This window comes from Eublepharis macularius, chromosome 14, assembly GCF_028583425.1.
Source record: "Eublepharis macularius isolate TG4126 chromosome 14, MPM_Emac_v1.0, whole genome shotgun sequence".
NCBI classification, from domain to species: domain Eukaryota; kingdom Metazoa; phylum Chordata; class Lepidosauria; order Squamata; family Eublepharidae; genus Eublepharis; species Eublepharis macularius.
Genome location: NC_072803.1, coordinates 62241508 through 62527869, shown reverse-complemented (window position 1 = coordinate 62527869; position 286362 = coordinate 62241508). Strand labels below are relative to the sequence as shown.

At 47.0% G+C, this 286362-nt stretch overlaps 5 protein-coding genes across 7 annotated transcripts; 4 read left to right on the top strand and 1 right to left on the bottom strand.

Annotated features, from left to right (window-relative positions):
- Nucleotides 1-55521: 55521 nt before the first annotated feature.
- On the top strand, nucleotides 55522-218197 carry RAPGEF1 (Rap guanine nucleotide exchange factor 1). Its single transcript, XM_054997396.1, has 26 exons — nucleotides 55522-55685; nucleotides 132227-132366; nucleotides 139730-139908; nucleotides 141386-141542; nucleotides 146185-146273; nucleotides 146411-146563; nucleotides 153480-153603; nucleotides 155534-155717; nucleotides 156190-156660; nucleotides 163064-163266; nucleotides 163833-163991; nucleotides 177115-177402; nucleotides 178807-178899; nucleotides 185511-185599; nucleotides 187887-187998; nucleotides 196009-196084; nucleotides 198134-198222; nucleotides 201896-201984; nucleotides 202656-202841; nucleotides 204668-204752; nucleotides 206191-206285; nucleotides 208607-208685; nucleotides 209111-209212; nucleotides 210887-210984; nucleotides 211169-211297; nucleotides 213563-218197. Exons 1-26 carry the CDS (start codon nucleotides 55661-55663, stop codon nucleotides 213711-213713), a joined length of 3645 nt encoding a protein of 1214 aa, XP_054853371.1. The 5' UTR covers nucleotides 55522-55660; the 3' UTR covers nucleotides 213714-218197.
- Nucleotides 218198-229144: 10947 nt separating this feature from the next.
- PRRT1B (proline rich transmembrane protein 1B) lies at nucleotides 229145-236243 on the bottom strand. 2 transcript variants are annotated; one of them, XM_054998116.1, is made up of 4 exons: nucleotides 236119-236243; nucleotides 234157-234643; nucleotides 232811-232954; nucleotides 229145-230930 (listed from the first exon to the last, which is right to left on the bottom strand). In XM_054998116.1, the coding sequence occupies exons 2-4, from the start codon at nucleotides 234529-234531 to the stop codon at nucleotides 230784-230786; spliced, it is 666 nt and encodes a 221-aa protein (XP_054854091.1). In that variant the 5' UTR covers nucleotides 234532-234643; nucleotides 236119-236243; the 3' UTR covers nucleotides 229145-230783. The 2 variants fall into 2 exon arrangements, with proteins under 2 accessions (XP_054854091.1, XP_054854090.1); XM_054998115.1 differs by having other exon boundaries at nucleotides 234157-234606.
- Nucleotides 236244-241957: 5714 nt separating this feature from the next.
- LOC129342382 (uncharacterized) lies at nucleotides 241958-244651 on the top strand. The gene is made up of 4 exons (XM_054998105.1): nucleotides 241958-242874; nucleotides 243432-243515; nucleotides 243762-243827; nucleotides 243906-244651. Exons 1-4 carry the CDS (start codon nucleotides 242370-242372, stop codon nucleotides 244406-244408), a joined length of 1158 nt encoding a protein of 385 aa, XP_054854080.1. The 5' UTR covers nucleotides 241958-242369; the 3' UTR covers nucleotides 244409-244651.
- Nucleotides 244652-251453: 6802 nt separating this feature from the next.
- On the top strand, nucleotides 251454-255172 carry LOC129342521 (uncharacterized). The gene is made up of 6 exons (XM_054998338.1): nucleotides 251454-251771; nucleotides 252171-252347; nucleotides 252615-252779; nucleotides 253435-253611; nucleotides 253722-253835; nucleotides 255012-255172. The coding sequence occupies exons 1-6, from the start codon at nucleotides 251522-251524 to the stop codon at nucleotides 255161-255163; spliced, it is 1035 nt and encodes a 344-aa protein (XP_054854313.1). The 5' UTR covers nucleotides 251454-251521; the 3' UTR covers nucleotides 255164-255172.
- A 10014-nt stretch (nucleotides 255173-265186) lies between these two features.
- UCK1 (uridine-cytidine kinase 1) lies at nucleotides 265187-286072 on the top strand. 2 transcript variants are annotated; one of them, XM_054997892.1, is made up of 7 exons: nucleotides 265187-265461; nucleotides 269766-269925; nucleotides 272788-272884; nucleotides 273631-273773; nucleotides 274630-274724; nucleotides 276670-276718; nucleotides 285487-286072. In XM_054997892.1, the coding sequence occupies exons 1-7, from the start codon at nucleotides 265231-265233 to the stop codon at nucleotides 285672-285674; spliced, it is 963 nt and encodes a 320-aa protein (XP_054853867.1). In that variant the 5' UTR covers nucleotides 265187-265230; the 3' UTR covers nucleotides 285675-286072. The 2 variants fall into 2 exon arrangements, with proteins under 2 accessions (XP_054853867.1, XP_054853868.1); XM_054997893.1 differs by lacking the exon at nucleotides 265187-265461 and adding an exon at nucleotides 266027-266100.
- Nucleotides 286073-286362: the final 290 nt, after the last annotated feature.

The following is a 286362-nucleotide window of genomic DNA, read 5'->3' as shown; positions in this document are numbered from 1 at the left end:
AGTGCCAGGGCCAGATCGAAGGGGGGGCAGGGGGTAGTCTGCCCCCGGCGCCACACAAGAGGGGGCGCCGGGCACACCTGCCAGCCGCTGGGAGCATGCCGGCAGCTGAGCGGCTGGCCATGCCATTTGCCTGCCCAGCAGGACAGAGAGCGCGCGGCAAGCTGGCCGCCCCCTCAGCCAGGCAGGCGAATGGCACAGAGAGCTGGGAGGCTGCCCGCGCCACTCGCCTGCCTGGCTGAGGGGGCAGCCAGCTTGCCACACGCTCCCTGTCCGGCTGGGCAGGCGAATGGGGCAGGCAGCCTCCCAGCCCTCCGTGCCACTCGCCTGCCCAGCAGGGGGCCCCAGCTTGCCACGCACTCCCTGTCCTGCTGGGCAAGCAAGTGGCACGGAGGGCTGGGAGGCCGCCTGCACCATTTGCCTGCCCAGCAGGACAGGGAGCGCGCAGCAAGCCGGCTGTCCCCTCAGCCAGGCAGGCGAATGGTGTGGGAGGCCTCCCAGCCACCGGCGCTGCCGCCGCTCTGCTGGCAGCACACCTGCCCTGCGTGATGATGTCACAAAGTGACATCATCAAGCAGCACCAGGAGTGTGTGCGCGCGCACTGCGCAAAACCAGACTTGGGTTGTCCCGGGCGCCAGGAACCCTAGATCCAGCCCTGCTTAGTGCAGAATTCATAGGATGGCCAGACACAAAGGAGGACAGCAGCACTTTTGTAGCTGTTATTTTTTTCTGGTCAGTTGCCCCCCCTGCTTACAGCAGGTGCTCTTTCTCTCCCCCTTTCAAGACAGACTGTGACAGTCCCCCCATTACTCTCCTCTTGAGCTCTCTGGGATCCTTTTCCTCTTTGCAGCTGGACACCTCAAACTTACAGAAAAGGGGGGGGGGCTGAAACCTTTAGTATATTTACCAACATGATGCTCCAAAGAGCAACTCTGCATAGAATTGCCTCTATCTTCACTGTTAAAGCAGTGTAAACTCATTTTCTGATGTCAAGATATCGTGTGTTTTCTTACCACATAAACCAGTGGCGGGGTTAGCAGCTGCCATGATGCCAGGAGGACACTAGAGTGGCCAACTGACCAGAAAAAAAAACCTTAGCCTGCTTAAGCGTCTTGATGTCCAGAAATGAATGGCTGAATTTTTTTTTCACACACAGAGATGAGCACCATCTCTTGTTCATGTCTGAACACCAAACTGCAGTTGAGAGCACAGACGCTTGGGAACCACTGCTGGCGATCCTGAGGTCTTGGCAAGCTTTCTTCCTCAGCATGTAATTGTTTGGATCTGCAGAAGCCAACAGGCAAGGCCACCCATAGCAGGCTGTCATCAGACGATAAATAGAGGCTTCCTCCCCTGGTCACACGTCTCCCCTCACCTTTGCCCCCTTTTGTTTGTTAGACCTGTCAGGCCCAATGGTCTGCTTTAATTACACGTCCAAAGGCACCACTAATTCGATAGAAGAGGCCTGGCTTCCCATCATTAGCTGATTTAATTGTAATGAAGGCCAAGTGTTAATCAGGCTGCGCGGAAGGGAATTCCCAGCTTCTCAGCCTTGGCAAAAAGTCTGAGGTGGATATTCCTGGTGGAAATTGATTAAGGGCCTTAGTGCAAGGCAAGCTGAGGAACAGCCTGTCCCAGGCAGTGTATTTGGGGTGCCATGGAAGGAGACCCAGTGGGGAAAAGGCAGGTCTGACCCATGTGGTACCATCTACCGGGAAGTTCTCCAGCACTGACCCCGCTTACACGAAGAGGGCGTTGAGCAAGAGTCTGTGTATCCTCCCATCCTGCTGCTGTTGAAGGCATGGACTTTCTGACAGGAACAAAAATGGCATCTTTGTTTTATGGGGAGGGGAATATTAGTCAGGCTGCCATATTTGCTGCTAGGGCTACCTCCACTAAAGAAAAGACAGAAGGACAACTGACAAGGTCGGTAGAAGGGGAATGAAGGCGAATCATTTGTGCTGAAGCTAGTGAGTTTCCATCGTACTCAAACCAGGCCAGTTTCCAGTTAGGATACACCACTGAGGAGAAAACACAGAAACTACAACTGATGGCTATCAACAACCATTTCACCATACAATTGCCCTTGATGTGAGGTAAAATTGTATTTGAACAGAAAAAATATTTTTCCTCATACCTATACTTGATATGTGGCCAGATCCTCCTCATTACTGTTTGCCAAGATGACATTCTCATCCTGGGATTCACTTTTGGTTGTCTGGGTGAATATGGTCAACTGTTTTCCACATGGCAACTCTCTGTTATGGGATGTGTAAGGTAGTAAGTGAACCTATACTGATGATTGAATTACCCAGAGGTGAACCTTCTCAACCAGAAGCAGCTTTGATGTCCCCTTTTTGCCTTGCCCACACATTGAGTGCAGGAATGGAAAAATGCAGAGTTAAATGTCATCTGCTGTATTGTCCTATATTGCCCTCTTCTGCTTCTCCAGATTTCTGACCAGGTGCCAATATGTGGTAAACTTTCTTCAACAGAATGATAGAGGCAACTGAAGTACGACCATGCTGTGGTAAAGGGCTGTCTTGACTTATCCTCTGCATCATTTTTCCATGTGGGAAAGAGGATTTCACCACATCTCAGAGCCAAGCTACACGTGACGAATGACACTTGCCTGGCAAGTGAACAGACTCACGTGGATTCCTCCCTGTTCACTTGCCATTCACTTGCGCTCCACTTGATCAAGTGAATGGCAAGTGAAGAGGGAGGAATACGCGTGAGTCTGTTCACTTGCCAGGCAAGTGTCATTCCTCACTTGTAGCTTGGCTCTCAGGAGCAGCTATGTGGTCAGTGGTACCCACCCAGATTATCAGTGGACAGGGTGACTGCTGTGATTATTTGCCCCCTGCGTGAATCTTTGGAGTGGGTAAAGCGTTTGTAATAGATAACTTCCAGGTGAATAGAGCGCTCCCTCTTCCTCTCTCTCTCTCTCTCTCTCTCTGTTTGTATTACTTCATTTCTGCTTGGTGAGCATTTCCGGGAACCTGGAGGGGGCTGCTTGTTGTGAGCACAGAGACTCATCAGAAAGTTTATGGGCAGGAATTAATCATGAGCCCTCAGGACAAATCTGTTGAGCTGTAGCCTGGAGGTGTGGGGCTGGGGAGGGAGGGAGGAAGAGGACAGCGGAGAAATCTTCATCTCAGCAACAAGCAGCACAGAGGAGTCTTGTGAATACCAATGGGATGAACTCCAGCTGCTCTTTCGGCTGAGGCAGCTGGAATCCAGGGATCCAGAGGGTGGGGGGACAGACGACACAACGGCTCTCAGGGGAGGGAAGGATCATTCTCAAGTGGCAGGACAGCCGGGCCGCGTGTCAGCCAGAGGGAAGGCCGTGGATGGCCTCTCTGACTTTCCTGAGGATATGATGGTGCATCTTTCCTTAGGAGGAGAGGGAGGCGGCACATCTGGCAGCAGTGGCCAGGGGAGGGATTGCTGATGCTGGAGACAGAGGAAGAGGGCTGAAAGCAGCGCCGCAAAAAACCATCAGGAGCCTGGTGGCATCTTTAAGAGTAATAAAATTTCATTCCAGTATAAGCCTGTGTGGACTGGTCCAGAGCCTGAAGGGATGCAATGATGGACTCTGTTTCACAGGGTTTAAGCAGGAATGAAATTTTCTTTGACTTTAATAGTTAACATTTTTTAAAAATCTCTATTTTTTTCTGCTACAAATTAACAGGGCCACCCCTCTGGAACCCTTCCTGAACTCAGTGAGAAAATGAAAATTTTGTATCACGTGTTTTTTTAGAATGCCCATGTTTCCCCAGTCCACTAAGGTCACCAGGAAGGATGCATGAAATATTTGGCCTCTGTGAAGTTCCGCCAGAAGACCATAGCTACATACTTCCACCAATGCCAGTAACTCTCCTCAAGATTGCACTGTGCCTGCTCCCCCTCCAAGCTGACAAAGGGGTTAGAGTCAGGGCTTTTTTTCAAGGGGAACGCAGGGGAACGGAGTTCCGGAACCTCTTTAAAATGGTCACATGGCTGGTGGCCCCGCCCCCTGATCTCCAGACAGAGGGGAGTTGAGATGGCCCTCTGCGCCATGGCACAGAGGGCAATCTCAACTCCCCTCTGTCTGGAGATCAGGGGCGGGGCCACCAGCCATGTGACCATTTTCACTGCGGGCAACCCACTGAGTTCCACCACCTCTTTTTCCACAAAAAAAGCCCTGGTTAGGGTACTTGCCGTCTTCTGGATCGCAGGGAAGGACCCATGGTTGCTTAGCCGTTGCTCTTGTTTTCTTGGTTATTTCCTTGTCTTGCAGAAGTGAGTTGTAAGGCATTGTTCAGAACGCTGTCATATCTGCCAGAGGAGAAATCCCAGCTCTCTAGTGACTTCATTAGCCTGAGTGCCTCTAGTCAGTTAAAGTCGCAGCGCTTCATTACCTTGTGACTGACGGACTTCCTTTGCACCCTCTTGCATGCTGAAGTCTCATTAGCTGAGAATATGGGGCACATTAACGGTTCCATTAACTCTGGCTGTTCACATTTGTTTTATCTTTTGCTTTGCCAGAGGTCTTTCCTTTAACCTGACTGTGCTGTGGGGAGGGGAGTTTGGAAGGAAATTAATTTTTCCTTAATTGCACAAGCTCAGTCCTTTATTGTACCACTGAGATCCTTTCCTCTAAAGCTGGAGTTTTTTGGTTTGGGATCCACACCAGAATGTCAGAAGGCAAAGCAGTCAAAATTTGCCAGAGATTCCAGAGAGAATGAGAGCCCAGTTCCCAATTCCGTCCTCTTGCCTTGGCCTAAGGCACAGCACAGTTCAGTTGGAGGCTCTGCAAAGGGCAGAAACCCCAGTCTGGATGGGAGGAACGCCACAGCTACCAGAAGTGCTGGCCTTCTGGGCAGCAGCGTCGCTCAGCTCCCAGCTCCTGGGCCAGGTGCCATGGAAAGCAGCAGCATGGGCGAAGGCCGCATCTGCGTCCCCTTCTATAACAGGCAACGCTCTCCAGCAGACCCCTGGCATTGCTGGCTTGCCCAAATGTAAGCAGAGGTGAGTCGGAACTAAGATGGGACTGCTGGCACCAGAAGCAGGAACAGTTGGTGTCCAATGGGGGCCCCTTAAGCATGGTCAGAGGCTCCGATGTGGCCTTTAGCGGGGTTCAAGCACTGGAGTAGGACTAGGCTTACCAATTCTGGGTTGGAAAATAGTACAGAGTCCAGCAGCACCTTTCAGACTAACCAACTTATTTGTAGCATAAGCTTTCAAAAACCACAGCTCTCTTTGTCAGATGCGTCTCTGTTGCTGGTCCCTGCCATGGGCATCGAGCTGTGGTTCTCAAAAGCTTATGCTACAAATAGGTTGGTTAGTCTGAAAGGTGCTACTGGACTCTTTACTATTTTGCAACTTCAGACTAACATGGGAAATTCCTGGAGATTTGGGGGTGGAAATTGAGGAGGCAGGGCCAATGAGGGGAAGGGCTTCAGTGGTGTAGAATGCCATTTTCTCCAGGGGGATTGATCTCTGTTGTCTGCAGATCAGTTGAAATTCTGGGAACTCTCCAGGCCCCTCCTGGAAGTTGGCAACTCTAAATAGGATGTGGGAGACCACACTCCACAATGAAGCTTACAGGGGAATGCAGAGCCTGTCATCTCTCAGCTTAACATACTCCACCGGATTGTTGTGAGGATAAAATGGCCAGACAAACATATATACCTTCCTAGCCTCCTTGTAGGAATAGAGGGATAAAACTGTAATAAACAAATAAGATGGCCAGAGTCCCTTCGCTCCTTATTCCACAGGTTCCCTTTCCTTCTGCAGTATTTTGCTCCTAGCATTTTTTCCCTCCCACAGAATACCACTTCACCTTGATCTTTAGTAGAGGTCATGCAAGAGGATCAGGGGAAGACTGGAGTGCTAATACCGCACATTATCACCTTTGGTGATTCACGGCACACTCTGTCCAGCCAGGCTAGGCCAGGTTCGATCTTGGGCTGGAAACCCAATTGCGGCTATGGAGTCTGAAAGATCTGCAAGTAATCGCAGCCGTCACGTGGCCGTGTATTATGCATTCGGGGCCCTGCCTTGCCCTTATCACAAAAGATCAGGGTGAGTTAGGACTATATTTAAAACAACCGGAATCTTAAAAATCTTGGCACGTTAAGACATTAAGATTTAAAACCCCATTAATTTTAACAAAATGAAAATGGCAGCTGAAGAGAAACACCAGCAGGCAGCAGTTTTACACAGCCGTTCCCTCCTCACCATCTATCACACTGAGAAGCAAAATCTTCCTCTTTCTTGGACAGAGATAAAGCAGTTTATCTGCCCACCCCACTTTTTTCTGCTCAGTCTGTTCTTCAACGTATCATTCTGATCTTTGTGTAAAAACATGATGATCTGGAGATATGAAGCTGTAAAGCTGCCTTGAGCTGCTGTAGCACAGTGGTTAAGTGGTTTGGCTGTGAATCAGCACCCTACTGGGCCAAATCCACATTACTTCTTTTTTTCCGCGTTTTCCCCGCATTCTCCCCGCAATCCCGAGTGCCGGTCACATTACCTCATTAAACAGACGCATTTCATTCGCATTTCTCCCGAATATGTGGTCACAGTTTTTCAACGGGAGTTTCACGGTGGCCGTGAACAGTCCAATGCGCAATTTACGCGGTTTTTTTAAAAACCACCCCCCTTCCTGTCTCTCCGGCCGTTCCGAGAGTTCCTATTGGCTGATTCAACTTGCAAGTGCTCCGTAGTCTGCAAAAGACTGTTTTTGACTTCATAGCATTGGATTTATTGATTATGCTGTTTCTGAATCAAATCTGGTAGTTTGAAAAATCATTTTGGGGTGAATCCATCCTCAGAACGGACTCGCAAAACTTCCTTTTTAACTGTTTTTTATTTTTTTATTTTATATTACTGTAATATCGAAATTACAGTGAATCAATCATTCAAAATAAAGAAAACAGTCGCTGCCGAGGGCCGCCCCAGCGGCGGGGCTGGAGGCGCTGGGAAGCCGGCGGGCTCATCGCTCGCCTCCTCTCCCGCCGGGGTCAAGAAGGTGCCCGGCAGACCGAGTCGAAGCCTGGGCGCAGCTGGAGGCTCCCGGCTCAGAGCGGAGAAGGGACTGGCCGAGGCATCCCCGGCTGAGCCGAACGGCGGGGCTTGCGGGGGCTGCCGGGACAGCAAAGGTGGCTTGGCCCGTGGGCTGGCACATCCGCGGAGGGAGGCTGAAGACGAACAGGGATTTTAAAAACTGCTGCCGAGAGAAGCGGGCGGCGGCGGGCCGGGGATGCCGGCCGAGGAGACAGCCTCCAAGCCTCTCTCTGCAGTGAGCCAGTGCTGCGCTGCCGGGGGGCAAGGATGCGCTGCGCTGCGAGGCGCCCTCTCCACTGTGGGCGCTCCGGCTCAGGCGCTCGCCACGCAGAGGCCCAGCTCGCGGGGCGCCTGCCCCTGCGAGGTCGCCCATCAGCGCGGCGGTCCGTGGGAGGGGAGGGGGCGCAGCCTTCCCCCCTTGGGGTAAACGGCCCTCTGGCCACCAAGCTGGCTTGACCCCGCAGGCGCTGCCGCTCCAGTCTTGGAGAGGGGGGAAGGGGGAGCGGACGGCTGGGTGGCGTCTCGGCACGCTCCACTCACACAGACATGCAACCCGCACCTTTCAAACCAGCCTTTCAAACTGCACCTTTCAAACCACCTTTCAAACCAGCCTCTTCATCCAAAGTGACTGACCGGCCTGAACCCGCCCAAAGCTTGGCTTTGTGAAACTTCAGTAAAATTCGAGCACTGAACTGTCCTGCATAGGAAATGCCCACGAAAGCTTCCCGCATGCTTCAAAATTTCCAAAAAAGAAATGGAAGAGCCATCAGTGCTGTCAGTGGGGGAAAGAGAGGCATCATTATCTTCAATGATGTTTCTTTATAACACAAGATCGAAATAACGGAAAAGTGAGCTCAAAAAATTTTTAAAAAATGGGCGGGGAAAAAAGGTCCCGCCCAAAAAAGCCGTTTTCGAGCGGCCGTGTGACCGGAGGTACGCGCGAGAAAGGCGGATTGGAAGCAGGGATGTGAACGAAGAGGAAAAAATCACGGATTGGAGGCAAACGGAAGATATCCGATAAACATGCGGGTAATGGGTGAATGTGGATTCGACCCTGGTTTGAATCCTACTCCTGCCATGAGCTCAGCAGGTGGCCTTGGGTCAGCCACTCCTCTCAGCCTCAGCTCCCCAGCTGTATTGTGGGGATAATAATAACACTAACTTGTTCATCACTCTGGGTGAGGCACTAATCTGTCTAGTAGAGTGATATGTAAGTGCTGTAGTTGTTGTTGTTATTGAGCTGAGTCAGCCCCCTGGTCCATCTAGCCTGGGATTGTCTACTGTGACCGGGGACTTCTCTTCGAGAGGTCTACCTGGCAGCCTTTTCCAACTATAGATGCTGGGGGTTGGACCTGGCCCTTGCACCGTGCAAAGCTCTCAGGAATGTCTAGATCAGCCATGTTTCTCCCGTAACTCACAGGTAGATGCCTCTGGGAGGCTCACCAGCAAGACGTGGAGGTGAGAACCACCCCGAAAGATATGCTGGCGTAACTCAAGCATACGTTGGCACATCTGGAGATGTACTAACAAACACCAAACCGGGGATACAATACACAGCAATTACTGTATAATAGTGTATAAACTATTTATATAGTGCAAAGTGCAAAGTGCAAAATAACATATAGCCAATTAATAGATACAATAAATGAATATGATAATGAATCCAAGGTCTGTCCGTCCATTTTCTATACGTACAGTAAACTACACTGAATCAATCAATAGCCAAAGAGCGGAGTACTGAAGGTGTGTGTGCAGGTAGGTGATCAACAGTCCAAGATGAAAATAAAGATGCCAAGGGGCATATAGCCGACGGGCTTGTGCTTGCAAATTCCCAGTTCCTGTTTCGTGAGGTCACTTCTTCCTGGGCAAATTTACTAGGCATCACTCAACACCAATGCTCCTACTCCCATAGTACTCTACTGAGCAATGTGGATAACAGACCCAGATGTGCCAGCTCCACACCAGCACCGGGTACTGGAGTTCCACCAGCAAGCATGACACTGGGGTGGTATCAGGGGAGGAATGGGGCTTACTTGGTACCCTGAGCATCTCCAGCATGGGTTCTGCCCTCAGTGCCAGCCTTACATCCACCAGTGACAACCTTGACAGAGTTGGGGAAACGGCTGTGGAAGTCCTGGGGAGCCAAAATATACCCCCCACACACACACACACCCCAACAGTTTCCCACCAAGCTCCCCATCCATCATACTGCTTATTTTCTCCTAAGCATTTGCAGATATTGGATAGACTGGCTGTTGTCTGGGTATTTCAGCTGAGAGGTTTGAGCAACACATTTTTATTGCTTTTAATTGCCATTGAATACTTGCTGTTTTTTAAACTGAAATTATTCTCCTGTGCTTTTTTTTTTAAAAAAAATCAGTAAATAGCAATTTGGAGATCCCTGATTCAGATCATACCGCCCCCCCCCCCCCCGATATTATTTGCCTTGTTTTGGGAACCACATCGGCACTGTGCATATCTCCCCCGAAAGGAGCAAATAAGAGCTTCAAGGGGCTGTTTGAAGTTGGGAAGGGGATGAGCTGGCCTTTGCATTCTTGCCAGCATCCCCCCTCGGTGGGACTTGAACCTGTGTCTCCTGTTTGGCTTTATAATAACAACAACTACAACAACAACATCCAATTTATATACTGTCCTTCAGGACAACACCCACTCAGAGTGGTTTGCAAAGTGTGTTATTATTATCCCCACAACAACAATTACCCTGTGAGGTGGGTGGGGCTGCGAGAGCTCCGGAGAGCTGTGACTGACCCAAGGTCACCCAGCTGGCTTCAAGTGGAAGAGCGGGGAATCCAGCTTGGTTATCCCAATTAGAGTCCTGCCACTCTTACCACTACAGCAACCGGATTTCCCCCTGTGCAGTGGTAGGAAGGTGTCGGGAAGACTTTCTGACCACGTGCAGCTGTGCTTTCCCTTCTTGCCTGCATCCTCCATGCCCCTCCCAGTTTGAATCATCATGCAAGCGAGGGGTTCTCCTGGGGTTGCCTCTGCCAAGAAAGGTACAGAGACAGGTGTGTAGTGCGGCCTAACTGGCCCTGATCCCTCCTTCTCTGTGTCTGTCTAACAAAAAGGAAGATGTTGCAGGAGGTGATTTGAAACGGCATCTGTGAAGTTTCCTGGTGTGTGTTCATTCCCAAGGTCATCATGACCACATGGTTGGTATCTGAAGAAGTGAGCTCTGGCTCACAAAAGCTCACAACCTACCACAAATGTTGTTAGTCTTATAGGTGCTACTGGACTCTTGCTCTTTTTTGCTGCTACAGACAAACACAACTACCCATATTGATCTATCTATAGTCATGACTACAGTCGCTGGAGTGCTGTGTTTTCTCCCGTACTGTCATCTGCGTGTCCAGGAACAGGTGTCTCTCCATCCCTGACTAGTAGCTACATTAGGGGTGCCAAATCTGATTGGGAAATTCCTGGAGATCTGGGGGTGGAGCCTGGGGAAGGGTGGGGTTTGGGGAGGGGAGGGACCTCAGCAGGTTCTAATGCCATAGATTCTACCACAGCAGCAATTCTATCCAGGGTACCTGATCTCTGTCACCCGGAGATCAGTTGTAATTCAGGGAGTTAGTCCAATCTAAGTCATTGCCAATGTATATTTTAGCAGCCATGCGGTCTGGAAACTTGCTTGTTTTAAACATACACTGAAGGTGAAATCAGTCATGACGTAGGAAGATCTCCTGAAGTCTTAAATCATAAATAACAGCTACAAGAAACTCTGATTTGGACCAGGGCTGTGATTCTGGGGGTGAGGAAGTCAACACATTTCCCCTACTGCTTCCCACACAGCCACTTTTCTTCAATGGAAGGAATAGTGCAGACACCCCTCTAGATCCATTCACGAATCTTCTAATGTTTGCTCTTATTTGACTGTAAGATTCTCAAGGTAAAAGAATTTTGTACCAAGTACTACATTCTGAGCATTTTCTGCTCTTCCAGATGCACAGCTCTTTTTATAGCCTAGATAATGTTTTTTTAATTACTCACTGGGGCTGGGCCCAAATGTTCTAAGCCCAATCCACTGCAGAGCTAGGTACGCTCCAGCTCATTCAATTCAGTGGGTCTAGGGGCTTCTGGCTGTAGACTCAGGCCCTTGAGGTGGGAGAGAGACACACACCGCTTCTGTTGCCACCCCTAGCCTCACCCCTGCAAGACAGAAATGCACGGTGGTCACTTTAAAATCAAGATGACATGCAAATCTCTCTCTCTCTCTCTCTCTCTCTCTCTCTCTCTCTCTCTCTCTCTCTCTCTCGTTTAAAGGGAACTTGAGAAAGTTTCCATCAATAATAGATAATGGTGCATCACTCTTGTCAAGTTCCACCCTGAGGCAGTTTTGATATTTTCTACAGAATTTGTTAGCTATCTTTACTGCAAAGAAGGGTTAGGTTGGATGGTGAAAGAAGGGCAAAGGGCTGGCGGGTGGGAGCGAGCACAGTAAGGAACAGAGGCTTCATTAAATTCTAGGCATTTGCATTCCTGGTGTTAAATAATGTATTGATTGCTCCCTCGGTTTTAATGCTTCCTTTCCTTTGCAATCCGTGTCCTGTGGTCCCTTGCTCTATGACAGATGGCTTTGTCAGGGAGATCAGACAGGGCCCACAATTCCCTCAGTGCTACAATTCTTCAATGTGACCCCGGCGGCTACTTCCATGGTGTTGATCCTAACAAGGAGCGGTCAAACCCTTCTCGGCATTGCTTTGCTCCAAAAGGCTGCCAACAGTTGTCTGAATGGGTGCAGTTAGCTGGCTGGTCAGGAAGGGACTTCTTCCTCACCACCACAAAGATATCACACACACACACACACAGCTGCGCACGCACCCTGATAGCAAGCCATATGGTGGGCTAATGATGCTTTCAAGGGTTACAGGATGGGTCTTACTGAAATCAGGACCCTCGTGGCCTCAGACAGAGTCTAGCCTGGTGAGGTTGGGCTGTATCTATGCTACCAAGCCTCAGAGTGCCTCTTCAGCTACAGAGCTGGGCCTTGTATTTGGCAGGCAGCGGTCTGACGCCTCTTGATCAGCCAGGATGAATAGGAGAAGCCGGGGCACCTGCTTTTGCACGACATCAGCGGAGCAGGACTTCCTGTACCAGCTCGGGAGGACCCCGTTTCTCTAGCCGAGTCGCGGGCTTCAGATGTAGGGCTGCCAGGTTCCCTGGTGGGGTCAGGAGATTCCCCGCTCCCACCCTCCGCCTCCTGCCACCGCTCACCTGGCCTAGGGTTGCCACTGCCAGGGACCTGTAGTCCCTCGACAGGGGATTCCCAGGTCCCTGTAGTCTCCCAGCGGGGATTGGGAGCCAGTGCTTATCCTGGCTTCCTTTTTCCGGCTTGCGTGATGATGTTACTTCTGCGAGAGATGTCACCACACGGGGTCAAAGGGCACTCCCAGGTCAAAGGGGGCCTCTTGTTGCCACCGCTGGCGGCTCTCGCTGCGACTGTGGCCACTCGCTCTCGCCACTGCTGATGCCACCCGCTCTCAACGTGACCACGGCCCACTCTCATTTGGCGTACAGGGGCTGCGGTGGTGAGAGGTGGCGGCAGCAGTGATGGTACAAGAGCGGCCTGCTCTTGCTGCCGCCACCACCACTGCCTGCTCTCGCAGCGTGGGAGCATGCCCCCTGCCCAGGGGCATGTTGTGCCACACGGGGAGGGGGCGCCGCAGGGAGCACGCTCCCCCGCCAGCCAGGTAAGCCAGCACGCGGGGGGGGGGGCATCTGGGGATCCCCCGATCCAGGCAGGGGCATGCTAACCCTAACCTGGCCTGTGGGGGGGAAGGCAGGGGAACAGGCCTCCCGGGTGCACTGCCGTGCTTCGCAGTAGGCCAAGTTGGGGCCCAAATTGGCCTACTGCAAAGAACGAGAGTGGTTCTGGACCCTGCGTGAAGCACACATGCAAAGACCCAAGATGGTAAGATGACCTGGCCACTCTATTCAGATCTGGAGAATGTGCTCTCCAGGCCTGGATTTGGGAATGGCACCTACAGCATATTCTTCAACTATCCCTGCAGGGCCTACATTTCCCAGGTTCCCTTTGGGCCCTGTGATTGGGTAAGAGGGGATTCTGAGGGGAAATTGCACCAACAGGAAAGTAGGGGGTGGTGCCTGAGAAGGGATAAAAGGCCTCCCCACAGTGGGAGGGGTTCACTCCTAGGAAGCAGCGCTGAGGAGAGGCTGCTGCAGATGGAGGGAGGGATCTCATATCCAGGGGTGAGACAGTTGGAAGCCAGTTGCCAGGAAACAGTTAAGAAAAGTCTAGTTAGACGTATTAGCAGCCAGCATGCAGATGCACACACGTGCCAATGGCAGGCAATCTCTGGAGGCCCGCCTGCTCCCACCAAATGCCAGTGATTGGAGGGCAGTCCCAAGCAATCCTTGGGAGCAGCCTCCTTGAACCCCATAGGACATACTTCCGAATAAATACGTGCAAAACTGACCTGTAGGAGAAGCAGGCCCCTGAAGCTTCCTTTAAATCCGACAATTGCACAGTCCCATTTTCTGCATGCAACGATGACTATATTGAGAGCAGTCTCGCCCTCGCCTCTGCTGTCCTCACCCTTGGCTCTTTTCCCCACCCAGGAACCAGGACTGCCGGCACTCCTGCCATCCACGCTACTCCTCTGTTAGACAGGAGGGCTTGGGGAACCCTATTTAGCAGATGGGGCTTGCCCCCCTGTTTTCAAGCTAAGCAGGGGGAAGTGATGTGCCCAGGGCTTTTTTTCTGGGAAAAGAGGTGGCGGAACTCAGTGGGTTGCCCTCAGAGAAAATGGTCACATGGCTGGTGGCCCTGCCCCCTGATCTCCAGACAGAGGGGAGTTGAGATTGCTGAGCGGCGTGGAGGGCGATCTCAACTCCCCTCTGTCTGGAGATCAGGGGGCGGGGCCACAGGCCATGTGACCATTTTCAAGAGGTTCCAGAACTCTGTTCCCCCACGTTCCTGCTGAAAAAAAGCCCTGGATGTGCCTCTAATGGTGCTATTCTGAGCAGTTACAGCCTTCTAAACCCAATGAAGGAGGGTGAAACTGTGCATCAGTGAATGGAATATCATTATTTTGCAAAATGTATTTATAGTGCAATCCTATGCAGAGCTACCCCAATCTAAGTCCAAAGTGTCCTTCATTGATTTATCTCCTGGACCTGTATTCTTTTCTCAAGAGATGTTGCAGTGCCTACAATTCAATTCAAAAATGTTTTGGGAAAATTGTGTGTGTGTGTGCTATTAATCTTTTCTTTAACTACTAAAATGGATGTTTCCAGAGTTGCAACCTATCTGCAGATCACTCCCACCCACCCTGAAATGCACCCCCTAATCAAAGAATGGTAGATGTAGCGCAGTGGTTAAGTGGTTCGGCTGTAAATCAGCACTCTACTGGTTCGAATCCTGCCATCAGCTCAGTAGGTGGCCTTGAGCAAGCCACTCCTCTCAGCCCCAGCTCCCCAGCTGGATTGTGGGGATAATAATAACACTAGCTTGTTCACCACTCTGGGTAGGGTACTAATCTGTCTAGAAGAGCGGTATATTAGTAGTTGTAGTAGTTGTTGTTGTCGTACTAGTAGCTGTTATTGTTAGGGAAAAGATACTCCAAACGTATCCAGAGTACTCACTTCACTTGCGGGCAGTCCTGGCGTTCAGAACTGGGATTCTTTGGTTTAACAACAACACTGTGCTTATGTACCACCCTTCTAGACAGATTAGTGCCCCACTCAGAGCAATGAACTAAGGGCCAAGCTACACATGACGAATGACACTTGAACAGCAAGTGTATTTCTCCCTGTTCACTTGCCCTCCACTCAATCCACTTGCCGTTCAAGTGTCATTCATCATGTGTAGCTTGGCCCATAGTGTTATTCTTATCTCCAAATACAGCTGGGAGGAATGGCTAACCCAGGGCCACCAGCTGAGCTCATGACAATTGTCCAACCGGCAGAGTCCCCAAAAGACTGTTTGTTTGTTTGTTTGTTGTTTGTTTAAAACATTTATATTCTGCCTTTCCACCCAAATAGAGTCCTCAAGGAAGCAAACAAAAGTCCTACACATGAAAGAGGCCACACCTTAGAAATAATATTTTGCACTGAGCCTTTAAGGGAAAATCTTGTTTCAACATTGGAGAGTTGGCCTGAACCATGGTCAGACCATCTTCTGCTGAGGGCAAAAGTGAATGTAGCCCCAACACCTCACAAAATGGTGGGTCCTGTTGAAATGATTTGCCCACAACAGCTTACGGACCCTTCTAGATTCCAAAACGCCTTGGGGGATTTTAGAATTCCAGACACATGCCCCACGGTAGCTGCTGTAGGAGCATGGAACGCGAAGCTCCTTGAAGCTACTGACACCATTGCTCCTTGTTGACTGCTCTGGCCCTTGGGTCGGAAGACAGTCCCATGGTTTACCACAGAGCTGGCTGACTTAAAGAGGGCTGGAAGATGTCTAGAAAGACGCTGGTGAGAAATTCACATGGAAGCAGATAAAGCATGCTACAGAACCCACTGGAGGACCTATGAAGCGGAAATGAAAGCAGCAAAGAAACGTTATTTTTCGGCAACCATTGCGTCAGCTAGTTCACGACCATCCCAATTGTTTAGGATATCCAGACACCTCCTAACCCCTAAATCTGAATCTTTACAGTCCCAAGAACAGACAATTAGCTGTGAGGCCTTTGCTAAGTTTTTCGCTGATAAAATAGCATGAATACGCTCTGATCTAGATGCTAACTACAATGCAGATGAGATGGAAGAAATGCTTAATACACCATCCAGCTTACATTTGGACTGCCTTAAACCAATTACAACTAAAGATCTTAACAGGATCCTGATGTCTATGAAAGCCACTACTTTTGCACTTGATCCTTGCCCATCCTGGCTGTTAACATCAAGTAAGGACCACATAAGTGAACCACTGAGGTCTGTTGTACAATCAATTGCTCACTCAGGGCAGCTTTCCCTGGCAGCTCAAACAGGCTGTTATCCGTCTGCTACTTAAAAAAACCACCCCTAGACAAAAATGATGTGGCCAATTATCGCCCAGTATCTAATCTGCCTTTTCTAGGAAAAGTGATTGAGCGAGCAGTAGATGACCAACTCCAGACCTTCTTGGATAACTCTAGCGCTCTGGACCCTTTCCGGTCAGAATTCAGACCTGGGCATGGGACAGAAACAGCACTAGTAGCGTTAGTGGTTGATCTCCATCTGAATATAGACAAAGGCCATGCCTCCTTATTGCTCCTCCTGGATCTATCTGCAGCCTTTGACACAGTAGACCATGCCATCCCGTTGAGGTGTTTAAAACAGAAGTGGGCATCAGAGGATGTGCCCTGAACTGGTTTAAATCGTTTCTCATGGAACGGACTCAAAGGGTGGCCATTGGAGATCAAGATAGTGGGAACTATTTTGCAGGGTTCTGCAGGGCGCAATCTTATCTCCCATGTTATTCAACCTCTACATAAAGCCTTTAGGAGAACTCATTCGCAGCTATGGAGTGGGATGTCATAAATATGCAGATGACACCCAATGTAAGCGGCCGGTCCAGCCTCCGCCATTTTAATAGCAGTTTTATATATGGCTGCTTGTAATGTTAAAAATGTTCAGGCCTTTGGAGTTAAAATGGCTGCTGTTTGGCCACCAGAGGACCTCCAGCAGTTGCTGAATCCCGCCCGGGAGAACATGGCATGAATGGAATGCCACATAGGAATGCGGAGTGTTTGAGAAGCAATTGGATTTACTATCCTTCGAGCCCCAAAGGTGCCCAGTGCAACAAAGGTCTTGCAGAGTCATTCCCATTTAGCACATTCCTGTCCCTTCTTCTGTGATGAGATCTCCTGTCCTTGATTGAGGAGCTAATCAAATGACATTCATAAGTATATACAGTTGTTCCTGGGAGAGAACAGTCCCTCCCTAAAAGTACTTAACCTAGCTCCGGTGGACTTCATCAGCAAACTGTCCTTTTTGTGCAGCGCTAGAACTAGTTTTACATTGGTATTCACACACCCCGGCAGCTGTCAATCAAGGTACTCAAGCCTTTTGTCTAACCCAGGAACTATCCGTTGGAGCCTTTGTTCTAACAGCTAGGTGGGCTCTTCCACCTCAGGGCACATTTTACCGATAAAGGTAGAGCTCTGGCCCCATTCAAATCATTCACAGTTCCGGATCCATAAGCGTTGTTCCCTTGAGGTTTGCCCAAGCCTCTTGCTCCCTTGGCCAAGGATGCTGGTGTTTGAAGCTACCCTCTTCTCTGCAGACTGGACCCGCCCCCCTTCCAGGACAGGTAGATATACTTACTCCCTCTCTCTCTATTCCCAATCTCTGGCTACATTTCCTAGGACTCTGTGTGTGTAATTATTTTCCCCAGTAATTTGTGTGTATGTGCATTAAGTTCTTGTGTTCAATAAAAGTTACGGTTTGATATTAAGCACCAGACTCGCTTATTCTATTTCGGAAGGGACCTGGTATACACCGGTGATAGATCCCAGTTACCGCCTCTCGTATAGCTGTCTTCTTTGCTTCCTAATTCCCCCATAAATCATATTTATTGCAAGGAGACCACTTCCGGTAACATCAACTCTATATCTTGCTATCCAGGTCCCCACAGAATGCAGTGGAAATCTTAGATCGCTGCCCGACAGCTGTGGTGAAATTGTTGAAAAACAACAAACTGAAATTGAACCCAGACAAGACTAAAGTGATGCTTGTTGGGAAGGCAGAGGTCTTGAAGGATATTGTACTCCCCACTTTCGATGGAGTTTGTTTGACCCTCACTGACTTGGTTAAGAGCCTAGGAGTTATACTGGATCCAGTGCTACTACTAGAAAAACAAGTTAAGGCAGCAGCAAAAAATGCTTTTTATGACCTCACTCTTGCCTGGAAGATGGCCTCTTATCTCAACACAGCTGACCTGGCCACATGGATCCATGCTATGGTGACATCAAGGCTTGACTATTATAATGCACTATACATATGTTTCCCATCTAAGCTAACTAGGAGGCTCCAATTAGTGCAAAATGCTGCAACTCAACTGTTATCCGGAGCGACTGGGAGCATGAGCATCAATCCTGCAGTCACTCCATTGGCTACCTATCAGTTACCGTGCTCAGTTCAAGGTATTGGTTATTATATACAAAGTTCTTCACGGCTTTGGTCCGGCATACTTATGGGACCGCCTCCCTCCCTGTGTTCCTCCATGGCAGCTTTGCTCATCTGAACAGGGTCTCCTGCAGGTGCCAGGCTGCACACGGGTGAAGTCACCAGCAGCCTGTACGTGGGCTTTCTCTGTGGTGGCCCCTACCCTGAGGAATGGCCTGCCTGAGGAGGTCAGGAGAGCCCCCACTCTCCTGGTTTTCCACAAACAATGCAAAACTGAATTATTCAAAAAGGCTTTTGAATTGTAGGGAAGGGCTCTCAGATGCTTTGTTAATGAGTTAGGGACCATAGACTTCACAACTATGTTGCCTTACATATTATCTGTTGGTTTTAATATGTACTCCTATGTTCTACCTGTGCTTTATGTTGTCTAATGTCAATCGTAGAAGCGATTATGTTCTGTTCCAGTATTTTCTTCTACTTTGTATTGGATTCTTGCTAACACCATGTCTTTTAAACTTATATCTATTTACCCTATGGCATTGTTTATGGAAATGACCTTGACACTGTATGGAACTGTATTTGATACTGTATGAAAATGTACTTGATATACTGTATGGAAATGTACTTGATACTGATTGTACTAAGCTCTTACTGTGTAATCTGCCTTGAGTCTCAGTGAGAAAGGCGGACTATAAATGACATAAATAAATAAAAAAGTAAAGAATATTAAAATTACATTTAATATATATATGTGTGTATAAATGCAAAAGACAAAACAAATATAAAAAACACACACACACATACCAGGGAGGAGTCCAGTAAGAGTTTACTAGGGATATGCCAAACGAAACAAAAAAAGTCTTCAGACAGAAGAATCGCCCTGGGGAGGGAGTTCCAAAGTTATGGTGCCATGACCGAGAAGGCCATTTTTGAGATTGCCACCCATCTAGCTTCAGATGTTGGAGGCACCCAAAGCAAGGACTCCAAAGATGACCAGAATGCATGGGTAGTGTTATATGGGAGAAGTGTCTCCTGAAGGTATGCTGCTCCCAAGCTTTATAGGGCTTTAAAGGTCAATACCAGCACCTTTCATTGGGCCCAGAAGCAAACTGGGAGTTTGAAGATTCACGTGACATGGTCCCTACATCCTACTCCAGTCAACACTCTGGCTACAGCATTCCGTACCAATTGCAGCTTCTGAACAGTCTTCAAGGCCAGCCCTATATAAAGCACATTGCTGTAATCTAATCTAGATGCTACCAGGGCCTGCACCATAGTGGCAAGACCTTTCACACCCTGAAAGGGCTGCAGCTGGCTCACCAGCCAGACCTAGCGGAAGGAGCCCCTGGCCTGTTTATCCAACAGGAGATCCAAGTCCAGCACCACTGTTCCTTTAGGGGATATGCAATCCAATCTAGAACAGGAGGTATCCCGATTCCTGGGTCAACGTTCTCTACCAGTAGCACCTCCATTTTGTCGGGATTAACTTTTCTGTAGATTTTAAGTGTACCTTTGGCTTGAGTTTAGCCCAAATCCCAGATTTGAGGGGACGGTAAGGATAGGTCCTTGACTGAGGTATATTATTGGTGAATAATAGTCCATTCTGCATATGCTCAGAGGCATGTATGCTTTCTCATGGGCAAGATGCAGCAAGGTGGTGTGCAATGAATGATGAGAAACAAATACTAGACTAAATGAAATGGAGTGTTCCTTTTTCTCCTCCTGCTCCCATGAGTTCCCCCCACCAAAGATTCCTGAGGCAAATTTCTTTATGCAAATACTGGAGGCCGCCACAAAAGACTATGATTCTCAGATTTTCTACCTGCTGGGCCCACTTCACTGCTGACATTAAAGAGGAGCGGAAACAAACAAGAAAAATGCAAGGAACACAGGGGAAAAGATTATGGCTCAGGGCAGATGAGAATGAACTTGATCAATAAGAAGACAAGCACCCTGGAGCCATCTCGTGGCTGCCCCATTACCTATTCATTCCCAGAAAGTTTGCTGAAAAACTGCTTGCCATGTTCACATCTTTCCATAAGGAAAAGTGTTAGAGACTTTTTTTTTTAAAGGAAAAAAGTAGGGATTTCAGAGGAGGTTACAGTGGATTTCTAAGGGAGTAGTACCCACATGTGGCTCTATAGCTATGAGCCTGCCTGGGAAGCAGTTTACTTTCAGGAAAGGTTTATAAATACTATCAGCCTCTTTTTAAACGCCTAATTAATCTCCCTTTCAGCCTGTCCCAGAGAGACAAAATTTAACTTTCAGCCCAGAAGCAGGTGTTGGTAGATGTTCTAGGTTATTTTCGTCATCTAGAACCATTGCAGCTAACCTCTGCCCACACTTCTCACACCCACAGACAGAATGCACCCATTGCCTTTGCAACAATGATGGATACCCATGTCCTTTGGAGGACAGGCGACATTGTTTTCTGGGGTCCAAGGCACAAGAACACTCTGAGATGGCTTCTTCAAAGGAAAATGCAAAAACACCCATGGACTTTGAGGGGAAATATTTCAGTACATATTTAACACGCTCACTGAAATTGCCAGTAGAACTCTCTCTGTGCTAAGAGAAATAAACCATACTTTTCTTAGTCAAAAAGTGCCCTTTGCCTGCTGCATCTCTGTATGATTCACTGATAAGTCTGCCCAGGGCTTTTTTTCTGGGAAAAGAGGTGGAGGAACTCAGTGGGTTGCCCTCGGAGAAAATGGTCACATGGCTGGTGGCCCCACCCCCTGATCTCCAGACAGAGGGGAGTTGAAATTGCCCTCCCCTCAACTCCACTCTGTCAACTCCCCTCTGTCTGGAGATCAGGGGGCGGGGCCACCAGCCATGTGACCATTTTCAAGAGGTTCCGGAACTTCGTTCCCCCGCATTCCCCCTGAAAAAAAGCCCTGAGTCTGACCCTACCTCCAATTAGCCTCCACTGCAGCATTGTCTCCATAACTGGATTGGTGTGTTTACCTGCCCTGGGACATCAGGAAAAAAGCCTCATGGAGAAGCACACAGGGTAGAGGATGCTCTGTTACCACTACTAGATCTTACTTTCACATGCTCTACAAGAAAACTGTTTCAGATGTAAGAACAAAGGGTGCCTCCAACTAACTCAGAAAAAAAAATGAGTCGGTTGTCAGAAGTTTGAGGCATGGGAGTCCTCCTGACCTTTTCAATCTCTTCCAACCTCTCAGGCCACCCATTTGTGTTGGACATTTTCCCACTTCTGGAGTTATCGGTTTTGAGACGGAATATGAATTTGTAATTGGAGGTGAAAATGGATAGATAACAGCATCTTGCCACTGAACACAGAAAGCCTTCAGATGTAGAGGTCAAAACCTGTTTTCACATCCTTTTACTTTAGGGGTTAATAACATATTATTGGAGTACGGTGGCTTTTATGTTGCTTCATGAATTTATTATTAATTACATTTGTGTCCTGCCCTTCATCTGAGTTATGAATCTGCCTTTTTAAAAAAACCTTATAACAATAATTTATTTGTGGTACTGTTCATGTCCCATATATGCAATCTATTCTAAAATTATTTGTATATGTTATGAAGTGCAGAAAATAGATGGGGTGAGAGATAATTAGAAAATATCCTTATTTCCCTGTTGGGTACAAACAACCTTTGAGTTAGAATTGCCTTCAATTATCATCAAAAATAAAATACATGGAGATTTAGTAGGGGAGATGTCAGGTCTTGCCAGCTATTTTTCCCACGCACTTCACTGCATCACTCTGGTGTATGAGTTAAAGTTACTTTATTAAAGAGGATCATTGGTTGAAGTGACACAAGGTAGCAAAGTAAGGTTAATTATAGGGCAAGGACCCTTCCCCCAGTGGGAAAGAAAGACCATTAGGATTTTGGCACATTAAGCCAGGGAGCTAGGAGAGAGGGGAGGAGGGAAAGGATGAGCTCTGCTCAGTCTCTCAGGAGGTTGGTGCGGTCTTGGCTGGAACTTCAAGGCCACGTTCACAGGCCGGCCAGGAAATGGTAACCAAAACACCTGCAAGATAAGCAGCTAGCAACCAGTCAGCAAAACAGGTTCCCTTTGCATGTTCTCAGAGGTACACTGCACATTGCAACAAGAAATTCTTAACACATGGCAGATATGCTGGAGGTGTATCTGACAGGAGACTTGGTAAAAGATTTGTAAGAATGTTGAGGAAACTCCAAGAATTGTGATCAGCCCTGGTTAGCACTTGGATGGGAGACCACTAAGGTAGTCCAAGATCATTGCACAGAGGCAGACAATAGCAAGTCACCTCTGTTCGCCTCTTGCCTTGAAAACCCTATGAGGTCACAATAAGTCGGCTGCAACTTGACAGCACTTTCCACTATCACCAGTGTTGACTGCCAATGATTGGCAGCATTTTTGTACATGCACATTTTGAAAGAAGCCTGTTTAGCCAGCATTCCAGATGTTCAGTGATGAATAAAACTGCACCCGTGATTGGCTTATGTCTGATTGTCTCAGACAAACATGGTAATTTCAATCATCAAACATATTTGATGCAAAGTTCACACCATTCCTAGTTACCAAATGCTTTTGAACAAACAGATCTTTAGTGGTGTGCTCATGTTAATCCCAGTTTGGCACCTTTAGTAGAAAACAGCTCATCCCCATGTAATGGGGCCCAGTGGGGATATCTGTGCTACTGCTCAGAATTTTAGGGGACTGTTTTTGCAAACTAGGCTGTGCAAGCACACCTGCAAAGCTACCAAGCAAGGCTATAGGCAGCCCTCTAAGAAATTTCCTTGTAGATCTATCAAAACTTTTTGGCTTCCTCTATTGATGTGTTACTGCTACATGTCTGGAAAGAGCCTAGCTGCAGAACAACTATCAGAAAAAGTTGTATAGCCATATTGTTCCAAACAAAATCCTCCCCCAAATGAACAAATTTCATGTAATACCTTTTATTGGACTGGCCGAATTAGCACAAAATACTGTGCAAGCTTTTGAGTCCACCAGGACTCTTCATCAGGCTTTATGTTATAACCAGGCAATGTTGCTAGTTATAGCATGCTATGAATTTTGTTTTATGCTCAAGGCCAATTCTAGAGCATTTCAACAGAACACAAGGCAGATCCAGAAATAACCAAGTGACATTTAACAATCTTTAAATGTCAATTTGTGTAGCAGATAAGATTTCATTTCTGAAGGATAATATGAAAGGAAGGGATTGAATACCCAACAGCAGCCTCTGAATTGGGACGAGGTGAAGGAACCCCGTGGTTTCTTCCAGACAGGGTTTCTCCAAGTGAGGTATTGGACAGACAGATTAACTTTTCATGGGTAGCAGCAGCAGAGGGGAAAGAAGGGAGTCCAGTACTCTCCGCAACTGTCCAATCTGCCCATTGGTTCCTTTGTCCGCCGAGGGAAAAGATCTGTGTTGACAAATGGATGTTATTGAGGATTTGTCCCCCTGCTGTTAACTTTGAATGAACAAACAAAAAAAGACATTTAATAAATTCCCAGAGCCAGAATCCAGGAGGCCTGGCTTTAAAGGGGAAAAGAGAGAAAACACAAACCAAACTGATCAAGGCTGGCTTGAAGACAAGAAGTGCTTTCGGCTGAGAAATAATGGTCTGACGTTTGTCTCATTATCCGAAGGACGTGTTCCACATTACAGATGTGGTTTAGAGAACATCTGCAAGGCGAGGGTGACTGTGCCATCTAATGGAACTGGCCAGGGACAGAGTTGTTCCCTTCTGAAGGAACCAATCCCAGCTTGGGACCTCTGTTGCCAAAGAACGGAGGAATCAGGGCTTATGTTGTGACACTCATCCTACTTTTTGTTTCTGGTTAGTACTTCTATTTTTCTTCCGTAGGGGTATTTTGGACTTTTTGAAAAGTCCATGAGACCTGCTTTGTCAGAGACAACAGCAAAAAACCATGTGACGTGTCTGACAACAATGGAGCCAGTGTATTTAATATATAAAACACATTACACAGTAAAACACAATTCTAAAAAAGCAATTCATAAAACAATTACTACACTCCACATATACAATACCATTAATAAAGTTGCTAAACTACAGGTACCATAAATTGATAAAGTGCTGGTGCTACAAACTGCTACAAAAATTCATTGCACATATATATTGTTAAAGTGCAAGTGCATTGTAACAACTCAGCATATTCTTTTTTCACAGGTCCTCCTTGTATGCAACCGAGACAACAGCAGGTCTCCAGAAACACACGCGTATGTGAAGCATGGGAAGCAAGGCCTTTTCCTGCACGGCTTTCTGCTCTCTCCTGCTCTGAGTGCAAAAGCGGCATTAAGACAGCAGGAGAAGGTGGGAAACGACATATTTTTAATAAATAAACTTTGCCACCCCAGTCAGAATGAAGAGGCAGACACAGGATTTGGAACTAAAGGGCCACTTTATTAATACAACATCAACCATTAAATTCGGCAAGGGCAATCTAGCAGTACAGGTCAAGCCATAGGGTCACCCTTGGACCACCACCTTGACCTGTCTGGGGGAGCCCCACAGCCCCGGGTAGGAGCCATCCATGTAGTGGCTTTTCCCCGGCCAGCCAGGCAAAATGGTTCCCCCCTTCAAGCTCCTAAAGCCTCAGCCGTACAGCATGAGGGAAGGACTTGCACATGGGGTTCACTGCAGGCAGTCTCCAGGTGGTGGTAGCCGTCACAAGCATACCATCTGCTCCTGGTAGACCCCATTTCCCCACCAATGGGGAATTGCCAAGGGGTGCCCACCGGCCCGCTCCCTATCCCCAAACTCTCTCCTTCCACCACTGGGGCCAAGCCTCTGCTTAGGCCCAAGCACCCCACAGGTGGCCTAGTGCCCACTGGAGCCCTTGCCGCTGGTTTATGATGATGTCATTGCCAGTGAACCCTGTCACCTCTGTAGAGGTTGGCAAATCCAGTCCTTATCCTAAGATAAAGTAATTGGACTGGTGACCTCTATAGAGGTCAGCAAACTTGGCCTTCTGTGGAGGCGTGGCAAATAAATGCACAGACCCTCCCCCGCTGCCTCCTCCCAGGCTCGGTTGGTCATGTGCCCCACAGGGGCTAATGGGTCCCAAGCTTCCTGCCGCACCGATGAGAGAGCATTGTGGACCAAGCATCAACCCACCAGGCCCCCCGCAAGCCTGTAATGAAAAGCGAGCATAACCTGCCCAGTCAGATCATTACCATGCGGTAAATGACGAAAATGAGGCGAAGGCCGACCTCCCCTCGAACCATCAGGCCACTACTTGCCTGTGTGTTGCAAGTCTGTGTGAGCCTGAAAGGAAAGGGCTGTTATGCCAATATAGATTAAAATCATATGCCAATAATCAATACTGAACAATACTAGGCCTAGCTTCTGTATTCTCTAGATGAACTTTTAAACTTTGCATGAACTTTCAGTGTATTTTTTCTATGTGTAAGGTAATTCAACAGGTGTGCTTTCATCCTTTGACAATTAATTAAAATAGTGGACTCTACCGAGATAGATGTTCCTCTATCAGAGATTCAACCAATGGTGATCACCCAACTTAACTTTTTCTGACACTTCTCAGAGATTAATGGTTTTCTTTTGCAGTACTGACTATGACATAATTTTTTAACTAATTGGAAGGCTGTACTATGAAATTATGAATATTCAGTGAAGTGTCAAACCAATCATTATTTGTTTGTGCTATCATGTGAATAGACCTTAAATATTTGCATATGATTAGGTATATAATTGCAAACACAGATAGAATGAGCAGGGTACTGATGGAAGAGATCTCTTGGGAGAATCTAGGTTTCATAGAAACTTCGAGCAATGTTAAACTTAGGATTTATTAAGAAATGTTAGTGAACTTATTTCTTATTGCCTTTCTGTTGTTCTGTTGTTATAGGATTCATATTAATAGCCATTTATATTTTGATTACTTGCTTCATTAAAAAAATTGGGTGTATTTTCAATAAAGTGACACTCTAGATTGGTGTCTTTGTGTTTGATAGAGAGTTGCAAAGCAATATTGAACCCTATATAAATAAATGTACTGATAAACAGCTGGTTCAAAGAACTTATCTGTTTGACAGGTCTGAGTACTAACTGCTTTCGGCTTCCCCAGAGAGAGATCCATCTTTCTCCTGGCTAGTTGAAGCTTAGTTTTAGACACGGGCAATGGCCCATTACAGGGCCGTGCCCTGTGAACCAAGGTAGGAGCCAGGGTGAATGACCAGTACGTGGGACGCAGGCCGACCCCTCCTCGAACCATCAGGCCACTACTTGCCTGTGCGATGCAAGCCTGTGTGCGCCTGTACAGAAAAAGCTGTGCCCTTTGAGCCAAGGTCAGCACTCTCCAGGTGAATAACCAGGACATGAGGCGGAGGACCGCACCTCCCCTTGAGCCATCAGGCCACTCCTTGCCTGGGCCCTGCAAGTCTGTGAGCCTGAAAGGAAAACGGTATGCCCTGTGATCCACAGTCATCACTCACAGGTGACTGACCTGGACATGAGGCGGAGGACTGCACCTCCCCTCGAGCCATCAGGCCACTCCTTCCTGGGTGCTGCACGTCTGTGAGCCTGTAAGGAAAACAGCATGCCCTGTGATCCACAGTCATAACTCACCAGGTGACTTACCTGGATGTGAGGTGGAGGACCGCACCTCCCCTCGAGCCATCAGGCCACTCCCTGCTTGGCTGCTGGAAGTCTGTGAGCCTGTAAGGAAAACGGCAGGCCCAGTGAGACGAGATCATACCCTGCAGGTGAATGACCAGGAGCAAGGTGGAGGACCACACCTCCCACCTCCCCTCGAGGCATCAGGCCACTCCTTGCCCAGCCACTGCACGTCTGTGGGATCCTGTAAAGAGAGAGGGGCCAGGCCGTGATCTGCCGTAGCCATCATCTCCTCAGGTGCATGACCAGATACGCAGAGGGAGCAGTCACCTCACCACAGCGGCGGCACCCTGGCCAACACGGTTCTAGTTGGCCCCGTGAGTTGACAACTGCCATTAACAAAGCCAAGCTAATTCCCAACTGGCATCCTCTAGGCTCGAATGACTGCCCGAACAACCCCACGCTGGGCCAGCGAATGAGGGACTTCACCCTCCTGCGGCAATACACCGCACCCACCAAAAAGACATGAGGAGTAAGATATTCGACAACACCAGCCTCAACCTAAATCCGAACAATCACTGTTGGCTGGCACCAAACAACCTGCTGAATAATGGCCTGAGGTCCGTGGCTGTGGCCCTAGAGGTTGCCCCGTACAAACTGGGTACTGAAGCACCGCTATCTCTGAAGCACCATGCCGGGGGTGGTGATGGAGGGTCCTACATGTCAGGGAAGTGGCCACACCCTATTGCAGGGTCTCCCAAGGGGAGGGCCCCCCTGTGGCCCCATGGTCTCCATGACTGCTCTTTACGTTTGTCCCAGTTGCCAACAAGACCGTCCAACTTCATGCCATGCATCGGAAAGGCTACCCCTGACCACTCCATAAGGGATTAGGCCATAGGAAAACTGAGCAGACAACGGAAACAGAGAGGTGTGAAATCCGGGCGTTACTTGCTAACTGAGGAGAAGAGCTGATTCAGATCAAAGCAAATCCAGAGGCAGGGCACCCAGTTGGAAGAGCCCAGCCTGTATTGGATTGGGCCCTGAATAAAAACGCCATAGCAAAGAGCCCCAGGTGGGGCTAGGAGGAGGCAAAATGCCAACCCAGGGTTGCCGTAGGCCTTACTAACCTCTGTACCCTCCCAGACCTCCCAGTCAAAGACTGTGTGCACGTAGGGCAAGACTGCCCTGGGAGGTTCCTATGCCAAACAGGCCTATTGGGGATTATGCTCCTGCCCCATGAGAGGACAGCACTTGATTTACTGACCACATAGGCTCAGATGCCTTGCTAATGGGTAGGAAGCCCTGGGATGTAAAGCCCTGGGATGTATAGCCTAAACATGTTAATAATGTCATAAAATTAACCGTTGATTTATATACCACCCTCCAGGACACTCACTGCCCACTGAGAGAGTTTAAAAAGTGTAACTGGGGACCAAGCCTGACCAGCAAGGCTGCATGGGCCCTAGCGGAAAGGTATCTCAGCCAGGGCCCACGGGCCTGCCCTCAGTGACCACAGGCTCCCTGCTACAGATACCAGCCCAGTTTACCCCAACAAACTCAGTACCTGACAGCACATTCGCACCGCAGTCCCACACCCTATGGTCTGGGATCCACTTCCCAAGCAAAACATAGCAAATGCCCCCATTGTTCCCTTAACCGGTGGTTACACTCCACTGTTACCAGCACAAGCTCCAACTACAAACCTGCTTTGGCCATATCCATGTCATCTTCCCCTGTCACTTCACAAGAGGCTGTGTGCCGGACTTGTTGCCGACGGGGGCGCTGGACAATCCCCCTCTGCCGGATGGACTTGACTTCATCGATCCACTGCAACCATCCCAGGACTGGCTTATGGCAGACTAGCCCATCTCAACTGCTGCCCGTCACTTACGGTAATCAAGTCAATCAGGGCTTTTTTTCAGCTGGAACACGGTGGAATGGAGTTCCGGAACCTCTTGAAAATGGTCACATGGTTGGTGCCCCCCCCGATCTCCAGACAGAGGGGAGTTTAGATCACCCTCTGCACTGCCAGTGTGGAGGGCAATCTAAACTCCCCTCTGTCTGGAGATCAGGGGGCGGGGCCACCAGCCATGTGACCATTTTCTCCTAGGGCAACCCACTGAGTTCCACCACCTCTTTTCCCAGAAAAAAAAGCCCTGATGTCAATCAGGTCCACTGTGACCTCAGCATGACCAGATTACAGCAGCCTAGGCCAGATCCACTACCGGCTGTCAATTGTGCGAATCTGGTAGAAAGATCAGATCCACATCTTAGACTTCTGTGCTATGCGTGACAGCTTTGCAGGTTTCAGCAGATGCAGCAACACAGCATGCCTTCAGGTAGCATGAGTGCAGTGAGTGACAAAACTTAAAAACAACCCTTTAGGCCTACAAAGGCTGCAAAATTGAGCAGGGGGAGGGGGGCAGGTGGTTTAACCAGCCACGACCCTGGGACTATAGATCCCTGGTAAGCCAGTAGCAATAATATGTGAAGCAATCCACCCTTCAGATGACTGCAAGCCTCCTCCCCCTCCCCCCCTGGCCTCAAACAAGCCTTCTCTGCTGTTGCTGTAAGTACTCTCTCCAGACAAAGTAGAACAATGGGGTGGGGAAGGTCTAGATAGGCTGGAAGCCTGCAAGGGCTGGGCCAAATCCTGCCTCAGCCCTCCTGACCGATAGACAGTGATAACCCAATATTTCCTTCATCCCTTTGGCATGTTCATCCTCTTCAAAGGATGAGTCTACAGGATGAGTCTGCACAAGCCTCACCAAAATGTCTGCTAATGCCAGTAAGGAGGTAAATCGGGCCACACAAATGCCACACTCAAAATGGCCGCTCTTGGAGCTGTGCATGTTGTAAATGCCTTCACAACATGGCTGCACTGCCAGGAATCTAAGGAGGTCACTGGGTGCCACTCTCAAAATGGCTGCACCTAACTGACTAAACTGCCAAGCCCTCCTGCAAAATGGCCCCTGTTGCCTGAAGGCCTTAGGATGAGCCATTGTTGCTGGAAATGCTCCCTCCCAAGAAAGTGTAAATGGCGAGGGAGGGAAAAGCCTAGATGGGGGGAGGGGGGCTGCCAACATCCATCCTGCTAGGCCAGTAGCAATAAAGTATGAATTAATCCACCCTTCAGGTGGCTGCAGCTCACCCCTGTGGCCTACAGCAAAGCCTATTGCTGCTGCAAGTATTCTCTCCCAACAAAGTAAAACAGTGTTGGGGGAAAGGAGCCTAGGTAGACCAGAGGCCTCAAGGGCTGAGTATAACCCTGCTTTAGCCCTCCTGACTGACAGGCAACAGGCGCCAAATGTAAATAAGGAAAAAGACTCTGCTAAACCAGTGAGCCTGGCGCTGGGCCCTGGCTTTCCTCTTGCAGTCTGAAGGTAGCAAGCAGGAGAATAGCACAGCTGCTCCAAGGCAGCTGCTGCTGCCTAGCCCTGAGGGCCTTTAGTAAAACCAGCCTCAGAGGAGCTCAGCTGAGAGAGTTTGAGGTGTGCTCTGCTCAGGCCGAGCACGCAGAGCAACTGCCAGCAGGGACGGCAGAGCTGCCTTGTGAAGGCTCTGTCTCCGCCCCCAAGACATATCCCCATGTGCCTGGGTGATGCCTCTGCCTGCTTCTCTTTCCAAGGTGGCAAAGCATGGTCCCCGGCTCAAGCCACTGTGTGGCAGCTGGGAGTACCACATTATCAACTTTGTGCTAGCAAAACATTCAATGTTATGACACATAGGTGCTTGGAAAACAGGAGACAGCAAGGACCCTTGAGGGGAAATAAAGGTGCATCGTTAAGGACATGTTTGGAGGGTGGGCTAAACCTGTCCTTAGTGGCCCTTATTTGTTGGAGGAGAAGTTAAAAAGCTATTTTTGTCCCTCTCTAACATGTTACCAATTGCGGCCCAGTTATTTTGCAAATAAAGTTGGGGTGGTGGGGGAGATTCACAAGTGAACAGAGCCTCCCCTCTTCCACTCTACAGTCCTGCCTGGGTTCTGCTCTTTTAACAACAACAACATTTGATTTATATACCACCCTTCAGGACAACTTAATGCCCACTCAGGGCAGTTTACAAAGTGTGTTATTATTATCCCCTCAACCATCACCCTGTGAGGTGGGCGGGGTTAAGAGAGCTCCTAGAAGCTGTGACTGACCCAAGGCCACCCAGCTGGCTTCAAGCGGAGGAGTGGGGAATCAAACCCCAGCTAAAATGCTGAGGATTCCAAGAAACTAGGACTTATTCTGAAGCACCAGAGTCGGGTGGGTGTATAACTGAGCTTTGAATGCTAGTAATCCAGAACATCTTGTTTGGGACAAATTTAGCAAAAAGGTTCCATTTGGGAAAAATCTGGTGCATGAACTGCAATGTCACTTGATATCTATTCCCTTTCTGTTTGCTGTTGATTTCCTTCCCCTTACTCAATGTATTCGAATGGAATGTCTTTATGTTGCTCTACTAGAAGTGGAAGATCGTTTTTAAAACCTGCCTTTATAGATCATTGATTCACATACACGTCTTTAATAGCATACTTTTAAAAGGAAGCTGAGGTGCTGTAGTTTTTTTCAATTCCTGTCCAAGATTTAAAAACAAAAGCCATGTAATATCTTTGTATTAAGACCAACCAAAATATTGTTAAGGTCAACAATCATGTTCCAAGGCTTTTCTTACATGGGATGCTGATAGAGGCCTTTACGTTCATGGCTTGAAAGATCGCTCCCCACCCCATATCTTTTTTGTTTTTAAACTTCCAGCCTGATAAAGAGTTCCAGAGGACCCAAAAGTTTGAGTACTGTGTTGTGTTATTTTGGCTAGTCTTAATCAAAGGCATTACATGGTCTTTGGTTTTGGATTTTGCATCTGCCTATAGATTGTATATCATGATTCTGCACGACTTCGTTAACTTAAGAAAAAATATTCTTTATGTAAAGTATCCATTTGAATTCCCATCTTCTCCAACCTCCTGCTAAACACACACCTTTCTCTGTGCTGCTGACAAGCTCCCAGAACTTTGTGGAACTTGGCAATATGGACGGATGCTGTTTTTGGCTTCAAAACAAACTCTTGGTACCGGGAATAGCAAGGAGAAAAGAAATTGGAGATCAGAGCTGTCATGCCTTATAACACTTCTCGCTGGGTCACCTTTCCTTCCAGAACATGATTTTTTGGGATTTGACTTTGGAGTATCGATTTTGATTTGCCTTGTTTTGTTTCATGTTAATTTCACTTGTTTTCTGCAAAGCAAGCCCAGAGTCACCTTGGGCTCCAGTTTGCTTCTGGTCAGAAGAAAGGGCTGTGCCTTTGAGTCAGGTGGCTATGTCTTTGGAAGTAATAGCTGGTAAGCATTTGGCTAGTTAGGAAAGTGATAAATGGAGTACTGGGAATCTGTGTTACATATGATCAGTTCAGTCTTTGAGAGAGAGGCATTAAGATAGATTCTGTGGCCTTATTGGTGTCATTCCCAGAGACATAACTATCAGCTTGTGATTCACCAAGATGAATTCAGCAACTAGCCACACTGTGTGGCCTGTTACGTGCTTGAAACTCAGCTCTCTCAAGCAACAAAAATAGGAGGTAAATTACTGATCCTCTGGCAAGCCAGCCTAGAGGGTTTTATGGCCCACACATTTGTACAGGCCAGTTCCAGGCAGTTACAAAAGGAAGGAAGGCTGGCTGGCTAGCTCAAAAAGGAGCAGTATGAAGCATCTGGACTGGCCAGCTCTAGGAAAATCCTTGAAGCCTGCCTGTTTGCCCTTGCTGAGTGAACATTGGATAGAGTCTCTTGTTCCTCCCTTAATTAGTTTTAATGGACCACACAGATGATGGCATTGCCATCTGGGGTTGCCAACAGCCTGGAGAAAAAAAATCCTAATCCTTTAGTAGAGGCTTAATGGGATGTTATTTACCAGGTGATGCAGTTTACCTCCAAGCTTGAGCTGCCTATTTTCACACATTAAGGCTCTTTTAAAGAGGCAATACATTTTTTCCCAGCCTGTTGGCAGCCCGATTAGTATCTCACTGCATTCTAGTTTTTTCACTGTTGTCGTCCTATCTTTTTTCAGAATGCAGTTTGTGGCATTTTTTAAAAAACTTACAATTGCAACCCTGGGCTGTCCAGTGTAGACACACCAAGTTCTATTAAGGTTTCTCAGGACTGCCATTCTTTTAAAATGTTCTTCTTTTCCTTCTGCTTCCAGTTTAATTGATTTCTTCCCGTCGCTTGAGTTATCCCATATTCCTTAATCAAAAGTTAAAAAGGGTTTCACTTACCTGTAACTGACTGTTGTTCCTTGAGGTCTTCAGTGCAGGCACACATGGGGCTGTGCACATGCAGGCCTGCCAATTGGTAGGTTTTTGCAGCTTTAAAATCCCCTACCGGCGCCTCTCCTCCCCAGAGCACAACAGCCCATGTTCTGGGAGAGGTGGCGCCCCCAGCCCTCAATTCCTCTTTCACCACCAGGCTCCCAAGTAAGTAGAGAAGAGCATACAGCAGGGCAGGAGTGGGGGAGCAGCTGTATACACTTTGATCAATGAAGGGAAAGTCTATCTTGCTTTAGATTAGGTGTCATTTCATAGAAAAAGAGCTGGAGGAACTTGATTTTAGTTTTGTTTTTATCGATTTTAACTGTTCACCGCCCAGAGCCCCTGGGGATGGGCGGTATATAAATTGAAAAAATAAAATAAAATAATAAATTAGCATAACCTATTAGCATATGCCACACCCCCTGCCATCACCTATCCTGGCTGTTTTGGACCCAATCCTGGCCATTCAGGGCCAAAATTGGGCAAAAAATGGCAAAAAGGGGCTGAACATGGTCAAAAAGGGGCCCAAAATGGTCAGAATCAGGCCGCTGCTGAGCGGGAGAGTGATCCATGACCCGTCAGAGGTCCAATCCAGGCCATTTCGGCCCCAATACAGGCCGAAACAAGCCCAAAATAGCTGAGTCAGGTGGGCGGGGCCACCTGTCATGTGACCTCTTTGGGGAACTGCTGGAACTGCATTCCTGTGCGTTCCCCCTCAAAATGAGCCCTGCTTTAGATTGAGTAAGTATTCTAATACATAGGCTAACGGTCAAGTGTAAGGTTAATGCCTGTAATTCTTGGCCCAATCTATGAACTTATCCCATTTGCGAGCATATGACTTCCTGGTATTAGGCATTCTGGCATTTAATATGACCTCTGCCACCCATTCCAGTGCCCTTTTACTGTAGAATTAACCAGGTTGTCGGTTTGAGTCTGGATATGTCGTGATATTGGATCACTTTGTAGATCTGGAACCATGAGTAGCTGTTGATAGGTGCCTCTGGCCATCAGTAGTAGTCGGTGGAACCATGGCTGGTACGGCCAGAATGGTGTCACTGTGATGGCGTTTGCCCTTTCTGCCTACATCTTGCTGACCATATTAGATGGATGGGAGGAAAAGCATAAAATACTAGTTCAGCTGAAATGCATCCCCCAGAGATGATGAGTCCACTTCCCCTCTGGAGCAGAAAAGTGGAGCCTTTCAGTTCCCCCTTGTCAAAAACAGGTCTATGTTTGGAAAGCCCCATTGTTGGAATAATGGTAGTATGCATGATTCCTTTAGTGACCACTAGAGGTGGGCACTAACCGAAATCCGAACCAAAGTTCGTCATGAACCAGGCCATTTTTTTGGTTTGTGAACTGGCGGTTCTTTGGAGGGCATTTCTGACAAATTGCGACGAACCGCAGCAATTTTTAGGCCAGTTCAGTTGGTTCATTTTTTGGTTTGTCACTGCAGACAGCCTGGTGCAGATCAATCAATTTCCTAGGCAGTGCGGGGATGGGCTTTCTGCAGACCTTCTGCTGTCCCAGAAGTCATGTATTCACAAAGTGAACCACTATTATCCCGGTTTGTTCCCATTTCTAGTGACCACTTGTGAGTGGAAGAGCCTTTCAGCCTTCTGCAGTTAAGTTGGTGATACCCAGAATGTGAACAGCCTGAACTGATGCACAGTGTTGGATGACCCACTCCCAGAAGAGCATGGCCTCTAGGCACAGTGTCTTGGAAGTCATGCCTCCCTGCTTGTTCATATAGAACATAGTTGTGCAATTATCTGTAAGTATTTGTATGTTCTTGCTTTTCATCACATCTGTATAGGGGATAAATGAATAACGTATTGCCCTTAACTCTAATCCATAGATGTGCAACTTCCTTTCACCTTTCAACCACGTACCATAAGTAGCATACCGTTCACAATGTGCCCCCCCAACCATGTAATCAAGTGTCCATGGTAATTGTGGCCTCAATCTTGGAGAGTACCCTCTCAAGTTACAGCTGACTTATGGTGACCCCTGGTGGGGTTTTCATGGCAAGAGACTAACAGAGGTGGTTTGCCATTGCCTGCCTCTGTAACCCTGGTCTTTGCTGGAGGTCTCCCATCCAATTATTAACCAAGGCTGACCTTGCTTAGCTTCTGAGATCTGATGAGATCAGGCTCACCTGGGCTATCCAGGCCAGGGTTGCCTCAATCTTAGATGAACCAAATTCAATGCCTTTTTAACAAGTGAGAATGAAATCACCACCACTGTAAGACTCCAATGACTGCTCTGGGTATGCTGTACTTCCTTTTTTTGGGAACGCACCACTGGGTACTGAACTGATAAAAACCATAATTGTACCCTCCTCATTTGCAGTCTGGCCAAGGGTATTACCATGGCTGTAGCGACCATTAGTCGCAGAAGTTTTAGAGCTGATTGAAATCTACAAGACATAAAAGATCTCATGAAAGATTTTAGTTTCTGGGCTTTCTCTAGTGACAGGAAACCTTTATTCAAAGATGGATCAAGCACTGTTCCTGTGAACTGTACCATCCTAGAGGGGTTCAGGTTAGATTTTTTGAAATTTATCATGAGTCTCAAATTTTGGCATGTTTCTAATGTCAAATTTATCTGTTCCTGAATGTGCTGTTTGGAGTGGGCTGAAATCAGCCAATCGTCCAAGTATGGACATACAGAGCTTCCCTGAGTTCTAAGGCAGGTAGATGACTACCACAGCCATACATTTGGTAAAAACCCTAGGGGCCATGGCCAATCCAAATGGTAGGACCCTGTACTGATATATGTCCCCCGAAAACTGAAATCTCAGAAATTTCCTATGAGGAGAATGAGGTGAGATGTGAAAGTATGTGTCTTTCAGATCCAGCACCGCGAACCAAGAGTCAGGGAAAGTAGTTGTAAGGCCATATTAAGGGTCATCATCTTGAATTTGTGTACTCTAATTAATTTATTCAACTCCCTTAAGTCTAATATGGATCTAAGCCACAGTCCCTCTTTTGGACCAAGAAAAACCTGGAATAGAACCCAAATCGGGACTCAGGTATAGGGACTTGCTGGACAGCCCCTTTCTCTAATAATGTTGTCAGTTCTATGGCCAGATCAGATAACAAGCCCTGTGTAGATTTACAACGATTCAGACACAAGGAATTGTCAAATTCGATTGCATAGCCATTGTGGAGAAACGTCATTCTGTTTGTGGAATTAACTTTCTATGGGCTGCAGAGGGGAGGGGCCAGTTCTGGAGTAGAATGTGATTGGACGGAGAGATGGCTCTGAGGGGAGATGTAGATCTAATGTAACCCCAGGTATCAAAGAATTGGGCCTGTCCTACACAACATCGAATTAGGGCATGAGGGAGATAGAGTAGGGGTTTCTGTTTAGTTTTTATTATTCCTTCCATTCAATGTATATTTGCCTGTGTGTAGTTAGAAGTGAAATAAATGAGTTTTGGAATTTATGAAGGAAGAAAGCTCTTCTGTTCCACATAGTCCCCCAACCGCTTGGGCTCACTAGCAGAGGAGGGAGGTTAGGAGGCTGTCCCACCTAACCAGGACCCCATACAGGGACAGTGGTGGCAGCAACTACCCGGAGACAGGAAGGGGGGACAGCCCCTTCAGGTGCCTGGCCAGAGGCAGAAAGGGAGGGATAGGCAGAGCAGGGTCTACCAGTGGGAGAAAAGGCCCCATTTCGCCACAGCCATTTTCAATGATCTCCAATACCCACACATCTGAAGTGATAGAGCCTCATACTGAACGAAAAAAGGCAAGCCTATCACCAAACTCATCAGATCCGTTTCAGATTCTGAACCTAATCCTTGCTTGCAGGTGGATGGGCACCCTGTCTCGATGTATGCAGGGGCTTTGCCTTTCATATTGCCCGACTGATAGGAAGTTGAGCAACTATGAGGATACTAGGAAGGTTGGTATCTGGAATAGCAGCCCCTGTAATGTTGTTGCTTGCAGATGGAGAGGGCTCATTCCTGAATGCTGGGTGGGTGGTAGAACTCTATAGGAACGCGTGGTCTGTCAGCCCTTCCAATGACCAATAATCATTGGTCTTTGCAGAGAATAGTGTCTAACCTTCAAATGGTAAGTCTTCTACCCCATTATGTGTCTCTACAGGTAAAGCCATTGACTGAAGCCATGCATGCTTCCTAAGAACTATCGCTGATGCCAGTGTCCTAGTGGACTCTGCTGTTTGGACAGCCTAATTGCCTCCTCCTGAATCACCTTGACCATCTTTTGCAGACAGCCATTATATGCCACCATATTGTTCCACAAGAATATTTGGTAAGCCCCCTTAATGGCTGAATAATTCACAGTCTTTATAGTGAGAACTGAAGAAGTGTAAACCTTCCATCTGAGTCCATCGAGTTTCTTCTCTTCTTTATCGGTGGGGGTACAGTGTGGGCCTTGTTGATGGCTCGACTACATCTCTTTGGTGACTATCGATGGCGGCAGAGAACGGGTGAACAGGAAAGAGCATTTATCCTCTCTGGTCCTATAAAGTTCCTTAGCCTTTTTCAATGAGAGCAGAATAGATGGCTTCTCACACAGAACAGACATCAGTTTTACAAATCCTTCAATCATGGTGGTGGTGGAGAGTGCCCTCAAATCAGAGTTGACTTATGGCGATGCCTGGAGGGGTTTTCATGGCAAGAGACTGACAGAGGTGGTTTGCCATTGCTTGCCTCTGCAATGGTGGTCTTCGTTGGAGGTCTCCCATCCAGGGCTTTTTTTGAGCCAGAACGCCCTGGAATGGTGTTCCGGCAGCTCTTTATAGTACCCATGTGAGTGGTGTCACGTAAGTATTTTTTAAAGGGCCTATTTTGGCCATTTTGGGCCCAAATCGGGCCCAAAACAGCCTAGATCAGGACACTGCTGGGCAGGGGAAGGATCCCCCACCTGGCACTGGCCCGATCCTAGCTGTTTTGGCCCCGATCCGGGTCATTTTGGGCCCTAAATAGGCCCCAAATGGCTGATAGGGGGCCCAAATGAGCCCAAAATTCAGGCCCAAACTGGCCAGCATCAGGCTCCTGCCAGGCAGGGGAGTCTCCCCCGCGCAGCAGCAGCCTCGTTCCTGGTCACTTTGGGCCCCTTTCAGCCATTTTGGGCACAATTTGGGCACAAAATGGCCAGGATTGGGCCTGAAATGGCCAGGATCAGGCCCGAAATGGCCAGGATCAGGTCTCTGCTGGGTGGGAGAACACTTCCCCACCTGGCAGTGGCCCAATCTTGGCCATTTTGAGCCCCTTTTGGCCATTTTGGGCCCAATTCCGGTCCAAAATGGGCAGGATCAGGCCTGAAACGGCCAGGATCAGGCCACTACCCAGCAGGGGAGTGCTCTTGCATGTGGCAGCATCCTGTTCCAGGCTGATCCGGGCCATTTCTGGCCCATTTGGGCCCAATTTGGGCCCAGAACGGCCTGGATTGGGCCCCAAACAGCCAGGTTCGGGCTGCTGCCCTACAGGGGAATGCTCTCCTGTGTGGCAACAGTGATCCAGACAATTTTGGGCCCGTTTTGGCCCAATTTGGGCCTGAAATGGCCCAGACCCGGTCACTGCCAGGTGGGTGAGTGCTGCCCTGCGGTGGAGTGGCCCGTTCTGGGCTGAATTGTCAGGTCCAGTATGTATCTAAACTGTACTGACTCCATTTTCTAATGCTTTTAGTGTTTAAGTGCTTTCTCCCCAGGTGCACCAGTTCCCAGGCAGCATTCCCACCGGAGGAGATTGTTGTGTCTAACACCGTTCCACCGAGCATTGGCCTTGAAGGAGAGCAGCTTCCCAGGACTGAAAGATGTTGTTTTGAGAACTGTGGGGGGAGGCTGTTCCAGATGGGTATTGTTACTCTGTATCCTATGCTTGCTCTTCATTGGTAACAATGATCATGTACCATCCTGAGTCTCCTATTCAGGACAGTGGACTATAATGGACCTTTTCTGCAATAAAACTTCCTTTGCCAGACACTGGACTTATTCTTGCTTCTAAAGGGAACCTTGCAGAGAGTGCCTTATCTAGCCACAGTCTGACATTTTGTTACCAATCATGCCTGAGTCGGGCCCAGCGGAATCCAAGGTAGTCCCGGACAGGGATCCTTTGTTTGATCCGTATGCGTCCCCCGACAGTCAAACAGTGCAACCCCAAGAATCGCAGGTGCCAGCCGGGGCTGGTGCTTCGACGCCTACACCGCCTCTCATCGACCTCAGCAGTGAGGGGACAAGGCCGAGGGCTACAGCTCTTCCCTTGCTCTCGCTACCCACCCCGTCGGAGTGGGGAGCCCGACCCCGAGAAACACGGGAGCGCCGGGACGGAGGGCTACATCCAAGAATTTCGATGGACGGGCGCCGAAGCCTAGAGACGGTCCCTGAGCTGGACAGCAGCCAACCGTGGCTGTTTTGGAACCGGACGACCGAACGGACGGATGGGAACACATCTCACCGCGGCGCCCTGAGTTGGGATTATTCGGAACTTGCCCCGTGGAAAGAGCCAACGGAAGTTCCTGAGCAAAGTTGGGTGCAAATACAAAGCCGTACCCATGCTGTAGACTCCGGCATCTCGGCCGTGACGGGCCTAGCCAAAGGAATTCTAGCAGCGAGATCGCGAGTCGATCAAGGCGATCCTCCGCCCTGGGGGCCGTTTTCCCCGGTGAGTACAACTGAGGGAGGTTCCGTGATGGGGCAACCGGGTCCTAGCCGAATGCAACAGTTGGAAGCTAGGCTGATCGATATGGAGGAAAGTTTGGCTCATGCCATTCACCTAATCTCGTCAATGGGGGCAGGAGAGAGAATCTCGCCTGAAGAAATGGCGATACAAATTGCCACCCTTCAAAGTGTCATGTCCTATCCAGTGGAGGTCGACCCGCAGCAGCCGCTACCTTCGGGAGAGGAGGAATCCTACCCTGAAGAACCGGGAGAATCGCCCGCGGAACACCCTGGACTAAACGAAACTCCGCCGAGCGGGGATACTCCAGCTGAGGTGCCCGGAGAGACTCCAACGGAAACCCCTAAATTGGACGGGGATCCGTCTCCCGAGGAGACTCCAGCGGAGGAGCCAAGAGAAGGAGAGGGACCAACCCGTCCAACCGAGACGACAGTGATACACCCTCCCGCCTCTCCAACAACAGTTCGGCCGGGTCAGACGGAAGAACTCCCGGCCCCTTCTGAGGAGGAATTACCGCAGCGACCGCTAGAAGTGGTTCCTAATCAGCAAACCCCGGGAGAAGATCTACCGGCGCCACAAGACCAGCCTGTGCGTCCCAGAGACACGACACCAAGAGGGGCAAGCCCGCGCGGCCTACCACCCATTAAGCCTTCGCCGCTGCGGCCCCTTCCGCTTCGACCACAACTAACCCCGCCGCTGCAGCCGATACGTTTGCCACTGGAGCAGCCCGTAAGACCACCTCCGAACCAACCGATGGGGCCTACACCACTACGACCCCACCAACCCACCCCTCAGCGGCCGACCATTACTCCGCCGCACCGACCACCTCCACCTCAACCGCTACGGCCAGCACCTCCTACATTGCCACCAGCCAGACCGAGATTGCAGCCGCCTGCCCGACCCAGACTGCAGCCACCAGCCCAGCCGAGAGCACCACCACCAGCCCAGCCGAGAGCACCACCGCCAGCCCAGCCGAGGCCGTTACCCCCGGCTCAACCGGTGATGCCGCCGCCAGCGCAACCAGCACCGCTAGCACCCCCCATACCTCAAGTGCCATTGATGCTTCCGGCGGACTTCTACCCAGCACCGGCTCCGAGGCAAGACCTCCCAATGGGTTGGGTGAAACTGGAAGCCACTTTTGATGGGGATCCCTCCAAACTGGGCTTTTTTCTAGTGCAAGTCGTGCAATTCTTCAACCGGTGGGGACACCTCTTCGGCAGCGAGGCCAGCCAAATTGAACATCTCGGCTCCCGCTTACAAGGAAAAGCAGCGGACTGGTACGTAGGACTATATAATATCGGGGCCCCAGAACTCGATACCCTCCAGGGGTTGGTAGATGCTATTCGAGCACAATACGAAGATCCCTTAGAGGAAACCCGGGCCCGAACAGAATTGCAGGCCATCAAACAGGGCAGCATGTCAGCGAGAGACTATATCACGAAATTCCGACAATTGGCTGCCAAATGCCCTAGGTGTGAGGAGTCCACCAAAATCATCCTGTTCAAGCAAGGACTAAACCCGAGACTTTTGGACAGAGCCCTCATGCAGGACAATCCCCCTACCTTGTTAGGTTGGATCCAACTTGCATGCGAAGTTGAGAATCGCATCTTGGAAGTCCGTTTGGTTGAACAACAACAACAAACGGGACAAAGAAGACCCTTGACTTTGCAGAAGGGAGGACGGGGAGCTGGGTACGCCACCCGTGGAGCGAGAGATGCTAGATGGCAACAAGGGCTGTGTTTGCAATGCGGACAAGCCGGTCACTTTGCAGCACAATGCCCCTACCGGCCTGTGCAAAGACCTCCGCTTCAATTAAGGCGCCCAACCCTTGCTCCATTTCCTACTCTCCAACGCCCGATTCCCGCACCTCGAGCGAACAGAGGCCGCGGCGCCTCCCAAAGGCCCGCCTCAGAGAGGGGACTAGAAGCGGAAGAAGTTATGGAATACGACCCCGCTTCCCCAAACGCAGAAGCCAATCCAGAGAGCCCCCAGTCGGGAAACGAGATGGATCTGTCGTAAAAGGGCCCAAACGACAGATCCGCCCCAAGCCCGTTCCTGCACCGAACCGGCCACCTGGGTCCATTTTATTCATGCCCGTGACTCTGATCAACCCAGAGAGAAATATGCACATTCGGGTGCAAGCTCTAATTGACTCGGGCTGCTCAAGAGACATCATAGCCCCTGCTCTAGTTAATGGACTGGTTTTACCGACTCGGGATTTACAAAATCCAGTAATCTTTGAACAAATGGATGGTACCAACATGAATCCTGTTACAACTGAAACCATCCCAGTGATCACAGGCATGGGACAACATTGGGAGAAGAGGTCCTTTGTCATCAGCTCTACTGCCAAGTACCCGTTAATCCTAGGCAGCAAATGGCTATGTGATCACAACCCTACATAGACTGGGCACAGGGATGCATTACCTTCAGTCATGCCAACTGTGAAAATCACCGTTGGAATCAAAACTGGGGCGAAGACCCTACTCAGAAAGAAAAGGCCCTCCTTACCCAAGAAGAAGTCAACCAAATACCCGAACCTTACTGGCCTTTTCTAAACGCTTTCTCGGAGGAGGAAGCGGACACTCTACCCCCGCATCGACGAACGGACTGTGCGGTGGAAATCTTACCAGGAGCCTCGCTACCTAAAGGACGACTCTACCCCATGAGTCTCCAGGAACGCGAAGAGCTCCGGAAATTCATCGACACCAACCTTCAACGTGGGTTCATCCGCCCAGCCTCTAGCCCCCACGCCGCTCCGGTCCTCTTCGTAAAAAAGAAGGATGGGGGACTCAGACTCTGCACAGATTTCCGGGGACTGAACGCAGTGTCCACCAACAACGCCTATCCTCTACCGCTCATCCGAGACCTTCTCAACGTCGTGGCCCAAGGTAAGATCTTTACGAAATTAGATCTAAAAGATGCCTACTTCCACGTTCGTATCAAGGCAGGGGATGAGTGGAAAACCGCGTTTAATACACCCCTCGGACAATATGAATACTTAGTTATGCCTTTTGGATTGGCGGGAGCCCCGTCTGTATTCATGTCCATGATAAACGAAGTTCTACACGAATTTCTGTACAAAGGGGTGGTGGTGTACCTTGATGATGTTTTAATTTATTCGGACACCGAGGAAGAACATGTTCAGATGGTACAAAAGGTCCTAGCCACCTTGATGAGGAATAAACTGCCCATCAAATTGTCCAAATGTGAATTCCATAAAACAGAACTCACTTACCTTGGGTATTGTATCTCCCAAGAGGGTCTGAAAATGGATCCAGCCAAAATACAGGCGATACAAGATTGGCAAACGCCCACCACCCGCAAAGAACTGCAATCCTTCCTGGGTTTTGCCAACTTTTATAGAGACTTCATAGCAAATTTCGCCCAAATCACGCTCCCCTTAACAGAACTGCTGAAAACCAAAGATAAAGGGGACCAAGCTAAGAAGCCCTCTTCCAAATTACAATGGACCCCCGATTGCCAAACGGCTTTCGACTGCCTAAAAGAGCAATTTGTAACAGAACCCATCCTCTCCCACCCCAACGAACAATCCCCCTTCATAGTACAGGTCGACGCCAGCGATACGGCGATAGGGGGGGTTTTACTACAGAAGGGGGAGGATGGAAAATTGCGTCCTTGTGCGTTCTTGTCTAGAAAATTTTCTGCCGCGGAAAGGAATTGGAATGTGTGGGAGAAGGAGGCCTTTGCAGTAAAAGCAGCCCTTACTAACTGGAGACATTGGCTGGAGGGGGCGCGATACCCTTTTGAGGTCTGGACAGATCATAAAAATTTGGAGGCCCTCCGGAGCCCACGCAGACTGAATGCCAAGCAATTGCGGTGGGCGGAATTCTTTTCAAAATTTAACTTCACTCTAAATTATCTCCCGGGCAAAACTAACTTTTTGGCGGACGCCCTATCGCGCATGCCCCAACATAGGAGCAAACGGGCGGAGACGGTCGACACGGTCTTCTCGCCTAAGCAACTTGGGGGCGTGGTGACTACTCGCAGCCGCGCCAAGCAGTCCCTCCCAGCCAACCAGGAATGGAAATCGAAACTTAAAGCTGAAATAGAGAAGGAGGGGGATAGAGCTCCGCGGAGCAAACTGACCCAATCCCCACAAGGGGATTGGTTGGCCGGGGGCAAGTTGTATGTCCCAGACAGCCTCAGACTGGAAATTTTGCAGCGCTGTCATGATGCTCCCACTGCTGGACATTATGGGTATCTAAAAACTTTGCATCTCGTCCAAAGACAATTCTGGTGGCCGGGCATGCGCAAAGACATTTCCCAATACGTTAGTTCCTGTCCTGTTTGCCTCAGCGCCAAAACCAGGAAAGGGAAGCCTCCGGGTCTCCTGCAACCATTGGAAACGCCAAACAGACCCTGGGACGTAATATCCATGGATTTTATTACTGACCTACCTATCTCGAAAGGACATAATTGCATTTTAGTGGTGGTAGATCTGTTCTCCAAACAAGCACATTTTATCCCCTGTACTGCTATACCCTCCGCGCGAAAGCTAGCGGATCTGTTTTTAAAACACATCGTGAAATTACATTCTTTTCCGTCCAAGGTGATTTCGGATCGCGGCGGACAGTTCGTTGCCAACTTCTGGCGGGAGCTTTTGAAAATGTTGAATATTGAACAAGGCATCAGTTCAAGCCACCACCCACAAACCGACGGACAATCCGAAAAAACTAACCAAATTTTAGAACAATTCCTTCGTTGCTACATTAATTTTCAACAAGATAATTGGGTGGACCTCCTCCCCCTAGCCGAATTCTCCTATAACAACAGTGTACACGCTTCAACGGGAGAGGCTCCATTCAAAATTGTGTACGGGACTCACTTCGACCCCTTCCCGTTAGACGCACCCCCTCTCCATTCCTCTAAACTGCCAGATGTATCTTCATGGTGGGGGAAGGCGGCGCAGCAGTGGACTCTTATTAAGAAACACCTTGAAAAAGCCAAACTGGATTACAAAAAATACGCAGATCGCCATCGTGTGGCCGAATGGGAATTACAACCTGGAGATCATGTGTATATTTCCACAAAAAACCTAAAGCTGGCTCAAACCAGCCGCAAACTCGCTCTAAAATTCCTAGGACCTTTTCCTGTGCGCAAAATAATAAATAAAGTAACTGTTGCTGTAACTTTGCCTAAAAACCTGCGCCATGTGCATGATACGTTCCACGTCAGCCTTCTAAAGAGAGCTCCCACCGACAACAAATGGCACATCAAAGCTCCACCCATTCCAACCTTGATTGACGACCAAATACACTATGAGGTACAACAAATCTTGGACTCTAAGCTCAAGCGAAACCAGCTTTTTTACCTCATTCGCTGGAAGGACTTTGATTCTGGTTACGATGAATGGGTGAACTCTGCACATGTTCATGCTCCTAGATTAACCAAAGCTTTTCATACTCGCTATCCATATAAGCCAGGGGGGGATCTATTTTAAGGGGGGCAGAATGTCAGGTCCAGTATGTATCTAAACTGTACTGACTCCATTTTCTAATGCTTTTAGTGTTTAAGTGCTTTCTCCCCAGGTGCACCAGTTCCCAGGCAGCATTCCCACCAGAGGAGATTGTTGTGTCTAACACCGTTCCACCGAGCATTGGCCTTGAAGGAGAGCAGCTTCCCAGGACTGAAAGATGTTGTTTTGAGAACTGTGGGGGGAGGCTGTTCCAGATGGGTATTGTTACTCTGTATCCTATGCTTGCTCTTCATTGGTAACAATGATCATGTACCATCCTGAGTCTCCTATTCAGGACAGTGGACTATAATGGACCTTTTCTGCAATAAAACTTCCTTTGCCAGACACTGGACTTATTCTTGCTTCTAAAGGGAACCTTGCAGAGAGTGCCTTATCTAGCCACAGACCTCCCCATGGAGCACAGGAGCACTCCCGGGGGTGGCTACACCTGCATGATGACGTCACTTCCCGGAAGTGACATCATCATGCAGTCCCGGAGCGTGCACTTGTATTGAGAGGCATACCACCTCATCCTGGGAGTTGCCCCGAGTGAGAGTTCCCCCACCTCTTTCGCCAGAAAAAAGCTCTGCTCTTATCCAATTACTAACCAAGACTGACCCTGCTTAGCTTTTGAGATCTGTGAGATCAGGCTCACCTGGGCTATCCGGGTCAGGGCAAATGAAATTAAATCCTACCCTCAAGTCACAGCTGATTTATGGCGACCCCTGGTGGGGTTTTCATGGCAAGAGACTTACAGACGTGGTTTGCCATTCCCTGCCTCTGCAACCCTGGTCTTTGTTGGAGGTCTCCCATCCAATATACTAACCAAGACTGACCCTGCTTAGCGTCTGAGTTCTGATGAGATCAGGCTCACCTGGGTTATCCAGGTCAGGGCTCTTCAATCACTGGGAAGGTGATATTGGCCAGATTCCCTGAATACAGATGTTGTAATTTCTTGTCCTTTGGCCTAGGCTCAGTAGGTTACACATCAGTGTCTGATGATTTGGCCATATGAAGCATCTGTTCTGCATACAGCCAAAAGTCATCAGTAGGCAAGACTGATCCTCCATCACCCACTGCTTCATCCAGAGAAGGGTAGACTTGGGCTCCACTCAACCTGGTAATGTTCAAGGTCTGATTCAGATAATTGGAAGGCCACAGACAATTTAGGAATATAATGCTGGAGTTGGTATGATTTAGTTGGTCTAGAGTAGTCCAATGCAGATCCGACTGATTCTGCTTGATAAGGTTCTCCCAAATCGATGCCAGAAGGTGGATGCATCTCCTGGTGATACCCAAGATGAGCACTATGTGTGCAGCAAGGCTGATGTGGATTTTGCGTATGCACCAGCTGACATGTTGGATCTGATGGTGCCCGTGGTAGTTCTCCCTCTTCCTCTGAAGAGTACTCTGAAGGTGACTTTGAATGTAGTGACGGGCTATGTGAGGCCTCAGTGATCTCAACCTCACTTGTCTCTGGATTGATAGATATTAAAGGGGATCAGAAAGGTTTGATGGTTTAGGATAAGCCAGCTCGACATCACAATACATAAGCAAAGGTCACATATAGAGATGGGCACAAACAGAAAAAAAACCCGAACATGATGTTCGTTGTTCATTGCCATCCATGAACAGGGACTCACGTCCCGAACAACCATGAACATGGCCCTGTTCGTGGTTGGCTGTTCGTGGGGACCAGCAGGCTCTCCTCCAGCCATCATCCAAGTCAAGATCCCTACTGCACCACTCCCAGAAACCTGACCTGAGCAGGCAGCAGGAAAGGTACCAGTAATAAAGAATAGCTTGGCTCAGAGCCTGGCAGTAGCCCTGGAACTTGAAGGGGTAGATCCTTATCCTACCACACACCAAGAAAATTCAAGCTTCAATGCACTCTCTCTATCAAAATGCCAACAGCAACTGTCTCTCCACTGTCTGCAAAGTCAGAGCTGGGAGTCCCCTCCCTCCTGGTCTTTGCTCCCTTGTAACAAATTTGGAGCTCCACACTTGAAAGGAAGACCTGCCTATCAAGCTAAATTGTGCTTAGATTGGGGTTTCCAGGGCAACAGCGGGAGTTCAGACAGAGTTCAGACAATCCCTGTCTGCGTTGCCATGGGAATTGATTGCAGGTGCCAGACTGTCTGGCTTGACAAACAGCAACAAACGAGGCTTGCAATGACCACCTGTTTGTTTAGAATTGGGCCTCATGAACAGCTTGTTTGTGAACAGCAGATTGGGGTGTTCGTGGCTTTTTTTGGTTCATATTGCTGTTTGTGCCCATCTCTATATAGCATTGTACAGAATAATTGATGCTTTACCTTTGGGGGAAGGCATTTTTTTCTTAAAAGGTTACCTCCAAGTCCAGAAAAAATCCCAAAGATTTATTAGATTGATATCCCTCTTTGGTTTGAAGTAGAAGATGTTATCCTTTCCACTAACTGGAGCCAGGTGTAAGGGTTCTCCTACTTAAATGGGCTGAAGGATCTATTCAAAGCTAGATCTCCTTCAACTACAAAGTAATACCAAGGCAGGAAGTGGGTGGATCTTTGTAGAGTTTTCTGAATATGACAAGTTTCACTGAATGCAGATAAACTTGCTATTGGTCTCAAGACCCTGCTAAATTAAATAGTCTGTTTTTTCCCCCTATGTTTCATGCAATGCTGCCCTCTTCAGGTTTGGTATAGGAAGCTTTGTGTCTGTGTTGCTAGTATGTATTATCTGACTGAATAAAATGGAGATTTAATCATGAATACAAGAACCATTGCTCTAGTGGATTATAAATGAAAAAAATACTGATAAGTAAAATAAAGCACATTTGGAAGTGGGATTAATAGTCACTCCTAACTACACTTATTCTAATGTCAGATCTATTCATTTCAAAAAAGCTTGTTTCCAGATAAAGACACTTAGGCCTTCAGCCTAAACTACTTCTTTAAAGCAATAGCAGCTAATGGTATATGTAAACTGTGTGTTATCATTTCTCAGGAGAAAAAAAAGAACAATCCAGTGAGAGCAAATTAAATCTATTTGTTGGATCTCCCCACACACCCACACCCCTTAGGCGCTAAGCTGCCCCCTCATTTAAACTCTGCCTAACTCCTCCCTCGCAGAGGGGAAAGGATAACAATGTAATTTACAGCAAAAGAAATCAGTGCACATAATCCTCTGTGTGTATCACTTGGTGGATCAGAACCAGAAGAACAAATCAGGGAGTCCAAATGGCCCTTCCACTTGCCCATACTGCTTTGTTTTCAGTGGGATGAACTTCTGCCTGTACATCGCTAATCACACATAAAATGCTTAACAAAAACAGTATCAAGTGGGAAACCAAGAAACAGTACCAGGGTCACACTGCAAATGTTTTCGGAGGGGTTTTCCCCCCTCAGTTTATGTAAAATTAAAGAGAAGGGGAAAGTTTCTTCTGTCATGATTAAAAGCACACGAGCTTGGCTCAGGCTGGAGAATCCTGGAGACTCCAGCCTGGTTTTAAAAATTCTGCTGAGCTTGAGGGCCAAATTAGATCCTGCAGCAATAAGGTCTCCTGCAGTTTTTTAAAAGATTGGCAGAGTGATGTTCTGATCTCAGCCACAGTGCCAGGAAAGGAGATGTCAGTCCCTGGCAGTTGGGGCCCCAAGTTCTCCACAGTTAACACACAGGTGTTCCAGTTGAAGTAACTTTATTAGAGATCCATTTAGTACAAGGTGCATAGACAGTGGAAATTGGCAGAAGTGACGTATGTGGGGCTAGCAATGTTAGTTATAGGGAATCTTCCCACCTTAGGACCGTTAAGGGAGGGGGGGTTGCCGTGAGACATTGTTTTAGAACAGACAGTGAGAAAGATGAATTTATATTAAGTTCTCAGGAGAAACACACCACGAGCCAGCTTCGACTGGCTATCAAGGACACTGGCTTAGCTGAGCAAGAAAGTGAAAGTAAACGTTTGCGAGATAACCCTTTGGCATGGAGCAATAAAGAACTTCCCACACTCTCAGAAGCCAGAGGCAGAACCCATATACATTCATGGCAGATATGCAGGGGCCATATGTGGCAGGAGACCTGATTCCCCCCATCACAGTACCTGTGTGTTTTGTATGGCCCCAATTTAAACCTGGTTCCCTTGCAGCTGCTTTTAGCCTTAGAGATTAAAAAAAGAGCTTCTAATCACAGATCTCCCAGATCACATCTAGTCTGGCCCTTTGTGACAGACAGCTTCAGATGCTGAGATTTCCAGTCAGTGAGCTATGATTGACATGTTTCCTTCCCCCACCCCCCCCCCACCATGGGGCTAGCCTGAAATGGCAGTTGGGGATGTTATGTTGGGGAAGTTGGCAATTGGAGTTGGAGGGAAAACACGAGAGTGAAAGAGGGTTGGCGCCTGGCTTTGGACCAGAGAGGGTCAGCCAGAGAACCCTCTGTGAGAGGATACAATGTTTGTGAAGCACTGTTAGTCCTAGGACTGAAGTGGGGAAAACCAGCACTAACTCCTACTTAAGACTGGGAATTATAGAGGGCCAAGGAAGTGGGTAGAGAGGTGTCTCCCCTTCAGTGCCAGGAACAGGGTTATAGCTCATGACTATAACGCCTGCCCAGTATCTAGGAAGGGTTCGTCTCAGTGGAGCACCCTAAGGTCTGGACTGGAGAGGAGGGAAAGTCGTGCTGTGTTTGTGTTTGAGTATATAAACTGTAACATCTGTGAAGCAGTGTCAATCTCTGAACGAAGCCAGCAACCTAGTGTTAAACCAAGTGTTTTGTGCCTCACACCAGTGAAGTTCCTGTACAAAAACCTTTCTGTTTCTTCAGTTCGAACATCTGCCTACCTGCCTTTTGATTTTAACCTTCTGTAAATGAACCTTCTGTTACCTTTTGAACCTCCCCAAGCCTTGTGTGCCAGTTTCTGCTAAAGAGAAGTGCAAACCCCTGATCTGTCCCCTACTAAGACTTGGTTGGGTAACCATTTTTAATATTTCTTAAGGGTGGGACAAGAAGGAAAGTTGAAACTTAACATCAACCACACTACCAGGGGCTTCCCAGCCCAGTATACAGCTTCATAGGCTTAAAGAGGAGAAGTTTTACCTCAGGGTAGGGGAAGGTCAGCCTAAGCCTGAGTTGGACGTGGGTTTCTGGCACCCTTATTTCATGCCTCTTTCTGATTACAGGGGATTTCAGAAAGCTCCCATTTCCCACACTTAGGTAAAAAAGGTAAAGGTAGTCCCTTGTGCAAGCACTGAGTCATTACTGACCCATGGGGGACGTCGCATCACAACATTTTCTTGGCAGACTTTTTACACGGTGGTTTGCCATTGCCTTCCCCAGTCATGTACTCTTAACCCCCAGGAAACTGGGTACTCAATTTTACCAACCTCAGAAGGATGGAAGGCTGAGTCAACTTTGAGCCAGCTACCTGAACCCCGCTTCCGCCTAGATCAAACTCAGGTTGTGAGCAGAGCTTGGGCTGTAGTACTGCAGCTTACCACTCTGCGCCACGGGGCTTCCCAGACTTACTTTTGAGTAAACGTGCTTGGGACTGGTGTTTTGCTTTTGCTCTGTAAAAAAGAAGCACAACACATGTGCAGCAGAAATAAGAAATAACATGATCTGCAGTGTGGGGTAAGTTTAATGGGACACTCCCAAAATAGATGGTGTGTCCCAACTGTTAACAATAGATTTAATGGGTCACAATGTTACTATGGATCTAGTGATTTGTATTTTAGGCAACAAACAATGATTGGTAATACACTGGTAATGCATTTCTGGAAACACCAGACAGAAGATGTATTAATTTGGATGGGCGAATGATTGCAAGGCAGACTATAAACATGAGTATTAACACTTGATTATCACTGTTTATCTTAAAATATTTATACACTGCTTTTCTGTCATATCCTCACTAGGAGGCACCAGTGCTCTTTCCAGTGGGTCTCTTCTCTTATTGGCGTCTGCTCGTGCTTATCTACATCTATCTATATCTTCTGCTAATGAGCATGCCAGAGGTGTGGCATAAGAATCACTTTGGGAAGTGACCTGGTCATGATATACTTTATCGTCTATTAACCTCACTTAGTAACTTTGTCATTCAGAAAAGATAAGCAGGAGTTAGAGGGAGGCAGACTAGCTTGCCTGTGAAGCATGTGGATAGAGCAATATAGAAGATTATGCCTCTCTAGTTTTGTCAATTCCTCTAGTTTTGTCAATTCTATCACCTTCTGGTTCCATACTTTGAAACTATTAAGGTAGATTGGTGGAGAGTGCCCTCAAGTCAGAGTTGACTTATGGTGACCCCTGGTGGGGTTTTCATGGCAAGAGACTATTGGAGGCGGTTTGTCATTGCCTGCCTTTGCAACCCTGGCTTTTGTTAGAGGTCTCCCATCCAATTACTAACCAAGGCCGACCGTGCTTAGCTTCTGAAGAGATCAGGCTCACCTGGGCTATCCAGGTCAGGGAATTAAGGTAGATTAGAATCCTACATTTCATTTTATTATTATTATTATTATTACATTTTTAACTCACCTTTCCCGCAAGTGGGCTCAGGGCGAGGTACAGAAGTTATAAAAATATAATACAAATTCATTAAAACAATTCATAAAACAACAGTTCATCATAAAATCAACAAACAGATAATAACTTATCTCAATATGCATAGACCGAATGAGTGGGAAGAAGTCCAGTCTCCAACCACAGAGAAAATAATTGTTGCATATCTCAATTGTGAGAGAAACCACAATCATAATACTATTAGGGCTGCTAACTGGGCCTGACCATCTCCTGCAGCTTGAGAGGCAGTAACTTAAATTGGCACACTACATAGTGTTGTGAGTGTTCTGCCTGATTACTTTGTGTGGGTCTCGCACTCTGGGTTGGTCTAGCATGGCACACCTACTTGGGAGTCAGGACTTACATCAGTGTTACTTAACCACTGCAGGTATTTCTTCACTAGGAGCTAATTGTCTGGCAATGGTCTCTGAATGACAGCCCCTTCTTTCTTTCCAGCAAGGATCCAACAGAGCTTGGCGGAGGCAATGCTCTTCCTCCTGGGTGAAGGGAGCAAGGGACAGATGTGTGAGTGGATGGGAAAACATCAGGCTCACAGTGTGGAAGAGATGGGGAAAGCAGCAGAGAGGCAGATCTGTCAACTGGTGCACTCTTTCGCTCTCTGGCAATCTGACACAAGATGCTGTATTTATTCCATTTCTATCTTGCCTGTTCCTTAAGGGAGCTCAAAGCAGCACATACATTTTCTTAGCAACTCTCCCTTGTAGACACTGACCAAATGCAGATGTGTTCAGGTAGTTTGCAGTATCACATGACCCCCACACTATCCATGCTACCTCACAGGAGCAGCGCTCTGCTTCAACTAAAAAGAGTCCAGTAGCACCTTTAAGACTAACCAACTTTATTGTAGCATAAGCTTTCGAGAATCACAGTTCTCTTCGTCAGATGCTTCAACTAATGCTCTGCTTGTAAACAAAGCAAATTTTGCAAAAACGTCACGTCTCCAGCGCTCTCTCACTAAAAGAAACCAAACCTGACACTTCTGCTCATGAAATCTCATTTATTTAAAATACATATATTAAAATACTTATTTTCTGCCTTTCCACAAAGCCCGTCTATTTACAAAAAATGTACACAGCAAAAAAATATTTGAAATGTACATCAAGTTAAAATTGCAACTCCTGCACTATTTATCACCAATAACTGCCAATCAGACAGTCATTAGTTACTTCCAGAGGTGCCTCAAAATTACTCTGCTTCGCACCGTTTACAGAAGAGTAGGAAGGGTAGAATTTTTCTTCACCCTTATCTGGCAGGCTGTTCCTATGTGTGGGCCCCTTTGTCCAGAAAAGGGAGCCCACACAACAGCAGCACTTCTCTAGCATACTTCTAGGCATCCAAAGTGCTTCATATACTTTACCTCAGGAAGCCTGCAAGGCAGATCACAATACATAAAAAACAGAATGCCTTAAATCTGTATTTTCGGTCCTTTGCAGTCTGAACATGGAAATAAGTCCTGCAACTGAGTCTGTGGCTTCTTCCTGAGCAAGTGTTCAAGCACTTAAATCAGGGGTCCCCAGCTAGGGTTGCCAGGTCTTCTTCGTAACCAGTGGGAGGGAGGTCCCCATACTTACCGGTGTCCCTCTTCTTCTCACGCACACTTTGCCCACATGCACTCCCAGCTGAACTGCAACGTCACTTCCCAAAGTGACGTCTTCAAGCTGCCTGTGGGAGTGCTCCTGTCCTTCATGTGGGGCTGGTTCGAATCGTCCTCTTTGGGGCCAAAATCACACTCCCATGGCCAGCCCAACAACATCACTTCCAGAACGGATGTCCTCGTGGTGCGTTTCCTGGATTGCGTGCCGGTGGCAGATGATCACCTGGTGACTTGCATGGGGGCAAACTGCATGGAGCTTGCCTGCCACTGGTGGGCACTTGGGGACCCTGTCCCCAACCTTTCTGAGCCTGTGGGCTGTCACAGCAGGAGCAGCCAAACTCAAAATGGCTACCAAAGGAAGCAAAGAGAATTCCTTCTTCCGCACAATTCCTGGCAAGAAGGAAAGCCTGAAGAGGGAATGAGAAGCCAGGTGCTCACCAGTCCCCCTCAACCTCCAGCAGCTGCTTGTTATTGCAGACACAGAAAACCCTTTCATTTGAATGAGGGCAGCCAATAACAAACCCTCCCTTACAATGGCCCTGCCCACTTTTTGAAAAGCTTGGTGGACATCAAGGGAAGTACTACCGGGCTCCATGGTGCACCACGCTGGGACCCCTGCCCTAGATGCATCCATTCTAAGGAATTGTTACATTGTAAAATAAGGGATGGAAGTTCCTTTAAGACACTGGTTTTCCACATATGTTCTGGGAAGTCCCAGAATTCTTTGGATGCTTATCAGGGGTTCTTGAAAGACAGCGGATTTGCTGCTCCCTTTGCAACTTGATGCCCCAAGAGGGCCCCTGTTGGGTGTGTTCTTGGTCTGCTCTCTAAGCCTGCAGAGTGGCAGTGAGGGACAGCAGGACAGCCCTACAACATCTTGGACTGAGTGTGTACCTTAAAATGGTTCCCATAATCTGCAACCAGAAGAGTTCATGGGAAGGAGGCTGATGTGGAAACCATTCCTTGCAAGTAGCAAGATTGAAAACCTGTGCCTTAAAATCAGAAGGAAGCTTGGGGAGGTGTCTTGTGGCTTAATTTTCTCTTTCAACCCACTAGAGGTCACCAGTTTTTTTCTTTGTGTTCTTTTACATTTAGGGGCTTTCCCCAGGATCTGACTAGGGACAGCCTTATAGCTAAAAGATTCGTCACTTTTTTGTTGTTTAAAAGGAGAGTTGTCCCTTTTCAGTTAAACAGCCTGACCTCATCCCTGTAAAAATAAAGCTGGGTAGGTGTATGCTTTTAGGCAAATCAAGTGATGTTTTAGCCACTCATATAGTCAGCTATTTGCCTGGGTGGGGGTGGGGGTTCATCTGAACAGAGCCAGTAAAAAAGGTTTGCAAGCCAATCCTAATTCCATCCTCTGGAAAAGAGATTTTCATTCCCCTCACATTTGCTCCTGCCTTATGGTAAAATGCTTGCTTTTTGCAGAATCAAGATGGGTAACCATGTTAGTCTGTCTGTAGCAGCAGAAAAGAGCAAGAATCCAGTAGCACCTATAAGACTAACAACATTTGTGGTAGAGTAAGAGCTTTTGTGAGTCACGGCTCACTTCTTCAGATACTTCTTCAGAATGTCTAGCTCCTTGCCAGGAAAAGTACCAGCTGCTGATTTCTGCACATCCATGACACCCCACCTGGTCCCCAGAGCTCCTTAGAAGAAAACGGACCAGGCAGAAATAGTATTCGCCATGCCCTCAAGTCCCTCTGCGAAATGTTGGGAGGAAAGAAGAATGGCCTTTAATAATAAATAATAACATTTGATTTATATACCACCCTTCAGGACGACTTAACACCCGCTCAGAGCGGTTTACAAAGGGTGTTATCATTTTCCCCACAACAACAATCCCCCTGTGAGGTGGTGGGGCTGAGAGAGCTCTGAGGGAGCTGCGACGGACCCAAGGCCACCCAGCCGGCTTCAAGCGGAGAAGCGGGGAATCCCACCCGGCTCTCCAGACAAGCTCTTCGCCGGCCCGCTTCGCCTTCAGCGTGCCTCACACTCGAGTCCAGTAGTAGAACCCGGCCCCCTCGCGGCGCCCGCAGGCCTCTCGCCCGCCCCGGCTGCCTTCTCCAGGGCCGGCGGCAGGGCGCGCTGTGCGGCCGGCTGCGGCCTCCTCCAGCCTGCCTGCCTGCCTCTCGCTCGCTCCCTCGCTGGGGCCAGTCGGAGGGAGGGACCGAGGCGAAGGAAGCCGGGAGCCGGGCTGAGGCGCTCGTAGGCCGCTGCGGCGCCTGCCTGCCTGCCTGCCTGCCTGCCTGCCTGGCGCGTCGGGCTGCGCTCCCTCGGCGGCTCCGCCTCGTCTTCCGCCGGCCGGGCTGGGCCTCTGAGCCCGAGCTCCGCGGCCCCCTCCGGCGGGCGGGATCGGAGCCCAGCCCCGGCGCGGCCGCGACATGTCCGGCAAGATCGAGAAAGCAGGTGGGCAGCCGCCGCCGCCGCCGCGGAAAGGCCGCGAGAGGGGAGGGCGGGCCGGGCCGGCCGCGGGTCTTTGTGGGGCGGGAAGGGGCGCCCGGCCGGGGAGGGGAGGGGGCCGGCCCGGCTCTCCCGCGACACCCCCCCCCCCGGTCCCCCCCAGCCTCGCTCTTCAGCCTGGCTTCCTCCGGCCGCCCAGGAGAGCCGCTGCCCATCCCTGCCCAGGCCCGTCCCGCTCCCGGAGCAGCCGCTGCCCAGCCCCGCAGGAGTGGCTGCCTCGCCGAGGGCCCTCCGCAGGCCTGGCCCCCTGCCCCGCCGCCGAGGGGCCCAGCAGCCCCCACAGCTCCCCCGGGCGGCGTCAGGGCGTGACCCTCCTCGCCCCCGGGGCGCGCCTCCCTCCCCTTCCCTTCCCCGACGGGCTTCGGGAGCTCGGCGGGGGGCTCAGCCCTCCCCCCCCCGACGCCCTGCAGCCCCCTCCGCGCCCCCTTCCAGGCCCGCGGGGCAGGCAGCGCAGGGGGCGGTTTCCTCCTCCAGCCCCCGGGGAGGCTTCCCCTCGCCTGTCGCTCCCTCTGCTTCTCTGCCAACCCAGAGCAGAGTCGTCTGTGATGGGACCCCCCCCCCGGTGGGTCAGAGACGCCCCTCGCCCCCCTCAGCAGAAAAGAGCAGGCGTCCAGCAGCAGCACATTTTGTGGGAGCGGCTGAGCTCTCGTGAGTCACAGGATCTGAAGAAGCGAGTTGCGACTCAGGAAAGCGCCTGCCCCGCCACCGATCTTGCGAGGCTTAGAGGGGCTGCTGGACTCTTGCTCTTTTCTGCTGCTACAGGCAAACACGGCTGCCCTTTTTCATTCATCTCCCTTAATTCGTAGACTTTTAAAAAAGGGACTTCTTCATGCTATAAATATCCTCTTGCCCATCCCAGCCTCCCAGAATAGACAACCCCCTCCTCCATAGAATGAGGCTCTCGTTTATGTGCAAGCCTGCAGACTCCACTGAGCAGCCCGCCCCTCACCTTCACAAAGCTCTACACAGCTGATGGAATTTCCACATTTTTGGTTCCTTATTTAACGTGCAAGTCTGGTGGTCTTTTGGGGAGCTGGAAGGCTGTGCCGGATGTGTCCGATCTGGGCTTCTACCAGGATGGGTGGGTAGGTGGGAAAGGCCTCTGTCAGCACACATTGAGATTGAAGGTGGGAGATCTGCCCTTTCATTCCTCAGCAGCCAGCCCTTTCCGACTTTGCATTGCAAGTAAAGGTTGAATGGAGATGTGAGTAAGGCTTTCGTGGGGCCAACCCCTGTGGGGGAAGTTTCCTGTCCATATAAAATTTACTTTCTGTTTCCTTCTTTGACATGCTGTAATGGGGGGGACCCCCCCCCCCAAAGTAACTGGAGTTGCTCTGCCTTGGCCGCTATTATTATTATTACTATTTTAAAAAACAATTCCAACTTGTTTCTGAAAACTGTATGCCACGTCTCTAAACACTTATTAGTGCATGCATTTAGTAACTGGAAACAAAGTTGTTAATGACCCATGTTGCTTACATGTGATGGTTAATTTGTAAATACTAAGCCATATTATGGGGGGAACAGGGAGAGAGAGAATGTTGTATTAATGTTTATTTCTTCTTTCGTTCTCCGACATGTTGGGTCTGGCTGGGATTTCTTGCCTGTCTCCTGAAAAGAGAGTTTTGAAAGACGCTGCCCTGTTTGAAATGTGTAACTGGATGTAGTAAAAACTCTCTGAATTCCCTGTTGCTGTTTACAGCTGCATTTTGGTGTACCAGGGGTGTTATATTTAAAGATTCAATTAGTGTTTTGCAAATCAAATGGTGAATTTATTTGGTTTCATTATGCAGCATTTAATTAGCACAGAGAAATCAATTTTGTATTGTGTTTCGTGGTGTAAGGACTTGCTACATATCCTTGGGGGAATGTACAGTAACAGTACTGTACCATGTTTCTACTTTCCATTTGAACAGCCATCATTTAGACCTGTCTTTGCTAGCTTGTGTCAGTGGCAAGGAAACTCTGGGTTTGACTGATGCAAATGTGGTTTGTCCTGGATTTGGAGCTCTGAATCTGCCTTCCTGTGATGTGATTCTGGAAGGGACGTTGGGGAACAGAAATGACTTGGACTGTATAGTTGTTGACCTTAAAGTCCTGTGTGTTACACAGTCATGTCCCTTTTACCCCTGTGTAATAGGAGAGCATCACATCACCGATGTTGTTCCCAAAATGCTACAGGTTAATAGTTGAGTCATCTCTCAGGGATTGTCCTAATCCGCAGGAGAATGGTGTGGAGTTGAGTAGGCAACTTCAGATAGTTCTGCAGGGCAGCATTGTTCAGCAGAGGTTGAAGGAGAAGATCCAGATGTGGGAAGGGATGGATGATGAATCCCACTGGGCCATCCTGAGTGATCGCTTAATTTATGTTTGGGGTGTGGAGGAAGAATATATTTTGCCAACCTTGTAAGTACCTACTTGCCAGGTTGTCTATGATAAAAGGTTATCAGTTGCCTCCAAGAGACCATGCAAGAAAGATCTACAAAGTTATTTGTTTGTTTCCTTTCTGGCCACAAATGATCAGCACAGGTATGTCAGGGTAATTGGGCAAGTAATCTGTTTTGTGGGCAGGTAATTTTTGTAGATGCATTTCTGTAGATGCATTTGCTGCCTTTTGTTGCTGATTTATGCACTTTTGCTTGAAAACAAGTTCCAGAGATCTGTGTGGGGTTTGCGTCAAGATAAGTGTGATTGAATTGCAGTCTAAGACTTCTTAAGGTTAACTAATTAGCAATGCTTCTCTGATGAATTGCTTGTTTAGGCTAGATCATGATTTCTCATGTTTCTGATCATGACTGGGGCATTCTTTTTTCTGATCTGGAGGCACTCTTCATTTTTACACGCTCTGAAAGTATTCTTTTCAGCTACAAGACTAAGAACGCTCGTAACTTGCTGTTCTGCCTTCTGATTGTCTGTGGCGATGTGATCAGTTTTGCACTTCTGGTGGTCTCAGTTGTGTTTGATTGTGCTTTGTGTTGAAAGTCTGGTTTCAGGTATAAAATTTCATCTTAAAAGTCTGGAGACAAGCAGAGGGTATGAACTGAATATCTTGTTGGAGTTTTGTGGGATGGGTGGATATTTCACCTAGTGGGAGATCGAGAGGCAGTGCGTGGTTGGTGGTAGGCCACACAGGTACTGAAAACCAAATGGCTTTGATCGGGCAGCGTTAGAAGAAAAGTGTAGCCTATGGACACACTGAGGCAATACAGATTCCTAGAAGGCTGTAAGAAGAGAATGGATGGCGGGTGGGTGGGTTGAAGCGAGACAGCTGGAGTCCATTGGAATGCATGGCAGCTGACTTGCAGCATTCCAAAAAAAAGTGGAAACTGGAATCAATTTCTAAATTTATTTTCTGGGTGTGGACAGTCCTTTTGGGGCCCTTTCTGAAAGAGAAGGCGGGCAGAATCTGTCTAAAATTATCTGTTGGTGTAACCTGGCTGGTAGGAATTTCTCATTTATCTCAAGCTCAGTTTGCTCGCACTATGTAATAGTAGGTGGCATTACTGGATGTTTTTCGTGGATGAAGAGTGGTTGGTTAGTTCTTCTTGTGCCAGCAAGGCAATTTGGGACAGTGCCTATAAATTTTTTAGAGCCTCTGTCCTGGATTGAAATGTTTTGAGCATCGATGGTTCCTTTTGTTCATATACCGCTGGTTGGGATTGGGATGGAGAAAATGGATGTGCTTTCTGGGACTGCTTGACCATTGCAACAAAAACCAGCAAACTCTGACTGTATGTAAAGCGTTAAAGATTGCAGAAGTTCATCTTTGATTTACCTTTCTATTGAAAGATACTTTAGTTTTAAAGTACTACATTAAGATTCCGAGGGCTCAACTGTACCTTAAGGGAGATATACAATTTCTGGGATTTTTGATACCACAGCAGGAAAAAATTTCCTGTGTTTTATTTGGTGGGGGGGTGGGGGGGGAGAAGAGAAATTCTGGGAAAAGTTGAAACATACGCAGTACTCACTTTTTTAGCAAATAAAACTACTACTTGGCATACTTATGAAATTTAAAAGTAAATGTCTTCATTTTCTACACCCCAAACACACCATACCGGCTAGAGTGGCAGACTAGAATCTGAGAGACCCGGGTTCAGATCTGCAGCCTGCCATGGAAACCAGCTGAGTGACCTTGGGCCAGTCGCACACTCTGAGCCTAACAGGGTTGGGAAGATAAAAAGGAGACGAGAACAATGAAGGCTGCTTTGGATCCACGTTGGGAAGAAAGGCATGGGTATAAATGGAGGAAATAAAACCAAGGAGAGAGAGCTGCAAACTGCTGTGCCCCAGGCTACCTAGCCTGTGTATTTGCCATCTGAGAAGAAAAAATAGCAGTTGAGAATAGAAAACATACATTTTGTAGGAAGCGGAGTGTTTGGGGGGGGGAGGGGAGAGAGAGAGAGAGAGAGAATCACGCGATACTAATAGGACTAGCAGTATATTTGAATAGTGAACTAAACTTTATAATATTGAGCCATTCAGTAGTCTGTATACACATTATAGCATATCAGATGGAGATAAAATTAATCCCATTTAAACAATGAACATACCTTCAAAAATACATTGTGTATGTTTACTGCATGCACATGAATTATCATGATCTCTGATTCTCAGCACGGCCCTAGATGTAGATTGTTATATCCACAGATTGGGGCCATATACACAGAAAAGAGATCTTTTTACAAACTTGGGGGGGGGCACCTAGGCAGAAAAATCCCAAACCTTAAAAAAATGGGGGGCTTTACAACAAACAAAACCCCAGATGGGGAAGTGTTAACTGCAGAGGTGCAGGCGTCATAGTCCTGACCACAGACTTAGTGATGTGAGGCTGGCTACTACCAAGCCAGTTCCCACCCCCATGCCGGGCAGCCCAGAAAAAAACCTGAACTAAGGATGTAGGCTTTTGGATGGGGGAGCGGCCCAACACGGCAGCATTCACCCTTCTCATGGTGAAGACAGCAGATGAAGGGCTATTCCTGGCCTGAGAAGGAGGTTGTGGGAGACACTGGGGAAGAATGGGGGAGTGGAGCCAGGCAGGTGGAGGCTGGTCTGTGGGAGGGGGAGCCACCACCCTTTCCCTGCTGTCCCCATGTGAGCCAGGCAGGCAGAGGTGGCAGTGCTGCGGTTGGGTGGGCTGGCCAATGAGAGTGCATTCTGAAGATGAAGTGGAGGGATAGTATGGGATTCTTACCCTTGTGAGCCCTTTAGGTACTTGTCATTATCTAATGCTGTAGGATGTCTTACGTAAAATGCTTCATAATACACATGTTGAACAAGTCACGCTTTTCCAATGTTATTGAGAGAGCAGAAGCAGGCCAACCCAGGTCTTCTTTAATAACTCTTTTGCTCTAGACCCTTTTCAGTCTGGTTTCAGGCCAGGCTATGGGACAGAGATGGCTCTGGTGGCTTTAGTGGATGACCTCTGTCTCAGTGTAGACAAAGGCAGTGCTTCTCTGTTGCTCCTCCCGTGTCTGTCCACAGCCTTTGACACAGTAGATTGTGCCATCCTTTTGAGATGTTTGGAGGCGGAAGCGGGTTTCAAGGGATGTGCCTTGGATTGGTTTCAGTCATTCCTCATGGAACGAACTCAAAGATTTGCTGTTGGAGACCAGCTACCTACAGGGTAGGAATTAGCTTGTAGGATTTCACAGGACACAACCTTATCCCCCATGTTATTTCAACCTCTATGTAAATCTGTTAGGAGAAATCATTTGTAGCTGATGACCCAGATGACACCCAGCTCTTCATCTCTCTATCCAAATCCCCTTGTCATGCAGTAGAGGCCCCCAGTTACTGCCTAACAGCTTTAGTCAGTTCGCTGAAAATGAACAAATTGAAACTAAAATCAAACAAGACAGAAGTGTTGCTGGTTCGGAAGGCAGAGATCTTGAAGGATTTTGTGTTCCCCACTTTGATGGGGTTTCGCTGGCTTTTGCAAACTTGGTTAAAAGCTTAGGGGATATTCTAGATCCAGCACGGCTGCTAGAAAACCAAGTTAATGCAGCAGCAAAAGGTGCCTCCTACAAACTCAGTCTAGCCCAGAAGATGGCCTCTGCCTCGACATGGCCACTCTGGCCACCTGGATCCACAGCATGGCAACATGGAGACTAGACTTCCCTGCTATTTTCATACTGGAAAAAGTCACCCCTGCAGGTGGGGTTTTTTTTGGCTGAGGAAAACTTGCAGGGACACACATTTCCCCACTAGGTGGCAAAAAAACAGCTCAGGGGGGTTGGCTTTTTTCAATCAGAAAATGAAAGAAATGAAAGAGGTTGGGGTTAAACCCCCTCCCATCCCACCTCAAAGCAGTCTGCGTGTGTAGCTGTTCTCTGAGGGAAAATACCTCATATTGGCAAGAGCGGTGGTTCAGCGCATAGAGTGTAGAATCACATTCATTGCTGGGAATTTTGCTGTTGAATTTAGTGGAATGTGGATTGCAACCTGCCAGAGGCAACTCATAAAACTCTCCACAGAGGTTTGCAAAACTTCACAAGCCTCTTTGCCTGACTGGGGTGCTATACAAGCTTAGCTGTAATCTTGATGATTCTGGAGCCAGGGGTCTGTACCCCAGTCCAAATTTGTTCTCTGAGTTCAGTTGGACTGCAACTATACAGCAGACAAAAAGTAGTGTTGAGTGAACGAGGTCAGGAGGTCAGGTGCTTTCTGTTCATTTCAGGCCTGGTCAGTCTAAGGGTTTCGTACTGTGTGCCAGATCACAAGAGCCGACTTCAAAATACCCTTCTCTCTTTAGTGCCCAAGGAAGACTCTGACACACAGTGCTGCCTAGTTCTAGCCCAGAGGTACGCACTTCACGGCTCCTGGAGAGCTACGTTTGCATCAGCCCAAATAGCCACATGACTACTGTCTGCCCTTTGCGCTGTCTCCATAAACCCTCATATGCAATAAGATCTAAGTATTAAATGTTTAACTGTATTATTTATTTGTTTCTGTTATTTATAGTCTGCCTTTCTCACTGGAACCCAAGGCCAATTACACAGAATAAGTCAATACAATCAACAGAATGGAACATTTACTGAACAATGCAATAGGAGAAATCTGGAACCAACCAGAAATCTGAAATAGAGGTGAAGCAATGCTAAAGTATTGATGTGACTCATTAAATCATGCAAAAGTTGCATAAAAGGAACCTACTTATAGCAATAGACAGTGCCAACTATAAACAGTAGTATAGTCCATAGTTTTTACCCCAAGCAACGTTTTACCTTTTACCCCGAGCAACTTTGAGTCAGTTAGTTATAGCACAGGCTATTTCTTGAGTAATTAGCCCTCTTGAGTAATTCAGTTTTGCATAATTTGCAAAAAGTCAGGAGGATAGAAGCCTTCCTGACCTCATCTGGCAGGCCATCCCATAAGGCAGGGTCTACCACCGAGGATGTGTGTGTGTGGGGGGGTCAGCAACCAATCCCCCCCCCCACACACACACCCCGCTGGAGAGTGGGACCTGCAGAAGGCTGTATTCCGACGAGTGAAGCTGGCATGGTGGAGCATAGTGGGAGAGGCGATCCTGTGGTTGTGAGGGACCAAGGCCATGAAGGGCTTCGATCCAGAGGAGTTAGCCATGTTAGTCTGTAGATGCAAAATAGTAAAGAGCTGATGCTACAGTAAAGTTGGTTAGTCTTAAAGGTGCTACTGGACTCTTTACTGTGAAGGGCCTTGTGTGTGATAGCCAAAACTGTGAGTTCAGCCCATTAACTGATGGGTAGCCGATGGAGTGCCTGCAGAATGGGAGTTATATGCATGCTCTGTCTAGCTCCTGATAATAGCCAAGCTGCCTAATTAATTAGCTAAGAGCTAAAATGTTTAATGACCAGCATATTTCTCTCATGCTGCTGTTGAACCTTAGCCAGCACTTCTGTATCTGAAGTGAGGGGAAAGGCTTGCAAGTCAGTCTTAGGACACAAAACAGCATGCAAGCTTAGAGGTTCTCTAGAACTCAGTATTAAGCTTGATGTTAAACGATAAATGCTTCCTTATGTTAAACATACCCTTCAAGGTTAATTCTAGTGTTTCAAGAAACAGGATGGTTCAAACCGCTGTCTGTGCTAATTGGGAACCACCAGCCACCTACAGCCTCCACCAGGCAATAGCTTTGCCCACATCCCTGAAGGAGCAGGGTACATGTTGGGATTCAGAAGAGCCACAAGCAGCATGCCAAAGAGCTACACCAGGTTCCCAAAGCACTATCACCATTCTAGCCTGTCCCTGGAATGCCTAACTAACTGCCTGGCCACGTGTGCTCTAAACTTGTCTGTGATGAGGGAAGCCTGAACTCTTCCCGAGTTTATCGTGTGATCACATTGACCTTCCAGATGGTTTGGGGGGAAGGAAAAATTCCTCCTCTGTGTGTGATCAGAGGCAGGAGTGGCTTTGTCTTTCCCTGCTTTCCACCCAGTGCATTTTTGCAGATAGAAAAGAGCTGTGGGTGGGGAGGGGGGAGGAGGCTTTTTGTCTTTCTCTTTTTCTTGCGTTTGCCCAGGAGATCTGTAGAATAGGAGAAACACAGCTGGATGCAAATAAATGGTGGCTGTTTTGCTCTTTTCACGGCTGGGTGTTTGATTAAATAGAACCTCCATATTCAGACACAGAACGCCTCTGATTAGCAAGGCAACAATACGGGGAGGCCTTAACCTCTAAGCCATTGGGTCAGCCATTGAGTGAAACAGAGTGCTGGACTAGATGGACTGTTAGTCTGATCTGGCTGGGTTGCCCTTATGTTCTTGTGGATATAAAAACTCAAGAAATAAGGGAAGGCTGTTCTTTTTTCATAAAATTTGTAATCAACCTATAGAACTCCCTGCTGCAAGATAACTTTCAGATTTTTACAGGGTGCTCTATCTGTCAGTAAGTGTTAGCCAGGATAGCTAAGTGGGTCTTCGAGTACATGCCCCCCCCTCAGTTCTAGATGGAGAGACAAAAAGGAGAGGGCTCTTGCCTGGTACCCTGACTGGAGGCTTCTGGAAAGGATTTGACCACAGTTGGACACGGAATGCTGGACTAGAGAGACCTCTGGCCTCATTCAGTGTTGAGATGTGAAGTCTCAGGGGAAAAGGGAAACATATGGGGAAATGTTGTTTTCTGAGGAATTAAAAAAAATTCTAATGGAAAAATTGGGAAACTTTGGACAACACTGGAGAAAAACTGATTCTTTTTCCTTTTGGAATGAGGGGAGCGTTTTTTAAGACCAGGTTCTACTCAAAATGTGTGGTATGGAATTTTTTATATAGCCATGAGCCAGTGTGGTATAGTGGTTAGAGCACTGGTCCAGGATCTGGGAGATGTTGTTCAGATGCCCACTCTGCCACGGAAACTCTCTGCGTGACCTTGGGCCAGTCACATACCATCAGCCTAACTTATCTCTCAGTCGCTGTGTGAATTGCTTTGGGTCTCCCTGGGGAGAAAGCAGAGTATAAATGCAGTAAATAAAATAAAACAAAATCTGCAGCATTAGATAATAATTGCTTCTTCCTATACTGTAGGCATACATATTTTCAAGACTATATTTAAATGCAAACAATTTTGGCAACAGTATGGTGTCATGTATTAAATAGTTCCCTATCTTCAGTGTTCATTTTTCCCTTTCAGATGGCAGAAATTTAGATACATACAAGGTAGCAGCAGTTGCAATTCTCTCTCGAGTATTTTTGCAGTTTTCCCTCTAGAAAGCTAAGACATTTATACTTTTAAGTTTCATAAGTATGAAAAACAGTACACATTTATAAGCTTGCTATGTTATAAATTATGCATTTAATGTTTAATTAGTAAAATAATTTTAGGTTTGATAGGGAAGCAAGCACTGCATATGTGTCTGTTTCCAACAAATTTCCATTTTTCTCCTCAGAACAAAACTGGAGGGAGTGGTTTTTTTCCTAATGGTTTCAAATTGCCCAGAATTCTTACCTCTCAAATGCCACATCAACTCTGTTTTTAAGATTGTATTTTTAAAGCATCACTGTTGTTGTTTCTGGTATGTGGCTTCTTTAAAGCTGTGAATACCACAAAGTTATGTGTATCTTTAAAAAATAGAGTGTATAACTGAATGAATTTGTTTAGATGATGCTTTTCTATTATATTCAGCGGTAGTTTGTTTAATCTTGCCACTCTGGAGAACTGTTCAGACCTGCCAACAACCTCAGAAAGAATGCACACAAAGCTGTATTAAAATGTCTGGACACCCCTTCTTTGTCCTAGAAAATCTTTCCATTTTTAAAAAAGTGTGTTTTCGAAAGAGCAAACTCCAGGCACGTGTTGTCCAAATGGTGTTAAAATAGCCTGAGGAATGCACTCCATATTTAGAAACTTTTTTTTAAACTTACCAACTGTCACGCAATGAAGGGCTTAAGGGGAAGTTGATAGTTTAGCTAGGAGTTTGTCTTATGCCTTGTCTACTAAGTTCAAACTGAAAAAAAATAGCTTGGAATGGTAACTTTGGCTGTTATGTCATTTTGGTGGAAAATGCTATCAAGTCATAGCTGACTTACGGCAACCCCTGCTGGGGTTTTCAAGGCAAGAGGCTAAAAGAGGTGTCTGCCTCTGCATAGCAGCCCTGATCTTCGTTGGCGGTCTCCCATCCTGTTCTTCTGTTGGGGAAGGTTACTATTTCCAGAAGCTCTGAGAGGAACAAGGAAATGTTATGCTATCAACCAGTATCTTGTCAAGAAGTCAGTTCTGTGTGGGAAACTGCACGGTTGCCATGTGTAGGCAGTAATCTTACACGCTTTTCTGTTGCTCAAGAACTGCAATTGACTAAAGATTCCTGGCATGTGTAGTTTGTCTGCAGTGATTTACCAAATGTGGTAGCTTACCTGTTTCCTCAGGTATTACCACGCTGTATTAGACTGTCACAATTATTCTCATTACAGATTTATAGCAGGCCTTGAAAATTTTTCTTTGGCTCTAGGAGCCAGACTCCTTTTTCAGTCTTTGGGTTTTGTATTTAAATGAAAATAAGTTTTCAACTTACTGCTGCCACAAAACCTGACGAAAGTGTAGAGCAAGCACAGCGAAACCTAACCTCTAACCCTGGGGTTGGTATGCTTTCTTTAATGAAAGCCACTTCTGAGTAATACAAAATAGCTACCCCATCCATATTATAACATTTTGTTCTGACCTAAAAACAGAACACGGACTTGGAAGACTGCTAGAAATTGTTGTTATTTATTCATTTATAGTCTGGCTTTCTCACTGAGATCCAAGGTGGATTACACAGTGCAAGTGAAATACAAGATAATCAGCAGGTAGGACGTTCACTGAGCAGGCACCATAAAGAAATGAAGCTAGCAGCTAAGCAGCACCAAGAAAAATCCTATGAAATACAAGCTTTCAGAGGTGAGTTAGGGAGCAAATCTTTTTGCAATCTTTTCCTGAGTCTTCTAGGGGATATGCAGGCTACTCCACAGCAGCCAGAGAGCAACTGGTAGCTAATTAACTACCTGCTGGAGATCCCGGCTCTAATTCTAACCTAGTGTCTTCCCATTTTTTCATAATTTCATTATTGCTTCAAGAGGCCTCATCTAATTGAATATTGGAGCCTGTATAGAAAGCAGGTGATTAAGAAATGAAATGTATCTACCACATCTGAATGATGTAAAGTTAACATATAAACAAACAATAATGAACTTCATGAACATGCATTTTTACGTCAAACAACAAAACACAGTCAGATGTTAAATGATAAAATACTATACTTCCACTGAGGACCACCAGATACTATAATAAAATTATTGCTGAAAATACAGTAAAATTTCTAGGCTCCATGGTGAGGTGATGCCGGGGATTTGTCGATCCCTGATTTATATTATTTTTTTCACTTCTGTCTTAAGTTTTATTTTCCTCTATTTATAAATACTCTTCATCTTCTTCCTGTTCCTCTAACCTTACTTTTGAAGTCCGCCTCTTCCGTTTTATTAATTTATGTTGTTTATGGCACACCTTTCTCACTGAGACTCAAAATGGACTATAAAAAATATAAACAATGCAGCCAGACAGCATAAAATACCCAATGAGCAATGCAATAAGATTAGGATTACAAAATTAGAAGACGATTCAGACAAAAAAGTCTTAAGAGATGGCATGCCATAAACAGTATAGGGAATGGATTGCATCCTATTTCTCTGTTTTCCTTCTGTGGAGATATATTATCTGACTTGCCTCTTGGGCCTTACTTTTTGCCACCTCTGATCCCTGCGGATCAGCAGAGAGAGCTTTAACTTCTATTTCTAGTGATCTTTGCAACAAAACATAAAAGGTCTTTCTCTGTGCCACTTGTTCTGGATCTTTCTTCCCTCTATAACATAGCTGATATTTGATGGCCTACTATTTTAGCAACGGTTTCAGCGATATAGGATGAAAAAATTTTCCGTGGCAAATTGTCCAAAATTGAAAATTCTCTAGGAAATTTTCCAGTGTTTTTCTGTGGAAAACTTTCTACTTCTACATTTTTCTGTGGCTAAACTGCCTTCGTTAGTAACTCCAAGGGGCCCTTGAGTCAAATTGTGCTATTTCAGAGTTGTAATTAATCTTTTCTAGGTGCCAATTGTTAGGATGCCGTTATGTAAAAATATTATGCAGTCATGCATGTGCAAATTGTAATTGTTTTTAAAAGGGAGGTAAATTAAATTCAAGAGTATATGTAATCCAAACCAAAAATCAAGTTATGAATTTGCCTTATCGGCTGCAAATCAGAAACGTAAATTCTTATTTCTTCTGCAAGAGAAAGCAATATCAAAATCAATAGTGCAGTCCAGTGTAGTAAGGTTATCCTAAACTCGTGGGTTTAAACCAGCCTAATTCTGTTTAGGATTCCAGTGTAAAATTGTAATTTCACCAGCTGTAACGAAACCTTAAAACTGTAGAGGAGATTCTCATGTCTTTTGTTTAACTGTGTAGATTGGAAATGATAACTTTGCTTTGATAGAGGCAGAAGCCGGAAAAAAATCCTGTCGCATCAGCATGTAACATATAAAATTAATGTAGTATGTTTTTGTTGCGCTTACTAAATAAAAGCCCAAACATGCTAGATCTCAGTAAATTTAGAGCAATAGAAGATTTTCAGTTCAAAAATTTCTGGGAAATGTGTGTGCTTTGTGGAATACTTTCCTCCGTTTTCATGCATAAAATGTCCATTTCAAGACTTTCCAGAAATCCACATCATTCCATGATTTTTTGATCACATCTCTCTATTTACATTTTTTTACTGTTCTCTACTATCTTTCATTAGATTAATACCCGCAAATTTAACACTGCCAAAATTATGATTCTGTTTTTTCATCCTGCTCTTCCTCCAACCAATCACTGGGTGCCACAAGGTGAATCAGCTGTATTAGAGAGTGACCTTTCAGAGCTGAGCAGGGGTCGTCGCCAGCCTTTTTGAGCTTGTGGGCACTGTTGGAATTCTGATACAGGGTGGTGGGCACAACCGCAGAAGCAGAGCGCAGCACAAGATGTCAGGGACTATGGAACTCTAATAGCAACTCTCCAGCATTTCAGGCAGACGCTCTGTTTAACAGGATGCCCTTTAGAGTGAACATACTGTTTTAAAACATTTCCTTGCATACTTACAGCTTACCTTCAGTCACCACGGCAAAGATCCTTGTGCTGTGGTGGCAGCTGCTGCCAAAGCAACTTTAAAAAAAATCTGCCCAGCCAATTAGTTCGCCAATGGCCTGTCAGATACCCTGCTGGACAAAAGCCCCACCTGGCCCCACCCACTTAAAAATGCCCAGCAGGCACTAGGAAAGGTGTTGCAGCACCGCATTGGGGACCTCTGGTTTAAACTAAGGCCAGTGGCCATCACTTGCCACTAGGCCAGTAAGACACCCCTTCCTTGCCACGTAGTCTACTGCCTTGGGGAGAGAATGCTCCCATTTGCAGTCATTCTGACCCAAAGGTTCATGTTTTTCTTGATACTCAGGTAAAGGGCTAGCACCGTTCCATGATGGATGTATTTGCTTGTTCATACAAATAACTCGATCTACATAGTGCATTTGTGAATCTTGCAGGAAGGGTGCCAAAGAGCAGTGAGTGGACACTTCCACACTTACTCTTTATTGGTTGTGGTTAGCTGTGAAGAAACCTTGGAAAGAATTGATTCATTGAGCACAAAGGGGCCCTTGTTTCAAGAGCACATTTATGCCTAAAGCACTTCATTGTCTGTGTCTCATTTAGCATCAATGCTCTTCTCCATCATAAGTGTTAGCTTTAGTCTGAGAGGTGGTGGTGCTACACAAGGCCCTGTGCAGGCAGATTCCTGACTGTGGAGGGATTTGAACCCCGGTTTCTGCATCTAGTCCAGTTGTTTGCCCCATCACACCACACTGCCTTCTGAATCAGAAAGGCCCGGTGCATTTTCTGCTTCATTTACTTTGGCTTCCTGCTTTCCCATCCTTATAATTCGGAATAGCTACTCACTTGGTCACCTGTCAAGAGTAACAATGTTGTGAGCAGCTGGGCTAGAAGAAAATTACGTGGTTTTGTGACCTCTGTGGATGTATTTGACAGGATGTTCTGATCCGTTTCTTCATTTCAAAGCTGAGGTCTGCAGTTGTAAGGGCCAGAAAGCGGAATGATTATGTAATGAAAGCTGGGATTTCCAGATCCTGCCTGTTGTTTGAGTCTGCAGCTAAAACCTTTCTAGAACATCTAGGTACAAGATCACCTCACCTGACATCTTGTCTTGAGCAGCTGCATCGTAACAAATTGGATCCCAAATGCGCCAGATGCATGCCGGTTCCCTTGAGCTCGGAAGCCTGAACTTTTTGAGAAAGATTACATAAGCGCAGGCAGTTGTTCCATGTTTTTAGCAGTCTTATTTTCCATCTCTGAAAAATGCATGTGTAGGAGTTTGCATTTCCAATTGTCTGACATTAGAAGCAGCTGTAAAGTGAATTATTCATCCGAAATGGTAACTTCCAGCAGCCAGGGAGATTTGTGGATAGATGTGGAAGAGCTTGTCTTGGATTTTCAGGCCCTTTGCACAGAAGCACAGGTCTTCGCAGTACGCATTTGTGTTTCAAGTGGTCATGGCTTCCTAAATAATCGGGGAAGTATTCAAGCTTCCAGTTCTGTACTGGTTAGCATCCCTTTTGTATTTTGTAAAACATTTTATATGTGTGTATCTTCCATTTAGATTCTTAAGAATACTGTGCTAAAAAGGCAGAATCTATTTGGAAATAGCCTGTTATCAGTTTTGAGTTTCCTTTGGTATCATTCGTCCAATACAAGTTAACAAGAAAAGGACCATTTAAGTTTAAGAAAAGGAACATAAGTTTATCATGCAGCTGTCTTCTACTCATCTTAAGATGGAAGGTTCCCATGAGTTGAAGAAGGCTGATTTTAATATCAAGTTTCCCATCTCCAGTGGTGTGGAGATCCCATCTCCCCCTAGTGGACTCAGGGTTACACTTGCATGAAAAAACAGCACCATGCACACTCTCTTTCCTGTTTTCTTTTCTTGGTCACTTCTCTGTTTTCTTCACTTCTCACTTCCCTCTGTGGCTCCCTAGTCTCGTGCCGTGGCCCCCCCATTTATGCAATTTTTACCTGTGGCCCCCTTGGAATATCCTGGGGCCCCCTGGGGGGCCATATGGCCCCAGGTTGAGAACCACAGAGCTAGATCATGGCCAGCTCAGTTTAAAATATTTCAACTCTTCTTGACTGTGGAATCTAAGCCTTACATTCCTAGGAACTGAACACTGGTTGAGACTTTTTTGCAAAGTTTTTTGCTGAGAAAATCTCTCAGAAACTTTTAGACTTGTAATCTGGTTGTAACTTGAGACACTAGAAATGTCCAGTGTGCAATCTGGTCCATTTGTAGATCATTTTGATCCAGTAGCTGTGGTGGATGCTGACACAATCCTGGGATCTGTGTAAGTGATCTCTTTGTAGTTTGGATCCTTGTCCTTCTGGTTGCTGAAATCATGTACAGAGGATATCAGTGGTTCCCTAATGTCCATCATAAATAATCACTGATTCAGGCACCATTCCTTGATCTCTGAAACAGGTGGTCATCCAGTGCTACTTATCACCCAGTCTCCAATTAACCCTTCCTTGGCATGATGAAAGAGAGTGGTGGTGGCAGAATAACTCCAGGTCTTCTGTAGTCTGGTTTCAGGTCAGGCTACAGGATGGTGACCGCACCGGTGCCCATAGTCACTGATCTCTGTCTGAATGTAGACAAGGGCCGTGTCTCTTTGTTGCTGTTGTTGGATTTATCAGCAGCCTTTGATAAGACCACGCCATCTCGTTGAGACATTTGAAATGGAAATAGGGGTTAAGGGATGTCCTTGGGTTGGTTTAAATATTTCCTTATGGGCAGGATTCAGAGGGTTGTTAGAGGCCAGTTGTCATCTGTATGGGGCTTGCCTTGCGGGGTTCCACAAGGCTCGTTCTTATTGCACATGCTGTTCAATCTCTGTTGAAGATCTTAGGGGAAATCAGTTGTGTTTTTTGAGTAATCTGTCATCAGTATGCTGGCAATGCCCAGCTCTGTATTTAGCCCAATCACCTGGTAATGCTGTAGAGGTCCTCCTAAACCAATGCCTTACTACTGTGGTTAAATGACTGTGGGTGAACAAGCTGACACTGAATCCTTTTTTTTTTTTTTGAAAAATTTTTATTGGGTTAGAATCCATTATTTCCACATTTACATTCAATTTTCCCCAATTTTTTCATCTCTAACCCCCTCCCTTTCCCCCCCTTTTTGTTGACTTCCAACAGCTTTCCAACCCTTTGTCCCCTTTCCCTTAATTTTATTAGCTTCCTCTCTCTAAAACAAGTATATATTCTCCATTATTCTAAGCAGTACATCCTTAACTATTTTTAACATTGTATGCCCAAACTGTAAGTCTTTGTTTCCATCTTAGATAAACAATTTATCCCAATTTTTCAATTTCAGATATTTCTATGTATCATAAACCATATAGATCATACATTCATTTATATCAAACAATTTGACTTATTCTCTATATATTACTCATTCTATCTTTTTATAATAGTTCTATATATCTCTCCTCACGTAGTCAATCAATTTGACCCATCTATATCTTCAGACATTCAGTTTGGTACAAAACTTATCAGAAAGAAAGAAAATATTGTTAGTTAATCAATCCTTATATTTAGTCCTTATAATTAATTATTTTCTCTATATTCTGTTTGTTAACCTATATATATCTATATATATGTCAATCTATTAATCTGACTGCTTATTAATTCACATTTATCTCTTCTCCCCCCGGTAAAGTCTCCCCCCTCTACTTCAGTACTTCAGTAGTTCTCAAACTGCCACAGTTTTCCTCCCACCTCCCATTTCTTCTCCAGGTATTGTTTCAGCTTCTCCCAGTCTGTGTTGAACTGCCCTGAGTCCAGATCTCTCAGTTTTCTTGTCATCTTGGCTGACACTGAATCCTGACAACATGAAAAGTAATGCAGGTTGGGAACGCTGAGGTCTTGAAGGACTTTGTACTTCCTTCGCCATTTTTACACATCCTTATTTTAGCGCCACAGTATCACAATTGTTCTATATACACACATCCTCACAATCCACCCGTGAAAAACCCGTCATCCTCCTGTCATTGTTGCGCTTTCTCCGAGAACGCAAATTTCCCATTTATTCCGCAATATAATGCGTTTTAGCATTGTTTTCACATGCATGAGAACGCTTGGAAACGCTTCTCCAGAGACCGCCCCCTCAACCCCTCCTCTTTTCTCGGTTTCTGCTTCCAAGGAAGAGACCCCCCCCCCCGCCCCATGGCCAGGAATCCTGCAAGCCTCTGTGGACTCCTGGCAGCAGTTATGCCTAATTTTTTTTTTAAAGGACACCTTTGTCGCGCTATTGCAATGTCTTGTTTAAAAGGAACCAACTGCACTAACAGCCCACTTTTAAAAACCAAGGACATTAAATATTTAATGTTAAACTTACACTTTGCAAAATAGGGAACGCCCCTAGACTGTTGGATTAAAAATAAAAATTGTAGTGAGCATAATCACGCAAATCCACTGGAAAAAAATGCAAACTGGGTGTTGCTGAGGAACATAACAGCTGGCAGCGGTTTGCTGAGCATGCACATGCCATTTTTAGATCACTGATTCCCCGCCGATGACCGATCCTCCTTGATCCACTAATGTCTTTTGAAGTAGGCAAAAAATACAGCCTATCACAGGCAACCATTGAGGAAGGGAGGTTCAATCTTGCATATAGAAACAGCGATATAGCACAAATCTGGGTTCCTGGTTTTTTTTAAAAAACGAAAAATGGGCAGGAAGGTGCTTTCGTCAGCTGTGATGTGAGCTTGTCCACCGCCCAGAATCGGGCTTTTTCTGCGGCATATGGACTTCTGGAAGTGCGATGCAGCTGCCTACAAGTCAAGGCAATGTGAACGGTGCATCTTAATAGTGGGATCGCAACGAACAGCCTCATAGCACAAAAAAAGCAGGAAATTAAGGATGTGTGAAAACGGCCCTACTTTTGATAGGATCCAGCTGAAGCTCACAGATTCAGTTAAGAGCCATGGGGTTATATTGAATCCACTGCTGCAGCTAGAAAAGCAAGTTAATGCAGCTGCCAAAAATATATTCTTCCGTCTCTCTAGCCCAGATGGCTGCCCACTACCTTGACTCAGCTGATCTGGCCGCATGGATCCATGCTATGGGAACCTCGCTAGACTATTGTAATGCATACTACATAGGTCTGTTGTTGAAGACAGCTTGGCAACTCCAGTTGGCACAGAACCTCACAGCCTGGTTACTGCCAGGTGGCACATTCCTGTCACACCCATTCTGTAGGTATAGCATAGGTTACAGGTCCAATTAAAGGTTCTGGTAATCATGTTCAGAGTGCTTAATGGACTTCAACCTGCGTACCTGCAGTACCACCTCCCCTGCTGTGCTCTACCCTGACAGTTGTGCTCGTCTGAACAAGACCTTCTGAAGGTGCTACCCTGAAAATGGGTAAGATCAGTAACTGCCCGTTTGCACACATTCTCTGTGGTGGTTCCCACCTTGTAGAATGGCCTGCTTGAGGAATTGGAAAGGCACTCATGCCTCATCTTTTCAGGACACTTTATTAAGGGAATAGAACTGTAGTATAATAGAACAACTCTGGAGGTCGGTTTTATAAGGGGTAGGATTGTAGTTTTATTGTGTTGCTCTCTCTCTTTGTAACCCACTTTCTGTATTATGGTATGTCAGTTTTTAATCATCTTAAACAGTTTCTTGTTCTCATTGTTTCCAGCTCTGTAATCCTAGTCCTACTACGTTGTTTATTGGAGGCCTGCTGTTTGACTGAATTGATTTTTATATTTTAGAATCCACCAGTCTGAGAATGGCAGGCTATAAATGATGAACTATAAAGTAAAAAAAAAAATAAACAAGGAAAGACGGCCTTTAAAAGAAGTAAATAAAATAAATGATTTGGAAGACGAGTGATTGTTTTGGAACATTTGGAGGAGGGCAGGGAGCTGTTCCAGTTGGCAGCAGCGGGTAGGACACGAAGCAATGGGCTTAAATTACATGCACAAAGGTACCGGCTGGATATTAGGAAAAACTTTTTCACGGTCAGAGTAGTTCAAAAGTGGAATCAGCTGCCTAGGGAGGTGGTGAGCTCTCCTTCACTGGCAGTTTTCAAGAAGAGGCTGGATGAATCCTGCACTGGGCAGGGGGTTGGACTAGATGGTCCGTATGGCCCCTCCCAACTCTATGATTCTATGAACCCAAGCTATGCAGAGGGCTCCCCCGCTATATATATAGCATAGGAAAACTCTAGGGCGATGCACTGTTGTAAACCTGTGCTGAATTTTAAAAGCTACATTTGAGTGGCAAGGCCATGGATGCTAGTGTGTGTAGGGGATGGGGGCTTCCTACCACATCTCTGGCGCAGCCCCGTCTGTCTGCCGTTGCTCCCCACCCAATCAGCAGTGTTTGATTTGAAAATGCAAGTGCCAGAAACTTCTGGTGGCTATAGCTTTGGATGGCATGAATGGAGTATGCATTGAATGGATGACGGGAATGGAGTATATATTGAAAGCTGGAAGGGGCTACCTTGGAAAAAGAATCTCATAGAAGTTGGGTCACTGGATCATAGATGCGTTTACTCTGAAGTGACTCTGTAATTTTAGTTTGACTGACTTCCAAGTAAGCATGCTTAAGATTGCTGCCAGAGGCTTTCAAGTATGTCTGTGGCCACTCAAGATTCCTAAGTTCTGAATTCTTCTTTTCAGCATGCGTGGTGGGTACTTCATATTCTTGTTTTGCAGATGAGCCCCTGGGATTGAGGATCAGTTCTACTTTTTGTATCCAAATGTGTATATATTCAAGCACAATATGTGTACATGCCTAGTTATGTGCCCCCCCCCCCCGCCTCTAACTGTCCTAGCTTGCATACTTCAAAGTAAATCTGGAGTCCCGCTCTTTCCGGTAGTTTTGTGAAATAATAGTTTGATCTTCCAACTCGCATTTTAAAAGCCCCGTTTTTGAAAATGCAAGCAAAAGAATTCTCGGGATTTTTGTTCTGGGCCATGTGCGGGGAGGGGAGGCTTCTTCTGATGCCGCCAGATTCCTCACACGAGCTTAGAAGCAGGCTAACTGCCGAGCTTCCGGTGGGACAAATAAACATTCTTTGAGCAGCAGGACCTTAAGTGATTTTCTTTGGAAACTTCCCAATTAAGCTATTTTTTTTTCTTGTTTGGAAACATTTTGGAATCTTAAAATAAAGCTGTCAGAAATGGAAATTTGGGGAACAGATGACTGCATGATCAGCCATTTAATGATGTTTACCAAAAGCGAGACTGAAAATAAACAACAAATACCGTTTGAAGGTTGGTAGTCAGTTTGCGTAGGTAATGAATGTCCTTGCAGATGCCTTCCCAAGCCTTTTTGAGCCTTGAGTGCCCGACCCAATTGAAAAACAGTATACATCAGTCATGGGGGGCGGGGGGGGGCGGGCGGCGGCAGCAGAGGCTTCCATCAAGCATTAAAAACTGAGTTGCTGTGGCTGTAATCTTAGCTGTTCCACTGGCACTGAAGTGCATGGCATTAGTGAATAAATTCTCTTAAGTCCACACAAACTGCTAATCTTACAGTGAAATCCTAAGCAGAGTTACTCCATTCATAAGCCTAGATGCCTACTCCATTCCTGTATTTTGGTGAGATCTGCAGGGGCCAAATATAAGGACCCCCCCCCCCCCAATTAGCCTCCCCTAGAACTAGAGAAGGGCAGGGCAACTTTTAAGCATAATGGTAGATGCCTGTTTTCTTTCTTTGGTGGTATTTTCTCCCTAGAAAGAAGCTTGGTAGGTAGCTCAAAGAGGCGTGGATCCAAGATGTAATTGTCCCTTGGGGCCATGGTTCCTTGCTGGCACAGGAGCAATTAGAGGATGGTAAACATGTTGATTTAGCAATGCATGCATCTGTCTGAACTGGAGCTGGGCATGACATCATTCTCTCTCTGTCTTTCTTGGGGCTTGCAAGATCCAGCCATTCTTGGTACAGAATAAGCTAAAAAGCTGTTCTAGAGGAGCAAACCACTTGCAGTCAAAGTTTTGTTGAAGTGGGGGAGAAGGAGAAGGAATCATTGCATCATGATTGCAGCTAGAATTTAGTTACCAGGCACAAAATATAATATCCTGAGAATCTGTGTTTCCATTTAAAAACCGAGATGCCGTGCAGAGTTCCTTACTTTCCATCAATGACTGATAGAAGCAGAATAAATTAAACATATGAGCGTATATGTTGGCATGATTAATACCAGCAGTAAGATTAGATTTCTCCCCCATCACTCCTCCCTGACCATAAACATGAGATACTAGATAGCCCCACCTTCATTGAGTTGCTCATGTCCTATGGAGGGTGGAGGGTTGGGGCAATTGTTTGCCTTGGGCTCTCTTTGCATGCTGTTCAATTGATAAAGTACTAGAAAATGACAAGGCAGTTTAAAAGCAATGGTCTCTATTCATCAGACCTCGTAGGATGGGAAGTAGTACCCAGCCTTTACTGGAAAAATTGGAAGGAATGTAAAACATTTGGTTTTATATATGCATTGAATCAATTAAGCCACACACTCAGATGCATTCAACCTTTTAGCAGCCGAGGAATCTCTTGGATCTCTTGTGATAAATAAAGAGTGTCTCTTGCGAAGGGAGGTGGGAACATGAGCAAGGTTTGGCAGTTTGGGCAAGAACCTGGAGTAATCTTCCTGGGTCCCTTAACCCAAGTTGAAGCTGGCAGGTTGCTTGAGTTCTGACTACTTGCACAAATATAAATGTAAAATATTTATATTTGAAGAGTGGTGTTAAAGCACAAGAGTTAAAGTAAGATGTGGCTCTAAGTTTAGAATAATAGAATCATAGAATTGGAAGGTGTCTTACAGATCATTTAGTCCAACCCCCTGCCCATTGCAGGAACAGTCTGAAACATTCCTGACAAGTATTCGTGCAGCCCTCTTGAAGACTACCAGTGATGGGGGAACCCATCACATCCCAAGGCAGCTGATTCCATTGCTGGATAACGTGAAGTTTTCCCTAATGTCTAGACAGTACCTTCCCTCCTGTAGTTTAAACCCATTGTTTCGAGTCCTATCCTCTTTTGCCAACAGTAAAGTGATAGTGTTTTAAATACTTAGAAAGCAATCATGTTTCTTCTCCTTTTCTCCAAACCAAACATTCCCAGGTCACTCAGTCTTTCCTTATATGGCTTGGTCTGTAGGCTCCTGATCATCATGGTTGTTCTCTGCACCCGTTCCAGTTTGTCCACATCCTTTTTGAAGGGCACACAATACTCCAGGTGGTGCCTGACCAGTGTGGTATAAAGTGGGACAGTGATATCCTATGATTTGGATGTTACGTCTTTGTTCATACACCCCAAGACTGTGTTTGCCTTTTTTGCTGCTGCATTACACGCTAGAGCTCAGATTTAGCTTCTCATCCACCCATATCCCAAGATCTTGTTCATACACACTGCTGCCTAGAAGTGTATCCCTCATCCAGTATGCATGCTGTGCATTTTTGTTACCCATTTTTTGTTAGATACCAGCTCCATACCCGGTTTAGTTTTTGCATAAGGATCAGTTCAGTGAGTCTACTTGTGGCGGAGAAAGGTGAGATGCATTAAAAACAAAATATACCAAATGAATTTCCGTAGCATCTTAGCAGTACCAAACAGTTTGTTCCAGGTAGCCCTAGAGGCAGCAGTGTTTTGGGCTCTAGCTCTGACAGGATTGGGTTCTGAAGGCTGTTTGTCAAGAAAGGCCTGCCTAGGGTATTGGATGTAGCTTGACGCAAGCTGCAGTCCATTTCTGCTGTGCTGTTGTGCAATACATGTAATTACTTGTGTTTTTAAGTTCTGAAAGCAGATTTATTATCTATTTATTTAAAACAATTCTATGCTGATTTTCCACCCCAATAGAGTCCCCAAGGCAATGAACATCAATACATTAAACAGCATTCAAAATATACGTGTTTATGAAATATTTAAACAATTCAATAGAACATCATAAACACAGGAATGTACTTAACACAGACAGGGAGGAGGGCCAATGACAGCAGGGGTTTGTCAGTTGAGTTGTTGTAGGCAATTACTGGTTTATGGAAAAACCTGATCGTCGTTTGCAGAATGTTGTGGCGGGATAGTATTCTCAAAATCATCATTTCTTACCTGCCTTTCTCTAAGGTCTAGATGCAAGGCTTTGTTGCAAATCAGTAAAATAAAACAAATGTCAGTAAAGCTGCCATAAAGTAGTATTTTAAAAAAATCATCGTTTTAAAAGTGAGCGTCGAACATTACTTCATCCAGATAAGAAAAGTTTTCATAGCCTTTTGGAAAGAAGTAAAAGGTTGGTGTGGGGAGGGTATTTTGTCCAGTCCTGTTTATGGTTAATCCATAACCATGTAGTCAATGCCAGGTCCTCAAGATAAGTACCTACTGGTTCAGATTTCTGCTCTACAGCTCATTCTCCAGAGGGGGCAACCCCCCACAAAAAATCATTGAGAACACCTAGAACAGTGGTCTTTCTAGGCATAGGAGCCATCTCTAACCCCAGGCAGCCGTATGGAACCACTGAAAGTCAGGTGACAAATGACAGTATAGTTTCTCGCGTGTTATAGGAAGTGGAGGTAACAGAGCTATGACCTCACCCCGTGTCCAGGCCAGGCCCCTGAGCAGCAGACCACGGGAGAAATGAGGTCATTATCAGGAGGTATACCAAAGTGAGGATCAAGCCAAGGATCAGTCATGAAGGAATGCTGACTCACGGTTCTCCTACTCGTTGTTGTTGTTGTTGCAATTAATTAATTAATTATTTTTACGATCTGCCCTCCCCGTGGACAGGCTCAGGGCGGATTACAACATACAGATAAAAACACATTGGTGCTTTGTGTCTTCCCACAAAGCACCCCCGCCCCAAGACTGCTCTGTAGGGTCTCTGCAACCCATAGTTTCAAGACCACTGATCTGGAACTCAAGAGCTGGGGAGGCCTGATAAGCACCTAGTGCCACCTTCTGCCACTGTGTCAGCTCTGTTAAATAATAAATGCACGTTTTCTGATTGTTCCCAGCAGCTGGTTTTCAAAGGTCGCCACTCTTGCAAATTTCGTTAAGCTGTCTTAACATATCCATTGATACAACTGAACACACATGAACATATAAAGGTGCCTTATATGGAGTCTTGATTGTTGCTCGTCAAACGATGTACCCAACCCCTGTTATTTGAGATTCTCTAGTTAGAGATGGTGGGGAGTGGACCTGGGGGAACCAAGTGCTCTTGCTCCTGAGCTATAGTCTCTGCCCTCTGAAAACTGCTCTTGAGCATTCTGTCTTTTGTGGACCAAAAAGAAGATTCATTATAAATGTATTTTTATATAAGACTGTAAGTGAAAGATACCTGACTAGGAAAGACTAGTCCAGTCTTATCAGATCTTGGAAGCTAAGCAGGGTTGGCCTCAGTTAGTAATTGGATGGGAGAGCCCCAAGGAGGACCAGGGTTGCTATGCAGAGGCAGGCAATGGCAAACCACCTCTGTCAGTTTCTTGACTTGAAAACCTCTGCAGGGTTTGGCTGTGACTTGATGACACTTTCCACCACTGCCAAGTAAAAGAGAGAGAAACCAAAAGATGCTTGAATTACATCTGCTGTAGAATTCATTCATTCGCCGTCAGTTCTCTTGTTGTCTAAAGGGCTGAGTTGGGTGTGTTTATGTATTTAGTAGTTCCACCCATTTGCAAAATAAAAGCACAGGGCTTTATACACAATGTACATTACCAAACTGTGTGCTTGAACGTACCAGAGCGGCTGGACTGTAATTTTTAAGGTGCTATGTTGGGTGCATCCACGCCTCAGCATTTGACCGCCCCAACGTCTCCAAACAGGTTATGACATCATCCCTAGCACTGAAGTAAGAATGCAGTTAAGCTCACACCTGAACTGACAGGCACGGGGGACCCCCAGAAACATCCCCAGGGTCAAGGAGGCGCAGTCCCAGCGGTGATCTTTGGCTGCTTGGGCAAAAAGAGAGGGATGGACTGTATTAATCATGCTATCGTACAGTTGCATGTTTCTTTCGTTCTTTGATTGAACTGGATTCTTTCTTTGTCATCTCTCCAGAAAACTGCTTGAGGCAGCTTGCAGCAGTTGAAAACAAAACAAAGCATCAGTAATAAAAATAACTGAAAGAAGCACAAAGCACTGTAAAAACCAGCACAAAACGATAACAGCAGCAATCAACCAATGAAATTGGCACAAAACAGTAAATGCACGTCTTGCGCCATCAGAGTGCATTGAAAAAGCAGCATAAAATCTAAATGGGAACAGTTCCAAAATCTGGAAAGATAAGCTGGTCAAGTCAAAAATAGAGTTATAAAATCAACAGTGCCCAGCTTGAGGACACCCCATGGCTAATTGATCTAAACCTAAAATGACAAAGCAGCTTAAAAGCCATCACTGCACAAATGGGGTGGGGGCGGGTGGGGGCAGGGAGAGCTGGGAAAGTGAAAGGATAAAGAAATTTCCACCTGGTGCCTAAAAGCAAGCAGGTATGATACCAAGAAAACTTGAAAAATGTCTTGAGAGTGAGCTTCCTAGTTTTACTTAATGCCGTAACAGAGAAGGCTGGGTTTCCGGTGCTTTTCCACCTTGCTTGTGACAGTGGGGCCTTTGCAGAAGATAGGTAATGACCAGCACTTTAGATTGTGCCCAGAATCAAACTGGCAGCCTTGAAAATCTTTTCAAGGTGGTGAGAGATGATCTTTGCAGCTCAGCAGTCAGAAAAATTGGAGACAGACTTCCAGTGCCAACCCCATACTTAGAGCGCTGCATGTGTTCAGCCTGGATGTGATCATGGTTAAGGGAGGCCAGAGCGTGTCTCAAGGCAGGTATATCAGCCAAAGCAGGTTCAAAATACTGTGTGCCCAGGGCTTTTTTTCTGGGAAAAGAGGTGGTGGAACTCAGTGGGTTGCCCTCAGAGAAAAGGGTCATATGGCTGGTGGCCCCGCCCCCTGATCTCCAGAAAGAGGGGAGTTGAGATTGCCCTCCGCGCCAGCAGCATGGAGGGCAATCTCAACTCCCCTCTGCCTGGAGATCAGGGGGCGGGGTCACCAGCCATGTGACCCTTTTCAAGAGGTTCCGGAACTCCGTTCCCCCACGTTCCCCCTGAAAAAAAGCCCTGTATGTGCCACATATATATACTGGGTCTGAACTGAATGCCTGCCTGCATGTAGTGACTTCAGTGTGATCTTTGTTAGTGTGACTCCTAATTCTGAAAAAAGGGGTCTCTTTTTGAATCGGAGAGAAATATTTGCATGTGCCCTTTTGGCTCCACCCTAATAAAAAGACCTATCTGTGGGATGTAATTCTCATAAGTTTTATAAAAACAATACAGTGTTCGACTTGCATGGGAAGGGACCGGAGTTCAAATCCCTTGTTACCCACAGACAGGTGTAGTGGCTCTCTCTGTCTGAACTTTGTTATCCTCCCTGTAAAATAGGCATACAAGTAGCTTACCTCAAATGTAATAAGATATTTGGCACATTGTCAGTGGCATAAACATAGTTTTAAAAATAGAAAGAGAGAGAGGGAAACACAAGTTGGGTGTTTCCTGCACTCTGTGGGTGTGTGAAGAGGACCAGCACTTCTCAGCGCAAATGAGCCAGTAACTTGTAGATGGGCTGAGGAAGGGTGTTTTCTTAAAACAGGAACAGGCTAGTACAAAGGCAGAAGGCTGAGCAGCGACATTTAACTCAGCAGCTCCCAAGCTGTGCGCTTGGTTGTACAAGTGTGCCTTGAAAGGTTTTGTAGTGTTAGAGGAAAGAAATTAAATAAAGGTTTCTGGGAGCCCCAGAGTATTCACCCACAGAAGAGGCTGCCCCATGTCTTTCCTGATTTAGTGCCCCGACAGTGCCTTGTTCCAGTTGGCTTTAGCTGGTGGTAGATAATTGTGCCCGTCTCTGCACTGGGTGTGATTGGCGTATTCAATCATTCCTGATACAGAAGCACAGCAGAACTACCCACCTGCTGAGAATGCGCTTTCCATTGTGTCCCTTCGTCAGTTCCTGTTCTGACTTAATTTCTTGAAGCACGGAGGCGTGCCCAGAAGACTGGCTGCTGTAGCCCTGAATGCAGAAATGTGGGTTTTGAGAGTGTTCTTATCCCCCCTCCCCCTCCTAAAGCTCTAAATCTATTGGCGGTGCAAGAATGCTCTCCATTTTGGTTTTTAAATAGTGTATCTTTGCTACTGAGAGGGGTTTGGCTCTCTGGCAGGCATGCCTCTTCCTGGCTTCACACGCCATTGTGACATTTAGTGGAATGGAAGCAGCAGCCAGTTCTTTAGTGGGAAGGCAAAGCCAAATACCAACCCAAGTGGCCATCCATGTACCACTCAGTACACAATCTTCCCTCGACAGTGTGCAAATCGGTATACAAACTGACCCCTCCACTGTGTACCGATTGGTATACAACTGTCATCCACAGTGTGTACTAAATGGTATATGAGCTTAAACAGCTGGTCCTGCACTGTGTACCAATCAGTACACAATCTGAGCACTGAAAGTGTACTGATCACAAGCACCCCACAGTATACCAGTTGGTATACAACCTGCTCACCATACTGTTATGATTGGTACACAATCTGAGCCCCCATTGTGTACTGATGGGTACACAACCTGCCCCCAACTCACTGTGTACTAATCAGTACACAACCCGATCCTACATTTCTACTGATTGGTATACATCCCCCCCTGCATTATTTACTGATTGATACACAACCTGCTCTCCCACAGTGTACCATCAGTAAACAACCTGCCCCCCATTGTGTTCCGATCAGTATACAACCTGCTCTCCACTGTGTACCAATTAGTACAAAAGCTGCCCTCCACTGTGTATCTAGTAGTAAACAACCTGTCATCCACACTGTGTACTGAATAGTACTCAACCAGCCCTCCCAACTTTCTACCAATTGGTATACATCCTACCCTCCACTGTCTACTGATTGGTACACAACCTGCTGTCTAAACTTCTACCGATCAGTATATATCCCCCTCCCCTGATGGTCTGCTGATCAGTACACAACCTATCCACCCTTCCGTGTATCAGTCAGCACACCACCTTAAACAACCTGCCTCTCCACTCTGTACCAATATGTATACAGTCTCCCCCCATCAGTGTACCAGTCAGTACACAGTCTGCCTCGCATATTGTGTACCAGTTGGTATACAACCGTCTGGATGCTCATCTTTGGGGGGAAAGCTGGAGCCATTGCCCAGCTTTCTCTTTTCCCACCTCTTTCTTTACTGCTGTTTCTGTGGTAGATCAGGGTGCGAAAAATACTTTTCTGTAAGAGACTGGAGGGAGATCTTTTCACGAACATTAAGTCTCCAAGTATGGGATTCCTATAAGGCAAACATCCAACCTGTAGAAAAGAGTATTACCAGGGGACAGGAAATACTGAATTGGGCAAGAAATGCCCCAAGAAATATAAAGAAAAGATGAATTCTTTGACCCCTATAAATCATATAAGCTGAGTAAATGTACATATCTTAATTTCTGTAATTTGCTGTTATTTTGCCATATAGGAAGGACAAGAAGCAAATTGTGGAACTGAAGTCTGTGCCCACAGCCTCTGGAAGACTTGTTTGCTATCTCTCCCTCCTGTTTTTCTTGGCTGCTAAGCTTTAAGCAGGCAGACACTTGAGTGGTGTTTTCACGGTCATAAGAGCTAGAAACTTGCCTTTTGAAGTATGCTTTGAGATTCATCGGAAGGAGGATTCTGCACTGGGTGCCACATCTGTAGCTTTTCTATTCTGATGTAAAGATTACAGCATGTATGTAGACAAGGGTCCATAAAAACACCTGGCACTATCCCTGTCAGTAATATGTTTTTTGCGGGGAAACTTTGAATAGAAATATCCTCTGTAAAAAAAAAAAAAATCCCTAGTACCCTAAATAGATTTTAAACAACAACTCACTCACAACAACACACTTCCCAACAGGCACACAAACTTTGGAGACAAGGCCTGTCATAATCCAAGTTGCCGTCTCTGTCCCCATATTCACTCCAGCAACGCCATCACTGGACCTAACAGCACCTGCAATTCCATCTCAGGCTCGTTCATTTGTTCATCTTCCAAGGTTGTATATGCCATCAAGTGTCAGCAATGCCCTTCAACTCTCTGTATTGGGCAAACAGGTCAGTCCCTTCAGAAAAGAATAAATGGACATAAATCTGATATCAAAAATCAGAACATTCAAAAAGGAGTAGAAGAACTTTTTAATCTGCTATGACGTTCTGTTGGCCCCGAATGCAAACCTAAGAGTCACAGTTCTCAGACAGAGAAGCATCAAAGAAAAACTATGACATGAGATTGCTGAAATTGAGTTAATTTGTAAATTTGGAATAATGGATCCCCCATGGTTTTATCGGGGCATAGAATTTTTCTCACATTACAGGTGCTAATTTTCTTTGCACCCATGACCTGTCAATATGTATTATAGCTAGCTTCCTGACACAATACCCCTCCCTTCTTTTGCCTGGATTATTCCTTCGTTTTTCCATCCCTCATATCCGATGAAGGGAGCTTGGACTCTTCAAAGCTCATACGCTGGAAACCTAGTTGGTCTTTAAGGTGCTACTGGACCCCAGTCTTGCTCTTCTACTACAGACCAACAGTGCTACCCACCTGAAAATATCTCTAAATAGATTTGGTTTTGATTTAGCATATTTCTGAATTTTGCCTGCTGCATAAATATCTCATTTTTCCCTAATAGTAAAAAATTAAAATACATAATTTTAAAAAGATGTTCAGTAAATCTCTTTGCATTTGTTTTAAATGCTTGAATAAATCCAGTTTTTCTTGGAAATTTTTAGTGCAGTACTTCCTACTTTTAAGAGGTGGCAACTGAAATGCATACCCTTCCCTTATTAAGGTGCTGCAAACTGTCAGGATGCTAATTTGAGAACACTCAACAAGCTGGGCTTGACATGCCACCTTTGCCAACTAACCTAGTACTACCACAACAAAGCTGAATTTTCCACTGCCCAGTTTGATTGGCACTGTAGTAGCCATATCACACAGGATGTTGTACTAACTAGACAGACACTATCAGATCTAGCAGGGTTATTCTTTATATTATTATCTTCCCAGATCAGAGTTTGAAAGCCACAGCCTATAAGAATACCAACTGCTGTTTATCTCATTGATGAGAACACATTGGCTACTCTTGCCACGGTCAACATCACTGAAATGCAAAACGCCTACTAATTCAGTCATAGTCTTCCAGCTCAGGACACAAATCCATAGGCACGTTTTGATGAGCCTAAAGAAAGCTCACAGATGCTCCTCAGATGCCGAGTAAGATTGTCTTGGCCCCGAATGCAAACCCTCCACAGCCCAGGCATCCAGCAGAGGCCCAGCGCACAAAGGCCGCCTTGTGGAACTGGGCCTCTCACAGTGTAGCCATAGTCATCCACAGTTATCAGGACAAACATTATGGTGTTCAAAGGCATTTGTTGAATAAACTGCCCAGACAAGAGGAGCTTTTTCAACACCAGACTCCTAAGTCACAACTGAGGGACTGCTACAAGTGCCGTGGCGCGAGGGTCAGGCAACGCGACACAAAGACCTCCTTAACACTATTCAGAGATGACACTAAAAAGAGGCAATGGCATGAGGGGAAAAGATCACTCCGGCCCTTTGTGCAGTGTGGCATGGGGACAACAGCAGTAATTCCCAGCATGGTTGCTAAGACACACTGGTGTGCCATGATGTTAAAAGTAAGTGAGCCCAGAGAAGAGGTGTAAACATTGCAAGTTTTGTTAATCCTCAAGCATGAACCCACACAGGAGTCTGCCCACTGCTTCTCTGCATGATGTATCACTTTGGTCTTAAATATTCCAAAAATAAAGCTTTTGAGATGGAAGAGTGAAGAATGCCTCCACTTTTAATTCAGAAAAAGGGTACCCCCATTTAATAGAAGTGTAGGAAATGCTGGATTTTTGTGCCGGCCTTGGCCTAAGGAGACTTGAGTTCCATGCAGCCGTGTAAGGTCCCTAAGTAGTCTCAGGCCATTCTCTCCCTTCCGCTGAAGTTAACCACTCAGGGTTGCATTGCAGACAAACCAGGGGAGCCCCATATAACCATTCTTACAACCCAGGTCTGGCCACAGCAGCCCACAAATTTTGGCCGGTCCCACCGCTATTTGCATTTGCCTGCAGCTGCCACCTCTGAAGCACGATGCTAAGTCACAACAATTTCCCCAAATTCCAGGCTCAAGCAGAAAATGGAGTTGTGACAGAGGGCCAAGCTACAAGTGACGAATGACACTTGAATGGCAAGTGTATTTCTCCCTGTTCACTTGCCCTCCACTCAATCCACTTGCCGTTCAAGTGTCATTCGTCATGTGTAGCTTGGCCCTCAGACATTGTCCAGAATGCCTCCAAAGCGCAGGAGGCTTTGGCTGGGCAGTCCAAAGGTTCTGAGTGCCTCCAAAGCAAGCACAGTCTGCTGTTGGAAATGAGGGAAGGGATGCTTGCCAGGAGGAGAAGGGCAGCGATGTACGTTTTCCATTTCTCAGTGGGAGATTCTCTGCAGGCAGGTTGATGGGGAGGAATTCCCTGAATGTAAAGCATTTGAATAAGTGCTGGTTCAGGCAGATCAGCTTCCATTTAATGTGGGCTGCCTTCCAAGGGGGAATCAGAGGGTGAATGAGAAGAACTGTAAAGCATTTGTGTGTTTCAGAAGGCTGTGCCTTTCCGAGAGAGGTCAATGAAAGCTTTGTACAGAATGGAATTAAGTAAATACGGTAGTAGCTGGTGGATGATGCGGTAGTGCTGCCTTGCAGCTTCATCTACAAGAAGTTACTGGCCGACTCCAAATGTTTATCCTTCTCCCTGCCACATACCTGCATTAGGGCTGATTCACATGCACAGGTAATGAAATGAGTGAAACCCTGAGACGGAATGGAATGCGTCGCTGGAGACTGCGGATGGGGGGGTTCCAGCGCTGAATGATCCTCTGTATACATATGTGTGTGTGTGTATGTATAAATCTAATCAGGGCTTTTTTTCTGGGAAAAGAGGTGGTGGAACTCAATGGGTTGCCCTTGGAGAAAATGGTCACATGGCTGGTGGCCCCGCCCCCTGATCTCCAGACAGAGGGGAGTTGAGATTGCCCTCCGTGCTACTGAGCGGCGCGGAGGGCAATCTCAACTCCCCTCTGTCTGGAGATCAGGGGGCGGGGCCACCAGCCATGTGACCATTTTCAAGCAATTCCGGAACTCCGTTCCACCACATTCCTGCTGAAAAAAAGCCCTGAATTTGATATATACATGTGTATTATATAAAAATTTAAATATATATAAATCTCTCTCTGTGTGTGTACAGATATTAAAATATCATCAGAGAACAAGTCTACTTTATAAGTAGTTACTTCCGTCTTCCCTGACTCTCCCAGCATACTTTGCTAACATAATGAATCATGAGCCCAGAAAGGCCTTCATTAAGGCACCCTACCTCTGGTAGTTAAAGAGTCTCCTCCTGTGGCTGTGGGTCAATTGAGGATTTGTCCCATGTCACATTCCAGTGTCCAAAATTTGAGGTTGAGCAGAGTAGATTTTTTAGGACCATTATCTCTCGTTTCCCAGGGAGGTCAAATTAGGAGAAATTAGTACTATTGTTGGCAGATCGGGACAAACCATCACTCTCCAAATGGCAAGGTTTGCTGCCTGCTGCCATCATAAAGGTAAAAAAAGACAACAAGGCGTGCTGATACACGCATGGTGGGGTATCTGAAGAAGTCAGCTGCGGCTTACAAAAGCTCATAGCCTACCACAAATTTTGTTAGTCTATAGGTGCTACTGGACTCTTGCTCTTTTCTACTGCTACAGACAGACTAACACAGCTACCAATCTTGATACGCACGTGGTTGACCCATACACTAAACACTCTAGACTGGGTCATTAGCCGTTGGATTTTACGGTATTTTTATTATCAGGTATTTAAATGGTTATTATATGTTTTAATCTTTTCTATGAATATGTCCTGACATTTTTGATTTTATATTGATGGATACCTGATTTCAGCTTCAACCTTTGCTATGGCTTATTTTTTAATGTATTAAGATAGATAACGGCAGAGAGAAAGGTTCTGCCCTTTTGGCTTGCTGGGAAAACGAACAAGAACCTTGCTCTCTGCTGGGTTGTTCTAATACTTGCAAGGTAGATAGTGATGCAGTCCCTAATACTACCTTGTTGCCATGCGTTCTCCCGCATGTGTGAACTAGGCTGTGGACATTCGTAGTGCGCTTATAGCCTGAAAAACTGTCTGTTCCAGTTTGCCGAAGCTCTCTGCCTGGAGCCAGTTCTTTTTACCCATGCAAGTAGCTGTTCACAAACCTGGTGATGGTAATGGTAAATAATAGTTTTGAATTGGTTTTATACAGAAAATCACTGCAGATTGCTGACATGAATGTCTTTAAAAAGAGCCAGAGTGGAGGAATTTTCTCATGTGAATTTTGCACAGCAGGGAAGAAGCTTGTATGTGTTGGGTGGTGGTGGTAAAATATAATTCTTGTACAGGAAACAGTATCGGTCCCACGCCAGGAACTTTAGGATGTCTTCTTACCCTGGGAAATATGTCTAAACCAGTTTCCCTTTCAGCAGTTTCTTTTTCCAGTTGTATAGAGGGTGTAACCGTTAGTAGAAGGGAGTGCCGATGGCAGTCGGCCAGTTTTGCAAGACCCCTTATATCTAGAATGGAATTCTCTTATGGGGCGAAAGGCCTGACTTCCCTGTTCCCTTCGCAATGAAATACATTGATTTATATTTAAGTCAGGAAGTTGCATGGTGATTCTGACAATTTCCAAGGCAGCTGTTCCTTATGAGTAAGCCGCATGAAGAAGGAAAGAAAATATCGGGAAACCCTCAGCATCAATAGGAAGTTGTTACCGCCTTAACTGGCTGGCAACTGAATGCAACAGCTGCTTTCCTTGCTGTTAGGATTGTTCTCTGTATCAGAAAGTAAAACAGAGAGATTATTGAAGATTAAGAAATGCACGAAAATTTTGAATTAGCATTTTATTAGTAATCCTTTTATAGTTAAAAATAAACATGTAAGTGGGGTTAACCCTCCTTGTATCCCAGTTTGTGAGGTTTTGGACTCATGAAAATGGGTCTGTGGTTGTGGCGCTCTGGAAGTTTACTGCAGTTGAAGTGATGCCATGGTGACCCCGTTTGTAGCTCCACCCACAGCACTGCTCGCTCAGCTGTTGTGCAGTGTGGGTGGGACTTGCTGCCTAAAGTGGGTGTGGTCTGGGCGATGCTGGTTTGCCACAGATTAAGATCTTGAGCTGAGCTTCTGTCACCCAAATTTTCCTCACTCTTGGAAATGCAGAACCTGATTAACAACAACAACAAAATTCGATTTATATACTGCCGTTCAGGACAACTTAATGCCCACTCAGAGTGGTTTACAAAATGTGTTATAATTTTCCTCATAACACTCATCCTGTGGGGTGGGTGGGGCTGAGAGAGCTCTGAGAGAGCTGTGACTGACCCAAAGTCATCCAGCTGGCTTCAAGTGGAGGAGTGGGGAATCAAACCTGGCTCTCCAGATTAGAGTCCTGCTGCTCTTAACCACTATACAAAAATGCAGTCCGTATAGTACAGACAGTCAGCATGTCTGAGCTAAGAACCCCAAATGTCATAACAAGTAGCATAAATTTGAAATGCTTTTCCATGTGCCTTAGTTACACTTTTTTAAAAAAAGAATTTGCCTACGGTCTTTTAAACTTGTTGCTTATAGAGGTTAGAAGCTAGCTTTGGAGGGTATGACTTCTGCCCGTGGCCTGTTGGGCGCCATGGGCTTCCCAGAGTTATAATTAGCTGTGCTCTTTGGTCAGTTGCCCACCCTCTGGATGAGTCCCAGTGCCAGCTTTGGCCAGATTAAATGGGCAGGGCACTTTCTGAGACCACTGGGACTCCTTCATGAGGAGACTTCCCTTCTGTTGTTGTTGCTGGCTGACTGCTCCAGGCAGCTTGCACATCACTCTCAATCTTCCGCTGGAGTTTGTGTGTTACCTTGTTTGCCATCTTAGTTTGCAGAGAGGAGCAGCTAGAGGGAAGCTTCACAAATCTGGCCGCTGTACTTGTCAAAATGTGTGTGTGACAGAATTCTCTGCAGTACGCAGGCTTTATGTTTCAGATGTGCAGAGGGGTTCTCAGCAAAAAAATTGATGGGGGGAGGGTGCCCCAGGAGTTGTAAGTGTAAAGATAGGGAATTCAGTGAACTGTGAACTTGTGTTCACTCTGTGCGGTGTAAAAACACTTTATTGCATTTGTGCTGATGATAGTGCGTGGCCGTTATGTGCCCAAATTGCTTCTCAAATATCATCTCACTCTCTGTACAACAATCCTGTAAAGTAGGTAAGTTAGTTCATATATCAAATAGGGAGTGGAGGATGAGAAAGTGCAGGTTGCCAAAAGCCCCTATAGAAGTTGTGATTGACATGCATTTTGAACCAAGGACTTTCCAGCTCATACTCTTATGCTGGACTCTACACATGGGCTTAGACTGACAGCATCCTGCAGTCTAGTGGAATCTAGTCCATGGAAGTTTATATCTGTCTTTAAGGTGCCACAAGACTCGTCGTTTTATTTTGTTAGGAGTGGGGGCTTCCATATACCTCTTAATCTCCAGCATCTCCACCCTGTTGCTTACTGAAACTTTAGATGTGTGCTCTCCGCCAACTGTCTAGCTAAGCATCACAAAAATGGCCATAATTTGCTGCTCTCAAGATACACAACAGCATTACTTCTTGGATGCCTCCCTCAGCAGATGAAGTCCGCGTTGTTCATAGACTGGGATTTCAGACTCATCTTGTTAGTCTACAGATGAATGTTGGATGGTTGTATTAAAACATTTCATTTTGTATAGATTGCTTTAATCAGGATCTTCACCCAAGAAGATGCAGGGTTGGGGGGGTTTTTGTTTGTTTGCTCACTTTCAAGTAGCACACCAGGGCTGATCACTTGCAAAGGTTTGTGCGCAGGTGTAAGCAACGAAGATGCATGTGCTGCGTGCACGTTATTATGCCAAGCTTCTAAATATCTGCTAGTCTAGTTATCGCCAGTGACCGAGAACGCACCCCAAGCAACCAGGCAGGCAAGCCTTAGAAAGGTTTCATTTCACTTCTTCTCTTTGATTTCTCCATCTGTTTCCATCAACAGCTATTCCATCTACTGCCTCCTTCCCAGACCAGTGATATAACTTACCTGAGAGTCAGTGCCTGGATTTGCGTGTTTTCCTCTTCCCTTTCTGTCCCCTTTTCCTTTTGTCTTGCGTGGCAAAAAGGCGATATATAGACATGCCCAATGAATAAGGTGAAGAAAACGGTTCCATATTTTCAGAATATTCAGATCACTTGCATTCTCTCCTGCAGTCTTTATTTTTAAGTGTTGCCTTTCTTGATAAGGGCCAGTTAGTCCAGGCCTGTGCAAATTGTGTCCCTCCCGTGAACCCAAGATAGGGGGTCTTCATTTTTTTTTCTTTTTTGGCTGCAGACAGGAGAGTTGTTGCAGCCTGTGGAAGCCCACAGGGCCAATGGAATGTGTGTGTGCTGCGAGTTTGTAAGTGGTGCAGTTCTGGCCCGATCCAGCGCTGTGTCTCCTGCCATAGCCAGCTGGCTAACAAGCAGCACATGACGTGATGGGGTGGCCTTCCTTTATGGTCTGTACCTTGCACCTCGGTATCTTGAGGTGCATTGCCTTTGAACGAGAGAGTTTCTGCTTACAGAAATCTCTTTACTACGGCCAGTTGGTACTTGATCCCCAGCTGTAGCAGCCCTCCATCTACAACTATGCACAACTTGCAACCCACTTAGCTGAGTGTAGCCCCCGCATTGCAGTAATGCGGTGATGCATATGAAGCTCCTTTTGCATACAGAGCTCCAGCTAAAGGTCTGTCTAGCTCAGTATTGCCTCCTCTGATTCGCAGCATCGTCCAGGGTCTCAGAAAGGGAAAGGAGCATTCTCTGCCCCTGCTGCCTGAGATCCTTAATTGAAGACGCTGTGGGTTAAACCTCCTGTGGGCCCTACCACCAAATCATGGTCCATCCCAAATTAAGTAGGCCTACGCTCATTCTCTTGGAGAATTCAACTTGATGCTGTTGTCCACAAACCACCTGAAAAACGGGTGGCGGAGAAGGGGCTGTGTGTGTGTCAAGCCCCTGACAAGCCATGCTGGCATGAGAGCTCATGGGCTGCCTTGGTCACAAGGCATGGCAGGGGTCAATTATGTTGGTGTGGGGGGATGACGGAGCTAGTGCCTGACACTTTTGGGTCCCTTCCAGAGATGAGCAGAGTTCACTGTTCCTACAGATCCAGTTTTCCTGCTGAAAACAGCAGCCCCAAGTCTGGAGTCTCTCCCTCTAGCCCCATAACATCTGTGGCATGTGGCACAATGTCGCACGCATCCCTGTCTCAGCTCCACATCTGTTGGCTGCTTTGGGTGGTGTTGGAGAAACTCACAGCATGACCTCGCGTCACATGGTGCGTGATGCTTGAGAGACATGTTTATGTAGTGAATTCATATCCTGCCTTTTCTCCAATACAGAACTCAAGCCAATCTCTACCGGACTCCCAGGAGACCTCCCATCCAGGCCTTGGCCAGGAACTGACCTGACCTGCCTACTTAGCTTCAGCCAGGTGGTTGCATGCTGCCCTGGACTCTAGAGAGAGCAAATGGGGCCTGTTCCTGGTTCTAGTTGAAGTTTTGTTTTCTGGTTCTGCCCAAAGGATCTGTTATGTTTTCATCTTGGAACCTGGGCGGCACTTCAGCTAATGCCTTTGTTTTGCTCTCTCTGCGCACGTTTATAAAACTGGTTCTGTTGTGCGGATGCCGTAGCTCCAGCCAGATCCTGTTGCATGCGTCAGCAGCTCCATGGGCATTTGAAAGGCACTTTGCTGCCCTGTGTGTCACAGCCCTCTCCTCTCTCTTTGCACTGATAGCTTCCAGGCCTCCAGGCGAGGGACAGCTGTTGTCCACTCCATTAATTAGGGAGGCAGTGGGAAGGCTGGGGGTGTGGAGTGAGGAGATGGCACATCCTCCCTGGGGGTAAAGCAGGGCACTTCGATCTGATATGAAAGGACCTTGTTGGAATCAGGCAAGGAGAGAGCAGAGCATTTCCCTTCCCTCACATTGGGCATGCAGAAATAAAGGCAAAGGCAGGCTTTTAAAGTATAGTTGGAGGCGAGAAATAGATGCATTTCAGCATAATATCCTTGCCTCCAATAAGGTGGTCTTTGAGGTCCTTTAGTAGAGCATCACCTTCTTAGGCTACCATTCTTCCTCCTATCAAGAGCCAGAGTTAACTGCAGCACCCAGTGACTAAGTTTAATTCATTGCGGGAAGGTTGCACATTTCTCATTTTGTGCAATGGTCCGGAAGTTCCTCCTAAAATTAAGAAGCAGCATGAAGAATAACGCCATTGCACTGGTGCTATTTTGTGTCCACTTAAATGAAATTCCAATTTGGTCATGCTGAACAAGTTGCTAGATCTGCATGAAGTCTTGAGCGGCCATGCACTTTGCTCATCACGGGCAAGTTGCAATGGCCTCGGGGTGCACTCTCCACTATTACATTGTGCTTGCTTTATAAGTAGATGTTGGGGGGTTGCCTGAAGGTTAATGCAGAGCATCCCATTGTGTCGACATACAGCATGGCGGTGCCTTTGTGCTAAGCATGCGCGCAGTCTTCTAGCATTAAAGAAGCCCTTCAGAGCTGAAAGAGAGAGAACCAGAACTGTGTGCACTAGAGGACTCTGCTGTGTTGATCCCATTGGCCTTTCAGAGTAAAGATTATCCACAGGGCCATGCCAGCTGGGAAGCAGTGGGTGAGCAAATGGGCGTCCTCTCCCTCAGTAATTATTTTCAAGAATAATCCAGAGTGGATGAAATTGATGGGCACGCAGACTCTCTCATACCAAAGGCGTTGGCTAGTTTGACAAGATTGTGCAGGAGATGTGGCTTTTCCCCTGTCGTCTTCTGTCAGTTGCTTGGATTGGCAGCACTGATAGCAAAGCTGCGCGTCTGCTGGAGTTGCCTTGGAGACCTTCGTCTATGCATTTCTACAAGATCCGCAGCCCCCTCCCCCATAGTAGCTCTGTGGACAAATGTGACAAGCCTGTGCTACAAATGGAAGCCAATGGGAACAGCTGTGATTTCCAGGCAAGGCTTCCTGGACATACCACTGTGCGGGTGCCAGCTCCTGGGACCTGAGTCAACAGGAAGCGCTCAACCCGGGGCATGAGGAATGCTGGAACAGACAGTCCTAAAAACAATAGGGAACGGACAGTGTCTCTGCTGTCTTTTGTGATCTGTTGCAAAAGCAGGGCTTTTTTCCAGCTGGAACATGGTGGAACGGCGTTCTGGCACCTCTTGAAAATGGTCACATGGCTGGTGGCCCCGCCCCCTGATCTCCAGACAGAGGGGAGTTGAGATTGCCTTCCGCACCACCGAGCAGCACAGAGGGCAATCTCAACTCCCCTCTGTCTGGAGAGCAGGGGGCGGGGCCACCAGCCATGTGACCATTTTCGCCGAGGGCAACCCACTGAGTTCCACTACCTCTTTTCCCAGAAAAAAAGCCCTGTGCAAAAGCAATATTGGCCCGAGGCTGTTCCACGCTTAACACCTGTGGGCCTTGGCTCACTTCATGCTGCTTCTAGGCCTTCAGAAATATGGGGAGTAGCCACCCTATATTCAGTGCTTGACCTTCAAGGGCGTCTTCATCCAATTGATTTTTCTAATACAGGTTAATTTACGTGAGGAAAAGATCTATAATCAAGAGAAGTGGTTCTGGCCCCCTCCCGATCCCCTTGCTCCTTTTGGCTCCTTTTGGCTTCCCTGGAAATTCCATGGATAGTTGGCCACAGCGAGGAACCTCCAAACTCTCTAAGAATTTCACAATGGACACCAGCTCGGTATCAATATATCCTCATGACGGTACAAATATTTTGTTCATCCCCTCATCAGGAAGCCCTCTGAGGATGAAGCCCAGTGACAGAATGCGTGTCTTGCATGCAGAAAGATTGACAGTCAGGAAGGAGCTCAGGTTGCAGAGAACTCTTTTTCTGATAGGCGGATGAACTGCATCAGGAGCGGAACTTATGTTTGTTGCACTCAGTGTCTTGTCCTTCCTCTAGTGGGCTCAGGGTACCTTCCGATGGGGGGGGGGGGTTACCCGAATCTGTCCCCGCAAGTCTGGAAGGCTGTTTAAGGTGAGGAGGGGCCAGTTGCCTAAACCCAGTCAGACTGAGCTTCAGGGTTGACTGGCGATTTGAGTACCCGTCTCCCCCTGTCCGCCCCACATTTGGTTTACAATATTGCATTAGTTTTGTCCATTGGAATTCCTCCTTGGGGAAGGTTTCAGGTGGGTAGCTGTGTGGATTCTCTTGTTTTTCAAAGGGGGGGGTTAGCAACAAATCAGTTTATGCCCCCTCCCCCTTGGCATCTGCCCAGGAGGCTTTCTCTCTCTGATCTTTCTTGGTGGAAGCCAGTAATATACTTCCAAAGAGTTACGAGATCAGGGACCTTTAATTTTTTATCGTGTTGAAGGTAATTGGGTTCCTGATGAAAATTGCTCCCACTGGGCAGGGACCTCAAAAGCCTGTAATCAAGTGGCCTCCTTTTGACGATTTAATAGTTAGATGGTCTAAGGAGCAGTGGGCAAATAATGCAAGCAAATAGCTGGGGTGTGTGTAGGTGCACCTCAGAGTTAAGCTCAACAAGGGGTGCACCCTGGAGCCTATTTAAAGCAATCCACACTTCCTAGCATGGTGGTCACTCTTCTTGCGCTGATGCCATGGGCTGTGTTGGATGCAGTCTGCATTTTAAAAGAAACCAAGTTTCAGCCCAGTCAAAGGAAACGTACCTCATGCAGCAGCGTTGTGGGATCACTGATGAGGTAGATGAAAAAAATATTTGCCAGCAAGAACTGGATAGATGCTCAAGTGAATTAAAATCAAAAAGAGTCCAGTAGCACCTTTAAGACTAACCAATTTTATTTTATTTTATTGTAGCATAAGCTTTCGAGAATCAAGTTCTCTTCATCAGATGCCTGATCCGAACAGATCAGGCATCTGATGAAGAGAACTTGATTCTCGAAAGCTTATGCTACAATAAAATAAAATAAAATTGGTTAGTCTTAAAGGTGCTACTGGACTCTTTGATTTTGCTACTACAGACTAACACGGCTAACTCCTCTGGATCAAGTGAATTAAGTTAGACTAGATGAACCTGGAGATCCCTTCCAACCCTATGATACTATGATTCTCAGTGGACTGTATAAATATACTTACCAGATATCCTTTTGAGTTTTGCGTAGAATTGTCACAGATTACATCTCTTGCATTTCATGACCTTTTAACCTGACGCTTTTTAGTTGCTTTCTTTCTGCTTCGTATATGTTTCTGCTAACTGAGAATCATGGTCCATTCATATAACGAACTGGGCTCTGTCTAGCTTACAAAAGCTTATGCTTCAGCAAACCAATTAATCTTTATAGTGCCACAAGACTCCCTTTTGTTTTTCGAGATACCTAGGAAGGTGTTGCCAGGGCCGTGTATACTCTGTACTTAACTTTTTAAGAACAGATTCGATACCAAAAGAAGCTGGATTAAGAATATTTGCATTACGCATTCTCTTTTTTCTAGTGATTGGAAGAAGCAGCGTATAGCACTGTAGCTCAGGAGTCCAATTACTAGAAATCTCATGCAGCGACCTTTCTGGCTGCTGAGACCCATTCGCTTCCAAGCTGTTTTCATGTCATGAAGGCTCGAGCCAGAGTTCAAATAGGCTGGATTGGGTTTTGGAAACGGAACAATGGTATATGCCTTATTCAGCTGTTCCCCTTGACGGCCACAAAGGGGGGAATTAGTGACGCCTCTCAGATCCCTAAGCGCTCAGGTGTCCGGGTCCCGTAGGCAAGTGACTGTCCATCTGGCAGGTCCAGAGTGGGCAAGCGTCCAAGTTCAGAAGTGCCAACCAAAACCCATAAGGCCTAGTGACAGATGATGTAGTCCAAGGTACGTAAGAAGGCAGGTTCCCAAATGCAGAGCAAGGGAGGCCCCGTGTGGTGTACTGTCTAGAACTTTGTTGAACCGGTAGCAGTTGCCTGCCAGGAGGAAATGGCTGCCACGAGGGCTGGTGCCAATCGCTAAATGTTGGGCGACTCCAAGCATGCCCCTGTGACGGAGGCGTCTGTTTCTGAATAAATGTTGCAGACGGAGTCAGAAGCGATGCCTCCTGGGCTCTTCTGGAGCATTTCCTACTCTTAGTGAGATGCTTTGGGGAAGAAGAAGCAGGTGCCAGGAAACAAATCTGTGGCTGCTATGGCAACTGTGCTGAGCACCATTGGGCAGGGACTGGGGAGACCCAGGTTCAACTCTCCACTCAGGGCCAAGCTAGACTCGACATCATTTCCTGGTCTGACCTGGGACACCACCACCCTTTTTAAAGGCGAACGTGATCAATCTAAAAATGCTGCAAGCTCCCAATTAGGCAGCAGAGCGATGGGATGAGGCACTCCCCCCCCACCCCGTACCTTTGCAAGTGCCAAAAGAGCCTGCAGGAGAGGGGGAGGGTGGGCAGATGTTTCAGCACTTGAAAAGGCACCGGGGGGGCGGGGGGAACGTCTCATCTTGTTGTGCTGTGGGCCCAATCAGATCAGGCCTCGACAGAATTTTTAAATCACAAAATGGTGCTGGCATCCTGGGTCAGTCCCAGGGAGGCTGTCAAGTCTAGTTTGTCCCTCAGCTGTGAAGGTCACTGGGTGACCCTGGGTCAGTTATTCTTTTGCAGCTTAACCTACCTCACAAGGTGGTTGTATGAATAATGGGAGATCCAGGTTTGCTGCTTGGAGCTCCTTGAAGGAAAATAGCAAAACTTGAGTCCAGTAGCACCTTAAATACCAACAAGCAGGGCTTTTTTTCTGGGAAAAGAGGTGGTGGAACTCTGTGGGTTGCCCTTGGAGAAAATGGTCACATGGCTGGTGGCCCCACCCCCTGATCTCCAGACAGAGGGGAGTTTAGATTGGGCGCGGAGGGCAATCTCAACTCCCCTCTGTCTGGAGATCAGGGGGCGGGGCCACCAGCCATGTGACCATTTTCAAGAGGTTCTGGAATGCCGTTCCACCGCGTTCCAGCTGAAAAAAAGCCCTGCCAACAAGATTCCCAATTACCGGACAAAGAGGAGTTTTGACTCTCAAAAGCTCATACCCTGGAAATCTTGTTGGTCTTGCTGGACTCACATCTTGGACTTCTGCTGCAAACCAACACAACTACCTTTCTGAAACTATTTTCTTGGAGGAGAAAGTACTGGGTAGATAGAAGAGGCAGGTTATTTTTGCAGGGCCATCCCCAATGAGACTGGCTGCTTAGGTAGAGCAGTAGGCTCTGGGGCTTTAGGGAGCCCAGTCAGACGGGGATTGGTCCTTCGGAGTCAGCTGGTAGTATTGCAATCCAGGGGGTGCCCTTGAAACACAGCTCGTTTAGGAAGGCCCATGGTAGAAAGAAGATAGTGGTGGTCGTTCCTGCGAATCCCATTTCAGACTATCAGGCGTGCCGATTAGATTGGCTTCTCCACTGTCCTGGCTGGCACCAAGTTCCATTTCCCCCCAGAACGGCCTCCATCGGTGCCACCTCATCTGATCGCTTGGATAAAAAAATTGATATTTGAGATGTATTGTCGAAGGCTTTCACGGCCAGAGAACGATGGTTGTTGTGGGTTTTCCGGGCTGTATTGCCGTGGTCTTGGCATTGTAGTTCCTGACGTTTCGCCAGCAGCTGTGGCTGGCATCTTCAGAGGTGTAGCACCAAAAGACAGAGATCTCTCAGTGTCACAGTGTGGAAAAGATGTTGGCAGGTCATTTGTATCTACTCAGGAGGGGTGGGGTTGAGCCGAGTCATCCTGTAAGAGTTTCCCAGGGTGTGGAATGCTAATGGCGGGAGGCTTCACTGTATCCTGAGGATGTTCTTTTGCATATGGATTGGTGCTTGATGTGCTAACCTACATCTTTTCCACACTGTGACACTGAGAGATCTCTGTCTTTTGGTGCTACACCTCTGAAGATGCCAGCCACAGCTGCTGGCGAAACGTCAGGAACTACAATGCCAAGACCACGGCAATACAGCCCGGAAAACCCACAACAACCATGATATTTGAGAGCTGGTTTATTTGCCTCCTCCCTTCCCACTCCCTTTCCCGTCACTTCTATAAAGTAGTCGTATAAATATAATGTCCAGTTTTCCTAATGTGTTGATGTCTTGTTACCTTTCTAAGACAAACTCTAATATATAAAATATTTATCTGGGTGTGGATAGCCCATGGCCGTTTGGGGTCTACCCTCCCGTCGCCTGCCATCGGCTCCCTCCATTTCATTCTCCCAGCAATTCCTAGCAGTAAGAGGTTTGCCAGAGTTTAGGGCACGCAGCAGTTCATTGTGTTGATTTTTGCTCTGTGGTGCAGTAGTTTTATAATTTTTGCTACTGCTTATTAGTAATCTTGTGGTGTGTGGGGAGTGGAGTTGATACCTTGTGGGATATTCTTGAGATGCCTCTGTCAAGTACCAACCATTCTTTGTAAAGACAACACCCTGCCCTCTTTGCTGATGGGTCGCCTCTGAAAACCAGGGTGGTATAGAATGCATCCTACAAAATCGAAAAGGAGTCTTGTAGCAAGTTAAACAGACTTATTGAAGTGTAAGATTTTGTAAACAGAGCCCAAGTGCCCTTCTGAAGTGAAGTGTAGCACGCCAGGACTTGTGCTTCAATAAGCCCTTAAGTTGCCACAAGATTTCTGTGTGTTTTTGTGTGTGTGCGTGTGCGTGTTTGGTGCAAGAGACCTACACATCGACCCTGCTGGAATTCCTATACCTCTTTCCTATCTTTCTTCCTGTGTTCTTCCTCATTGTACCCCAAAGACTGGCTATCTCTTAGCAGACAAGGGGAGATTTTGTAACCTTAAGACTGCATTATTTGCTGTAGCAGCTGGGATTAGAAGCGAGTTTTTGCAGACTTTTGTAATATCCAGTGGTGGAAATAATTTGATAGAAGCTCCTTATACGTTACTGATGGCTGTGTTATCGTGATGTATTGCCGTGTTTGTCTCCCTGTTAATTTGAACGGGAATTCTCTGTTTTGACCTCTAGTTGTAACAAATCCACTACCAGGCCCTTCTTTCTCCATCACATCCTCACTCACGGCTTTGTTCCCCCAGTTGCCTAGAAGTCTCCTGCTCTCTTTATCATTTCTCCCTTGATGCTTCTAATGCCTGGAACCCCCTCCCATGCCACCTGGGCGATGCTGCCTTCTCCCCTTTCAAAACTTTCTTTAAAACTAACTCCTTCAGGGTGGCTTCTGGCTTACAACCTTCTCCTTTCCCGTGCGTCTCCCAAGCCAAGCTGAAGCTTGATGCAAATACAAGTACTTTCGTTCCTCCTTCGTTTCTGTTGTGTTCTTTTTCTTGCCCTTTGTTCTTGGCCCCTTTTGGTCACTGTGAGCTTCTTGGGGAGATAGCTCTCTTGTGCTTGTATCACTCTGGAAAGTGCTACATAAATGCATTGGACAAGCAGTTTGTGGCCCTGTAGTATTGTGGGAGGCTTGTGGGTCTCCTAATAAAGAAATCTCAGTGCGCTGAAAACTTCTCCTTCAGAAAATTGTACTAATTTAACCTGATTAATAAAATTACTTCCTTTTGTTGTGTCCTAATAACCGAATAACTGTGTCCGAATAACTGGCCTCCTCCACAGGGTTGTTGTGAGAAATTATGATTAAGCAGTTGTAGAGAAATTGATCTTTTTAAAAACGTGCCTTATTGCTTGGAGTACGGATGAACGTAGCAGTCGGCTCTAGTCTTGTTACCTTTGACTGGCAGGGGCTTTCCAAGGCATCTAGCAGAAGTCTGCCGCCGCCTGTGTGCCGGAGATCCTTTTGACTACAGATGCTGGGAAATGAGCTTGAGAACTTAAATGTGTGAAACGTCCTCTGCGACTGAGTTGCAGACCTCTGCTTCAGTAGTACATTTTTAGTTCAGAATTTACATGGGATTCCTGGGAGCCCCTCATCCAGGCCACACCTCCTTAGTTTCAACAATGCCACAACATCAAATGCTCTTAAGCCATCCACTAAAACGTGTGTCTGTGATTCACAGTTGTCTTATGCAAGGATCTGTTTTTCCCCCTTTTAAAAAATCTGGCCCTTATGTCTGCAAAGAAATTCTTGAGACGTTTCTGTCACAATCTCTGAAGGTTGTGGGGGTGGCTGTGCAGATGGTGCCAGAGGTCGGGGGCTGGGCATTGAGGCTTATTAAATTATGCAAACGAAGTGAATACATGCCTGTTTGCATAATTTATTCAGATTTCAGATAAATGCTTTTCCTGCAGCAACGTTTTGGTGATTATGTTTTTAAACCCTACACTTGAACAGTCATCTCATTAATAGGTGTGGAATGGCACTCCGCAGTAGCCAATGGTAGGAATGTTTAATATGCTATTGGCAGTGTACGTTAAAATAAATAAAATCTGGATGTTGTTGGAGTGTATATTCACCTTAATAACAGTGAAGGCTTTTTAAAAATATACTTATGTTTCTGGCTTTTAAGTATGAACATTAGGCCTGCTTGAGAAATAAACGAAGAGGATTTATCTGCTCTTTTTCCTAGTGCTTTTAAAAGCTGAGCATTAATTGCAGTTAGAATGTGACAGATTGTTGGGCTGAACCTTAAATAAATGGAATTGCTGTCTGGATGTAAGGGTATTTTAAACTGACCTCCCTTGACCTCTGACATCTCAAATGCCGAGCTAATCAGGAGCTGCATGGGCTTACCTTCCCGGCTTCCTAGCCTGGGGTCTCTTGCTTTTCATCTCTCTCTGTTTTTTTAATGGACCACTCCGTTCCCAAGGAAAGCATTACTCAGCACACCATTAGCTAAAATTAGTATTGATCTGCCCTTGACAGTCTGGCTGATAGGACTGCCGAGATGATTTGGGATTTGTGCTTAACCCAGACAGTGGAGAGTGCCACTTTAGTGTGCACATGTAACAAATATGATGAAAACGTAGCTCAGCTTTGAAGCTGTGCATTAATAGCAGGAAGTTCTGACAGCTGAGGCGTGGGCGTTTCTGAAATAAAACGAGAGGGCTGCTTCGGTAATGTGCCCTGCAGAACAGGCTTTCGGACTGTGGGAGAGAATTGTCTGCTTGAGAAACCCCAGCCCTTTCGTTGCTGCTGTTTGAGCATGCCTCCCAAAGGGAAGCTTGATTTCCTGTGCTGAGGAGCAATGGGTAGCCTCCTCAGATGGCGGGTAAGTCGGCTGTGCTTCTGTATCAGGACTGGCTGAATGCAGAAATGGGGCATAGTTCCCCACTCCCAGCAGAACACTGAACTGCGTGGAGATGCAGTGGACCCTTTGAGTCCCTCTCTTGCTGCATGTGGCTTTACAAATTCATTCATTCATTCATTCATTCATTCATTCATGTCATTTTAATCTGCCTTTCTCACTGGGACTCAAAGAATAAGTCAATACAATCATCAGGATGGGAAATCCAACAGGCAGTGCAATAGGATTTGACTTGTAGAAATCTAGAATCAACCAGAGATCAGAAACAGTGGAGAAATAAAGCATAAATATTAATATGCCACATTAGGTAAAGGTAGTCCCCTGTGCAAGCACCAAGTCATTACTGACCCATGGGGGGGACGTTGCATCACGATGTTTTCTTGGCAGACTATTGTTACGGGGTGCTTTGCCATTGCCTTCCCCGGTCATCTACACTTTATCCCCAGGAAACTGGGTGCTCATTTCACCGCCCTCGGAAGGACGGAAGGCTGAGTCAACCTTGAGCCGGCTACCTGAACCCGGCTTCCGCCAGGATCGAACTCAGGTCCTGTGAGCAGAGCTTGGGCTGCAGGACTGCCGCTTACCACCCTGCGCCACGGGGCTCTTTTATGCCACATTAAACAATGCAAAAATTGCAGGTTGATACTGCCTGTTGCAGCAAAAATTAGTATGAACTATACATGTTATGTATCATGTATATCGCATGTATGCATATAGCATATGTGGAAATGTCTACACGTCTGTACAGCCAGGCCTGGGAAATACTTCAAATTCCTGAGCACCAACATCACATTTTTAGATGCTTGAGCAACTGAGTGGCTGGGACTTCTCTAGCCCTGGAGGGTTCAGCCAGGACCATGGAAACAGGTGGTATGAGAGAGCTCAGTCTGCAGATGATGAATTACTCAAACTGAGGAGACTGGCTCAGTCATTGCCTTCCTAGGGTTAGCTGAGACCTGCTACCCTTGCCTGAGCTGGTAGCTGCAATACCAGCTTCTAGCCATTGCCAAAGGGCAGTGCAAAGAAGGTCAGCAGCTATGCCAAGCTGCTTCAGCCCTGCTACCGAAGGCTGCAGTGTGAGGCCATTAGTATCTTTTGTACATATGTAATGAGAAGTTATCATGCAGGCTTTGTCCCTGAGTACCTTGGTGTGGGGGGAGCTTGTTATCGCTCCCTGCCCTGGAATGCAAGCTTCCCTCTGGCCACTAATGTTTCCATGTAGCTTCCTCTGCCCTGCCTCATAAGTACCTTTTTTAAGGTTACACTAGAAGATCAACTCTTTTCCACTGCATCTGGTGCTGTTTTGGCCTGGTCAGAGCTTGTAGTTCAATGGAGGATGGACATGTAAGGGCCCTCCTTTGCCCCATCATCATCATCATCATCATCATCATCATCATCATCATCATCATCATCATCATCATCATCATCATCACATTCTATATATATACCACCCTTCAGGACAACTTAATGGCCATTCAAAGCGGTTTACAAAGTCAGTGTCATTATTATCCTCATAAACAGACACCCTCTGAGGTGGGTGGAGCTGAGAGAGCTCTGGGAGAGCTGTGACACCCAGCTGGCTTCAAGCGGAGGAGTGGGGAATCAAATCCGTTTTTCCAGATGAGAGTCTTGCCACTCTTAACCACTACACCAAACTCCTACATTTTATCCTCACATGGGTTTGTATCAATTATAGAATTGGGGGGGGGGGGAGACTGTTGATGGAATCTAGACACAGTTGTTGATTCTGCACACGTTGGATAATGCACTTCCAATCCTCTTTAGAGATCATTTGGAACTGAATTTTTCGTGTGTGAAACAAAAAATCAACTTCAAAACAATTGCTAAAGTGCATTGAAAGTGCATTATCCAATGTGTGCAGAATCAGCCAGTGTTTGGAATATAAAAATTCATGGTGTGTTGCTTTGCTTGGAGTTTAGAAGACAAAGCATTGATGAATGGGGAGAGTCAGGAGTTCTGGGGGAAATGGTTCTATCCCAGGGTCCGCCACGAGCGGCATTTGTGAAGTTTACTACATGATGCTGCTTTAGACTGAGCCAGATCCTCGGCCTGCCAAGCTCAATGTTGTCTAATCTTCACTGGCAGCATCTTTCCAGATCCTCAGGTAGAAGGTGTTTCACATCTCTTACTACCTGGCAGTGCCAGTGACTGAACCTGGGACCTTCTACATGTGAAGGAGATGAACTTCCCCCCGAGCTCCGGTCCACCCAAAAAGATTCATGCTTGGGATTGTTTCCACAAGCCTGTAATTTGGCCCTGGCACTGGTTTTATTCCTGGACTGTTCACCTCGTCGACAGTGATCACAGCATGCTGGTGAGCTGCAGAAATTATTATTAATAGCTATAGTCTTTGGAACAAATGAACCATGTGAAAAGAGTACTGCGGTAGGTGCAGAAAGTTGTAAGTGTCTTACGTGGACCGATCTACGTGTTTTTGGTTCCTTGACAGGATCCGTATTATATAGAAATGAGAAGCCTTGGGATAAGGTTAATGATTCCTCTAAAAAAAAAAACCCCACCTCTCTAAGGAGTGTGTCTTGCATCTGAGCTCTTGAGCCCCTGGGTAGCTTGTTATTAGTAAAGGCCCCGCAAGCGCGCAGTTCTGGCCGTGCTATTCTGGAGAGAGGCAATGACATCACCCCGTCACCTTGGCGATGGATAAACAGCCCCCAGCAACAGGGGCTTCTTTTTAGCGTCTCCGCTTCCAGCCAGACAGCCCTATGCCTTGAAATCCAAGCCTAAGTTACAAAAGGGGTTTTTTTTTCCCCCCAGAAGAGGTCCAAACCTTCCAAAGGAAAATGAGTCGTGGACTGGGAAAGAAAAGTATTCTGTTTCAGTGGGTCTCCTCCACCCCTGTAGCTAGATCTCCGGTCTGAGGACAATGCCTCGAGGGCCTCTTGTATGTCTCTTTTCTGGAGGGTGTGGTGCAAGCAGCTTGTGCCGCATATCCGGTGCCTGGAGGTGCTTCATTTTTAAGAGTCTGAGTCACTGCCTGTTATCCTCTTTGGTACTAGGCAGCCTTTGCCGTGATCCTAGGAATGAAGGAGAGGAGAGTTGATCACTTGAAGTCTGAAGCCTGCCAGACGCCCTGTGGGCAGGGGACACGTGGGTAGCCTTGGTGGGCCAGGCTAAGGACCTGTCTCCTCCGGCCCGTCCTGTTGTCAGCTGTGTCCTGTCTGCCCATAGCTTGTAAGCAGCAAGCAGGCCCAACCCAGAAGCTCGGAAGGAAGCTTATTTGTTTATTTACTTCATTTATATCCTGCCTTTTCCTCCCCAGTGGAGTCCTTTCCTCTCCTACATTTTATCCTCGCAGCAACCCTGTGAGGTGGGTTAGGGCTGAGAGTGTGTGACTGGCTCAGTGCTTTTCCATTGCAGAGGGGAGATTTGAACCAGGGTCTCCCAGGTCTTAACCACTACACCACACTGGTTTAAGTGGGGGTGATGGTAAGATATTTCCTGCCATTTGCCACCTTTGATCAGAGCTGGGTGGTAACATGCAGGCTGAATCCTTTCACCTCTTGGGTTCATGAATCACAGTGTTCCCAAATCTGCCACCAATCCGGCTTAATTTAAACAGTCTAACTCTGTTTCAGTTGACTTTTCATTTGAGAGTTTAAAATATATAAGCATAGGATATATCCGGGGTAGGCAACCCCTGGTGTGCATAGCAGACAGTGGCATGCCAAGCCTTTTTGCAGTTCTCCTCCCAAGGTGAGCCGCTGAGGCCCTAGAAGCACCAGTAGATCTCAGTTGGCTCTAGGCTTGCCAACACTGCCTTGGCAAATACCAAGAGAGTTCAAGGGCAGCACATGGGGAGGGTAGAGTATGGGGTGGGTGTGATTTCCCTTCTGAGTGATGCTCTAGGAATTTCCCCTGATCTCTGTGGTAAAGACCATAGAGCATCAGTATATAGGCCATTTTCAGCCATTGCTTCTCCTACTCTTTAGTATTTTTTGTTAAATAGATAATTACAAGCTCTTATAACCAAATCCGTTTTATAAATGATTACATATCATCAGTTATAGCGTTGTGAAGAATATATATATGGATGGAGTCCATTTTCCGTTTTTTGCAGGTAGGGATTAGGGCTGAAGGTTCACCTGCTGTATATAGTCAAGTCGCAAACCTCGTTTGCTCCCAGCGGCTCAGACCCAGCGCTGCCCTTGCCCCCTCGCCCCCGTTTGGTTTGCTGGTTGGCCAAAGGCTTTACTGGTGCATGTTTCAGGGTTTGTGACACTTAAGCTGAAAAGGTTGCCTATCCCTGACGTGGTTTAAACTGATTTCAGGATAGGGCTTGAACCAGAGACGCTGCCGGTAGACGAGTGCCTCACTTCCTGTGCCCGCTGGAAAGAGGCACTGCTGCGTTGCAGCTCCATCACTGCAAATGGCCAGAGGATGGTACTGCAGGTTTGTCAGAGAGGGCAGCTGCTAGCCTGCCCAGTGCTACGCTTCAGAAGTATGACAGGTACCAGTTTCAGCGGGGCTCAGGGAACCAATAAGAGGGCACGTGGGTCTGACAAGATACCAATTCCATCCTGGCTCCATACCTTGAACATTTTATTGCCCTGTTCTTGGGCTGCTCATATTTGCTCGACTGCATGCTTGCCTCAGATCCTGCATTCTTGAAGCAGATAATGTGTTTTTAAAAATATCCCATTCCAGCCAGTTTATCTGGGACTGCCCAAATAAATCCAGCCCAAATAGAAACATTTGCCAAAGATAGTTATCGCTGGCCTACCTAACAAGATTGTTGTAAGAATGACTGAAGTACGGCCTGTGTACAGCACCTGGAATGTGTGTTACTTGACAATGCCAAGTCTATTATTTACTATTTTGAAGGAACCGAGAAGATCTGGACAGGGAGGAGGAATAAAGCCTCTTGCTGTTTCGGCAGGCTTTCTCATTCTCTTTGGGGATGGAAGATCGAGACCCTTTCCTTGCAGAGTAGAGTTCCAGTTTGAACTGGGCCTTCTTGTTTCCCTCGGTATGATGCAGACCCTCTCCCTCTTTCTAGATGAGCCGTGTGGCTGGAAATGCCTCATTTGCTGTTGCTTAGAGGTTTTTTGGGGGGGGTGAACCCCAATGCAAATGTTCTCCCAGGCAAATAAAAATGTTTGGCTTGTTCTGGCAGCCCCAGTGGGTGCATGGAAGATAATGAAGTCTGTGAGTCCCTGAGCGTCGCCCCGGCCTCCAGAGGAGGAGAGTCCCCCCCCTCCTCTGCCAGATTTCAAATGCTGAGCTTGCCCTTCATTAACACACGCCAAGTTAAGTTCTGTTGCTGACATGTTGCCAAGGAAGCAAAAGGGGCTGTCGATCTTCTCCACTTCCCAAAGGCCAGCTGCTTGGAAAGTAACGTGACAGTGGAAGAAACGTTTCCCCATCTATCCAGCTGTCCTGTCTGAATGCTGCGGGGCCTGCCTCCCTGCTCTTGCCGTCTTGCTGTGAATCCTGTCTGCTGTCGTGCTGTGCTCATTCCCCTAGAAAAAGTGCCAGGAGAATTCACGCATCACTCCATCCAAGCTACAAAGGTTAGGGTGGGCCCGTTTCCTGGATATTACAGCATCCTCCCTTTATTTAAAAAAAATCGGCAGGACCGCATCTACTTGAACAAGGGTGAACAGGCTTAGGTACTCCAAAGGGTTATTCAGGTCCATGTGACGGCTGAACCACTGGTCTGATGCTTGGGTGTGGAGAGTGATTGTGACCAGATTACCTCCAGTGATGCCTCCTCAGTTGTCTCAAGATTGCCCCCCCCCAAACCTGGTAACCTGATAATCAAAGAAAAGGGAATTACACGAGTGGATTGAAAGTAGGGCTCTTGTCCAGGTTGGTGCCACAGTTGGAAAAGATCCCACAGGACGACATAGGGAGGTAGCAGGGAGTAGACCAGCATAAATGCAGCACGGGAGAGTGAGTCAGGCTGTGATGCTGATCACAGGCCAGGTCCACGTCTAGGAAGAACCGTAGAATGTCACCAGCGGGCAAGTGGACCAGGAAGCTGAAGACCTGGAGGGAAGTGAGCAGGGAGGGTGGCTGGCTGGCAGGGCCGGGTCGAGGGGGGGCAGGGGGTTAGTCTGTCCCCGGCGCCCCCAGGGAGGGGGCGCCGGGAGCAGCTGCCAACTGCCAGAGGGCACAGGCAGCCTCGCAGCCCCCCCCTGTGCTGCTTTTGCCTGCCCTGCAGGGCAGGGGGTGGGCGGCAAACCGGCCGCCCCTGTCCTGCGGGGCAGGTGAAAGCAGCGAGGAGGGCTGGGAAGCCGCCCGCACCATTTGCTGGGAGGCGAATGGCGCGGGCGGCTTCCCAGACCTGCACGCTGCCTCTGGTCCGCCCTGCATGATGGTGTCACCTAAGTGACGTCATCATGCAGTGCAGGGAGCATTTGCGCGTGAGGTCGCCAGCCTAGGGATGCCCCGGGCGCGGGCAACCCTAGATCCGGCGCTGCTCTCCAGAAAAGCAGTTCCGGAACCTTACTAGTCTTATTCAACCCTTCTTGGTCTCCTTGCCACTCTCCTCCCTCTTCTTTATTGACTCCCCCTCTCTAGAAAAGAATTTGGGAGGGGTTTTTTTTTGCTAATGAGACTCTCTGAAGATGCCCCATAGCTGTGGTTGCTGTATCGATAATTGGCTAATATGCTGTGGAGCAGGAGTGAAGAGTCTGAATTTCTGTTATGAACTTCCATTTTCCAGCGCTCCTTTCACTGAAACAGTGCTGTCTTTCTTCTTCGCATTGCCATTTTCTAGGATTCAATTGAAGGTCTTTTGCTGCTCTTCAAATGACTGAGAGGTGCCCAGAGACAGACATGCCATTTTTAATAGGCAACGGTTGTGTAACTTGTTACATAAGTCACCTCTGTGTCTGGTGAAGTGTGCCAGCGCAGTTTGTTGTGATTCATTATTGTGTGGGAAGGGAGAACCGTTGCCTCCTTCCTTCCAGCGGTGTTTGGGGGTATCTGCTTCCCCCCAAGGGGTTCTTGGCACTTTAAAAAGGACTGGTGCTTGTTAGTTCTCTAGTGGCCTTTGGGTTCTGAACTTGGAATATTCTGGGGAAAGCTTTGGCTACTTGGTCATAAGCCAAAGTAGCTATGTTGGTGGCTATGTTGGTCTGCATTAGAACAGCAGGATTTGAGTCCAGTGACGCTGTAAAGAGCAACAAAATTTTCAGAGTGTAAGTGTTACGACCTTTACTTTCTTTGGGGTAGATTTTGCCTTTAATCTTTCCCTTAACACCCTCTGGGTAGTTTGCTGCCACCAGGAATATTATATTCCAATATATTTTATTTAAGTTTTCCCTTTTTTAACATGCACGTCCTTCGTGGTTCTATGTGGCCCTGAGGATAGGAATGGGATATAGCAATGACAGCTACTCCGGGATATCACAAAACAAAATAAACTTTTATTTTTTTTCAAGAAGCGTATCAGTTTCATAAAAGTAGTTCTCAGTTCTTAAAGTTACTTTATTTAAACTCATTCACACAGATCTCTTCTAAGGCTTCTTTCTCTAACTCACTATTTCTCACAGACGTGCTTAAAGTTACTCAGGCTGCACACAGCTTGCCTGCTTTCCTCTGAACTATTATTCACAGAAATCTTAAACCTGCTCAGGCAGCACGCAGCTGGCCTCCCTCTCCCTGACTGAGTGTCCTTTCACAAACATGCTCAGTTCAGGTTCCACACAGGTCATATTTCTCTCATAAAACACTTCCACATACTCAGGCAGCACACAGCTCGCCTGCTTCCTTCTGACTGACACTTTTGCTCTCCACTCCCAGTCCCAAACTGCCTTCACTCCGCCCACCCTCTCAGTCATCAACCAGTCATCTCACTCACTCATCCCTCTCTTTCACCCCCCCTTCACCTCTCTCACACCAAGCATTTAAAGACGCACGCACCCATTTACTTGAAATCATTACAGTAAGCTTTCGAGAGTCGGAGAGCTCGCACTCTGAAAATCTTGTTGATGTCTTAGGTGCCACTGGGCTCAAATCCTGTGTGGTGTGTTGGGTGGTTTGCAGCTTTTGTGATGTCTTTGGACGATAGCAAACATTCCAGATCTCCTTACCGATTTCTCTTGGCCTCATGATGCATACCAATAGTTCACTTCAGGGGGAAATAGCTAGAAACGCACCACCAGAATTAAGAGGCGAACGTGTTGGTTTTGATGCTGGCAGCAACAGTTAGAAGCCTGTGTTTGTAATCTGCTCATTTAATACATTTCCATTTTATTCAATTGTTTACTCCGCTCCATAAGCTCAGAGTGGCTACCCGCATCCTATTTTATGAAGTTCTCCGTCTCTGACTAGGGCCTGTGCCTTTGTGCTGTCATGGTAGCTAGCCAGGAGAGGAAGCCCTTCCCTTTTACCTGCTGTTCTAGAGCATCACCAGCGCAGCTGGCGTGTAGCAAAGTGCATTAGCTCCCTGACTGCGCGTTGGTCAAATGACAAGAGGAGCAAACAGGCTTGGCCCTGTAAAGACTCTGGCCTAGCTCCTCGTTTGGTGCCTCCTGCCTTTAGTGCAAAATCCAGGCTGCTGCCAAGTGAGCCTTTTTCGTGCCTGCTACGCTCTCTCCTCTCGCTTTGCAAGGGTGTTGTTTTCTTAAGAGCGGCTGCCCCTTTTTTTGTACTTTGAGCTGTACAGAGTTAGTGCACAGCTGTCATTGTTCATGTGAATGCAGCAGCCAGCAGATTCCAGATATTAAAATGTTCTTATTCAGAGATTGATACTCTTAAGGAAAAAAAGTATCAAACGAAGGGAGGGGAGATCTTGGTGAAGAATAATGAGATGGGAAGGGGGAATATAATGAATCCTGAGCTGGTGGTTACATCTTCCATTATGCTGGCAGCAGAAAAGCCCCTGAAGCTCAGCTCCTTCCTCTGCAAAGAAGCTACCAAGAGAAGCCCCAGCCCATGTAGGGGGAGCTCCCTATTCCATCGTTCCTCCCCACGCCATCACTGCCCCAGGTACAATGAAGGCAATGCCTGCGTGGCTCTTCCGCACATTTGAGAGAATATGAAGCTTGTAGAGTCTGAAATGACATTTCAAACTTCTGGTTGCTGGAGAGCGGGAGGGCAGCACCCCTTTTTAAAAACATGCTCTTTTGTTAATTATGGGAAAACACGCCTTCCTGGGTAAAGGCAGGGAGGGAGGGGATTTAGCAGATAGAAGGTGGTGATTTGCCAGTTTACTCCATATTTAACATGGGGAAGGATTTGAAAACGGGCCTCCCTCTAACTGGAGATACACAGTCCAGACTGCAGCACCTTTTCATTCTGTGTGGCATGTAGGGCAATGCTCTCTGCATGTCTTAGAGCAGCACATGGCTCCCTTCCAAGTAAGCACTGCCAGGTTTTAGGGGGTGGGGGGTTTAATGGTTGTATCTTTACTCTGGTTTGTATTGTGCAGCAAGCTTGGAGCTGATATATCTCATGCCTTGCATTGTGCTGCTTCAATGCTTGGCAGTGGCCAACTGTCAAAGTTTGCTTAAGCCAGACTGCGCCCGGCAGTGTGTGTCGAAATGTCAACCAGGCACCCAGTGTTAGGAGACCAGAGGTGAATTGGAAGGGCTGCTGCAAGGCCTCAGTGAAGGCCCTTTTGCAGCGTGTGCGTGCGTGCGTGCCTGTGTGTGCGTGTGTGTAGTGATGGGCTGGGCGCATGCTGCCTGTGGTGAGGCAAGCTTTATAGCTGCTGCAAGGCCGTGACTCAACAGCTGGAGCATGCTCAAACTCCGCTTGGCTAGCCCCATTTCCCCTTGCCAAGCAAATGAAATTAGCAGGAAAAAGGTCCTTGGATTTGTGTCGTTTGTCTGTGTGTGTGAGAGAGAGAGAGACCAGGAAAGGCGGAGTGTGCAGCTGGCCGGCCAGAAGATCTTGGGGGCTCAATTACTTCCATATTAAATCTTCTAAGCAGGGAAGTGTCCATGCAGAAATAATGTGAGGGGACAGGCTGCAGTAGAAGGGGACAGAATCAGGGCTTTTTTCCAGCTGGAACGTGGTGGGACAGAGCTCCGGAACCTCTTGAAAATGGTCACGTGGCCGGCGGCCCCGCCCCCTGATCTCCAGACAGGGAGATCAGGGGGCAGAGCCACCGGCCACGTGACCATTTTCTCCGAGGGCAACCCACTGAGTTCCACCACCTCTTTTCCCAGAAAAAAAGCCCTGGACAGAATAGTGGGCTTCGCTTCTCCTAAATGCAAGCTTGTGCTGCGCTCCCACCTGCCCCCCCCCCCCGCCATACCATTTGATCCCTCTGTGTCTCAAGCTGCACTGAACACTTTGTGCTCTTCACCAAACAAGAAGAAAGGAGTTAGGGCTGGTTTTTCCAATTATAATGCCCACAACATACGAGGCTGAGTGGTCTGGAGGGAAAAGGGCTCAGCTGCTGGGATCCCTTCAAATCAGAGGAAGAGCCCAATGGAACCTTCTTGGCTAGTCAAATTGGCATCTCGTGGCTGAAGCCTCAGAGTCCTGCACTCTTGTGTATTTCATGGGCTCTGCGTGAAGCCGGAGAGAGTCTGCGTGTCCCTGGCATTGCCACACTTGGCAGTTGGTATCCCAGGAGTTTCCAACTTTATTTTTAAGAAAGCATCGTCCTATTTTATTGCATTTATTTAATTTATTTCTATGGCCCACACCAGCATTTTGGAGGCAGTTCGTAAGAATCTGATACATAGTTGAAGAACTGCTGAAAAAGAACATAAGCAATTTTGGGACTGACTGTAGATAACATGGCGCACAGGTAGCGCATAGGGGCACATATTTAAAACAACAGATCGTACATAAGGCAATATAGTGGTGAAGTCTGTGGTCCTTAACTCTTTAGTGAAGCATCTGAGAGCCCCTCCCTACAATACAAAAGCCTTTTTGAATAATTCAGTTTTGCTTCCTTTGCGGAAAGCTAGGAGCATGGGGGCTCTCCTGATCTGTTGTGTGTGATGTCTCTGAAGTCCTGGGTGGGGATGTGGGGGGGAACTAAGGGAGGTTGTGTCTTCTGTGCCTGGCACTTTCCTTCTAACGCCCCCCCCCTATGCTCCTACAGGCATCCCCTCTTGAAATTCTCTACATTTTCTTTCTTCCGGTCTCTCCAGCACCCATTAATCCTCCCTATATTCTTGGAGAACAAACTTTGCAGGCCCGAGTAATTTTATAGTTCTGATCCTCACCCCAGAGTAAGAACTGACTTGCTGAATCTGACCCAGCATGGCATGAAAGGTAGCGGCTGATGCAGCTCTTCTGGTGCCTGAAAAGGAAAACCAAAGGTTAAAGAGGCCGGGCACCCTCTTTCCAGGAAATGCGTCTGGGAGGCCACCGTCCCTCCTCTATTGTTTCCTCCAGCAGCCATTAACAAGAGAAGGACTACTTCTGGACATTTAAATATTGTCCATAGTGTCTCCAGCCTTGGCCTGGCATCCAGCAAGAAACATTCCAGCATGAGCCGGGGTAGAGGGCAACATAGTGATGTAATTTCTGGCACAAACTGGAAGTGATGTCATCATGTAGGGATGATGCTTTAGAATTCACCCCAAACTCTATGGTTTGATCATAGAATTCTGGACGAATGTTAAAGTGTGGCTCATATATGATGATGTCACTTACAGGTTGTACATTAAGTGACATCACCACATTGTCATTGCCAGTGGTACACACAGATCCCATTTCCTTCCCACCAGCCCACCAAGCAGTGGCAAGGAAGAAGTCTGTGGACAGGAAGTTTTCTGCTGATCTTCAGGGCCAGATCTGGGGTTGCCGCCACCCAGGGCAACGTGCGCGCTCCCGGCGCTGCATGATGACGTCACGGAAGTGACATCACGCAGGAAGGAGCGTGCCGCCTGTGTGGGTTGCTGGCTGCCCCGGCGTGCCATGGAGTTGACGGGGGCAGCGCGGGTGGCTGGGAAGCTTCCCGTGCCATTCGCCTGCCCCGCAGGACAGAGGGCGGCCGCACGCCCCCTGTCCTGCTGGGCAGGCAAATGACGCGGGTGGCCTCCCAGCCCCCTGTGCTACTGCCTGCGCACTCCCGGTGGCTGGCAGCTGTGCCCGGCGGCCCCCTCTTTGGCAGCGCCGGGGGCAGACTACCCCCCCCGCCCCCTCATCGATCCGGCCCTGCTGATCTTGGAGGCCCAGCAACCCTAATTGTCTACCCCCTGCCCAATACAGGATGAGCCTAAAGCATCCCTGACAAATATTCATCCAGCCTCTTCTTGAAAACTTCCAGTGAGGGGGAGCTCAGCACCTCCCTAGGCAGCTGATTCCACCTTTGAACTACTCTGACCGTGAAAAAGTTTTTCCTAATATCCAGCCGGTACCTTTCTGCATGTAATTTAAGCCAGTTACTTTGAGTCCTACCCTCTGCTGCCAACTGGAACAGCTCCTTGCCCTCCTCCAAATGACAGCCTTTCAGATATTTAAAGAGAGCAATCATGTCCCCGCTCAAGCTCCTCTTCTCCAAACTAAACATTCCCAAGGCCCTCAGCCTTTCCTCATAGGGCTCAGTCTCCAGACTCCTGATCATTCTCGTTGCTCTCTTCTGCACCCTCTCAATTTTGTCCACATCCTTTTTGAAGTGAGGCCTCCAGAACTACACACACTACTCCAGGTGTGGCCTGACCAAGGCAGTATAGAGAGGGGCTATGACCTCCTGCGATTTCAATGCAATGGCCCTTTTGATACAACCCAAGACTGAGTTTGCCTTTTTTGCCACCGCACCACACTGACTGCTCATATTTAGTTTACAGTCCACTCTTACTCCAAGATCTCTTTCGCATACACTGCCACCCAGAAGTGTATCCACCATCTTGTATTTGTGCTTCACATTTTTGTTGCCCAGATGTAATACTGTGCACTTATCTATGTTGAATTGCATCCTGTTCACAACCACCCACTTCTCCACAGTATTCAGGTCTTGTTGAATTTTAATTCTATCTTCTTGGGTGTTTGCCACTCCTCCCAATTTTGTATCATCAGCAAATTTAATGAGTTTACCCATTCATCCAGATCATTGATAAAAATATTGAAAAGTACTGGGCCCAAAACTGAGCCCTGTGGCACCCCACTGGACGCTTCCCTCCAATCTGATGAAACGCCATTGACCACCACTCTTTGGGTGCAGTCCTCTAACCAGTTCCCTATTTACTGAACTGTCCTGTAGTCCAGTCCACAGTTTGCCAGTTTACCCATTAGAATGTCATGGGGAACCTTATCAAAAGCTTTACTGAAATCCAGGTAAATCACGTCAACAGAGTTCCCCTGATCCAGTAAGCTGGTCACTCAATCAAAGAAGGAAACCTGGTAGGTCTGACAAGATTTGTTGGAGACAAAACCATGTTGACTTCCCTGGATCACTTAGTGGTCCTTCAGATACTTACAGATTGATCCCTTTAAAATCTGCTCTAATATCCTCCCAGCAACAGAAGTCAGACTGACTGGCCTGTAGTTTCCCAGGTCATCCTTCTTCCCTTTCTTAAAGATTGGGATAACATTTGCTCTTCTCCAATCTTGTGGCACATCCCCAGTCCTCGAGGAGGCCTTGAAGAAGACTGACAGAGGCTCTGCAAGTTCTCCATAAAGTTCTTTGAGCACTCTTGGGTGCACACCATCTGGCCCAGGGGATTTGTATTCATCTAGTGCAGCCAGGTGCCTCTTCACAACCTCTCTGTCAGTGTCAATTAGCCACCAAGGTGTCCTGTCGTGTCTACTACCATCTCTAGATGGATTGAAGTTCTTCAGGGAGAAAAGAGAGGCGAAAAAGTTATTAAGCCTGTCTGCTTTTTCTCTGTCCTCCATCAGAGTTTCTCCTTCCACTCCCAACAGTGGTCCAATTGCCTCTTTTACCTTGCATTTGCTTCTCACATATCTGTAGAAGTTTTTCTCATTGTAGTGAGCCCCCCTGGCCTGACCCAGCTCGTACTGAGCTTTGGCTTCTTTGATGGCTGATCTGTAGTACCTAGTAACCCTCATATATTCTTCTGTCCTCTCAATTTCCTGAGCATTTCCTTTTTCTCCCTTAGCTTGTTCTGGAGCTCTCTGTTCATCCACATCGGTTACTTTGAGCCCTTACCATGTTTCCATCTTGCTGGAATAGTGAGGGCTTGAGCTTGCAAAAGCTCATGTTTGAGAAGAGCTGACCCTTCACTCGCTCCTTTCCCTTCCAGCACACTCCCCCACGAAATGACTCTCATCAAGTCTCAAAGTTCATTGAAGTCGGCCCTACGAAAATCTAACCTATGAGTCTGGCTATGAACTTCCTTGGCCCCCCACAGCAACTGGAATTCAAGGAGGACATGGTCACTTCCCCCTAAGGTCCCCACCACCTTCATCTCATCTACCAATTCTTTCCTGTTGGTTAATATTAAGTCTAGTATGGCTGAGTCCCTTGTAGCTTCCTCCACAATTTGAAAAAGGAAGTTATCGGCCAGATAATTCAGGAAGTTGCATGAGTCTTGTTGCTTTGCTGAGCTTGTCTCCCAGCACACATTGGGGAAGTTGAAATCACCCATAATTATAAGGTTCTGATGTCTGGATACTCTACCAATCTGTTCAAGGAGGGCAGCATCCATTTCCTCTCTCTGGTCAGGCAGTCTGTAGCAGACTCCAACAACAATACCCTTTGTCCTTCCCTTATTTCCACCCATATACTTTCCACCGGGCTGTCAACCACTTTCTCCAGAACTTGCTGACAATAAAGCCCTCTCCTCACATACAATGCCATTCCACCTTCTCTTCTACCCTTCCGGTTTTTCTTGGACAACTTACCCATCCACTACCACATTCCAGTCATGGGAATCATCCCACCAAGTCTCAGTAATTCCTACTATATTGTAGCCCTCTGTTTGCAAGAGAAGCTCAAGCTCATCCTTCTTATTATCTATACTTCGAGCGTTGGTATATAGGCACTTGTAGCCTTGTACCTTTTGTTTGATCTGTACTACCCAGGTGGGCCCTCGCTGTTATCACTTCTTCATTGAAATCCCCATGTTGATCATCCCCTTCCCCTTGCGGTATCAGTTTAAAGCTCTCCTGATGAAACTCTCCAGGTTCTTTCCAAACATTTTCTTCCCTGACCTTGAGAGGTGAATCCCATCATGTGCTAGAAGGCCTTCTCTAAGGAAACTTATCCCGTGCTCCTGCTGGCACCACCACCTCAGCCAACGATTCACCTTGAGTATGGTCTGCTCCCTTTGCATTCCTCTTCCTTTGACAGGAATAATAGAAGAGAATACGACCTGTGCCCCCACTGTCTTCAACTGCCTTCCAAGAGCTTCATAGTCCTCTTTAATTCTTGCAATGATATTCGCGGCCGTGTCATTAGTACCCACATGAACCAGGACAAATGGGTACTGATCAGTCAGTTTGATTAGTTTCGGCAGTCGGTCTGTAATATCCTGAATTTTGGCTCCTGGCAAGCAACACATCTCTCGGAGTAGGGGATCTGGCCTGGACACATGACATTCCATACCCCTGAGCAGAGTGTCCCCGATGACCACCACCTAGAAGAAGGAAAGAAGGAGAATGCCCAACCAGGGAATTTGGAAGGACAAAATGTCAGACTATGCGTGATGGCAAAATTGACAAATTACATAAATAGGCCAATTAAATAATTTGAAGAGAAATGGGGGAAATACTTTGCCTATAATGGATAAAATCTATAAAATGCTTTAGTCCTGTGGATTTGAAAACAACTGCATTGTGATATATTTGACAACCTGATTTTAAGATAGTTATATAAAGATAATAGATTTTATAATACCGAAAAATTGGCAAAAAGTCAACATTCTTACAGTTATATAAAGTATAAGGTAGTGAAAGTATGGAATAGAAATAGGTTAGAATTCTTAATAGTACTTTATCTTAAGGCTCTTAAAGGTTATGATAATCAGTTGTATTAAGTAATAAGCAGCGTTAGTGTTAATTGTTTTTTTCTCTTTTCTTATTACTAAAATAACAAGTAGAAATAGGTTTGAATTCTCCATGTGTTGTTTATTCCAGAGAAATATTTAGTCGCTATTTTAATATTTATAAAGGTCATGACTTTGGGGGGGGGAGAGAAAGAAAAGAACGAGTCTTTATGTAGAAACCCATGATTTAAATCTAGTCTTAACTGACTAGTGATTTAAATCAAATCCACCCTGTTAGGCTCACACACATCTTTTCATGGTGTTGTAGGGCTGGAATACTCTGAAGATCATCTTTTCCAGCCACTTTGAACAGAGATTGCATTTCCTAAACCCACCGAGTTTGCTTATCTTGCCATCTTTCTGTGAAGATGACTGCAATGTTTGACTGCACACTAAGAAATCCAGTATATCCCTGTAGTGTTTTGACAGAACAATATATAAAACAGGAACCACGTAAGCCAGTAGACCAAGGAAATCTCTGTTCAGGTCCTGCTGCTGCCTTGAATTTTCTTCTTTTTTTAAAAAAAAAGTTTTTATTGGATGGGTTAAATATATTCATTATACATCTTTTCAAATATTCCCCATTATCTTAATACATGCATCCCACCCCTCCCCCTCCCCCTTTTCTATATTGACTTCCAACAGCACTATAACCCCTTTATTTCTTATCGTTAACTCTAGATCCCGTCTGTCCCTATTATTAAAGGCAAAGTTCTTACTACTTCATTCTTAATTCTTAGAATCATAGAATCATAGAGTTGGAAGGGGCCATACAGACCATCTAGTCCAACCCCCTGCCTAGTGCAGGATCAGCCTAAAGCATCTCTGACAAGTATTCATCCAGCCTCTTCTTGAAAACTGCCAGTGAGGGGGAGCTCACCGCCTCCCTAGGTGGCTGATTCCACTTTTGAACTACTCTGACGGTGAAAAAGTTTTTCCTAATATCCAGTCGGTACGTTTGTGTATGTAGTTTTATCCCATTGCTTCGTGTCCTACCCTCTGCTGCCAACTGGAACAGCTCCCTGCCCTCCTCCAAATGACAGCCTTTCAAATATTTAAAGAGAGCAATCATGTCCCCCCTCAACCTCCTCTTCTCCAAACCAAACATTCCCAAGGCCCTCAGCCTTTCCTCGTAGGGCTCAGTCTTCAGACCCCTGATCATCCTCGTCGCTCTCCTCTGTACCCTCTTGATTTTGTCCACATCCTTTTTGAAGTGAGGCCTCCAGAACTGCACACAATGCTCCAGGTGTGGCCTGACTAAGGCAGTATAGAGAGGGGCTATGACCTCCTGCGATTTCGATGCTATGGCCCCTTTGATACAACCCAGGATTGAATTAGCCTTTTTTGCCACTGCATCACACTGACTGCTCATATTCAGTTTACAGTCCACTCTTACCCCAAGATCCCTTTCACATATACTACTGCCCAGAAGTGTATCCCCCATCCAGTATTTGTGCTTCTCATTTTTGTTGCCCAGATGTAATACTGTGCACTTGTCTTTGTTGAATTGCATCCTATTCACAGCTGCCCACTTCTCCAGAGTATTCAGGTCTTGTTGAATTTTAATTCTATCTTCTTGGGTGTTTGCTACCCCTCCCAATTTGGTATCATCAGCAAATTTAATGAGCAGCCCTTCCACTCCTTCATCCAGATTATTGATAAAAATATTGAAAAGTACCGGGCCCAAAACCGAGCCCTGCGGCACCCCACTGGACACCTCCCTCCAATCTGATGAAACGCCGTTGACCACCACTCTTTGAGTGCGGTCCTCCAACCAGTTCCCTATCCACCGAACTGTCCTATAGTCTACTCCACAGTCTTCCAGTTTGCCCATCAGAATGTCATGGGGGACCTTATCAAAAGCTTTACTGAAATCCATATAAATCACGTCAACAGAGTTCCCCCGATCCAGTAAGCTGGTCACTCGATCAAAGAAGGAAACCAGGTTGGTCTGGCAGGATCTGTTAGGAACAAAACCATGCTGACTTCCCCGGATCACTGATGCTGATTTCCCCGGTCCTTCAGATGCTTACAGATTGATCCCTTTAAAATCTGTTCTAATATCTTCCCAGCAACAGAAGTCAGACTGACTGGCCTGTAGTTTCCCGGGTCATCCTTCCTCCCTTTCTTAAAGATTGGGATAACATTCGCTCTTCTCCAATCTTGTGGCACATCCCCAGTCCTCCAGGAGGCCGTGAAGATGATGGACAGGGGTTCTTCAAGTTCTCTGGAAAGTTCTTTCAGCACTCTTGGGTGCACCCCATCCGGCCCAGGGGATTTGCATTCATCCAGTGCAGCCAGATGCCTCTCCACTACCTCTCTGTCAATGTCAATTAGCCACTCAGGTGTCCTGCCACATTTTCTACTATCTCTAGATGTGCCTGAGTTCTTCAGGGAGAAAACAGAGGCAAAAAAGTCATTAAGCCTGTCTGCATTTTCTCTGTCCTGCATCAGAGTTTCTCCATCTACTCCCAACAGTGATCCAATTGCCTCTTTTACCCTGTGTTTGCTTCTCACATATCTGTAGAAGTTTTTCTTGTTGTAGCGAGCCCTCCTGGCCAGACTCAGCTCGTACTGAGCTTTGGCCTCTCTGATTGCTGATCTGCAGTACCTAGTAACCCTCATATACTCCTCTTTAGAGGTCTGTCCTTCTCTCCATTTCCTGAACATTTCCTTTTTCTCCCTTAGCTTATTCTGGAGCTCTCTGTGCGTCCACATCGGTTTCTTGGAGCCCCTACCGTGTTTCCGTCTTGCTGGGATAGTGAAGGCTTGAGCTTGCAAAAGCTCGTGTTTGAGAATGGCCCACCCTTCACTCGCTCCTTTTCCTTCCAGCACACTCCCCCATGGAATGACTCTCATCAAGCCTCTGAGTTCATCGAAGTTGTCCCTACGAAAATCTAACCTACGAGTCTGGCTACGAACCTCCTTGGCTCCCCACAGCAACTGGAATTCAAGAAGGACATGGTCACTTCCCCCTAAGGTCCCCACCACCTTCATCTCATCTACCAATTCTTCCCTGTTGGTTAATATCAAGTCTAGTATGGCCGAACCCCTTGTAGCTTCCTCCACCTTTTGAAAAAGGAAGTTATCGGCCAGGCAGGTCAGGAAATTGCGTGATTCATGACGCTTTACTGAGCCTGTCTCCCAGCACACATCGGGGAAGTTGAAGTCACCCATAATTACAAGGTTCTGATGTCTGGATACTCTGCCAATTTGTTAAAAGAGGGCAGCATCCATTTCTTCTTGCTGGTCGGGTAGTCTGTAGCAGACTCCAACAACAATACCCTTTGTCCTTCCTCCCCTCATTTCTACCCATATACTTTCCACCGGGCTGTCAACCACATTCTCCATAACTTCGTGACAATCAAGCCCTCTTCTCACATACAACGCCACTCCACCTCCTCTTCTACTCTTCCGGTTTTTCTTGAACAACTCATACCCATCCACTAGCACATTCCAGTCATGGGAATCATCCCACCAAGTCTCAGTAATTCCTACTATGTCATAGCACTTTGTTTTCAATAGAAGCTCAAGCTCTTCTTTCTTATTGCCCATACTTTGGGCATTGGTATATAAACACTTGTAGCCTTGTACCTTTGTTTGACCTTTCCTACCCAGGTGGGTCCCCACTGTGTTCACTTCATCATTGAAGTCGCCATGTCGATCGTCCCCTGCCCCTTGAGGCATCAGTTTAAAGCTCTCCTGATGAAGTTCTCCAGGTTCGTTCCAAACGTTTTCTTCCCTGCCCTTGAGAGGTGAAGCCCATCATGTGCTAGAAGGCCTTCTCTAAGAAAACCTATCCCATGGTCCCAGAACCCAAAGCGCTCCTGCCGGCACCACCATCTCAGCCAGCGATTCACCTCAAGTATGGTCCGCTCCCGGCGTGCTCCTCTTCCTGTGACTGGAAGGATAGAAGAGAATACCACCTGAGCCCCCAATGTCTTCAACTGCCTTCCAAGGGCTTCGTAATCCTCTTTAATTCTTGCAAAAGTATTCGAAGCCATGTCGTTCGTTCCCACATGAATCAGCACAAACGGGTACTTATCAGCAGGCTTGATGAGTTTTGGCAGCCGGTCGGTAATATCCTGAATTCTGGCTCCCGGCAAGCAACACATCTCTCGGAATAGGGGATCTGGCCCAGAGACATGGCGTTCCATACCCCTGAGCAAGGAGTCCCCGACGACTACCACCTTCCGTTTTTTTCCACTTCCATGTGGCCCCATGTCTTCTGCACTCCCTCTTCCAGATCTTTGCGGTTCTCCTTCCTCTGTGACCTCTGTCACCATCCCTAGCACTTTAAAGCGATTCTTGAGCTCAAGTGGACCAGAGCATCTTCTTCGTTGACGCCTTCGGGTTTGTACTGTAGATCTGAGAGGAGGCTCAGAAGGGAGATCGGCTCTTTCCCCTCCTCCTTGACTTTCCTCTTCTTGGCTGTGCGGAGCCCCCAGGCTGTTGTCAATAAAATTGTCTCCCTTCTTGATCTCCTGAAGGGTGGTGATCCTTTCCTCCAGGCTCTGAACCTTTTCTTCCAAAACTGACCAGCTTACACTTCTGGCAAGTGAACTCTGTCTTCTCCTCTGGGAGGAAAACAAACATGGCACACTCCATGCAGGTGATAATTATCACCTTAATAATAATCTTAATAATTATTAAGATAATAATTATCTTAATAATTATCAAGAGACCATAATTGTCCTTTTACATCCCTTTTTTTCTAAGTAATTTTTCAATTTCTCCCAGTCCATAGTAAATTCCTTTGGATCTTGTTCTCTTAATTTCCTTGTTAATTTGTCCATTTCCACCATGTACAACAGTTTTTGAATCCATTCTTCCACTTCTGGTAATTCTTCTTGCTTCCAATATTGTGCATATAATGTTCTTGCTGTTACTACCATATAGTATAACAATACTCTATCTTTACTATTCATTTTCTCCATGTTTAAACCTAATAATAACATTTAAGGACTCTTTGGCACACTTTCTTTCAAAATTGATGACATTTCCGCACAAATCCTAGACCAAAACATCCTAGCCTTTTCACACGTCCACCACATATGATACAGAGAACCTTCATGATTTTTACATTTCCAACATTTGTTCGACATTTGATTATTAGCAATTGCTAACTTTTTCAGTGTTTAATACCATTTATACATCATTTTGTAACCATTCTCTTTTATACTAGTACATGTTGATATCTTCAGTGTATTGCTGCCTTGAATTTTCTGTGTGGTCTAAGGCAAAGTCACTCTCTGCCTCGGGATACAAGTGAGCTGTCCCCACACGGCTGTTTTCAATTATTGTAAAGCAGTTGGCAAAAATAACAAAATTAATTGTAATCGAGATGAGAAGGGAGAAAAGTCAAAGTGATGCCAGCGGTTAAACTTTTTTTCCTGCTGATATTGGAACGTAAAAGTAACCTTGAAAAAAGTTGGCCTCATAATTAAATAAGCAGCATTTTTTTACTGTTTTAATCACACTCATTGACATAAAACATCCCCATAGTAGTTCACAGCAGGAAAAAACCCTCAGTTAAAAAGTCAATATTGTTATTGTTAAAAATATATGTAAGTAAAAGGTAATGACAAAATAAGGAAAATAAGGACTTCTTTATTTTCTAAGATAAGGAGTAGAAATAGGTTTGAATTCCCAATAATATTTTAACGCTCTTAAAGGTTATGATAATTAGTTGTATTAAGAAATTAGCATTGTTATTGTTAATAAAAGTTAATGCTAAGATAGGGGTAATAATGGAATAATGAGTTTATTTTATATCTGTTTTTCTTGTCCCCTTCTTTTATCCCTCTTTTTTCTGTATTCCCTTTTGTTATAATAAAATATTTTTTTAAAAAAAGAAAAAGAATAAAAGAAAAAACAACTCAATTATGGAATGCTTTTAATGTTCATATTTGGATCTAAACAGGGGTACCAAGCACCAGGGGGCAACAACCAGAATGAGGCAGCATAAAATACGCATCCAAAACCAGAATCAACCCAAATCATAGACAAAAAACTAGCCCAGATGTGGGATCTTCCCGAACTTGGTATCAGTTAATGGAAAGCAAAATCCTGAGGAAAGAGAAATGTCTGGACTGTTGTCCTGAGGGTGAGAGGGAATGTCACCAGATGGGGGCAGCCCCTAAATCTTGGGGCTGCCCCTCAAAAGGCCCTGTCATGTGTCACCAGCCACTGCTTCTGATGGCAGTTGCATGCACAAAGTTTGCCTTTTCCAGATGATGTCAGCATCTGGATAGGCTCCGGGCAGTGATCCAGATCTCCCGATCCTGAGTTGTTGGAATTTTAAACATCAAGAGCAGCACTTTGAATGGGAAGCAAAAACGGACTTAAGAGTCGAAACACACTTAGAGCTTCGCTGTCACGAAATCTGAGATCAAAATCTGACCAAAGAAAAGTGGGACTTTTATAGTAACATCCTGCATGACAGACAATAGACAGACAATATAGTAAGCGATCCCAGCTTAACTCACCAGTTGTGTCATGAGTTTTTGATCTAGTGGGCAGTTAGGGCATTTTGATTTCTGGAACAAATGCAATCTACAGTAATACCTGGGTTTAATAAATAACAAGCTTTAAATAGTTATGAAAGCATCAGAAAGCATTAGGGATGATCAAAGGCCCTCCAGGTTGAGTACCTGCAGATAATAAGCTGTATAATTAGAGGAACATCATTTTCAGATGAGAGAGCTGCCAGAGTGTGCAAAAGTAATGTTCGTCACGTATTCAACTTATTACAGAAAAATGTACTCTGTGCTGTAAAGTGGTGGGAAGATTAAAAGTGCAAGAAAAATAGAATAGTGAAGCGACATTTATTTTCCTCTAGAGGGGACATCTCTCCTCCAACCCGTGAAGCGCACTCTTGTCAGTGCAGAAGGATGTTCTTGGTAATGGAAGGATCCTTTTCCAGGAAGGCTGGCAATCTCGATTATTTGCTAGATAGAGGGACCAAAGCCGAGATGTAGGAAATCTGTTTATTTCTTTGTTTCATCTATAGTCTGCCTTTCTGGCAGAGATGCACAATGTGGTTTGCTCCCCCTATAGCATCTCCTCTTTGAAAGTCTGGGTGATTTCAGGTCAGTAAACAAGCTGCAAATCTTTTGATTGCCCAAGTCTGCAGGGGGGTTGAGGCAGGGAGCTGGCTTTGCTTTCTACTTACATTGAAGCATGAATGCCGAGTAGTTGTATTTGCCCCCCCCCCTCTTAAATCTCATTTCATAACAGGACATGGCTGGTGATGACCCTTTGTCCCTCCAGAGCAATACTAGAAATTAGACCACCAATAAACAAACTTGTTTGATTAATCATATGACCTTTTGCCATTTGTAAGTTTGCATATAAATGAAATTATATTGTAGAGAGAAAAGCCTATTTGATTTTTAGATGCTGCTGCTGTAGGTGTTACCTTAAGAGGAGGCAAAGTGGTGTGAGAAACGAAGACTCTTCTACCGTTGCATCATACATCCTGGGAGGGATGTCTCTTCTGCGATGGTACCCATTGTAGTACGTGCAGAGCTTTTTTTCAGCTGGAACGCGGTGGGACGGAGTTCCGGAACCTCTTGAAAATGGTCACATGGCCGGTGGCCCCGCCCCCTGATCTCCAGACAGAGGAGAGTTGAGATTGCCCTCTGCGCCAAGGGCAGCCCAACTCTCCGAGGGCAACCCACTGAGTTCCACCACCTCTTTTCCCAGAAAAAAAGCCCTGAGTATGTGTAAGCATCAGCTAACAACAACAACAAATAAATTAATTAAAAAGTAGATTTTTTTCTTCAGAATGATGGTGGGTTGAAAACAAAAAAAGTTTGCTACCACCAGCTTTTTGTCAATCAAAATGTCTTTAGTTAATCAAATTGATCAAAGATTTTGCCTTTACTCGAGATTCTTGCAGGAAGAGCTGAATAATAATTCAATAAAATAATAAAATAAAATCCCCCGGTGCCTGGATTTCACTGCAGCTGTGGTAGTTGTGCTTTTTATACTTTGAAACTCTTACAAAATATATAGATGAGCAAGAGTGGAATATTAATCATAGCAGAGTGTGGATATAAATGTTCAAACAATATTCAGGGTTTGCTTTTAAATTCTAGTCTTCCTTAGAAGCAAATCGAGAACAGGAAATGTGTGGAAGGAATGTTGTCGCTGTAGCCATTTTTCCTTCTTGCCAGAGATCACTGCACTGGAAGTCATTTATTAATGCTTCTAATAGGAAGTGGTACAGGTTGAATCAGTAGTCTAATTATAGAAGTGATTCATGGCATTTTCTGCACAGGCCATGTTTTATATAGAGATAAAACAAGACCTCAAAGGCTGGAATTTTTGAGCGTAAGAATAAGATGCAGGAAGATGTAGAAACATCTTTGGAATGGCTTAATATTTAATACGAGCAATACTCAGAGCATAAGATTATTTGCTATTTAACGGATACGAAGCATGAGTATAAGAGGCAGGGCTTTAATCGATTGTTAGGACTGGAATTATGTAGACATTCACTTCAAATACGAGAAATTGGATTAGAAGTGTTTCTTTTGAGAAATGTTATTTACAAGATGTTGTTGGAGGGTTCCCCCGTGTTTGGCTTGATGTTATGTAAATGTTGTTTTGAGAGTTTTGGTTTAAATTAAGAGTATCTTCCTTTTCTGTTTTTTGCTTGCCATATTCCACATGAAATTAAGTTGTAGTGGTTGTGACGAGCCTGGTACATTTATTCATTGGTTGAAGGATTTCTAGGTACCATCAGGATTGTGCCAGGCTCTCTGGTCATGTGGATTGAGCCTGGCTGGTGATGTGTGACTTCTGTTGGTGCTCTCTGGAAAAGGTACTATGCAGGGAAAGGTACTATGCAGGCAGAACTATGCAGGGAAACGAACCATGGTGTACGAGACAAAAGGGACTGCTGGCCAGGCCCATGGCCATACATACCCCCCTCCCACCCTTCACTTTCTTTTTAAATATCCAACTCAAGAGACATATTACAATGACTTGAAAACACACATATCACACACCTTGGCGAACTCCACCCACAGCATTTGTTCTGGTGATGTCAAATGCCAGGGTGCACATTTAGGAATCTTCTTGGAAGTATAGCAGGCTATTGATTAAGAGTGAGTGAGTGAGTGAGTGAGTGAGTGAGTGAGTGAGTGAGTGAGTGAGTGTGTGTGTGTGTGTGTGTGTGTGTGTGTGTGTGTGTGTGTTATGTGCTGTCAAGTTGATTCCGACTTATGGCAACCCTATGAATGAAAGACCTCCAAAACGTCCCATCGTTAACAGGCTCAGATCCTGCAAATTGAGGGACGTGGCCTCTTTTATTGAGTCAAGCCGTCTCATTTTGGGTCTTCTTTTCCTACTGCCTTCCACTTTTCCTAGCATTATTGATGTTTCCAGAAAATCTTGTCTTCTCATGATGTGACCAAAGCACGACAGCTTCAGTTTTGTCATTTTAGCTTCTAGGGACAATTCCGGCTTGATTTGATCTGGTACCCACTTTTTTGTTTTTTTGGCCATCCATGGTATCCGCAAAACTCTCCTCCAGCACCGCATTTCAAACGAATCCATTTTCTTTCTGATTAAGTAGCAAATGCAGTTCTAGCATTCTTCATGGGCAAAAATGCAGTTTGACTTTGGGAGGGAAATGGGTAAAAAGACCCCGGCATATGATGCAATCACAACACCCCACTGAAACAGGAACAAGCTAGAGATGAAAGTTGTCAGGGTTAAAGTTATAAGCTAAACGCTTCATTCTGCTAAGTTGCCATTTGCTCTTTCTGAGTGCTTGGCTGCTTCAGCGTGACTCAGCTGGGCAGCTGTATATATGTGGTGATGACCCATGTTCACTTACTCAATGGAGCCAGCTTAGCTGGTTGTATAGGTTTAACACACAAGTGTAGAATTCATCACCCTGAGGGTGTTTTTTCTTACTTAAGCCAGAGAGAAATTGAAAATGCTTTTTTTCCTGTTTGCTGTGATACTTCAGTCGGACTTGTGAGTTGCCACTTGTCTGGTGGCCAATGGCGCATTAGAATTTCATCAGGGAAACCAGACAGACCTGCTTCTGTAAGCTGGGGAAGTGCCAGTTTGCTGCTTTGTTTCCCCCTTCCAGTTGTTAGCATGGCTAGCATCGACTTTGTAGGCTGGTAAAAAACAACAACCTTGAATCCTTAAATGGAAGGACAGACTATAAATCTTAAAAACGAATACAACTATGGAATAAAAACGGTGTTCTGAAAAGCAAAATGGAGCTTCCGTGTAGAGAGGTAGTGTATTTCTTAATGGCAGGTGGTGAGACCAAAAACAGGGGAAAGCCATCCCTTTTATGCCAGTTTTGTGAACTTCTAGAAGCTGGGTGCTTTTTGAAAACGGAATGTTGGATTAGATGGATACCTTGACCTGGCCCTGGAAAGAGATTCTAATCTTACAAAGGATTAGAGCAAGATTGGGGTCCAGTAGCTCCTTAAAGATTAACTAAATTTCCAAAGTATGAACTTTTGAGTGTTGGAGCTCCCTTTGTCAGATACCTTCATCAGAAGGGAGTTCTGACTCCCAAAAGCTCATAGCCTGGAAATCTAGTTGGTCTTTAATGTGCTACGGGACCTGAATTTTGCTCTTCCCCTACAGACCAACACACATACCCAGCTGAAGCCATAAAGGATTAGACACATTCATGGTTTGTCTTCAGCTCCTCAAGTGTAACTAAGATTGGATCCTCCATGCACAGATGCAGTCTACCAGCAGCTGCCAGCAAAAACGGGAAGGCCCTCATGTCATGCTTGTGAGCTTCCCAAAGACATCTGACTTTGTCACTGTTTGAAAACCAAACACTGGGCTGGACGGACCAGCTGAGTCGGATCCAACAAGGCAATTCTTGCTTGCTTGCCAGAAAGATTCTTTCAAAATTTGGGTAACAAATTATAGCCATTCTTTCAAAAGCAGAGTTTTTAAAAATTCATTTCCCAGCAGCCATGAAATATAGGACTTTGCCATAAAAGAACGAGAACCAAGATTCTTGATGTGCCCTGTTCCGTGCCAGGGTAAACTCTGCTTGGCCCAGCATAATTGCAGATGGATAGAAATCAGGTGTCCTTTGTAACGGAGGCATTCTCATCTTTGAATGGGTTCAGAGAGAGAGGGGGACAGAGAGAGAGAAAAGCAGCAGAAGCTCTGCCTTTGCTGGCCATAGCCTTGAAGTCCTTTGTTTGCTGTGCGGCTCCGTTGGCCCCTTGGCCTCTTCCAGCACTGTTTGCTCAAAATACATGCCAAGTCGCTTGCCATGAAAGTGGGTAGATTTATTTAGATTCACAGCTAATCAGTTAAACGCGCAGCTTGTGGGCCGGAGACCTCTGAGCTTTAAAACATGTGCAGAGACTGAAATAGCTCACACAGGAATGAGTGGCAGGGAGGAGAAATCCTTTCGTGATCTTTTTTCCCTGCTTCTCTTTTTCTTAGTAAACTTCTGTCAAGATTATTTCAGGTCCTTTTCTGTAGTTTCTCTTCTCCTCTCAGTTCTTCCTTCTTCTTCTTCTTCTTCTTCTTCTTCTTCTTCTTCTTCTTCTTCTTCTTCTTCTTCTTCTTCATCATCATCATCATCATCATCATCATCATCATCATCATCATCAATACCCCAGTTTCCTCTCCAGGCAGGACACAAAATAACTTACAACGCTCTCACCTCTTTCCATTTTATTTTATCATTACAACAGGCCTGTGCGGTAGACTAGGTTGAGAGTATATGACTAATCTCTGGTAATCTCTGGCAAATAGGAACTGAGGTTTTAAAAGGTAGAAACCCCCTGCTAGTTTAGCTCAAAGGGCTATTTAGTCCAACATCCTGTCTGCTGGTGACCAGTCAGATGCTTCCTGGAAACTCATCAGAGCAGCAGCCCTGTGATATTGTTATCACCAGCACCTGGTAGAGAGAGGCACCTTCTGGAGGTGTCATCCAGCTATCCACAGCCTCATTCTCCCCTGTGAATTTGTCTAACCCCCCTCTAAAATGGTCTTGGCCAGTGGCCATTTGCCACCTCTCGTAACCGTGGATCCCACAACAGGCCAGTGGCTGCCTGAAGATGTCCATCCTCGTATCTGTCCTATATCTTGTAGCAATATGTTTATTTAAGGTTCCCCTGAGTTCTAATACAATGTAAGAAGCAGCAAAAAGTTCTCTCTTTACTCCATGCATAATTTTATAAACTTCTTGCATGCTACCCTCTGGTTGTCTTTTTTAAATTCTTACTTTGAGCTGGCATATTTTGTGTCCTCATAACTTATTGCTGTGTTGTTAATTGTCTGAGGGATAAAAGTGGAATAAAAATAAAAGCTTATTTAACTCCCCCACCCCTTGTCAGGAAGGTGCTTTAGCCTCTGGAAGAAGTTGGTTGCCCATTCTTACACATTTTCCAACTCTGCATTACATTTTTTGAAATGTGGCGACCAGAACTGTATGCTGTAATTTATAATAGCTGTATTGCAAGGGACCAGGCTTGTGTGAGACAGGCAGGACTCCTTAGTGACCCTCAGTCTTAGAGCTGCCTCGTGTGACTCACGTAAAGTACTTGGGAGTTTTCTGGCCAAGCTGGGCAGGGCTGTGTCAGCTGTGAAGCCTCCCGCTAGGTGCAGGCCCTGCCCGCCTTGTCACTCAGCACGAGTGGGGTTGCTCCTCAGCTCGATGGTGCAAATTTCTGTGCTCTTTCTTCCTAGACTCCCAGCGCTCCCATCTATCCTCACTCACCATGAAGTTTATGGACAAGTTCCATTCACCCAAAATAAAACGAACACCCTCCAAGAAAGGGAAACAGCCGGACATCGTGGAGAAGACGCCTGAAAAGGCAGGAAATAAGGTAAGCCACTTGAAGAAATGTCAGAAATGGCAGGGACTGCCTTGAGATTTTCTTGGCCAGCACCAGAGCAGTTTCTGAATGGTTAGCATGGCTTGGCTACCAATATACCCCTCCCCCTGCCAGGCTTATGTGTCTGTGGTGTATCATTCATACAGCAGTTGTCTTTTCTGGAGCACTTTGTGGCTTTCTTTGCAATTGCCATCCCCAAACATGGCCCATGTTTTTGGGGGGTGGGGTGGCAGCGAAGGGAGAGGAACGAACAAAAGAGGCAAATGCCCTGAGGTGGCTTGGCCACTAGGCATACTTAGGTGATTGCCTAGTGGTCCACATGGAGGGAGGCACCAAGATGCTTACCAATGGCAAACGTCAGAGCTGAGCAGTGTCTGCAGCCCCAGCACCACCGCCCAGATTGCCTTGCTCACCTTCCCCTACCTCACTATGCCCCACGAAAGAGGGAGAAGAAAAACACAGGTGGTCACCAGCTTTACACTGCTGGGCTCTGCTCCCTCCCTCCGGCTTTGTGGTGGGTGAGTGGTTTGCCATGCCTCCCTTCCCTGTGAAAGAGGGAGGGGAGAGCAAGTCGCCACTGGCTCCACCACACCGAGCTCTGCGGCCTCCCCCAGCTTTGTGGTGGCCACGGTAGTGGGCCTGGCTTGCCTTCCCCACCAGCCCCCATGGATGAGGGAGGAAGAGAGGAGGCCACCAGAGGAGGCTCCACTCTCTCCCTCCTTCCGGGTGGCTCAGAGCTCAGAATAAAGCAGAAGTCCCACCCTGTCTGCCTCATCCCTGCAATCGTATTGACTTACACTATGTAATTCGCCTTGAGTCTCAGTGAGAAAGGTGGACTATAAATGATGTTAACAAATAAGGGAAGAAGAGCAGGAGGCTGCCAGCTCTTTCCCCTCCAGGTTTTGGTTTCTTCCTCCTTTGTGGCAGCTTGGAGCACACCTGGGCCAGCAACAGGCTGGCTGGTGCAGGGTGGGGAGTGAGACTAACAGTGGCCGAAGGCACCAGAAGCCCTTGAGCTGATTCTTCAGATGTCACTAGGATTGAAGGAGTTCCTTCTGATTCTGAATGGAGGGATTCAGTCTGTGCAGTATCATTTAGCTCTGGGTGAAAGTGGGGAACTGCAAGAAGACCAATCAAGGAGACTGGTTTATGCCAGGAGGCCAGAGCCAGTCGTGACACCCCTCCCCTAGAGCTTCTGGGCGAGTCCTGCTCTGTGCTCTCAGCTGAGCAAATAAGAAACCTTTCTTCACTTCCTCAGATAGAGAGAAAGAAGGAGCAATAAGTAAACGAAAGCATAAGAAGAAGGAAGAAAAATGCATGAGATTAAGATAATTTCAGTTAATGTGAACTGAATTCTCCCACTAAAAGATCAAGAATGTTCATTCAAGTGAAGAAATTAAGGGCAGATATTATATGCATTCAAGAAATCCAAATTTAAAAAGTCCAAGAATATTTACTAAATTGTAAAAAATTAGGTAACGTTTACGTATCTTCATTGCAATTGAAGAAAAATGGCCATATATATCAATAATTCAAACTTTGAAATCCTACAAGAACTAAAAGACGATGATGGGAGATATGTGGCCTTAAAAATAAGACTTCCTCAAGGACAAATATGAACTTTAGTCTCTTTGTACTCACCAAATGATGGCCAGAAGAAATTTTATGAGAGATTCTTCCAGAAATTTTTAGATTTTCAAGGAGAGACTCTAATTTGCAGAGACATGAATGGTGTCTTGAACTGTGAAACTGATAGATCAACAAGGACAGGACAAAATTTGCCTAAATGTGTATTCAATTACATGTCAGTTTTGGAAGTAGAGGACGCCTGGAGATCGCTACATAAAAAGGATAGAGACTATACATCCTTCTCAGACAGACATCAAACATACTCCAGAATAGATATGTGTTGGATATCTAAGAGTCTTTTGATGCAGGTAGAAAATGTAGAAATCCCCCCAAAGATCATAGCGGATTACAATCCGATATAGTATGTCAAACAGGCAATAAGAGAGAAAAAAGATGGAGATTGGATGATACTTTACTTTTAAATGAGGATGTATTGCAAAAATGCAGGCAAGAATTGACTGTTTTAGAATAAACACTACAAATGATGCCAACCCTACAACAATTTGGGAAGCAAGTAAAGCCTATCTAAGAGGAATATTGATGGCAATAGCATCCAAAAAGAAGAAAATTAAGTTTGAAGCAAGAAATAATTTAACCCCAAAATTAAAAAAACTGGAACATGACCATAAAAGCCAATAAGATATTTAGGGATAAATGTATCATCACAAAATGAGAATCTCTACAAAGATAATTATCAAAAAGTTTGGACAGGAATTACGGAAGACTTGCAGAGATGGCAAAATTTAAACATTTCATGGTTAGGAAGAATTGCGGCTATCAAAATGAATATTTTACCTAAATTAAATTTCCTTTTTCAAGTGATTCCAATTGATATTGAACAAAAGATTCTCAATACATGGCAGAAAGCTATAAATGACTTTATATGGAAAGAGAAAAACCAAGGATAAGATTTAAAGTATTACAAGATGATAAAAATAGGGGAGGACTAGCTGTACCGAATATTAAATTGTATCATCAGTCAGCGGCATTGGTTTGGATAACAGATTGGAATTATGAATCCAAGCAACAGACATATTAAATTGGAAACAGCAGATGCTAAGGAAGGTATCCATAATTATTTATGGATAAAGAAATCATGGAAATCTATTCTTAAACAAGATGGGACTCATATTGTAAGGGATAGTCTGCTTAAAATATAGTTTCAATGCAGAAATAGATTGAGCCCATCAATTTCCCCATTGATGTCACCAATTAACACCTACTACGACACAGCAGTTAGGAAAAAAATTCATCGACCTAGCTACAAATCAATGATAAATAAAGAAGGAAACATAAAAACCTGACAAGAAATCCAGGCTTATGGCAAAAACATTCCTTGGTTGACTTATCACCAAATAGTATCAAGATTAACGGATCAAATTCTCAAAGAAGGCGGCAGGCTGAGAGAAAAAACACAATATGAACTATTAATATCTGGAGACTTGTCGTCTCTTCCGTTATATGGTGACAGCAGCAAGAGTATTATTCGCAGGAAAATGGAAAACCGATGCTTGTCCTAGTCTCCCAGAGTGGAGAGAGAAAAGTTTATGAATATGATTCAATGGCCAAACTAACTACTTACCTACAAAATAGGCCAATAACCAACTTCTGGAAAAAATGGAAGGATTTCTTTGATTATTTAGACTAAATTAATTGATATAGTAGCTTAGAGGGAGGGAAGCGAAGAAGAGTGAAGGAGAAATGTCATGTATCTAGGCTCAGGGAAGCCAAATAATTACATTATTATCTTAAAGAAATTTAAAGGTACTGCTTGTTTTATTCCCAAGTTTCTTACGAATGTATTGTTTGTATACTTCTTGGTTGTATAAGATGTATAACTCTCAAATTACTGTTTAATTTAGAATATGTATAACGTTTACTTCACTGACTGTCTTCCCTTTCACCCCTCTGCTTTTGCCCTGAACTGCACAGAAAGTGGGTATGGCAAGAGGCTTTACTTCCATTTGGGCTTCACAGAAGGAAATGTTGAGGGCAAGGAGACGGAGAGGGTGCCGTGTTAGTGTTCTGGTAGAGAGCTGTCAAGCAGGGGGCAGTAAGGGAGAAAGGGTGGAGAACTTTAAGAAATCAGGAGGAGGCTTTGGGACTGCCGGGGTGGGGTGGTTGGAGGCGTAAAGGTCACGGGGAAGAGAGGGTTGGGCAATAGCTTGGCGAGCTGGAAAAATGAGAAAACCAAGGCTCAGGAGAAGGCACAGAAGGGATCTGTGACGGGCCATCCCAGAGCAGTCGAGGAATTTTAGGCACATAGATAGTCAAGTGTGAGTATTCCCATGGCGGGCATGTCCCATTAATGCAGCTGACTTAAAAAAGAAAAGAGAAAAGAAGCCTCCGGGCAGTCCCTGTAAGGCAGGCATTTGAGGAGTTAACATCCAAAGGGGGTTAACTTCCAATCCATTTTTTATTGTCTGCAGCCGCTTGATTAGTTTACAGGCAAGTGATTAGATGGATGGTGGAGAGAAGGGTGGTGTTAGCTTAGGCGGGGTGAGAGATGGGCCTAAGATTTCTGCAGAGCCGCACTGGGTTTTGCAAAGCAGCAGGAGCGGTGGTGTGTTTGGGGTGCCAAGACTAGCTAACGGTTGGAAGGATGGAATTTAGCTGAAGTGTAATCACTGGTGGTCTGAAACACAATTTGCCTTATTGGGCATAATGCAGACACACACACAAGCCCATCAGAGTGTTAAAAATGGTACCTGGGTTTGCAGGATGCATTTTTAGGTCAGCAGTTGGATTCATAACGATTGCTGAAGGGAATGCCTCTGAAATTCTGCATTCTTTGGTCCTTTCAACATGCACTGTGATGCACCTCAGTGGTGGTTTAGTGTTCTAGCCGCAGGGTAGATCCTAGAAGAGCAGCTGGGATTCAAATGCTCCATTGGCCTTCTCTTGTAATTGCGGCACAGGGATGCTCACTTGGCAGCCCAGAAGCCACCTTTAGCTCTTCTGAGCACCATTCCCAGTATGGCAGCTGCCCACCCCGTGCTCCAAGAAAGCGGGCAAGACCAGTGGTGCTTATGGTTGGCATGTGGTCCCCACCTTGAAACAGCTGCTGCCAGAGGGATGGGAGGACAGGTGAGCTGCAGGCCCTGTGCTAGGGACTGGAAAATCAGGTGGATGCGACCAAGGTTATAGTTATAATACCAAAAAGAGTCCAGTAGCACCTTTAAGATTAACCAACTTAGCCTTGGTCGCATCCACTAAAGGTGCTACTGGACTCTCTCTGATTTTGCTACTACAGACTAACACGGCTAACTCACCTGCATCTATAGTTATAATAGTTATACCTTATATTACAGTATGTGTTTGCTGGAGTGGCACACAGTGCATACAGTAGTCATGTGGCTGTTTTACCTGATAGTAACAGCAAAAAGCCACTGAGTGCCACTGTTGTAGGATTTCTAAATGCTTGCAGGGGATTACTTGTTTAACTACATACCCTATAACGGGTCATTTCATAGAAAAAGTGCTGGAGGAACTCATTAGCATAGCTCATTAGCATAGCTCACTATCATATGCCACGCCCCTTGACATCACCGGAAGAGTGTCATTAGCATAACTGATTTGCATATGCCACATCCGCTGACATCACCCATCCTGGCTGTTTTGGACCCAATCCTGGCCATTCGAGGCCGAAATTGGGCCCAAAATGGCAAAAGGGGGCTGAAAATGGCCGAAAAGGGGCCCCAAATGGTCAGGATCGGGCCGCTGCTGAGCGGGAGAGTGATCCACCACCTGTCAGAGGCCCGATCTGGGCCGTTTCGGCCCCAATCCAGGCTGAAACGGGCCCCAAATGGCCAAGAGTCAGGTGGGCTGGGCCACCTGACATGTGACCTCTTGGGGAACTACCGGAACTGCGTTCCTGTGCGTTCCCCCTCAAAATGAGCCCTGCCCTATAACATTTTCTCCTTCCTCACACAATACATACACGGGAAGCTTTGTCGGGCTTCCCTGGTATCTCCGCTTCCCTTTAAAAAGAGAGGAGACACCAGACCCCATGGCTGTGAAGATGTCCTTGAAGGTGTGTGTGTGGTGCCTGCCAAAATCTCCAAAGTTGAAAAGATGGCTGAGGGATGAGACTGCAGTGCCTGGAATCCTTTATTGCCCATTTTCTTGCAAAAACAGAGTTATGCAAAATAAGAAAAAAATATACACTTCTTTAATTTTGACAATGTATATAGTCAGTAAATTATGGCCTTTCTGGGCACAAAATTTTAGATTTTGTGAGGGTTTTTAAAACAAAATTTTAAAGGTTTTTTTTAAGCATGGATCACACACTGTCCTAAATATAATATTAGCATGCACAAGTGCCGTTTGAGCAGTTGGTGTTTGTATATTTTAACAGCCTTTCTTTCCTTTTCCTTGTATCACTCTCTCTTATTTTGATGGGAGAAACAGAATAGGCAAACTTCACATGCTTAAGAGAAAAAAGCTCTCATTTTTCAGTTGCTGACCAGAGGAAATTCAGGAGCGCTAAAAATGAGCCATTGTTTCCCATACCTAGGGGTAATTTTGTAGAAAAAGAGCTGGAGGAACTCATTAGCATAACTCATTTGCATATGCCATGCTCCTTGCCATCACCGGAAGTGTGTCATTAGCATAACTGATTTGCATATGCCACACCCTCTGACATCACCCATCCTGGCTGTTTTGGACCCACTCCTGGCCATTCGAGGCCGAAATTGGGCCCAAAATGGCAAAAGGGGGCTGAAAATAGCCGAAAAGGGGCCCAAAATAGTCAGGATTGGGCTGCTGCTGAGTGGGAGAGTGATCCACCACCCGTCAGAGGCCCGATCTGGGCTGTTTCGGCCCCAATCCAGGCTGAAATGAGCCCCAAATGGCCGAGAGTCAGGTGGGCTGGGCCACCTGACATGTGACCTTTTGGGGGAATTACTGGAACTGCGTTCCTGCGCGTTCCCCCTCGAAATGAGCCCTGCCCATACCTTCTATTATGTACCAAGAACAGGGTCTTCAAAGCTTTTGCCCATTCTTCCATCTAGTGCCACATCCTTGCCTGGATTCCTTCTCTTGCCATCATCAGCCTTTTTGTATTTTTCCTGGAATCAACGTCTCTTAGATCTGCCTGTCTGTTTCCACCTCACATGATGTCTGTCTTTTGGCTGGAATTGGATATTTTTTGTCTCTGCCCCATCTCTCTAGAAAGGCCAACCTGAAGCTGTGGACCAAGCCCTGCTCCCCCTACTGTTAGGAAGGTGGTCAAAATGAGGTTATTTCAGAGACCTTGAGTTGAATTTATGTGCCTGCATGCCTGAGAAGTGGAATGTAAATTCACTATTATTTTCAATGTGTGTGTTGCTTTTAAATTATATTCTTCCTTGAGCCTTTCAGAAAGTTGAGGTTAAGTGTTGACTTCCCTGTCCGTTGGGTATTTTGAGTGGTGGTAAGAATTTGGGGGGGGGGGGTGTTTTTCATTTGTTTGTTTTAATTGTGCTGTGCTGTAGCTATTTTTAGCACATGCTTTTTGTAAGCCGCTTTGAGCCTCCAGTAAACGGAGGGAAATGTCTTAATAAATAATCTTCTTGTCTCTTTTGTTTGTTTTTAATTGGGAAAAAGGCACGTTGCTCCCTGCCAGGTTGCAGCATTGATGACACTGGCACACAGACAAGTGGGGGGGGGGCAAGTTAAGGGAGACCTTTGGGTGCCGTTGTGTCTCCCTGGCCACCCTTTCTTTTCTTCTTCTTGCCCCATTTAGAATCTAATTTGGCTGGAGGAGAAAGAGAAGGACGTCGTAAGTGCCCTGCGCTATTTCAAGACTATTGTGGACAAAATGGCAATTGACAAGAAGGTGCTGGAGATGCTGCCAGGATCGGCGACGAAAGTGCTGGAGGCAGTCGTGCCCCTGGTCCAGACAGACCCACGAATTCAACAGAGGTGAGAGAGGGTTGGCGAGAGAAGTAGGAAGGAGAACGTGCAAACGTTGAATGAGGAACGTCTCTCTGGTTCCTTTAAATCCATTTACGTTTCCTCAACTTTAAAACTTATGGCCATTCTCTCTATGTCGGCGGAGGCATGGTAGAATAAATCATGCAAAGTAGGCAAGGAGACACAAACGGCATCACTTCTGTCGGTCACAGAATTCACCATTTCTTAACATCCCATTTTTGAGTGGTGGTTAATGATGATTCAGCCTGGCCATTCACCTGAGAATAGCAGACCTGCTCACTATGAATATTTCCCTGCCATAACTTTGGCAGAGCTTTGCTTTCCAACATAAGTCGTTACATTCATACAGATGGTTCAGTGTCTATTCAAACTCAGGGAGTTTTGTATTGGCAACAGGGGAAGCAAAACTGTAACAAGGAAGTTGTTCAGTTCCACTTTTTCCCATGAACGGCAACCACAATGTGTTGTTTTTGTAACTAGGGAGACAAGGGGAGCAAACCCAACATATCCAATGTTAGAATGACAACTACGGAAATGAGGATCAATTACTGTACCACAGGGCACATTGGGCAGCCCCCTGGGAATTAGTTAGAGCTTCAGTGGTTGGAGGAGCGGGGAGCTTAGAAAACTGATGGCCCAATGGAGTGGTTGGAATGTCAGACTGGGACCAGAGAGACCAGTGTCCAAATCCCCATGAATTTCATTTGCTTTCTTGGACTAGTCTAACACTCTTATCTAATCCATTTTACAGGGTGATTGTGAGAATAAAATGGGGGTAGGAAATTATGTGAATAAGTAAACCTGTTTTCCTGGGATGCTGCACAGATGCCCTTTGCTAAGTTGTTCGCACTGTGGAATTTGGTCTTTGTTTAGGACACCTCTTGTTTAGATCCACCATTAGACCTGGAAGAGAACCTCCTCTTCTGTGACATGCTTCCTAGCTCTCCACTGCTGCCAACCCTGTCCCAAATTCGTGTCATCCCCCTGGTGGGGTTTCACTCATTGTGTGTACCCCATACCTGGCTCATTGCAACCAATAAGACATGTGCTTATCTTGGATTGCGTATACTATATATGAAGTCAAAGGTTCTGAATCTGCTTAAGACGTTGATGGGTGGGGTATAAATAACAACAACAACAACAACATTTGATTTATACACCACCCTTCAGGACGACTTAACACCCACTCAGAGCAGTTTACAAACTATGTTGTTATTATCCCCACAACAAACACCCTGTGAGGTGGGTGGGGCTGAGAGAGCTCCGAGAAGCTGTGAGTGACCCAAGGTCACTCAGCTGGCTTCAAGTGGAGGAGTGAGGAATCAAAGCTGGTTCTCTGGATTAAGAGTCCTGCCCTCTTAACCACTACACCAAAATGGGAGTAAATCACCTAGTGATAGTTTGCCAGCAGTTTGTTTACTGAAACCTCTGTGTGCGGTCTTTCTCATGGGTTTTGTCCCTCCAGCTCTGCCATCTCCTCCTGCTACAGCCGGGTGTACCAGAGTTTGGCCAATCTGGTTCGTTGGTCTGATCAAGTGATGCTGGAAGGCGTGAACTCCGAAGACAAAGAAGTGGTAAACACAGTGAAAGGGGTCATCAAGGCTGTTCTAGATGGCGTCAAGGTAGGGTGTCCTGCAGGGTGCATGTCCTTTTTGCCTCCTCTGGGGAAATGGTTCCATTAAAGCAAAGGCAACAGCTTTTAAGAAGGGGGTTGAAACATCAGTCCGCTGCTCCCATCTTGATTTATTTATTCATGTCATTTATAATCCATCTTTCTCACGGAAATTCAAGGCAGATTACGCAGTGTGAGATTAGTACAGTCAGTATCAAGAACAATTCCTTAAACAATGCCATAGGGTTAATAAATACAAGTTTTCAAAAACATAGTATTTGCAAGAAACCAATGCAGAGTTGAAGAAACGCTGAAACAGGGCATAAGCAATTCGAGGACTGACATTCGGCAACATGAAGCACAGGTAGGTCATAGGAGCACATACTTAAAGCAATAGATAGCACGTAAGGCAACATAATGGTGAAGTCTGTGGTCCCTAACTCATTAGCGAAGCATCTGAGTCCCCCTTCTCCCTACAGCCCTCCTACCTCAGTAAAAAGTCTTTTGGAATAATTCAGTTTTGCATCATTTGTGGAAATCTAGGAGAGTTCTCCAGATTAAAGTCCTGCCACTTTTAACCAGTTTTTTAATTAGCAGACGGATAACCGTATGTTTGAGCAACCAGGAGAAAATGCCCTGAGTTAGTGATTGATTTACAGTAGACCTAAGAGGTTCACTTATGTGTTCCTTACTTGATTTTAACAGCCAAGATGGGCAAGGCTCGAGCGCACATGTAGTGGCTTTCATAGGCATCAGGATCCTGTTAAGATCTGTCATTGTAATTGGTTCAAGGCATTCCAAATGTAAGCCAGATGGTGTATTAAGCATTTTTTTCATCTCGTCTGCATTGCAGCTAGCGTCTAGATCAGAGTGTATTCATGCTATTTTATCAGCAAAAAACTTAGCAAAGGCCTTACAGCTGATTGTCTGTTCTTGGGACTGTAAAGATTCAGATTTAGAGGTTAGGAGGTGTCTGGATATCATAAACAATTGGGATGGTCGTGAACTAGCTGACGCAGTGGTTGTTGCGAAATAACGTTTCTTTGCTGCTTTCATTTCTGCTTCATAGGTCCTCTGGTGGGTTCTGTAGCATGCTCTACCTGTTTCTGTGTGAGTTTTTCACCAGCGTCTTTCTAGATGTCTTCCAACCCTCCTTAGGTCAGCCAGCTCCATGGTAAACCACGGGGCTGGAGGGGTCAGCAAGGAGCAATGGTGTCAAATAGCTTCAAGGAGCTTTGTGTTCCATGCTCCTGCAGAAGCTACCATAGAGCATGTGTCTGGAATTCTAAAATCCCTCAAGGCATTTTGGAATCTAGGAGGGTCCATGAGCTTTTGTGGGCAAATCATTTTAACTGGACCCCTCATTTTGCAGGGTGTCAGGGCCATATTTACTTTTGCCTTCAGCAGATGATGGTCTGATCACAATTCAGGCTGGCTCTCCAACGTTGGAACAAGACTTTCCCTCAAAGTTCAGTGCAAAATATTAAGTCCAAGGTATGACCACTTTCATGTGTAGGGCCTGTCGGTACTTGGGCGAGGCCCAGGGTTCCCAGGGAAGCTATCAATTCCTGAGCTGGGCCTGACTTGTATGTTGAAGTCCCCCAAAACAATAAGTGTAGGCGTCTCCAACGCCATACCTGCCAGCAGCTCTGCCAGCTCAGAAAGGGGGCTTTTGGGGGAGCTGGGTGGTCTGTAAACAAACAGGATACCCCCAGTCTATCTTTAATCCCCAAAGACAGGAACATGCAGTCAGTACCAGCTATAGCTTGTACTGGGAGTCTACGGAAGTTGAAGGACTCATGGAGAATAATAGCAATCCCTCCTTCCCGACTACCATAGCCTCACAAATAACCTTTGTGGGGCTAGTGACAAGTCCCTACCAGGGACTCAGGTTAGCGGTGTGCTCTTTGAAGTGGGCTCTCCTGCGCAGACAGGCTGCCAGAAGCAATAAAATTCCAAACTGCGGCCGATTCCGCACACGTTGGATAATGCACTTCCAATCCTCTTTATAGATAATTTGGAATGGATTTTTTTGTGTGCGGAACAAAAAACCCACCTCAAACGATTGATAAAGTACATTGAAAGTGCATTATCCAATGTGTGCGGAATCAGCCTGCATTTGGTTAATGTTTTTACCTCTTTTGTTTTTAAAGTGGTGATTTGGTGGGTGGATTTTTCCCTACTTTTCTTTTTCTTGGCCTTTCAAACCATCCCATTAATGTAGGGCAGCTCAGGACATGGTGGGTTCTTTCTCTGAAAGGCCTCTAGTGGGCACCCCTCGCTATTGCCTGGGAAGTCCATCTCTTTCCAGCACTGATTTGTCAACACAACTGACAAGTGGGCAGGGCTACATGCCCCAAATGGGCAGAGCAAAACAGAGGCTGACAGTTGTCCGTTACGTTTGCTTTGGATCTGGATGAAAAGCATTTTCTACAGAGGACAGTAGCACAAGTTTAATCCTTAAGATAGTGCTTGAGGATGGTTCCCTTGTTTCTTGTGTGTGTGTTTGAAAAGTACGTTTCACGCAGGTGGTGTGCATGAGACTGCAGTCTTCTGTTTCTGGTGGCTGTATGGGAAAGGCAAGGTGCATGAAGATCACTGGATTCCCATCCCTTGATGCTTGTATGACCAGTTTAATCTCCCTCCCGCATCAAAGTTGAGAGTTACTGTAAAATATTGTTAGCACAATGACATCACTTTGGGTCAGCTGGAAGAAGGGGGGAGTTTTTAAAAGTTTAAATTGCCCTCAGCGAAAATGGTCACTTGGCCAGTGGCCCCGCCCCCTGATCTCCATACAGAGATGCAGCGCAGAGGGCAATCTAAACTCCCCTCTGTATGGAGATCAGGGGGCGGGGCCGCTGGCCATGTGACCATTTTCAAGAGGTGCCGGAACTCCGTTCCCCCGCGTTCCAGCTGAAAAAAAGCCCTGGTTAGCAGTCCAGTTGTAGATGAGGGAATGGGCTGCTTCTTGTCATTGTATTCCTAGGATTTTGAATAACCCACTCCTATGAACTTGTCACGAGCAGCTATTTTCAGCCACCGCGATTGGGCTTAGACTAGCATTTCTGATGCCAGTAACCTGATGCAAAAATAAAACTGATCTCCCAGACTTCCGTCTGATGTGGTTGCGCAGCTCTGATGTTTAGGGAAAGATTCTCCCCTGTTTGCCATTCGCTGTAGTTAGTTACAACAATTACATTGATTTTTTTTTTAAAAACCCGCTTGTTTTTCCTTTAGAAGCTTGATTGCCTGGAAGAAATCATGGTTGTTCAACGCAATAAAGATTAAGTAAAGATCTTTAAATCTCAACACCAAATCAAAGATAAAAATTGATTTTTGTCCTCTCAAAATGCAATAGATGAAATGTTTCAGTAGAAATATCTGAATTGTCCAATAGTCAGTCAAAATAGGGCTGTGGAGATTGGACAGTAAAGAATGGGGCTTTTCTCCTCACTCTGGGCGGAGCAGCCATTTCCCTCTAAATACCCTTCTGCCACCTTCCAAAATCTTTACACAAATAAATGTTCCCAGTGTAAAATAAACTCATTGGAATGGATTGGTTTCCCAGCATGGCTCAAGCACCTGGCCAGAAAGCTTGACTCAACTTCCAAGAAGCCATTCTTTTGGCTTGAAGCTCTTATCTGTATAGAAGCTATCCCCCCATCCCCTTGGGATGTGGTCTGTTACAATGTAGCTGCCCCCCAGGAGGGGTTCATTTGTACCCTTCTGTGGTCCTACAGCTCTTTCTGAGGGTTAGTAGATCTCATGCCTTCCACTTCTGTTTTCCAGAGGCTACTTCTCTCTCTGATGCCTCTTATGTCATGTGGGTGTTGCACGTAGCCTGGATGTGGGGTTTTCTCTTACAGTTTGTCTGCAAACTGTTGGTGCTTATGGCAAACGAATGTTCTTCTTTGGTACTTACGGCAAACGAATGTTCTTCTTTGGTACTTACGGCAAACGAATGTTCTTCCATTTTGGGGTTTCCTTTTGCATGGTAGATAAGAGTTCAGGAAAAAGGTTATGGAACAGGGGCTGATTCACATGGCACAGGAACCCCCTAGAAGCTGCTTGAAAATAATTATCTCTGGAGAGCTGTTTTTGTGTATATCACCTCGCTGTGCAGATTCGGCTTTCACAATATAGTTTTCTCCTTGTTATCTCACACAAGGTAATTAATAGGCACAGAGTTCATCCTAAGAGCCTCTGTATTCATTTTTAACAAAATCTAGTGGCACCTTTGAGAATAATGAAGTTTTCATTTACAGAACAAGAAACTTCCATGGATGACTTAATCAGATGTTACTGGGCCTGTTTGCCACAAACTAGGGAAATTACTTGGTGCATTTTTTGCCGAAGAATTCTTAAAAAGAATTATGCATGGAAAAGTCAAGAGTACAAAAGCGGTGGTACTGAAATTGGATGGGATTACAACAGTTTTGAAGTTAAATCTTTCCTATATTTTTTGACTACGTGGCCCCAGGTCACAGAATAAACTTTGTAGGTGAGTGGGAATTTGACCCAGACACCTCATGCACTTTCTCTTTCAAAAGCCAAACTTTGAAGCAGGAATCTCAGGGTCCCATATAGAAAGAATGTCGTTGTGAACGTTCTTAAGTTTTGTTCTGCATGTGTTTTTTAATTGCTGTTATTAGGAACTGGTCAAGCTCACAATTGAGAAGCAGGAGCACCCCTCCCCCACAAGTCCAGTCAAGCCCATTTTGCCTGCATGTAAATCTGACAGGTGAGTAATGGCAGGATTTCACAAGGGGTGCCAGTCGCAGTGCCCTAGGGGGCGGGGTGAGCCATGACACGGAAATTGGGAGGTGGGGAAACGTTAAGCTCTCCTTATTCAGACGGTGATGTTTTAACCCTCCTCAGCCCTTCTGAGCTTCCCCTGACGGATCGTGAGATGGAGATTCTCAACAAGACGACAGGGATGACTCAGACAGCAGAGGGTTTGCCGGATTCCACGGACGAAGAGGTCGCCCCTCCCAAGCCCCCCCTTCCTTGCATTCGGGTAGCTGAAAACAGGTAACTGAACACTGAGGTGCCTTGGTCACTGTCTGTGAGTGTTTTTCAGACTTCTCGAACCCTTATCTTGTCATCTAAGAAGACCCTGCATGGCTTCCACAAAATCCTTAAATGTTGCAGAGGGTTCCAGGGGTATATTTGAAGATATATACTAGGTTTACATGGCGCCATGGCACACAGTGGTAAGCGGCAGTACTGCAGCCCAAGCTCTGCTCATGACCTGAGTTTGACCCTGGCGGAAGCCAGTTCTGGTAGCCGGCTCAAGGTTGACTCAGCCTTCCATCCTTCCGAGGTCGGTAAAATGAGAACCCAGGTTCCTGAGGGTAAAGTGTAGATGACTGGGGAAGGCAATGGCAAACCACCCCGTAAAAAGTCTGCCAGGAAAACATCGTGATGTGACGTCCCCCCATGGGTTAGTAATGACTCAGTGCTTGCACAGGGGACCACCTTTACCTACATGGCGCCAAGCCTTGTGTGAACCTGGAGAGTGCCCCAAAATAGAACCAACATTCCCCTGGAACTGCATGTTGTAGGAGAAGGTCCATCGAAGCAGGAAAGGTGTTGGAGCCACACTAAATTGGCAGTTTCCACCAATTCCCCCTTTCCTCTGAAGATCCCCTTCGTGTCGTTCCTCAGAGATCCTCTTTCCCCCCGAAGCAGAATTTTGTGGAGATCCATGGAACTGAGGAAGCAGGAGTGCCATTCTGCCCCTGGAAAATTTAGTCTGGATCCAGCTCGAGCTGTTTTTCAGGGAGGTTGATCTACCTCTGCTCCAGAGTTCCCCCAGGACATGCTTTGGAAAACCACTGCTAGAATTGTTGGCTGGGTACTTTCAGTCGTGAATGAATGATGCAGCGGCTGATACATTTACAAAGTCCTGGAAGTTGGAAATATGCTTGCCGTATTTCATTATCGGATGTTTTTGAAGCAAAGCAGCAGTATATTAGGCTTGTCTGTCCAGTCATTTTAGTTGTAAATGAAAGATGCCCTTATGGGAGAAACTCGCAGCTGCCCATGAATCACATGTGAGTAGTTGGGAAGAAGGTCTGATGTTGGGCACCACTGAGCCTGGAGGGTCAGTTAGTGGTTCCCTACTCCCTTCGCCATAGGTCGGAGGATTACATTGCAGGTCATTCACACAAGAATGAGAAAACACAGAAGTGAATCCTTTGAGCATGAGAGTCACCTGATCCCAGAGGGCCAATCGCACACCACTCCTTTGCTCTGTATCTTACGGGCCCACTACTTTCTTCTCTGAGTCTCGGGCATCTTTCCTTGGCTTGCCTTCCTGCTCCTTCCCATGCCTGTTTCCTGGGAGGATTTCTGCCCTGCTGTGCACGTCCATCCATGGGGCTCTACCTTGCCTCGCTCCTCGGGTCTGTGCTCCCGACTCTTTCCTGAACTGCCTTCTCTGCTTCCTGCAGCCTCCGCAGCCATTGTGCTTTGAACCCGTAGCACCCACAATGTGGGTGTTTGACAGGGGGTGTCCATTCTGCGTCTGCCCAGCACACCAGCTGGTGAGCAGTGGCGCACGGCAGCATGCAAGCAAGGCCTCCCTTGCAAATAATGTCATGCGCATAGAGACTCTCACGGTTCCCAGTATGTTTACTTAGGTGCTAAGATTTGGCAGGGAGGAACTCACACACAGGAAGAGAAAGAACGTGAGAATAAAAAGGCTGCTCTTAATTTCCTTACTGCTTTCCTTACAGTATCTTCCTGCCTGTAGCAGTAGCCATTAAAAACTCTGAATATTGTTTTGAAAGGGTAGATTCCCCCCACCCCCACCCCCGGCTTCAGGTTTTTTTTTTAAATCACCAGCAACAAGGCGAGGGATATGATCATTGTGTGGTTTGGCAGAAGCTTCTTTTTTCGAGCGCTGTGGTTGCTGGTAAGAATTTCCTGTGCTGTTTTTCTCAATAGTGAACTGAAATGAGAGGCGTTTTGGGTGAACTGGGTGGCCTGAACTCTGAATAATGTGCATGCATGTCAGTGTCAGGAAAACCCAGCCATTGCCAGGCCTGCCTGTCCTGTTGGAAACAACTTTTCCCTCCTGTGCACTGAGATTTGGGGTGGGTGGCGGGGAGGCTTTCTTCCCTGCCTCAGCCTTGATTGACAAATGCATGCTTTCAGTGCTAAAGTGGAAAGACACGCCGCCCTGCAGTTTGGGGGAGGGGGGAGTCTTTAATATGCCCTCTGCCTGGTCTGTGCTAAAACAGACTTTGTAGGCAGGGCCACGGCTGTGAAATGCATTTCCCAGGTTAGCTTTTAGTAGGGGACTGGCCTGGCTAGAAGAGCTGCAGCCGATCCAGAAATTGTGATTGAGCTGGCCTAAAAGGCCCTTCCTTGAAGCGCAAGCCCTTGTCACACAAGTCCTGTTGTCCATGACACCTCCTGGAACTGGGAAAACTGGAATTCTCCTTCCTTGAGAAAGGACGTAACCTGATGTGAATAAAAGAACTCCCTGGGAGGAGAATCAGACCTCAGATATTCTGGGGGCAACAAGAGTAGTTTTTTCTTCAGCAAGTAGAGAAGAAGAGGGCAAGCCATGTGTTGGGTGTTCTGGAGAAAACATGGCTGCAGGAGATGAACTGTCTCCTAATCAGGACCAAAAAATAAAGATAAAAATCCCACATTGAAACTGGGGGAAATTGGTTTTTTTCTTTTTTTACCAACCTAGGGCTCACAGTCTTAGGTTTAGGGGAAAGGTTCTGTGTTCTTTACCCCTGTTTATTTTTGTTCATTAGTTATTGGACATTTTCTTGTTTGATATTTTGGCATACTTTCATAATTTTCTATCTGTTAGTAAATATATGCCCTTCTGTTACAAACTCATTTGAAAAAATTTATGATCTTTTGTTAAAACCCATCCATAAGTTAACTGTTTGTTCAAGTCAGCAAGTGAACATTAATGGGGGGGGAGAAAGATGACCGTGAGCTCCCAAGAAGTGGCCCCAAAGCCGGTGTGTATGGCCAGGGAAACACCCATGATCACTAAATGAATGGAAGGACTGGACAAAGGTTTTGTGTTGAAGGAAGACTGAAAACTGCAGATCACTGCCTTTCTTGCTGGAGGTGTGGTGAAAGGGATGGTGAGAAAGTTGGTGGAAAAGTTCTCCTCATCGAGGTCTGCTGACTTGGGCCCTTGGCCACCTGGGTAAATTCCACATTCCCTTGGTAGAACTGAGGTGGCCAAAGCGGCCATTTTATCACTTGGTCAAAGCCCCAGACAACCTGGGATGAGTTTGACAACCTGGTTGGGACCAGCTTTCCTTCTCAGTCCCATTTCTCTGCATATTGGTTTAGCTAGGCCAGCTAAAAATATGGTACGCAGAAATGTTATAAGTAGAGCTTTTCTGGAGAGAGAGAGAAAATTGGACAGGTTTTGGCTGGCGCATGAATGTTGAAGCCCCAAGAGCAGGGCCAGTTTATAAAGCAAAAGCTTCTGACAGGCACCAAAGAAAACCAGTGGGGTCAGGGCTGAGAGGAGGAAGCCAGTAAGGAAGGAGCTGCCCCTAAGTCCTAAAGCCTTCTGGAGGCCCCACCCTGCGAGTGGGTGAGATCGACAGCTGTCCGTACCTGTGACGTTCCCTGTTGTGGCTTCCACTTTTAGAATGGCTGGCCTGAGGAGGTCAGGGAGGCCCTCACATTTCCATCATTCCGCAGGAGGTGAAAAGCAGAATTGTTCAGGAGGGCATTTCTCTAAGTCTGTTGTATAATGGAATCAATCTGTATGCAGAACGTATCATAAGGAAAGCTGGATTAGAGTTAGATGAAGGTGGAGTGAAAACTGGTGGGAGGAACATTAACGATTTGAGATATGCAGATGGCTCTGCATTACTGGTAGAAAGTAGCAAAGACTTAAAACGGCTACTGATGAAGGTTAAGGAGAAAGTGCCAACGAAGAGTTACAGCTGAACATCAAGAAGACAAAACTAATGACTTCTGAGGAATTGCACAATGTTAAGGCTGACAATGAAAAAAATCAAGATTCAGATCCAGTAGCACTTTAAAGACCAAATAGATTTCCAGGGCATGAACTTTCAGGATTCAGAGTTGCCTTCATCAGATAATGAAGAAATTGAAATTGTTAAACATTTTCTAGTCCTTGGCTCTGTCATCAACCAAAAGGCAGATGCAACAAAGAAATCAAAAGGAGATTGAGACTTGGAAGAGCCACCATAATGGAACTAGAAAATATCCTTAAAGAAAAGGATATGTTGCTGAGGACCAAGATCAAACTAATTCACGCTATGGTATTCCCTGTTATAGATGTGAAAGTTAGACAGTGAAGAAAGCTGAGAGGAAGAAAATGTATTCTTTTGAAATCTGGTGCTGGAGGAGAGTTTTGTGGATACCATAGATGGGCAAAACAACAAATAAGTGGGTTTCAGATCAAATCAAGCCTGAATTCTCCCTAGAAGCTAAAACGATGAAACTAAGAGTGTCGTACTTTGGTCATGGAATGAGAAGACAAGACTCATTGGAAAAGAGAACAATGCTAGGAGAAGTTGAAGGCAGTAGGATAAGAGGAAGACACAACATGGATTGACTCGGTAAAGGAAGCCGTGGCCTTCAGTTTGCAAAACCTGAGCAAGGCTGTCCATGATAGGGAGTTCCATGGGGTGATCAGAAGTTGGAAGCAACTTGATGGCACATAACACACGTTCACAATGGAGTGGTCAGGAGAGTGCTTTCATAAAGAGAACAGGGTCGTAGTCTATTCCTGTTTATTTTATTTTTTGTTTCTACTTCTGAAATTCCATTCTTTGCATTATTTATCCCATATCTTGTCAGATACTTTTGCTAATGTTTGTGATTGGATTGCTATTTGTGTGTTTGTTTTTTATATTTATATTCCCCTGTCCCTGCACAGCAGGCTCAGAGCGGATCGTATCAAGGTATAAAAAGAAGGTAGCATAATAAAAACAGTTCCAGTTAATAACGCAGCGGCATTCACATTGCAGCATCCCTCCAGAACCAAAACCCATGGGGCAGGTGGCAAACTGGTAGATGTTATTCAGACCGGGGGGGACAGCATCCCCTTCCTGTCAGGAGGCCGGTTGAAGAGGGGGTCCTCCCACCTCGACCACCATACAAACATCTCTGTCTTACAGGCCCAGCGAAAAGATAGTAAACCTTACTGGGCCCGTGTTTTCACAGACAGAGAGTTCTACCAGGTCAGTGCCAGGGCTAAAAAGTCCCTGTCCCTGGCCAAGGCAAGACAGACCTTCCTGGGGCCAGGAACCACCAACGGATGTTGATCTGCCGAATGAAGGGCCCTCTGGGGAACATATGGTGAGAGGCGGTACCACAGGTATGCTGGTCCCAGTCCGCTAAGGGCTTTAAAGGTCAAAACCGAAACCTTGAACCTAATCCAGAATTCTACTGGGAGTCAGTGCCTCTGGAGCAGTGTCAGAGCAAATAAATATATGTATAAGTTTAGGTTGTCAGTAGGGGTTAAGGGAGTAGATCACTTTTAGCACCCGTTCTGGTGGAGCTGTATGTCTGAAATAGGGAACAAACAACAACTCCAGGGGACAAATTCACAATAGTTGTGTAATCTGTATATCATATGAAAGTGCAGAAGTGCAATAGTGCAATTATACAGTTAATAAATACACAATACAAAAATACAGTCATATTCAGTAAACCTATCATTTGAAAAATCTTTGTCGTCCGTACAGTTCGTTTCATTCAGTTAAAGTGCCAAGTGTCTTATTTTGATAGAAAGCCGGAGGTGGAGATTCATAGAGAGGTGTTATGTCATTCACAGTCCAATAATTTAAATTATTCAAAAAACGCCGACGGGAATGTGCAGGCAAGTATCATTAACCCGTTTCGTGAGTGAAACTCACTTCATCCTGGGCATGAAAGAATTCAGGACTGGACACACTGTAAATATAAAATGCAATCAGCAAATACATACATAATATTACATGTAAAAATACATTTGAAACTCAAATATATGTTCACTTACAATGTGTTACAATCTCCAGCTATACTCTCCTATGGCTTGTGAAGGGGTGGTGCTAACGGACAAGTAATAGATTAGGTAATGACTGTGTATATATCTCTCATTCGGGGCCGAATCAATCAATGTTCTATCTAAACCAATTGCAGCTGGAGGAAGGTCCGGGGGAATTCCACTACTTACAATGAATCACAATTCTCATAGGAAACAAGAGTAAACAATCTCTAAGTTTAATCCATGCGGTGAAAGAGTATTAAGTTGGAAAATCCATTTGGATTCCAACTGCATGAGTACTTTACCTGTGTCCGAAGCATGTCCGAAGCATTTTTCCTCCGTATGTCTGAAATAGGCAAAAGAATAAATTCATCTTTGTATTTTTAATGCCACGAGTATTGTGCATATCTACGTGGATTGTTTCTTCTTCTTTTTTAAGCTGAAGATTTTGTTGAAAGGGCGTGGAAGCTGGTTGGCCTGTAAACCAGCAAGCAGAGCGGCTGGAGAAAGTCTTGTTGACTTGCCCAGCAGAAGCCAAAGACAGAGTCTTGTGGCCCCTTCAAGCAGATGTAGTGTGGCAGTATTGTTTGCAGTGTAGAGTCCTTTTCATCAGATGTCAGCAGATCCATATCTAGGGGCACAGAGAGACAAAATGGGGTGAAAAGGTCATGAAAATTCAAGAAGCAGACCGGTCTGTGATATTTCTGGACAAAGTTGAAATGCATGCAATCAGCCACAATCTTCCCGGTTTTGCCCGAATGGTGGTTTACTCAGTGCATGATGAATGCAAGCCCCCTTCAGGCCATGGTGCCTGTCCTGGCCAGCCCCAACTCTGACTTGGGTAATTCAGAAGTAATGCTCGCGGGGTGCAGGTGTTTGCTTATATTGTGACACCAAAGTATTTACTACTTATATGGGTTTTCCTAAAAATCTCTTATTTCTCTTGCACAGTCCTCCTCCAGCGCTGCCACCCAAAAAACGTCAGTCAGCTCCATCTCCTACAAGAGTGGCTGTTGTAGCACCCATGAGCCGGACCACAAGTGGCTCCAGTTTACCTATTGGAATCAACAGACAGGTAACCACATGGCTACTCTAGAAGCAGTCAGGATGGTGTGGTGGGGAGGTAGGGGTACGCTCTTGCAAAACCATTGTTTTAATTCCATATTGGAAAGTTGGGAAGGGCATTATTATCATTTTCATTATCATTAAATTTTCATTAAATTTTGGGAGTGCTATCGTTCTGGAAAGTACTGAAAATATCAAGCAATGCTCCTGATACTGTCCTTTCCAGCTTTCCCATACAAAACAATAATATTGAAAGTGCCTCCTTCTCTCACAGGCAGAGAGAAAGGAAGGGCCCCTGGCCCCCAGCTGGTCCATGGTACATCAGCCCTTTAAACATACAGTTATTTTTAAAGGGAAGATCGGGTCTCCAAACTCTGGAGACCAGGTCTACCCTCATTGAAAATAATGGTCTTTTAAAATTTAAATGGCAGATGCACCACCAAACAGCTGGGATAGGGTGCTTTAAATAATGGGCAGTAATAATAATGATCAGAAGTGTATGTTAAAAGGAAGGATCTTCCCCTGAGAGTGGTGGGGACAGAAAGAAAGGAGACCAGCAAGAGTTGGTAAAGTGTGAGAGTGTCGAACGAGCAAAGGGGTCAAGGAAAGAAGAGAAGGAAGATCAAGAGTCATTTAACACAGCTGCAGTTGAGTACATTGAGGAAAGGAAGGCCATTGCAGAGCACGAGGAATCAATGAAGGCCAAGAGAAAGGAAGAGAAAACCAGACGAACTGCAGAACTGGAGTAAGACATTAGAGGTGTGCACCCCCCAGATATTCAGGTTTCCCGCATTGGGTTTATCCTAAGCGAGAAAATCTGGAATTACCCGAATCCCAAAGGGGCAAGCTGCTTCGGGATTCAGGTGTTTAAAAGCTTTGGTATGCTCCATAAAGATTTGGAGCACACTGAAGCTCAATGCCACCCTTCTCGTGCCACTTGCGAGCGTCAGGAGAGAGGGGGCTTTCATATGCCCCATGCTGGCCTCACCCGGCATGGGGGAAGTTTGAAAGCAATGCAAACAGCAAGAAAAGTGCTGTGGGAGCAGCTGCTGCTGCTTTGCTCAAAGCTTCCCAAAGCAATACAAATTGCTTCGGAAAGCTTTGATTTGGTATTTCCAAATCGGGCCAGCAATGCTGGGCCCGATTCAGGAATCCCGAATCTTTCCGATTCAGGTTTTTTCCCCAAATCGGAATCCTGAATCACACACCCCTATCAGACATCACAGTAGTCCTCTTATTGTGATTGGATTACAGTAGTCCTGGCTTCTGTATGAAATGAAAGATGTTCCTTTGAAATCAGTGGCATTTACTTCTGAGTGTACATGTTTGGGATTGCACTGCATAGAACTTAACTAGAGATTTTAAGAGGGGGCCTAGAGGATGAAACAAAGTTTGGCAAGATTAACTTAAACAATGCAGCATATTAGAAGAGATTAGCTACTTCATGAGCCGCAGAGAGTGTGAAACCACAGTGGGGTGAGCAGTCGTCGGGGCCAGATTAGCAGGAGAATAGCACATGGGAAGGTACCTGCTGGCTCCACACTCTTTGGTCCAAGGCTTGGTGGTTAATTAAGAGCATGGAAGATGGTCATGCAAGTGTGCTGTGAAGGGCTGGTTGTAGGACAGTCCCCTGTCCCAACTCAGGGACTTTAATTGTTGACCTCAATCCATCCCCTCGCTGCATGTAATCTCTGGATTCAGTCCCAGCAGCCTGGTTACTGTGTCAGGGTGTGCGCGCGTGTGTATAAATGTGCAAGCATGCACTCGTGCATGAGTTTAGTGATAGGCTGGCACCTAATTCATACGTGGCTTGTTGAAAATGGATTTATCTAGAATGTCTACCGGAAGTTTCGAAATCACCTCTTGTTTAAGGAGATGTCTGTTACGAAGCAGCCAGCCATCTGTGCTTGGTGTCGCTCACATCTGTTTTCCACCTGCAGGACTTTGATGCCGACTGCTATGCTCAGCGGAGGCTGTCGGGCGGCAGCCAGTCTTACGGAGGGGATTCTCCCCGCCTTTCGCCATACAACAGCATGGGCAAGCTCAGCAAGTCCGACGAGCAGCTCTCCTCGCTGGATTGTGACAGTGGGCAATGCTCCCGCAACACAAGCTGTGAAACATTAGGTAGGAAGAGGAGGGAGCTGAAAGGGGAAGTGACGGAGGGACTAGAAACCTTGATGACCTGAAAAATGTGAGGGAAGGGATGGGTTTGGACCTGGGCTGCTGGGGAGGGGAAAGAGCTGCTGGCAGTTCGAGGGAGAATACAGACGGGTCAGACTCGTCCTGATCCTATTTGTAAGAGCATAAGAAATGCTGTACAGTATCAGACCAGAGTAGTACTCGAATCCAGCGCTCACCTGTGAGTGGCCGAGTGCTTCCGGGAGGAGTTGGCGGGGCACGTCCTACTGTTTGTCTCCTGGCTGTAAGAGATACGCCATCCTTGGCTTTCCTTGTTAAAGCAGACTGCTGTGCAAGGCAGCCACGCACAATTTTTCATGATACTAAAACCTGATCGTGGGTGCAGCCGTGACCTCGCTGATGGGGCTGGGTGTCTTTTGGCCTCTTGAGCTCATTGTGCTTCTTTTATTCTCCACAGATCACTATGATCCGGACTACGAGTTCCTGCAGCAGGATCTCTCCAACACCGACCAGATACCTCAGCAGGCACCCGGCGTCCTCAGCCCTTTGCCGGAGTCCCTGGTGGAGTCTGGCTCCCCATTTCACGGATGCACTTTCCAGGTGCCGGAGCACTGCAGCCCCTCAGCAGCAATGCAGGCCGCAGATATCCCTCCGGCTCTGCCAGAGAAGAAGAGGAGGGGCACACCTGCCCACGCTTTCGACACCTCTGGTTGTAGGATCTTATTTGAGAGGCATCCCTCGCAATATGATAACCTCTCCGAGGATGAGATGCACAACCCAGCCTTGATGCCAACGATGCACTTTGTGCTGCCCTTCCAGCCGGGAAACTCGCCAGCTCCAGTAGAATTCCTTGCTGACTTCGCTGCTCCAGAATCTGCAGGAGACTCTGAGAAACCACCGCCTCTGCCTGAGAAGAAAAACAAACACAGTAAGCCAAGCGCCTGCCTTAGCAGTTTTCTGCTTTTACGTCTTCTAGAAGTCTTGGGCATGTATGTGATGCCAGCAGCATGCAGAAGGTTATATAACAACGACAAACCCCCTTTTCCTGTGTTCTCAGGCCTCCAGTTGTTCTTAGATGATTGCCATGTTCCTGGGGATAGGTAACACTAGACTTGCAGTTACACTCTGTTTGTAAGATGCAGAGAGGACGCGTCTGGTGCCACCTGCCTAGAATGCACATGCAGTAACTTTAGCCAGGGAAGAAAGTTCTAAACTTATGGGAAGAAAGTTCTAAACTTATGGGTCAGCCACTGAGAAGACCTCTCTGCATACCTTTTGCTGACCAGATTTTGTTTTAAGTGGTATATTCAAGAGAATATGTCTGGTCAAGCACAACAGTTGTAATGGAACATTGGAGTGGAAGGGGCCTCTTAGGAATTCCAGTCTGGTCCTAAATGTTTCAGTTGCAATGGTCTTCAGATGCTGCCCGCCCTGAGGTGTGTGGGAGTCCCCTGTGCATGGCATGTGGACCAGGGCCAGATTTTCACCCAGCCTTCAGACACTGGAGCAGCTAACAATAGCATACCAATAGAGGATGAATTCCTTCTACACCTTCAGTAATTATGTACTGGTGAATTGGAAGATTCCAATATGTATTAAGTGGTGTGTACAATCTCTGGGAGTCTGAACAGGAGGGAGTTTTGACTCGCTGGTGAAAATTCCTGGCAGTCCATGGAAAATGGCTGAGATCTTGGCTGCTGCTTGTGAATAAACTGAATTCTGAATTCATTATTTTCATATCTCTGTCCTTCCTTCTCAAAAAATTGCTGCATCCTCCAGCATTCATAACTGGGTCTGTTGAAAAGCATTTGAAAAATTGGAAAAGCAGGGCGGAGTTCCCCCCCCCCCAAGCAAGTTTGTGCAAAGACTATTTCCCATTGCTATCAGAAATCATTTCAGCTCTAGGAAGCAACCAGTGATTTTGGTGGGGTGAAATTCCCCCTTCCTCCTCATTTGTCCAAATATTCACTTCCTAAGAAACCCTGTTCAGTGTCGCTTTTCAGGAGCATTGGGTTGCTAGCTGGTTTTGCAGTCCAGCAGGTTCCTGCCAAGTTGTTCAGCAGCTGGAGGGCCTGGTGAGAAAGTCCTGCAGGTTGAATGTGTCCCTCCAGGTACGATTTGCCCCCTTCTGCCCCAGAAAAGTGACCCTCAGCTGGTTAAGTCTAACCGTTAGGCTTGTGTTGCCTACAACACCCGCGTCTCCTTTAAAGTCCTGGCAAGATGTGGACTCTTTTGGCAGCCAGCACTTTATTGCCTCCTGCACTTTGACCTCCATAACTGGACCTGTAGGAGAAATCTCTTTGTTTACCTGGAACCTCTGTAATCTATCTATCAAGCTCTGGAGAAATGGATTAGATTGCCTTCTCCAGCCAGAAGGAAGCTCTTCTCTAACCAGGCTACTGTCTGTCCAGGAGATTTCATGAGGCATCCTTGGGGCCAAAGAATTTGGGGCTGTACAATTAGCTTGCTGTAGCGCATTTAACCCGTTTCCACCTGATGCCCTACATCCGCTGGACATCTTGCCTGCATGTGCCATTTTCTATGTGGTGCATGTCTGAAAGCTCAGATTTTACTACAGCCTGAAGACCTGGTCATTTGAAATTCTCAGCTTCCTTTAAAAAAAAGATTTCTGTTCCTCCTGAAGTTAGTCTCAGGTGTTTAACTGTGTTGGTCTGTGGTAGGAGAGAAAGAGTCGGGTCCAGTAGCACCTTAAAGACCAACTAGATTTCTCAAACCCTTTCTGTCTCATAATTTCCATCCTCTAAACCCTAGTTTATAAACTCAATAGGGGAGGGCACTATAATATCATGGCAGAGGAGAAGTGTGAGCCCATCTCCAACCAGTAACCTCCAGGGGGCATATTGGCTTTGTTTGGGCATATCCAGGGCTTTTTTTCAGCGGGAACACGGTGGAACGGAGTTCCGGAACCTCTTGAAAATGGTCACATGGCTGGTGGCCCCGCCCCCTGATCTCCAGACAGAGGGGAGTTGAGATTGCCCTCCGCACCGCTCGGCGGCGCGGAGGGCAATCTCAACTCCCCTCTGTCTGGAGATCAGGGGGCGGGGCCACCAGCCATGTGACCATTTTCTCCAAGCGCAACCCACCACCTCTTTTCCCAGAAAAAAAGCCCTGGGCATATCTGATCTACAAAATTCTGTCGAGTTCACCACTTTGCAGTCTAGTCTTCCTGACAGTTATAACTATCAAAATAGGTGATACAAAGACCAGGTTTTCAAAATCCGTAGCCCCAGTTCATACATTTGGCCTGGAACATCGTAGTCTTCTCTGCAGTGCCATATCCAGAACTTATTTAATTAATTGAATTTATATTCCGCTCTCCCCACAAGCAGGCTCAGAACGGATCACAACAATATAATAAATACAATATTAAAAACATGGTAACATAAAATATAAAATCATCAAACAATAATACAATACTTTAAAACAGCCACACACATATTGCGCCTCCCATTCAGCATTGAACAAACCATGGGGCAGTGTGGCCAGCTACCAGATGGATACAGAATTGGGGTCGGGGGGAAGCCCCCTATGGCAGGAGGCCAGTTGGATGGCTCGCCTGCCTCAACCACTGTACGCCCGGCGGAACATCTCTGCCTTGTAGGCATGGCGGAAAGATAGCAGATGCAAGTGAGCCTGGGTTTCCGCAGACATAGAGTTCCATCAGGTTGGTTCCAGGGTCAGAAAGGCCTGGCCCTGGTTGAAGCAAGGCAAACCTCCAGCGGAACCCGAAGCTCATCAGCACTGGCCTTCACCAGCCATGACAGGCAAGGGTCCAAGGGTCAGGTGGTGGGCTTCACCAACCGCTAACCCTAAACTAAAGAGGAAGGTGTTGCAACCTCTCCACCCAGATGCACCAGCCCCTGTTGCTTTGCCTGTCCTCGAAGATCTTTTTGACATTGCTAGTGGTATATAGGAAAAGCGTTCCTCCATTCCCGCTGTATCACATAAGGTGGAAAACCTTTATAAAGTGAAACAGCAGGAATGTCCTTTTCTGTTCAAACCTCCTCCTCCTTCCGTGATCGCAGAAGAGGTCCAAGCTCATCATGGTCCAGGCTGTCATTCTTCACCCTTGGACAGGGAGGTCAGGAAACTTGACTCAGTTGGACACAAGTACTACTATTCTATAGCACTCATCTTTTGCATCGCAAACTGCCAAGACCTCACGAGCTCCTACAATCTTTTCCTCTGGGGAAAAATAACATCCTACTGAGAGCCCTTATTAGAAAATCTTTGTTGTTTGGCCAAGATATTGCAAACTGAGGCTATAAAGTTGTCAGAACAATTGATGACAGCAGCCAAGCACACTGCCAGCACTGCAGCTCGGTCAACATTCCTGTCTTAGGTCAATGGCTCCTGCCCCAGGACTCTAAAAGCAAAATTTGAGGACTTTCCATTCAAGGGTACTCAATTATATGCATCTCAGACTGACGGTTCTCTTTCTCAGATCAAGAAAAATTGTCAAACTGCTAAATACGTAGGCGTAATTGCCCCTCCTCAACAGCAACAGGATTACCGGCAGGGAACTCCTGAGCAGGACTGCACAGAAGACAGAAAATGAAAACAGGGTTGTACTTACCAGTAACTGTTGTTCATTGAGGTTTTCTGGGCAGGCACACATTCCCTCGCTCCGGCCCCACTGTGAGTTCACTTGTTGTAGTTCTTAGTTCTTTTAAGTGCTTATGGTGACTTAGGAGAACTGGGGGAGAGGGGCTAGAAAGCTCTCTCCGCAGCCAGCGTTTGCCTGCACAGTCCCCACTGTGTGCCTGTGTAGAAGACCTCAATGAACCAACAGTTACTGCAAAGTGCAACCCTGTTTTCCATTACACATGGAGTTACTCTGTTTTATGCTCGTAGCAACCATGCTGGATAGGTTTGGTTGCAGACATGACAACTGCCAAGCCAAGGCTATCTGAGAGCTTCATAACGGAGCAGGACATTGAAACCAGATCCAAGTCAGGCCCTCTCTGCCTGCTGCGGTCCTGTCTCTCATTCTTTTCCGTCATTCCGGAGATATCACTCCATCATTGATTGTGTCCTCCCTTCCTCACAAGCCCAAGGGTGTGTGTTGCCAGCTCCAATACTGAGCTGGCCATGTAATTTTCCATACTCCGTTGCCTTTCCTGCCTCTTTGAAAGCTGTAGGTCAGAAGAGTTAAGCAGAGGAGGATTTGACACAGCTGCTGCCCTTTCAGGGACTTTCCTGTTTCCCTTCATTGAACTTTCATATTTGAGAGATTTAAAAGTGTCTCTGAAATGCTGGGCCCTCAAAATGCCTCAGAGGGAGACTTTTCTAAGTCAAGGAGAAAGTTGTGAGTCATTTCCCACCTTGTCGCCCAGGTGGACATTGTTAGTGGTATATAGGAAAAGCAGGAAGAGTTTGATCCAGAGGTTGGGGCGTTGGTGCCTTGGAGAAGACAAAATAGTAAAATCTGACGAAGAGAGCTGCGGTTCTCGAATGCTTCCACCTCAATAAAGTCGGTTCCTCTTAAAGGTGCTACTGGACTTTTTACTATTTTGCAACTACAGACTAACAGGGCTAACTCCTCTGGATCTTTGGAGAAGACAGGACTGCAGAGCTCAGGGTTTTCACAGCCCCTGAGTGAAGAGTCCTTCCCAGAGCAAATGCCAAGCTTAAACCTGCAGAGAGAGCAGCAAAAGTGCGGCCAAGGGCAGCCAAGGAAGATTTGGGATGCCGATTTCAGTGCTTGGGCTTTGCTCTCACAGGAGAAACTTCATGGATCCTTAGGAGGAGCCACAGGAGAGTTAAGCTGCTACATAGCAAGGTCAGGGCATTTGTCCGGTCCAAAAAGATCGGGCTGGTTGGCTGAGCAGGTACTGTCTGGTATTTTAATGCATTGATTGTATTAGAACAAAATAGATTCTTTCAGGGCTTTTTTTCTGGGAAAAGAGGTGGTGGAACTCAGTGGGTTGCCCTTGGAGAAAATGGTCACATGGCCGGTGGCCCCGCCCCCTGATCTCCAGACAGAGAGGAGTTTAGATTGCCCTCCGCACCACCAAGCAATCTCAACTCCCCTCTGTCTGGAGATCAGGGGGCGGGGCCACCAGCCACGTGACCATTTTCAAGAGGTTCTGGAACTCCGTTCCCCCGCATTCCCCCTGAAAAAAAGCCCTGGATTCTTTAATCAGCGGCCAGTTGGATTCATGCTAATTACAAAAAAAAGATCTGTAACTGTAATGCATTGTTATAACTTTTAGCAAAATTAGGCAAGATTTCTGTAAAGGTGAATAATTTACTGAAACATCCTTTCATTTGTCTTTTTTCCTGCAATACTAATACCAGCCTACTGTTAAAGAATTAAAAATAAATGAAACACGTAGGCACCCAGGAGACACTCGGGAAGGAGGGAGGGAAGGGGAATCCCACTGGCAGCAGCTCCAACTTGTACTCACTGGCCTTCCTCCTCCTCCTTTCTTCTTGCTGTTGATGATGATGATGCTCTGCATGGTCGGCCACTCACCCCTCTGCTCTGCTGCTGTGCCCGGCTCATTCCCCTTCACTCCTCCAACTGGTTCCAGAGCTGCAGCTGCCTATCCTCCCCCACCCCCACACACTCAGGAGGCGGGTCCACCTGCCCAGCTGCAGCACCACCACCTCTGCACGCCTGGTTTATGCAGCAGTGATGGGGGGCTGTGGAGGTTCCAGGTACACCTCCTGCACCTGCCCACCCACCCACAGCATGGCTGCCTGGCTCCAGTGGTAGGGGGTGGCCGCTCTGGCAGTCCTTGGTTCTCCTCACCACCCACTGCCCTGCAGAGGAGAGGTGGCAGTGGCGATGGTTGTGCAACTGCGCGGACTTGGCTGCCAGCTCCCCGCACACTCGGGGTAAGGGTACATCCCTCTGTGTAATGTCTCCCCCTGCAGTTTTTGTAAAACTTCATATTTTGTGGCAACTCTGGTGTGGTCCCCCAAGAGTGAAGAAAACTCCCCCCGTTCAGTACATGGCCCCAATCTGCAGATTTAAATATCTGCAGGGGTGTGTGTGTGTGTGTGTGTGTGTGTTGATTGTTAGATATATTGATAAATCAAAGGAACATGGAGAGGGTACTCTCTGGTTCCTGAGTCAAAAAGGAAGGAAGGAAGTTCAGTGTTTTTGGCCGCTGATGCCTGTCACACTAGCGTGTCAGCCCTTCAACAGAGTCCATTCATGTAGAAAGTGCAGAATTAACCCGCAGTGCACCTTGATGGGTCCATCTCTGTGGTCAGGGCAATTAGCAGGTTGATCAAAGTGGTCCTTCCCCTTCAGGTGCAGGGAGAGGAAAGTGACCCTTGGTGTGCCTTTTGCGTTCCAGTGATGGCCTACATGCAGTTTGTAGAAGACTACTCTGAGCCGCAGCCTTCCATGTTCTACCAGACGCCCCAGAACGAACACATCTACCAGCAGAAGAACAAGCACCTGATGGAAGTGTACGGCTTCAACGACTCCTTCAGCAGCGCAGACTCTGGCCAGGATCTGGCCCCGCCCCCAGCTCTTCCCCCCAAACAGCGGCAGCTGGTGAGTCCCCGTGTCCTTGTGGTGCCTCCCGGTCGGGGCATGTTTAGATACCTTGACCGCACTTGCAAGGGAGGCAAGCACCACCCTCGTTGGGGACTGTGGGACACTTTGTGTTTTCTGGACACCCGGAGGATCCAAGGTGAAGGCGCTGGGAGCTATTGAAGGAGCCACGGCAGCTTGTCATCTGTGTTTGGGGGGGGTGGGGGTTGAACTTGGTTTTGCAACTTGTGTGACAGACCCAGAATTCAGATCTTGGCTCACCCGTTTTGCTTCTTCTCTCACCATCTATGCCTGATGTCCACTTTTTTGTATTCTAAAAGTAGAACATGCCTTTTTGTGTGTGTGTTTTCTTCATTTTTTAAAAAGCACACATCTAAAAACAGTTGCCGTATTTAATATATATGATTGCTTTCCATAATTTATTCTGCTTATGTAGAAAGGGGGGGTGGAGGGTATGTCCCCCTCCCTCCTGCCCCCAAACTCTTAGATTTGAAAGCTTGTGGGGCTGGCCTTGTTTTGCCCTGTCTTTCCTCTGTCTTCCTCGGGCTCTCTCTCTCTTCCTTCAGCAGGCCTCTTTTGCCACCTCCTCCTTCTCTTCTGTCTCCTTCTGTGTCCAGCCACCTCAAGTGCCCTTCACCCCTGAAGACCTCGGCACCGCTCAGGGCCTCAGTATGTCCGTCTCTAACTCCTTTCTCCACCAGCACACCTCCTTCCCTGTGCACTCGGTGAGTTACTAACTGGAGCCTGTTCCTCTTCTCTCTGTCTCTTTTGCTCCCTCCCCTGGGAGGATTTTTGGGCCTGGAGGGGGGGCATCTTCTGTTTCTCTGCCCTCCCAGTGCTTTGTTATACTATCGAGGGTCTTGTTTCAGGAATGCATATGGGAATCATGAAATTCACATTCAGAACATCCCAGCAAGGGAATCATGTCTTGGCTGGGGGTGGAGTTAGGGGTCGTGATTCCCCACCCCCAGGCACTGAAAGTACAGCCAAATCTCAACCCTCAAAATGTAACAACCACACAGAAAAGCTGATTATTATGTAAAGTTTAGGTTAAAGTCTGTCTTCTGAGTAAGTCAAAATGCATAAAAATCCAAAGTAAAATATAAATATTCTTTATTTTTACTCCCATCAAGCCATGTTTGAGGCCTTAGATGAATCTCCTAAAATGCTTCAAATTCTATCGCCAGTGATAGCTTCAAAATCAAGTATGCAAACTGATGATTTGGGAACTTTGGAGATCCCGTAACATATTTAAGCTGCACTAACACTGGGGCTGCATTCTAACATAATTAACCAGTTCCTTTGTGGAGGGAACAGTCCTGAAAGACTGAAAACGTAAAAATTAGCACTTGAGTCAAGTCCAGAAGGTAATCTGCAGCTAAACAGAAGACTGTGTCCCATGTAAGGGGTACCAGCCTGCACCCAGCTCTGGCTGTTCTGTACCAGCCGCAGCTTTCTAACTGTCTCCAAATGCAGCTACATATAACACGTTACAAGAACCTGACCTGGATTAAGTATTAAATGTTGTGTCTGGATGGTATGTTCGAGGCTGGTCGTTTTTGCTAAGGTAGGAGAATGGCAAAAGAAGAAAGTAAGCTGAACTTGTACTTAGTGTGTGTCTGTACTGCCAACATAAACTGGTTTAACCATCAGTTTCTCTAAGAAGCTGTACAGTTGTGAGCAGGGCTTTTTTCCTGGGAAAAGAGGTGGTGGAACTCAGTGGGTTGCCCTCGGAGAAAATGGTCACGTGGCTGGTGGCCCCGCCCCCTGATCTCCAGACAGAGGGGAGTTGAGATTGGCGCAGAGGGCAATCTAAACTCCCCTCTGTCTGGAGATCAGGGGGTGGGACCACCAGCCATGTGACCATTTTCAAGAGGTTCTGAAACTCCGTTCCACTGCGTTCCTGCTGATAAAAAGCCCTGGTTGTGAGAAGGGTGGGCTAAGGATCTCAGAGGATTCTTCGTTACCCTGATATTAAACCATCTGAGTGTAGGCATACCCTCATAGACACTAAAAAAACACATTCAGTATCTGCAGTCTGCCCATAGCCATAGGTCTTTAAGCCTCGCAGTTTGAACTTATAGCCTTCCTAGAACCTCTTTCTCCACACTACGTGGGTTTTGTTCTTTCTCTTCATATCTACTCAGTTTTGAGAAATACGGAATATGAAAAATCTCAGTGTTACAAGAGGCACCGTATGGGGATTTTTAAAAAATGTAATATGAGTACTCTGGGTTAAAAAGTGGTTTCATGCTGCTAATCTAAGACATTTTAGAGCCACTTTGTTCAAAAGAAGAGGAAGTATATTCTGTTTTTTAAGATATGAAAGTTCTCTTTTGGGCACGGTGCAGCTGCAAAGAAATACATTGAGACTATGCATTTGGAGAGTTTTATGCGCTCCCTTCTTTTCCATTTGTTGAAAAATGCTGAGAATTGGAACTCTTAATTTTTTTAAAAGCAAACCCTTGTGCAGTTCTTACTTGCCTGCAACTCTTCCGTCTGTGACTTCCACCTCTTCTCTACGCACCAGTAAGAACAGCAAGGCTTTTTAAACAGCCAAAGATAAACCTGTTAAAAAGATTAAGCACCAAGGAGCTGATCACTGGGGAGGGAAACCCTTCCTCCTCCCCTAAGCAGGCAAAGGCAATTGAGCCTCTTGCACCCAACAGTCAGTTCTGATTACCGTCCTTTAAATCGATACAACCTCCTAGATAAATCTCTTCTCCAAGGGCACTCAAGCCTCTTAAATCAGTAGGGGGGAAGAGGAAAGCAAGACTATGATTGGACAGACGGAACCCAGACTCTCCGGCCCCGAATCATTTTCAGACCTGCGCACTTTGGTTAGTGCTTCTGTGGCCTTAGTCCCCCCCCAACACATTTAAATTCTTCTGCAAGTAGTCTAAAGGGTAGGTTACACAATCTGCCCATTTTACTTATGTAGGTTATGCACATTGCTCATAATGAGTGTTTGTAATTTAGCACTCAGCATAATTTGGCATTTTTATTCCTTTGTCTGATTTATTCTGCTTCTCCTGCACCGGGGGGGGGGGGCATCTGTGCTTGTACATAACGGCATTGTATGCACAGCCTCTTGCACGTGCGAGTAACAGGTTGGCTGTCATTCACACAGTGGCTTGAGCCTGGATTGAAGGAGAAGCGTGTCAGGATCCCTTGCTCTGACCCGCTGTTTGACTGCCTTTTGTTCCTCTTCTAAATCCATCCCTAGATGTATATGAATGAATCAGACATTCGAGGGTTGCTTTGCTAGAGCAAATGGGTTTGGGGGCCCAAGAAATTCAGTGGCATTATTTATCTATTCGCATAATCATTTCTACTCTACCTTTTCCCCCAGAGGGGTCCCAGAGCAGCTTGCATCATTCTCCCCTCCTCCATTTTATCCTCACAAGTACCCTGCGAGGTAGGTTAAGCTAAGAGCCAAGCTACAAGTGCCACGTTACACGTGGAGAGCACTTGATTGGTCTCGCAAGTTTACCTGGGAAGTGTAGTGGGAGACTCCTTCCCCTCTCTGTTTCCCTTCTCTGTTTTTAAGAACGGATGGTGGAGTAGAAGCGGCAGCAGCCTCAGCAGCTCTTTCTGCCGCTGCTCGCCACCTGCCAGCTTCAGGCTCTGTTCGCGGCTGCTCTCTCCCAGGGCGCCCTGCGTCCGGCGGGCTGCCTGCCCATGTGGAGCTGCTCCGGAGAAAGCTGCCACGTCAGCAAAGCATCAGCTGCAACAACAGCAGAAAGATCTGCTGCTGCTGCTCTAACATGCCCTCATTCCAGTTTTCCTCCGGGAGGGCAGGGTCAGCGGCAGGGCATATTAGAGCAGCAGCAGCAGCAGCAGATCTTCCTGCTGTTGCTGTGGCTGGAGCTTTGCCGACATGGAGGCTTTCTCCAGAGCAGCTCCCCGGGGCATGTAGCCCGCCGGATGCAGGGCGCCCTGGGAGAGAGCAGCAGCTGTGTGCCCCTGAACGAAGCCTGAAGCTGGCCGGTGGCAAGCAGCAGCAGAAGGGGCTGCTGCTGCCGCCGCTGCTACTCCACCATCCGTTCTTAAAAACTGAGAAGGGAAACAGAGAGGGGAAGTAACCATATAACGTCAGAGAGGGGAAGGAGTCTCCAACTATGCTTCCCCCAGGTAAAGTTGCACGGACCCGCCACGTGTAGTGCGTCACTTGTAGCTTTGCTCCGAGAGTGTGTGACTGGCCCAAGGTCACCCAACAAGCTTCTGTGGCAGAGTGGGGATTCACACCTGGCTCTCCCAGATCCTAGTCTGGCGCTAGCCACTGTAACCACCCTGGTGCCAACACGATGCTCAGCTGAAGTTGATGAGAGCCTTTGCCTCACAAGGGCCTTTCCGTTGCTTCATTCCACCTGCTTCCTTGCAGAGTGCCTCTTTGCCTTCCAGGTCAAACGCCATTTTCCCACTCCGATCACCTTCCTAGGCAGCTTATCACCCACGTCTCAAATGCAGAAGGCTCTGCATTATGTCTTCCTTGTTGACTGCTGTTGCTGTTGTATCTTGATGTGCAAATTTCATTTGCTAAACCTCAGAGCCAGCGTGCAGCGAGGGAGGGGGATCGCAGAAGTGAGAGGAAGAATCTCTTATTTGTGTCACTCCACTCTTCCCCCTCCCCCAATGCTTCCAGGCAGCACTTTGTTGAAAAATGTCAAAGCTTGAGCATTCTTGGAGTGCAAACTGGCAGGAGCTGGCACAGCGCAATGGCTTTAGAAAGTGTTCAGCAGCTCTTCACAGGGGCTGTCTCTGTAATCCTCAGGACAGCCCTATAAGGTGGGCCAACAGGCGCATTTTGCAGCACAGGGCACCAAAGGCCGTTGGGTAAGTTCATGGCTGAGATGTGATTTGTCTTCCACTTCACAGCTCCTTTTCTTAACCCATGCCAGCACGTGCCAGTCTTCAGTATGGAAGATGGCCCCTGCTCTGCTTGGTGGTGTAAATGTTCATGAAAGGAATGGATGGTTAATTTCGGAAAGGAGTTTGTGCATATGTTGCTTTGGAGGGAGAGCAGGAGGCAGGTTACAGGCAGGGCCAGCGCGCGAGCACGCCCATGGAAGCAGGTAGGCCCCTGCCTCGAGCGTGGGGAGCCAGAGGGGGTGCCGGGGGGCAGAGGTGCGTGCCGCAGAGCTGGCAGCAGGGAAGCTGGCAGCTAAGCGGGCGGGATGGGAAGCCGCAGCTGCTACAGCCTCCCATCCCTCCTGCCCCACCCTGCTGCTGCTGCCGCCAGCACACACACACACACCTGGCTGGGCGCAGCAACCCCGGACCAGGCATGGCAGGCGTATCGGGCGGCGCAGGGCACCCATGCACTGTCCCAGCCGCCCGCCGCACCAATGGGGCCGGCCTGCAGCACACGTTGCATGATGACATGCACCCCCTGGCCTCGGGCACCAGAAACCCTGGTGCCTTCCCTGGTTACAGGTGGAGAAGTCGAGAGGGGAGGGTTGGGAGCACCAGCCGGGAAGCAAAGGACAGTGATGGCTGGTGGAATGTGAGACTTCTGATTTCCCCCCCAGGATCTGTTCTGCAGGGGCTGCTTCTCTTTGTTGCTCTGGTGTTGGAAACTCTTACGGCACAGAAATTCAGGGAATCCTTCCCTTCAATTATGGTGCCAGAGCTGGGCAGCCATCCCGGGCAGATTCCACCTTTGGAGAACTTTCCTGCCATTGGTTGTTGGGGGTTTTCCGGGCTGTATTGCCGTGGTCTTGGCATTGTAGTTCCTGACGTTTCGCCAGCAGCTGTGGCTGGCATCTTCAGAGGTGTAGCACCAAAAGACAGAGATCTCTCAGTGTCACAGTGTGGAAAAGATGTAGGTCATTTGTATCTACTCAGGAGGGGTGGGGTTGAGCTGAGTCATTCTGTAAGAGTTTCCCAGGGTGTGGAATGCTAATGGCGGGAGGCTTCACTGTAACCTGAGGAGGTTCTTTTGCATATGGATTGGTGCTTGATGTGCTAATCTTCTCTGCAGGGCTATTGTCGGGTGTGGAGTGTTTTGTTGGCCTGGTGTTTTTCAGAACTGGAGCCCATGCTCTGTTCATTCTTAAGGTTTCTTCTTTCCTGTTGAAGTTTTGCTTATGCTTGTGAATTTCAATGGCTTCCCTGTGCAGTCTGACAAAGAACCTCCTCAGGTTACAGTGAAGCCTCCCGCCATTAGCATTCCACACCCTGGGAAACTCTTACAGAATGACTCAGCTCAACCCCACCCCTCCTGAGTAGATACAAATGACCTACATCTTTTCCACACTGTGACACTGAGAGATCTCTGTCTTTTGGTGCTACACCTCTGAAGATGCCAGCCACAGCTGCTGGCGAAACGTCAGGAACTACAATGCCAAGACCACGGCAATACAGCCCGGAAAACCCCCAACAACCATCGTTCTCCGGCCGTGAAAGCCTTCGACAATACATTTCCTGCCATTGCTTTCTTCCCTAAACAAGGTGCACGATACACATGCACACAGTCAGGCCAGTGCTGGGTCCAAGTCACCCAGTAATGTTTACTCTGACTGGGGCCAGTTTTGTGGCAGAGGAGGGGCTCCTCTGGGACCTTCTTTAGGCAAAGCAGGCGGGTGTGCAAGGAGGGCTTCCCTCCAGAGGATTAAATACTTCTGCAAAACTTGGCTACCTTTAGTGATCTGAGTTTCCCACCACTCTGTAGCATCACACCATCAATGGGACTTTAAAAGGTCATAAGGTTGGTGAAGCTGAACTGTCTGGAGGTCTGTGGCTTTCCTCTTGAAGCTGAAAGGCGCAAATTGCTCTGAGAGCTCATTGAAGTGAGCTTGGAACTGTCTGCTGCTCCAGCCTTCTGAACCCTGCTGTTCATAGCCAGCCCACAGAGTTGGAGAGAAAAATAATCAGTCTTGCTTTCTCCTCGCACCTGCAGAAGTGAGCTCTGACTCATGAAAACTCACAGCGGGATCCACGTCAGTCGTCTTTAAGGTGACACTGGACTTGTGTGTCATTTTGCTTGCTCTATGGACTAGGGATGCCAGATGGGAGGACCAGGATGATCCCTGCCGTTTCCTAGTGTAGGTGGCGCCCTCTTGAGGCCCCACTGGATGGTTGTTTTCTCAAGCTCCTGAGTTGCTCTGAGCCCAACCTGATTTTCGATATAGATCAAGATGGGTAGCCGTGTTAGTGTGACTGTAGCAGTAGGAAAGAGCAAGAGTCCAGTAGCACCTATAAGACTAACAACATTTGAGGTAGGGGATGAGCTTTTGTGAGCCACAGCTCACTTCTTCAGATACAAGTTAGTATTATTATTATCCCCACAATACTGGGGACCTGGTGCTGAGAGGAGTGGCTTATGGCAGTAGTGGGGTTTGAACCCATAAAGTGCTGATTTGCAGCCAAACCTCTTAACCACTGTGCTACAGCAGCCTCAGTATCTGAAGAAGTGAGCAGTATCTGAAAAAGTGAGCTGTGGCTCACGAAAGCTCAGACCCTACCACAATTTTTTTTTGTCTTATAGGTGGTGCTGGACTCTTGCTTTTTTCTACTGGTTTTCGAGGGCTTGGTTTGGAAATCCCTCTGTTTGTCGAACTTCTGCTATGCGCGGTCTCCTCTCTGCCTTCCCTACAGGGAAGTGCTCCCTTGACAGACAAGCGGTGGGGGCTTAGGGGCTGCGTCAGCTGCTGCTTTAACCCCTCTGACCCTGGAGGAGTGAGGCAGAAGTGGAGAACGCAGGCGCCAGCCAACTTCTAAGTTTAAATCTTCAGCTGCAGTTGGTAGGCTTGCGGCAATGGTGTTGAAAGGGGCAGTTCCTCTTCTTAAGTGAAACGAAGCTTTCCCAAAGGAGGAGGGATTTTCTGTATTTCTTGGAGAGGTTATCTTGGCCTCAGCCTCCTCCGCATGCTGAGCTGAGGAAAAGTCAGTGTAGAGGCCATATGGGGATGATCTCAGAAAGAGGGTGGGCTTCCCTCCCCCCTGTAACATTTTTGTCTCCTGTCACAGCCTGACTGCATACTTAGAATTCCAGGACCAATTCCAGTCCTGCTCAGCTGCAAAGGGAAGGAGGCCCCTTAAGCTGTGAGAGCCCAGATTGCTAAAAAGCCTTTTCAAGGCTATGATTGCTAAAAAGCCTTTTCAAGGCCACCCGCTAGAAAAATAAATGCTGCATCCATGCAATGAAATTGCTAAATTCTGCTAGCTGCATCTCTCTCCAGCTGCATCGTCCTGCCGATTTACTGTTTTGAATTACTTGTTCATGAGGAGGGGCAAGGAGCTGCAGGGGGCGGTTAATCCCATCCGTGCCACCATAAGCCTTACTCAGCTGCCCCTCGGCACTAACCGCATGTTCTCACAACCATGTCTGGGCAAATAGCACCCTCACTACAGCCTTTAGATGTCCCAGGATTGAAGTAATTTCTGAACGTGTTTCCTGTTGTGTTGTTGAGGCTGTGGATTCTCAGCAGGTATCTTTTTTCCCCAGTTGCCTATATTGTTATTTTCATGGGTGGCCAAGCAGTGTGCCAGCTTTGGAAACTTCAGGCGTTTCTCGGGATGGCATGATAGCTCGGAGGCACCCTTCAGAACGTTCTCTGTTTCACGCAGTTTCTGTTCTGAGAATTAATTTAAGTGTCCATTTGTGGGCTGATTTTGACACTGATGATTTCCACAGAGCGTGTGGTTCTGGATTTGGGGGGGGGGGAGAGACGACAAAAAAGAGTATGCAGTCCTTACGTGGGTTGAATTTCTATGAATTGTTGTGATAGCTATTTTGTATATTTTATTACAGTGGTTTCTATTGATGATTGGAAGCTGGTTTCAACGTAGTAGGAGCAGGAAAAGGTTTTTTAAAGAAATAAAGCGAAGGATCCTATTTTATGGATCCTGTTTGTTTGGGGCAGCATTCATAGGCTCCTCCTTTTAATTGGATCAGCTCCTCTCTGATACAAACTTGGCTGAGGTGGTGACTGGCCCCGAACGTGGGTTTGTGGCTGTGTGGAGTTTTGAATCCAAGTCCCTCTGCAGCCAAATCCAGAACTCTGTTCCCTATTGCATGCTGGCGGCCTTTTGATTGATCCCGAGGCAGTGGCCCCCTCACGAAGACCCCCAGCACTCTGCAGTTAAGGCTTTGCTCATCTTTCCTCAAGAGTTACCTGTGTCCTCTGCCTGTTGCCTTCTCTGGCGTCCCCAGACTTGACCCTGTACCCTAGACCCAATCTTGCAAGATCTCCCATCTGCAGTTCTGATCCCGGACCCCGGCTTATGGTGCATGTTATCTTCACTCCATGTGGCCCATGGCAATCTCCTCGCCTTCGTCACAGCATCTCAGCTATGAAACTTTCATTGGGCGTATCCCCCAGGGAGGTCACGATGCATATCATCAGGCGGTCGGGACCAGCAGAAAGGATATGCTGAGCTAGGCTGATGTTATGAGCTGGAGTCTTAACTGGGGATTTAACGTTTTGGGCCTAGCCAGTGAGAGCAATTTGGGGCACAGTCTGCATCGCAGACTCAGTGTGGAGATTAGCGCTGCCAGGGTGACCGAGGCCGTGTCAAAAGCTGACGTCTCTCCCCACCCACCCACCCACCCTCCACAGCCAGCTCTGCTCATGTGGAAAGAAACAAACGTGTCAGCAGCTGAAGCACAGCCTCGACAGGGTCCAAGATCTTCATCCGTCCAAACGGCGCAGAGGGGCTCTTTGTCTTTTTCATTTTTCCTCCCAAGAGAATCCCCTTTCTCGGTTCCTTATCCATGCAACATGATGTCAGGCCCCCTGGCTGGTCCCTCGGAGATGTCCTTGCACAGGCTGCGTTGGGATCACGAGAGGTGAAAGCTGTTCCGTCAGTGAAATGTCAGGAGGTAAAATTCAAGCTGCCAGATGCTCTTTGCTGAGGAGCTTGCTTTGTCATGTTGTGCCTTTCCAGTCTCTGGCCCTCAGGGGTAGGAAATATGCAGCCGTTGACAGTCTCAGATTTTTTACCTGCAGATTCTGGACAGACTCCTGAGGAGTGCCAGAGGGCTAGCCATATTAGTCTACTCCAGAATAAATGGAAAAGACCCAGATTTACTGCAGCAGAATCTTCTATGGGGCTCATGGACCTGAGGTCATATTTTTTGTATCTGATGGAATGTGGAATTTTCTGTCCCAGTTAAATCCACAGGCTTTGTCTGGAGTAACTTTGCACAGGATTAGACTGTCAGTTTTGTTTTTGTTGAAGAATCCTATGCGTGTGCACATACATGTGTGTTTAACTTTTGTCTGCCATCCCTGAACGTGGTGCTATAGAGACTGGCATTTTGGAAGTCTCCTTCCTTTCACCAGGAGTGGATGGTCTAAGTGGTGGCAGAGGGCAAGGCTAGAATAACAAGGGGGAGCCCTGAGAAGACGCCGGCTCATGCGTGGGAGGGTCTGTTCAGGTAGGAGTGAGGAGGACTGGAGAGATCAAAGGGAAGGTGAGCTTTGGAGGAGGAGGGAGAGGCCTCCCTGTGTAGGTATTTCTGATATGGTGGGGGGGGGGCGGGTCTAGGAGGGAACAGAAGAAGAAACTATTTGAACTGGTGATCTCTGAAGTCTGTGCAGAAAGATTTACAAGGGCTAACTTTGGTTTGATTTTTTTTCTTTGTTAAATTGTCAAATCAGCACGTGCTCGGGAGCTGGGGCTGCCTGCATGAGACGAATCAGTTGAGTGGCGTATCATTAAGGCAAATGAAATAAGTTCTGTTGGCTTCTTGCCCAGTATACTAAAGAGTGCTGGTGAGGGAGATGTTTCAGGGCTTGATTCCCCTCCCCAAGTTGCCAGCAGGGCATCTTGTTCCTCATTCTGAAGTCCTGCAGTTTCATTTGGCGTTCCTGGAAGACTGGGGCAGATGCAGCGTGCTTCTCAGAGTTCCTAGTTCTGAAGATGTATACATCTTGTAAAATAAACACCCAAACTGTGTGAATAAATGCTCAGAGTAGGCATGGGTGGGGCAAAAATGCGAATTTGAGAAGGAAGGAAGGAGCTGGAATGTAGGCAACGAAGTTTCCCAGAGACTCTGTACACCAGACATCTGACACGTGAAGAACACATGTCAGGAAATGCAATGGTAACCAGGAAGGGTAGTTTAAAAAGACAGAGCTGGTGGCAGGGCAAAGGCTTTGCTATACACTGGAACTGTGTAAAGGAGCTGTGAAATGCCAGAAGGGAAACTTCGGCCCATTATAACCTCCCCAGGTCCAAGCCTGGCTCTGGAAGGCAGCTCCAGCCCATTTCCATTCCTCGCTGTCCTCTGGCTGCAATCCCACAAAGTTTTAGACTGGAGAGGTGAAATTGACAGAGCCTTTGGGGAGTCGATGATGAAATTGATAAACCCTCTGAGGAGCGATCTCCACTGGCTCCGTCTTTTTAAACTACGCTTCCAGGCTAACATTATGTCTCCTTATACTTGATGAACACATACCAAGGTGTCTCGTGTAGAGAGACTCTCAGATGCTCCATTTTATCCAGAGCACGTTTCATTCTGCATCTCCTTCCTCCCCCAAAACTGACTCTTGCCTCCAGTATGAATTACGTAAGTTGTAAAATAGGTAACGTACCTGTTATATTACATAATATATTTTGCATAATTTATTCTGACTCCACTTGTCAAGAAAAGGGAAAGGACGTATGCAGGGTCCTGAAGAGTTGCACCATCAAATCCATAGGAGATCCTGTTTGGCAGCTCAGTTGGTTTTTGAGGCATCAGCCCCTGTGGCCCCCAAGCCTGTCTTCAGGGTCTTAAGGAACAGAAACTTGCTTTTTAATGATAATTTAATATCCTGAACATGCAGTCCTGATGGAGCTGGCAACTTAACATAATATCTGTTGTCTTTGTGATGCAGCAATAAAGGGTGTGGTGGAGTGAATTGTATGCACCAGGGTTGTGAGTGAGTGTGTGTGTGTGTGTGACAGATGATGTCGGAGAGGAGGGGCCCTCGAAAATCTCTAACCACCTCTCTTCTGTTGGCATTTGGACCACCCAGAGTAGACTCCGTCTACTTCAAAGTTAACCTTTCATGATAGCAATTCATGGACTCATTTAAAAATTGCGTCTGGAGTGAATTGAAAAGAGTTTGTGCTCCTACTTAATTTCTGCGATGTGTGCGTTGCGCAGAAGTGCTATATTGCTGGGTTTTGTGGTGGGTTATCTTCTTCAAATTTGATCCTTCCAACAGCGCATGGCATAAATTAGTATAAAAGAAAATGATTGGTCCAAAGCTATCCAGGGAGTTTTCTCAGTGAATGAAGATTTCACGAGCTAGCCACGGCCCTGTCCAGAAAACAAAATTGATTTGAAATAATAGTAGAAATGGAAACACTGGGCAAGACGGTCACCGAGTGGACCTGTTTTCCCCCCTAGAGATTGAGCTTGGGCAGGGGGTGGGGGGGTCTTCTCTCACCTGCCAGCCATTTTGCTCCATCTCATATCATAACACACTTCTTGTGACAGCTGTTCAGTTCTCATGTCAGCTTTTCATACCTGTCTGTCTTCACTTGGGTAATATGAAGTGACGATGCCTCCTACTGTTGTTATTTTATTTCTCTTAAGCCATCTTGAGTTCCTGCAAGTTAGAAAGGCAGCTAATAAATGCTTTTTTTTAAAAAAAACACACACACACACAGGCATGTACTTGTTTCATCCTGATGCTGTTCTCAGGAAGCAGACCCAGGCATCCTATATGCTGAATGCGTTGGAAAGGGGGCCACGCTCATTGGTGCAACCATTCCTATACTACAGCATGTGCAGATGTCCTCTTGCAAGGTGACACAAAAAGCAAATTCCTGTGACCAGCATGTGTCACTCGAAGTGTGCATACTTGCATATGTTTTGCGTAATGCTCTCTCTGCCGTTTATAGAAAGGAACAAAATTACCACGAAACCCTTACCTCAGAGTCCTGCAGAACCCAATTCTCCCCCCTCCACCACACACACATTCCAGCTTCAGTGATGTTTCTCAGGCACTGCCCATGTGATCCTGTCTGTGCAGCCCTGTGGACTATGGAGATGATTAGGAGGCTGAACTCTGTAGCCAGTGCATGATGTATCTGCAGAAAAGGTACATGTTGGGGCAAGTGCTACAATTCTGTCGGAACTCTGGAAAAAGGCACAGTGTAGGATTGCATGGAGAATTTCATTACTGGAGAACCTCAACCTTTCTCTTCTTTCTTTCAAGATAAGCAGCTTTCTCGTTCTGATGTGGCTGCGAAGATATGCTTGAAGGGTTCTGTGTAACACCTTAGGGAGGCGCAGAGGGGAGGTTGAACGGGACTTCCCGTAGTCAGAGAGTTGGACTGCAGCATCTTAAGAGTTTGTCCTGTCTCTTGGTGGCTTGTAAAATCAAAATGAATAATGCAAATCAGCCAAAATTTGCAGCAGACTCAGGTTCTGAATAGTCTCTGTTCTGCTGAAGGGGCTGCTTACCTCCTGTGGAAGGAGCCGTTTGCTGGCCCAAGGCTCTTCCGGAAGGTTCTTCCAGAAGGCTCCGTGCACTGGCGGGAAACGTCACTGTTAGCAGAATGGAGCCACGTGACCCAAACCAGCGTAAAACCAGGAAGTGTGTATTTGTGCACAATTGATACAGGTCACTACAATGAGCTTTTTCTCTGTGGAAGTTTCCGTTTGATGGGAGAGCATGCATAGCCTGAGGGACTGCCTTTTTACCATCTTGTTGGCCCAATGAATGTGTTACCTAGAAGGAGATTTGCATCTCAGCAGAGGAGTTCCTTTCACGGGCTGACCTCGTGCTGCAGGGACTGCTGTTGATCTAATTTCTTTCTCTTTTTCTCTGTCTCTCTTTTCCTTTCCCTGCCCCTTATGTTGGTTTGATTCGCTTCCCCCTCCACTGTTGCCATCCCTTGCAGTACAAATCGGTATTCAGGTCTTACTCCCAAGACTTTGCGCCTCGCAACCAAGTTTCCGTTCCTCCTTTTCTCTCATCTACCTCCGCCACCTCCTCCCCGCCTCTGCCTTTCCCGCCTGTGCACCAGTCTCCGAACTCTGACCTGGCGGCCATGCCAGCCGCAGGCGCTCAGGCGCTCAGCACTGTGGACGGGGCCACCTCCTCTTCTCAGGAGAGCAGCTTTAACGGGACTGCTTCTGTCTGCCTTCCTTCTGAAACCTCTTTCACTGATTCTCTCCAGACATCTTCGGTGAGAACTCTGATTGTGCAACGCTGTGTGTGTGTGTGAGAGAGAGAAAGAGAGAGAGAGAGAGGGAAAAGGTATTTGGGCCAATGCCCAGTTTAGATCCCAGAGGCAGAGTTTGGGCTCTCTTTGTGTGCGTAGAGAGTGAGAGTTTAGTTTTATAGTAGTGGTGGGTTTCACCTGGTCAGATGCAAAGTAGGGGGAGAAAGTGCCTGACGTCAGCCTTGCCAACCAGCCCAGGGAAACTGCAAGCCAGGTCAGATGATCTGCTGACTCCCTGGTGCTCTGCTTACTGTCTCAGCCCCGCCTGTGTCACCGAGGAAGCCGTTCCTGGCCACCAGCTCTAATGCAGGTTGCCCAAAATCTGTGTTTCTCAAAGCTCATTTTGAGAAATCTACCCATAGTATCCAGACTCCAGAAAAAAAGTTCCCTCTTCAAGACTCAAAAGGGGTCAGTAAGTATTAGCAATTGCAAACTCTGTGCTGGGGAAAAAACCTGTAGAACCTCACAGAGGAGGCTGCTTCGCCATCTCGGCATGAGTCATTGCTTGGGCCTTAACATCCTCCCAACCAGGCTCTTCTGGCAATTCTGCTGAATGTGTGCATTGGGTGTGATTGAAATTCATTTGGTTCATCCCAATATAGAGATGCAGCACAATTAGCCAAGAAGATGTACCAGTACGTTTCTTCACCAGTCCCTAATGGTCACCATCCAATGAAAAAAAGACTGAGTCTTGCAGGAGAGGGGCTTTTTGGAGGGCCGGTCATTTTTGCACTTTTTTCCTTTAGTCATAATTCAGGAAAAAATGTACCTGGCCTATTAGAAATTTGGGGAAGGCTGCACTGAAGCAAAATAGTAAAGAATCCAGTAGCACCTTTAAGACTAACCCAACTTTATTGTAGCACAAACTTTCAAGAACCACAGCTCTCTTCGTCAGATGCATCTGCATCTGACAAAGAGAGCTGTGGTCCTTGAAAGCTTATGCTACAATAAAGTTGGGTTAGTCTTAAAGGTGCTACTGGATTCTTTACTATTTTGCAAGTACGGACTAATACGGCTCACTCCTCCGGATCGCTGCACTGAAGGTGTTTCTTGTGTCAAATTTTGTGCTGGTTGGACATTTGGATTTCAAAAGACCCTTTCTGATCCCCTTTGCAAGAGCTATACAGCCTGAATACGTTTTGGAAGCTTTGCAGGTGTCTCCGCCCCCCCCCCCTAAAAAATAAGGCAGAAATTAATTGCTTTGGAAGAACTCTTTTGCTGAATGAATGCCGGTAGCCTCTCATCTGCTCCCTCCAAGCTGGGGGGCTCAGATCACAGAGGGGCCCTCGCTGCACACGCTTTGCTGGATGTTCAGTGCTTGGGCCACAAAGCGCCATCATCCGTTTCCTTTCGTCCTGTCTCCTGTAGAGTGAAAACGCCGGTGAGGAGGCTGGGGAGGGTGAATACGTCAATCTGTATTCCTCCAGCCAAAGCAACGGGGAACTCCCTCACTCTGAAGGAGTAAGTAATACTGCGCAGGGGGGCAAGCCTTCGTGGCAGGCTGCATGTGGACCGCGCTTCTGCCGGGGATTTGAGGCACATCCCTCCACCACCGGCAGCCCTGGGGGGATTGGCCAAAGAGGCCTGTCAGTTGGTGTGAACTTCCCGCTCGTAGTGTTTTTGCTGCTTTGTGCATGGCTGTGGGAGCTTTTGGTTTTTCTCAAGCGTGTTTTGAAAACAGCTTGTTTTCTGCTCCCCACGTGTGCTTTGTGGTACTTTGCTCTTTATGTAGAATTAGGATGTGCTGCTAACACAATATCCCGCTGCTTCTGTTTTTGTTTTGTGTTGTTTTTCCTCAATAAAACATGGCATTTGCAAGGGGTTGCAAGGACGTGTGCACTCCTCCATGTGTTGTGAATCTGAAGACAAACCCGTGGGGAATAGATAGCAGAAGGGGGCAGACCCTGGACAGACGTGTTTAACCGAGTTCAGGAAAGTATCATGCATCCAAGTGACACAGAGATACGGTCCAGAACTTCACCCCCACCCCCACCCCTCGCAGTGCGACCCTTCAGAGTCCTGAATTGTGAACTGCCTGCCTTTAACTCCAGTGCGAGGCCATTGGCCTGATTCAAACCAGGTTCCTCCTTCTGAGTGTTGAGGAAACCCCCTTGATCCTAAGGAAAAGCTTCTTTGTCATAGGTGGGGGAAATGTGTCTGTGATGTATAGCAACTTTTCTGTTTCCTTGTTACTCATCATAATGTTGAAGGCTGAAGGAGCTCGGTATGTTTAGCTTGGAGAGGAGACAACTGAGAGGTGATATGATAACCATCTTCAAGTACTTGAAGGGCTGTCATCGAGAGGATGGCGCGGAGCTGTTTTCTGCTGCTGTCGGACCAGAACCAACAGGTTGAAATTAAACCAAAAGAGCTTTCATCTAAACATTAGGAAGAACTTCCTGATAGTTAAAGCCATCCCTCAGTGGAACAGGCTTCCTTGGGAGGTGGTGGGCCCTCCTTCTTTGGAGGTTTTAAAGCAGAGGCTAGAAGGCCATCTGATAGCAATGCTGATTTTGTGCACATGGGCAGATCGTGAGAGGGAGGGCAGGAAGGGTGACATCAGCGCTGAGTTCTCGTGGCCCCTTCTTACAGGCCCAGGGTAAGACCAATCGCCACCTTGGGCTCGAGTAGTAATTTTCCCCAGGCCAGTTTGGCCAGGGATCCTAATGGTATTTTGCCATCTTCTGGGCAGTGGTCGCTGGGTGTGTGTAGTTGTGAATTTCTGGCATTGTGCAGGGGGCTGGACTAGATGACCCAACAGTTCCCTTCCAACGCGATGATTCTATAATGCAGTCATATCTGAAGCCAAGGTGTAAAAGGAAAAAAAATCTGGTTTCCTTAAAAAAATTCTTTTTCCTTAATGGGAGCCAGCGGGTCAAGTGTTGGTCTAGGACCTGGGAGACCCAGGTTTGAATCCCTGCTCTGCCATGGGATCTCACCGGGTGACCTCGGGCTTGAGCCTAACCTACCTCACAGGGTTTTTCTGAGGATCAAATGGAGGAGAGGAGAACGCTGTAAACTGCTTTGGGATAGAAGTAAATCCAGTAAATAATGATACGGCTGCTTGGCCTCTATCTAGCATGTGTACGTCACCAGCTGCCGTTGAAAAGCCTGACTCGAGGGAAGTAAGATGAGATGCACAAACAACGAGAAGCCACAGAGCCAAACCCTGAACCCCCTGGCCGAGGGGGTCTGATGCTATTCTCCTTGAGCCACTTTTTCTGTGTAGAAAACCAGTGGCCCCTGTGGCCCTAAGTAGCTTCAGGGGCTCTTTGCTTTGCTTCGCCCCTCCACCCCACTGTGATGGGTCGTGTCCCTTCCCAGTGCCTGTATAATTCCCCCCCACCCCCGTCATCAGCTTACTTCCCGCCTTTTCAGTGAAGTGCCTAACGCACAGAGTTTATACTATACATATTAAATGGTAATAGATGAACCCTCTCACTGCCTCGCTGTTGCGAAAATTCCAACTTATTGATGTGGTGGGCTGGAACAGAAGACACAGTGGGATCCTCTGCCGTTTGCATCTTAGCTGCTGCTGTTGAATTCATACATTATTCATTTTTAGAATACAGCTTACCTGACAGATTGTGGAAAAAATTACAGGAGGTCTGGGGGTCAGGGTGGTGAAGTACCTTTCCTGGAAAGAATCTTCATGGGCTTTCATAACGCATCTCTACATAATCATGTTGAAGGCTTCCTGAGCCGTCCTTTCCATCCTCTCCAAAGGAAGGAAAACTGGATCTGGTTGTTCGTCGCCGTGTCTTCTGGGGAGTTCCACATGGGAACTGCGCCTGCGCAGGCCTGCGCATGCACAGTTCCCATGTGTGCCTGCACAGAAGAACACTCGATGAACAACAGTTGCAGGTGGGACAACCTTGTTTTTCCTAATATCCGGAATCCTACACCTCATCATCCCTTGTAGGCAGGGCTTTTTTTTCTGGGGAAAGAGGTGGTGGAACTCAGTGGGTTGCCCTTGGAGAAAATGGTCACATGGCTGGTGGCCCCGCCCCCTGATCTCCAGACAGAGGGGAGTTGAGATTGCTGGGCAATCTCAACTCCCCTCTGTCTGGAGATCAGGGGGCGGGGCCACCAGCCATGTGACCATTTTCAAGAGGTGCCGGAACTCCATTGCACTGTGTTCCAGCTGAAAAAAAGCCCTGCTTGTCAGTTTTCTCTTGGCAAAGCAGAGCGCTATGGCTGCATTCACAAATAGCATGACTGGAATTTATTCTGATAGGCCCAGAGGGTAAATCCAAGTTGGGCCATAATGGGGGGGAGGCAACTTGGGCATTCAGCTACCTGTCAGACACAGTTTGTATTCATGGTCTCTGCGCAGTCCCATAAGGGAGCTTGCGCAGGCCAGCCATAAGAAATTCTGGAGCGTCTTGGCAGGCAGGATGGCCCCCCCTCTCTTCCAGTGGCTTTTCCCGCGTCCAGATCACATTTGAAGGAAAAGGGGCTCACCTCTTGCTTCAGTTTTCATTTTGCTGCTGTGGAGAGAAGACTAAATTTGGAGAATTCTTTTGTACTTCATCCTGTACGAAAAAATGTCTTTCCCACTATTATTCGCCTGCCTGCTTCGTTTCACCTAGGGCACAGAAGGCATTATTCAAAAAGGGCTAACGTTGTGAGGCAAAGATTGGATGATCATTCCCTGTGCTTACTGAGGGATAAGGGCACAATGTCACAAGAGGCCTAGTCCATAAGCTGTTTCCTCCTGAAGCCAATAACAAGGGATCCTCTCATCTCTGTGGGGAAGAGCTGCAGGTGGTTTGGACAGTACAATTCCACCCTCTTAAGAGCAGAAGAAAGTTTTTTGATACATCTTTTATGATCTATACCAGTTCCAAGACCAGGTCTCATCCGTGCAAGTGCAAGATAGCCCTCCCTCCAGCCTAGCTAGCTTTGGAAAGATGAGTGACTTCATGCCAGTACTAAAGATGTCCTCCCCTTATAACCAAGGAACAGAAGTCATGGCTACCATCCTTTCAGTTTTGGAAGAAAAGATTGTCCCATTCTTCATCAATGGTTTTGATCCCAGTCATGACACTGCGCCATATAATGCTTTCTTTGAGACATCGTCTGGGTCACCTTCTCTCATAGATTTTAAGGGGGGGAGGTCCACAGGTTCTTCCTTTGTGCTGCAGATGTCCAGCTCCCCACTCATGCTGTTCTTAGAGGGACACCCGTCCCCAGGAGCAGCATTTCAGGAGAAGTTTGGGGCTGCAGCAAGAGAGGGGAAGCAAGAAATTTGCACTCCGCTGACAGCAATCCTTTCCATCAGTGGAAATTTCTGGTGGTAGTCTCAGTCATTGTTGATCGTGGGAGGAATAACATCCCTGTGAATTGGGGTCAAAAATATAACTCCTCTTGTTGCTACAGTTATGAGGTTGATTGGAAATGGCCCGTGCTAGTTTTTCTAATTGTGCTATAAATGGCCACGTCTATTCAGTAAGACAACGTGTCTAGGAAAGATCGTAGGAGCAAGACTGTGTCAGCTCCTGGCAATAGAGACTCAGCTCAGAAAGAACTCTGCAAGTGGAAAATCTCAAAGAGATTGATAGTTCTATGATGAATCCCAGTGTCAGATTAGGAGTGAAACATGACCAGCCTTCACAGTCTGGTTCTGAATTGGAAGTCCCCTCTGATCCTTCCACTGGTGGTACTTTTGAGCATCTTGATCCAATGTCTCTTAGTAGGAACTTGAAAGTTTATGGTAAACAGGATATAGACATGATCTTTCCCACTCCTAATGCTTGAGATCTGGTCTTTAAGGTCCGAATTCACAGGCCTTTCAGTTTTCCCAATTTTATGCAGATTCTTAGATGTTCAAGTTAAACACTGGCTGAAACCAACTTTGATTCTGCTCTCTGTTCATGTGTAATAAGTAGGGGTGTGCAGGAATGGAAAAATTTGATTTTCTCGCTTCGGAATTTCCACAGTGGGAAAAAGAATCAGAAAGGGCCCTTTGGCCCTTCAAACTCCAGCTGGCCCATGGGGAGATTCCACCCCCCCCCCCCACGGGCCAGCTGAAACATGGAAAGGGCTCTTCCCTGCCACTTTCATGAGGCATGGAAAGGGCCCTTTAACTCCAGCTGACCAGCGGAGGATCCTCTTCTGCCGGTCAGCTGGAGCCAGCTGGGGATTGGAAGTCCCCCGAAGTGACCCAAATTGCTTTGGAAAGCTTTGATTCGGCATTTCCGAATCAGCCAGTATACGGGGCCAGATTCAGAAGTCCCGAATCTTTACAAATCGGGTCTGATTCATGTGTGATAAATACCCAAATTGGAAACCTGAATCACACACCTTTGGTAATAAGCACAGTAAAAGCCATATTCTTTCTCCTGTGGTGCATGCCTTTTGCATGGGTAAGAGCCGTATTCTTTCACCTGTGGTGCATGCCTTTTGCATGGATACCCATGCGTATAAATGCACACACATGAGCATGTGCATAAGTCTGCCCAGCCATCCATTGCAGACATGTCATTTGAGCCGTGATTGTTTATTATCATGCCTTATGCTTTCCTGATATATCTTCAACCCAAAGAACAAATGCTCATTTCCATGATGCAGAATTAATTCATGTATTTTTAAAAAATTTGATTCTTTCAGTCAAAAGAAGCTGAGAATAAATTAATACTGCATTGCATTTGTGGAATAAAAGACTTAGTGGGTTCTGATTCGGTGTGTGTGTTTCAGCCGTATCATTTACAAAATAGGAGTCTTGTATCTATTTTCATCAGTTACATATTGGAGGGCATGTGCACTCTGCATAGACTCCAGTTTACTGGCGTTCCCCTCCCACCACGATGGTCGCCATCCATCCCATAGTTCTGATTGATGCAATCCAGTTTCTGGGGGTTCTGCCAAATGGTGGTAATGTGGCGGTTTGAGGGCTCTTCTGTTTCCGGCTGGGCCCTCCTGTGTTAGGGGCATCCTGCAGTTAAGGCGTGTGTCCAGTAGGGGGAGGTAGGCCATGTAGCTAAAATGGCGAGTTGGCAGAACAGGATTGCCAGCAGGGCCTCAGCAAATGACAGGAGAGTTTGAGGGCGGTGACTGTGGGAGGGTGGAGTTGGGGTGTGTGATGTCATTTCTGGGTGACGTTCTAGGAATTTCCCTTTATCTTTGTGGTAAAGACAGTACAGACATGGGAAATGTCTAGAGCTTCACTGTGGAGGCCATTTCTGGCCATTTTGTTCTCCTTGTCCTCAATTTTTCAAGGGCAGGAGGTTGAGGCTGAGGGTAGCAGACTTATGGCAGAAGCTGGGCCAGTGGTACAGACAGAGGAGGTAGGGCTGCTCAGCCCACCGAAGCTCAGGTGCTCCTGTGGAATCTCGGAGACAAGGGGCAATGCCTCCTGTGTCAGGGCGCAGCGCCCGGTGGAACGGGCACAGTCAGGTGATGGCACCTGACCAGCCAGGAGAACGCCTTGGTTACGGCTTATGGCTCAAAGGTGAGGCCTGGTGAATACAGAGGCACAGCTGAAAGCAAAAGCTCTTATCCAGGCACAGAAAATAGCCTGGTTCCTTATCTTGAGCCCTCATCCTCAGAAGGAGGGGCTAAACCCTTGAAATGTCAAGATTAGCGTGGCCGGGGGGTGGGGATCCCTAAATGAGGATTATGTCTGGGTAGCCCTGCGACTGGGAGGGGGGTGCTCACTTCAGTCAGAGGACCCCGGGGTGCGGTGAGGAAAGGCAGGCCGTCGTTTGCACGAGCATATCCTGGACTTTACAGCCGGTTTGACCACAATCAATCAGTGGTTGACAGAAAGTGGCTGATTAGTTAGCCGGCCTTCATGTGGCCGAATAGAATTTGGGGCAGCGTCTCACAGTGGTTCAGCGCCAATGATGGTGCCTGGGTGAAAGTCTGCAGGGCTTCTCTCAGCGTTCCCAGCCTGGTGTGAGTTGCGTGCGTGGCACTGGGCTGCGTGGCTGTAACTCCCTCCCTGGAGGTCCTCAGAAGGAAGCCCTGGCAGAGGGCTGTTGGTGCTGCTGCTGCTGCTGAGCACGTTCCAGGCACCTCCTGGCAGGAAGGGAGGCCTTAATGATTCACGGCTTGTTTCGCTCTTCCAGGAATCTCCAGTGGTCAGAGATGGTCACCCCAAGGACTCGGCCTCCCTCAGCAATGCCCTGGGGAAGGAAAACCAAGATGAAAGCAAAAGGTGGGATTGCCGGTCTTAATCTGACGGTTCTTGTGCTTGTTCCAACACCATGATGGGAATTTTGATCACTTTTTTCTTTGTCCTCACACAAAAGCCTCAGAGGGGGCTGAAGGCAGGATCAGACGTCTTCTGAAAGGCCGGCAGCAAGTCGTAACCATGCACGGTCCATATTTATTTACTTTTAGTACATAGTCGCTTTGCCCCTTCAGGATAGCATATGCGGTTCTCTCTCTCTCTCTCTCTCTCATCCTCCATTTTATCTTCACAGTAGTCCTGTGAGACAGGTTAGGTCTGAGAGCGTGACTTGCCCGCGCTAGCCCAGTGAGCTTCATGGCGAGTGGGACTTGAACCTCCGAGGTCCTAGTCTAGCAGTCTGTTTACTACCCCACCCTGGTTCTCACCACCCAGGTACAGAAAGGGGCTAGGAAAGGTAAGGCAGAGTCTGCTGATTTATAGGGAAAGGCTCCCTGAGCAACTGCTGCCGGTGTGAAGGGGCCTGCTAGCAGGCTGCAGTACCTCCTTCCAACCTCTTGCCCCCAAGAGCCGTCAGAAACACGTCTAGGATGCCAGCAGCTCTTTAGGCACACAGTGTCATAAGACGGCCTAATCAGGCTGCTGGGATTTGCCCTCAGCACTCTGCAGCCAGGCACACAAAAATCTTAAAGGAAAAACAGACGTTTAGATCTTCCAGCATCTCGCCCTATTGTTAGTTTAGGCACTGAATTAAAATGACTCTATATGCGCTAAGGTTTGAAGTCCTGAAAAATAAAAATTACATCCTGTCAGAGGAGAATGTCTGTTGCAACTCTGATATGAGTCACTGTTCTGATCAGGCCCCTGGACAGGAAGGAGACTCACCTGGAGTGACTTTCATGCCAGAGTTGTGAGAGGAGGCTCCCTCTGAGGGCAGATTACTTAGTTGCATTGGAGAGTATTGAATGATCCAGGCACCCCCCAACCACCCTCCATACAGAATTATGTTCTCCCAGCAGGGTCAGATGGGCGCCAGGGTAAGGCCAGGTGAGCAGCACAGGCAGATGCAGCATATCGACTCTCCAATGGAGGGATATATTGAAGTCGCAAGAGGCTTGAATTAGTTTCTTTCTCACAGCACCCAAGCTGTTCCATCACAGTGCAGAGACTGGAAATTACTGCTCTGTGTACTACACTACCATGAGAGTGATTTCAGAATATAGAATAGTTAGAACAATGAACAGCAGGCATGGGACAGAGCGGAGGAGCAGAGCAAGGTTTGGGTCCAGGAGCATCATAAAGACAAACTACATTTCCAGGGTATGAGTTTCGGAGAGTCGGAGCTCGCTTTGTCAGTTACCTGCTTTCTGTTTCGGAAGTGTTTCTGGCAGGGCTTTTTTTCTGGGAAAAGGGGTGGTGGAACTCAGTGGGTTGCCCGTGGAGAAAATGGTCACATGACCGGTGGCCCCACCCCCTGATCTCCAGACAGAGGGGAGTTGAGATTACTCGGTGGCGCGGAGGGCAATCTCAACTTCCCTCTGTCTGGAGATCAGGGGGCGGGGCCACCAGCCATGTGACCATTTTCAAGAGGTTCCGGAACTCCGTTCCACCACGTTCCTGCTGAAAAAACGCCCTGGTTTCTGGTTTTGCAACCTTCTTTTGGCCATGAATGTGGGCTGCTGAGACTGAATGCTGAGCCAAGGGTCACATGTTCTCTGTGTGACCCTCTCTTATAAATCCAGGATTGCCACTGCAACTGGATGGAATGGAGGGCCAGGAAAGTTTCCTCTTCTTTGCATGCTCAGAGGCCCACTCGGTTGGCCCCCGAGTTCAGAGGGTGTTAAAATCTCACTTAATGAGTGCCAGAAACCTGATACTCAGCAGTGGCTTTTCCAGTCTGTTAGACAGACGTCGTGGTGAGGAAGACCCTGCAGATTCATAGGAGACTTCTGTGAAACCTGTACTTGCCAGGAGGAGATTGAAAAAGCCAGCATTCACAATCCACCCAGTGTCCCCTTGCCATTTGGTCCCCTGTCTGTCGTCACTTTCTCACATACGCCCACCATCCCGGCCAGTCCCTTCAGTGTGTGGAAATCTTGATTGCAGGCTCCTCGGTGCAGGAGTGTCTGTCACTTTTAGGGGAAAAACTGTTGCTTGCGTAATTTTTGCAAGGAGCTGTTTGCACCGAGGGCGTAAAGATGATAATGGTGATTATAACAAACCTCCCCTCTGAGTTGGGGGCCTGCTGACTAGCCAGCAGTCTGCCCTTTTCTCTGACGTATGATGTGCACGCGGCCTCTTGTTCCGTGTCCAGGCAGCAAAAGTCACCAGAATCTTCGGAGTCTTCCCAGCTAGAAGAGGAGGTGGACGAGCTGTCGCTGGTTGACCACAATGAAATCATGTCCAGGCTGACGCTGAAGCAGGAGGTAAGGCGGCTTCTTCCCTCCCAGCGGGCCCTGTGCCACGGGGTTTGTGCCTGAAGGAAGCTGGACTGGATTGGCCTGTGAATGCACTTCTCAGACCCAGGTTTCTGAGAGCCAAGCTACAAGTGACGCCTGACACAGGATGGACACTTGTCAGCTTCCCTCAAGTTTTGATGGGAAATGTAGGCATCCTGGTTTTACAGCTTGGCTCTCCATTACAGCTGCAAGACCAGGACGCCTACATTTCCCATCAAAACTTGAGGGAAGCTGACAAGTGTCCAACCTGTGTCAGGCGTCACTTGTAGCTTGGCTCTGAGTCGACCATTTCTCTGGGCAGCACAGTTGAGCACCCTGAGACTCTCGGCATTTCTTTGTTTTTAAAAAACACATGTCTAGTCTTTAGATCTGCTAAGAAATGCTTGCAAATGGGCAGCCCGCACCTGCTGGAATCTGGAGGGGTGGCGAGTTAGGAGATGTCACTAGGCACTGTCCACACCCTTCCCAGCCTCCTTTTCAGCTAGAGACCGGTTTACTTAAAAGTGGAGTCTGCACTGTGACGAAGCTCTGGTGCTCACGCAGCGTGGAAATTGGGGAAGGGGAAGCAACCTTGCAATCTTGATTTAAATGGCTTTGGAAGGACGAGTGAGCTTCCTGAGCGAGGTAGCTCCAAGATTGCATTTCTCCGGCTTAACCACCGGCCTGGCTTTGTTATCTCTGGGCTTCAGGGAATACTCCAGGCCTTTGAAGCTTTCAGGCTATCAAAGGGGCCCCACTGGAAGCTGGCAGCAATCTGTCATTTGCTGGCACTTGCTGCAGGAGAGGCTGCTCCAGCCAGCCAAGATCCGCCAGCCGGTGTGACAAGCCATTACTCATAGCTTCAGTGGAATTCCAGGAGCCTTGCCAGAGGAATGCCTGAAGTATTGCATTTGTGAACATAATTTTCTTAGAGGCTTGTGAGCTGGCCGCCCTTTTGTGTTACTCTGCTTCCAAAACCTAGGCACCGTTGCCTCTTCTTCTGTGTATATAACACTAAAGATATCTGACGCACTTCCCCTTCTCTTTCTCTCAATGGCTTGATATGCACTGGTGTCATGGTGGCCCTGGCCCTGCAGGCTTGTTTGGCTTTCATTGACTTACCTGCTCTGATGTCATAAAGGGGACTGCCAATCTCCTTTCCAGGCCATTTGGCTGGAACAGTAGAACAACCCATTTGCTTGTGACTGAGCTCTTTTGTTTAGATGTACAGATTTCTTTGTTATGGGGCATTGTCAGGGCTTTTTTTCTGGGAAAAGAGGTGGTGGAACTTGGTGGGTTGCCCTCGGAGAAAATGGTCACATGGCTGGTGGCCCCGCCCCCTGATCTCCAGACAGAGGGGAGTTGAGATTGCCCTCCACGCCGCTGAGCGGCGCGTAGGGCAATCTCAACTCCCCTCTGTCTGGAGATCAGGGGGCGGGGCCATCAGCCATGTGACCATTTTCTCCGAGGGCAACCCATCGAGTTCCACCACCTCTTTTGGCGGGGCCACCAGCCATGTGACCATTTTCAAGAGGTTCCGGAACTCCGTCCCACCGCGTTCTAGCTGAAAAAAAGCCCTGGGCATTGTATGCAAACCTTGAGAGAGATAATGTGACGTATGGGACATCTTTATCTCTTGCAGCTTTTCAAAGCGATTGGTATTTGTCAGGGCTTGCCGCCGCTGCTGCTGGGCGTGGCACTGGGCGGTCTGCTCCTGACGTCACAGGGGGGCCAGGGATTCTGCAGGACCCTGCTCTGTGGAAGGAGGGGCGGTATACCTCACCCAGACTCCCTCTCAGTCCACTCGCTGGCCTGCTCAACCTGGCCTGCTTACCCTCTGCGTCCTCCTTCATCTCCTCCTTCCAGAACTCTCCTCCAAACCTCCACCCTTGCATCTTACTGCTCTCACTCCACATCATCACTCCTCACTCACACCCACCACCACAGGGCTCTTCCCAGCCAGCTTTTATAGGGCTTCCTTCTACTGCCCCACCCCTCTTTCAGCCTGGCCTTGGGCTGCACCAAGCAGTTGCAGCTGGGGTAGCTGATCTGGCCCCACTGACCAGCACCAGCTGTGCCTTGTTCTCTGGCTGCCCAGCCTCCCTGCCTTGGCTGATTGCTGAAGGCATGTCCAGCTGCAGTCCCCTGGCTAGCAGCCCAGCCTCCCTGGCAGAGCTGATGGCTGAAGGTGGGTCCAGCTGCGGCTCCTTGGCTGGTTGCCCAGGGCTTCCTGCAGAGTGCCTCCAATAGCCCCACCTGGAGTGGCTTGGCTTTTGGCAACTCCTGGGCCAGGCTACTATTTTCTAGCTGGGGCATGGCTTTGGGTTGTTGGGGCTGCTGCTGCTTCTCCTCCTCAGGTAAGGTCTTTGGGTGGGTGACTGCTGGGCTCCCAATCCCTCTGCCCTTGCCCCCTTCCGCCTTGCCTAGCCCCCTTTCCCTCCCTAGGGGAGTGGGACTCGCTGGCCTCTCTCTGTCTCCCCCTGCCTCCTGAGGCCCTGGGCTTTTGCCCCTTGCCCCTGGCACCGGCAGGTTCTGGCTCCATTTGCCTGTGGGAGGGGTTGACCTGCTGTCCCCCAGCTGCCCCCTCTGCCTGCCAGTCAGACCGGTTGACCTGCTGTCAGCTGGCTGACCAGTTGACCTGCTGTCTGCTGGCTGCCCCCTCTGTTTGCCCGTCAGCCAGGCTGACCTGCTGTTCCCTCCTACCAAGTCTGGGGGCTGGGACCCAGACCCCGGACACACACCCCCGCTTAGCTTTGAGTTGTGGGGGTCAGGGTCAGACTCAAACATGCGGGACATGAAGTCCGCATCCACATGCTGCGCCCCCTTGCGGTACTTGATGGTGAACCGGAAGGGGAGGAGGGAGAGGTACCACCGCAGCACACGGGGGTTGTGTGCCTTCATGTGGTGGAGCCACTGCAGGGGCGCATGGTCCGTTAGTAGGACAAAGGGATTATTGGCCAGGTAGTATTGCAGGGCCCCCACTGCCCACTTGACCGCTAGGGCCTCCCGCTCCACTGTTGCATAGCGCCTCTCTGCGGGCTGCAGCTTCCGACTCAGGAAGAGGATGGGGACGTCGGTTCCGTCACGTTCCTGAGTCAGGACTGCCCCAAGGCCGGTGTCAGAAGCGTCTGTGGCCAGCGTAAAGGGTCGGTCAAAGTCCGGGTTCCACAGGGCTGTGGAATTAGAGAGGGCTGACCGCAGGTCCTTGAAAGCTGCTTCTAGTGCTGGGGTCCACCGGACTTGGTTGGGCAGCCCCTTCTTTAAGCAGTCTGTCAGGGGGGCGGCTCGGGAGGCAAAGTGGGGGATGAACCGCCCGTAATACCCCAGTAGTCCCAGGAAACGTCGGACCTGCTTCTTGGTCCGGGGCTGGGGGGCATCAGCTATTGAGGCCACCTTGTCTGGTGGTGGGCGAACTCGGCCTCCCCCGACCACAAAGCCCAGGTACTGGAGTTCCTGGAACCCCAGGTGGCTCTTCTTTGGGTTAGCCCGTAGTCCGGCTCGCTGGAGGGCCCTCATGACAGCTTCCAAGTGTTGGAGGTGGGTGGGCCAGTCCGGGCTGAAGATGATGATGTCATCTATGTACGCCATTGCATACGCCCGGCACTCTCCCAGCACTTGGTCCACCAGCCGCTGAAACGTGGCAGCTGCCCCGTGTAGACCAAACGGCATCTTCTTGAACTGGAAGAGGCCTCGTGGGGTGGCAAAGGCTGTCTTCTCCCGGTCCGCTGGCCGCACGGGCACTTGCCAGTAGCCCTTCGTCAAGTCTAGGGCCGACAGGTAGCGGGCGGACCCTAGGTGGTCTACCAACACATCTGCTCGGGGCATGGGGTATGCATCGAACTGGGCCACCTTATTCAGTTCGCGATAGTCGATGCAGAATCGGGTGGTCCCATCCGGCTTGGGCACCAAGACTATCGGGCTCCTCCAAGCGCTTCGCGAGGGCTCGATTACCCCAAGCCTGAGCATCTCGTCGGTCTCCTTCTCCACTGCCTCCCACCGCTTCCTGGGGATGGGGCGCCAGGTAGCCCGGGCTGTCTGCCCCGGGTCCGTTGGAATGGCATGTTGGATCAGGCTCGTGCTGCCCGGCCTGCGGGAGAAGACCCCGGGAATCCGAGCCCAGAGGTCTTTTAGCTGGGCCCTCTGAGCTGGGTTGAGCTGAGGGTCCACCTTGGGCTCCTCAAACTCCGGGGCATCAGTGGTCCAAGGCAGCACACTGTCAGGGAGCTCTAGCGGGTCCTCAGCCACGCCGCACTCCTCTTTTGGGCGCTCGTGCCACTGCTTTAGGAGGTTCACATGCAGGGTCTTCCGCCGACGCCGGCCGACCCCACACTGGACTTCGTAGGTGGTGGGGCCCAGCACCCTTCGAATCTGGTAGGGACCCCTCCATGGGTCCCCTTCCTCTCTTGGGAACACCGAGTGGTGCACGAGGACCTTCTCTCCGGCCTGGAAAGTCCTCATCCGCGCACCCCGGTCATAGGCGGCCTTTTGCTTTGACTGGGTGCGAGTCAGTCTGCGATTTGCCTCCGCTTGGGACTGTTGCACCCGGTCACGGAGCTGGCTCACGTACTCCTGTATGGGGGGCGCGGGGCTGCTGGCCCGGGGCCCCCAGCGTTCCGTCAGCCGGGAGAGCATCCCCCTTGGCTTGCGCCCATATAGCAGCTCGAATGGGCTGAAGCCAGTGGAGGCCTGCGTGGTCTCCCGGAGGGCGAACATGAGCGGGTCGATGTATAAGTCCCACTGGTGAGGCTTGTCCCGCGTCATCTTCTTCAGGGCCTCCTTGACGGTCTGGTTCAGCCGCTCTGCCAACCCGTCTGTTTGAGGGTGGTACGCCGAGGTGAACACCTGCCGGATCCCCAAATTCCGGCAGAGCTGACGCATGGCTGTGGCACGGAACGGGCCCCCCCGATCCGTCAAAATTTCATCTGGCAGCCCCACCATCGCGAAAAACTTGGACAGGGCCCGTACCATCCCCGGGGTCTGCATGGTCTTCAGCGGGATGACCTCGGGGAACCGCGTGGCATAGTCCACAATCACCAGGGCAAAGCGATGGCCCCGGGGTGTGCGTGGCAGCGGTCCGATGAAGTCCATTGCGATGCGTTGGAAGGGCGTCTCCATGACGGGCAGCGGGGAGAGGGGGGCCTTCGGCGGGCGGCGGGCTGCCACCCGCTGGCAGGTGGGACACGAGCGGCAGTGGGCCTTCACGTCTGCATTCACGGAGGGCCAGAAGAATTGCTCAAGAACCTTCCTCAGGGTCTTGTGGTGCCCGAGGTGCCCGGCCCAAGCATGCTCATGGGCCGTGCGGAGGACTTCCGCCCGATAGGCTGCTGGCACAAGTAGTTGGCGGACCTCCCCCTGGCCATTTGGGGCACGAGCTATGCGAACCCAGACCCCTCCTTGCTTCTCGATGCGAGGGAGCCGTTGGGACCTCCGTTCATCCCGCACTTGCTCCTCCTCACGAGCGGCTGTCTCTCGCAAGCGCTGCAAGGACTCATCTGCCCCTTGGGCATCACGGAATGGGCGGTCTGCCAGGGTTCCAGCTGGGCCTCCAGTCCGTGGTTCTGCCCCTGGCCTGGTGGAGGGACCCTCTCCCGGGTCGTTGGCCTCCTCCACTTGCAGAGCGGTGGCAACTTGTGGGTCTGTCACTTCCCCTGCCGCCTTCAGCCGAGACCCGGCGGTCCCTGGGGTGTCTCTTCCCAATTTCTTCGCTGCCTGCTGGAGGAGCCTGAAGAACCCTGGGGCATCTCTTCCCAGCAGTATTGGTACGGGTAGGTGAGCTAACTGGGCAACTTCCATTTGGTGGCGGACCCCTAGGTATTCTATCGTGATTAGGGCCGTAGGGTATGGCTGGGTGCGGCCCATCACATCCGTCACTGGGATCCAGCGGTACACTGGGGTGGCAGCTGGGAGGAGCTGGGGCCGAATTGCTGAGACTGCACTCCCAGAGTCCAACAGGGCTTGTAGGATCAGCCGGCCTATCTTCACGGTGGCACATAGACTCTGCACCTGCTTGCCAGGCGGTGGGTTATTTTCCCAAACGAGGGCGCAAACCCTTGGCAAGGCCTCAGTGAGCACGCCGGCTTGCCTCTGCAGCTCCGCTGTCTGTGCTAGTTCTACTGGAGCGGCTGGGTAGGCTGCCTCCAGCTTTCCCCACATCCTATCCTGGCGTTCCTCCAGCCACGGTCCAAGCTCCGCTGGGGCGGCGGCCTTGGGAGGCCGCCCCTTGACTGGTGCCTGCGTTGGAACGTCTCTCCCCGTACGGGCCACCAACTTGTCAGGGCTTGCCGCCGCTGCCGCTGGGCGTGGCACTGGGCGGTCTGCTCCTGACGTCACAGGGGGGCCAGGGATTCTGCAGGACCCTGCTCTGTGGAAGGAGGGGCGGTATACCTCACCCAGACTCCCTCTCAGTCCACTCGCTGGCCTGCTCAACCTGGCCTGCTTACCCTCTGCGTCCTCCTTCATCTCCTCCTTCCAGAACTCTCCTCCAAACCTCCACCCTTGCATCTTACTGCTCTCACTCCACATCATCACTCCTCACTCACACCCACCACCACAGGGCTCTTCCCAGCCAGCTTTTATAGGGCTTCCTTCTACTGCCCCACCCCTCTTCCAGCCTGGCCTTGGGCTGCACCAAGCAGTTGCAGCTGGGGTAGCTGATCTGGCCCCACTGACCAGCACCAGCTGTGCCTTGTTCTCTGGCTGCCCAGCCTCCCTGCCTTGGCTGATTGCTGAAGGCATGTCCAGCTGCAGTCCCCTGGCTAGCAGCCCAGCCTCCCTGGCAGAGCTGATGGCTGAAGGTGGGTCCAGCTGCGGCTCCTTGGCTGGTTGCCCAGGGCTTCCTGCAGAGTGCCTCCAATAGCCCCACCTGGAGTGGCTTGGCTTTTGGCAACTCCTGGGCCAGGCTACTATTTTCTAGCTGGGGCATGGCTTTGGGTTGTTGGGGCTGCTGCTGCTTCTCCTCCTCAGGTAAGGTCTTTGGGTGGGTGACTGCTGGGCTCCCAATCCCTCTGCCCTTGCCCCCTTCCGCCTTGCCTAGCCCCCTTTCCCTCCCTAGGGGAGTGGGACTCGCTGGCCTCTCTCTGTCTCCCCCTGCCTCCTGAGGCCCTGGGCTTTTGCCCCTTGCCCCTGGCACCGGCAGGTTCTGGCTCCATTTGCCTGTGGGAGGGGTTGACCTGCTGTCCCCCAGCTGCCCCCTCTGCCTGCCAGTCAGACCGGTTGACCTGCTGTCAGCTGGCTGACCAGTTGACCTGCTGTCTGCTGGCTGCCCCCTCTGTTTGCCCGTCAGCCAGGCTGACCTGCTGTTCCCTCCTACCAAGTCTGGGGGCTGGGACCCAGACCCCGGACAGTATTTACTTGAATGAAATGAAATGAAACTGGTAAAAAAAAAAATTTCGCCACACTTTGATTAAATCATGGTAAAGTTCCCAAGGCCCGATTGCTCTGGGGCCAGGTTCATTTGTCCATTCTGCGCCTCATCTGACTGCAGTGGGACCTTCTGAACCATTAGAACTGCAATTCCCGTGTCTGTGAGCAACCTCTGTGTAAACTGAATTTCCCCGAATGCCTCAGGACTCTGTGGGCTTTCAAACAACCTTTTGCCACTTTGGTTGTAGACTCATTAAACAAGCACAGCCAGGAAATACTGTGTATGGCTGCCTAAGCTGCACTGTGCTTTCTTGGTGGTAGAATCTGGAATGTTCCTTGGCTCTCGCTACACTCAGGCGATGCAAAACCCCGGTGAGTAACGGAGGGCGTTAATTTCCCTCCCTCTTCCAAGCGTTCTGAGATCAAGGCCCCTTTTAGTCTGACGCAGGTTCGTGCTGAAGGCCCTCTCCAGAGCTCAGCATGTCTGGGCATTTCCCCACTAGCGGAAGTCTCTGCTTGCATGCTGATTTCCTGCAATGCGAGGAATGCTGTGAGCACGAGTCGGTGCATCTCTGGGGATCTGCGGTGCCTCAAGAGGAAGCCGGTCCATCTCCGTGGTGTTTTTTCCATTTGCAGGGTGACGATGGGCCAGACGTGCGTGGCGGATCCGGGGATATTCTGTTGGTCCACGCAACGGAGACTGACAGAAAAGGTATCGCAGAAGAGCAGTGGCGTGCTGCCAGTCTAGGCCACAAGCGCTCAACGTGAAACTTGTCACATTATATTCGCAGATCCTCTGGGCAAGACTGGATTAGATGCGGGGCAGGGGCGGGGGCGGCATACAGAGATTCTGCTTAGCTTCAGTCAAACAAGAGATAAGCCAGGATAAGCTCTTGTAATGTTCGTTGCAGAAGGTATGATGGAGCTTTTAACTCTTCTGTGGCTGGGCTGAAAGATAAGGCGTGCCAGAAGGTGTTTTTCCCCCCATAACAACAACATTGTTGTTATTTATGAAAAGCTTAAAAACATAAGTCTACACCATATGAAGGGAAATGTCACAGCCAGGATGGATTAGAACCTAAAAGGAAAGCGCCGCGCAAAAGAAAGGAGGGGAGAGGGAAAGGAAGGAAACGTACAGCTTTAGTCGATGAATGCTGTTGGGAAACAGAGTCCCGCTGCAGTTCGCTTAAGAGAGCAAAGCTGCCTTTGCTCCCACTTAATCTCAAAGGCAACCCCTTGAGAAAGTGGGAGAGTGAAGAGAGGCCCTCGTGCAGCCAGACATTTGGTCAGTCCGTTCAGAGAGGCCCGGGAACTCAGCCTTCCCTCTCTGGTCCTCTCAGTGCCCAGGACCGTTCTAGCTGTCCTTCCCAGAGGGCTGCTTGCTTTGCTTCCCCATGGACCCCTGTTATTGCAAGGCTGCGCTTGTGTCCTTTCCCTGCTTTGCGAGCATCTTCACAAACCCTGCCTGCGTACCGTTCCATTCTCCAGCCAGCGATGGCCTCTCTTCCCTTCTAACATCAGGGGCAGCTCAGCCAATCAGCAGAGGCTTTATCTTGCCTTCTAAAGATTATGCCAGCTTGAATTTATTAGTCTTTAAGATGACACTGTATGTTTTTTTCGTTAATGAGAGCTGAGGCCAGTTAAGAGGTAGGAGAGCTGAGACTGCTGTTGACTCATGTCTGGCCAGGCCTGTAGCGGTGTTTGCTTAAACCAAGCCATTCCAAAGTTTGGGGGAAAGGAGGTGTGTATCGCGTTTATATATGTGTTTGCTGGCCCATTCGGCCATGCCAGCGTGCCTGAAACGAGTGCAGAAGCATGTCTGTGATGTTAAAGCCAGCTTTGCAGAGCTGGAGAGGCTTAATGAATTAAGCCTTTGATAAGGAGAATGCCGGGCTGGGCTCGTAAATCGACCAGCAATGGCTGCTTCAGGGGGCTTCCTTGCCCTCCTGTGCAAATTTCTTGCCAAGTCGGAAGGCTAGAGAGAAAAACAGCTGTATTATCCTTTCATAGCCTTCTGGGGCAGATGAGTTTTGGGATTTCAATCCTTTTGCATTCATACTGTGTCGCTTGGATCCCCTTATCTTGTTCAAAGATTGAGGGACGTGAATTGAGGCAAAGGGAGCTGTGGATTGGTGGCGGAAATGTTGGGAAATGAAAGTCCTTTCTCAGCCTGAGACCCTGGAGAGCTGCTGCTGCTGAGAGCGGAGAATGCCGACCTTGAGGGTCTCATAAATGGCCTCCGTTTCGTCCTTGCCTTGGATGGAGCCACGCGGAGCACCAGCTTGGCACGCAGTGGGGCCCCAATTGAAGGAGTTGTCGGATATCAGGAGAGCTGTTGCCAGTCGGAGTGAACAGTCCTGGGCTCAGTGGGCAAGTGCTCGGACTTGGCATGAGGCAGCTCCATGCACGTTCCGCTGAGCACACTGAGGAAGAACCAGCGGACAGAACGTTTGCCTCAGCCCCTCTTACGGGGTTGGTTCCAAGCCTCTTTTGTCCTGGCTGTGTTGTGTTCGTGCAGACAGTGAACTTCCGATAGACAAAAGATTTCTCTTGGAGTTTTATACTCCGATGTGAAGAAGCTTAGAAATAATTAGAGCATATAAAACTGAAAACAAAACATTCTTAAATGCACGAGGGAGGGCAGTTGGAAAACATGAGAGCTTCGATGGCATTTCTTTTTAAGACAGCAGTTTTATCTCTGGAATTTCTTCTTGAAGACCAGTTGACTGACAGGCCTTTGTTCTTTTTCCTCTCTGCCTAGATTTGGTGCTGTATTGTGAAGCCTTTTTGACAACTTACCGAACTTTCATCTCCCCCGAAGAACTCATCAAAAAGCTGCAGTACAGATATCCTTTCAAAATGCCCAGCGCTTTTCTGCCCTGGAAGCATGTTCAGAGGAGGGCCAGCAAGCCCATGGTTACTCCCAGTGATTGGCTTCCATGCAAGAAATTCCTTACCTCCGCCCACAACCACGACCAGTTGATTAGTTACTGAGTGCACTGTGGCACTATGGGCAACGCACAGGGCTTTTTTTCTGGAGAAAGAGGTGGTGGAACTCAAGACCGCGCAATGACGTCACTTTGGGTCAGCTGGAACAAGGGGGGAGTTTTTTAAAGTTTAAATTGCCCTCGGCGAAAATGGTCACATGGCCGGTGGCCCCACCCCCTGATCTCCAGACAGAGGGGAGTTGAGATTGCCCTCCACGAGGGCAATCTCAACTCCCCTCTGTCTGGAGATCAGGGGGTGGGGCCACCGGCCATGTGACTGTTTTTAAGAGGTGCCAGAACTCCATTCCATCACGTTCCCACTGAAAAAAAGCCCTGGTAGCACAAGAGGTTTGGCACCTGCCTGCCCTCTCTTCCTACTGTGGCATGGTTTTATGGGTGATACAGAGAGAAGGGCAAAGAATACTAATGCCTCTTTTGAATAGGAAGGGAACGCCTGCCTAGTACAGTCATCTTCCACCTTTATACCAGGCACCTTTTGGCTAAATAGCTTGTTTTCTTGATGTTCTAGCACAATTGATACGCTTTTTCAACCTCACAACAGCCCTCTGAAGTGGATCTCTTGATGAACTTTACAGCTCACATTGCACTAAACTGGCTCCTGACATCCTATATACTAATAGCCAAGTATCCCCTGGATACTTCAATCTGTAGATCGGGGCCACCTTGACCCAAAGGAGATTTTTCTCCAGACTTGGGGAACCCCTAGCCTTGCAGGAAAATCTGGAAGTGGAAAGAGGAGGTGGGGGCGGTCACCCCCCCCCCCGAAAAATCGAGAACAATTCACTGTACAAGCGCAGCAAACTGGTCTCAACAGGCGCAAGGAGTGGGGGCTTAGCACACATGTAGCCATCTAGGCCACTGGGTGAAGCAGGAAGAGAAAAGTGGTGGGGAAAGACACGGTGAGGAGTCAACAGGGGGAAGATGTCAGGAGTGGGGGCAATGGGGGAAATACAGACAGTGGATTGGGGACCTGGATAGAGTGAAAGAGAGAAGGGGGTGGGAAGGAGAAGGGGGAAGGGAGACGTAGAAATAGTGAGGGGTTAAGAGGGGAGGAGTGATAGAAGGGGTCGGCCAGTGTGACGGAAGGGGTGGGCGAAGAAGACTTAAAAGTGGCAAAGAACGAGTGGGAAGTGGAAGAGAGAGAAGAGGACGTGAGTGAGAGAGAAGAGGTGGGGGAGACAGGAGCAAGAACAGCCAGGGGGACGCCTTCCCTTCTCCCCACCATTGCCACACCTTACAGATGTAGAAGGAGCCTGGGATGGTTCCCAGCAGTTCCCCCCCCCCCATGATTCTTGTGGGGCCCCAGTTGTTTATTTCTGAACAGGCTCAAGATTCCAGAGTGTAGGTTGTGGGGACTCCTTTCCTTCTCCCTTTCCTCCTGCTTACCTCCCCCGTGCTCCCCATTTCTCTGTTGTCCCACTCCCCCTTCACCCCCTCGGCTCGCACAGGCATAGGCCCCTGAGCACGTCCACAGACTCCGCCCCTCCCCTCCTCCCCCTTGCACCCTTACCTGTAAGGAAAAGGGAGAAAGAGTGTCCAGTGGCGAGTCCTTGAGCTGCAGCTTCACACCTTAAGGATGGGGATCCCCCTGAGGTGATCAGGAGAGATTTGCAGAAGAGTACACTGTTTGTGCCCTCCCGCTAGCCTGACCTGGTTCACCCTGCAGGACTCCAAGACTCCCTCCCAGATGTATAGCAAGGGAGGGGAAAGAGTGGGCTGTCAGGAGAGAAGGCATCTGGAAGTGCATCTTCCTGCCCGTGCCTGGCCTGGTCCTCACCACCGGGATCAGCTCAGTCCTGGGCATCCGGAAGGCTGATCGCTCTGCTCAGCTGACCCAGCTTGGCTGATGGGAATCGCTCCCTGCGTGCGCTGCCCTTTCTCTGTGGAAGTTTATGGGGAAGCTGCAGTTTCTTGGCAACTGCAGGGCACCCCCAGCATCGGTAGCCCCCCTCCTCTGCCTGCGATGCCTTTTAGGGCCCCCCATTGGGGTCATGTCTAGACACAGGCATCCATTTACACTCCAGAATTCCACGTGCTCTGCCGTAAGTGCTTTAGCTGGCATTGCCCCGAGGCGATGTATTTTCAGTCCGCCCACGCCGCTCTCAAAGCGGGTAAATGCCAGGTGGATTCCCGCTCGCGTGCTGGCAGGCCTCGGAGGCCTGATGTCACGCAGCCCTTTGGCTGGCTCAGCACTGCCACCTGCAGCCAAGGTGAGGCTCCTGCTGCTGCTGATGAATTGGCACAGCGCCTCTGTGCTCCCCTCTCAGCTTGTGGTTGGACTTACTCGCTTTGGGGTCGGAGCTGTAAGTCCTTCCTCCTCCTGCACAGACACAAACGTGGGTAGCCTTCTTCTTCTTTGCCACTCACATTGAAAGTGGTAAAAAAAAACTAGGTTGCTTTTTTTCTCCGTTGCCTTCTAGGAGTGCGCCCCCAGCCTGCCGTATTTGGGTTGCGGAAATGCTGAGGAGAGAACTGGTCCTGGGGCACAGACGGCCCAGAAAGTGGGGGGCTGGTGATTTGAGTCCCAGCAGGATGGGGTGGGGGTTCAGGGGCAACGCTTCCCAGAACCTCAAGCAAGGCTGGCAAAGCAGGAGGATGGACAGAAGTGCTGAAAAGGACAGGGGCTTAGGGAAACCTGATGGATGTGGCCATTGCCTGGCCCCCAAAATAGAACCACCCAGGCACATTGACTGCCAGGCTGCTCCAGCGGGACTAGGTGGCTGTCTGGGTGGGTGGAGCTGCATCGTGTCTGGAAGGACCAAGCCGCTGTTCCAGCCTTCTCTCTGCTGCCTCAAGGCCCGCAGGGAGGCCCAATTCCCGCCCCAGTCGCTGCAAATGGAGATGGCTCTGGGGGCCAAGCTGCACCCATCTCCCAGATCTTGGAACTCCTCCTTTGAAGGCAAAAAGGAAGGCCAGCTCAGCTGGCAGGGAGGGTTCAGTGGGCACTCAGGAAGGGGGCTTTAAACTTCACACACTCCGCTGCCCGATCTCAACTGCAGCCGTCGGGCTGTTAGCCCCGTACTCTGCAGCACACCTCCAGCAGACACCTGCTTTAGGAGACCGAGACCGAACCAGGGTCCCTGCGTGAGCCTCCCAGTCCCACACACCTGCGTTCACCTTTGGGAAGATGGGGGAGGCCCTGATGGCAGCTCTCCTGCGTCGGGTGGAGCTCGGCCCTTCTGCTGGAGCTGGCCCTCGAGGCCCCCAGTTTCGAGGACGGCAGGGCCCTGGGAAGCACCCTGCTCTGCGTGAAGCAGGCGTGGAGGCTGATCAGTGGGTGTTTGAAGGAGGGGCGCAGTGGCCGAAGCAAGATCATACAGTCTGGAGTTTAGGGCATGGGCTTCTCGATGGGGTTGGAATCAAGGTGGGTGTGTGCCCACCTGGTCTGAGCCTGGGACTTGTGGTTGGGGGGGAGGCTCCCCTCACAGAATCGGTCAGTTGCCGTTGACTTGGCTGTGAGTGCAGCCCATCCCTTCTTGTTACTCCTTTAACTACCCCCCTCCCCCTGCACATATGAGAAGTTCTGTCACTGTCCGGACACATTTAAGAAGAGGGTCAGCAAGAACACGTTCTTTGTCCTGGTCAGAGTGGTGGATGAACTGTGGTGAGTGGCTTTTTCCCTGTTTTAATTTTATTTGTTTATGTCGTTTATAGTCCGCCTTTCTCACTGAGCCTCAAGGCAGATTACACAGTGTGAGATTAGGGCAGTCAGTGTCAAGGGCATTTCCATAAACAATGCCATAGGGTAAATAAACACAAGCTTCCAAAGACATTTAAAAAAAAGACATTTAGCTGTGCGTAAGTTTTAAAAAAAGGTAGGTAGTATGTGAACGAAACACATACAACGTTGGCAAGTTGTGTGGCCTGCACCCTTGGTCTGCTTCCCAACACACATATTAGAGAAAGATAGTGTGTGAAGAGGCCCCACGTTTTCAGTGGCCTGCCAAAGGTTCCTCTGTAGTCTTGAGGACTAGCAACTGTCTTTTTAAATAATGGATGTTCAGATTCCCAACATTTATTTATTTATTTATTTATTTATTTATTTTATTGCACTTCTAGATCGCCCACCCCGTCAGACAGGCTCAGGGCGGTGTAACAACATGTATCATTCATTGCCAAATACCCAATTCTATATTTGCATGGACCACATTGAGCTGCCTCGTGGTTGACCAAGCTCTGGTGTTTTTAAAAAGCTGGCTTTTAGGGATGAAACCCCTGGATTTCTCACCCCTTCTGCTCTTCCTTCCTTCCTTCCTTCCTTCCTTCCTTCGCCAGTTTGGTGGAGTTGACAGAGGAGATCCTGAAGCTGCTCATGGACCTAGTCTTCCGTTTGGTCTGCAACGGGGAGCTCAGCCTTGCCCGAGTCTTACGGAACAACATCCTCGACAAAGTGGATCAGAAAAAAATTCTGCGATACACCAACTCAATCAAGCCCCTCTCGGCTCGGGGGGTGGCAGCCAGGTGAGGAAGGCCAAAGGGGAAGGGGGCAGGACTGGATTTTCCATCACGGATCCCAAATAAAGTCTGGAACAGGCAAATTCTTTCAGGCATCTCGGATTTTTTGTTTTTGCAGATATCCAAATGTAAGGAGAGAGTGCAATGTCAGTAGATCCAGAGGAGTTAGCCGTGTTAGTCTGTAGTAGCAAAAATAGAAAAGAGTCCAGTAGCACCTTTAAGACTAACCAACTTTACTGTAGCATAAGCTTTCGAGAATCACAGTTCTCTTTGTCAGATGAGTGCATCTGAAGAAGAGAACTGTGATTCTCGAAAGCTTATGCTACAGTAAAGTTGGTTAGTCTTAAAGGTGCTACTGGACTCTTTTCTATTTTTGCAATGTCAGTAGAGAATTCATTAGTTAGATTACACTGAAATGTGCTTGGAGCACTGCTTTAACTCACTGTGTCTATCTGAGAAAGAGCCCTTTGGGTGGGGCCCCTAAAATGTCAAGGGAATTGGTGACAGGTCGCTTACTTTCCTTGGGCCCAGCCTTAATCCTGTTTGGAATTCTTTGAGACTCAGTTGTTTAAATTAGCCTGCTTTTTATTTATTTTCCTCCTTCAGCTGTGATCTTTAGGGTTTTTTAAAATGTTGTACCTTTTTTCGTCCCAGTTGATTACAAGTGGGCATTTTACAGCTAAGAGTACAGTATTTGTATAAGGGAGAAACCGATCGTTTCCGCTGCCCTTTCCTGTTGCCAGTTTTCCAGTGGTCTAAGGATGGGGCTGCACAGATTTGCTGTCTTAAAAAAATCCAGATTTCTTTGTGCACCTAGAGGTTCCCCCGTTAAGCCCCACACAGTCTGGTTTGAGCCTGGGACTTTCTTCACGTGAAGTTTGACCCCTGAGCCACGACCCTTCCTCTGAAAACAGGCGGAATATAGGCCGATTCCGCACGGCTTACCTGAAGCCGGAACATTGCGGAACGTGCCGGAAAAAATGCGGATGATCACGTTTTCTCATGCGAGTTTTGCGCGATGTCGCACAAAACTCATGCGAGAAAACATGAACTTCCCCATTTTTTCCGGCATGTTCCGCAACGTTCCGGCTTCAGGTAAGCCATGCGGAATCAGCCATATTCAGCTGCCTTATGCCGAGTCAAACCATTGTTCCATTATGCCCAGCAGTGTCTATTCGGGTACCCCAAGATCTTGGGCAGAAGTTGCTTTCCCGATCCTGCAGCTTATGACCTTCTTACACAAGGGGTGGCTGGAGGTTAAGCCTGAGACCTTCTGCCTGAAAAGCTTCTGTGGGCCTCCTTTCAGTGCAAAGGTGACTCCATTCGTGTGCCAGAAAAGCTGCATTCTGCGGCCTGCATAAAGTATGAGATGTATTTGCTTGCTGTGCTGCTTGCGGCCAGGAAGCCCTGTCTCTTCACCAGGAGAGTGTCAGCTGTCCCTTTGGCTTTGTGAGAGTTCATTGCCAATCTGTGTCCAAGCCTGTCTTTACAATCTGGTAAAGAGTCCAGCAGCACCTTTAAGACGATCCAACTTTATTGTAGCATAAGCTTTCGAGGATCACAGCTCTCTTCGGCAGATGCTACAATAAAGTTGGTTAGTCTTAAAGGTGCTACTAGACTCTTTACTATTTTGCAACTACAGACTCACACGGCCAACTCCTCTGGATCTTTACAATCTGGAGCACTAAGAACCTCGATCTTAAAAGAACAAAGCAGCACTGAGGCTCTCTGGATGCTGAATTCTGGGCCTTGTGCCAGTTTGTGCTCTTTCGCCCTGTTTGGGAGGAATGCTGGAAGTCCTGCGTAATGTCCTTGGCTTTTGTCTCTTTCAGACCCGGGACCCTCCATGATTTCCATAGCCACGAGATAGCTGAGCAGCTGACCCTCCTGGATGCAGAGCTGTTTTATAAGATAGAGGTATGACCACGCCAAGCCAGCCTTGTCCACAGTGCCTGAGCCAGTTCCTCCCGGCTGTGGTTTCTTGTGATAGTTCTCAAATGGCACCAAATAGCCACTTTAAAGCCTTTTGAAAGCCCCAAGCAACTACTGGAGGCTGATTGCTGCTTTTCTGCATTAGTTCCTGTTCCAGTCTTGTCTTCTTCCCATCTGCCTTTACTAAGAGTGGATAATTTTGTCGACTCTTCGCATCAGGTTTGATTGGATCATTCACTGCAGAGACACAGCAGCAGTGGCCATCCTCAGAGGGGGCTGCCCGTTGGGCTTCTGCCTGAGTCACTTCTGTAACATGTCCTCTCCTGGAAGAGTCTTGCCCAAAATGGTGATTCACACAAAAAATACAGGAGGTGGACTCCTCCGCAGGTGGGCATTTAGAAAAATTATTTTTTAAAGTGAAGAGTGAAATACATCTCCCCTTCTTCATTTGGGGAAGGAAAAACATGTTGTTGCCTGTTAGGGAGTTTGAGAAATACTCTCTTAAACCTACAAGTCGCATGCAAGACTGTTTCTATGTCTGAGAGTCCTAGATCAGCTCATGCCTGTTACTTGTGCCCGTATCATTGAGAGAGTTACCTCCTTCAAATACATTTGCGCATGCGCATGCATGCATGCACGCGCATGCACACACACACACACACACACACACACACACACACACACACTTTTAGCTTTCAATACCCTGGAAACAAACAGTGTCCAGGTGTCAGTTTATGGCTTGATTTGAACAAGTGCCTGTTGCTGGTAGAACCGCACAATTAGAAGCCTTTAAAGTGAGAAACAGGGATTGTCAGTTGATTCAAGACCTTTTTTTAGTTGATTAATCATCTGTCTTGTGCCTGATTGTTTGAATAATAATGATTACTTCGCATTTCTGCTGTGCTTTTCCCAAATGTCATCTTGGGGAAGAAAATCCTCTGGGGTATTGTTTCAGCGTTGCAGGTGGGAGCACTGCAGCTCAAGCAGCAGCTCTCGTACTTCCTGCAGTGGGGCCCACGTCCTAACTTTGGGTGCTTCGGGGGATCGACTTCAAAAATAACGCCATGCCACTTCCCTCCCTCCGAAAAATTTATATGCAGGAATTTCATATCAGTTGATACTGAACACATTTAAATTTTATTTTTCATATTTAATATTTTAAAAATATATCATATTACTGAGAAGTTGTTCAGAAGACAGTTTCTTGCACCAGTAAAAAGCCCTGCTGTTAGCCGGAGAATCCACGAGATCCACCCCCATTCAGTTGGGTTTTGAAATAAATAAATAAACACTACACACCCACAAATGTGTATATTGTACACGTTCAGTTACATTTACTGTACTCCTGGTGCTGATATCGGTGCAGGGTTCTGTTTTTCTAGCAAAAGAGGCCCTCTCTGTATCCTTTTTTTTCCTCTTTCAGATCCCAGAAGTCTTACTATGGGCAAAAGAGCAGAATGAAGAAAAGAGCCCCAACTTGACCCAGTTCACTGAACATTTTAATAACATGTCATACTGGTAAGAGAGAGAATTGAACGAGAAGCAGAAGTCTCAGGGCTTGGCTCACTGGCTCACTTTGCAAAGGTGCTTCTGGCTGTGAGCCAGGCCCCGAGGGTGGAAAACCCCAAAGGTTCAGCTCTGAAGGAGACATAAGCAGGCACCAGCTATAGGCTGCCTCCTTTTATAACCATTGTCTGGACTGCATTATTCTAGTACCTATCAAGAGAGCTTTACTGGAGCAAGATTCAAAGCAATTGCTTACCTTGCCCAGTGTATTCCTTTCTTACACTGCCATCTTCATGAAGGCACACAAGGTATCTATTGGGGAAGGCAAGCTGTAAGATGACACAAACTTTCTTTTGAGGGGGCAGATGTTGCATGGTAGGTATCGCTATGGAAAGTGAGAGTTAAGCTCTTTAAAAGAAAAAAAAAGCACCTGAATTTTAATTAGTAAAAAGTCCAGTAGCACCTTTAAATCCTGCATCTGACAAAGAGAGCTGTGGTTTTCAAAAGCTTACACCTCAATAAAGTTGGTTAGTCTTAAAGGTGCTACTGGACTTTTTACTATTTTGCAACTACAGACTAACACAGCTAACTCCTCTGGATCTGAATTTTAATTAGTGTCTCTTAAAGTTTTGTTTTTATTATTTTTTATTTCGTAAGCTGCCTTGGGCTGGCTCCTGGAGAGGCAGCATAAAAATGTTCAGTCAGTAAATAAGGAAGGACAAACAGTTTGGTACAGTTTGAATTCCCTGCCCCCCCCTCATATGCAGAGGCACGTAAAAGGAGCAATTATTGTTCATATTTGCTTTTTCTCTCCTGTAATGGCTCATTTCGCCCCACAGTTGGGACAAGAAGAGGCAGCAGTCCCTGTGGCAGGTTCTTTTGTGCAGAGTTGCTTATGGAGGGTCAAGTTACACTTGCCTGCTCTGAAAAAAGCCAACACACGTTCTCCCTCCCTCTCTACCCTGGTAATGGCCTGGTTATAGATCTCAGTCCTATTTTGCCAGGTGGGCCACGCTGAACCTGTCCAGAAATCAGGGGGCTGAGATGCAGGGTGGCTCTTTTTGCCGGCCAGCAAACACAATTTATCTCCCAGTGCGTAAATGAACGACAGAGTGTGCTAGGATGAATCATTCATTGTATCAGTGTTGGATAAGTAAAATGATAAATAGCCCTCAAACAAAACATATGAAAATGTGTCACAAAGACAGTGGCAAATGCATTATATATCTGCTGTCCTGATTATCTCCAAGCCTGTCTAGTTCGAGCTAAGCAAAGCCCTTCTGTGTTTCAAGGAGTCTCAATTCACACAGGTTCTGCCATCACCAGGGCTTTTTTTCTCGGAAAAGAGGTGGTGGAACTCAGTGGGTTGCCAGCACAGGGGGCAACTCTTGGCGGGAGGTGGTGCCCCTGGTACCACGTGCACGTGCGAAGTGCATGCATGCTCCCAGGGCCAATGACATCACTTTGGGGCAGCTGGAACAAGGGGGGAATTTTTAAAAGTTTAAATCGCCCTCGGTGAAAATGGTCACACAGCTGGTGGCCCCGCCCCCTGATCTCCAGACAGAGGGCGGGGCCACCGGCCATGTGACCATTTTCAAGAGGTTACGGAACTCCATTCCACTGCGTTCCAGCTGAAAAAAAGCCCTTGCCATCACAATGTTTGACATTTCCGGCACTCCTATCCCACTGGCTACCACCAGAGGAGACAGGTAAGTTTAGAACCTTAGACCTTGGCGGACTATGCTATAGAAGTTCCAAGGGAAGGGGGCTGTTTCATTGGCAGCTGCCCATTCAGCCTCGTTTCTGATTGGCCCTAATGAATGCCCAGCCTACAGTCGAGTCGCTGTACACAGTTGCACGCCACTTTGGATTATCTCCAGGAAGAGAAAAGTAGCTAATAAATTTTTAAAGAAAATAAATCATACCAGGCCCCACTTTGATCAAGTGAGCTAAAGTGGCCACATTCCCTGCGTAACACGGAGTCCTTGTAGCAAAGTCATCACCTCTTTTAGGACTGTGCAATTCACTAGGCATGCTGGAGAGTTCTTGGAATTGGTGCACCTTCTCTTCCTTTCTCTGACAGGTGTCTTCTTAGCTCTTTCTCCGTGTGGCAGAAACATAGGTTCCTGGGCATTTCTTCCAGTTTGGGCATGATGAAAACCTTTTCTTCAAAGAGCCATCAAACCTGGCAAGGCAACTTTGCCAGCTTCTCAGCATGGCGGGTGGCAATTCATTAGCCATTTTGCAGGCCTTCTTGACTAGGAAAACCACTTGGACACTCAGCCCTGATTGCTGTGTTGGCGCTCTCTCTCTCTCTCTCTCCGAACTCACAGGGTCCGTTCAATCATCATGCTGCAGGAGAAGGCACAAGACCGAGAGAGGCTGCTCCTGAAGTTTATAAAGATCATGAAGGTAAGTGCTACTAACCTTTGTTCCTGCAGTGTGTAAATCTGACAGCCATTTGTTGGTGAGGATAGGAATCTCTGGTGATGCCTGAGGATCTGCCAGCCCAGGCTCACAGGAGCTCCCCAGAACCGTCTCTGCTTCTTCAAAGGAAGAGGGTGTGTGACGTTGGGCTTTGTGAGTGGAGGAGGTGGTACAAAGCCTCTGAACTGGCCAGACCCAGAATAAATAGGAGGACCCTGGCTGTTCTGCCTTTGCTGTCTTCTGCCGGCTGTCCTTCAGGCTTCAGCTCAATCACCTGTTGAACTCTGACCTGGGTCCAGTGTGTGTGCCCAGCCTGGCCCTCTTGGGTTTTCCATTAGAGGTGGACCCAGCCTTTTCCCAGCAATGCCTTTGAAATGCCTGCAATTTCTCTCCTCTGTTCTTTCCTCCAGCACTTACGGAAGCTCAACAACTTCAACTCCTACTTGGCTATTCTCTCTGCTCTGGATTCGGCACCCATCCGCCGACTTGAGTGGCAGAAACAAACCTCAGAGGTGAGCTTTTTTACGTTTACTTGTTTACTTTAAAAATGGTTTATCCTCCCTTTCCAAAAGTCCAACATTACGAGCAGAATATCAGTTTGTGTGCACACACACAAAAACCCCCATAACAGACTGGGGCAGCAGCAAGAGAACTTCCCCAAACTAGTCTATCAGCTCCCTCTTCTGGGTCCACCAAAAAGAATTGGCGAGCTGTAGATTCAAGAGAAGCCAAAGGAGCAGAGAATCGAGCTGTAGATTCAAGAGAAGCCAAAGGAGCAGAGAATCAAGCTGTAGATTCAAGAGAAGCCAAAGGAGCAGAGAATCGAGCTGTAGATTCAAGAGAAGCCAAAGGAGCAGAGAATCGAGCTGCCACAGGGTGGGCTCTGAGGCATGCCTAGAAGTTGGTGTTGCATGTGATAGGAAGGCACAGTGATGAAACAGATATTTAAGTCTTTATACTCAAGTGATACATGTGTCTTTTTGTAAACTGTGTACAACCTTTAATACAGTTCATTAGCAGATTGTGGAAAAATAAAAGTGTTCTTTTATATTGATAACCAATTGGAAGTAGTTGGAAAAGAATAGGTAAATGATATTTTTAATTGCTAGATAAGACTAAATATAGTCTGTTAATCTAGCTTGTAGTTTTTTTGTATCTTCAAAACTTTACAAGAATCTTGACAGCGAAGATGTGCAGTGGTATCATAAGTTAGCTTTAGCAAAACATCACATGATTAAAAATATTTAGAAAAGAAAAAAAAGGGGGGGAATTACAACTTCCTCCAAAACCAACACAAAAAAAACAAAAGGAAGTGAGCCAATACTATTATATATTACACAGTGAAGTATAATTCCAGGAGCGATCATAAGTAAAGTTCAATCAAATAAGTCCATACAAGTTCCATACAAATTTATAAGTCAGCTGGTAGATTCTTGACCGCGAAGCCGTGCAACCGTGATGCCACCAGAAGGGAGCGGAGTTGGTTGTAAGGTTGACACGGAGCAACAGACCAACAATGTGGCACGAGACAATAGCGTGGCAACGAGCTATGCCGGCCCTATCATGCTTCGCTCGTTTCAGCGATCGTTATGATCGCTCCTGGAATTATACTTCACTGTGTAATATAAAAATATTTAGAATCAGCTAAATTAAAGACCAATCACATTTTTATATTATGATCACATGTAAAATATCATTCAATATAAAAGGACATCATCAAGATTTTTTTAAAAAATTGGGTTTTGATTAAGGAAATTTCACCATAGATTTTAGGTGCAAAGTTTACCTTCCTCTGAGTTGTTGAAATTCAAATGCAATTCATGGTAGACTAAATATGATCTGATTTTAAATCATACTTAGAAATGTTAGGAAATTATTTTCTGTTGCATGCATCCTCTCTAGTTGGATTTAGTTTAATACGCATTTATATGTTAATATCTTGCTTAATTAATAAGATTAGGGTTTATTTCAGTAAAGACCAAAGAGTTAAACTCGGGCAGCCCGATCCTAAGGCCTCACCTAGCGCCAGCACACTGGCACCCCTGCGGCGCCACTCGTCCGCTCCCAAAGCACTTTTGCAGGAGAGCTGCACCAGCCAGCCAAGCACAGCGCGGCCAGAAGAGAACGGAAAAAAAACCAAGCAACTGAACAATTAATGCCACCTGTTGTATTTTGTGTCCTGCCAGGGCCTGGCTGAATACTGCACACTGATTGACAGCTCTTCCTCCTTCCGGGCATATCGAGCGGCTCTTGGGGAGGTGGAACCACCTTGCATACCCTACTTGTGAGTAGTTGCTCCTTTTGTGGGGTTTTCACTGGTGTGCTGCCTTCTCTTATTTGTGTTTATTTGTTCAGCATGTCTTGGAAAAAATCTTTTTATCTCAGATTGATGCTCAAGACGATGTGCAAGTAACATTCTTAAATAATAACCAGAGATTCTTCTCTGACCTCTCATTTCCTCTCTCCAGAGGCCTCATTCTTCAGGACTTGACCTTCGTCCATCTGGGGAACCCAGATTACATCGATGGCAAAGTGAATTTTTCCAAGCGTTGGCAACAGTTCAACATCCTGGATAGCATGAGGCGCTTCCAGCAAGTGTAAGTGATCCCTGTTGCCCTTGCTGGGTGTCAATCTGAGGACGAGGGGCTGTGCTTGGCTGTGCCTTTTTCAGGCACATGTTGATGTGATTTAACTGGGCATCATATAGGGGGGTTTTGAGGACGCTTCACCAGCTACTGCTGTCCCTTCACAGGTGGTATTTGGCCCCCATCCGTTTCTTCATGTTTCGCTGATGGACCCCATAAACCTTCCTTCTTTGTCCTGTGACGGTTCTGCAGTCCTGGTTGCCTTGCCTCCTCATGTGCATGTAACACCCAGGATTCTTGGTAGTCACAGCAGCTGCACCTACCCCCAGCAGCTAGTTTGTGGAGCAAGTATTAACCCACCCACCCCCCAGGTGGATAGTTAGGAGTGTATAGATGGACCTGCCCATCAGTTCAGTTGAGTAAATGCAAGAATCTGGTTTTGGCAGGTTTATTTGATTTGCGGCAAAATAATAATAATTCCTCCCAAGGGACAGTTAATCCAGATCTCTCCTTTTCCAGAGAGATGTCAAGTGTGCATGGAGCTTTCTGCCAGTTGAACATTAGTCAGGGGCTTAGATGATTGGAGATACCTTCCCTTCCCAGTTTGTCTCGAGCCTGAGGACAGACAGGTACACAGGAGGAGCTCTGCATACATTGCAAGTGAAAAATTTGGTCTTGAGTAAAGTGTGGCTTTCATTTGAAAAAGAGCACGTTTCTGGCCCTTACAATTATGTGGCAATAATATGCTCAGAAGCATCTAAGCAGTATCTGTTGGAATCTCAGAATGCCAAGGTAAAATCAAAAAGAGTCCGGTGGCACCTTTAAGACTAACCAATTTTATTGTAGCATAAGCTTTCGAGAATCACGTTCTCTTCGTCAGATGCATGGAGGGCAGAAGGAAACTGTGTCTCTTTGTCAGATGCATCTGGCGGGGAGGACTGTGGTTATCGAAGGCTTGTGCTGCAGTGGAATTGGATGGTCTTGGTGGTGCTGCTGAACCCTTTTTGATTTTGCTACTACAGGCTAACACGGCAAACTCCTTTGAACCTTTACACAAGCAAACTGATCCCCACACCAAAAGGAGCTGTCTGCATCTCCATATCAAAGGAGTTGTTTACATCCCTCCTCTCCTCCTTCCCCCCTTCCCCCCCTCCTCTATATTTGGCCAGTTTCCTTCTGCCCTCCATGCATCTGACGAAGAGAACGTGATTCTCGAAAGTTTATGCTACAATAAAATTGGTTAGTCTTAAAGGTGCTACTGGGACTCTTTTTTATTTTGCTACTACAGACTAACACAGCTAACTCCTCTAGAATGCCAAGGGATTGCTCAATAAGATTTCTGACTGCAGTCCAAGAGGCAAGCTTCAGTACCCTGAAAAATCCTGCCACCTCCCTTAATTAATTAGAGATAAAACACTCTCTATATTCATGGCAAATTGGAAACCCTTTATGGACTATCAGCAAGAGACAAAGAAAAATGAATTAATGATTTGTGGCTTTGATTTTTAAGAATAACGTTCTGAGATATCAAGAAGAAGAGACACAGAAAAAAGATATTAATGCGACCACAAGCTGATAGATAATAAAGAGGGAAGTGTTGTAGGTGAAAAACTGTAATGGATTAATTATACGCCTATTATGTTTCTTACTGTCTTTACTTTGTAGACTGATTTGTAGGCCATTCTTGGCAATAAAAATAAAAAAAAAATTAAATTTTTCTGCAATAAAAATAAATAATTTTTTAAAAAATCCTCCCACCTCCCTCTGGAGAAGCAAGAGCAGGATAAATTATACAAAATAGTGAAAATTCTGGAATAAAATATACAAAATAGAAAGACATGAGATTTGCTTTATTTATGCAGTATGTAGAGTGTAGCTTTTCTGAATGCAGAATTTTGATTGCCTGATCACACAATTTAACGCCACCTGTGGGGACCAGTTAATCAAATTATCCTACTAAAAGATGGGTAGGCAGCTCCTGACATGCTGCCAAAGAGCAGCATACGAGGCTATTTCAGTTGGCACACAGGGCCAGTTCGCTGCCCAAGGTTCTAACCCTAGACCACCTCCTCTTCTGTTTGCCAGCACACCAAGATCTTTTAAAGACATTTCCGATTTGGGGCACTTGGGCCAACGAGGTGCTCTTCCCCTGCACTACAGCTTCAGCAACCCTCAGTCCCCCGTATTTAGTTTTGACCTTGAAGAGCAGACTGCTCTCAGCAATATGGTGCTGCTGCCTCTTACAGGATGCCTTCTTTCTCTTCCTGGTGGCTGCAGGCATTATGACATCAAGCGGAATGACGACATCATCTCGTTCTTCAACGACTTCAGCGACCATCTGGCCGAGGAGGCCTTGTGGGAACTCTCACTCAAAATCAAACCTCGGAACATAACAAGGCGAAAGACAGACAGGGAAGAGAAAACCTAGGAGAGGCTGTCAGAGGCGTTGGGCATAAAGGATCGCTGGGCGCATGCGTGGACGGCAGCTGTAAGACACGGACCTGACACTGGGCCACGCCCTCCTCCCCTCCCAGGCCAGCCCCTGTGGTTGGAGTGTCTTGGCAGGGAGGCTGTGATCGTTGGTGTGTGCCATCCTTCCCATCAGGCCATGGGAGAGAGCCACCAAGTTCTTCCGCCCGGCTTCTGGCACTGCCCCGTGCTCAGTGCCGTAGATCAGTTTTTAGCGTGGAAAGAGAGTGCAGTGGAAAGGGGGGATCCGTGCCAGCATGTTCCCACTTTGCCAAATTTGAAGACTGACTTGCGCTCTGTGTGCCAGAGAGAGGGAGATCCTTTGCATCTGTTTCCACATGCTAAGGGATGAGGAGGGGGAAGTCATGCAAAGGGATGTTGCGCTGTGCCACTTGCTGCTTGTGAATCTGCGCGGTGGATGAAAATGGTGGCGATCGAAGACGTTTCCCTGCTGGGTCCCCGAGGAGCACCGTCTCAAACGGCATTTGCACACCAAGAGTCCTGGCGAAACGGAGCCTAGAAGGCACTGCGTCCCCGCCCCACAGAGCGTATGTGTTTACAGGGATATTTAATCAAATGCCCCCAACTGCCAAGACAGAAAAGAAATGAGCAGAGCTGGGCAGCTTTGCTCTCCCCCTCCCCAGATCCAACCAACATTTCAATCTATGCTCTTGGCTGGGAAGAGTGGAAATGCCAAGATTCTGCGGTTCCCTCTGCTCCTTGCAGTGTGTGGGGAACGTATATTTTAATGATGGTACTATCTGTAACAGTAAATATGTAGTATATGAGACTGACTGTAAATAGGAATCGCTAGATGCCATTGGTTTCGTTTATTTTGATGCATGTCTGAATTGCCGCTGGGTTTTTAAGAGGCAACTTGAGGGAGGGGGGAGCAAAGTGTATAAAAATGAAGCAGGGGGGGACCACCACTGTGTGAAAATATCGACCACAGTGTTGGGATAAGGGAGGTTTCTGTGGCAGAAGCAGTAGGGAGTCAAGTGAGGGAGCGGAAAACATAAAACCCACAGCAAGGAACTCTAGGCAGGGACGAAATGATTTTTTTTTTTTGTCTCAGATGTTAAAAAATTCCAAAGGCCCCCTGTCCCACTCTTTGTCTAATTAACATGCAGCCCAATTCACCAGAAAGGACAAAAAAAAAACCCCATGTAATTAACCTGTGGGACTCTGCCATAGGGTGGCAGCGATGGCCACTAGTGGAGACGGGTCCCTCCGTGGCTAAATGGAATCTTTGTGTTTGGAACAGTGTACCTTTGAACACCAGTTGCTGGGGGGAAGACAGTAGGAAGCGGCTTCCCCCCCCCCCCCACAGCCTTGCATGTGAGCCTTCTAGGGGTATTTGTTTGGCTCTTGTGGGAAAGCAGGTGCTGAGCTAAATTGTGCCTTGAAATGAGCAGGAAGTGCCCAAGAGCACGGCAGAGCCTCTTGCTCAGGAGGTCAGATCTGCCCCTCCCTCTGCTGCATTTAGTGGCACAGAATTTGTGTAGACAGCCCTCTCTCAAAACGGGCCTCATAAGGTGTGGCATCCGTAGCAGGGAGGAAGAAGGAGGCCGGCTGGCCTGCCTGCCTGCCTGCCTGCTTGCCCCTCATCTGTGTTGCCAAACTCTGTGCAAAGCAAAGCATGCAGGAAATAAACGTTGCTGCTGCTTCTCAGCTCTGTTGCTGGCTGGTATTGGAAATCCTCCTGGTTTTGAAACAAGCCTTTTAAAGCACGATGGGGGGAGGCCTGACTTGAGCTGCAGCAGGTATAGAAGTGGGCAGAGAATCAGTCCACGTACCACCACGAAGCTCCGACCAAAAGATCCCAGCCCTTCCTCACCGAGGAAGCTGCTTAACGAAGGGATCAGGTGGTACCACCTAACCCTATAAAAATCTGCCGGTCTGGCTGGCCTGAGTAACTAACAGGCTTTCTCTTTCTCCCTACAGACCTCATTTGCTCTGTCCCATAAAATGCAAGTTAGGTTACATGAGGTGGAGGTGTGACCACAGCTCGGTAGCAAAGCATCCACTCAGCCTGCAGAAGGTCCCAGGCACAATGCACTGCGTCCCCCCCCAAGCAAGATCTCCAGCTGAGACCCCCCCCCCCAGAGCGGTGCTGCCAGTGAGAGGAGGCCAGGCTGGCCTTGACAGGCCCGGGTCTGACTCGGTCGAAGGCGTCACTGTGCGTGAGCCTGGGAGCAGCTGCTGGCAAACGGCCTGCACTTGGCTGGCTGGTTCTCACCTCCCACCCCTTTTCAGGGACTGGTAAGGAAACATTAGAAAAGGACAATTGGGGATGTGTTGCTGACATAAACGCCAAGTATTTTCTAACAGCTTCTGTGTTTTAAGCATGATTTTTTTTTTCTCCAGAGCATAAAAGCCAAAATTTACTGCAGTATTTAAGTAAATGCTTTTTAAGCCTTCTGGTCCCGTTTCTCAAAAGTGTGTGTGAGGAAGGGGGAAAGAAAGAGAGAGAGACTGGGTGGGGAGACTTTGGCAGCAGCCTTAGGCTTGGGTCCCGATTGGCTTTGTTGGCTGTTGAAGTGTTTCCCACCCTGTAATAATAATAATAATAATAACAACATTCGATTTATATACCGCCCTTCAGGATGACTTAACACCCGCTCAGAGCGGTTTACAAAGTATGTTATTATTATCCCCACAACAACAATCACCCTGTGAAGAGAGTGGCGCTGAGAGAGAGAGCTCTGAGAGAGCTGTGACTGACCCAAGGTCACCCTGCTGGCTTCAAGCGGAGGAGTGCAGAATCAAACCTGGCTCTCCAGATTAGAGTTCTGCTGCTCTTCACCACTACACCAAACTGCCCAAAAACCAATGGATAGGACAGAGAATGATACCCGTTGGAGAAGGGAGTAAGGGGTGAACCAGCCTGTCCTCTTTGGAAGGGCTGAGAACCATCCAAGAATTCCTTAAGCATTGCCTGTGTATACTGCCCTTCCTCTCCAAGGTGCTCAGAGTGGTGTAGGTGTGCTGTGTGTTATCTCTAAAAGCAACCCTGCAAGGTATGTTATGCTAAGAGACAGCGGGTAGCTCAAGACCACCCAGTGAATTTCTTGGGTAAGCAGGAAGACCCATGCGCTTTCCCTCCTTTATTGCCCCTTGAGGAGGAAAGGGGGGTGAGCATTGGTAGGTGCTGAGAGCCAGTTCAGTCCCTGGGCTGCGCGTTGCTGACCCATAGGGAAAACGTTGGTCTTGAGATCAAATGGGAGATCACTTACAGACACTCCCCTTGTGTTTTAAGCCAAGGATCTCTGGAATTTGTGAACTGCACATGTTTGAAAGTTAAGGAGACCTGCCGTTGGCAATTGACAAGCCTTTTTGCTTCTTGATATACCTCCCAAGTGTTGGGAGATGACATTTCATGAGCTCTTGGGCTCAGTCCTCCATTCTGTGAAATGGGAACTAGAGAAAATGACTTTGCAGAGTAGGAACGAGAATGAATGTGAGAAAAGAAAGATTTGGCAATTGCCTGTACCTTAAAATAATGGTCCTTGCATTTCAACTGGATTTGTAGGATTCTGGCCTTTGGCATGAACGGACATTGCTGTCCCTGAGCAGGTTCTTTAATGATATAAGTAAATCCTCAATGTGAACTAAAAACCTTCAGGATGATTTTAGAGTAGAGATTGGTCATTAGAGGTCTTATCCGTTCTAGACTCTGATCTCAGGAACTGTTTCTCATCCACCTTTTTATGCACACCAGCTACTTTTTTCTGAACTGGAATATCGACAAAGGGCTCTTTTAAGCAGAGGCCCTGGCAGATTTCTCTTTCATTAGTGAGACAAGATGAATGCAAATGGAATGGGGGGTTGAGGTTTGTTAGGGGAGAACTCTTCTTGAACAATACCGGAGAAGAGGTTCAATGAGCCCTTTGCCCAAATTTTGCACTACCCAGGACAGAGCAGGTGCCCCTAGCGCTGCAGCTCCCACTCGGTTCAGCGTTAGGTCCTCGTCAGAGGCTGACCGCTTACCAGAACTAGACAAAGAAACAAACAGTGCACACAAAAGTTGAATTTGCTGTGAAAATTCACCACTTCTAATTTGTCTTACTTTTAGGTTTGGGGGGCTTTCTTGTTTTTGAATGGGTTGCTGTTGTGGTGATTCCCTTAGAATGTGTGAAGTTCAGTTCAGCTGGAGTTTGGATGAAGAGGAAAATCAAAGGTGGGGGTGAGGCAGGGAGGGGAAGAAACGTTCGATTTGGGGATCTGTACAGCTGATCATTTGAGACAAGTTTAACGGTGTGTTTTACCTTTTCAAGTTGCCCTGGACTGACTTTTGTGCTTTTGCCATTCAGATGCTTCCAATCTTGCATTGTGTATTTATAACAAACCCAGTCCTGATAGTGGCACCTACTTGCAGAAACATTTCAAAACCTGTTACTTTTTATATTAATGAAAAAAATGGTAATAAATGTGCTTAAAGAACTCAGCCTCTGAGAATCATCCTGTTTACAGTGCATGCTTTGGTCGCCAAGATTAAAGTGACAATCGAACCCACTTTTCTCCCTCTGGTGTGGCTTCCTCTTTGACTGCAGCATTTCTCTGACTGGTTCCTAGTTGTTAGCTGGCTGGTTTAGAGCTTGAAGTCTGCAACTGGGGAGGGCACAGAGTTGAGGCCCACACATGTCTTGGGACCGAGCCTTGCCTGGGTAATCGATCTTCACTGAAAAGGGGGAAGTGGGTTGTAGGCAGGGCTTTTCTTCAGCTGGAATGCAGTGGAACGGAGTTCCGGAACCTCTTGAAAATGGTCACATGGCTGGTGGCCCCGCCCCCTGATCTCCAGACAGAGGGGAGTTGAGATTGCCTTCCGTGCCACTCCAGTGGTGCAGAGGGCAATCTCAACTCCCCTCTGTCTGGAGATCAGGGGGCGGGGCCACTAGCCATGTGACCATTTTCAAGAGGTTCTGGAACTCCGTTCCACCGCATTCTAGCTGAAAAAAAGCCCTGGGAACAGGTATTATTTTTTTCTTCAGTAGCACCGCCACGTTCCAGCTGGTGCTAAATGCAAGAGACAAGGTCTGTCTTTTCCTTTATTTCTACTTTTACAACACTAGGTGGGAGAAGGTGCTGGTCAACACCTTCTCCCAAGAGTTTAGCCATGAGTGAAAGCCTGGCATATACCAAGTGATCTGATCTCATAGGTGAAGTGAACAAGTAGCATGCCTTGAGGCCTCGGTATGAAGCTCACCATTCATATCCATCCCAACTCCATATGGGTGGATTGAAATTGTCATGGGGGATTCTTTCCTGTGCACCAGCACCTTCAGAAAAATTATAATAAAAATAACTGTTTTTATATACCGTTCTTCTAGACAGATTAGTGCATCACCCAGAGCTGTGAACAAGTTAGTGCTATTATTATCCCCACAATCCAGCTGGGGCTGAGAGGTGTGGCTTACCCAAGGCCACCTACTGAGCTCATGGCAGTAGGGGGATTTGAACCAGTAGAGTGCTGATTTGCAGCCCAACCACTTAACCGCTGTGCTGCAGTTCTAGTTGGCACAGGCTGACTGCAAAGACAGAATGGACAAAATTTCCCCATAAATTTACTTTCTTTGCGCCCTCTTGGGCAGGATTTGTACCCAGTTTTCCTACCAACAATGCATGACAGCAGGAAAACAACGTTCCCTCCCCTGTATGTTAATCATGTTGCAAAGCTGCACGCAGCATGAAGGAACTCTACAGTCTGGGGAATGGATATATCATCCTGTTGTCCAATGATGTATCCAGTCCATCTGTTCTGCTGTGCAGAGTTCCTCTGACTCCTGTGTAACACAGAGACAGAATGTGTAAAGATTTGGGCACAGGGTCTGTGCAGCTGCACCCTGCATTACTCTTCCCTCCCACAATGCAGTGCAGAAAGTTTGCACCTACCATTGGGGGAGATCATTGGCTGATCATCAACCCATCAGCATAAGAGCAATATGCCCTTGGGAAAGTTGGCAGGCACTGGGTGTGTTTGATTAAAAAATGGAGGGAAGCAGTGAGAAAGAAGAGAAGAAAGAAGCTTTTTTTCAAAAAAAAAACCAACTTATTTTTTACCAAGCTTTGTTGGCAGCCAGTGAATGCTAGCCTGCCTCATGGACTACGTTAATGCTGAAGAGATTTATGTGGTTTATGCTGTTGTATGAGGCCATGGTCAACCAGATCAGTGCCCCGCATGGAACAGTGGCATATTTGTCTCCAGTGGAGAAGAAACAGCAACCAAGGGACTGCTTCACACAGCAGTCATCTCAGGACAACATTTCGGCAGTTACTGTGGTTCTGATTAAGTGTACCCGAAGGGCGTGTTATATTGACTGGTTCGTGGAGGCACGAATCCCTGGCTTCCCTGTCAGCCCTAGATGCTTGCTTTCTTCAATAAAATGTCCTGTTTTAATTGCCCTCATCAGCCTCCCCCTCAGTCTTTCTAGAAGCAGGCAGCCCCATCCCACCACCAAGTCAAGATGGAGCACAGGTGCATACGACCACTGACAGCATTGCCATGTTTTCCTTCCCTATGTCTCACAGAAGAAATAAAACAAGGATGGTTGCCTGGGGAAAATTGGGGGGGGGGGAATCCTGCAAAACCTGAGAAGCGCCTGTGTGCTGCCGTGAGGCTTCACAGTTAAAAGTATTTTAAACTGAGGTTCCAGTGAGGGGGGAAAGGAAGGAGTGAGCCTTTGACAGGCACGGAGGAATGACACAGCTAATTCCTGGCAAGGGGAGCAGCCCCGATCTGCCAGTCTACCTAGAATGAAGGTCAGATCGTGAGATTTTCCATACATATTCCTAAGGACTGCTTTTCGGGGGGCGGGGTATACGGCCGGGCGAAGGCTCTTTCTGTTTTCTCCCATACCGAGCAGCCTGGAATCTGGGAGTCTAACTGCTCCAAGCTATGGGCAAAGCCTTGATCGGGACATTAAACTCCCCACCCCTCATTTCGTTAAGATTTATGGGAATAATTACCTGGATGACAAAGAGAGGTTTTCTCCAAAGATACAACTCCTTTGGTTAGAAGCCTTTTTTCTGGAATTTGTAAATAGCTTCTTGGAAAATTACAGCGAGGACTTCGGGATTTGTAAATTTGGTAAAAGAAAGTTTAATCATTCATTTGGAAGAAGGAAGAATTTGCAGTGAAAAGGCTTGTTATATTTGATTTGATACTGAAGAGAGTCTTATTGAGGAATCTGCCGTCTGCAGGAAAAAAAACTGGCAGTCCTGTGAGAACATTTGGGAATATCTGAATTCTTCCATAATAAAGATAAGAGACTGCGGCGGGCTGGCATGGTAACAAAAGCATTCTTGGAAGGGAAATAATTAGAGCTGAAAGTCGTAATCATAGCTGGACTGCTCCTTGCTGTCTGTTATCTCCACTAGGAAAACTACAGCAAGGCCACCCTCATCTGACGAAATAGATAAAGAAGGGATGGATTTGATCCAAAAATGGTTCCAGCAAATGGGTGATAAAACGGACCACCTGAACGAAGACTTGGGAGGTAAAATGGAAAGGGAATTGGACAAGTTGCAAAAAACAACTGATCAAAAATTTGACAAGTTAAAAGATGAACTGACAGGTAAAATGTCAACATTGAAAACTTCTATGAAGCAAGTGATAGAGGACGTGAACCAAACTAATGAAAAGGTTGTAGCCCTAGAGGATAAAACGGATACTGTGGTTTTAATAAATACTGTGGTTTAGATAAACTAGCAATCCTGGAAATGAGAGAAGAGGAGTTTTGTCTGAGGTTCAGATCAATCTCAGAGAACAAAGATGAAGATATTGAAGAGAAGGTGATTTTCAGCTTTGGCCAACTTTTTGGACTGTGACAAGGAAGATCTATATTCAGAAATTGACAAACTGTATAGAATTACTCCAGGATTCCAAAGATTAAAAACCTCCCAAGGGATAAATTGGTGTATTTTGTGAGAAGAAATATGAAGGACATAGTTCTACAATAACACTTCAATAGTAAATTAAAAATTGACAAAACATATTTTAATTTTGAAATAAATTCTTACTAGAATTTTATGCAAAAGGTTGTGGCCCTAGAGGATAAAACAGATACTGTGGTTTTAATGATGCTTTTTGGTAGAACAATAATGATTGTGCTTTTTTGGTAGAAAGGCTGAGAAAGAAAAAGATTCCCTTTAGATGGGATGCCCCGGAAGGTGTGATTTTCATATTCAGCAAACAAAGATTGAGGCTGAATTCTGTGCATAAGGCCAGGGATCTTATAGAAAGACGTAGAGATTGGGATGGGGTACCACCAAAAAGTTCAACAGACCAGACATCAGAGCAACAAAATTTGAATAGAGAGCAATTGGAATTGGGTGCTTTAGGGTTTAATTATTTTTTTTCTTAAAATATAATAAAAAGAAAAGCTCTTTTTCTTTTTGTATTTTTGTTAATTTTTACTTTTTAAATTTTTATAATTTGATCTCAGTATGGATTACCAGTGTATAACATGGAATATAAATGCAGCAAATTCTTCCCACAAAAGAGAAAAAAATCATTATTTGAAAAATGTAAAACAAGGCATTATTTGTTTGGAAGCAACTCACATCAGAAAAAAAAGATTTAAAATATTTGGTCTGTAAAATTTTGGGACAGGAATTTGTTTCAGCGGATAATAAAAAGAATGGAGTAGTTTTGTATATTAAACCACAATTAAAGCCTAATTTGGTATTGATGGAAGAACATGGAAGATATTTTGGAGTGGAGGTTGATTTCTATGGAACTAAAACGTTGGTTTTGGGAATCCATGCATCCAATGAGGATGAATCTGAATTTCATAAAAAGTTTTTGGACTTTTTGACAGATCTGTTGTATGAAAGTTGGTGTTTGATGGGAGATTGGAATGGGATGATAGCCTCCAAAATTGCCAGGAGTGCGGAGAAACAAATTAAACTATTTCAGGGCAAGTTGTCAAAAACTTTCTTTGATTTGATGGACAATTTAGGGTTGGTTAATCTGTGGAGGCAGAAAAATGGAGATGCTAGAGAGTATACTTACTTTTCAGAAAGGCATAGATCCCACTCAAGAACAGACATGATTTTGACATTAAGAGATTTAGCTACCAACAGTTCTAAAGTAGATATCTTACTAAGACTTTCTCAGATCATAATCCTATGACTATGATTTATAAGGAAAAAGTGGGTAACTTTAGATGGAAATTAAACAAAGTTTTGTTACAAAATGAAGCAATTGTTAAAGATTGTAAGACCAAATTAAAGAATTTTTTAAAAAATTAATATGACTAAGAGAACAGACATGAGAGTGGTCCAGTTATTTAATACAATGATTGATTGATTACATTTATAGCCCGCCCTCCCCACGAGCAGGCTCAGGGCGGGTTACAGCAATAGATAGATTACAAAATTAAACAGATAAAACAGTAAAACAATAAAATCACATCTTAATATAGCAGCATATATTTCAGTGTCCCAGATGGGCTGCCATTCCCCTTTCCCTGCACACCATACACACAGGGAAAGAGGGCAGAGGAGCGGCTGGTAAACTCTTAACTCGCCAGCACATAGGGGGACAAACGGACCATATACCTCCCCCCAATAGTAGGAGACCAGCAGGGAGGCTACTTAGAATGGATCCAGTGTTGGCCTCATGCCTGGCGGAATATCTCCATCTTACAGGCCCGCTGAAAAGATATAAAGTCTTGGCGGGCCTGAGTGTCTTCCGACAGAGTTTCAACAGGTCGGGGCCAGGGCGGACAATGCCCTGGCCCTGGTTGAGGCTAGCCGAGCCTCCCTGGGGCCAGGGACCACCAGTAGGTGTTTACTTGCTGATCTATGGGCTCTCTGGGGTACATACGGGGAGAAGTGGTCCCTCAGGTATGCTGGTCCCAGTCCGTTTAGAGCTTTATAGGTCAGGACCAAAACCTTGAACCTGATTCGGAACTCCATGGGGAGCCAATGTAGCTGCTGCAGAGTAAGGGTCACATGTGCCCTGAATGAAATTCCTGTCAGGACATGGGCAGCAGCATTTTGGACCTACTGCAATTTCCAGGTCAAACCCAAGGGAAGCCCTGCACAAAGTGACAGTAATCCAATCTGGAGGTGACTGTTGCATGGATCACTGTCACTAGGTCATTGGTTGAGAGATAGGGGCAAGCTGCCTGGCCTGTTGGAGGTGGAAAAGGGCAGTACGGGCAGCTGCCGCGACCTGGACCTCCATAGACAAGGAGGAATCCAGCATCATGCCAAAACTCCGGACCGATGAGACAGGCACAAGTGGTGCCCCATCAAAGGCTGGGAGCTGAATCCCCACATCTTCTCTCCCACAGCCCAAGTACAAACCTCCGTCTTCATGGGGTTCAACTTCAGTCTGCTCTGCTTCACCCATCCAGACATGCTCTAATTAGGGCATCGGGAGCAGAGCCAGGCCGGCTGTCCATCAACAGATACAACTGGGTGTCATCCGCATACTGATGGCAACCCAGTCTGAAACTCTGTGCCAGCTGGGCGAGAGGGCGCATCTAAAGATTGAACAACAAAGGGGAGAGTAACGCCCCCTGTGGGACGCCTCACACCAATGGTTGGCATGCTGATAACCTCTCCCCCAGCGCCACTCTCTGTCCCTGACCATGGAGAAACGAGACAAGTCACTGCAATATAATGTTCAACTGAAGAAAAAGAAACAGGAAATAAAATATAATATTTTAGCTGAGATAAAAAAACAAAGAAGATAAAAAACAAAGGAGAAGAATTTCTCCAGGAAATACAAATACTTTACAACAAATTAAGATTTTACAGCAACAATTTTCGATGTTAATCTTAAGAGAAATGGAAATAAAATTGAATTACACCCAACAAAGATTGTTTGAACTAACAAATAAACCAGGTAAATGGTTGGTATATAAACTGAAAAAGGGGAGAGTAAAGAAAATGATATTGAAAATATGTGAGGGGAGTGTAGTTTTAATAGATAATCAAGGTGTACAGAAAGCTTTTCATCATTATTACCCTTCTTTGTATAAGAGCTGTGAAAAATGAATACATTAGTAAACAGAGCCTTCCTAGGATTACAAAAAACCAAAGACAAATGATGAATGGAGCTATAACAATAAGAGAAGTGGTGGATGCTATAAAAAGATGAAGCCTGGGGAGGCTTCTGGACCTGACAGATTCCCAGCACTCATTATAAGTTCTTTGAGGATGAATTGTTACAACCCTTACAAATTACAATGAACTCTATTTTAGAGGGAAGTAAGATGCCTAAGACCTGTAAAGAGGCCAATATAACTTTAATACCCAAAGAAGGTCAAGATCAGGCATTAACTACAAATTGTAATGACTCTGTGTTTGCACAGGGGACTACCTTTACCTTTATAGGTCAATATCACTATTGAATAATGACTATAAGTTGTTTACAACAATTTTAGTTGGATGACTTAAAATAATTCTTCAGGACATTATTCAAGAAGATCAAAGTGAATTCTTGCCTAAAAGACAGCTAAGAGACAATGTTAGAACAGTGTTGGATATTCTGGAGTATTCGGAAAGCATAGTTAGAAACAAGCTGCACTGATATATTTTTTTAGATGCACAGAAGGCCTTTGACAATTTAAACTGGAATGTTATGTTTAGAGTCTTGGAGGATATGGATTTTGGAGAAAAATTTAAAAAATGGGTAAAATCGATTTATTAATCTCAGACAGCACAAATAATTGTAAATGGCCAAACCGTGCGGACTACAAAGAGTTCAAGACAAGGGTGCCAACTGTCGCCATTGTTATTTATTCTTGTTCTTGAAGTCCTGAAGAGAGATCTAAGACGAGGTGAAGGAATCCGAGGAATAAAGGTTAAAAAGGAGACCTATAAACTAAGCCTTTGCTGATGACTTGGTATTGATTTTAGAGGACCCTATTAAGAAAATTGAAAGGTTGATGGTCAAACTGAAAGAATTTTGTGCAGGAGCAAACATTAAAGTTAACAAACAGAAGACTAAAATGTTGACAGAAAATACGACAATTCAAGATCAGTTGAAATTAGAAAACAAAACAGGTTATAAAATTGAGGAAAAAATAAAATACTTAGGTATTGTTTTGACAAATATGAACTGTATGCTGTATCAGAATAATCATATTAAGACCTTAAATGAAAAGAGATTTAGCAAGATGGAAGAAAATCCAATTGCCACTTTTGGGAAGAATAGCCATAATCAAAATGAATGTTTTACCGAGAATGCTATTTCTATTTCAGACAATTCCTCTTTTGACAATTTAAACAATGGCAGAAGGATATATCTAGATATATATGGCAAGGAGGAAAAACCAAGTTTTTAAGATTCTAAAGGATGCCAAAGAAAGGAGGACTGGGCTTGCCTGATCTATAACATAATAATAATAACATTTGATTTATATACCGCCCTCCAGGACAACTTAATGCCCACTCAGAGTGGTTTACAGTTATGTTATTATTATCCCCACAACAAACCCTGTGAGGTGAGTAGGGCTGAGAGAGCTCTGAGAAGCTGTGACTGACCCAAGGTCACTCAGCTGGCTTCAAGCGGAGGAGTGGGCAATCTAACCTGGTTCTCCATATTAGAGTTCCACACTCTTAACCACTACACCAAACTGGCTCTTCCACTACTCCAAAATGCCACCCTAGATGGGCAAGATCAGCATCGGCCCACATGTGCACATTCTTGGCAGTGGCCCCAGCTCCTGCCATTTCACAAAGTTTGTAAAACAGAATTCTTCCAGAGGGAATTTTGCTGTTGTTCTGTACTATGTATGTTTTTGTATGTTGATTAGTTGTTTTATAGTATATGGGTAATGTTTTTGTATGTTGGTTTTGTTTGTTTTATAGTATATGGGTAATTGTAGTTTTGTTAGGTTTGTTTTTAATTATATAAAACTTTTAATAAATAAAAAAGAAAGTATTTGAAATTGAAAAATATCACAGAACGTTCGGGGAGGAGTTCTTGTGACTCCCAAATAGCCCAGAGTAGTGTCTCCCAGGAAAGACGGACGTAAGGCTTGAAAATAGGTTTTTCCATGGTTTTTAGGGCTCAGGATTAGACATGGGCATGAACAGGGGGGAAATCCGAACATGGTGTTAGTTGTTCATTGCCATCCCCGAACAACGAACAATTAACACTGACGAACATGATCCTGTCACAAACATGTTCGTTGTTTGTGGGGGCCAGCAGGCCCTCCTCCAGCCTCCCTACCACACCACTCCCAGAAACCCTACCTGAGCAGGCAGCAGGAAATGTACCAACAATAAATAATAGCTTGGCCCCAGAGGCTGGCAGCAGCCCTGGAACCTGAAGGGGTAGATCCCTATCCCACCACACACAAAGAAAATTCAAGCTCCAATGCACTCTCCCTGTCTCTCTCTCAAAATGCCAACAGCAACTGTCTCTCCCTCACTATCTGCAAAGTCAGAGCTGGGAGCCCCCCTCCCTCCTGGTCTTTGCTCCTTGTAACAAATTTGGAACTCCATACTTGAAAGGAAGACCTGCCTATCAAGCTAAATTGGGCTTAGATTGGGGTTTCCAGGGCAACAGCGGGAGTTCAGACAGAGTTCAGACAATCCCTGTCTGCGTTGCCATGGGAATTGATTGCAGGTGCCAGACTGTCTGGCTTGACAAACAGCAACAAACGAGGCTTGCAACGACCACCTGTTTGTTTAGAATGGGGCCTCACGAACAGATTGTTCGCAAACAGCTGATTGGGCTGTCCGTGGCTTTTTAAAGTTGGTATTGCTGTTCGTGCCCATCTCTGCTCAGGATTTTCATTATGCACACCCCATGGATTGCTCGAGCAGGCTTCTGTGTGTCAGTGTGTGAATGCGACGTGTTATGCGTTATGCTCTGATGGGGGAGGGCAGCTTGTACATCACCGGGCATGGGCCCTTGCAATCTGGGCCACAGCAGAAGGGTTTTGCTTCAAGTCAAAGTCTGGCTGATCAGCTATAATTGCTGAGGGGGAAGAATTGGTTTGATGAGTACCTCTGGCTGGGAGCACAGCTGGTTCCAGAAGGTGGCATAGTTGGGCCAATGCTGGAACCCTCTGGCCATGTCCCATGAAGACATCTCACAAACATGGACAAAACTCAAAGGCAATCTTTGTTTTTCTCTCAGTATTAAATAGTTAACCATATTTGTGTACTTAAGGTAACAAAAGGGTGTTTGAAGGATTTTATATACAAGATCCATGCAGGTGAGTGAACTGGGGATTCTCTCACCTCCATTAGCAAAGGGGTGTGAATCTGGGCACTGCTGTGGATTAATGCAGAACATAAAGATTTGATGGTGCAAAGGTGGCCCAGAGAGGAACGGAAGAGGCTGTCTTCTGAGGCACCATCAGTCAGGATGCCAATGAAGCTTTCCTCTTTGTTACGATTGGGAGGCGAAACATTTTCAAAGATGAACTCAGCACACAGGCTGGCTCGTTTTCAGACATTATCTGGGCGGCAGCTCAGATGACCTGTCTGCCTACCTTACACCCTCATTGAAGGCTGGATGAATATTTGTCAGAGATGCTTTTGGCTCATCCTGCATTGGGCAGGGGGTTGGACTAGATGGTCTGTATGGCCCCTTCCAACTCTGTGATTCTATGATAAGGGGACTCCACTGGTCACTTGTGGGGGAACTGGAGGCGCAACTTGGGAAGCTCCAACGAATGGGAAGTCCACAATAAGTAGGAGTCAATTTGAGGGGAGAGCAAGTGGTAGTGCCCGTGCTGTCTTGCACAGTATGGCTTGATTAGCAATTGTCCTCTTGAAAACAGCATCCAGAAAGTCATCTCAGGTAGATCTAAGGGGTCCAGGAGATCCCAGGCCAGTTGGCCTCATATCTACTCCAGATAAATTAATCCAGAATCTTGCCACTGCTGTACACACCTTAGTAACATCTAGATTACACTACTGCAATGCTCTCTATGTGGGGCTGTTCATCACGAGTGTCTGGAAGCTATTTTTCCTACAGAATGCTGCAGCCATATTCTGGCGGGAGTGGGTCATAGGGAGCGTATAACTTGTTCCTTCTACACTGGTTCCCAATCTGCCTCTGGGCTCAGTTCAAGGTGCCGATATTGACCTTTAAAGCCCTATAGGGCTTGGAGCTAACATACCCTTAAGGACTGCTTTCTCTCATGTGAACCTGCCTGTCCACTCCAGTCATCTTCAAAGGCCCTGCTTTGGGTGCCCTTGCCAAATGAGGCTAGATGGGTGGCAATCGGAGAAAGGGCCTTCTTGATCATGGCACCAAAACTTTGGAACTCCCTCCTGCAGGGAGATCATCGGTGTCCCTGTATTGTTGTCTTCTGCTAGCAGATGAAGAGTTTTTTTTGTTTGGCACACCCCCAATAAACATTGTTGGCCATCAGCTCTAGTTCTGGTGTTAATTTTTTTATTGAATTATTTTATATATACTTTATTTAAATGTTGTTTTAATGTTGAAATTGTTAATGTCTTGAAACACCTCCCTTACAAGCAAAGGCTGAAGAGTTTGGGACTTTTCAATTTAGAAAAAAAGATGAACGAGGAGAGACATGATAGAGGTTGATACGCTTATGTTTAAGCTGGAGAATGCAAATGAATAGAACACTTTCTGTTATAACACAAAGGCACCTAAAGCAGTAATATTGTCTGGACGGACCAAACAAAACACTTCTTTCTCGCTAAGTAGTGAGGGCTGTGAGCACAGATGATTTTAAAAGCAGGTTAGATGGATTCATGGTGAGAACCTAAAGTCAAACTCCAAGCTCAGAGGCAGCAAAGTGCTAAATAATTTACCAAACTTTTTGTGTATAATGTTTTTAGAGGAGGTCATCTTACATTTAGGTTCATTTTCCTTTCAAACAATATGCATTTAAATAATGACAGTCAGAAGAACCTTATGTCCCTTTAATCCATTTTAAAATAGCACTGCCCTCTGCTGTCTGGTTCCCATCAGCGGCAATAAAGATGAAAATGAGCAATCCCATCTAGGATGTTGTTTTGGTTTTCTTTTGGTGTTCAATCTCTCTTGCCCCCTTCCTGCTCCCACAGGCTTCTAAGTATTGAAAGCTGGCAACTAGCCTGTGGTTTTGCCTCTGAATAAAATATAGATTGCTCTGTGCAGCAAGAAAAAAAAATACTCAGGCCTCTCAAGAAAGAAGTGATTGTACATCTCTGAACATCACAAACAAGTATTGAAAATGGTTTTGCATATTTTAAAATTCAGTCATTTGGTAAATTGTGCGGTATACAACCAGCCCACTCTGGTTACTGGGGGCAGGTGTGGGGGAGGGGTGGAATCTTCATGAGGACTAGAAACTGCTTTTCTTGAAATGAAAGTTGAAGATTTTCAAGAATTCATCTCCCAAGGTGCTCTGAATGTTCAGCAAACTAAGATCATATTATGAAAAGAAGGCTATATTTCCTCCTCAGTGTGTTTTGGGGGGTCACATCCAGTAGATCTGTCAGCGCCAAGTAGTTTTAATGAAGTAAAAAATAATAGGAATTTAAAAAGATGAATAGTCTCAGAGGTCTGGGGTTTGGACGAGGTACTTCAGGGGCCGAGGCCTAGCACAGCAAGGCCACCTGGGGATCTCAGTGGGATTAGGCCAGAGCTACCGTCTGGCCCCGAAGGGGTGTGCGACATTAAGCCCCATCTTCTAGTTCAGGCTGCTGACATCAGAGATTCAGTGCAGGAGAACAAGGGCTTCAGATCTAGATTTGGGTAACGGCCCAGAATCCTGTCTCTTCAAAGCTTCCATTCCTCTTCCCCGATGCATTTGCGGCTTGCATCAACTCTCTGGTGCCTTCCCTCCCCCCTTTCTAAAAGCTGCCTCCTTCTGTTGGGAGAGCTGGTGGTAAGCCAACTGGAGGGGAAAACAAAGAACCCAAGTCCAAAATCAGCCCCCAATTCTGTGTGGCAACCTTGAGCGCAGGTGCAGAAAAACAGTGGCCTGCCTTGACTGTGGCTCTGAACTGCGCACTTGCGCTGCCTTGACCCAATGCGTGCCTGCCAATGAGTGACAGGTTCTTGAGGGACTGAGTCCGATCCAGACTCCCCCCATCACAAATAGAGAACCACCACTACGTAGGTCACCCAGCTGACGCAGACAAAGACACCAAAAAACAGGCTGAAGAGGACCAGCGTGCGAGCTTTCTGGGAGGCTGCCTTGGCTTGGACGAGGTCTCCTCGGTTCAGAGCGGATCGTGTCTAAGGTGGGAGAGAAAATATTAACATGAAGTACGGCCGCCCATTTGAAGCTACAGCGTTAGAGGATTGGGACTGGCTCCCCATTTATTCTGGGAGAGCACATTATAATTGAGGGGAGGGTTGGAATTGGTGGCGTTTCTTAATTTGGGGGAAGCGGTTTTAATGGTGGCAGGCAACGACGGATCAGAGAGCCATTCTAGAAACGAAAGGCAGTGGTTGGAAGAAACTTCAGGCCTTCTCTACAGCAAAAAGACTACGCCAATTTTGGTAATGTTAGAAACACAGGCTGTTTGCACACTGCTTACCAGCCACGGAACATTGCGCCAAGCTCCCGGAACGACAGCATACGCTGTCGTTCCGGGAGCTTGGTGCGATGTTCCGTGGCTGGTAAGCAATGTGCAAACAGCCACATTTCCTTGAGTTCTATGAAAGCCAAATCCAGGATGATGTTTGAGAGACCTCTCCCCAGCCTCTGAATAATTTGCGGGGGGGGGAATCCTTTTAAGGCACAATAAACTTCTGCTTTATTGCAGCACAGAGAGATGCGGGGTAAAGAAAAGTCGCTGCTATTAAATGAACTCTATTATAACTTATTTTCCCTTTGCAATACAGCACCTCTGCAGCAGCTTCCAGATTTTTATTAGAGTCACTCCCATCGCCTCAACAGCCCTTTATTTCCTTGCCCAGGGGAGTCTCTGAAATGAGGGCACAAAAATTGCAGTGGGCAAGAGAAGAAAGGCAAACAGGTACATTTGAGTTAACGGAACATAAAGTTCCTCGGCAGCCTATTGCTTTGCCACCCCTGCTCCGAGGAATGCTCTGGTTAAAGGAGCAGTGTGGTTACTGTTCTTCAACAGGCAGAAAAATGGAGGAAGACACTGAGCCATAGCCCACTTTTGGTTAATCTAACTGAGCAGGAATAGGGTGACTGGTGTATGAGAGGTGCCGGGAGAAGTGGGGCATTTTCTGCTGTGACTGGGAAGAGCCATGTTCAAATCTCAACTCAATCTCTAGCACACTTGAGTGGCCTTGGACCAGTCTTTTTCAGCCTAATATACCTCGTAGGGTTGTTGTGAGGATAAAATGGCAGAGAGGAGAACTGTGTATGCTGCCTCTGCTTCTTGGAGGGAAGAGAGGAATAAAAACATAATGACTCAATTTAGGATACTTATCAATAGCTGGTTTGTAAAGGTATAGCAAGGGGGAAAGCATGCCGCTGGGTTTTGCAGTTGTGACCAGATCTTTCTTAACAGTCAGTGGAGCCACAGAACTGGAGAGAATCCAGCCCTGATGGAAACAGTTGTACAGACTTGCAGTGGTTAAAAAGTTGACAAGGACACAGTCCTCATCAGGGCTTTTTTTCTGGGAAAAGAGGTGGTGGAACTCAATGGGTTGCCAGCATGGGGGCAACTCCTGGCGGGAGGTGGTGCCCCTGGTACCACATGCGCACACACAAAGTGCGTGCACGCTCCCAGGCCTGCACAATGACATCACTTTGGGTCAGCTGGAACAAGGGGGGAGTTTTTTAAAGTTTAAATCACCCTTGGCAAAAATGGTCACATGGCTGGCGGCCCCGCCCCCTAATCTCCAGACAGAGGGGAGTTTAGATTGCTGAGCGGCACGGAGGGCGATCTAAACTCCCCTCTGCCTGGAGATCAGGGGGCGGGGCCACCGGCCATGTGACCATTTTCAAGAGGTGCCGGAACTCCGTTCCACCGCGGTCCAGCTGAAAAAAAGCCCCGGTCCTCATGAACCTGGCTAATCAAGAGCTTTGGAACTGAGAAAAATTGGGATTCAGAAAAAGAGGAAGGGGAATTGATTGACAAAAGCATAAAGCTCTCTCCCACAAGCTGTACCGCACGCACACACGCACACCTTACCTCATGGGAATACACAAGAGCAGCCACACCCGTCAGCAAGCAGCAGAAGAGCATCACCAGCACCGATTCCACCAAGTAATCTTTGGGCGGTGGCCTCCTTGGGTTGGCCTCTATTGGGATCTCACTGAGAAGGGAGCCGTTGTACTGCAGAGCAAACAACAAATATTCTGCTTGGGCTACAAGACCAAACCACCCCTGTTCTGGATGACATTTGCCACAGGGCTACTCTAGTTCTCACTGTGGGGAGAGCTTTTCCCTTTCTCCTAATGGTTGTTCCTTGGACCAGTTCTCAGACTGGGGGAGGACGGACATTTGAAACTAATTTTGCACGTCATACTGATAATAAGGCCTACAAACAGTCAAGGCTCAGGTTGTTCCAAAAGCATGGGTAGTGTGACCCCCAGTAAGACTGCAGAACTGGAAGAGGGGGGGCAATACCCTGGGCTGCTGTTTGATGGGAAATCTCAAGTTAATTCCTTGTGCCACAAATGCTTGTCTAAAAACATTTGCGGCAATAAAAAATATATCCAGCTACACTTTTCTGAACCCAATTTGTCTGTAGGAAAACATCCCATTTTGGAAACAGTTATTTGATTGGGAACATACTAAGAAGGGTGTCACCAAATGGCCATCAGAGCTGGGGAGGGAAGGCTCCAGCAGGGCTTCTAGTGGCCAAAAGAAGGCGGCCTCAATATCAGGTGCCCCCCTGACCCTCTCTGTGACTGGCAGAAGCATGACAAATTGTGCCAAAAACAAATACATGCAAAAGTGTTTCATTGCTTATAATTCATGCTGGCTGTTAAACTAATTTTTCCTTGGCAAGAATTTAATCAAGCCAGCATCTTGATGCATTAGTTTTCCATAGGCAGGGAGATTTGGACAAATCAGAGCTTCAAATGTGATTCTCGCTGAAGGAACACAGAGAAGGAACTGAAGAGAGATATTGTTCAAACAAACTGCTTTTAACTATTGGTTTCAGAATGAGATAAATGACTCTTTTGCCTCTGAACATCATAATATTAGGAACTTGCGGAGTTTATTGTAATTACAAAAAGTTATTTCTGCATCTGCCCTCTGAAGTGCTTCTTTGCACATCTAACCTTTTGTAAAGGCTTCATCAGCTATTTTGTTAAACCTACATTGGGGTCACAGGGTGGAGTTTATGGATTGAAAAAAGCCCCCCCCCCATTGTCCTCATATCTGCTTTTCACAGTGCTATTGCCAGGCACCCAGTCCTTTGACACTCACCCTAAAGAGTCTAAGGGCCTTCCTGCAGAGTTTAAGCAAGGAACAACAAGGGACAACTAGCAAATCAAGCTCAGCGCATGTAAAGCTCAATTACATACAATGGTGAAGGGGTAGGATCCATGCAGGAAGTATGGCGGTGGGTTTAAGGGTGGCTGCAGAGGTGCCGGCTGGAAGACGATGGGCCCATGGCCAGAGACGCTGCCTTGGAAGTCTGGGTAGACCAGGTGAACAGTTTTGGGGTCTAGAGGAGAATAGGGTGGAGGGTCTTCTATAAAGCCAGGATTAATAATGCCAGTAAGAGGCGTGGAATGCCTTTCTGGTTGCAGGGTGGACTTTGGTTGGGCGAGCGAGTCCTGGAGCGTAGGGTGTGTGGCGGCACTCTCTGTCAAGGACTGGGGCTCCCCCTCTCTGTCCTCTTCTCCGCCTCTATGATATGGAACAATATCTCTGGTTGGCAGTCTGTCTCCTTCCATGCCAGTTTTGTTCTAGATGACCACAGATTGTTCTTGTTCCTCTTGCGGACAAAGAGCCTGTATGAGTCGCTGGCCCTGTAAGAAAACAGCTTCCAGTGAGGTTGATGGTTCACTGTGAAGCATATTGAAGAAAAATATTCAGTGTTGCCTCGGGCCCTCCTTGGGTCACCCTCTTCTCTGGAGGGTGCCAGGTGATGTCAGGACCTTTTTAGTTGTGGCACCCCATCCAAGAGCTGCCCTCCCAAAAGAGGTCTGCCTGGCTCCATCACAGCTGTTTCTTAGACACCAGATACAAACTATTCTGTTTTTTCAGCAAACGGCTGAAAGAGTGAAGAACTGGGGTAGGGGGAAGCAAAACTTTAGAGGCCTTGATCGCTCCAGGGGTGGTAATGGGATAAGCTGGAGAGATGTGAAGGAGGGGCAGAGGGAATTTTTGTTTGTGGGGTCTCTCAGTACCCAGGTTCTCAAGCCTAATCTCTTTTCACTGCAGATTTCCTTATTACTGCTACTGATTTAAAACAACAACTGGTTTTTATTATTTTGGTTTTGAAATAGATTGTTGTTCTTGAATATGAAAAAATGGGATCCACATATGCTTAATAAATACAAGAAACATGGCTTTTGTCAGCCAAACCAACTATTCAAAAACTATGAATTTCTTACTGGAAGGACTCTTCCATGTAGGAATGAATATGAAGCCCCTGTATAGATCATAACATGGTGATTGTACACAGTACACGTTTTAGCTGCATGTCCCTTTTGCTGTTGTTTTCTATGACAAGTTTGGAAGGTATATCCATTGCAACAGCGTTCTGCATAGATAGGATGCATCCTACGGCCCTGCTAATGTCCTCATTATTCATTGTTACTTGTCTTCAAAACAACATTGAACAATTTATTTTGCTGCTTCTACAGCATTTGGGATGGCATGGATGTTGCCTTCGGAACTTGGCGATTGGAAAGATACCTTATAATTATTATATATAAAATCATTCTCATTATTCTGAAGGGAGGGAGCTGAAATACCCAAGGGTTTGGGGAGGGAAAAGACCTTGGCATGGCATAATTCCATAGAGTCCACCACCCAAAGTAGCCGTTTTCTCCAGGTGAACTGACCACTGTGGCCTGGAGAGCAGTCGTAATTCCAGGAGATCTCCAGCCACTACCTGGAGACTGGCAACCCTATGCCAGATGAATCCTCAACAGGTCCCGCACCTTTCCATAAAGACTCCCAGAAACTCACAGGGGATGCAAACTGCAACCCTCTTAAGTTGCCTGTCCCCAGCTGTTGGGACTCAAAGGTACCGAGCCTCTGCAACGGAGGATCTATTTCACTCTCAGGCCTGTGCTCTATCATTGAGGCAGGTACTAGGGAGTCACCACCAGTCCTCATCGCTCCCTGGCACTTGCCCATAGCATGTCCCTGATTCTCTGGAAAGAGAATCCATTTACACTGCGCACTACGGCAAACACAGGAAGACCCACAGGACGGCAATGTGCTCGCCTGCCCGGCAGGCAGAGGAAAGCCTCCCGGGTCTGCAAATGCCCACCATGTCAGATTTTGAAATTGGGGAGAGTTCACATTACCTGCAGTGTCCGCCAATGCTCCTGTTCCTCTTCAGTGACCTTTGGGCCAGACTCTGAACGGCAAGCCCACCGGCCGCAGGCCTTCCATGTCAACAGATGTTGCCCAAACTGGGGGAGTGACTCTCCTCGCCAAGTTCCTGGAGAGCAACCTGTCCTGTCTGCCAGGATTTAGTTTCCTGGGCTTTATTAATAATTGACGGGGGTGTTTGCAGATGGCTGTGTGCAGAAGGCCAGTGGGAGCAGCTCAGGGTGCCGTGAAGTTCCCAGCAAGGCCAGGCCGTACCAGTACCTGCCTACCCTGAAGGGGAGGGGGTGGATGGGGGCAAAGGCCAGCTATGCTCAGATCAACCTAGCTATCTCGCCTGGGAGAGGGAGCATAAACCTTCCCAGCTCCATATATGGGGAGGCATTTAGGCAGAGGGAAGGAGGAGGGGCAGCCCCAAAGGGAGCCACTGCAGAGCCCTTTGATCTGTCAATAATCCCATCGAAAGGCCCCTGTGCAGCTCAGACCCAGGGATGGGGGGTTTTCAGGATCTTAAAAGACACATTGCTGTTGTCCATGCAGTGGCCCAGGGAAAAGGAAGATAACAGGACAACCGCTTCATTTAGAGGGCAAGCATGTCTAGGCTTCAAGCTGGATCTCCTCCATACAGAACAAAAAAATCCTGCATGTAAAAATCTAGCATGTCAGGGGAAAAGAGTCTAGGCTCATTCCACGATAGTTTTCTATGTGCAGGGTGTTCTGTGGACTTGTATTCACTCATGTGAGCTGCCCTCCCGCAGTTGTTAAAGTGGCGCAGCCCAGAAACAGCTGGGCCATCCCGAAGCCAGAAAAAATCAAGCTAGATGGTGGCCAAACTGGCACGGAATCCGGAAAAATATTTATCAGATGAACATTCAATAGGCCTGGTTGGCAATTAATTTTTTAGATGGTGGGGCAGATTGGTGTGGAGTTGGAGAACGGTGAGCCACCAGGCCTCAACTGCTACTCCGAGCACCCAGTCCTCCTTCCCTCCATCTTCCCCACTTCCATCTGGACTAGAAACTGGGAAGGGGACAAACAGTATCTTTCAGATTTAGCCCATAAAATAGGGTTACTACACTGTTGTATAAGGTTGCCATCCATGTGTAGTTACGTTGTTGTTATTAGATACACCAGCTCTAGCAACAGTAGAGACAGCATTGCGTAGTGGTTAGACCATCAGACTAGGCTCTGGGAGAGCGGACTACAAATAAATAAATAAATAATCTGGTAGAGCCAGGTTCAAATCCCCACTCTTGCTTTCTGGATGAGCTTGGGCCAGTCACACACTTATAGCCTAACCTACCGTATTGTTGTGAGGATCAGGGCTTTTTTCAGTTGGAACACGGTGGAACGGAGTTCCGGCACCTCTTGAAAATGGTCACATGGCCGGTGGCCCCGCCCCCTGATCTCCAGACAGAGGGGAGTTTAGAATCTAAACTCCCCTCTGTCTGGAGATCAGGGGGCGGGGCCACCGGCCATGTGACCATTTTCACCGAGGCCGATGTAAACTTCCTCATGCTGTTCTGATGGGTAAACGGAAGGACTGTGGACTGAACTTTAGGTTAGATGGTTAGATGGTTAGATGGATAGGCTGGACAACCGCACCACCCCCAAAGAGCAGTTATCAATGGCATCACATCGGATTGGAGGGAGGTGTCCAGTGGAGTGCCACAGGGCTCTGTTCTGGGCCGAGTGCTTTTCAATATTTTTATAAATGATCGAGATGAGGTTGAGAAAGGATCACTCATTAAATCTGCAGATGTCACCAAAGCAAACACCCTTGAAGACAGAGACAGAATTCAGCGAGATCTGGACAGGTTTGAAGAGGTGATGTAACATGGATAATTGCTGGGTTCTCCTCCTAGAGAGCAGTGTGTGTGAACAAGATCTTGGGATACGGGTGGATAGGAAGCTAAATATGAGCAATCAGTGTGATGCAGCAGCAAAAAAGGCGAATGCAATCTTGGGGTGTATGAACAAAGGCGTAACGTCCAAATCACAGGATGTCATTGTCCCACTATATACTGTGTTGGTCAGGCCCCAGCTGGAGTATTGTGTTCAGTTCTGGAGGCTTCTCTTTTTAAAGGATGTGGACAAATTGAAACGGATGCAGAGGAGAGCAACCAGGATGGTGAGGGGCCTGAGATCTACAAGGAAAGACTGAGGGACCTGGGAATGTTCAGTTTGGAGAAGAGGAGGTTGAGGGGAGACATGATGATTGCTCTCTAAGTATTTAAAAGGTGGTCACTTAGGGGAGGGAAGGGAGCTGTTCCTGTTGGCAACAGGGGATAGGACTCAAAACAAGTGGTTTTTTTTTTTATATAAATTTTTTTATTTTCATAACTACAAGACACTACACCAGACTATCACAAGGAAAGGGGAGAGGGAAGGGACAAAGGGGGGTGGAAAAAAAAAAGGGGGGGGAATGAACTACAAACACTAAACACTACACTTCAATGTTTCCCTTCATACTATCATAATACAAAAATAGCTCCATAGAGTAATGATGGAGTGGTTAATCATACAGAGAATAAACATTTCAAATTCTGATTAAACTTTCCTCCCCCTTCTAGGTCCCGGACGCAGTTCTCTCTGTGCAACTGCTGTTGCGATGCTCTCCTCCTCCTCCCCCCCCTCCGGCTCCTCCTTTTCTTCGTTCTTGGTGCAGCAGAGTTCTGGGTTTTTATTCTCAAAATCCTTTAGTTGATCTTCTGATAATATCTTATAGGCCTGATCTTTATATCTGAACCATATTCCTTCCGGGAATAACCATTTGTACTTTATTCCATGGTCCCTCAGAAGAGCTGCAAACTTTTTATATTTAAAACGCCGTTTCCGGACTAGAAATGGAACGTCCTTCAAAATCTTGACTTTCAAACCCATAAAGTCCAAATCCGCATTGTATGAGTTATATGGGATGGTGTCCCGAATCTTTTTAGATGAAAAGTCAATAATGATCTCACGAGGCAACTGTCGCTTTGTTGCATATTTTGAAGAAGCCCGACGGACCTCCAAAATGGCGCTTTTAACCTCTTCTTTAGTCGTCCTCGCGGGTGTCGCCAGTAGTTCCGAGACCAAATCCCACAGATCCTCATTTTCCTCCTCTTTCACGTTTTGGAGACGCAAAATTGTCTGCGTTCGTTCCACCTGTAGCCCGATCAGCTGGTTCTCCACCAACTTCAGCTCCTTTTTTGTAGCCTTCACAAGTGACGCACTTTCCAGAGCAGACTTTTCTGCCCCCCCCCCGCTGCTGCCTTAATGGTTTTCACCTCGCTTTCAATTAAGCCCACCCTTTGATCAGTTTCGTTCAGCTTGTCAACAAAGGGTTTTATGGCTTCCACCACCGCCCTGCGCACCAACTCTTCGAGCGACTCCCCCTTCAAAGTAGCCGAGATTGACTCACCGAGAGCGGGACTTTGCTTCTTTGCTGCCATTTGGGGGGGGGGGCGCCAACAAAATTCTGGAACTCAACGAAGGGGAAGAGCGAGTCTTCTTCAGATCAACCTCTCCTTCACAAACGCTTGTAAAACAGAAGGGATTCGCTTGTTTACAGGCTTCCGCCTGTTTCTTTTACTTGCCGTTTCTCGTTGCCCGGCGGCACTCGAGGCGCCGCGCACATCTGCCGGCCTCCATAGGGACAAACGGGCAATTCCCCCCCCGCATTGATTTCGGGGAGTTCTTCCCGCCGCGTCCCGGACCCTGGCTCCCTCCCTGGGAGTCCTGGGGGCTAATCCTTGCAGATCAGCCGCCCGGTCAGGGTGCCCGGTCGTTTCCTCCCGGACCAGCCGAGAGGAGCGTCCGGCATGGCTGAGAAAACGAAACCGAATCCTCAAAACAAGTGGGTTTAAACTACAGGAGGGAAGGTACCAGCTGAACATTAGGAAAAATTCTTCACATTAAGAGTAATTCACCAGTGGAATGTGATAGATTCTCCCTCATTGGCGGTCTTCAAGGAGCGGCTGGACGAATACTTGTTGGGGATGCTTTAGGTTGTTTCCGCATTGGACAGGGGGTTGGACTAGATGATCTTTAAGAACAGTTCCAACTCTATGATTCTATGAAGCCCAATCTTCTCAGATCTCAGAAGCTAAGCAGGGTCAGCCTTGGTTAGTAATTGGTTGGGAGACCTTCAAAGAAGACCAGGGTTTCAGAGGCAGGCAATGGCAAACCACCTCTGTTAGTCTCTTACCTTGAAGCCATAGCAGCGGTCACCATACCTTTTAATTGATCCATTTTATTAATGTTTATATCAATGGGTGTATTAAGTACCACCTCCTCCCTGATTGGGACTGACTTATGCACCCACCCACCATTAGAGGGTCACTGTGTTGGAGCTTTTCCAGTATTCACTGCTCTTGCAGAGTATTTACTTTAATAACAGACCTGTCAGCTGTTTGGAAGGAGGTGTGTGTGTGATGCCTGTTGGGCGGGGGGTGGGGAGCGGCCCCTGACTGAAAGCTGGCATCTCCCACAAGTTCACTCGAAGGCCCCTTCAGCCCTTCTGCCATCTGCAATATGGGATTAATGATGGTAACCTACCTTATAGGACTGTTGTAGAGACTAAAAAAATGTAAAGCGTAGGAAGTACTTTGAACATTCAAAGCATAAATGCCAAGAATAATTACTGTTTTAGCTACAGATTTTATATTGTTTTAAATCTGTTGTAAGCAATTCTGGCAATTTATAAAGGTGGCTTTTAATCTATTGGTGTGCCCCCCTCCACTTTTTCTGTTTTTGTTAAATTGATTGCTGGGGTTTTTTCCCCTGTTGATATTTTTTAAATTGCATTTATTTTTCCTTGGCCGATTCCAGACGGCCCCCCGCCTCGCGAAACGTCGCACGTCGTCGCACGTCGTCGCACAGAAAACGCGAAATATCGCGTTTTCTCGCGCGAGTTTTGCGCGATGTCGCACAAAACTCGCACGAGAAAACGCAATATTTCACGTTTTCTGCACGATGATGCGCGACGACGCGCGACGTTTCGCGAGGCGGGGGGCCGTCTGGAATCGGCCCTTGTTGGTCTGGCTAGTTTTTTGTATTCTTGTTTTAGTTTGTCCAGCTGCTTGGGTTGGCTTTCAATTTAATTTAATTTTTCTTGACCTGCCTCAGGCTCTGGTGGCAGAGAAGTGGCACATAAATATTTTAGTTGCATAAATATTACAAAACCCTCAATTTATGAGTTTTTTAAGTATCTATTTTTTATTTTCTAAACAATAAAAGGATACAAAACAAAAATGGAAGAGAAATACAAATTATACTAAAAGAAGATTAAGGTATCCATTACAAAGATTGTCTAGAATACAATAACCATATATCGTTTAGATAACATATTTGCATTGAAATGTTTCCAGAAATGTTTCCTCTCTCTATTTTCCTATATTTCTATGAGTTATTTCACACTCACACTTAGCAGCGTATCTGTCCCTGGTTTGCATCCCATGTTTTCAGAGTTTTCACATTAGCAAGGCATCCATGGGACGCAGAGCCGCTGTCAGTCCGGGTTATCCCCGATTTTTCTCACTGCGGACATACCGCGAATTTTCCCATAATCCGCTGCCAACTCAATGCTGATCCGATAAATCCCAGTGTGAACACTTTTGTCCCTTTTTTGCTTCTCTCTCCCCCCGCTAATTCTTGTCGTCGGAAGCTGATTGGTCTGCATCTCCAGCTCCCCAAATGCTTCGTCCGCCATTTTTTCCCCGCTACCTAAACATTTCAGCGGTACATCTCCATTGGTGCCATCTCTATTCTTCTCTCCCCGTCTTTTGCATCCTGATAAGTTCGTGTTATGCGCCTCACATTTCCAACCCCCCCCTTAAAAAAATGTTTGCCTAGCGGTGAGCGATTGTGGTCATGATGAACCAAACGTTTCAGTGACAACCCCTCTCCACTCAAAACTCTCTGCATTTTGACAATTCAATCAGGAACCACCATCGACATTTTCCAGTAATGAAAAATAAAATTGGCCATAACGTTTCTGCGTTCTGTGGATGCAAAGGTGCATTGGGACATCTCCACTTGTGTGTTCTACATATTTTGACTCCTTTTTTCGGGATGGGAATGGGGTTGGGGCAGTGGGTGGTGCCCTCAAACGAGGTTCAAACTCACCCCTTCTGGGATCACGTGATTTTTGTGGACCAATGGGGTGCCATTATTTGCTGGGCGGGAAATTCAACTCCTGCGATCTGTGCCACCTCCGTGCACTGCTCAACGGTTGCTCAAGGAAATGGCTGCACTAAAACCAACCAGCGGGAGAGGGGTCTCCTGGAGGGAGAAGGAGACATTGGACCTCATTGAATTTTGGGGTGAGGAGAAGGTGCAAGAGGCACTATTGCTCTGTCACAGGAACATTGATGTTTTCGAGCGCATCTCAGAGCAGATGGTGGCGAGAGGCCATGCAAGAACCGCACTCGAATGCCGGACAAAAACAAAAGCTTTGAGACAGGAGTACAAGAGGGTCGCGGCACACAATGGAAGATCGGGAAATGCCCCTGCAACATGCCCTTTCTATGCACAGCTTGCAAGAATTTTCAGAGGGGATGCAAGCATACGGCCACAAAGGGTGGCAAGAAGTCTTAACCTGCAGTCGGTGAGCAATGCCGACCCCATGGGGGAAGATCGGTCGAACCATGGCGTTCCCGCTCCATGGGAGGGATCAGAGGAACTATTCACACATCCAATGGTCACTCTACATCTTCAGGCGGTCCCCGCTTCCACTCCCAATGATTCAGGTGAGCATGCAGTTTTGACCGACATGACTGGTCCTTGGTTGGGGTGAGTTCGCTGTGCCCTCCAGTGTGCCCCGCCTGGGCAGAACTTTCCCGGAGTCTCAGGGGCATTTTTTCCTTCTGCTTAGGATTTCGGGGATATGCTCAACGGATTGATTGTGTTTGGGTTATCACTGCAGGAGAGGGATGAGGCGCAAGTGGGGGGGGGCATTTCCCTGATTTAACTTTTGTGCGTGGAAGGATGTGTTGTTTATTCTGCCTATGGGGACGTATAACCAATATTGTGGAAATCCGCTTCTCAAGGCAAGCTAGCGGTGGGAAACGTTGTTTTTTACTGGGGCTGGCGCAGGTTTCAGCAGAGAAGGGCTCTGTGAAAGGAGAGGGGGACTTCACCTTGATCAGCAATGTGCAAGGTATCCCAAAGGTGGTTGGGTTATCTTCCACCAAGCATTAATCCACACCTGACAATGGTCTGTAACGTCACCTCCCTTTTCCCCCCCCTGGAGAACCATGGTACATTAACTGTTTACCAGCCTATCACTTGTTTTCAATTACTGCAGGTTCTTCCACAGAACAAGAAACATCAATCGGAGAAGCCCCCCCAATGGACATGACCGATCCAGAGGATGAAAATGCCGCAGACGGTAAGATGCAGATAGAGTGGGGTGCTTGTGGTCAACAATCAATGCTGCCCTCCCAATGAGCCCTGGTATGCTCCGCTCCATGAGAAACATGGCTATAGTCTCAAAATAATTATCTGTTTGTGGGGGTTGGGCTACCATGGAAAATATTGGTGTAAACATCGTTCTGCTGATGTCAAGAAGACTTCTGTGAGCATGAATGAAGAAGATCAACTCATTCATTTTACAACCAAATCTTTTATTTCCAAGATCCAGATTTAACTCAGATAGAGGAGTTCCCGGAGGTGACAGGACAGGGTGCAGAGGATCCGCAAGGTAGGAAAGAGCTGAAATTGTGACCTCCGCAAACTCCTTTGTAACTACTACTTGCATAACCACTGTCCTTTCCAACAGGAGATCTGAACAATCCACCAGCAGTGGAACAACCGCAGGTCCCCACGGCACAACTGTCTCCTGCTACACGCTTAGAAAAGGCGCGCACCAGAACCAGGCGCGTCTCTGTCCTCACCAACGTTGCAGAGAGAATGCTATCTCAGGCACAGAGGGAGGAACAGAACAACAGAAAGGAACGTGGAGAAATTCTGGAGGCAACCAGCCATTGGCGTGCAGCCATGGAATCAGAGACAAGATGGCACGAGGACATTATCAGGGAGGCAAGAGAGGATCGTAGGGCTTTTATTGAGGCACAGTCACAAAATATGGAGGGGCTTAATAGGGCTGTCGGTGCCCTCAGCTCCTTGACTGAACTCTTTGTCAGGGAGCAAAGAGCAGGCCCGGTTGCAGAAACTTCCCAAAATGCCAACAGCAAAACACGCGATAACGATCATGAGAAGGCACCACTAAGAAAAAGGGCTCGGATCATTAAAAAGAGAGAAAGATATGATCCATCCCTCTGAGCCCCACATGTTTTTCCGGTGCAGCATTTGGGTTGGAATCTGCATATCACACGTATCATTGCTGTTGAAATTATGTTTGTCACAGCTGTAATTGTGTTTTTCGATGTTGGCGAGGGGTTGACAATGGCCATTGAAAAAAATTGGTTTTTGTTTCCCACCGCAATCCAGGTGCGGTTTGCCAGATCTATTTTTTGACCACGGTTGTTTGAAATGTTGACCCATGGGAGAAACTACACAGTTTTAAATTTGTTTTTTATTCTATTCAAAACTTGAAAGATTACATGTGAGGCATCATATGGACACTTAACTAACATGCATGTTAAATAAATCTTTTCTACATCTCCTTAAACCTTGACAGCACATTATCAATGTCGGACCTCAATTTCTTGTTCTCCTCATTCAAATTCCTCACATTGTTTTCTAGCTTCTTCACCAAGGCCTGCAGGCTGTCCATCCTTCTGTTGGTTTTCTTTGCTGTGGAAACAAAAGGTGTAAGCGCAGAGTGGCCACTTCTGTGTTCACAAACGTAGTAAGTCATTGATGGTTACTTACCGCAGCTGAGGCATGTTCCCACTGCCTTGTGAACAGTCTCCAGTATCTCAAGGGGCTGTTCCCTTGCCAAAGATGTAGAAGGCACATTTACAGTGTGTAGTGGACACCGCGCTTGAATGCATTCCTCACAGGGGTCACCTGAAAAGGGGGTTTGGAGAACTTGATTTAATTTTGTTCATTGTCATTACAGAGCACGTGTTTAACATGTGGCGGAATGACGGTGTAGTTAGTTCCATTTGTGTACCTGAATGCTCAGTCAGCTGTTCTGGTGGAATCACTGCTTGCTGAGGTGTGACTTCTTCATTGAACTCGGAGCAGTTTCCCTCTTCTTGCTTCACTGCCTCAGAACTGGGTTGCAAGGCCATTTCATCCATTGGCACGGTCACCTCTGAGCCTGTTTCCTCTGTGGGCTCCTCCTCCCCCTCATGTCTGTATGATGTTGCTGGAGAAACACATGAAGAGAATTAAAACATCAGTAAGAGCAGTATTGATGAAATGTTATGAACAAGGAATTCTGACTAATTCAAAAAATGGGGCAAGGGAATGTTGAAATGCTGATCACCCTAGGCAACCGATGCTGTATCATGTGTAGGGATTTAGGGAATGCCGTTTAGATTAGAAGGCCGGTTTGGGATCTTGGGCAGGGAGGGGGGGGGAATACCCATGGAGGAATGATAAGGGCTGAGGTGTGTGGAATGCTGTTTTTACTTACCGCACAGTAGCCAAGTCATCTTTAAGAGAACACATTAAAAATATGTGCCGACATAAACCATAAACCTTTCCCAAAGAACAGAAACAAAACAACTTTTAAACATGGTGGGATAGTCTTCAAGGACAGGGCACAGTCCCAGTGCCGTTCAGTGCCACGTGTTCCTGTGTTCCATGTGCTGATCCCAACACAGCATGCCTGTTCTGGGGTTTTTCCTTGAAAACTTCCATCCAACATTCCTCTCATTCAGGAAATTGGTGCCTTGTACCAACATACATTTCCATCTTAGTGAGGGGATTGGGATGGGTGAGGGGGGGGGGAAGACCCGGTGTTTGATGATGGTGCAAGGGGGGCCCCATCTCACTTAAAGCATGGTGAAAACATTTTTAGAGGTGTGCCTTCACAAAATAAACATCCCACAGTACTTCATTTACCTTCATGGTGGCGATCCTCCCAGCGTGGTCTCCCAGCAGCTATCCACAAACGCATCATTGAGTGATGGTGTGGGATCCGCCCGCTGCAGCTTGGGATGCCTTGGCATGCCGTAAGGGATGCCATGAACTCGCATTTCAGCCTTTTAAATTTGGTCCTGCACTGGTTGGCATTTCGGCTATAACCAGCATCAGTCAGCTTCCTAGCAATGGCATGGTACGCCCCCCTGTTGCGCTGGTGTGCGCTCGACATAAAATCGGCTGCAAAACCAAGACGCAGAACAATTTTCAGAAGCAGGGACACCTCCTCAAATTGCCAAAAGGTGCCCCTAGTTCTCCGTGGTGGCATGTCTGGAACCCGGAAGTGTCGTGGAAACGTTTCGACGCTTCCAGATTGACTTGTTAAGATTGAAATCAAAACTTTCCACTATTTCCTGTAGTCCTGGGTTCCCCGGTCGAAGAGGCCAATCCTGATTTGTCAGAGACATCATATTCCGACCAAAATAAACGTCTCTGATTGGCTGTGTCAGGGTTAATCATTGCGAGCAATTTTTTTTCCAAAAAAAAAATTCCGCCAAAATAAAGGTTGGCCATTTCTACAGACAGCATGAGTGCAGGGGCGAATTCAAATACAAATGTTTCCCACCTTCGCCGAAATGCTTGATAAGGAAGAAAAGGTTCATGCGTACATCGGATTGCTGAACAATGCAACTCAAAACATGAGCTGGAAATATTTCGGGGATAATAGTAGGGGTGTGCAGGGGACGCCTGTCTCAGCTGTATATATTTGGTTTTAAGAATCAGGAATTCTTGTCAGTATTTGGGGAACACTGACACGGAAAGACACCACAGAACCAGCTTACTGGCTAGAATCTCGATTCCGAAACCTTCTGCCAGAGTTAGCAGAGCTTGGGGCGGGGGGTTTCCGACCAAATCCAACACAAACCGTTGGAGACCTTCCCTTCCGTCTCCACATGAATTTCATAAAGATTTTATGGCCTCCAAAACAAGGTGCCCCATTCTTCAAACAATATCCATGTTTCTATATGGAGAAAAAGGAATTCATCTTCCCAGGTAGTTCAGGGTGGCCTTTTGTAATCAAAATGCTGCCAACTTTCATGGTGCCTGCTCCCACCTGTCCTAACTTCCTCTAACATGGTTCAGGCAGATGCCGGTTGGGTGGTCCTTTTAATGGACTAAAAAAAATGTTGTTCTTGGCACCCTCTTTCTCCATCATCTCCCACGTTGAAAATAAGAGAGGCTGGTCGTTCTGGGGTTAGGAATATTGCATGAAAGATGCCCAGTAACATCAGGGGAACGTTTCCTACCTGTCCTCCAACCCCCCAAGCAAGCACCAAGGCAAACCAACCTGGAGGGGGGGGCATTTGGTTCCACCTCGAAGGGCGGTTCTCGTGCCACACAACTTCGTGCCTTTAACTGTGCGGTAGACCAGACACCGTCTACATTGGTGGTGGGGGAGAACACCAAAGGGCATCTGGAGAGCTGGGTGTGATTCCCCACTCCTCCGCTTGAAGACAGCTGGGTCACCTTGGCCGAGTCACAGTTCTTTGGAGCTCTCTCAGCCACACCCACCTCACAGGGTGACTTTTTTGGGGGAATAATAACAGTTAGTAAACCGCTCTGAGTGGGCATTAGGTTGTCCTGAAGGGCGGTATATAAATCGAATGCTATTATTATTATTATAGGGGAAAATAGGGCACAAGTCACTTCACCTTACAGAACAACCCAAAACACAATTGCTATAAGAAAGGATTTTTTATGTCACTTGTTTGAATATAAAAACCGGTGGGTGCAGACCTAAGGCCGTGACAGCATTCCCTCAACCCGAGAGATAACACTACGTAATTCACACACAATAATCCCCCGATCAAAATTGCTGGCAGAATTTGTGCATGCTATTTGTGTTATTTGGTGTTGTAGGCTGCTTTCGTGTCCTGTTGTGCCCACCAAATGGGAACCTGAAAGACCTTAAAGAAATAATTTTTTTTATTTCCCGTGATAGAGTTTGGTTTAATTCTGCACAGTATGGTTAGTTGTGTTATGTACTGCCTGTGTTATGTCTCACACTGTCCTTCTCAATTTTAGTTTGAAGGAGAGAATGGTTTTTTTATAATAGAGTACTTTGGTGTGTAGTTGTCATTTTTCCTTTGTTCTGTAGGTGGTTCCCATCGCAGGGAACACTGTGGAAGTGTGACGTTGGGGGAGGGTGTTTGTGGATCTGATGCTGTTTCACACGGATAAGCTAGCATTCAACAGTGTGCTGACCATCTTGGCACCCCTGGGCTGTGCAATGATGAACCCTTTTTTTCACTTTCCCTCTTTGTGGAAACCCCTCCTGCTCACTTGATGCCCACCGAACAGAACATTTCTTACCATGATGTTATAAAAATTTATTTCAAAACAGGAATGGAACAATGAGAATTCACTCATTAGATCATCATTGAATCTCTAAACAAAGCTTTCTAACAAACCATGTTTCATAGGAATCCAACACTTGCAACTGAATGCATGACACATCCAATCAAGGCAAAACCAACAAGAAACATTTTTTGAAACCGTGAGTCCAACCTCTGAACATGCAACAATCGTTTCTTAGTTCAACCACAGATTTTTTCACAATCAGACTGAAGAGCTTTTTATATTGTTAGATTTCTCTGTTTCGAAACATGTGGCGTGCAAGGGCATCGCGCACCAACTTCCCCTCCTCCCGGTGCCTTCTGTCTCCCACAGGGAGTTCAAGAGATTCCTCATCCACCTCCACAGGCCTCACGGGAGAATCATCCTCTGGAATGCCATGACCTTTCAATTCACAAATGTTATGTAGCACCACACACGCGGTAGCTATGCAGGTCACATTCTCCTCCGCAACCATAAGCTGTGACCTCAAACACCTCCAGCGCCCCTTCAAACGTCCGAAACATCTTTCCACTATGGTCCTAGCTCTGGTGAGGCAGCGGTCAAAGTATGCTTCTGCGGGAGTGTGGGGCCTATTGAAGGGCTTCATCAGCCACCTTCTCATGGGGTAGGCTGCATCAGATATGATGAGTGGTGGCACGGTTACCCCCTCTATTGTAAGACTGGGGTTGCCTGGCACAAACACCCCCGCATCCATTGCCGTACAAATTGCAGAATTCACAAAAACAAAGGCGTCATGGTTCCGCCCACTCCAGCCAACCTCTGCATCAATGAATCTTCCAGTATGGTCCACCGTGCCCTGGATGAGAATGGAATTGAATTTCTTGCGGTTGATGTACTCCCGTCCACGGCCTTTAAATTTGCAAATGGCAACATGGGTGCCATCAACTGCACCAATGCAATGAGGAAAGCCAAGTTTCTGAAATCCAGACATAATCTGCAATGAAAGAGAAAAAAACAAGATTGCTGTTAGAGAGAATCCCCTCTTTCTCCCACCGCCTATATTCATAATCTTCTCACTACAGCGCTGAGGCAGTCTCACATCTCCAGAATCCAGAGGAGTTAGCCGTAGTCTGTACTAGTGAAATAAAAAAGAGTACAGTAGAACCCTCAGCACTTGCAAATTTTACTGTAGCTCAAGCTTTTGAGAATCACAGTTCGCTTGTTCGAACGCACAAGAAAAAAGGGAACCGCGACTCTCGAAAGCTCATGGCACGATAAAATTGGTTTAAAGGTGCAGCTCATTGCCTACATGTCAGCAACATAGTTTTTTGTGCTTCAAATTGTAATCTTTGACCAGTATAGTTTGAATGGAGACTGTTACTCTGGGAGATGAGTGCGTACTCACCCTCGCCACATCAGGTCCAAGGCACACGACTCTACTGAGTAGCTCCAATTCTATCGCCAAGCAGACCTCCAAGACTATTCCTGCCACTGTTGAAATACCCACTCCGAATTGGTTCATGCATTGACGGTAAGTCGAACAGTTGGCAAGATACCAAAGTGCTATGGCGACTCTCATCTCCACAGAGATTGGATTGCGAAGTCTGGTGCGCTGACGGGAAAGACGGTGCCCTATGGAATGAACCAATTCATTGAAAGTCTCCCTGGTCATACGAAAATTTTCAATCCACAGCTGGTCATCCCATATGGCAGTGACGAAATTGTCCCACCAGTCCCTGCTATGGGGATAAATCCAGTAGCGACGGGGGACTCTGATTCCGGCTACAGCGAGAAAACGTGCTCTGTTCATTGCTGTTCTCCTTGTTCTCCATAAAGGCGGAGGTATGCACCTCAGTGCAAGTGATTTCCTAAGCATTCTCCTTCTTCTAACCACTCGCATCCAGTAACTGTTGCAGGCATCGATCGATCGCTGAATATAGATAAAGATGATGTGAAGCAAGGCCAGTGCCAATGCTCGGACCGCAGACATAATTCAGCAGAATAAAATCGGGCTCAAAAAATCCTCCGCAATTCCAAAGTATGCCGTGAGAGAAATGTGTTCACAAGAGTGGAGAACGCACAGTTCCAAGGAAAACTCCCGCCCAAGTTGGCCAGCCTATCATCGTGGCCACATTTTTGGCGGGAGAAAAATCATGACTTCCTAGAGGGGAGGAAGGACATTTGCTAGGGATAGTTGTGCTTGTGTCTTTTAGGGCAAAGAGCATAGAGTAGACTTGCAGGAGCAGATTGACCAGTTCTTCCACTCAAATGTCGAACTAAAGCGATGACTACATATGTGATGGAGCAAAATTAAGAGGGGCGGATTACAGTGGATTGATGTGTTGACCCCCTCCCCAGTCCAGTTTTCCTGACTCTGAAACACCTATCAGAAAAAAAAAATAGCGGTATGTATGTTTTGTGAAGTAGCGCTTTGTTTTATTAAAAAAAAAGTACTCGGTCCCGTTTTTTTCAAGCACAAGGAATGCAGTCAGTCTAAAGCGTTGTGTGATTCTTTGCCCTGTCAATTCGCACACGCACCACTGTCTTGTTCGGTTCCCACAATTTCTTTCCCCTTTACTAGTCACGTGATGGAAAAGAACTCGAGTTTCACGTTCATCCATCCACGAAAGAGTAAAAAACGGTGCGGTCGGGTAGGAAATCTTGTCCTAGATTTTTTTTTAAAATGGTTTATCTGTGTTCACCACGAATTAAACAAAATTACACTTCAATGTCACAGTCACAAGTCCACACGCTTCTGAGAAATTATCATAAGCCTCTACTTGATCTGTCCACCAAAATAAATTTTTACTTGAGAACATTCCATGTTTTTGGCGGGCACTAAGACGATTGGCTAAAAGCGTTGAGGGGGCGGGCGGATGAAATGGGAGACCAATCACTCTTGAGAGAACTTTTTGGAATTTGTGTGTGGCGCAGTTCACTTGGTGCAAAATGATTTCCCGGCGTCGTGGAAATGTCTGGGAAGTGGAGGAGGTATCTCTTCTTCTGAGGGTTGTTCGGAGGAGTGGGCATGCATCTCGGTTAATGGCCAGCACGCAATCAAGCAACCGCGGCATCTATCGATTTCTTTCAAGAGTGCTACGCAGTCGCGGATTTCATCGAACGGCCAACCAGTGTCGAAGCAAATTCCAAAAACTGAAGTCCGATTTCATTTCATCAATGGAGGCACTGCAATGCATTCCTAGAAGCAGTCGTAGAGTTAGGGTGCACAACGCGATGATGCTAATCTGGAAGGCGGCAGGGAGGCCTCGATGTCAAGAAAGACCTCATGATGGTGAGTTTTTTGAACCCCCCCCCCGTTCCATGGCGGACCATGCAAGTCCCCCATGTTTAATGACACCTTTTTAGTGGCATGTTCTCAAAGAGACTTCATTCCTCATTAACAAATGGGTTTTTTTTAAAGTCAACCTTCTGTTTGTCACGCTCTAATTTTAATCTTCGAATTATTTGTCACGATTGGAAAGCCATAGAGTGTTCTTAGAGAAATACCATCTCCTCAAAAGCATCTTTCATGTTAATATGCAATTCCCCCGGTCACCACTTTTATGCTATGCATCCTGTTTGATCCCCTTAACTGAATGCCTGGATCATAAAAAGCAAAGTAAGTAAAGGGAAACATTATCAGGGCGATCATTCCGTTTTTTACCATTGTTCAAATGATTTTTCATTTCAGAGATTATCTGTGAAAGAGCAGTCAAGATTGAAGAAACTTCATCTGAGGATGATGAGAATTCAGAAACTGTTGCAGTGGAATCATCAAGTGCAGCAGAATCTGATGCGCAAGCCTATGCACCTCTTGGAGTGACAACTGAAGACCCAGCAAAGATCAATACAGCAGCATTTCCTCAAGGTAAGTTTAACTTTTTATGTGATTGTTAGCTTACTAGAGTTTACCCATGGCAAACTAATTCAAAAACCATCGACAGGATTCTTAGGAAGTCATGAACTCCAAACACAGCCACCATTTTTAATTTGTTTTTTGATCCGTCATCAGATCAGAAAATGGTGCAATTTTAAAAATTTGCTTTCTTGTCCAAGTACTTTGAGAAGTGAGTGGTGTATTCCATGTACCAATAACAAGATCATTAATTGGAATTCTGCTGTATTAAATCACTAGCTTCAGAGAGAGAAAGAACAGATGACAGTGGATCTCATCGCCTAGAAACTGAAGAAACCGTAATCGTTATATCTTCCGGCAATAGTCACGAAGAAGCAACTGATGACATGACTGCTCCTGAAACCATAATGCCCGGAGATGTATCTCCACAACCGAGTACCTCAGGTAATTTTTTGTGTGGTTCACACGTGCCATCAAGAGCTGCTCTGAAAATTGTGGGATTGCATGAGATTCTGCAGGAATGAATGGCCATTATTTTGCCAATCAAAGCACTATTGCCTGGGCAAAAAACCATCAAGGTAACCAGATCCACTCTCAGTGAAAACAAAACATATTTGTTCTCCATGATGACTCCTTTGAAGGTGAGAGGAGTACAACTAACACCTTGTCAACGTTTCTTGAGTGGTACGTGAAGTGAACACGATCTCTTGATATAGCTCTCATCACTAGAAAACAATTTCAGCCTTTATTTTTCAAGGGTGTTTAGCAGTGTTCCCATTATCTTGTTTCCTTTGTTTTTTCCTGTGCCTAAGGCTGTTATCTTCTGCGCGGTTTCTCCGGCAGAAAAAATTGTCTCTGTATCAGCAGTCCAAAGTCTTCATAACCCAAAGTGGTGACTTATCTTCCATCCTTCATCATCGTGAATGTAAACAATGCCCAACATGTGGTGACGAGGAGATCAGTTCATTCCTTGAACAAAACACACTGCGGCTCTAAAGATGTCAAGCCTAGGCTCAAACTACAGCCTTGCCAACACTTGCACAACCTTCAGATGTGGGATTCCTCTGGAAATTTCTAACAAAACCTTTTCTCTTTCTAGCTTCTTTAGCAACACACAGTGGTGCCGCAGTGAGAAAGTATGCCATGAGCGCTGAGCACAAACTTCACATAATTGTGGAAACAACTTCTTCTGATGCTGAGGATGAGGACAGAAACGCCGTTGAGGAAGGCAGAACCGAGGATGCAGAGGGAACTCCAGTTCTCTCATTTTCCCCAGGCACGTTTTAGCTATGCCACATTTGAGTGGAGCTACATTTTTCGCTGATTTATTTTGCTGGGTGACACTTCAATATCTGCCTAAAATATTGACTGACTTGAATTTTGCAGGTGATACTTCAGCGGGAGGTTTGCGTGACATGATGCCAAATAAAGACCAATCCGCTGATATTGGCGAGATCTATCGTAGTATGCGGGGAATACAATCTCTATGTCTATCAAGAAGTAAGTATGACTATTCCAAGGAAAACTTGAGGCAGAGTTTGGTGTGGTGTTTCTGATCACGCGGCTCAGATCAGGCGCGACAGTACCAATCCCACATCACGTATGGAAGTCAGTAGGGAAACATTCACCGAGTCATTGATATGTGGATTCATAGATCCAGATAAGTCATCAGTTCTAGTCTGTGGTCACATAATCAAATAGTGTCCGTTCAAAACTATTGACATAACCGATGTAATTGAAGCACAAGATTTCATGAATCACTGGACTATTTGGCAGATGCAAGTAGGCACAAAGGATACATTTTTCATAGGTTTTGAACGCGTGGTGGGTGCAGGGTGGATTCAAACAACTCCTTCCAATATGTGGATGCAAACATCTCCCCCTGGTATGCAGATCAGTCCATCCCTGTAATGGGTCATAGGAGTGGCCACGTTAGTCTGCGGTTGCAGAATAAAAGAGACTCCTCCGGCACCTCCGAGAACAACCACTTCCAATGTTGCGGATTCCTTTGATAACCAGGGCTCTCCCCACCAGATAAAGTTTGACAAAGAGAACTGTGAACACCAAAAGCCAAAGTATCGGCTTTCGTGGAACACAGATCTCTCCGTCAGATGCGTCCAGTGGTGAGAGCTATGTTTCTCCACAGATTTTGCTGCATTAGTTTCAGTTGGTCTGGGAGGTGAGGCCATACTCTTTCGCAATTTGCAAACATGTAGTTATAGCTTGGCTTCCATGCACCTTAAAATGGGCAAAATGATCTCAATATCATAAGAATATGGTTGCATTGGCATATCAGATGGAAATGTAAGCATCTACCCCACAGTGTCCACTCCTTTTATGCACCTAACCATTATCTTTTGACCCACTATGCAAAGTACAAAGAGTGCAACTCATAACGACAACTTACGCTTAAATTAAATGGGTCAGTATCAAGGGTACAACTGGACTCTGTTTGATTTTGTTCTCTGGAGCCATCTCAACACCACCAACTGTACCTGGTGATTGTTTTGTGGATATTTTCAAACCTTTAAAAATGCCAGGAATGGCCTTCAAGTTTTCCACAAGGATTAAAAAAAATTGTTTGTCACTGGTGTAGTTTTGATAACCGCAAAGTTCTCGCAATGTCGAAACCCATCTCTTTATGAAGAACTAAATTTTTTTGCTGTTTCTCAACAGTGGGAAGATACCATGAAAGAATATGCCGATTGGAGAGAAACAATAGAAGCCTTCACAAAGAACTGAGTTCTCTAAAGAAAAAGGTTTCTGCACTTGAGCGAGGTCATCGCAGCTCAGGATCAGAGCAATCAGGAGATGACAAGAAGAATTAGCCAGTGTTATGTCAGCTTGAAGAATGTTTAAGCAATATTTTACTTTGTTTCAGAAAGAAAAAAAATGTATGTTTAAAAATAACGTAATGGAAGGAAAGATTACAATTGACAACTCTCACATGTCAATTATTTCCAGTGCTTTATGAATCATGTTGAAGTTGTTTGCAATGTGGATAATAATTTCTCATGAACAGCAAAAGCAAGATCTTATTTTCATTTTTTTCTAATCGCTGTGTGGTTCTAATGTCATGCAAAATTGGAATTTTGAATCAGTGACAAGATTTTTGTTCCTTGGTGTTGGGAAGTCTGTGTTATTTGTTTCTGATAAATAAATCTGTTTTCAATGTTAAAAAATAAGACATTGTGTGTGTTAAACGTTGTTATGGACTGAGAATTTTTCAGAGGTGTCCCCGCAGCTCACGAGCAATCTATTTATTATGCTTGACACTTAACATCTATCATGGCTCGGTTTCAATAGTTGACAAGGCCGTATGTGTCTGTGATGGGTAAACATGAGAACACCTCAAGATGTTAGTTAATTGCAGCAGTTAGGCAACCACCCCACCGGTCCCTATCTTGGGGAAAAATTGAAAAAGATGCCCCACAGAGTCATTCATAACATAGGTTTATGTTGTTTCCTGAACTATCAGTCCAGTGGAGCAAGCAAACATGGAACAGTTGTCAAGGTGAAAATCTATTGACATACTGTTACTGCATGACAGAAATCCAGGGAGAAGCCGCAGCTTGCAGCAGACTCTAGAACCATAAGTTGACAGACCCACACGTCACCTCCCCTGGCATCCTCATCTTGAATTTATCCACACGGTCAAAAGAAGCCTGTTCCCCTGATCACACTAGATGCAATAGCATCTTTCATGTTGTGGATCAAGTCACATAGCAGAAACAAAAAGAGGACCCACAAGTGACAAAAGGCACAGATGGAACCAATGGTCATATGACATGCTGCTTCGATGCAGGAAGTGGGAAAGCAAGTCTTGAAGCGTCTCTGCCTCAATGCTGTCAAGTGGACTTTTAAGCTGTCTGTCGTGTGGCAGAACGCACAGTCTGCTGCATTTCACATTGTAACATGAGGATCAACAACCTTGGTCCCATCTGTGCCGTTTGTCAGCTGACGTTCCATGTCCACTGGTAGTAAGAACTGACAGATGACTTGGTCATTAGCCACCCCCCCTCCCCCTTTCTGGGCAGAGTGGGCAGGAGAAGGTGGTTGAAAGTATAACTTCTAGGTGGGAGGGAACAAATGTGAGACGTTCCACCACACGGGGTATAAATGCGTTATTGCTGGGACATTCTCCCCAAAATCATCCAACAGGAGTTGAATGAATGGCCTGTTTGATGAACCCAGCTCACCAGGAGCATTACGGGGATGATCCGCAGACACACTTTTCAAGGTCCTCTGAATAAGTAACCAGGATCATATTTAAACCTTGGTCGCTGTACTGTGATGTCTGTGTTCAGCATGCACTCACACACTTTTATTGGGCGCCTGCAACTCACGTATGAATCCCACCCGTGACCCAAATTAAACGAGCAACCATGCACGGGGGACTCCTCTCAGCTAGATTCCACCTCTGTATTAAAGGGGGGGTTAATGAGCTCTCTTTGGCAAGAGGGGCACTAAGCTAAAGAACGGTGCGCCTAAGAAGACAGCGGCTATGGCTGGGAAAACAGAATAAAGCGTAGGAAGAGAAGACTCAAACCCTTCTCTAGCTTGCCTGCTGACGCCGCAGGCGCGGTATTTAAAAAAACCAAAAAAAAAACCCCGGCGAAACGTTTCCACGCATGCGTGCTTTTTTGGTTAGTTTTGTTTTTTAATTGAGAGCCCGGAAATTCCGCGGCTAAGACGGGGTATCTCTGGTAATGTGAAAAAAATCTCGGGAGGCTGATTCGGGGATTCGTACAAGTGTGAAAGGACAGGGGGGAAATCCGCAGCCACCTCCATCGGCGTGACTTCTACTTGACAGCGCGGTAAACACCGAGTGTGAAATATCTCTATATCTCCTCTCTCTATTTTACTAAATTTTGAAGATATAATATTGCATTATTGAAGATATTATATTCGTTGTTGTACTTTTCTTACCTCTAAACTAATTATTTAAAACATATTATCTAAACATTTCTAATACTAACAATAATATGCTGTAAGATACCAAATTATGCTAATTAAACTTTATTAATCAAATTAAATAATATATGCTCCTATACCCTGTTTTGAATAATTTGAAATTTAAAGTAGACAGCATTTCTATAACCTCGGTTAGTCAAATCTTATGTCCAAATTTACATTGTTAATTCATATTGGAGCTCCTGTATTGGTAATTTTAAAAAGGAACCAGTGTATGACTTCCTCTTGATCATTCAGTAAGATTAGTCTGTGAAAATGGATTATTCAATTTATTTATTTATGTATTTATTTAGGTTATTTATAATCCACCTTTCTCACTGAGATTTAAACCAGATTACACCATGCAAATGAATGCAATCAAATAGAATGATCTAATAAGCAATGTAATATGACTAGGAATTGAAGACATTTGAAACGGAGCTGTTGTCTGAACAAAGCATAAATATGACACATGATGTGTGAAACAATGCAGATCGTGGCATTACATCGGTAGAAATAACGGGCCCTTTCCTGGACCCGTCTACTACAATATAGCCCTATTTCCTTTACGAACATTCCCTCTGGAAGAATTCTGTTTTACATACTTTTTGAAATGTCAGGAGCATGCGGCTTCCTCAGGCAGACCGTTCCAGCTGGTGGGGCCGCTGCCAAGAATGTGCATGCGTGGGCAGGTGCTGATCTTGCCCATCTAGGGTGGCATCTGCCATTTTGGAGTAGCGGAAGAGCCAGTTTGGTGTAGAGGTTAAGAGCAGCAGGACTCTAATCTGGAGAACCGGGTTTGATTATGTCAGAGAAGCCCCAGCATATCTGCCATGCATCCACTGTATCTAATTGTGTCTTGCTATGTTAACAGGTCTCTGAGTACATGCAGAGTGGAGCCTGATATCTGTTGCACTATTGCTAACCGCTTATCCTGCAGAACAGGTGTTTTGCTTCTGAGTTCCTGCCAAGCTTGGGAACTCGACCTTGACTTCGACACAGAGACTGAGCTGAGCTCCTTCCCCACCGCCCCCTTCTTCTCAGGCCTTGCGCAAGGTCAAAATTCCTAACTGACTGCTTTTTCCACTGGAGGTGGGGACATCACCCTATAACTGAATGTATTCTATCACCTTTAGGCATTCCAGGCAAATCCACTGCCATAGTAGCTTGATACTGGTATTAACCCTTAATAAAACATCTTTAACTCATACACCTGAGTAATACCTGGCAAGTCCTGACAGATTCCCCACTTCTCTGTTTGAAGCCAGCTGGGTGACCTTGGGTCAGTTGCAGCTCCCTCAGAGCTCTCTCAACCCCACCCACCTCACAGGGGGATTGTTGCTGTGGGGATAACAATAACCTACTTGGTAAACCACTCTGAGTGGGTGATAAATTGCCCTGAAGAGCTACACATAAATTGAATATTATAATATTATTATTCTGTCTTTTTGACTACTAAAATATAAGCATTTATATTTTAGGGCTTCCGAAGACAAATGGTTTTTTTGGGGGGGGGTGTTTTTTAAAAGATAAATTATTTTGCAGCAGTATAATGCAGAATGTTAGGCCCTCTCAAAATTTAATTTGGAGTGTAGGTAAAGGATCCGTAATTAGACATACAGGGAGGGGGGTGGAAACCACGTTAATTATCCTAATTACATAATGTAAAAGGAAGCATCTAATAACTGGGCTCAAAGATAGTCCTAAGCAGGGCTTCTTTTCTGGGGAAAAAGGTGGTGGAACTCAGTGGGTTGCCCTTGGAGAAAATGGTCACATGGCTGGTGGCCCCGCCCCCTGATCTCCAGACAGAGGGGAGTTGAGATTACTCGGTGGCGTGGAGGGCAATCTCAACTCCCCTCTGTCTGGAGATCAGGGGGCGGGGCCACCAGCCATGTGACCATTTTCAAGAGGTTCCGGAACTCCATTCCACTGCATTCCTGCTGAAAAAAAGCCCTGGATATAACTTTTTAATGAAAGAAAGGTTTATCAATGGATTTTGGCCTCAAGATCTGAGGCTCTGAAGATCTGGCTACACCAGCCCCCATCTTAGTGGTCCTTGGCTTAAGAATTCTTCCTTTCCTCTGGTTTCACATTCCTATACTATAAACTGCTGAGAGAGAGCTGTGTAAACTGGGCTATCAGTTCCCTGCAAGCCGATATGGCTGACAACGATTCGTTGCTCCCACTCTGATAACAGCGGGCTGATAGTGTTGCAGTGGTGTAAAGCTTCATTGAAGGGCTTGGTTCCTCCTCTGTCTCATCTTTTTGTGGCGGGGGGCGGCGGGATTATGCAGCTATCGTAAGAGTGCACAGCTGGGAGGGGCCTAAATGGCACAATCCCAGATGCAAAAATTTCATGGTTGTTACAGGGATGGGTGAGTTAATTTGGAAAGAAGCGTCCCAATTCAACAGGAAGATGAATACGCATCATTTCCGAAAGAGCAAATTCACGGGAGAGAGTGTGAACGTAAGTACATCCTGCGCATGTTATTTATTTATTTATTTATTATGTTAGATTTTTAGTCCACCCTCCCTGCCGAGCGGGCTCAGGGCAGAGCACATTTTAATTTACATAAAAACACATAAAAGCAGACAAAACATTACAATAAAATTTAAAACACTACATACAATAAAAACTTCTCAGATGGTGATGGAAGAGTTGCTTCATTTCAGACATGGCCCATATATCCATATCTATAGATACCTATAGGGTGATGGACAGATCTTTTCAAGTCAAGTCAAGTATGGCCAGTGGGGGCCCCGCCTAGCCTCTGCCATATGCCTGGTAGAACATCTCTGTCTTACAGGCCCAGCGGAAGGATAATAAATCCTGCCGGGGAGTTCCACCAGGCCGGTGCCAGGACCGAAAAGGCCCTGGCTCTTGTCGAGGCCAGGCGAGCCTCCCTAGGACCGGGGACCACCAAAAGTTTTTTGTGTGTAGAACAAAGTGTCCTCTGGGGTATATATAGGGAGAGGTGGTCCCGCAAATATGCTAGACCCAGTCCGCATAGGGCTTTATAGGTCAGCACCAAAACCTTGAACTGGACCTGGTACTCAACTGGTAGCCAATGCAGCTGGCGTAATATAGGTGTTATATGTTCCCCTATCGGGAGTCTTGCAATCACCTGCACTGCTGCATTTTGAATCCGCTGTAATCTCCGGATCAAGCCCAAGGGAAGCCCTGTGTAGAGCGAGTTGCAGTAGCCTAATCTAGAGGTAACCGTTGCTTGGATCACTGCTGTTAGGTCGTGGGTCAACAGGTAGGGGACAAGCTGCCGGGCTTGTCTCAGATGGAAAAATGAAGACCGGACAACTGCTGCGATCTGTGCCTCCATAGTCAAGGGGGCATCCAGGACCACCCCCAGGCTCCACTCTCACAAGTGGCACAAGCGGCACTCCATCAAGAGCGGGGAGCCGGAGTCCCGCACCCATGGACCCCAGACCCACATGCAGGACCTCCGTCTTTGTGGGATTTAGTTTCAACCGACTCTGTTTCAACCACCCAGTCACAGCTTTGAAGGCACGCTCCAAGACATCCAGGGCAGAGTCGGGCTGGCTGTCCATCAACAGATATAATTGGGTGTCATCGGCATATTGATGATACCCAAGTCCGAAACTCCTCACCAACTGGGCGAGGGGGTGCATATAAACATTAAACAATAGTGGGGAGAGTATCGACCCCTGAGGGATGCCACACACCAAAGGGTGGCAGGATGACAATTTCTCCCCAAGCACCACCCTCTGTTGCCGACCGTGGACAAAAGAGACAAGCCACTGTAAGGCAGTCCATCGTATCCCCACATCCTGAATTTCCTGATTGCATCCATTTGTAAGAAAGAACTAATACATATTCACTTTATAAGCAAAAATGGGGACCAGTCCCTGGATAAGTGTCGGACTTAAACCACACATTCATCTATATTATCTGCTGCTTTAAATAAGTACTCCTCTGTACAACCATGGCTCCATGGTGTCTAATGTTAATCCTAGAACTGATTATGTTTTGCTTCAGTATCTCTGCTATGTCTTGGATCCTTGCTAATGCTATGTCTTTAAACTTGTATCTGTTTACCTTATGGTATTGTATTGAAATGTACGTACTTGATACTGATTGTATTAACCTCATACTGTGTAATCCGCCTTGAGTCTCAGTGAGAAAGGCAGACTATAAATGACGTAAATAAAATAAATACACTCATTGAATAGAACATGAGAATTACTCAATGCATATATATAGAAAAAGCAAGTGTTCACTCTACATTTATTGTCCTTGCATTCACTGTAACTTGTGAATAGGGTTCTGAACGGATACTTTGGCCATTTTCACACGTCTTACTGGCTGCACAAAATTGTGCAAAACTCCCAGAACGACGGCATCTTCCTGGCGCATTCGCGTTTGCACCAGGAAGACACCGTCGTTCTGGGAGTTCTGCGCAATTTTGCGCGGGCCGTTAAGACATGTATGTTCACGTTTCTGACACCAGAAGGAATGCCGCAAGAGTCAATTATTTCGGATGCAGCAGACTCATATGGCAACTGGAATGCTGTTGCTTAGCTTTTTAAAAGTAATTCTGTTGCCCAATTGAGCTAGTTTTAATCAGTCAAAAAGTTTTGCATCAATTTAACTCTTACAGGTCAAAGTAAGACTGGTTTTCTGGGCTAATTCTGCAGATTCCTTCCTTTAACTAATCAAATTTTAGATTCTGCTTGTTTGTTCACTATTTTAACTATTTAGTGATTGGTTGGGTATAATGTTTTCTAATATGTTAAGTAATATTTGTTATTAAATTGGAGCAATAGCATGCACATTTTCAGAGATTGTTAAAATAATTCCTTCAAAGTTACCCAATAGTTGCCATTTTTCTTATTGCTGAACAGAAAGTCAAACATTCTCTGAAATTTTCTCCTGATCTGGATAGAAATATTAGGGGGAGACACCTATTGTGCTTAATGGCCCTTTAAACTCCAATGTTTGCATTTTTCTCTTGTGTGCGCTTCAAGGTGCTGGTTACCATCTTCAGAGCGTTCCATGGCTTAGGGCCTAGGTATTTGCGAGACCGCCTGCTGCTACCGATAGCCTCCCACAGGCCGGAACGCTCCCACAGAGAGGGCCTCCTCAGGGTGCCGTCGGTCAAACAATGTCAGCTGGTGACCCCCGGGGGGAGAGCCTTCTCTGTCGGGGCCCCTGCCCTCTGGAAGGAATTGCCCCCGGAGATCCGTATGGTCCCTGACCTACACACCTTTCGCCGTGCCCTTAAGACGTTATTGTTCCAACAAGCGGGGCTGGCCTAAATGTGTTTTAAGTGAATTGTCCTGTTTTTAGTTAAATTATTTAATATGTTTATATTTTATATTCTTATTGTTTTATATTTGTATGTTTTACTTTTGCTGTACACCGCCCTGAGTCCTTCGGGAGATGGGCGGTATAAAAATTCAATTAAAGTAAAGTAAAGTAAGTGTGTGCATATGTATATGCTGACTGAGAATTTGCTTCATGCATCTGCCAAAGTGGACTGTAGCCCATGAACCTTGTGCTTTGCTAAGGCTCATTTCAGACATAATAGGAATTGTTCATTTTACTTATGGGTAGTTTGTGAAACCAGGATTTTATACAAATCTTGGCTTGCCTTGACAATTATCACCTTTCCTCGTTGTTCCAGCTGGTACTCTGGCCTGCAATATAAGCAGCACCGGAAGTTAAGCCAGGATTTCTGCATTTGTATATCACTCAAAAACATTGCTAAGATTAACTGGTTAACCCTTTCGATGCCCTTTTGATAAGCTGCTGTTAGAAACAGATGGAAAGCTGATAGGAAAATTATATGCCTTCATGAAACAATTGAAGACAGAAGAGGGGGCTTTAAAAGTCCATATGATGAAGTGGGAACAAAATCTGGGGCACGGCATAGGTCTGGAGCAATGGCTGCAGTCATGGAGAGTAAACATCAAAATAACAAAATCAACCACCTTTAAAGAAAACCTATATAAAATGTTCTATAGGTGGTATGTGACACCAGAAAGCAAAGATGTACACTGAAGTACCCAATAAATGCTGGAAGCGCAAAGAAAAAGTGGGCACCTTTTTCCATATATGGTGGCTATGTAAAAAAGCGAAGAGATATGGAAAGGGATACATGAGCTGTTGCAAGAGGTGCTAGAAATAAACATACCCGGAAATGCTCCTATTAAATATAGTGCCGGAGGAGCTAAATAGGGAAAATAGATATTTGATAATACATGTAATAACAGCAGCAAGAATAGTATATGCCACATACTGGAAAAACACAGATATACCAACAAAAGAAGAATTAATAAAGAAAATCTTAGAGACGGCAGAAATGGACACACTGACAGAATTAATAAAAGAAGTCAACGGACATGACGGAAAACAAAAATGGACCCCATTTTATAGATGGGTTAAACGGAAGTATAAAATAGAGACATAACTATATGTTAGCAGAATACAATCAAATGAATGAGCAGAGTAAAGAAGTACTAGAATTAAAGAATGCAGACTTACAGTGATAATAGCGTAGTGAAAATAGTATAATTATGATGGAACTGTAGAGATGATGTGGAATGTATGATTTATAACATGTATCCAAAGAATGTAAGGCTTTTGATTAATTTTGTTATTAGAATAAGATGGAACTAAAACAAATAATAATTTTTTTTTAAAAAAAAGATTAACTGGTTAACAAAACAACTTCAAGGTCTGGATTCAGCTCTTGTTTTGACAGAACCAAACTAATCCCCTCAGGGGACAGTCCTTGTGTTCAGACGATCACTTTAAATGTCGCCTGGTTTTACATGATAGATGAAGTTAGAATTAATCTGCAAGATTCTTTTATGGTTTTAACAGGAGTGCACCAAACTTAGCTACTCCACAGGTATGATACAGAAAATCAGATACAAAATTTTTTGAAGATTAATATACAATTTAAACCAGAAGCTTTTGGGACTAATGGACAAGCAGTTCGAAACTAAATATGGTGTCTTATTTCTATATATGACAACAGTGGCCAGGCTTCTATATGCACAAAAATGGAAAAGTACAGTACTGCCTTCAACAGATGACTGGATTGTGAAGATTTTGAAGTTAGCTGAGATGGCTAAATTTACAGCTTTGATCAGAGATAAAATATTGTCTATATTCATAACAATTTGGAAACCCCTTATGGACTATCTGCATGAAACGGGAAAAGCCGAACTGATGATTTGTGGATTTGATTTCTAAGAAGATGAAGTTGGGGGAAATTAAATAAAAGAAGGGGATACAGAGAAGGTAAATTTTGAGGCATTAAGACTATAATGTTTGCAAGGAATAGGTGTTGTAGAGAAAATTGAAAATGGTTTTTTATATATGTATCATTCTTCTGTAGTTTCTGTCTTCTTTTTTATTATTTTTTCTTTCTCCTTCTGCATTTGTTTTTTATTTTTCTTTTCTTTCCCTCCCCCTTTTAAATGGCATTTTAAATTTATCAATACAATATTGTTTTAAAAAAGAGTCAAAGCAGAGTGCTTTAAGGTGCTTCTGGACTCGAATCTTGCTTTTCTACTACCCGACTGACTGGGCTACCCACCTGAAACTAAGATTTTCAGGATATATGTTTTTTATTTTTAAACATCTAGGACGCGTGTTTATATTCTTTATTTTTAAAAAATGAGAAGTCTTTCCCACCTTTAAACACAGTAACTTCCCTCTTTCAAGAGCCCAAGAAGCGAGTTTGCTACACCCCATTTCCTCCTCCCCAAATATTTTGCAAACTTTGGCAACGCCAAGCCAATCGCCGGCTGCCCGTCCCCAAGCCCCGCCCCTTGAGCCTCCAAGCCCCGCCCGCGCCCCTCCCGCTCAGCGCCCCGCTGTCACTCGAACTTCTTGTCCCCTGGAAGGAGCCTTCGACTCACGCAGGCTCCTCTGCGCGTGACTTCATTTCCCGCGATGCCATGCGGCTTACCCGCGGTCCAGGCAAGCGCGCCTTTGGCCGAGAGGCCTCCTGGGGGATGTAGTTTCTCCTCTGCGGCCGGCCCTGCCTGCGATGCAAGCCGGACTATGGCTTCCGCGGGCTGCAGCAGCAGCGGCGCTCTGGCACTCTTGGGCGCCGGGGAGGCGGAGCGGCCGCACCCGAGGCCTTTCTTGATCGGGGTGAGCGGAGGCACCGCCAGCGGCAAGGTAGGGCGCTCTTGGCCCCCCACCCCCGCCACCGGTGGCTTGCCTGTCACGGGGTTCAGTGCTTCTCCCCCGCCCCGTTCACTCCCACGGGTTGCATTAATGTTGCTGAGTGCTGCGCTGCGTTGCAGAATGCATCCCTTGTAGGCTTATGTGGCGCTGCAAGCACGGATTGAATGCGCGTTTTTATTGCCCCGCGGCTGACGACCTCGGCAGAGGAAACCTGCGCTCCGTTATTCCCTCCTTGCGTTGCACTGAGGCCGGAAGGGGGGGGCGAAGGGGGAGGACTCCGTGCCCGGGCCAGCCCTGCAGGGGGACTCGCCGCCGCAAAGGTGCCCAGGTGGCGGCTGAGCTCCGATTTGGAAGGGGGCTGACACAAAGCCGGGGAGGAGAGGGGCCGGCGACTGGCTGCTAGCCGGCGGGGCTCAGTGGAACCTCCATGTTCGGAGGCAGCTGCGTACCTCTGAATGCTCGTTTCTGGAGATGCGGAGAGGATTTCTGTGCTTCTGCTTGGGCACCTGCCATGTGCGCCTGGTTGGCCGCAGTAAATGCTGTATGGATGGGCCCGTGAGCGAATCCAAATAGGATCTGTTTATTTCTCTTAGCCTAAACTGCATGAGAGCCCTGACCTGGCTAGTACAGGTGAGCCCTTTGTGGGCAGATCTCAGCTGCTAAGCAGGGTCAGCCTTGGTCAGTAATTGGATGGGAGACCTCCAACAAAGGCCAGGCCTGCAGAGGCCAGGCAATGGCAAACCGTTTCTGTTAGAGCCAAGCTACAAGTGATGCCTATACAGGTTGGACACTTGTCAGCTTCCCTCAAGTTTTGATGGGAAATGTAGGCACCTTGGTCTTGCAGCTTGGCTCTACATTTAATTGAAGTTTGCAGGGCAGCAGTCTATGGGAGGGAGAACATGCGGTCGGGAGGGGATTGCAGGTGTTGGGCTCTCGCCGGGCGCCCCCCCCTCCACTGTGCATGCATGCGTGTGTGTGTGTAAACCAATTAAATGGAGACCAGGATGCCTACATTTCCCATCAAAACTTGAGGGAAGCTGATAAGTGTCCAACCTGTGTCAGGCATCACTTGTAGCTTGGCTCTTAGTCTCCTGCCATGAAAACCCCACCAGGGGTCTCCATAAATCAGCTATGACTTGATGACACTCTCCACCAATCTTCTTGACAAGGTTGATGGTGGTGGAGGGAGGGTTGTTACTGCGCTGACCTCCTCAGGAGGAAGGGCAAGATTAAAAATGAGCTGTTTATATTGCCTTGCTCTGTGTAATCCACCTGTAATCCACCATGAGAAAGACAGACTATAAATAACATTAAGTAAATAAAAAAGCCCCAGTGGGTTTCCAAGTGGAAGAATGGGTCAGTGAATTCCAGCAGGGTGGCTGTGTTAGTCTTGGCACCTGAAAGACGGTAAAGACCGTCTATTCTGGTGGAAACTTTGGTGAGCCCTGCCCCAGACTGAACCCCCCCTCTCTCGGCGAGTGAAGTGGAACAGAGCATTGATGAGGCTCATTTCACAAGTCTTCAAGATGCCACAAGCCCCTTGTTATGTTAATCTCTTCCTTGTATTTTAACATACAGAGGATGTCTCACTTTATGTAGACCCAGTTCTTTGTTTTCAACAGTGTAACATAAGAAAGATTACTTTTTTAAAGAACAAGATTCAGGTCCAGTAGCTCCTTAAAGATCAACTAATAAACCAACAGCTACTAACAATAGTAGGGAAGGGACCTCTGACTCTGGAAAGCTCATAGCCTGGAAATCTTGTTGGTCTTTAAGGTGCCCGAATCTTGCTTTTCTACGATGGATCAACACGGTTACCCACCTGGAAAAACTTTGTAAAAAGATTAATGTTGGTTAAGATTTCTGTTCATTAACAGGGATAAGGTTTGCAGAGGTGATTCCTTCACCCACCCACCCCCTGCCCACACATATATCAGGATGAAAAGATTTTGCAAAATGATAACCAAGTAAAGTATGAGAGAGTATTGACAACTCAGTTTCATTTATGGCACCATTTGGTTACTGCAAGGCAAATGGAGGGGAAGTGTAGAAATGGTCTGGGAATATTTAACTTGGTTATTCAGAATGATGATGGGAATGAGAAGTAAAAGACGTTTGGCATTCAGTTGTGCATTGATTACTGGCAGAAGTATCAGGAATGCAGAATTTGAATGGTTGGACTAGCTACATTCGTTTCTCTTTTTTGTAATATATTCATGTGTTCATGTGCTTTAAAATATTCTAGAACCCTCCTGAAAGCTAAAAAAGATCAGGACGCAGGGTTCTTTCTGAGCAGCAGGTGTTGGCTCACTAACCTTGGAAATGCAAGTATCGGAACTCCTGAAAATTGAAATATTTAATCTGTTAACTAATTTTAATAAGAGCAAGAGTCCAGTAGCACCTGCAAGACTAACAAATTTAGTCTTCTGAAGAAGTGAGCTGTGGCTTACGAAAGCTCCTACCCTACCACAAATGTTGTTAGTCTTATAGGTACTACTCAGCTCCTGCTCTTTTATACTGCTACAGACAGACTAACATGGCTATCCATCTGATTTTATTTTAATAACTTATTTTAATAGCATTAACATTAAAGCAGTGGTGGTCTGTAATCCCCAAGATTTTTGTCCAGAACATGGGAAAGTGGGAGTAGATTTATTTCTTGCTGAGCAAATTGGATAGGACACAGACATACATATTTCTCTTGCTGTTACAAGGAAAATAGACTTAGCTGGATGTTCTCCCTTTGTTAAAGAAAAAATGTAAGGCTTTCCAGAATGCCTGCAAAAATTCAGGAGGTGTGTGAGTGAGTGTAGAAGTTGTTATGGAGGGATCTGGTTTCAGTGCAATTCAGCCTTGAATTCCAATGTACATATGTGAAAGGGATCTTGGGGTAAGAGTGGACTGTAAACTAAATATGAGCAGTCAGTGTGATGCGGTGGCAAAAAAGACTAATTCAATCTTGGGTTGTATCAAAGGGGCCATAGCATCGAAATTGCAGGAGGTCATAGCCCCTCTCTGTACTGCCTTGGTCAGGCCACACCTGGAGTACTGTGTGCAGTTCTGGAGGCCTCACTTCAAAAAGGATGTGGACAAAATCGAGAGCGATGAGGATAATCAGGGGTCTGGAGACTGAGCCCTACAAGGAAAGGCTGAGGGCCTTGGGAATGTTTAGTTTGGAGCAGAGGAGGTTGAGGGGAGACATGATTGCTCTCTTTAAATATTTGAAGGGCTGTCATTTGGAGGAGGGCAAGGAGCTGTTCCAGTTGGCAGCAGAGGGTAGGACTCAAAGCAATCGGCTTAAATTACATGCACAAAGGTACCGGCTGGATATTAGAAAAAACCTTTTCACGGTCAGAGTAGTTCAAAGGTGGGATCAGCTGCCTAGGGAGGTGGTGAGCTCCCCCTCACTGGCAGTTTTCAAGAAGAGGCTGGATGAATGTTTGTCAAGGATGCCTTAGGCTGATCCTGCACTGGGCAGGGGGTTGGACTAGATGTTCTGTATGGCCCCTTCCAACTCTATGATTCTATATTGATATGTTTATGAGTCCAACCTTCCCACAGGTCTGCCATGACAATTTCAGCCTCCAGGTTCAAAAGCCATCTCCTTCTGAGCACCAGTTGAGTGTGGGAGGGAACCCCTCCCTTCATGCCCAGCTGGTGGGTTTCCCAGAGGGATTTGGATGTCCCTTGCAGGCCGTAGGATGCTGGACGGGGTGACCAACCTTGGGCTGATTCAGTAGGGCCAGTCTGGTGGTTTTGTGGTGCTGCTCCGAAGATCTGTGACTTCTGCGGTGGCTGAAGAAGGTGGTTTCTGACCCCCTTCCCGCCTGCCTGCTTGCACATGATCAAATGCAAAGCAAGCGGAGGGCAGGGAGATGGTGCTGGGGGCGGAAACATGGTAGTCGGTGCCCATTGGAGAGAGGAGGAAGCTGCTGGGGAGATGTCAGGAGAAGGAGAAAGCGAGTGAGCAAGAGCAGAGGATCCCATCAGCTGAGACCAAAGAGAACTTTTAAGTATACTGGCTGATATTGTTAAACTGTTGCTGCTAGAAATGGTTTGCAGTTGAGGTTCATTTGCGCTCTTGGTTTATTATTATCACTGATGGCCATTAATCCATTGTGTTGATTTGTTTCGCCTTGTTCTATCAAGAAATATTGCTAACCATCCACTAGTCAAAGACGGTTTGCTGGTTTCCCTCACCTTGTTTGTCAGTCCCTGAACATTAACGGTTGTTTCTTTTAGCCTCTGTTGGATTCAGAACCATTCTGACCTAAGTTGGTTTCTTTCTTCTGCAGTCGACAGTATGTGAGAAGATCATGGAACTGCTGGGTCAAAATGAAGTGGACCACCGCCAGCGGAAAGTGGTCATCCTCAGCCAGGATCGATTCTACAAGGTGCTCACAACAGAGCAGAAGGCCAAAGCCCTGAAAGGGCAGTACAACTTTGACCACCCAGGTACGGATGGGAATGTCCCGTTAGTGTGCTTGGCTAGCTGGACTTGGGGCCTACATGGAAAGGATGGTCTTCTTACAGCAATATCATGATTGGCGGTCATCTATTTAGGGCATTAGAAAAGAGCAAGAGTCCAGTAGCACCTATAAGACTAACACAATTTGTGACAGGGGATGAGGTTTCGGGAGTCACAGCTCACTTCTTCACAGCTTCACTTCTTCGGAAGAAGTGAGCTGTGGCTCAGGAAAGCTCCAACCCCACCACTAATTTTGTTAGTCTTATAGGTGCTACTGGACTCTTGCTCTTTTCTACTGCTACAGACAGACTAACACGGCTACCCATTTTTCTCTTTAGGGCATTGGTTTTCCAAATGCATTCCTGGACTTCTTGGGGTTTCATGGAAGCAGGGGTGCCTGTTTAACCAGTCAAAAAAAAAGATTTAGTCCATTGACTAGTCAAATAAGATGAAATGTAACAATATTAAAAAAACAAAGCATTAAAAAACAAACAAAAGATATATTAATCATCAACAGATTTGATACTTGTACTAATTTACAAAAACAAATTAGCCATCTGTTATTGTGAAACAATGAAATCAACCTTTTTATAATGCAGATGAAATCTACGTATTATAATGTATTATCAATTTTTTTTTTTTACCATGTGAGGCAAGGGTTTGGTAAATGTGACGGAGTTGCTGAGCAGCTGTTCTCCCTGACTTCTCTCTTAGAACTCCAGGGGCAGAAAGTAACAGCAACTTTTGGGGGGGGGGTTGGGGGGCAGTTTTTAAAGGCAGGTGGGCCTCAGTTGGCAGCAGGCCCTGTTCTTCCTGTTCGAAGATCCCTGGGTGATACGAAGAACTGCTTGCTCTGCTGGAAGGTGGAGAGGGTACGGAGAAGCCACCACTCCCATCCTGGCTGATAAATAACCTCACAGAGCAGAAACGAGAAGCTGCTGCCTGTATGGTCAAGTTTTAGCTTCCCGGAAAATTTGAAGGAAGGTTTCCTTAAACAGAAGGTCCTTTATTGTGGAGAAATTTACCCACCCCTTTGGGTCTTCCCTTGGGACCTGCTGCAGCAGGGAAAACTTGGACATGTTTTCCAGTACGCTCTTGGTGCATGCAGGGCAGCCGGGGCCTAGATGTCTGCCCTATAGCATGTCCCAGAATCCTCTGCTGCTCCCAGCTTATGGGCCCAACAGAGAATGCTCTCTGAAAGCAAAAACTGTGGGAGCAGCTGGGGGTGGATGGGTGAGGGAGTAGCACAAGAAAGATTTTATGAAGCGTAATGAATCCTGTCTCTCCATAAAACTTGCCATGTTGTATTGATACTGTTGCCTTTGGAGAAATTGCTGTTCAGAAGATAAATTTCCTCTTCTGTAGCATATTAAAGAAAGGAATTTGTGTGGGAATGGGGGCGGGGGGCGAGTTACTGGTGTAATTTTCTTGTTCCTTGCAAAAAGTTATTTTCACATTTGGGGAAAAAATGGAACTCCCCCCCCATTTTTATATTATTCTAAAATACAGAGAATCATTGGAGAAGTTGCAGAGGCATAGAAGAAGGGTTTGTGGTCTCCTCTGTGCATTGTGCTTTCCTGGAAAATGGGCAATATATGGGCTTGCCAGGTCCCTTTACCCTCCTGCCAAGGGGGTGGACCTGGCACTTAACTCGTGCCAACAGCAAGGGCTTCTTCCACACGCACGCTCTAACGCCTGCATAATGACATCACACCCCAGATAGGGTTGCCAGGTCCAGGTTGGGAAACTCCTGGAGATGTTGGGGGCGGAACCTGAAGAGGGTGGGGTTTGGAGAGGGGCGGGGCCTCAGTGAGGTATAATTCCATAGAGTTTACCCTTCAAAGCAGACGTTTTCTCCAGGGGAACTAATCTCTGTTGCCTGGAGATCAGTTGTAATTCCGGAAGATCTCCAGCTATCATCTGGAGGCTGGCAAGCCTACCCTCAGAAGGGGCGTCATTGCGTTGGCCACGGGAGTGCTCCTGTGCTCCGTGCGGGGCCAAATCAGCCTCAAATGAAGCACAGAAACACTCCTGCGGCCAGTGTAACGAGGTCACTTCTGAGGGTGATGTTGTCATGGTGCACGTTCCTGGGGTGCCTGCTGGTGGGGTGCCTGCTGGTGCCTCCCACCGAACACTGGCAGGTCGATGGGCAAGGAGGCAAACCCCTGGGAGTTTGCCTGCCACTGGTGGGCACCTGGGAATTCTAGCAAAATAACCGTCATTACCATTGTAGGAACTAGGGTTGCCGGATCCCCTTATTCTCTGGGCAAGAGGTTGGAGACCTGGCACTCAACTTAGAGATGTCCTCATGTGTGCACGATCCCAGGGCTACAGTACGATGTCACTTACGAGAAGCGATGTCATCACACAGGCCACGTGCTGCCCCTCGTTTGGGGCTGAAATCTGCCTGATGTGGAGCCAGGGAGGGCTTCCAGAGTGGTGTGGCAGCCCCTGGAGTGCTCCTGTGCTCCTCAGCAAGCTGATTTTGGCTAGTTTGGGGCTGAATCAGGTTGGTTTCAGGCTGAATCGGACCCGTTTCAGGCTGAAATCGGCTTCCTGCAGTGCGTGGGAGCATGATCCGCGAGGTGCGTTCCCCTCCCTTTTCCCCCACTGGCCAGGTAAATGAGAGCGGGGGATCTCCCACCCCCAATGGGAACGGTCTCCTCAAGGTCTTGTTGCAAGCTGCTCTCCAACCCAGAGGGTTTCACATACAGTGTTGCTATGATGAGGGTTTGAACTGCAGGGAAGCATCTCCCGTGCCAAAATAGTAGAAAGTAAACTGGACTTAAGAATGATCTGGTGGTACTGCCAGCTCGATGCTTAGTGAAGCCTTTTTAAAAACTTTGCAGATGCTTTTGACAACGAATTGATGCAGACGACCTTGAAGAATATTGTGGATGGCCAGACCGTCGAGGTCCCAACCTATGATTTTGTGACTCATTCCAGGTCAGCGTAAAGTTCTTGCCTCCCATGCAAAACAGTCTTTGTCTGAGCAAGAGTTTCACTGCTTCAGTTGTGCTGCAAGTGCCACACGTCTGGCCCTGTTTCCAGTTATGCGGAGGCTCTTTAATTATTATTTACTTTATTTAAAACATTTCTCTGCCACCTTTCCATCCAATTCAGTGTTCTCAAGGAGGCAAACATTAGAACGCTTTAAAGATTAAAAAGCATTCAAAGGACAAATATCTATAAACTATTTAAAACAATAAAATAAAATATACACACGTGGTTGTGACAGCTGCAGTGTGATATCTCCTCTTTTCTTCTCTTGAGGCAATGCCACATCATAAGAACCATTGGCTGTGGTGATGCCCGATGGTGCCGTTTTGGTGACTATAAATGAATCACGTGGGAGAAATTGCTCACACCTGCCTTAGGCCCATCTCTGCTACCCACCTAAGCCTCTTTAATGGCCGCCCTCTCCCAAGGAGCTGTGGAAACTTTTATCTTTGCCAGGGAGACAGAGAATTAGTTTTAGGAGGAGATCCCTTCCCGGATTGCAGTTCTCAAGTTTCTTTTGGGAAGAGAGAGCGAATTTGTGTGTGCGCGCAATCACATTTGGATTTATCAGCGTTTATATTAAATATGTGGGGTGTGCCATGTAAGAGCTCCCTTTCCGCGCAGTAGCTGAAGGCCTTCCAGTGGGCCTGTAAACGGAGACTTCTCAACGGCTGCGTGACCTTCCTCCGCAGGTTGCCTGAAACGACCATGGTGTATCCCGCAGACGTGGTCCTCTTTGAAGGAATTTTGGTGTTCTATAATCAAGAAATCCGGGACATGTTTCACCTCCGTCTCTTTGTTGACACCGACTCAGATGTGAGACTCTCTCGGAGAGGTAAGGGGCCCTCCATTGACATTGCAGGTTGCAAAGAGAAGGTAATTGGTCCAAACGGATTCTGGGCCTCTGTTGGCACCTCGCCGACCATACTGAGTCCAAGAAATAGAGTCCGGAGGGATATGATTTACATAACTGCACGGAGGAGCTTTGTGCAAGAAGAAAAGTCTGGTCTCAGTTGCAAGAAAGAGCGAGGAAGTGCAACGTTTCCTCGGTGCTTCCCTTTACACCTTCCATGCTCAGGAGACATACCATGCTTTAAGGAAGATAACTTTTGCCACTCCCAAATAGTACAAGCTCAACTCTGCTTCTTGATGGATGGGCTGTAATAAGGAACGGACTGTGCTTCCGCAACTGGTTTTAGCCCCCCGGCAACCTTATGTGGTGGGGGTCTCCTTGCTGTTTTCGTTTGGGATTGAAACCGAGGTTTTTTGTTTCCCCATATGTGGGGCTGGCCACCTGAAATCCAACATGCAAAGAGTTCTCCTTCTCTGAATATTTTTCTTTTGCTGTTCCTTTCTAATGTTGCAGAGGGAAGCCCAACCATGCCACAACATTGGTTGCACTTGTAAGTGCTCACAGAATAAAAAAGCGGGCCCTGCAAATTCGTCTAGTGCAGCAGCTGCCAAACAATTCCTAGGAGGGCCTATCCTAGCTCTGGAGGTGGACTGTGCCTCCTAGAGGGTAACACTGTTGCCCCCCACCAAGCAGTGGGAATTTAACTGGGATCTCTGACAGAGTTCAGAAGTTGGCATTGTGCCAGCACCATAATTTGTACTACCCAAGTTCCTGCCATAATCTTTGAAAGTTTTCACTTGTAATAAAGCTCTAATTAGCCATTTTTTTTCTCCTAAAGTTCTTCGGGATATGAAACGGGGAAGAGACCTGGAGCAGATTCTGACCCAGTACACAACTTTTGTCAAGCCTGCCTTTGAAGAGTTCTGCTTGCCGGTACTGAAAGCTCTCCCCCTGCCCCCCCCTTGCCCCAACCATATGTTTGATTTTTAAAAAACTAGGGAAGGTTGGTGAACTGAGCGGATTGAATTCCTTTGGTTTCACCAAAGCAGTACTAGACAGGCTGGGTTGAGCAGAGGCAGTTGGATGTTAGGCTCCGAAAGAGGCAAGAGGAAAAAATGCTTCTCTCTCCTCAGGGCTTTCTTCCCTTTTCCCCTCCCTTCTCTCTGAAAATCCTTGTTGCCCCTTGGTGTTCATACCCTACATGGGACTGGTGATCGCTTACCTTGTATCATCTAGGTTCATCACAGCAACATCTGCCTGTACTCCTTTGATAACTGCACTTTAATTGCTGCTCATGTGAGCGCTAAAATTGAAAATTTTCTTGCTGTATATGGATTGCGGATTTGAAATAATTGTTGCATGAATTTGTACATATTTATTGATTATTTATTGTATATGTATTAGATAGATTGCACTTTGCACTTTTGCACTTGATAAATTATGCACATTTTCTAACTAGAGTTGATTTTTTGTAATTGAGCCTACCGGCTGGATTATTTACTGCCTGATTTTTAGTAAGGGCTGAGGAGAACAGAATGGGGACTTGAACTCCAACGAAATATGATAGGGATATGCCAGGGTGCCCCAACCTATATCTCCCCAGTAACATACTGATGAGAAAAACGTGCGAAGTGACATCATTCGCTTTCTTCGTCTGCAAAAGTGGCAGCCAGCAAGGATGGCCAGAGAAATGGTAAGGCGAGTGATAGCCATCACGTGTCTAGGTTAGCTTGTGTATCAGCATGGCTTTGGAATGTTTATTTATTTACTGACTTCATTTATGCCCCACTTTTCTTCCCTGTGTGAAGTTTGGACCCGGTAATTGGTGAGTTGTGTAGGGCAGGGACTCCAGCCAGCCACTATGGGACGGGTGTGTATCAAGATTTTCACCGCCATCTTGTATTCTTCTTCGGGTTTTCCAGATTTCACTGGTAACTTCCCTATACATTCTTGACACAGTCATTAAAGTTGAACAGCATGTCCTTCAAAGCTGCTGAGAATCTTCAGAAAGCAAATTTTGTTTCAGATATTGTATTTCTCAGTCATACGGGGCTGGCACAGAACTCCCAAATCTGTGGCTTTCCTGTGAATATTTAAGCAGGGAGGGGACAAAATGATCTTGTTTTTCACACCAAGACCCCCTTCCTTCCCTTTCTTTTCTGTTGGGGCTGCCATGGTGTCCTGGTTAAGGTAAAGAGCAAGGCCCCATTTCAACCTCAGCCATGGTTAGGCCAAAGATATGCTAATCTCAGACCACAGTCTGTATTTTGGAAGAGCATTATGTGAATGTTGAATATTGCAACTGTAGACGGTAGTGCTAGATGATGGTGGAATTCCACACGAGTGTTGGCCAGACACCCATGATTTCATTCCATGTGCATTCTGTAGTTCTGCTGCCTTGGATGTTCAATTCTGTGTCCTTCCAGTGACCCGCGGTGAATGTTGTCAACTTTGTTTCTGTGGACGGGCACATAATGTGCAATAAGATAAATGTTATACAGATTCAATATATGCTGCTGCCTATGGTACCTCCATATCCATACAACCTTTCCTAATCAATAATTTTCCCCCATCCCTCACACAATCCAGAACACATCCGTAGAAAATGAGGAAAAAAGCTTTATGCCTGCAGCTCCATTCTGCAGCATGGGTGTCTCAGATTTGGCCCAGTCCAAGAGGCCCGTGCTGCAGAATCTAGCTGGAGGCTCCAACTGCAGCATATTCTGGGGGGGCTTTCTCTTGGGAGGAATTTAGAAGCATCTCTTGCAGTGAAGTTATATAGTTAGTCCTTTCCCATCACAGCTGAAATTTGATGCAACTAGTGGTTTCCTTCTAGGTCGAGACTCTTGAAAATCATGGTTATATTTCTCATTTGCAGACCAAGAAATACGCTGACGTGATTATCCCTCGAGGAGTAGATAATATGGGTAAGAGATTTTTTTAAAAAACCTTTCCTTTGGGATGCATTTCTCAAAGGTTAGGAAGTGTCTGCAGCTCCACTCTCAGCCAAAAAAGTCAGAAATGAGGATTGCCGTGTTCAGCGGATGAATGGCCTACAGGCCAGGTCAGAGCTTGTACTCAGCTGGTAAGATGGGTGTCATAAAGGCAAAGTTATTTTCATAGCTGGCCCTTTGCCAGGGCCTTGCCTACTGGAGAGCAGGTTTTCCTGCATGTGTCTTTTCTCTCCCTGAGGTTGGCTGGCCAGACTTGTTCTGCGTTTCACCCAAATTAGGCAATCTAGAAGCATGACCTGGTCTGTTGTGGCCCCAGCACTGGCACTCTCTGCTGAAGGGAAATCTAGCTGACCTTCTCCTCTCCCAGCTTTTGTTGACAATTGAAGAGTACTTTATATCCAAAAGCTTCTCCCTGCCTTGTGATTTGGTCATCCTGGGGGGCGGGGCTTTATTTTTCTTGATTCTATTACTGCAAATTTGTGTTATTGATATTGTGGCTTTTCTGCTTTAGCTGTGAGGTTATTGGTGGGTGTTTGCATTGTATGTAACCTTTGCTGTTTGAAAGATAACTATTAAGTAACTCAATGGATTGTCTCAGAGCTAAACTACACGAGACGAATTACACGAGGACACTCAAGTGAAGGGAGATGCAATGTTAGTTGGGAAGTGTAGTTTGAATTTCACCTTTCTCTACAGAGCCGGCAAAGATCGCTTCTCAGAGGGTTTGTTAATTTCACCTCTATTGTTAATAATTTATGGAGCCTTCTGGGAGGCAAAGAGGAAATTAATAAGCCCTCTGAGGAGCGATCTTTGCTGGCTCTGTAGAGAGAGGTGAAATTCAAACTACGCTTCCCGGCTAACATTGCATCTCCCTTTATTTGAATGTCCTTGGGTAATTCGTCTTGTGTATTTTAGTTCTTTGTCCTATGATTTCACATTCTGGATGGGAAACCAAAAGCAACTGCTGGTTAGGCTGTCTGCACTTGACTAACAGTCATGAAACATATTTTTGAGTAGACAGAATAGACGACTATCATTGTGCATAATTTGTGAAAATAAGCCATGGTGGCAAATGTGGGTGAGGGTTAGAATTTGCTTTAGGAAGTCATAGCAGAGTGTATGCACTGGGTGTAGGAGGGCCCCCACCCCACCCCTAAATTAAAATTTACTGGATGAAAAATTCATCCACATAATTGTGATATGAAATATGTAATATTTACCGAGGGAGGGAAGGGAACATGGTATCACCCGATCTTGTCAAATCTCGAACGCTAAGCAGGGTCAATACTTAGATGGGGGACCATCAAGGAACACTGTAGAGAGGAAGACAATGGCAAATCACCTTTACTTCTCACTTGCCATGTCTGCCCCTTGCTAGGGTCATCATAAGTTGGCTGTGGCATGACAGCACATGCTTATATATCACTGCTAAATTTGGAGATGGTCCTTCTGGGGTTTTATTAACAATTCAACAAGGGACCCCTTTGACCAGTTAATGGAAAATAAGCAAATAACAGCTAAAATGTCCATTGTTTCAAAATGGAAATATGTGAACGCTCTTTTTTTTAACAGGAAGGATATGTTCATCTACGGTCTTCCTGTGCAGTCCCACATGGGACTGCGCACGCGCAGGTCTGCCGATACCGGAGATTTTTATAGCTCTAAACCACTAGGGGGCGCTCCAGCCTCCAATCGCGCATGCGCGGCCGCTTTCCCGCCGAAACGGCTCCTAGGAGGCAGAGCGCCCCTCACATACCCTCAGTTTCTCTTTCGCCGCCGATCGTTGAGGTTCTTGCTCTTCCTTCGTCGCGATGGCTGAGACGGCCTTGTTCAAGCGTTGTGAGACCTGTAACCGCAAAATGACAAGGTCGGATGGCCATTCTATTTGTCTTTACTGTCTTGGAGAAACGCACAATGTTCAGGCGTGTAAACATTGCCGTGCGTTTACCTCCAAGGCGCGGGCCGAGCGGGCGGATCGATTGCATGCCTCCCTCTGGCAGCGGGCAATGTCGGTAGAAGATCCTCCGCCGAAGTCCTCTTCTGCACCGGCTGCGCCTTCCCGTCCTCTCTCGGAGACGTCGGTTGCTAGAACTCCGCGTTCCAATCCGTCCCCAAGTCGTTCGGCCCCGGCTCGGAGTTCGTCGGAACCGACAGCTTCGGCTCCAAGAACCGTTCGGAGTCGACCTCCTTCAACTTCGTCGGCGGTCTGTACTCCACCTACCCGTGAGGTCAGCGGTGACAGGGCCACCTCGGGTCCGAAGACGGTCCCACCGGCTCCCCGAGAGATATCGGATCCGAGGGCTTCGGATCCGACTTCGAAGTCACCTACCAGAACCGAGCCTGAAAAGAAGAAGAAGAAGCGTAAACATTCCAGCAAACATGATAGGGCAGTGTTAGAGACCCTGCTTACCTCTTCGTCCTCGGTTCCGACCGGTCCTACCCCGGCTCCGTCGGAGAGACGCGATGAGTCCGCTGATCGCCCTCCTTCCAAGACTCCTCCGCCGGGGGCGATCCAAGAGGTGGATGTGGTTCCGATCGACAAGCCCCCTACACCATCGGGTCGGCCTCGATCGACGTCATATGAGTCGGGCTCGATTCGTTCCACTGGGAGCCGACAGGCCCGCTCCTTTGACCGGAGTTCCCGCTGTTCTTATCGAAGCCGGTCTAGAGGTAGTCGGGGCCGGGACGATCCAGGTACCCGCTCTTATACTAGAGAAGACTCATACTTCTCGGACCAACGTTATCGGAGGGTCTCTCTGTCGCCGTCACCCAGAGCCGGTTCCTATGCTGGTCGTGATTATACACCCCGTCCCTCGGAGGTGGTGTCTCCTCGGAGCCGAGCTCGGTACAGTGAATCCCCGTTGTCGGACTCTCCGGAGAGAGAAATTGGGCCCTCGGAGGAGGCTTCCCCAACCGATGATTTCCGAGCCTATAATGAGCTTCTTCAGAGAATGGCCAAGGCTCTGGATTTGGAGGTCACGTCGACTGAATCCAAATTTACTGACAAGATTCTACAGCATATCTATTCGGGGTCTACTCCCTCGATTGCTTTCCCCCTTATTGAAGGGTTTGCTGATATGTGGAAGAAACTTCAGTCGAGACCGGCATCAGCTACCGCTACTAACAGGAAGGTGGAGAGCCTTTACAAGACCAAGGACGATGTGCATTCCTTTCTAGCAGTGCATCCACCTCCGTCGTCACTTGTGACTGAGGAAATGCAGGCTCGTTCTCGCCAGGGTTCCTCTTCAGCTCCAGCTGACAAGGACAGCAGAAAGATTGACAGCATGGGTAGAAAGCTGTATACCTCTGCCACGTTTGGCATTAAGGTGGCTAATTATGCAGCCATGATGTCGGCATACCAATTGTTTTTGTGGAAGAAGGTGGCTTCCTTCCTTCCTAAGATTCCTGAGGAGCAGCGTACTCTCCTTAGGGTCATACAAGAAGAGGCTGTCCGTTTGTCCAGGCATCAAATCAATGCCGGCAGGAGTATGGCGGACACAGCTGCCAGATCTCTTCTCTCCTCTGTGGTCTTGCGCAGGTACGCATGGCTTCGTACAACTGCCCTCCCTGCTGAGACGAGAAATAAGGTGGAGGATTTGCCGTTCGAAGGCACCACGCTGTTCTCGGAAAAGACCGATGAATATCTTTCAAAGAAGAGAACCGACCGCCTGACGGCTCGTTCGTATGGGGTACTGCATCAGGCCCCACAGCAATCCTCTCGTCCGTATTACCGTTCCTTCCAGCGTGGCAGACAACATCGTTATCAGCCCTACCAGGGGTACGCGTACCAGCCACACCGACCCTACCAGAGCCCGCAGGCTTCCTTCCCTAGACGGAGGCAGGGCCAGCGTCCTAGGACTGGCTCTCAGCAACATCAACCTAAAGATCAGAGCCAATCACAAAAACAGTTCTGACTATCACAGGGACCTGATCCCTTTTTTGGGGACAGGCTTAGCGCTTTCTGGAGTTCCTGGAATTTGATCTGTTCTGATGTTTGGGTTCTTTCCATAATACAGTTTGGTTATAAAGTTGAATTTGTTGGTTTACCCTACCTGTGTCTCCCTGTTTTTTCTTCGGATGTTCCGCGGTCAGAAATCTTGGGAGAACTCTCAGCTCTTTTACAAAAAGGAGCGATAGAGGAGATTCCTGCAGAGTCAGCTGGGTTGGGCTTCTACTCCAACCTGTTCCTAGTGGAGAAAAAAGATGGGGGGCTTAGGCCTATCCTGGACCTCCGGGGCCTAAACAAATTTGTACGGATCCGAAAATTTAAGATGGTCACATTGCAGATGGTTTTGACTTTGCTGCCCCCTTTCTCTTGGTTTGCAGTCCTGGATTTAAAGGACGCTTACTTTCATATTTCTATTTTCCCAGACCATAGAAAATTTTTGCGTTTTACCTATGACCATCGTGTTTTCCAATACAGGGTCTTGCCCTTTGGTTTAGCCACTGCCCCCAGAGTATTCACTAAATGTATGGCAGTGGTAGTAGCCCACCTGCGTCTTCAGGGCTGTTGCATTTTTCCGTACCTAGATGACTGGCTTCTAGTGGGTCAGTCTGAGGCGGATGTGTCCAATCAGGTGGCTCTCACCCTGGACTTATGTCTCCGTTTGGGTCTTTTTGTTAATCAAAAAAAGTCTAAGCTGACTCCTGTTCGCTCCATTCAGTTCATAGGGGTGATTTTGGACGGCGTGCGTAATGCGGGTTTCTTGCCTGAAGAGCGCGCCTCAAAGATTAAGAAGCTCATTTCCACCCTTAAGAGGTGTCGTTTTCAGTCTGCTAAGTTTGTTCAGACTTTGTTGGGTTACATGGCTTCTACGACTGCAGTGGTCCCTTTGGCCAGGCTGTTTATGCGACCTCTCCAATTATGGTTTAATTCAGTTTTTTCCCCGAGTAGTGATTCCCAGAATAGGAGATTGTCAGTCCCTAGACGGGTGGTATCTGCTTTGGACTGGTGGTTAGAGGACTCTAACCTATTTGGAGGGGTGAAATTTGGGCATCGCCAAACCCATTTATCTGTCACGACCGATGCTTCTTTATTTGGTTGGGGGGCTCACTGTGACGGAGCTTATGCTCATGGGTTATGGTCTGAGTCAGAACGTATGGAGCACATTAATGTCCTTGAGTTAAGGGCGATCTTTTATGCTCTGATCTCTTTTTCAGGTGCGGTCCAGAACAAGTCCGTCCAAGTCCTGACAGACAACACGACGGCGATGTTCTATGTCAACAAGCAAGGGGGCACGGCGTCTGTGGCACTATGCACCGAAGCGATGAGGCTTTGGCAGTGGGCTATAGACCATGCTGTGTGGTTGCATGCTGTTCACATCCCGGGAGTAGAGAACTCTATGGCGGATCAGTTGAGCAGGATAAAAGGGGACAACCACGAGTGGTCCCTTCAGGACATGTATCTTGCTCCGATTTTTTCCAGGTGGGGGGATCCGGAGCTGGACCTGTTTGCGACAGCGGAGAATCGCAAGGCCCCATGTTTTTGCTCCAGGGGAGGCGTAGGCCTAGGGTCACGTGGGGACGCATTTCAACTAAGTTGGTCAGGTCCCCTGTGTTATGCCTTTCCCCCATTCCCGCTGCTAGCCAGGGTGCTCAGCAAGATCCAGAGGGACGGGGCGACAGTCATCCTGGTGGCCCCGTTTTGGCCGAGGCAACCCTGGTTTCACTCCCTCCTGAGTTTGCAGAATCAGTCCATCAGTCTCCCAGTAGTTCCAGACCTTCTGTCCTGCGAGGGGGTGTTTCACCACAACATCGGGAAACTCAGACTGACAGCGTGGCTGATCAGACCGGGGGTTCCTTTTCTTCAGCAGTAAAGCACGTCTTGCTTAACGCTAGACGTCTGTCTACGAGACAGTCCTATGCCTTGAAGTGGGACAAATTTTCGGCCTGGTGTCGACAACGAGCCTTGGACCCTTTTTTGGCTCCTCTCTCTGACATATTGGAGTTTTTGTGGGAAGTTAAACAGAAAGGCCTGTCTAATAGTTCAGTTAAGGTTTATTTAGCAGCTATTTCGGCTTTCCATCCTCCTATTGATAAGAAATCTGTGTTCTCCCACTACTCTGCACGTTTGTTTTTACGAGGGTTGAATAATTTGTTTCCCCCCATTCGGGCTCTGATCCCACAATGGTCATTGCCTTTAGTTTTGGCTCGCCTAATGTCCAAACCGTTCGAGCCTTTGGCCTCGTGCCCGTTACGTTTTTTATCTATGAAAGTAGCCTTTTTAGTTGCGGCCACCTCGGCCAGAAGAGTGGGGGAGTTGGCGGCTTTATCTTGCGAACCGCCTTATCTAAAGTTACACCCTGAGAAGGTTGTTCTTCGTACCAAAGTAGAGTTCTTACCTAAGGTGGTGTCTCGTTTTCATCTGTCCCAGGAGCTGATACTGCCAGTTTTCTTTCCAGTTCAGAACTCGGAGGCAGAGAAAGCTCTTCATTCTTTGGACGTCCGCAGAGCTATCCTGTTTTATTTGGATAGGGTTAAGTCTTTTAGGCTTGATTCTAACTTATTTGTTTGTTTTGCGGGGCAGAATAAGGGGAAACGGGCTACGTCCCAGACCATCTCGAGATGGGTGGTCCAGACTATTTTGACTTGTTATTCTGCTGCTAACTTACCTTGCCCCTTGGAGGTGCGTGCCCATTCCACCAGGTCCCAGGCGTCGTCTGCGGCTCTTCTCAGAGGTGTTCCTCTTCACGACATCTGTAGAGCGGCAACGTGGGCCTCGGCGGATACCTTCGTGAAACATTATGCGCTGGACATCCTGGATAGAAAGGAGACAGCGGTGGGCACAGCGGTTCTCCATTCCATCTTTGTGTGATGCTTTGGCGTCACCTCCACCCAGGTATTAAGCTTTGTAATCTTCCCATGTGGGACTGCACAGGAAGACCGTAGATGAAAAACAGGTTTTACTTACCATAACTGTTGTTCATCTAGGTCTTCCGTGCAGGCACACATGCCCTCCCTCCTTCCCCGCTAACTCTCTTGGTACTTACCTTGCAGGGGGCGGCGAAAGAGGAACTGAGGGTATGTGAGGGGCGCTCTGCCTCCTAGGAGCCGTTTCGGCGGGGAAAGCGGCCGCGCATGCGCGATTGGAGGCTGGAGCGCCCCCTAGTGGTTTAGAGCTATAAAAATCTCCGGTATCGGCAGGCCTGCGCGTGCGCAGTCCCATGTGTGCCTGCACGGAAGACCTAGATGAACAACAGTTATGGTAAGTAAAACCTGTTTGTTTTCATCAAAATTTGTTTATCTGTTTATTACAAGCTTATTCGATCCTTCCTCTAAGAGCTTAGGAGGCATGGTTCTCCCCTCTTCCGTAATATCTGCACCGCAATTCTAGCTTAGACTGGAAAAGTTACTGGTCCAAGAGAAAGCCTTGATACTGATGGCAGAGTGGAGATTTGAACACTATGGCACACAATCTTCTACAGTCTACTGGTTCTCAATTAAACTAACTGTGTGTATAAAAGACACCCCCAACAGTTTTATAAAATGGTAGCCACGGCAAATTTCCCTCACCCCTTCATTACATCGGGGTTGGGGGAGTATTCTTCTGAGAAGGGTTACTTTTAAAATGTGTGCGAGTGAGAATGATTCCCCTGAGGGGCCCACTGTTTCTCTGCATGTGTCATTCTGTCTCCTGCTCAAAAAGAAGAGCAACTCGTGCAGAAGCACAGCAGGCCGCTTCCGCCATGGACAGAGCACTGCATTTCTGCCATGGGGAGTGATTCCCAGTTGTGCTACTTGCGGACTTGCTGTTTTTCCAGAGGTAGTGGATGAGAAGGAGTCAAGACCAGATCAGAGATTCACACACAGAGACAGCATATGGCCTCCCCTGCAGACAGATGCTTGGGGCTAATTAGCAAGGCTCTTCTTAGGTTCTTATTAATTTTGCTCAGTGTGCACTTCAAGAGTCACTGCCCTGTGTGATTTTATTTAATGTTGGGAGTAGGGGTGTGCAGTTCGGAAATCCGATTTGGGAAAAATTCCCAAATCAGACCCGATCCGTAAAGATTCGGGGCATGCCGGCCCCGATTCGGAAATCCCGAATCAAAGCTTTCCGAAGCATTCAGAATGCCTTGGAAAGCTTTGGGGCTTAGTTTAAAGGGCCCCGCCACAGCTTGGAGGCAGCGGCAGGGCCCTTTAAACACCATCCAAACAGCCCCCCACCCCCCACTTAACTTGGCACCGCAGTTGGTAGTGGCTTCGGCCCTCCCTGCTGGCTGCGGTGTGGCAGGAGATGGTGCAGCAGCAGAGGAGCCGGCTGGCTCCAGGCCACCGCCGAGCACCGCCACGGCCGAGCACCGCCAGTCAGCTGATCCCGCTCCTCCTTTCCCTCCAGCGCAAGGTAAGTTGGTGGGGGGTGGAGGAGTTGCTTCAGTATGCTCTGAATATTTACAGAGCGTACTGAAGCGAGTAAAATACCATAATTCCAAAGCGGCTTGCTGCTTCGGAATTATGGTATTCCCGAATTTTTTCCCCACTTTGGGTAAACCTGAAGTGGGAAACCCAAATCGACCTGGCCCTACACACCCCTAGTTGGGAGACAGAGCATTGGCTTCAGTCCCCATTTCTTCCAAGCAAGAAATTAAATGCTCTGCCCACACTTCTGCATTACAAAGAGGCCGCCCAAACCAAGAGCGTGTGCATGTGGTGGAGGTGGTTGCTCTCCTTCCCTGTTTGCGTCTCTGACAGCACCAGGCATGGTGCTAAATTTTTGCCTCTGGCATCTTGCTTGTCTTTTGCAGTGGCCATCAATCTTATTGTGCAGCACATCCAAGATATCCTGAATGGAGACATCTGCAAGTGGCACAGGGGGGCCACGAACGGGTATGGACGCTCGTCCAAGAGGCCTTTCCCAGAACATGCCGACAGCAGCCCCGTACTCGCCCCTGGCAAACGGTCTCACCTGGAGTCCAGCAGCCGTCCTCACTAACCTAACGAGACCTGCCTGGCTGGAAGTGTTGGGATGTCCATTTCCCCAGTAGCTGGACTTCAAAGAGCCAGCTGCGGCTCTAAAGGGCCCTTTTGATCTCTCTCTCGTGTTTGGAAGCTCCACCCAGAGGTGGCAGATCTTCTGGAAGTGGTGGGGTGTTTTTCACTGCCTTCTGCTCAAGTTCCTTTCTTGGGGAGGGGTCACATCACATCCCTAGAGCGTCTCCACAAAAGAAAGTGGCCCTTCTCTGGCGCTTTTCCTAACAAAGTCTTTAAGGATTTTACGGTTCTTTTTCTCTAGGAAAGATTGCAGTTTAGACACCCCCCGCTCCAGCCTTCTTTCTGTTTTATTTGTTACCTGCCTTTTTCTCTTTCCCATTAAACACTAATGTGGTTTTAGTATGTGGCGGGGATGGCTTTGTGTACGATGCCCGCCCCCCCCCCAACATGGTGACTATTTCATGGCACCTTTTTATAAGGCATTTTTAACGGCATCTTCACCAGCGGACATGGCAATGCGCAAGGCTTGCTTAAGGAAATATCTAGGCACGGATGACTCGTGACTTTTTTGCAAAATAGGAGGGGGTGATGGAATCTGCGCTCAGCTGTTTGCCCCTAAACTCCGCCAGGAGTCATCCGCCTCCGAATGGAAAGCCGACCGATTCACAGTCGCTTGCGTCCTGCTTTGC

Excerpts from the sequence above, each read along its gene's own strand:
- LOC129342382 (XM_054998105.1), top strand. The coding sequence starts at position 242,370 with ATGGCTGCACTAAAACCAACCAGCGGGAGAGGGGTCTCCTGGAGGGAG. Across the intron at positions 242,875-243,431 it reads TTCCACTCCCAATGATTCAG|GTTCTTCCACAGAACAAGAA; the intron begins GTGAGCATGCAG and ends CAATTACTGCAG. Across the intron at positions 243,516-243,761 it reads GGATGAAAATGCCGCAGACG|ATCCAGATTTAACTCAGATA; the intron begins GTAAGATGCAGA and ends TTTATTTCCAAG.
- PRRT1B (XM_054998116.1), bottom strand. The coding sequence starts at position 234,531 with ATGGAAGGAGACAGACTGCCAACCAGAGATATTGTTCCATATCATAGA. Across the intron at positions 232,955-234,156 it reads GATCCTACCCCTTCACCATT|TACAACGGCTCCCTTCTCAG; the intron begins GTATGTAATTGA and ends TTTGCTCTGCAG. Across the intron at positions 230,931-232,810 it reads CTCTTGTGTATTCCCATGAG|ACACGATCCGCTCTGAACCG; the intron begins GTAAGGTGTGCG and ends CTCCCACCTTAG.
- LOC129342521 (XM_054998338.1), top strand. The coding sequence starts at position 251,522 with ATGGCCAGCACGCAATCAAGCAACCGCGGCATCTATCGATTTCTTTCA. Across the intron at positions 251,772-252,170 it reads TCAAGAAAGACCTCATGATG|AGATTATCTGTGAAAGAGCA; the intron begins GTGAGTTTTTTG and ends TTTTCATTTCAG. Across the intron at positions 253,612-253,721 it reads AGTTCTCTCATTTTCCCCAG|GTGATACTTCAGCGGGAGGT; the intron begins GCACGTTTTAGC and ends TGAATTTTGCAG.
- UCK1 (XM_054997892.1), top strand. The coding sequence starts at position 265,231 with ATGCCATGCGGCTTACCCGCGGTCCAGGCAAGCGCGCCTTTGGCCGAG. Across the intron at positions 265,462-269,765 it reads GAGGCACCGCCAGCGGCAAG|TCGACAGTATGTGAGAAGAT; the intron begins GTAGGGCGCTCT and ends TTTCTTCTGCAG. Across the intron at positions 274,725-276,669 it reads TTGAAGAGTTCTGCTTGCCG|ACCAAGAAATACGCTGACGT; the intron begins GTACTGAAAGCT and ends TCTCATTTGCAG.
- RAPGEF1 (XM_054997396.1), top strand. The coding sequence starts at position 55,661 with ATGTCCGGCAAGATCGAGAAAGCAG. Across the intron at positions 156,661-163,063 it reads TGAGAAGAAAAACAAACACA|TGATGGCCTACATGCAGTTT; the intron begins GTAAGCCAAGCG and ends TTTGCGTTCCAG. Across the intron at positions 196,085-198,133 it reads AACGGAGACTGACAGAAAAG|ATTTGGTGCTGTATTGTGAA; the intron begins GTATCGCAGAAG and ends CTCTCTGCCTAG.